Source organism: Schistocerca serialis, chromosome 8 (assembly GCF_023864345.2).
Source record: "Schistocerca serialis cubense isolate TAMUIC-IGC-003099 chromosome 8, iqSchSeri2.2, whole genome shotgun sequence".
Lineage (NCBI taxonomy): Eukaryota > Metazoa > Arthropoda > Insecta > Orthoptera > Acrididae > Schistocerca > Schistocerca serialis.
In genome coordinates, this window is record NC_064645.1 from 98,975,213 (window position 1) to 99,263,570 (window position 288,358).

At 42.7% G+C, this 288,358-nt stretch overlaps 2 protein-coding genes across 2 annotated transcripts in view; both read right to left on the reverse strand.

Moving 5' to 3' along the window:
- Window positions 1-25,347: 25,347 nt before the first annotated feature.
- Window positions 25,348-174,284, reverse strand: LOC126416850 (translation initiation factor IF-2-like). The gene is made up of 4 exons (XM_050084733.1): window positions 174,263-174,284; window positions 174,039-174,177; window positions 104,572-104,938; window positions 25,348-28,286 (listed from the first exon to the last, which is right to left on the reverse strand). The coding sequence occupies exons 1-4, from the start codon at window positions 174,282-174,284 to the stop codon at window positions 27,933-27,935; spliced, it is 882 nt and encodes a 293-aa protein (XP_049940690.1). The 3' UTR covers window positions 25,348-27,932.
- A 30,979-nt stretch (window positions 174,285-205,263) lies between these two features.
- The window catches only part of LOC126416851 (uncharacterized), a 1,707,974-nt gene continuing 1,624,879 nt past the window's right edge, over window positions 205,264-288,358 (reverse strand). The window contains exons 8-11 of the mRNA XM_050084734.1: window positions 245,250-245,346; window positions 244,912-245,159; window positions 228,393-228,559; window positions 205,264-205,360 (exon numbers count right to left, since the gene is read on the reverse strand). Coding sequence (XP_049940691.1) covers window positions 205,264-205,360; window positions 228,393-228,559; window positions 244,912-245,159; window positions 245,250-245,346 — 609 coding nt within the window. The remainder of the gene's footprint in view (window positions 205,361-228,392; window positions 228,560-244,911; window positions 245,160-245,249; window positions 245,347-288,358) is intronic.

Genomic DNA, 288,358 nt, shown 5'->3' on the forward strand with positions numbered 1-288,358 from the left:
TACATCAATCACATGACCACATCTTATTAGATCAGTGAGGGAAAAAATAAACTGACAGATGTGAAGCTGGAAGATTTTCGTGGAAAACTTGTCACAGTGATGTAGAACAATATTTAAGAAACTTCGTCCTGTGTTCATAAAGAGAAGATTGGAGTCATCAGGAAATTCAGTTTTAGAGACTACCAGAAGCTGACAAACAATTTTCTGCACTAGGACTGCACTTTTTGGGACCTCTTAATAGAACACAAGTGGTCAATAAATAAATCTTTACGATGTTAGACCGTGTTTCACAGTCTTTCTTATGATAGCCATCCTAGATCAGAAGGCGAGTACAGCAGCGCAACAACTGGTTACTGAAATTTGGCATGCCAGAAGCCATTATTGTGGACCAGGGAACTAACTTTGTACCCAAACTAATGAAACAGTTACGTTGCTTACTGAAAATTAAGTTGTTACGTATGAGCCTGTTCCATCCTCCGACGAATGGAGAGACAGGACAGGTTCACTGTACTTCATCCAAAATTCTAAACCATTTTGTAAATTCGCAGCATTCAGACTGGGACGTATATTTACGTTTTGTCGTCAGTGCATATAATTCAAAAGTTCATACCGAAACTGGCCTCTTGCCATACGAGATGATATATGGGCGAAAAATGTTGTCACCATTTGGTGTAGTTCAACATAATCTTGGTCCAGAAGGGGGGACCAGTGGAAAATTTCGAAGAAAGTGAGAGAAATTTTGTAAAGGTGAAGCGTGCCATGACAAAAGCTTTAGAGAAAGAAAAGCGCATTGGGCAACGGATGAGTAAACTGCCAAAATACAGAATAGGACAGTGGGTCTGTAAACTTAAAAGGGCAAAACGAAAATACTATTTACGAAATATCATAGACCTTACCAAATTATTGGAATCACTTCACAAGTCAACGTAAAATTACAGTAGTCAAGTGGAGCTTCTACAGCCCATGTAAGTAGAGGCAGACCGTTTAAGGTGAGAGCGATTCATTGTTACAAATTTATTCAACTATTGCGAAGAAAGAACAATTAACGAGGAAAATGGAATATCAGAGAAACCTATCTTATACACTTAGATGTAAAAAACAGCGTAAACTTCATCTAATATGTGCGTATGGTACTTATTAAGAACTTAGGTTAATCTCATGTTTCATATCATATCATGTCCTGTGTATACTTTTATAAAGAAAGGAGGGAATTGATAGTACGTCCTTTTCTCTCACGAATTAAATCTCTGTATGAGAAACTTAGAACTCAGTGTAACAGTTAACAGAAATAGTACCACTAACGCTAATACATAAGAAACAAGGTTGTTAAATGCAGGTGGGAAATTCCTAAAAGCTGTATTCGGAACTAAGATAATGAAATTTTAACAGCGCATTCGGAAATGTACAAGAGTCAGTGGAAGATACCATAGCAACAGTAGATTGGCACACAACACACATAGAAAACATGGTGTAGGAATACTGAATGTTATTAAAGAACAATGTAACTTAACAACAGGATTAGAAAAATGTGCGCTGAACACCAGGAATATTTTAAATAGTGATCGAGAGAAAACATGAACCCTGTTAAGACAATTAGATGAGAAAGTGGTGACAGCTACACTGTTATGAGCCTCAACAAAAAATGGCTCTGAGCACTATGGGGCTTAACATCTGAGGTCATCAGTCACCTAGACTTAGAACTATAACCTAACTAACCTAAGGACATCACACACATCCATGCCCCAGGCAGGATTCGAGCCTGGGACCGTAGCAGCAGTGCGGTTCCGGACTGAAGCGCCTAGAACCGCTAGGCCACAGCGGACGGCTGAGCCTCAGCAGATAGACTAGATGATGCATGGTTCGAAGTCGAAACTTTGTATGGAGCAGCCCACCATGCTGCTGATGGGCAAATTTTGAAGGCATTACAGAAACCACAAAGAGACTTTCCAGAGGCATTACAACATTTTGTGCCTACAACTAGTAAGAATATAGATTTATTTTATTGCATGTCTGATGTAAGAGTGGATACCGACAAGCTAGATTGCTTATTAAGTTACAGTTTCCAATAGCAGGAATAAACGCGCAACGCCAGTGTTACATGGTACATCCATATTCTGTTAAATGGAATGTAGTTGGGTTATGAAAACAGATACAAACTCATGAAGTATTAGTAGTTTTCAGATGGCGAGATGTTTATATCATTATGTCTGTGGCAGATTAAAGATGTCACAGATTTCACTTTGCTATAATCCCTAGACAGCTTATTAATTTCATTTACGCCAATAATCAAGCATGAGTTATAATATCATGAGAAACTTAGGCAAAATACAGTTAATTTAAGTGTATCAACAACAAGCATAATCTTGTCCTAGAGTTCATTAGTGCAACTTACTTTTGTACAAAGCATAAGATATCTCATTAAACTGAGTCAACTACCTTCTGATACCTGCAGAATGGATAAAGTAATAAGTAAGGTATGTGGAAAGTGTGAATTGTGCAAACAACCAGGGCAAAATGACAAAGTAGATTAATTAAGCTAACTAATATTCAAAAGTTAGGTTGAGAAGCAACCCCGGAAAACTTTTTTAAAATACAAGGCGATAAGTGAAAGAAAGAGAAAATTCGAGACGAAGTTTTTGAAAGGGTAGGATGTGTTATGGCACAGAGTAATTAGGGGTTGCAATTAAAAAAATAATTCAAACTCATTCACACTGCCACAGGCAAACTCAAGTCATGACAGAGGTAGAGGCAGAAGTAGGAAGCAAGCCATATACTACAAATGACTCACATTGTTGATACAATACGATACCATCTGTCGAGTGAGGATACACATTCCCCAGAAAGGAGACTGGAAAGGAAAAACCAAAGGAAGCGAGACAAACATATTCATTACCTTGTAAAACGGGTTCCAAAAACCTCTCTTTCACAAGAGGGCATAGTGAAGAACCAACAAAACCGTTAACAGTCTTTTCGGAGAATAGATCAGATTAAGGAGGACTCATGGCGTAATTATGAACTGAGACTCATGTCATAGCCTCACACTACCCTCCTTTAAATACCCCAGCTCTCCATCTGTTGTCATGAGCTGACCATTGGGATCGATGGGTTTCGCAATAATATCACTCGATTCCATGATTACGATACTTCAGCCAAAATATGTCTTTGATTTCCAGCACAGTTCATGAATAAGCTGAAGATTTACTCAAGTTGATGGCCTCCACCTGACAACCCTCACGCTTAGCGCTACATACCATCTAGTGATGGAGGAACTGACTCTCTGACAACACCACATCACAGAATGCTACCAGCACATAACGTCAGTTCAGAAGCCAGAAACAGGGCCACTTTGGATTCATACTCCTGTTCAACACTCAGGCACCTCCAGGTGTAGGGGTAATGAGAAAATCAACCAACCGCACGATTACCGGCAATAGATTTTAGATTGTTCAAGGACCGTCACAGAATTCGCAGTGGGACTCCAGCAGCCAGCGTGAGAATCACTTTCTACTGCGCAAAGGCCATACCTGCTTGCCAGCAGAGTACCGCGGCGCTTAGGTCACCGACATCCTCGCCTGAACGCCCAGTTCTGAGCTGACCTGATGGATGTCAACTAGAATCCAGCACACAGCTGAATCAGTAGCAGCTGATGCTGGTGCGAAAGAACAATTGGACTCTAATAATGTTTTACTAGCATCGTTGTCGATTATTAAAAATTATCTTGACTTCACGCAGAGGTGTCTCTGCTTGGCACTCTGTAATATAAGTACTGTTTCAAAATTCATTTCAATGTTCTATCTTCATTTCATTGTGTAGCTAAAAGCATAATTTTTTTTAATAACTATGAAAGGTATATACAAAGGGTAAAATTTATATTTATTTTTATATTTTATTTTTATATTTATATTGAACCAGAGATGGACAAATGTAGTATCGATTTTACAGTAGCGTCGCTGCTCAACAACGATCGCATGTTCAAGGAGTTATCAGCAATGTGTCAGAGAAATTTTAGATAGAGAGATATCTGGAGGGCTCTCAGCTGTAAAGACGTATTGTATATGACGTGTGCTGGATACACACTTACTTCCTACCAGCATTAATGACTATTTATTTGCAAGATACCATACTGGAAATAATTAAGTTAAGAAAGTTGTTTTGTTACCAGTTCAATGCGCGTGTTCATAAGTGACGACCGAAACAATATATAACACACACACCCAATGATTTTTTTAAACCAAACATCAGCCTCCAATGATTTTGTAAAGCTAATTGTTAATGTACGATCAGTTTATGGTGTGTTAATATTGTGAGCATTATTAATTTTCAGATTCGGAATACATGTTTTAAAGTTAGCGCCATATTGTTACATACCACAAGTCAATTCCAGTTCCCAGTCCATGTCGTTTATGATTAACTACTTCGCTCAACAAGTTATTGTCTCAATCATATTCGATTTAATTAAAATGTATGCTAAGCAACAGCCTTGCACAATAGCTGTAAGATAGCTATATAGTTTAGAGTATTAACAGAGAGCAGTGCGAAGAGCGTTACCTTTGTGCCGATATTTTATTATTTCAGGGATATCATTCATTAAGCACAGGGACCATTGTTTTCAGATTGATCAAGTTTTGTTTTATTACCAGGGCCGATTTAAAACCAGTCGTGTTGCATCAGATTCATGCAGTTTTGGTTTGATTTAAAGTTATTGACAGTTTACATTCTCGCAGTCGGAAAGTTCACTACAGGGCAAAGCGCGTAAGCGATGAGATCGCCATTCTCATTCTAACATGTGTTGCAGGCTACTGTCAGTTACGTTATTACAAACGTACAAGTTTCACTTGGCGACTACTGTGCAGATCGAAATGAAATAATACAGTCAGGCCTGCGCTCTGCTCTTTGTTACTTAGTCAGTGTAGTTACCAATTTTGCGCTGCGCATTTACTAATCTATGTGAATTATTTCTAACAGGTCAACAGCAAATTGTTCTTTATTTCTTGTTTATTTGTTTGTTCGTCGATTGCATCTATGCATAATGCCACGTAAAACTATTAATACTAGCACGCTTTGCCCAATTCTAACAATACTGCATTGACGACAGCGCATGAAAGTGCATCTTCAATGCCAAACAGTCACACTACATTGAATTTTGCTTTACCCTTACTGCACATTCGATAAACGCGAAAGCCGCTGTTACACATACTTTCCATATACAAAATATGCACTCTGATCATTTACGTTTAGAATCCAATCAAAATGACGATACCCAAACCTCAGCATACATGTCAAATGCTGACACTGTTGAACGGTTTACTCAAAATACTTTAAACGCTGATGGTCATTTATCAAATAATGCCATTAAGATGATGTTTCTACAAATAACGGTTAGCGATAAGAAGTCACAGCAGAAACAGCAAGAACGTTTCACTTAAAATATTGACGCTATGAACCAACAGACACAAAAAGTAGTGACGATGTTAATAAAGTCTCACATAAACAGGAGAAACTGACAAAAATTAACGAATGTTTGGAACAACAAGGAACGCGACTTAATCAACGCCTTAATGAGCACATAGAGGCATGTAATCAATTTCAAGAGCAAGTTACACTTGCAATCCAAGCGCAAAATAAGATCATTAACCGACAAAACAAAGAGACTGAACAGACGCACGAAACTCTCGTTCACGAGTAACATGAAATCAGCAAAAATGTAATAGCTCGCGTAGAAACATACATAGACAATGGCTACAGTAAAGTTTTCGGTGGTCTTAAAAACCGTGCAAGACACGAACACATAGCTTCAAAGCGATTTTGCAGAGCATAAAACAATAGTAGAAACTCGTTTGAGTCAACAACACAAAAAACACCAAAAACATACAAACTGTCACCAGTAGATTTGAAGAATTACAACTTGATACAGATTCTTCCGTAGTCAAATCTGACATACGCAATTTTAATAAGTGTACAAAGAAACAGTAGAATCAGAGCGACGAAAATGACACCAACAATACTGCTCAAATGTCATCACTTAAAGAAAAAACTTGATGAATTTTCGAAACGGGTTGAAATTTTAGAAAGTTATACCGATATTTTATCTGAAGACACATTGCCTTCTCCTTTCAATCAGTCTGAACAATTTCAATCTATGAACCGTGCTATTACTGACCTTAAAACACATAGCAGGGCACTGAATCGTAAAGTTAACAGTTTGCACCATGAAATTGCCACGTTAAAAGATCAATCACCACACAATCAAGTACATAGTAACCCACAACATAATCAGGAAGATCAATTTGACACGACAGCAACCGGAACACAATCTTGGCAGATTACGACATGTGAGAGAATTACACGCACAACAACGTCCGCAATACACATTTTTTAACATTAATGAACCGACAAAAAGTTTCCAACACGATGGTTTCGATTACAAGCATGTCTTGTCAGTACGTAAGTTCAAAGTATTCCAGAATAACAATACAGATCTCCGTCCCTTACACTGGGTACGACAGTTTTCATTCTGATTACCACTGAGCCGTGGGAAAAAACAAAAGAAAAAAAAAGAAAAAGAAAAAATAGCTGTTTTGAAGAGCGCGCCGCAGCGCGTTGTGTGAAGCAGTCGCCCTCCGTTTCTGGCGGTTGCGCCGATGTGGTAATCGCAGCTTTGGAGTCTCCCTCTGGTGTGAAAGCGGAAAGGTTGCTTGTTCACATGCATTTAAGGGGCGCGGTAGGGGGGGAGTCGGGCAGCCGAGGTGAGTCTAGTCAGTTGGTCAGCCGGCTCAGTGTGGGGCAGTCAGTGTCTGTCTGTCGTCGGAGTGCGAGTATGTCTGTCGTTTGGATCAAACCTTAGGCCAGAAAATGAGAGTCTTGTCACTCCGCCAGTAACAGAACTCAGCTAGTGGTCGCCTGGTCGGTGTTGATTTCCTGCACCTGAGTCTGCGCGTTAGGCCGCCTGTCTGCTCGAGTTGCTCGGGCAATGGTCATTGGCAGTTGGATTGGTCGGTTGGTTGGTTGCTCACTGAGACACGAAATGACTTGTCTGCCTTGAGCGTCGGCGCATGTGAGATTCCCACGTGAGTCCAGTGGGCAGCGCCGTATAGAAAGGGTTAGTGGCTTCGCGGTTCACAAGAGAGCAGCAGGAGCGAAACCATGACATCGGGCTGGCCGGTGCAAGCTGCGACGCCGTGAGACGGGAGATCGGCGCGCCTTGCTGCGTCCGTTGAAGCGGTTGGCAGCGGACGGTTCGGGAGAGCGTTTTGGGGGTACTGCGCCAGGTCTTCGCCAGAAATCGCAGTTTATTAGAAGTTAAGTGATTGGAGGTATGTTGTTTCATTTACTTGTTAAATTCTACTTGTCTTCTTGGTGAGGTCACAAGTCGCTTTGTTTTGGGGTCGTCCCACCCGCGGGAACGTTATTGTGAATTGGGTGCTCCGTTTTTCCCTTGTGGAATTGGGGAGGTTTGGAGCAAAAAAAAAAAAAAAAACAAAAAAAACAGTGCACCTTTGGTGGCAAATAATTTGAGGGTTGTACCATTTCCATTCCTCTCACGGGGTGCATAGTTTACATGTTGTATGAGTTGTTAAAATTTTTGTATAAAGTAATCTGGTGTGTTGCAGATTTGCACCAGTGTACTCTTTCAGAGGTTGTTGTGAGCGGTGATGACTACGGCCGTGTTGAGAGGGAGCAGGCGAGCTTCTCGGCCCGAAGGCTCCTACTGTTAATATTGTTCTTGCCTCTAAACAAAACTGTAACTTGATATTTCGAGGGTGCTTTTCTTATTATAATTTTAAGTCTGTTTTAAAAAGGATTTTGGGAATAAAATTCACATTTGTTCAATTGTGACTTGATATGTCGAGTGCACTTTTCTGCTTATAATTTTAAATCTGCTTTGAAAAAGCTTTTAGGAATAAATTCACATTTGTTAAAGGTAATTTTCAATCAGTTACTTCCTGGCAACTACTTCCACGCTCACCTAGTGTGATTAAATGTGCCAATGTTCTTGATGAATCGGCAGTAAATAAAGTAAATTCTTGAAGAAAGATTTTAAAAGTAAATTCACGGTTCAACCACATAAATGGCCTATTACACATAAAATACAATTCACTTGCAGTGTTTCGGAGGGCGAGCCCGCCACCAGGATGCGCCCCATTGCAAGACAACGCTGCTCATTACAAGAATTTCAAAATGCCTTTTTGTCAGCTTATTGGTCGAAAACTACACAACGAGGAATTAAAGATCAGTTAACCAGTTTACCATCCTTTGAAAACCATTATGCAATTTTTTTGAACACATGATTCAACAAAATCAGCACCTTGCCGAGCGATGTAGTCAAGCATTAATACAGCTATGCATTTCTAAATTACTTCGTTTATTACGAGTCTCCCTGTTAACGGGACAACATTTCGTGATCTTTTACATCTTTTGAAAGTACAACGTTCTGACTATTTCTTTGTCAATAAAAATTTCTTCCAAAACATCAACAGTAATAACACCTATGGATATCAAAACTCATCAAGAAATTTTATTGACAGACGTAATAAGAGTTTTAGGAATGGCAACAACTTTCATAATAGTTTTCATACACGTCGAAATTTTAATAATCAATATTCGCAAAACCAACAACAGAACCAACAGTGAGGTAGCGACAACAGCAATTTTGTTCAAAAAACCAGCAAGTTGGAAATTCCGGACAACAGTATTCTCCACAAGGTCGACCCAACTTCAATGGTTCGGCGCAAACTTTCGTGAACACGCAACAGCATAGAAATAATACTACACCGCAAAGCAATAAATTCGTATATAAAAACCAGACAAGGCATTTCAACCAAAATGTTCCATATCAGACTAATTACAGCAACAAACGGAGAGGTCATAACCAGGATTTTCTACATAATTATAGCAATAACAATTTTTTACAGAATCACGTTCAATTTCAGCAACAATCTCCACTCATCCTTAATGAGCCTGGCATATGTTTACACCCATCTAGAAGGTATCATGACCACAACAGCAGACTTGTGCAAATTATTAATAAGCCACAACAAGCTTCGACAAGTAATCAAATTCTGAGTAGTACATGACCAGAGGACAACTCCGTTGCTTTAGCTTGCACACGGCTGTCAGTAATTAGAAACTCACGAAACAGTATCTGAAAATGTAATGTCTTTCGACGACGTTAGAGAAACGCTTTTACAAGAAAAGAATCGGAGTAAGAAGACAGCTTCCCACTCCATCACTGAAATACAAATAGGTTCACATAAATTTATTGCTTCACGATCATTCCTATCCGACTCTCCCACTGAGGAAAACAAAAGTTCGTGGCGCAGTTTCTAGCACAGGCGTCGACGTAAAATTACAAACACATTTACCTTTTGAAACGGAAGTTGTTGTCCCGTTCCACATTTTTTCCAATAAATTCCGCTACAGGAGGACTATAGCCATAGTGTTTTGACTCTGCGGAAGTGAATTCCGTGTATAACAAACAGAAGAGAATGGACCAAGTGGTGTTCATTTATTTATTTATTCATTTTATTTCATGTGTGCCACGTTTCCTTGTATTCTTTCCCGTATGCGACCATGGACTGTATGAATGAGATAGTATGTGACGTAGCAGAAAGCTCTGGCCAGAGGTCGTAACATTACATTGTAAGTAGGCTGTTTATGTTTTCTTATTGGCAACGTTACGTAGCGCTCTGTATGAAAATCACTGGCTGTGCTGTGTGCAGTCTGTGGCTAGTTTGCATTGTTGTCTGCCATTGTAGTGTTGGGCAGCTGGATGTTAACAGCGCGTAGCGTTGCGCAGTTGGAGGTGAGTCGCCAGCGGTGGTGGATGTGGGGAGAGAAATAGCGGAGTTTTGAAATTTGTAAGATTGGATGTCATGAACTGCTACGTATATTATGATTTTTCAACACTATTAAGGTAAATACATTGTTTGTTCTCTATTAAAATCTTTCTTTTGCTAACTATGCCTATCAGTAGTTAGTGCCTTCCGTAGTTTGAATCTTTTATTTAGCTGGCAGTAGTGGCGCTCGCTGAATTGCAGTAGTTCGAGTAACGAAGATTTTTGTGAGGTAAGTGATTTTTGAAAGGTATAGGTTAATGTTAACAGGGCCATTTTTTGTAGGGATTTTTGAAAGTCAGATTGCGTTGCGCTAAAAATATTGTGTGTCAGTTTAAGCACAGTCATGTATAATTGTTGAAAGGGGACGTTTCAACATGTGTAGAGTCTTTTTGTGGTAGGATTGTACCAACCCCCTAAACGTGAACAAGTTTAGCAAAGATGGTGGGCAAGCCAGGTCAGAGAGATCGCGCAGGCCCGAGTGTTGGCTCTGTTAGTTTGGCGAACCATCCCCTCCACCACCTTTTGAACGAAGAACGGTTAGGCGAGGTGTCCGGTCGAGCACTTGTTCCTGGGACGCGGCGCTTGACAGACATGGACACGCAGCTATCGTTTTGGTAATGTTAACAAAGGTATTAGATTGTCTTAAATCTGCTCGGTAATGAAGTCCAGATGTTGAAATAAGGTCCGAGATTACCAATAAACCCCATAAGGGAATTAATTTTCATAATTTATTCGAATTTCAGTAGAACTTTGCGTTTGTGCCTTGGTCAGACCACGGACCACTGGCCTTAAGCTCACGGTCATATTATTGCCCTGTGCTTAACCCAAATTCACTCATTCAATGTATTCTAATCTGCTCTTTCATTTATAGTAATATTTTGGGGGATTTTTATTTATTTTCCATATGTTTTCTTTGTGAACTTGCTTTCGCACCACGTGGTCGGTTGGAGCAAAAGCCACGTTGATAAATTGTAGTTTCGGTCTGAAAATGTATTGCACACGATGAATAATCATACAATAGTGGGCGAGTGCAAAATAGTGAAAGAAAAATCTTGTGTGTTCGTATTTTTCTGGATTTCTGGTGGCTATCGAAACTTGGCCACGTGGGTTGAATAGTATTGAAGTGATGATGTTTCTTGTGCTCCCCCATAAATATTTGATTTGCTGGCTATGTTGTGCGTTAAGAAAACTGCATGGTGTAAACTCGTGCCACTAGGAAAAGTATCACATTTTAATAACCAGTGATTTGACAAGGGCTTGCGAAATACTCTTCGACCCTGACATATCTTTGTTGGTAGTGTCTTTGCTGAACTTGTTCTGAGTCACCTACAGCAACTGAATGTAATAAGCATGGGTTTAGGTATAATGGTGCGTTTGTATAAAATTACATTGAAGCCAGGTCTGCGCTCTCCTGTCCCATTCCATAATTACGTGGCGAAACTGATCCATGTTAACTAGAGAGACCAGTTTTGATTATGTATATTGCAAGAGAAACACGACTAGTTGTTGAAAGACCATTGGTATTGAATAAATAACAATTAATCTCTACCCTCGACTGATTATTTGCTCGCTACATAATAAAGAATAGGTGACAGTCAGTACCTAATTTGAATCCTAGGTCATGGAAGCAAATAAAAGGTATATACTGCCTATTAAGCCCTGTATAGGTGCCTTCTGTAGTGGTTCAAAAAATCTTGCATTATCTGTTGAGTTCAAATTTTTACCGGTTGGGTAAAACCTTCCACTAGAAATTATTAATGCCCGGCAATAGCTCGCGGGGGCCAGTAATTTCGTGGACCACACGAATTTAAGAAACCATTTCCGACAGACGGTAGCTTGCAGGAGCTGTAGGACATGACAAAGCGACGGTAATCTTCCTCCTTAGGTAGAGTTTTACCACCACCAGTACTGGAAGGTTACGTTGCACTTTCTCTATACATTGTCCCACATTTTATTCTGATTTTTGGATTGATCCCTTACTCACCACCGACGTAGTGTTAGGTATGAGCTTTCTGATCGAACATAAAGCTATTTCGGATTTCAAAAACTCGTACCTCATATTAAATGAAAAAGACCATCAGGTTGCTTTGGAATTTCACCAAATTTTATCACCTGGTGAACAAAACGTCAATAAAATTGAACATATTTCTGTTACCAATAATACGCATTTGCATGCGTCCTTTTATACGGACATTTACTTTCATCGCACTAATGTACCAGACGATATGGAATACGACGTTGAACAAACTATTACCAACAAGGTCAGCGAAAGCCAAGCATCGACTGATGACGAAAGGCGACAATTACACGACATTTTACCACAGTACTCACAAATATTTGATAACATTTCAGGTACTATGATAGGTTTTTATATGAATATCTGGTCAAACCTCACGATTCTTTCAAATCTAAAAATTTTTCCATACCATTTATTTATACAGAACAGGTCAAACAGGAACTTCAAGATATGCTTGGCCAAGGAATTATAGAACGAGCTGTTAGTCGGTACGTAAGTCCACTACACGTTGTTATTAAAAAGGATGCATCATTACACCTTGTTCTCGATTCACGTCAGATCAACGACATTATAGTAACGGAAACTGATCGACCACAGACTTTAGACGAACTTTTACAGTAATTTCATAGTACATTCGTTTATTCAACACCAGATCCAAAATCGATTGGCACACTGAACTTCACCCCAACTGTAGAAATACACGAAAATTCTCTGTTTCGGCAATCGTACCAGCTTTGTAAACTACCGTTTGGTTTGACAGTATCGTCTCCTGCATTCACACGAGGTATGAACAAAGTAATACCGGCTGAACTGAAAGGCAGAATAACCACGTATGTTGATGACTTTTTAATTGCGGAACCCACTTGGTCTGACTATAACAATACTCTTCAAGCTTTACTTCAGACATTTCTCCAGCGAGGCCTCACAGTTAATCGGAGTAAATCCCACTTTGGTAAAGCTTCTATTAAATTTCTAGGCCATGTCATTTCTGCTGACGGCATAGCGCCCGATCGGGAAAAACTTCAAGCAATTCTAGATATTACCATCCCTACTTCAAAAAAGCAGTTTCGTATATTCCTAGGACTGATCAAATTTTTTCGTCGCTTCACTCACTATTCTGCATTGGATACCCAGAGATTATGTCAGTTAACGGGCAAAAATGCTACCTGGACATGGGATGAACAAGCTCTTTCCGAATTCTAGAACCTTAAACGTGCATTCTTAAATGCACCGATATTATCACACCCTGATCCCACTAAGAATTTTTGGATCGCTACTGACAGTTCCAAAACAGCCCTCGGAGTGTACATTTTCCAAGATACAGAAGAAGACTGCATCATTGTTATTAAAAGCATTGCATTTGCGGGCATCATTCTGTCTACTGCAGAACGCAATTATTCGATTACAAAGTTGGAAACTCTATCTGTCGTTTCGGCATTTATTAAATTTAGACACTTTTTTATGGAAGACATACCATTGTTTATACTGACCACCATCCTATTCAATTTCTGCTTCCCGCAAAATTTTCTCGCGACCACCTTGGACGATGGAGTTATATTTACAAGAATTTGATTTTATTGTGATCCATATTCCTGGTTCTCAAAACGTGGTAGCTGATGCTTCATCTCGTCCTCTTACTGCCAGACAAGGAGACAATGCTACACATTTTTGCCAAACTAATTACAGTATTTTGTTCATCCAGAAAGTGGCGTTTGAAAAATTTATTTCTTCACCTCTTACAGGCATTTCCAAAGAACAGGACAAGGAAAGTATCTGGAAAAATATCAAGCAGCTTTGGCCTGACGAGACCACTTCAACAATGAGTCTTCACTACTTAGTACGTAACAGTATTCTCTTTAGACGTACACATCCATATCTAAAGATATGGTCAACAAATTAATTTGGTGCACGCACTTAAGTTACGCAAATTATGGTTTACGAGATTGTTTCCTCATTCTCAGAGAGAATTGTTACTTTGCAAATATGAAAAAAACGTGTACGACAACATACAAACTTTGTCAGCAAGCGAATTCTTATCTCGCTCCATTACATCCCGTTATACTAATTAAATTACGTCAATTAGCCGCCTTCGATGCCTATGGACCAAATCGCAGAAGCAAGACAGGCTTTTCTTACATCATTGTAGCAGCCGAACTAACTTCTGAATTTGTAACGTAACGTTCCCTGGCAGCACACACACTGTTAATAAACTGAAATGACGTTTAATTGTACTATGTACGCCGCTATCAAGCAATTCTTACGTACTGTAATTGTTTAACAAAAAATATTATTTAATTTTGTATAAAGGACATTGGTTATTATTGTAATATTTTCTGTAATAATATTCTCGATGTATTTATGATTGTAATATTTCTATACTCATAATTTAATTACGAAATATGTTAATATCTGCGATGAAAAAATGTAAAATATAGCCACAGAGAAAAATAATGTTGTAAGGTTACAAAGAGATATTAATAATCAGCAATAGTATAAATAGCACTACATAATGTGAATTGTTTGTCGTCTTCCTCGAGAGCTGAGAGAGAGAGGAACCTGTGACGTAGCATTATATGCATGAGTAGACTTCTTTTGTCTGTATCTGTCTTTAGCCGCCATAGAGGAGAAATTATAAAGGTGTGTAATTTTAATTATTGTTGTGGTCTAAATACATTATAATTTATCAAAATTGTGTATTACTAATGTAAATTAGCTTGCCCATGTCATCTATAATATTTCTTTAAAGAATTTTCAGCACTTTTAGCGATTATCGTTGGTGTTGCTGGGCTGTGCTGCGACCGAACGATTTGCAGCGGCGGCACATTTAAAAAAATTGTTTCGCTATAAAATTAACCAAACCCGTAGATCGGGAGCAGGTAAAATTAGCAGTGAATTACGAAATATTTTTCTTTTACAGCGATCCTGAGGCTGACTGAATTTATTACTGGTTTTACATTTGTGCATTCATAGGCTGATAATTAACGTTGAAGTTGTTTATCTGTTGGTTTTTTCAATTTCTAAAGCAAATAACTTAAACGTATAGTGAAGTGTGTTTTGTCAATGATAATTAAACGTTCAGGTCGGCTTGGCAATATTTAACCATTTTATGCTAACAGAGACAGTCTTGTGTTCCATAGCTAACTCCGGGAAAGAATTCAGTAAATATTTAAAAAACCCACTGCATTTAGAAAATGTGTGCCAAGGTTCAAATGGTTCAAATGGCTCTGAGCACTATGGGACTTAACATCTATGGTCATCAGTCGCCTAGAACTTAGAACTACTTAAACCTAACTAACCTAAGGACAGCACACAACACCCAGCCATCACGAGGCAAAGAAAATCCCTGACCCCGCCGGGAATCGAACCCGGGAACCCGGGCGTGGGAAGCGAGAACGCTACCGCACGACCACGAATTGCGGGCTGTGTGCCAAGGCCGAAATACGTAAAAAAATTTGATTTAAATAATTTTCAAAGTCATAAATGTTATTAATCAGTTGGTTTGAATTTATCAGCATGAGAGGGTTGCTAAAGTTCACGTAATTTTAAATGTGCTTAATTCTGTCTAAATGAATTTTATTACCACACGTAAAAAAAAGGGTTCTACAACAAAGTTCGTACTGAAAAAGTAAATAACAAAAATATTTAAAACCATTTCTTCCCCATTTTCATCCATTCATTTTATATATATATATATATATATATATATATATATATACTCCTGGAAATTGAAATAAGAACACCGTGAATTCATTGTCCCAGGAAGGGGAAACTTTATTGACACATTCCTGGGGTCAGATACATCACATGATCACACTGACAGAGCACGTTGGGTGGCACGGGATACATGCGGACGTGCATTGTCCTGTTGGAACAGCAAGTTCCCTTGCCGGTCTAGGAATGGTAGAACGATGGGTTCGATGACGGTTTGGATGTATCGTGCACTATTCAGTGTCCCCTCGACGATCACCAGTGGTGTACGGCCAGTGTAGGAGATCGCTCCCCACATCATGATGCCGGGTGTTGGCCCTGTGTGCCTCGGTCGTATGCAGTCCTGATTGTGGCCCTCACCTGCACGGCGCCAAACACGCATACGACCATCATTGGCACCAAGGCAGAAGCGACTCTCATCGCTGAAGACGACACGTCTCCATTCGTCCCTCCATTCACGCCTGTCGCGACACCACTGGAGGCGGGCTGCACGATGTTGGGGCGTGAGCGGAAGACGGCCTAACGGTGTGCGGGACCGTAGCCCAGCTTCATGGAGACGGTTGCGAATGGTCCTCGCCGATACCCCAGGAGCAACAGTGTCCCTAATTTGCTGGGAAGTGGCGGTGCGGTCCCCTACGGCACTGCGTAGGATCCTACGGTCTTGGCGTGCATCCGTGCGTCGCTGCGGTCCGGTCCCAGGTCGACGGGCACGTGCACTTTCCACCGACCACTGGCGACAACATCGATGTACTGTGGAGACCTCACGCCCCACGTGTTGAGCAATTCGGCGGTACGCCCACCCGGCCTCCCGCATGCCCACTATACGCCCTCGCTCAAAGTCCGTCAACTGCACATACGGTTCACGTCCACGCTGTCGCGGCATGCTAGCAGTGTTAAAGACTGCGATGGAGCTCCGTATGCCACGGCAAACTGGCTGACACTGACGGCGGCGGTGCACAAACGCTGCGCAGCTAGCGCCGTTCGACGGCCAACACCGCGGTTCCTGGTGTGTCCGCTGTGCCGTGCGTGTGATCATTGCTTGTACAGCCCTCTCGCAGTGTCCGGAGCAAGTATGGTGGGTCTGACACACCGGTGTCAATGTGTTCTTTTTTCCATTTCCAGGAGTGTATATATTATAGTAACATCCGCGGCATTACGTAAAGCTACAGCCAAAACTGTTTCAGCAGCTTTTACAAAAAAATTCTTATCGATTGGTGGTCATGTATAAGAAGTTATTTCTGATAACGGGCCACAATTCAGATCAGTTATATGGACACCTACTCTGAAGTCTAGGAAGATTACAGCTTTGTACATATCCAGTTACCGAGCTCCATCATACCCATCTGAACGCATTATGAAAGAAACTGGTAAGCTTTGTCCTCTATACTGCCATATGAAACACACTGATTGGAATAAACATATCTACACATTTCAAGAAATTATTAACTTCATTCAAAATGATTCTACATTGTTGTCTCTGTACGCAGTATTAAAGAATGTTGAACCGCCGAACAAAGTTAAGGAATTAGTAGCATTTCCCTCTTCACGACGACTGCGTCACATGAAGTCTGCGACATTGCAATCAACAATGTTAAGCGTGCAGCTGAACGAAGAAAGAAACAACAGTAAAAGGTAAGTCATCTCTGCGAATTTAAAATCGGTCAGAAAGTATTAGTACGTACTCATCATCTCCACAACAAAGCCAAAAATAGGTACTACAAGCTCGAGTTGCTGTGGAGTAGTCCGTACAGAATAGGACATATTCCGCATCCAAATGTTGTTCATACAGAAACTTTTCGCACGAAAAAGTCACGAGGGAACCATCATATCAGTAATGTAAAACGTTTACTGAATGAAACCTTTTTTCCCTGATTGAGATGGTATTTGATACTACTCACTCACAGCGTGACATAATAATTTCTTTTGCATTTTTCTCTAGTTTTAACACTTTTATTTCCACAATGCACTATGTATTTATTATTTGGCTTGTAACTGAGTACCATTTTATGAACTACTACGTTTTTACAGATAGCATCTTTTAGATAGAAACACGATTTCACATGCTTACTCTATGTCGTCATTACTATTTACTCATCTCGCTCATTCACTGTTTCAGAACAAGATGTTACCATATAAAATAAAATAAAGACAAGTAAACAAATGTACATTTTGAGGTATCGAGGATATACAACACGTTAATGGAAAATGAACCAAACAAGTGTAAGAAAGGTTATCCTTCATCGTATACGAACTAATTTTTTTCTTTCAGGAATAAACTTAAAGGTAACATCCGTATACTACAAACTCATTTATATGCTTTCACTAATCAATTCTTTATAGAAATATCAAGAATGACATGTACAAACGATTTTTCTATGTATGCTAGATATAAGTTTCAATTTGATTATGGTAATATTTTATGAAGTGATAATAATGAAAACACAATGATGTTCTGTTAATGATAATAATGATTATATGTCAATGATAAGGCAAAGAAAAGTGACGACACAGAGGTCTCGCTGTTAAAATTAGAAATGTTTTATAATAATTTGAAGTTAATGAAAGCACAATAATGGGTTAACGGAGATACAGATACTATTTTTAGACTTGTAAAGAACGAGTTGCTCATACTGTTGTATTTTTCTTAGATAGGCTACATTTTCAAAGTTTCATCGTGCGCATGAGCACTGTCATACCTGACTATTTGTATTCATGATTCCTAACCACAGATGTTAGATGGATAAATAAAATGCTTCAGAAGTTAGCCATGACACTTTTGTGTTATTCAAAGGGCCAGATGTTCACGAAGATTTGTATTTCTTTATTAATTATCTCTTTTGCGCTACGAATCTGGACTTTTATCAGCCTGTACTTATGTAATGTTAAGAATATCTTGTGTTATTATGGTCAATTGCCATAACAACCCTGCCAAATTCTTCAGAAGGAGGTACCAGGGTTGTGAATACACAAATTAAAAATTTTGTAAGAAAGTTTGATATTGAACTAGAGATGGTCAAATGTAGTATTGTTGTTGTAGTAGCGTCACTGCTCAACAGCGACCGTTGTTCAAGGTGTTATGGGTAATGTGTCAGAGTAACTTTAGACTGAGAGATGCATGGAGGGATCTCAAGTTTAAAGACGTGTTGTATGGCTCTGAGCACTATGGGACTTAACATCTTTGGTCATCAGTCCAATAGAACTTAGAACTACTTAAACCTAACTAACCTAAGGACATCACACACATCCATGCCCGAGGCAGGATTCGAACCAGCGACTGTAGCAGTCCCGCGGTTCGAGACTGCAGCGCCTAGAACCGCACGGCCACCGCGGACGCCCCACGTGTTGTATCTGATGTGTGCTGAATAGATACTTACTCACTGCAGGCTGTAAAGATTTTTATTTGTAACATGCCATACTGGAAATAATTAAGTTAAGAAAGTTGTTTTGTTACCTATGAAATGTGCGTATTCATAAGTAGTGAGTGAGACAATGTACAGCATTCACATCCAATGATTTTGTAAAGGTAATTGTTAATGTATAGTCAGTTTATTGTGTGTTAATATTGTGAGCATTATTAATTTTCAAAGATTCATAATACAAGTTTTAAAGTTAGCGCCATATTGTTACTTACCACAAGTCAATACCAGTTTTTAACTAACTATTTTGCTTAAGACGTTATTGTCTCAGTCATATTAGATTTAAATAAAATGTATTCTAAGCAACAGCCTTGTACAATAGCTGTAAGATAGCTATATAGTTTAGAGTAGAACAGAGAGCAGTGCGAAGAGCGTTACCCTTGCGCAGATAAAGGTAAGAAATTTTATTATTTCATAGATATCATTCATTAAGCATCGGGACCATTGTTTTCAAATTGATCAAGTTTTGTTTTATTACCAGGACAAATTTAAACCAGTAGTGTTGTATCAGATTAATTTTCTTGTGTTATGAAAATTCATGCAGATTTGGTTTGTTTTGAAGTTATTGATAGCTCACATTCCCGCTTTCAGAAAAATTCAGTACAGGGGAAAGCGTGTGAACGACGAGATAAAATGCCATTCCAATTCTAACAGATGTGTTGCAGGCTACTGTCAGTTTCGTTACTACAACGGTACAAATAGACTAAGCGATGCCCATGGTTAGCTAAGTATGGACAATCTGTTTATGTTAAATGCGACCACTGGTGCTTTGAGACGTAGGAGTGCAAGTACTTAACTTAAAGTGGATCGTGGGAATACAATGTAATATTTTACTTTCAGACCAGTGCAGTTCAATTGAAAGGAAATTTTGAGGCGCTGTAAATTTTCATCATTTATTTTGGGAGTTGTTTAATGCATTGGCCAGAAGAGATGCTCATCCTGCCACCCAGATACTGTAGCCACCTGATAATGGGGCCAGCAGCAACCTTAGCAGAGGCCCCCAACTGCTATAGTGTGTTCGACAGGTATCACACTGCTGGTGAACGCATACAAACATTATCAAGCCTGAACGAAAGTGAACGTTTGCAAACATAAAAGCAAAGATGACACCTGGATGTGTCAACAGGACATGGGAGGTCAAATCTCAGCGTATAACACGCAGTCTGGCTAGCAAGAGAGTGTCTTCTATGAATAACGTACTTGCAAGTTATGTGTAGCTGTCTGCTATGAGCATCATGGGAGCGCTTAAAAACCCAAACAGATATTTTACAGCTGTAGCTGATGTTTGCAAGTACAGTGCCAAAAATTGTTGATGGACACGCCCACATATCAGAGGACGCAAACACTCACCTTTAGGAATAATTTTCTTGGAGTACAAGAAAACTATCAAGGATAGAGAAAACTAATTTGATTAGCCAGAAGAAGAAGATGAGCTGGCCAGTCTGGTGTGCAGCCAAGCTCAGAGAGAAAACTCACTGGAGAACTCTAAGAGATCACCCTGCAGTGAGGGAGACTTTGCGAAGAACACACTTCCTGGCGAGAGACTTCACTTGGAGACGTCAGAGCAGAGACGTCGAGTGCAGCCCTGATAAGACATGGCTTCTGAGCACAGCTGCCACTTAAATGTCTGACGTACTGTTCTGGCCACAGCCGAAGACGCGCACCCAAATCAAAGCAAAATTTTCCTCACTGCATAACTGGCAAGCAGTGCTACATTGTACTGAGTGGAAGTATTCGTCACACATATGAATACTGTGATTCTAGTTAGATGTACTTTGACGACCAGTCTGTAACTATAATATAAACAGGACTAAAACTATTTCTAGTTGTTTTTGCACAGCTAGCGTGCCAAATATCGTGATGTGAATGTGTTTAATTTTTTGTTGGAAAGAGATTTTAAGTAACACTTAACCCCTCTGAAGCACTATTAAAACTTATACACAGGTGACCCATGATTAAAGATTCATAAACTATAAGTGTGGGATACTGATGAACTTTGCCGGCATGTGACGTCAGAGCTATTACCATCTCCAGCACCACTGTGGCCACGACCACCGTCCATCCTCGATGGAGCAGCTGACTTGTCAGGGCTGCCATTCCTCGGACGAGTTACAGTTGCTCGTGCAGTATCAGTGCGGTATTTTATATATTGCCGGTACGTTATGTTGTTGTGACCAGGCGAAACTACTTTCGTCCGGTGGGGTGGCACATCAAGACTAGAAGACATGAAGTATTACTGCACTTTATTATACCGGGTGATCAAAAAGTCAGTATAAATTTGAAAACTTCATAAACCACGGAATAATGTAGATAGAGACGTAAAAATTGACACACATGCTTGGAATGACATGGGGTTTTATTAGAACCAAATAAACACCCCATATTGCTAGACGCGTGAAAGATTTCTTGCGCGCGTCGTTTGGTGATGATCGTGTGCTCAGCCGCCACTTTCGTCATGCTTGGCCTCCCAGGCCCCCAGACCTCAGTCCGTGCGATTATTGGCTTTGGGGTTACCTGAAGTCGCAAGAGTATCGTGATCGACCGACATCTCTAGGGATGCTGTAAGACAACAACCGACGCGAATGCCTCACCATAACTCCGGACATGCTTTACATTTCTGTTCACAACATTGTTCCTCGACTACAGCTATTGTTGAGGAATGATGGTGGACATTATGAGCATTTCCTGTAAAGAACATCATCTTTGCTTTGTCTTACTTTGTTATGCTAATTATTGCTATTCTGATCAGATGAAGCGCCATCTGTCGGGCATTTTTTGAACGTTTGTATTTGTTTAGTTCTAATAAAACCCCATGTCATTCCAAGCATGTGTGTCAATTTGTACCTCTCTATGTACGTTATTCCGTGATTTATTCAGTTTTCAAATTTATACTTTCTGATCACCCGGTGTAAATAAATAAAAGATTTACTTAAGTTTGACAAACTTCTTTGCACAGGATTGCTTGATAAGTTACAGTTGTTACTACATATCAAAGAGTCACCTGACGCGCAGATTAACGAACAGTTTTCTTGCAGTACAAAGTTCCACACTTACATGAAGAACTCCGTCAGAAACTTTAACTATGACGTTAGTCCTGTACTATGTTGTTGACTTCTTCAGATGAGGTCATGAACTGTGCGAGCTTTGTCATGTTCGATGCTATATCCACCTTGAAGTCACTGCAGACCGGATAGGGGGGGGGGGGGGGGCGGGCGTGATCTTCGGGTGCGCGTCCCATACGTCGCTGAGCGTTGCAGCGAGTTCTTGCCAATGGTATCGATCTGCTTTAGCAACTTCGGTGTGGCAAAGCAATCTGTGTGCGGTGCGACACATGCCTTTGTCATTGTCTTATCATATCGATTACACCTTCCGCAAAGACTTTCTCTGCATCAATTTTTTACTATATATATTAAAAAATAACACACACACACACACACACTATAAAGAATACCTTACCAATACTTGAAAATGTAAATAAAAATTAACGATTGCCCTTGAGGAACATAAAACTGATTCTCAACATGATCTTACACTGAAGAGCCAAAGAAACTGGTGTGCCTGCCTAATATCGTGTTGGGCTCCCGCGAGCACGCAGAAGTGCCGTGACAGGACGTGGCGTGGACTCGAATAATGTCTGAAGTAGCGCTGGAGGAAGCTGACACCACGAATCCTGCAGGGCAGTCCATAAATCCGCAAGAGTACGAGGGGGTGGGGATGTCTTCTGAACAGCACCTTGCAAGGCATCCCAGATATGCTCAATAATGTTCATGTCTGCTGAGTTTGGTCGCCAGCGGAAGTGTTTAAACTTAGAAGAGCGTTCCTGGAACCACGCTATAGCAATTCAGGACGTGTGGAGTGTCGCATTATCCTGCTGGAATTGCCCAAGTCTGTCGGATAGCGCAATGGATACGAACGTATGTAAGTGATCATACAGATGCTTTCGTAGGCGTGACCTGTCAGAGTCTTATCTAGATGTATCAGGAGCCCCATACGATTCCAACTGCACATGCCCCACACAATTACAGAGCCTCCAGCAGCTTCAACAGTCCTCTGCAGACATGCAAGGTTCATGGATTCATGAGGTTATCTCCATACCCGTACACGTCCATCTGCTCGATACAATTTGAAGAGAGACTCGTCTGAACAGCCATCAAGTTTCCACTCATCAACAGCCCAATGACGGTGCTGACGGGCCCAGGCGAAGCGTAAAGCTTTGTGTCGTGCCGCCATCAACGATACACGAGGGGGCCTTCGGCTCCGAAAGCCCAAATCGATGATGTTTCGTTAGATGGTTCGCACAATGTCACTTGTTGATGGCTCGGCACTGAAATTTGCAGCAATCTGTGAAAGAGTTGCACTTATGTCACGTTGAACGATTCTCTTCAGTCGTCGCTGGTCCCGTTCTTGCAGGCTCTTTTTTCGGTGATAGCGATGTCGTAGATCTGATGTTTTATCCGACTAATGATATTCACGGTAGACTCCTAAAATGGTCGTACGGTAAAATCCCCAATTCATCGATATCTCGGAGATGCTGTGTCCCATAGCTCGTGCGCCGACTATAACACGACTTGAATCGTGATAACCTGCCATTGTATCAGCGGTAACCGATCTAACAACTGCGCCAGACACTTTTTGCCTCACATAGGCGTTGCCAACCGCAGGGCCGTATTCTGTACGTTTACGTATCTCTGTATTTGAATACGCATGCCTATACTAGTTTCATTGGCGCTTCATTCAAGCAGGGGAGGTACAACGCCTTTTACTTTGCAGCGTTTCTTTACCTTGGCGCGCCATGTTTGGGGGTCAGTCGTGAGTCAGTTGTGGCCAATGGAGTCAAGTCACAAGCAAGCGTCCGTAAAGAGCAGCACTCATACGCAATGAATTGCTCTCAATATTCCAAATGTATCTTATTAACTGGCAAGCCGTCTCCCCTATATCATTGCCTCAGGTTTACGATATTTGAGGTTATAAGTAGTTAATGTTGCTCTCTTCACAAGTACACCAAACTTGAAGGTTATGATGAAGCAATATGGCGAGCTGGAGCTATTTTTCTGCTAATAGTCGTGAAGAGAGTGCAATCTGGTGGCTGATTACTGATTACAAGAAAGTGCATCACTCAAAGAACATTTTTATTCTTGTGGAACTGCAACATGAGGATCAGCTGCAGTTGTTGTTTCTAATTATTTAGTTTTGTATAAAAGTTAGCACAGCGTCAGCCTGAATTTCCTTTAACCTTTTTCATTTCCTGTAGTCTTGTGTTCCTTGGTAAATAATTTTCGGTGATGCGTAGTTTAGTAGTAAAGTAAATGATGTGCACCATAATTACTAAGTGAATACATTATTGCATTAATTGGCTGTTCTTCCAGTTCTTGATAGAATGTTTTATTCACTAGCTGAAAACCGATGTGTAAAATAATAAATAATGAAGAATATTACCCCAGTATCGTGTGTTTTTCCTACCATAGTGAAAGCATTCTGTCTAAAGCAAAATACGGCTTGTTCCCTTTCTTCAGATACAATGCTGTTACTAATGTATTAATGCAGTAAAGCAGCTGAAATGGTGAGAAAGAATGAGGTAGCTCCTAGATTTGCTTACTTACAAAGAATAGTAGTGAAGTTAATGCGCTGGGTTTAACTGACTTCTAATGTCTTCGAACAGTAACTTAAAACATTTAAAGATTTACATTTAGTTGTACTTTTTTTAAGAATAGGTGCAGTAATTATGATTGAAACAGCGTTGAAATTGAACTTACGTGAATAAGCTCCATTTCCACTACAGTAAACATCAAAAGTCTAATGCCAAGTTCAGCCAATGACTATTTAGTCGAGATCAAAATATATTTCATTTTCTTCATTATATTATGTTTCACAGAAGGATTTTTGTGATGTAAGGTTCTCTTTGTAGCAGTTCCGGAAGTGAATATTGGCCTTACTGTTTAGTTGCTAACATGAAGTTGTCTAAGAAATAGCTCAGGCGAGAAGGAAAGTATTAATGAACCTTGTTTTGACAACAGCCTCAATGACAGGCATTAGACGCTTCGGAAAATCAGTGTAGGCCTTCCAGTTGTTTGACAGGTGTTGGAACATGATTTATCATTTATAGAATTAAAATCATTGATTTAACTCTTAAATCAGTAATAGTTTCATCAAAAGTAATCATCAATCATGTCGAAGGGTCTGCTTGCTACAATTTTCATGCGCATAGCTTACGCTTCTGTAGCGACTTAAGGTTATAGCGAGGTCGCGAAAGTTACGAGACGGGACTTGATACTCAGAAGATCTCAGTCAAAAACAAATAAGATAAAATTAAATAAACGGGGTCGTTACAACTTGTCGGTAAAGGTTTTATGCAAGTAATAAAAACACAACATTTAACAGGAAACAGTTGTATTATTCCAATCTTCAAACATTTCATTATCATTATAATCGTTAATTAAAACTCAGAACAGTCGTATATCTGTGTTTCTGTTTTTACTAACATCCTAAATATCGACATTGGAATAACATTTCTCTTTTGAAGTATAACAACATACGATGCGTCAATTATAAAAACACGTGATAACAACATGTGAATTATTTTCCACAGCAGCAAAAGTGGCGTTGCTTTGACCTGCGAGTTGATACAAAGTAAAAATTAAAAAATGCTTCCAACTGGAAGACAACGATCTCTCCACAGTCTGTTGTTGCCCCTGGAGCTGAACTCGCGTCGGATTTCACTGTATCCCGTTGGTGCCTGCCGCGTGAAGGCCACGTGGAGCTGCAGCACTAGTGAATGACGTGAGGTCACTACATCCGTCGTAAGTCGCCACAGCTGTGAATATTTTCGTATAGACATGTATCGAAATTCTCCATGCACCTCAGTTCATCTGTGTAACTCCGAGGCGTAGACACACCTCTTGTGTACGTAGAATTCGTCGACTAGCGAGTGAAATAAGACGCAGTAAATACTACAGAGGACAAGATCTGTTTGCATTTATGCTTAGCGCAGAAATGTGGTAGGTACCATGTACGAGTCTATGCATTGTTATTTGCCAAAAATATCTAAATTTTGCGTTTGATTCGTTTTTCTAGCACATTTTTTATAAGTATCTAGAAGTAAGGCAGTTTGTTTCCCAATAGAGTTTATTGATAATCGGTATGATGTATTGCTTTTATTGGCTGTGATTGCTAACAAACTCTTTCCATGTTCCGCTGCAGTGGCTCGAAATCAGAACAAGATGCAATGTTTGTACAAAAGCGTGAAAACAGAGTCGAAAGACTTGAAGGGGAAGCAGTAGTTCAGAATCGAGTACGGCGGGATTGTAGTCTCTCTCCGATTTTATCAAGCTGTACATTGAGCAAGAAGGAGTTTGGGAAGGGAACTGACGGTCAGGGAGAAGAAATAAAAACTATTAGGTCTGCCGATAATATTGCAGAGATGCAAGATAACTTGGAGGATTAGTTCAAAGGAATGTATACTGTCTTGAAAAGATGAATATCATCAAAAGTAAATCAAGTGTAATGGAATGCAGTCAAGCTACATGAGACGTCTGAGAGGACATAACGTGCAGTTTGGCAATATCAAGGAAACTGCTTCTGAAAAAGAGAAATTTGTTATGGATCAAGAAGTCTCTTCTGAAGTTATTTCAATGAGAGTCAGACGTGGCCGTTAAGCATCTCGGACAAAAAGAGAACAGAAGTTTTGTAATGTAGTGCTACAGGAAGGATTCAAAATTAGATAACTAGATTGAATAACTAATGGGAAGGTATGCAGTCGAAATGGGGAAAAATAATTTGTGGTACAACTCGACTGAAAGAAGGTGTCGGTCTTAGGACGCACCTTGAAACATTGAGGAATTTTTGTAGTGGAAGTAAGTGTGGTACGGTAGACAATTATGGAGGGAGACCAAGACTTGAGTACAGTGAGTTGTTTCAGATGGAGTTTATTATCAGTAGTTATGCAGAAATGAAGAGGCCTGCAAAGGATAGAGACACTGAACACCACAACAACAACACCGCGTAAGTATTGACGAATTGGAGGTTGTGTACAATATGATTAGGACAGTGTTCTTGAATAGAAACTGATATAACCGGACAGGGGAAATACAGAAGGTGGTAGAAGGAGCGAACCACGCATAGAAGCGAACGTGTGCCAAGTATGTTAAAGCTTTTTATAGAACACAGATGGAATGAGTTAATCACTGGTAACCACTCCACGACAAATGAAAATTTGTCATACCGAAGAAGTGATAGAAGGTCGACCTGAATGCCTGTACACGTTTACAAGGCAGAATCTCGCAAATTGTCGGGTACGCAGATACTTGAGCCTGGGAGCACGAAACGTGAAGCCACTGCCTCGAAAGCTTAACTTCACGGGTCTATGTCCTCAGTGGTTCTGAATAAAATCTACTTCTGTCACGTGTGCAGAACTATGACCTATGACGGAATTCAGGTGGATGGTCTTGACATCTTCTCGTTTACATAAGCTAAGATCAATAATTATTTACAGTTCATAAAGACCCATCTTCACAGTGAAAGATGTCAGACCACACTTTGGTTCCTTTCCCGAGGTTCGAGAGACGATTTGCGTGCTGCTTCTCTCCACACACCAGTAATGTGTAGTGCATTATTCAATGCGGATTGACGTTTTGTACAATGGTTACTAAAGGCTTCGCATTTGCGAGATAATGCTGAGAAAAGATAATATCATACATATCCTAAATTTCAGTAGGTAGATTTCAATTATTGCTAAATTCGTTCCACAGAATTGGAATAAGGGAAGTAGAACGGGAAATATCCTGAATATTTTCTGGGAGTTGCAGAGGTGAGTGTTCCATTTACATCATATTTGCGAAAATTTCTGGAACGAGTATTCTTCCGGGCAGCAAGTGAAAGTAACGGTGCAAAATGTTTGAATGGTAATGTCACTTTCAGTGAACACCCGTCTGATTTCTGGCAGTTATCAAAAGTGTGTAATTACAAGCAGAATAATCTCAACATGTAATCGAACAAGCCAGGACGAGTCCAGTCCACAGTTGCACGAAAACAAAAGCACTTGGTGGAGTAGCTGGTGGCACATCTGTGCGGGCGACGTGTCCTCCGATCGTGTGGCGGAGGCGAGCGTACGTCCGAGGGTAGATTGTCAGCCGCTGCGGCTCGGGGGTGGACGCGGAGGTCGGCGAGGACCGCCCCCAGCGGGTGATGGCGTGTCAGGTGGTGGCGGCTGCCGCGGCCGCGTCGATGTCTGCGTCGTCGCACTGCACCGCCTTGGAGGTGGCCCGCTGCTGCGGCGGCGTCTTCACCAGCCGCAGCCTCTGCCGGGGGTGCCGTCTGCAACAGGACAGCGCGACACGTTACGTCACGTGACGTCACAAGGTGCGTCTGCGCTCCAGATGACCGCCTCTCGGTCCTCGGGCCGCGTTACACAGGTTATAGTCAGTTAGGTAGTTAGTTATTTGTTCCATTTAACACATTTACTGCAGACGTTGCGATGCGAAATGTGTCAAAAAAATAGCTCTGAGCACTATAGGACTTAACATCTGAGGTCATCAGTCCCCTAGAACTTGGTACTACCTAAACCTAACTAACCTAAGGACATCACACACATCCATACCCGAGGCAGGATTCGAACTTGCGACTGTAGCAGTCGCACGGTTCCGGACTGCAGCGCCTAGAACTGCTCGACCACCGCGGCCTGCCCCGGAATGTGTCAATAGAATATTATACACAGGGTGATTCAGTTGTTCTTATCTGTGAGTGCATCGCCTTCAAACACCACGCGTGAAATTTTCGTATTGTCTCGCTCGTCTCTTCAGTGGAGCACTGGGAAATAACTACATTTTTACGGATGACAATGCGCAACTGCGTGAAACACCCAGGGGGAGGTGCTATTGAACTGGTACCTGGAGAATCGACGGGCCTGCCGTTCACCCAACTTGGGATGAGCTGGGGAGACGGTCTGCAGCGCGCCCAGATGCCCTAACGACCATGAAGCAGTGGCCAGCTGCACTCGTGGACGAATGGAACGACTTACCGCAAGAATTCCTTGCGAATCTTGCGGCCAGTATGGGACCATACTGCAGAGCATGCTTTACCGCCTCTGGTAATAACATACTTTATTAAGAACCACATCTCGCCTTTTGTTTTGTCCAGTAGACCATCAGGAAGGACGACGACTTCAGATTATTTGTTGTCTTTGAATTTCAGTTCGTCTCATTTCTTTCAGTTATCTTCTGTACTTTAATGTTGCAACTGTTTCTGCGTGTGGTGCAGGTTATGTTACTTAACAGGGACGCATCATGCAAAAGTTACTTTCATCCGTAAGTTTTGCACACCAGTGAAGAATGATGTTGATAAATATTCAGTGGTCAACATGAAACTGAAAATCCGTTTATGTTGTGTGTTCCTCTTCAGGTGTGCTCGGTTGACGATGTCTGAGAAGAGCATAGCACTGAAGAGGAGTATGTGCACGGAACGTCAAAACAAAGACAACCAACACTACTGATATCTTTCTGTGCTTGGCACAAGCGAAATGATTCGCGTCTTAAGAAGTAATTCTTTCCGAGCGTTTATTCTGAGTGTAACATATCATTTTATAGCCGCTCTAACCGGGTACACTGCTGCAGACGCCTCAGCCATTTACGGCTGCAGCGGGGAAGCAAGTTTTTGTTCACACTGAATATGATGGTCTGACATTAGGTAATCCCCGCATATGGCTGGTGGTCGAGGCCTACTAGGCGGATTTTCAGGGCATGTATTTTCCCTGGACACACTTTATAAAGTAGCAACATACAAAGGAGCTGTAAGTGAGAGCACGAAACGGGCAATAAAACTGCCTGCATTTTAGTCATGATTCTTACTGGCTGTATGGACTAAATGTTAAATAATTTCGTGTAGTCGTTTGGACGTCGCGAAATCCACGAGTCGACCAGCAGCCCATATGGGGTGTAGAAACCATGTGCTCTCCAGAAATGAGGGTGTGTGTGTTAGGTTTCAGAAGTCGGTAGATGGCGACCCTGAGTGAACAAGTTACTTGGAACAGTGCAGAAGGTTTCGGAAGTCGGGAGATGGTGACCCTGAATGATCATGTTGTATAGAACAGTGTGGTAGAATTCTTAAGTCCGGAGGTGGTGTCCCTGACCAGTTACTGAGCACAGTGCAGAAGATTACAGAGGCCGGGAGATACTGACCCCGAGCGATCCAATTAACTACAACAGCGCGGAAGATTTCAGAGGTCGGAGATGGTGACCCTGAATGATTAAGTTACTTCGAGCAGTGTGGAAGATTTCAGAAGTTGGGAGATGGTGACCCTGAGTGATCAAGTTACCTATAACATCATTGTAGCTTTTGGAAGTCTGGAGAATGATCAAGTTACCGAGAGCAGTGCAGAATATTCCAAAGATTTCGAGATGATGTCCCTGATAATTGTGGCAGATTTCAGAAGTCAGGAATTGGTGGCACTGACTGATCAAGTTATTTACAACAGTGTGGAAAATTTCAGAGGTCGAAAGATGGTGACCCTGAGTGATAATATAGAACAATGCAGTTGATTGCAGAAGTGAGAAGATGGCGACTATGAGTGATCAAGTTACCTAGAACAGTGTGGAAGATTTCAGAGATCGGCAGATGGTGGACCTGAGTGTTCAAGTTACAGAGAGCAGTGCAGAAGATTTCAGAATTCAGGAGATGGTCACCATGAGTGATCAAGTTACATAGAACAGTGCGGTAGATTTCAGAAGGTAGGTGTTGGTGACCCTAAGTTATAAAAGTACTTCGAGGAGTGCGGAAGATTTCAGAGGTCGGGAGATGGTGACCTGCATGATCAACTTACTTAGAGCAATGCGGAAGGCGAAGAGAATGTGTATTGCGTTCCCAGGGGTATCTTCTTAGGCATTTTCGTCATTTTATGGGCGAGTATTGCGGCTTAGCGACTGCAGACCTGTTCAGTAAAATGGAAGATCTCAGAGGAAGTCGTGGAGATATTACCTTGCCGGAAGTGGTGTATGCTACGTGTGACGATCTTGGCTATGTTTACTTTATGTCAATAAATTACATTTGTTCACTTGAAAATTATGACCGACGTTTTTGTTCGGGCCTTTCCTAACTGACTCTGATTTGTATTCCTAATTTGTTGTTGTGGTGATTATCGGCATGATGAGCTAGTAGCCAGTTAGAGGCAGTGTATGAATCTGTTAGCGGTGAACGCACTACATTGCAACTGTCGTATCTCGGAATCTTTGCTAAAGATTTTACACTCTGGAGATTTTACTCTGGAGTTGTCAGGCAGGCTGTGCACGGGGGCCAGAAATAAAAAATTCCCGGTTAAAGATGCAATTTTTCCCGGGTGAAAATACACTGCCGGCCGGAGTGGCCCAGCGGTTCTAGGCGCTTCAGTCTGGAACCGCCCGACCACTACGGTCGCCGGTTCGAATCCTGCCTAGGGCATGGATGTGTGTGATGTCCTTAGGTTAGTTAGGTTTAAGTAGTTCTAAGTTCTAGGGGACTGATGACCTCCGATGTTAAGTCCCATAGTGCTCAGAGTCATTTGAACCATTTTTTGAAAATACACTATCCTGGGCGAAAGTTTTTTTCCGTGATGGTTGGTTAGTTGATTCGGGGGAGAGGACCTAGAGCGAGGTCATCGGTCCCATCGGATTAGGCAAGGATGAGGAAGGATGTCGGCCGCGTCTAGGAAGCATCCTGGCGTTTGCCTGAAGCAATTTAGGAAAATCACAGGAAACTTAAATCAGGATGGGCAGGTTTGAACCGTCGTCCTCCCGAATGCAAGTGCAGTGTGCGAACCACTCCACCACCTCGTTCGATTTTTTCGTGTTAAGCGACAATATGTTTCCTCTGAACTCTAAAACTTATCAGTCGTTTTAAAGGTAAAGATTTTATACCCCGTAGCATAACTTCCCGGCACTTTAGGAAATGAAACCCAGCAAGAACCAGGCGTTTCGGTAAGATTTTTGACGCGTAGAGAAATGTACTGTGCATAATTTCGTATTACAAAAGCATAAATACGAATTCCATTAAATATATTAAAAATGTTTCAAATGGCTCTAATCACTATGGAACTTAACATCTGAGGTCATGAGTCCCCTAGACTTAGAACTACTTAAACCTAACTAACCTAAGGACGTCACACACATCCATGCCCGAGGCAGGATTAGAACCTGCGACCGTAGCAGCAGCACGGTAGCAGACTGAAGCGCCTAGAACCGCTCGGCCACAACGGCCGGCAAAATATATCACGGTAGCTTCCGAAACACTGACGTCGAAATTGTGCTTCGCGATGTGTTTCTGTCAGGCGGGCATAGCTCATGTCAAGTGATCTTACCAGCCAATGGCTGCGTATATTCAGAGAATTCGACACGTGATGTAGTGAGCCAGCAACAAAATCACTGTTCAATAGCGGGAACATACAAATAGGAAAAGTTAATGGTTTAAATTAATACGCATACAGTAGCGCTAAAAGAAAAGCTAAGCTTTATCGTATTATATTGGTAGTCCAGAATTTTTTGATGTTCTTTCCGGGGGTGTGGTTAGGTATGATTCTAAGAGCACAGCTTAAATTACACTAGCCATTATAAATTTCACTGCTGTGCACCGAACATTTCGTGGGTTACCTGGCTGAATACAAGTTCTGTCGAGCACCTCGACCCTTTCAAAGAAAAACTAACTGTTTGTGAAATTGTTCAAGAACTCTTCTCGCACATTTTTTTTGAAAGATATAGTTTTTGCTTTCGTTATTGCGGAACGTGTTATCTATAAAGGAACTAAAAAAATATGAAAAACTAACTTGAAGCTCGTTCTTCTTTTTAGCGTGTGTTAGGCTTTGATAAGATGTATCTGACACAAATTTTCCAGTGATTTTAAATAATGTCATAAACGGCTCTTTTTCTGTGCCCGAAATATTTCTAACTGAATGATCCTTAAAACGTTTTAAGTTTTGAATGAGAATCAAACGGTCTGCGACTTAAGAAATTTATCGCTCATTCCCCACGTTTTGTATAAAAGGAAATTTACTTTGGAGGTAACGGTTCTCAAACCACCTTCAGCAATCTTTTCGGGCCACCTTCCAGAAATGTAAACAGTTGTGACCTCACGCTCGTTGAAAGCAGTTTGTTGTTACGAAATGTTGCATAGTCTTCGTCGTGAATCATCTGGCTCATTTTTCTGTTCACAAATGCTTGCACTGTGTTTTGTTGTTGAAAACGGCGCTTTTTCTTTGCAACCAAAGTCTTATTTAGGCATTATTGTATCGTTTATGTTTTATTGCTGCATTGTTATTCTGCATTAGTGGACTAAAGTAAAATTATTTGTTAGGCTATTAGTTCTTATCAGTCAAAATTACAAAAATGTAATCAAAAACTAAAACATTGAAATACTCCGGGAGCTCTAAAAAAAATCTCGCGTTTTCCCCGGATTTCCCGGTTATCTCAGCGTGTATTTCAGAAGATTAACATTGCCTCGATGGTCAAAGCGAGGATGACAGCCCTAATTTTGTCCTATTCGACAGTGTAATTGAGCGGATAATTAATTCAGATCCACCTGCAAGCGTTTCCACATAAATTTCTGGACCGGTGCCTCTCGTAATTTGTCTCACGCGCGACACATCGCCAACAATGCGTGCATTCGCGCCACGGCTGCGAGGTCACATTTCGTGCGACACCACTGAAGCTTTGAGGGGGGGGGGGGGGGGGGGAGACGACGAAAGGAACGTTTCAGTAGGACCTCTTCTTTTAGTGTTCCATATCTCAAAAATCAGTGTAAACCGATCCCATATAGGATCACTCTGTTATTAGTCTGTCTGTCCGACTCTTTCAAAGGAACACACAGAAGCAAGTTCAAATTTATGTTAGTTACTAAGGTCTATTGCTTCTTGGCGATGTACAAAATTTAAACTTGTACGGCAATCCAGTCAAAAGATACGACCATTTATATTACATATTTTAATACTCGCAAACACACTCATCATCCCATAAAGTGCAGTTTCCGTTGACGTAGAATCATGAAATTTGGTAAGAAGCAAAGTTTTGCAGTACAAGTAAAGGAAAAACTCAAAAATTGTGGAGTTGCAATTACGTCACACGAATAAATATTCTTTTGTGATTTGTTATCCGGCCTTCTGTCTGTCCGTCTGTTATGACCCCTTTTTCTGAGGAACGAGTCGACGTATAAAGTTGAATTTATGTCACGTACTAAGCTCTGTTGTCCCTTGTTGGTGTGAAAAAGCTAAGCTTCAGTCGAAAGATATGGCCATGTATGTGACATATTTTGACGCTCACAAACTCACTCATCGAACTCTATTGGATACTTCCCGCTGACGTATCATTATAAAACTTGGCAAGACGCAGTGTTTTAGAATAGAAGTATAGGAAAAAATCCGAAAATTGTTAGTTTGTAAGTATATAAGACGGACAAAAATATTTGTTTCGTCATATTATACGACCGTCTGTCCGTCTTTTTTCAGGAACGGGTATACGTATCGAGTTGAAATTTGTGCCACATACTAAATTCTACATTCCACGCTAATGCATTTAAAAGATGTGGCCATTTACGTCAAATATCTTGATGACGTGCCTGTATTGATATCATTAACAGGCAAACATTGTCCAAATTCTCGCTTCCCGGAATGGATGAGGTATCTATATACATAAATAAATTTGCACGGAACCCTCGGTGCGCGGGACCCACTTTGGCTTACCCGGATTTTTTACAGTTTTGTCTAATTCTGGCTGAAGTGAGCATGTGGGTCACTCTTTTCGAATATACTTTATAGCGTAAGTTTAAAATCCAGAGATGAATTACCGAGCGCCGTGAAACACTGTTGGGACACTGGACTGTCATTCTGGGAGAATGTGGTTCAAATCCCCTCCAGCCAACCGGATTCAGATTTTGCGTGATTTTCCCAAAACGCTTGACGCAAATGCTGGGATACTTCCTTTGTAGGAGCGCGGCAGATTTGCTTCCCCATTCCCCCTTAGTCCTAGCTTCTTCTCCGTCTCTAATGACGTCGTCGTCGACAGTATTTTAAGCGGTCAATCTTCCTTTCTTCCTCCGAAGAGATGAATTCGTCGACTGTCTCATTGGAAATTAATTTTGTGTTAGTTATAATTGTCTTTCCAAGTATTTTACTATCACTCTTTTTCTTTATCTTTAATAACATTGTCTGATAATAGAAACCGGCAGCGTTACCATTTGCTTGAAGTGGGGCTGAAATGTATACAACAAATTATAAATAGGCTTCCGCGGGACGCCGCACGGTGTGGCAGAGCGGTTCTGGGCGCTTCAGTCTGGAACCGCGCAACCGCTACGGTCGCAGGTTCGAATCCTGCCTCGGGCATGGAAGTGTGTGATGTCCTTAGGTTAGTTAGCTTTAAATACTTCTACGTTCTAGTGGAGTGATGAGCTCAGATGTTAAGTCCCATAGTGCTCAGAGCCATTTGAACCATTTTGATTAGATGTGTGTTATTTACATGCTAGTTGAAGCCAGTCATTGTGCCCCTATATCACTAATAACACTCGCTGATTTTATTACCATCGAAAAAGGTACAGCCCTCCAAAGACGTTATTTTTAAGCCAAGACGTCTGCGCAACAAGATTGGCATATTGTTGGAGGACAGTAAATCTTCCGGGTTTCCTGCACACGCATTTCTGCTGCTTTACAGTGGGACTGTTGTTAAATTATAGATATATCGGTTCATCGATATTTTTCCAAAAGGTACCGATATTTGTGTGCGACACATTCTTCACCGATATATCAATTATCGATATCGAAATAGCAATGTCGATGCCGATATTTTTATTTTATGTTATATTTTTTTCGAAGTTTTTTAGAAATATTTGATGCTGCTCTTTTGAAATTGTAGTGGAATATAATTTTACATTCACTGGGTCAGGGAATCTCCCTTCTTTCTGAGCTTTCATCACGTCCGGTCTTTCTCCTTGACTGTGTGAAGGAAGTATAGGTGCCATAAAGAAGAAGTCCGACTGCTCTGGGCGCTGGCTGTGTGAATGGAATTACAAGGTATGCGATGTGAAGAAATAGCACAACAGTTGCGTTAAAAAATAATGTTTAAAGCAACTAGTGGGCGGAGACGTGTGAAGGGAAACGCCGACGTAACCGACTCTCGGCGCTGCCAACGGGAACTGCACAACGTTTAACTTCACTACCCAATTTGATCACTACAACTGCGAGGTGGCTGGCGTTTCCACAAATGGAAAAGTAGGGATGGCGAAATGAGCTACAAATCTGATATGTGACGAAACCGAACGGTGGAACCAACGGAAACCTTTTATTGTGCCACTTACCCGCAGTTACCATTGTTAGCAAAGTAGTTGTCGCCAAACGTGAACGTGCATCATTTTTCTTGTTCTGAGGGGTACGAGCAGGCTGCTAGCTTGTCGGTGTACAGAATATCTAATAATACATCAATATCTAAATATACAGCTCTAAAGCTGTCAGTATTTTTACAATGTTCAGTCGATATTCTTTTGGCCGATACATCGATATTTTTTTCGTCGAGATGTCGACGTAACTGTAACGTTTCCAGGTGTATTGAGGCCAGATAGCGATATATTCTTAAATATCGATATATCGGATTCCCGATGTGTTTAAAAATACTGACACTCCTATTGTACAATCTGAAAGTGAAATGGTGTGGCAAACGGCAACCTTTAGCTGAAGCACTCGGGACAGTACGATTCTTGTGGGCGAAACGTGTCCATTGCATACAAATCGCTGAAATTCAGGCAGTATATGGATCACATGCAATACCACGTCCAGACGCAGCGAAAAGGTGGCGGAAATTTGACCAAGACCGCACAGGTGTCTCTGGGTTCAGATCCTGCACCAAGTGATCTACATCTTTCTGGCAAGCTGGAAGGGCATCTGGGTGGAAAGAGATTTTCCAACGATGAGAATATTAGTTCTCGAACAGCCCCGTGACGGAGGAGTAAATTTCCGTCGTCGATGAATTGGGCGACTGCCACAACGATCTGACCTCTGTTTACAGAGACTTCGTGAGTACACTACTGGCCATTAAAATTGCTACACCACGAAGATGACGTGCTACAGACGCGAAATTTAAACCGACAGGAAGAAGATGTTGTTATATGCAGATTAGCTTTTCAGTGCATTCTACAAGGTTGGCGCCGGTGGCGACACCTGCAACGTGCTGACATGAGGAAAGTTTCCATCCGATTTCTCATACACAAACAGCAGTTGACCGGCGTTGCCTGGTGAAACGTTGTTGTGATGCCTCGTGTAAGGAGGAGAAATGCGCACCATCATTTTTCCGACTTTGATAAAGGTCGGATTGTAGCCTATCGCGATTGCTGTTTATCGTATCGCGACATTGCTGCTCGCGTTGGTCGAGATCCAATGACTGTTAGCAGAATATGGAATCGGTGGGTTCAGGAGCGTAATACGGAACGCTGTGCTGGATGGCATCGGCCTCGTATCACTAGCAGTCGAGATGACAGGCATCTTATCCGCATGGCTGTAACGGATCGTGCAGACACATCTCGATCCGTGAGTCAACAGGTCGGGACGTTTGCAAGACAACAACCATCTGCACGAACAGTACGACGACGTTTGCACCAGCATGGACTATCAGCTCGGAGACCATGGCTGCGGTTACACTTGGCGCTGCTTCACATAAAGGAGAGCCTGCGATTATGTTCTCAACGAAGAACCTGGGTGCACGAATGGCAAAACTTCATTTTTTCGGATGAATCCAGTTTCTGTTTACAGCATCGTGATGGTCGCATCCACGTATGGCGACATCGCGGTGAACGCACATTGGAAGCGCGTATTCGTCATCGCCATACTGGCGTATCACCCGGAGTGGTGGAATGGGGTGTCATTGGTTACACGTCTCGGTAACCTCTTGTTCACATTGACGGCACTTTGAACTGTGGACGTTACATTTCACATGTGTTACGACTCGTGGCTCTACCGTTCATTCGATCCCTGTGAAACCCTACATTTCAGCAAGATAATGCACGACCGCATGTTGCACGTCCTGTACGGTCCTTTCTGGATACAGAAAATGTTCGACTACTGCCCTGGCCAGCACATTCTCCAGATCTCTCACCAATTGAAACGTCTGGTCAATGGTGGCCGAGCAATTGGCTCGTCACAACACTACTCTTGATGAACTGTGGTATCGTGTTGAAGCTGCATGGGCAGCTGTACCTGTACACGCCATCCAAGCTCTGTTTGACTCAATGCCCAGGCGTATCAATGCCGTTATCACGGCCAGAGGTGGTTGTTCTGGGTACTGATTTCTCAGGATTTACGCACCCAAATTGCGTTAAAATGTAATCACATGTCAGTTCTAGTATAATATATTTGTCCAGTGAATACCCGTTTATCTTCTGCACTTCTTCTTGGCGTAGCAATTTTAATGGCCAGTAGTGTATATTGGAAACTGGTGTGATGCATCTGTGTCAGTTTATCTTGCAATAAAGCACTCAATAAAAGTTTCTTAGCCTTTTTGAATTCCCCCCCCCCCCCCCTACATACCGCAATATGGCTTTGAATGTTATGCAATATGTCAGTAATACCAATTAAAGTCAAAACCAGAAATTGACATCATTTCAAGAACTTATGGGGCCTGGGGACCCACGTTAGAAGAAGTCAAATAGTTTAGTCTGTACTGTTCGCAGTAATTCTTACAAAAGCATTTAATGTTTACGCTGCGTACCAAAATAATACGAGAAACGTTTGTTATATTAATTCGATTGTCTAGTTCTACAATGCGATGACCCTAATTGGCAACGATTATTCTACCATGCAGATATTTTGTGGTAGCGTCCAGATTGAGCTGCTTTTAAAATTTCATTTTTAATTTTCCTCCTTGTTTGTTGAGCCATTCTTCCTGTTTGAAAAGTGCGCTGTACATCTCAACATACACGCAGGGCGAACAGAAAAAATATTTTAAATATCTAACAAAATGCAAACAGAAACGCGGGGCAGGCAAATATATACTTTTTCCGAGTTGGAACTTGTGTACAGTCAAAACAAGCACATCCGGTTGTGCGACAGGCCTCAGAGCGCTATTGTGCTCCCACTCCGCGCGGAACGAGATGCAGACATTTTAAGGTCGAGGAATAGCTTTGGCATTTTGACCCATTAGGCTTTTAAAGACGTTTCTGACAAACAGGCGTCTGGCCAAATTGCGTATATACACAATAACGTATCAGATATGTGACTGAATGCATAGTTTCCTATCAAGAACACGACAGTAACAACTTCCTGGCAGATTAAAACTGTGTGCCCGACCGAGAATCGAACTCGGGACCTTTGCCTTACCAACTGAGCTACCGAAGCACGACTCACGCCCGGTACGCACAGCTTTACTTCTGCCAGTACCTCGTCTCCTACCTTCCAAACTTTACAGAAGCTCTCCTGCAGGGAGTAAGGAAGGGGTTACCACATGCTCATTTGCCGGCCGGGGTGGCCGAGCGGTTTTAGGCGCTACAGGAGAGCTTCTGTAAAGTTTGGAAGGTAGGAGACGAGGTACTGGCAGAAGCAAAGCTGTGAGTACCGGCCGTGAGTCGTGCTTCGGTAGCTCAGTTGGTAGAGCACTTCCCCGCGTAAGGCAAAGGTCCCGAGTTCGAGTCTCGGTCGGGCACACAGTTTTAATCTGCCAGGGAGTTTCATATCAGCGCACACTCCGCTGCAGAGTGAAAATCTCATTCTGGACTATAGTAACAGTTAACTGACCGAGACTCATCTAGGCAAAAAAACTGAAGTGAAATCTAGCGTTCACCGACTAAATCTGACAACCTATTTGCTATTTTAGAAGTACGTAGTAATCCATAAATGATTCAGGAGACAGTCCAAGATGCCTTCTTAGATTGGTTGCAGATAACGCCGTCGTTTAGTGTCTAACGAATTAGAAAATGACATTAACAAAATACATGAGAGAGAAAGTTGCAATGGAGCGTGAAGAATGAGAAGTGTGTAATCCGCCATAAGAGTACCACGAGAATTTCTCTTATGTGATAAACTGAACAAACAAATGAGCATGGTTAAAACGGCTCTGAGGACTTTGGGACTTAACTTCTGAGTTCATCAGTCCCCTACAACTCAGAACTACTTAAACCTAACTAACCTAAGGACATCACACACATCCATGCCCGAGGCAGGATTCGAACTTGCGACCGTTCCGGGCGCGTGGTTCCAGACTGTAGCGCCTAGAACCGCTCGGCCACCCCGGACGGCAAATGAGCATGTGGTAACCCCTTCCCTACTCCCATAATCCAAATTAATTTCGCTGTTCCCTTGAGGCAAGGAAAGTGACTGTAAGTTAAATACTTTGATGAAGATTAAACATGTCGTTAGAGACAATTACGGAAGCAATCTCTAAAAAGATGACTCTGCTCCAGCACACATATGGACATAAATGGTATACAGTATTGTAATGCGCAGACGGGAAACTTGTCCTCTGCGAATGGTTAGTATTAGCATTTCCAAGCATCTCCATATCCGACTGGTCGTGGCAGAATTACAGTATAGTTATACTGACCACTGATACGCAGAATGTGTCATAGCGAGGCGTTATGATTAAACTTTCCCTATTTAACACGTTATAACACGAAACTAATTGCTGTAAGAATACCAAATGTCCAGATTACATGGTGCTTGATTTCCAAGAGTCACAGCGCTACCATCCAGTTCCAGATATGGCCACCAGGTGTCGTGAACAGTCATCATGATTCATAGTCTCACACACCTTACCCAGTCACAGTGCATTTGTTGACGTCTAAACATGAGCTTGGACAAAAGGAGAAGTGCATTATTGGTGAAGCTCTATTATCAAAACAACAGTAACGCTGCAGCTGCACTTCGAGAATATCGCCTGCTGAAAGGATCACGGAAGGGTCCTCTTTTTCCACAAGCTGTGCGTAGCATGATGAAGAAGTTCGAATCAGCTTGTGAACTGGGCGTCGCTCCGGGAAGAGCCCAACGACCGGTTGCACCGCAGGTGGTTGTTGTAATAGCTGTTGCTATGGCAGGCAACGCTGCGTTCAATTCCGAATCGTCAGGCAGTGCGCGTGCTGTGTCACGACAGTTGAACATCCCGTGGTCCACTGTACGGAAGGTGCTTCGAACCATTCTCAAATGATATGCGTACAAGATCCATCTCGCACAGCCGTTTGCACCACAGGAAGCACAACGACGTGTTGACTTCGCTCTCCACTTTCTCGCAAGGACTGAAGTTGACGAGGGCTAGCCCCGAACCATCTTATCGACAGGCGAAGCTCAGTTTTCTCTGACGGGCGAGGTGAACACACAGAGCTGCCGAGTGTGAGGATCTTCACCTCCAGTCACTGTGCATGAAGCTCCTCTGTATGGTGAACGTGTAACCGTATGGTGTGGCTTCACGGCTACGTTCATCATTGGCCCATTCCTTTTTGAACAAATTAGAGCTCAAGGACCAAAGACGTACAGTGTGACTGGAGGGCGTTACTCCGATATGCTTCGCCCTACAGGAGAGAACAAAAATGGTTCAAATGGCTCTAAGCACTATGGGGCTTAACATCTGAGGTCATCAGTCCCCTAGACTTAGAATTACTGAAACGTAACTAAGGACATCACACACATCCATACCCGAGGCAGGATTCGAACCTGCGACCGTAGCAGCAGGGCGGTTACCGACAGAAGCGTCTAGAACCGCTCGGCCACAGAGTGAAGAGAACAGTTTTCATGCAAGATGGCGCCCCATCGCAAATCGCTCGTGAAGTTCACCTGCTTCTCTGAAACACATTTGGAAACAATCGAATTATCCGCCAATCGTTTCCAAATGCTTGACCTCCACGATCATCTGATCTCATGCCTTGTGATTTCTGGTTGTGGTGCTACCTGAAGGACAGGGTTTACCAAGGGAACATTCACACATGTGCCGATCGGATGCGCAGCATATCAAGAGAGGTAGCCAGCACACCCAGGAACATGCTTCATTCTGCTGTGCAGAATGCAGTCCTGCGATTTTAGACTCTTCTGGACACTGTTGGGCCCCGTACTGAGTCCCTTTTGTAGAAGTAGTTGTACTGGTATGTAATGGTATGATGTACCGTTGCAGCAGATTAAAAGTGTTTCAATTGAATCAATTCTAGCAGAGCTTGAAAATACCGCTTCAGTTGTAAATTAGTTTATTTTCACACGACCGGTTTCGGACTGTTATAAGCCCATCCTCAGGTGTCGTAGCTGTGCTGTGGTCCCCGAGCGCCGCGTGTACCATGCGCGGTGTTCTGCCTATGAGCGCAGAACAGGGAGTGGCAACTGAAGCGGGTTTTCAACCTCTGCTATAATGCTCAGTTACGGATGTTCTCCCAAATGGATTGTTTGAATTGATTCTGCATTATTTCTCTTCCCCATGTACTTGATATTAATTCTTCCAAGTTGGGTCCTCATATGGTAATTAGTTTCCGTGTTATAACTCGTAAAATGGGGAAACCACCTGATACACCGGTACGTATACCGGCTTGGCTTCGGTCACTTTTTAGTTATGAGTAAACAGTGCTGTGTGGCAAGCAGCAAGCGATGGACTGACGTCTACACAACTCGTTACTGGAGACGTTGGGAGGGAATGCTGGTCTTGGCGTAAAACGAATGTGAGCCACGTCATGGCACGCTGGCGACCAAATCCAAGTGGAAAACTGATAAAGGGAAAGAGGAAGGGAAGGGGCGCTCTTGGTGAAATGGGAAGAAATGGGGGACAGAGATGACGAAATAAAGCAATCGTGATGGTACTAACCAAAACACTGATCCTATGTGAGGAATGGAAGGGGAAAGAAGTTCACACGGACACGGAAAGTGGAATTTATAGGGAACTCTGCGGTATGTAAGTCGTCGACTGGAGGAGCCTTTAATCTTAGGCCGAACTGCAAAGGAGTGAATGATACAGACACAGCCTTCAGACGCAGAATGAAGCCAGCGACCAACGGCAGTCGTAATGTTTGTTTATTTGACGGCTGATCGGCGGACAAAGGACTCTTCAGATGGCAGTCGTGGCAACAGTATTCCTCATGCATGCCACGCTACCTAATGCCTTCCCCTACTTCGACGTATTTCGAACGATCCAGAGAGCACTAGGCATTCTTACTCATTTGTGTAATTAACTGTTTATGATGTGATACACAATAAAAGTAATATATTTTACAGATGAGTTGGAATTTTCTTATTAAATGCCTCCGAGTCCCTAATGTAACGCTAAACGCAGGTCTGGCGCCCACGACTTCATACGAGAGGCCGCCGAGAGGTTGCAGTAATATAGGCAATCTCATGGTCAGTGTTAATCCCTTTAGATAAATCCCTTTTCGGAAAAAGTTTAAAACATTCACCCTGTACAATCACGGCTTGCCTATAGAACGGTTTCCAGAGACAACAAAAGTGTGATTTTCAGTACTTCACACAATAACTGATCGAATTTAAAAATTTAAAAAGTTGTCACGATCTACTCGTTCAGCGATATAGTCCCACCTTAACGATTTAACACAATATGTCAAGCATTAACGTTAGATAATGTGCATGTTTCTTGAGTTAGCGTAACTGAAGACACTCGTTTGCCCACACTTTCATCCAAAACGACAAAAGTTTATCAGTACATTTCGCTGTTTATGCAGCGAAACTTCAGTTGAGGCATGATGTAATTTATCACTTCTTCACTACTGCATCTATTAGCAACACATTTTGCAGACAATACGTAAATATATCAATGAATTTACCTGTAAAACTGTGTCATTGTACGACACATAGCTCAGTCTCCACTTATCCAGTGTCTGAAAATGAGAGCACTTAACGACTTCCAGCAAATACAATTTCAGACATTTCTTATATACTATCCGCCATAATGTACGACAAAACAGATAAACAGTTTTCACTATATTTTGAATAAATGATTAAATAATGTAAAAAATCTATGTTGGAACCTAGTTCTCATATTACTCTTACTATATTAGCGAACTATCTGCGATTACCGAATTAAAACAACAAACGTGAGTCTCATTATAACTGACATTATACTTCATACTGAAATGTGAGGTGCTATTGATGCATTAAGCTAAGCGTTTACATACCTTACTGTCTGTAACAGAATTGTTTTTGATACGTCCGATTAGTTCATCCTCCCGATTATCGATAGTGGTGGTTGTGGCTTTCCCATTAGTCTATGGATGAATGATTTGAAACTAATAAAATCCAACATAATTATGGTATAAAATTAATGATATACGTCCTATTCATTCCGACCATTTTCTGTCTTAAACCATCGCCCAAATAAAAATAAAAATGGTCCCACTTGTCATATATGATCCAACACAAGATTACTATCTCTATTGCAAACACAAATAATGTGCACAGCATAATATGAACACCTCACAATAATTGTGACTGCACTAAGGTCTGTTATCTTGTGTTGTATCATGCATGACAACTGGGAGATTCCCCCACCCTCCCCCGTGGGCTAAGAAAGTATTTGAATATAATAATGATGGTTTTTCTTCAACAACAAAGGTTTTATACGCTTAACATCAAATATTTGAGCCATTAACTAATTTGTAAAATAGTCAGATGTCTGAAGCTGTTTTACACTTGAAAGTTCGATTCTGTAAAGAACTGGGGTTTGCCACTGGAAGGTAATGGTTACAGAATACTAAACCAAATGAAGTCAGGAATTTAAAATAGCTGGTAGCGCCATTAATCACGCTTCTGGAATCTCATCACCTTATTGGGCACACAAAATGGATCCAGTGCATCTGAATCAGCTTCCTCTGCACATGCCATCTCATTAGCGACCGTGCCTGGGCTTGTACTCTACCCAGGCCTCACAGATGGGGCAGGGTGCCACATGGACAGACTCCACCTTGAATACTCTGTCACTGGTCCCTGCCTGCTACACGGTGTCGTGGGGTTTCCTACTGTGGGGTTTGCTACCGTGGGGTTTCCTACGAGCAGTGGCCTGGACTGGCAAAACAAATTGAGGCTCCCCTTGCTGCCCCCTCCCACCCTCCTCACCACGCGGGAGTTCTCTGAGAGTTTCAAACTCAAACGGAAGTAAGTCCCACATTGCTTATCATCTTCATTTTGCGTCGTGACCATCCTTGATAAGATACAGCCTCCCTTCTGTTGTTGTTATCACTTCCATCGTGCACACTGCATAGAACAGAAGTCGTATAGGAAAACGCACAGAACGAAAGCTATCGACGACGACACTGTCTGAGAAACGGTGACAACACCTACACTGAGGGTGAGCGACTGGGGTAGACTAGCAATGGGGTAGGTTCAGTTCGCAAACACCTCGTTAGGGAACCGGTTGCTCGGGACGGCATCGCTACCTGCTGTACCCTTGTAGGAAACCCCACGATAGGAAACCCCACGTAGCCTGCTACACACCCTGCCTGCAGCCCCCTGGATCTGTGCCCCTGCCCCCTATGCCATCCCCCTACCCAAACACAGTGCACCCTGCCCACAGCCTCCTGAAACAGTGCCCTCTGCCCCCAGCCCTCTATCCACTGCCTCCCACCCCGAGCCCCCAGCCCCCTGCCCCTGCCCCTCACCCCTCCCCCACTCCCCGCACATGACCCCTGCTGCCTACTCCTTGTTCCCTACCCCCTGCCCCGTGACGCCTGCTCCCTGCCCCACTCCCCCTGCGGGGGTTGGAACACTTGCACAGTGTGATATTTGCACAGAGTGACACTTTCACGGAACCTGTGGCTTTTGCAGGGCTAACCGGCTTTTGACAGTTACAGGTGCACTAAGAAGTCTAGCAGTTCATCCCAGCTGCTTGTGCCAGCTGGCTCGCGCTCATACCACAGCAGTGAGCAACCATATATCGCTTCAGGGTGGCTCATTAACGGGTTTTGTGTCAAATTTATTTTTAAAACATAAGACATAAAAAGACAGAATGTCAACGAATATTGCAGTGTATTGTGTATTAAAGCAGGGACTTAGAAACAACAGAGAGGTTTCGTCCCACCTTAGCCCTGAGTGTTTCACAACAGGCCACAGCAGTCCACCCACCCCACCGCCGCCCTGCACTGAACCCAGCGTTACTGTGCGGTTCGGCCCCAGTGCACAGTGCACTCCCCCCCCCCCCCCCCCCCCCTGCCCGGGAACGTCTCACACCAGACGAGTGTAACCCCAAATGTTTCCATGGCAGAGTAATTATGGTGTACACATATATGGAGACAGCGTTGGTGCAGCAATCACAGATGTAGAGTGAGGCGGAAGAAGGGAAACCAGCCCGCATTTGCCAAGGTGGATGGAAAACCGCCTTACAAACCATCCACAGGCTGGCCGGCACACCGCACCTCGAAATTAATCCGCCTGGCGGATTCTTGCCGTTGACCGGCACGCCTTTCCGCTCGGGAAGCAGCGCGTTAGACCGCGTGGCTAGCCGGACGGACTTAATATTGCGGTACTTATTTTGCTTTTCACTAAAGTACCAATATCTGGTACCACTTATCGAGTAATGCTAATGCGAAGACAACCTCTTAAGTTGAAGACTGCCAGTTAGCTTCTGTCGGTGGATTTCATTATCTTTATTGCGTAACATAGCAGCACATACATGTAAGCCTAAACATCAACATAACTGTAGCTGCAGACTTGTAAAATGGTGAAAATTTACATCTAAGAAATAGAAGTCCATGAGACTAATTTTGTACTGAAACGAATCAGGCAAACGTCGTACTGCAGGCGTAGAAGTTCTAGCTGTAGCGGAGTTTCCGCACAGTCAACATAGCTATAAAATCAGTGAAACTGGGGAACACTTTGCAAGCTGAAAAGTGGTATGGCAATTTAATCTAATTGCAGATTCATTCGTTGAGCTTTCCTCCTGAAAATTATTGAGACGTTTATTGTTCCAAGATGATGAATACTTTCTATAGTTAAATCGCTTAAAAGCTGTTTTTTTCGCATCGGCTTCTCGCTGTTCGCCCTCCGAGTGTCCATAATAGTTTGCATGGAGTTTATTGTAGTGTCGCTGTGTACTGATTTTTCTCGTTGTGTTCAAAGTTTTGAATCACATTAACATAACAATAAGTGTATAAAGCCTATACACTAGGCATCCTGCAGTGATACGTCGATGTTGATGTGTCTGACTGCTTTGAAAAAATGGCTCTGAGCACTATGGGACTTAACAGCTCAGGTCATCAGTCCCCTAGAACTTAGAACTACTTAAACTTAACTAACCTAAGGACATCATACACATCCATGCTCGAGGCAGGATTCGAACCTGCGACCGTATGACTGCTTTGAAGATCCTAAGCCGAGCATCATGTTACTTTTCATCCCTTTGAAAACAGCTACGGTCCGTTTTAAGGGAAGACTGCTCCCAAAAACTTAATAATGGCTATTTCACATCTTTGGAGTGATTTAGCCGTATTCGAATTACAAGTACATCTAAGAAATGTTTGAAACACAGACTGTGTAAGGAGCTGTGGCACAGCGAAAGATGCCAAAGATAATTTCTGATTTCTATCACCGTCAAACAGAATCATCTTTACTCCAAACTTGGCATAAACTCAAACTGGCGAAAATAAGTTGCAAGATTTCCAGGAAACTGAAGCGAAACAAGTGGCAACCAGTCGTTGGCAGTCAATTACTTTTCCTTTGACTGAGAATAAAAATTTAGCGAATACACTGAGGTCCTGTTCAGTACAATAAACAAGTTCCAAGGAAATAGACATTGGCCTACAATCAGATATCCCTCCCACTGCACCTCCTCAAGAAGACTGTGAGTAGATTATTACTCCGAAAATTCAAGGAAAATGCTACTCTTAACTTGAAATTACAAGAACAAGCCTCACATAAGCAGGAAGAGAAAACGTCATGGTGACGATGAATTTTAATGGGCATGTTTTTGTACTAACATTCATTTTTTGATCTAATGTTGAAATCCATTTTACCTTAAGTTTGTTTTTCTAAACTCAGTGCCATCTTTCTTATGATATATATTAACAAAGATGAAAGCAGTATTTTCAGCAAGTGGTCTTGAGATGTTTGCATACTTCTACACATTAATATTATCGAAAAAGTGTGCCAATAATTAAAGAAAATTTGAAATAAACACTGAAATCAAGTTATTAATATTCCTCATAAAATGAATGCACAGAGCTATCGAAATACGTCGTCTGAATGCACCTACAAAATCCTGCATGTGGAAATTACATTGTGAGTACCAAAATTATATTTTCAAGAATAAGATTAAAATCGTATAAAAAATTCGGTATCGAAAACCGGAGAAGTTATGGACTTGAAATTTGAGAATTGGTACATCTTTACGTAACAGACATGATTTTAAAGTTTGGTTGCTATTGGCAAAGAAAAACAAAAATTAATTTTTGCATGGAGTCCCCCCTCAAGCACTGCGCCATACACTGATGACCCGAAACATTATGACCATCTGCTTAATAGTTTCTTTATCCGTCTTTGGAACGAAATACATAATCGATTTTACATTTCAGGGATCCAATAGTTTGTTGGTAGGTTTGTGGAGGTATGTGGCGTTAGATGTCTTAGGCTCAGGTCATGTAATACGTGCCGGCCGCTGTAGCCGAGCGGTTCTAGGCTCTTCAGTCCGGAACCGTGCTGCTGCTACGGTCGCAGGTTCAAATCCTGCCTCGGACATGGCTGTTTGTGATGTCCTTAGGTTAGTTAGGTTTAAATAGTTCTAAGTCTAAGGGACTGATGACCTCCGATGTTAAGCCCCATAGTGCTCAGAGCCATTTGAACTATTTTGCGCTGCCATCACAGTTTCATAGGACCTACTGTACCAGAAAATGATCGAATGAGACTGTAGGGTTGGATATCAATTTTGCCATGGTCACTTTCACGTATTTTTTATTTAACGAAGATTCAAAAACAAAAGTTTGAAATTTGTCCATGTTGACTGGAGCTTGACCTTCACTTGTTGGTCGATATGCGGTAGTCCTCTTCACTCGATTGTGGCAGGGGAGTGGGGGGGGGGGGGGGGGAAGAGGAGGAGGAGGGGAGGTTTCAACAGCAGGATCTCCAAAGTGGTGGGAAACCTCAAACTATCAGCCTGAATCACTACACAGCCTTGGTGAAAGCTCAGTAAACAGTGCGTATGGACTAAATGAAATGATTATATTTGCAGAACATTAGCGCAGACGGTTGTAGCGTACCACGTAGAGAGGTATGCTGAAACACTCATATTAACTTAAGAAAAAACCAGTATAAAAGGCCTCCAGTTGCTGTTACACAATTAAAAAATTAAAAACAATACTCAGCAGCTAGCAATTATGATATTTTTACACAGATGGATAACCAGCCCATCGCATCCCTCCCAGAGAGTACAGTATCTTGAGTGGATTTTAAGTCCCATAGTGCTTGGAGCTATTTGAACCATGTATTTCTCGTAAACAACGGGTAGCTGAGTTGGGTACGCTGTGATGGCGCACAATAACGACCCAGATGGGTTCCATAGGATTTACATCAGGAGAATTCGGTCGCCGATGCATCAACTTGAGTTGACTATAATGCTCCTCAAATTGCTGTAGCACTACTCTGGCTTGGAGACAAGGAGAATTATACCGCTGAAAGATCACGTCGCCTTCGGGAAAGACGTCAAGCATGGAGGGATGCTGGTGGTTCGCAGATCAGCGTGTCTTCGATTACTACCACAGATCCTACGCAAGCGCTGGAGAATGTCTCGCATAGCATAATATTCGATTACTACCACAGATCCTACGCAAGCGCTGGAGAATGTCTCGCATAGCATAATATTGCTCCCACCGATATGCTCTTGTGAAGTGCTGGAAGTTTGGAGCCGCCGTTTACTTCGATGACGGCGTTCGTGGAGACGACCATAGACCTAGCGAGAAGACACGTTTCCAGCGATCGACAGTCGAATCTCGATGTTCCCATGCCAACTACAATCGTAACAGACGATGTCGTTTAGACAACAAGTAAACACGTAGGGGTGGTCTGCTGCGGAGCTTCATGTTCACTAATGTACGATGAACAGTGTGCTCCGAAACACCTGTGCGTGCACCAGCATTGTCCTCTTTTGGCAGAGATGCCACAGATCACCATTTATCATACCTTACAGAGCAGACGAGCCTCCGAACCCCACGTTCTGTGGAAAATCGTGGACGTCCAACCATTCAGCACCTAGTGGTAGAAGCCGACCCGTACAGATTTATATCCCAATTCACAGAGTTACCATCATCCTGTTCAGAAGATCGCCGTTTTGAACACGTTGGTATATAGAGCAAAAACTGTTTCTGACGAGGACCACTTGAAGTCGGAAATTAAGCATCTAACGTAGGTGTTCCGAAAGAATGGCTGTGGTGCCATTAAAATAGGAAGAGTCCTTGGTAGACGGGGTGTAAAGACCGATTTTTCGTCCTCCTAAGAAAATTAAGATGATGCGCCTGTTAAGGACAGTCTCGGCCTCAGGGTCCCTGGAATTTATAACATCCCCTGTGAGTGTGCAGAACACCAGCGGCATATAAGAAATAGAGAACTAGAGAAATCGGCAATTTTGGAGCACAGTCTCACTGACAGACAAGAGATATTGCTTGATGAAACACACATTTTGTCTCATTTCTCCACACACCGGTTTTCTGTTATTAAGGAGTCAGTTGAAATAAGAATGAACGAGAAAAACTTTAACCGAGATAGCGGATACTATCTGAGCGGTGCATGGAAACGAGCACTCGATGCAGAGATGCAGCAGAGGCACTCCTTGTAGAGCTAACGTTGCCACGGAAACGGTGGCGCCACCAGCGGAGATATAGACACCGTCTGCGACAGCAGCACGTAATCGCCGACCAATGACAAGCTGTCCACAGACTATGTAAGGCCACCACAGGAACAGTGAAGAAAGTTAGTTGCTCCTGACGATGACGAGGGGGGTTATTGTCGAAAAAAAATGGTTCAAATGGCTCTGAGCACTATGGGACTCAACTGCTGAGGTCATTAGTCCCCTAGAACTTAGAACTAGTTAAACCTAACTAACCTAAGGACATCACAAACATCCATGCCCGAGGCAGGATTCGAACCTGCGACCGTAGCGGTCTTGCGGTTCCAGACTGCAGCGCCTTTAACCGCACGGCCACTTCGGCCGGCTATTGTCGAAAGCTCGAGATTTTATCCCGATCTGATGTGGCAGGAAAACCGAGAGTGTTTTACATAGAATGCACTCTTATGTGACAGTGTATTTCCTCGTTTGCCTTATACGATGTAAAGTGGCTGCAACACTCAACTTGTCCCCACAGGCATTGATTTAGATGCTAATTGCAACCAATAATCTTTGTTCCAGGAAACAAACCTATAGCTGCTTGGACGATGGAAGTTTCGAAGTCCGTTATCAGGGGTGAAGGGTTCCATTCAGGCACGTTAGTTTTAATAGCTTTCAAAAAAAAGTTCATATGTTTCTCGCTTTTTATTTGGCGGCATATAACGTAAACAGCTTAAATGGTGTTTGTATCCTTCCAAGAACTATTAAGGTCGGCGTGGCGTGTAAAAAACTTTCTCAGCTGCTTGCTCGAACTCTTGAACGATCCATTCACAAAGAATGATTCGCAGTTTGATAAACACGCTTTTCATTTTTCGCTGGCAGGTATCAGTATTCTGCCACTCGGTCCCCTGTCATCACTTACTTGTAAAAAATTGCTACTATCATTCATTAGTTAATTATTTTCTTGGGCCGGCCGTGGTGGCCGAGCGGTTCTAGGCGCTACAGTCTGGAACCGCGCGACCGCTACGGTCGCAGGTTCGAATCCTGCCTCGGGTATGGATGTGTGTGATGTCCTTAGTTTAGTTAGGTTTAAGTAGTTCTAAGTCGTGGGGGACTGATGACCTCAGAAGTCAAGTCCCATAGTGCTCAGAGCCATTTGAACCATTTTTTTTATTTTCTTGGAAAAATATTCTGCAGAGTAGGTGGGATCTTCTTTAGTTCCCACATATTTTCGCTTAATGCCATGTAAAGATTGTTTCGCACTTCTGTGTGATGGTAATGATGTTTTAAGTCGTAGCCTCGATTGAAGGGCTGTCCTTCTTCTGCAATGCAAACTTCTTCAACGTACTGTAGCGTCTGTTTCTATTGCCCACTGCTTTGCGCTGACAAATCGTTTATCACGCTTCATTTGCTGCTTCACTGGAATGCAAGAATGGGTACCCTGCCCGAAAACTGGGTTATTTTAAGTGGATACCCTTTCCTTGAATTCATTCTTTTTAAAGTTTACACTGCACCAGTAAATCACTTCTTCTTTGTTTGCATAGTCCACTATATACAGGTGCCTGTTAATCAGTGAAGGCTTCCATTTCCATTTAGTGGTCTCGGTCAACTCCATTATCTCAGCACTAAAACACAGAACACCACTTACCAGTCAGACGTCCACTGCAGTACTGAACTCTGCGAGAAAGCTACATACACTACGAACTGGTGCGGGGCAGGGAACTTAGTGCAGGAAATGGGCTTTGGCCTTGTGCTTAATACGTCGCAGGTAACGACGGACAGGCTGGTGTATCCTACTTCTGGAATACCCAGTCTACTACCTACAGCGTCCTGGGCTCCGTGCGAATGCCATATGTCATCACATCCCTCTCCGCACAAATGTCACTCCTTGCAAGTGTCAGAAACTACCCACGTTCTCCACTTCACGCACCCTGACCCCCCACACCCACACCCTGCCCCTGGTCCCCTGCCCCTGCCACTTTGCCCATTTGTCATCCCTTTCAGATCACTGGAGATGCAATGCGTGTGGGGAGATAGGCATCTGTGATTTATTTCTTTCTCAATACATGCGTAAAATCAATACAAAAGAGGGTATATGAATTCCTTGTTTCAACGCAGAAAGAGTTAGGCTAAGAAGGGAATCTTTCCTCCACACTAACAGCAGCTGAAGCTCAGCTGTTAAGAACAAGATCTTTCTGATCATTTACAGTGATTAGAAGTAGTTGTGTGCATACCATGAAAGATGACTGTAATACCAGTGGTTCATATCTCATTAGTAGCATTAAAATTTCTTTTGTTTCAATTCCATATTTATTTATTTACGTAAATGGAAATAACATATACTAAATGGAAATAACGTGTACTGAATGATACATTTTTAAAGGTGGAAGTTCATGAAATTGACCGAAAATGCCAGTTTTCAATTTATTTTTATTGACAGAACTCATGGACATTAAGTTCCCAAAATTTAAATGATGAAATCGCATCCGAAGTGCTTGAAAAATAATTAAAATTGTGAGGTAACCTTCTTGTCATGGCCACTTTTTGAAGCAAAACTTCAACATTAGCTTGGTAAGCAGGGATTCCCCGGATTACTTTCAAGAAAACTTGCACGGGATATATACCCTTTGTTTTTATAGATCACATGTGACTCAGTTCCGCACCCTAGAAACAAAATCCAAAATCCAATTGAGTCATTAATCTTCTGGCCGTTTGATGTACCTGCCGCAAATTATTTTCCTGTGCGAAACTTTTCATCTCAGATTTGCAATTGCATTTGCTGGGTGTATTGCGATCTCTGTCTTCTTCTACAGTTTTTACCATCTACAGCTCCCTTTAGTATCACGGAAGTTATTTCCTGATATCTTAACTGACGTCATACCATTCTGTCCCTTCTGCTTATCAGTGTTTTCCACATATTCCTTTCCTCTCCAATTCTGCACATTCCTTATCTTATCAGGCCACCTAATTTTCACCATTCGTCTGCTTCGATTCTAATTCACTCACCTATGCCCGAAAAGCATATTTTCGTCTGCTGCAGTTGTCAGACTTGCAATTTATGATGCAGCACTTGTAGGTAGAAGGAGAGGTAAAGTATTAGAGAGAAAAAACTTTAAGACAGGAAATCTCACTCATGACTTCTTGAGGAAAATAGATAAACAGCACCTCTCTGCGGATAAAATGTCAGTTGTAGACTTGGTAAAGGAAATGAGGCAGAAGACAAGAAGCCCTGAAGGGAAAGAGGACCCTGAGTACAAATTTTGGACTTTCTGAAGAGGTGACATGAGAGAAAACGTTAGGCTGAACTGAAAATTATGGCTTTTGAAGTTTATATAGCTTTTTGTCAGAGTCTGTGAGGGCTAAAATTACGAATTTTTGTACAATTTCTTTCTATAAAGCCAACAAATGATGTCTCAAGAGTAATTTTTGAAATTCTGAACGTAAGATGAGATTGTCAAAACGTGCTGGGAATTTTGATTGAATTTTATATTACACCATCAAGATTATGATTTTAAAAAAGTTGAAGTCCTCCTATTTGGTACATTCGAGAAACCTCATGAGACAAACTTCCTGCATGCAAAGAGATTAAACAAAGAGAATTTTATAGAAATGTCATGAATAGTTTCTGAGAAAAAGGTACATATGATATTTTTAAAAAAAAAAACACTTTTATTCCATAAAAAAGTTGAATATATATATAATCCACCCCCCATGCTGTTACCTCCCTCCTGCGTTTTCGCGTTCTGCGTCAGTGGGAAGAAGAGTGGCTGGCAGTCGGTGAAAATAAGCTGCGTCTAGTCAAGGCCACCACGCGGCCATGGCGTACGTCCTACCAGTCATGCAGGCGGGATGAGGTTCTCCTCACTCGCCTCCGCATCCGCATCGGACACAGTCCCTTAACGCACGGTTTTTTACTCCGGCGGGAGGATCCCCCAATCTGCAGTGCTTGTGGCGTCCAGATTACTGTCCGCCACATTTTACTTGACTGTCTTTTATTCTCTGACCAGAGGGCGGTGGTTTCTTTGCCACCGGATTTGCCCTCTATTTTGAAAGACGACGCAACGTCTGTGGTTAAGGTTTTACGGTTTTGTGTCCTGTCCAATTTGTTGCCTCGGATTTTAGGGAGAGGGTTTTAACGTGCTGCTGTATGACTGGCTCACCCAGATTTTAGGTAAGAGGTCCGCCAGTCACGAATACCTCCTTGTTTCCATTCGGTTTCTGTCCTCCCATCCTTGTGTTTCCTTTCCTTTTTTAGTGCACTCCTTCTCCTCTTGTTTTGCCTCTGTATGTGAGGATTTGGAACTGCGTCAGGTCTGTGTCTTTTAGCTGTTCCCCTTGTTCGCTGTTCGTTATGTCTCTTCACTGCATGTGTTCCTGTTTTTATGCGTTTGGGCGCTGATGACCCCGCTGTTTAGCGCCCGTCAACCTCAAACGCACAACACACACACACACACACACACACACATAATCCAAGGAACTTAACAGTAAATGCGTTAATATCATGTAAAGCATGGTACAAAATTTCATTGCAGTATGTTCAAAACAATGGATGTAGTGTATCTTTTAGACAGTGTGTGTGATTTTCATGAACATCCATCCTTGATAAAAGTTACATCTGTTTTTATTCTTGAGTAGGGAAGAATGTGTCATATTGGAACACGTTTCAGATTTTCGCCTCTATTGAGTCCATTTTGAAATGATATCATTCACTTTACGTCTGCTGCAATTGTTTTCTGAAATTACGAAAATCACAAAAGTCGCGTTTTTCCATATGCGAGAAACTATTTCAATGCAAAATTGGTCATGTGCCTAGAAACAAATATTCTATAAATTTAAAAGCTTTGCAGTCGAAAAAATGTTGTCAATACTCTATTGGATAACCTATTTGTTAGCCTGTTAATCTACTATATACCAACAGTCAGTAAGAAAAATCAAATTAAGGAGACGTATTACAACTTAAAATCATTCTGAAATAGGAGCTTTTGGAAACTAACACAAATTTCCATTTTACGGATAGGGAAAATTGTTGAAACATAAAATAAAGGCACTTTATTTGCAAATATCATATATTCTATGATAAAAAGATCTCTAGTTTCAAGGCATAAGCTGGCGCCTAACTGGTGAAGTATGACTTCACTGTTACGTAACTTATATAACTTGTTTTAGAATCACATACAATTTTATTAACCATAAAGCTCTGCAACTGACGAAGTAACAATATCCTCAAAACAGCTTTAATGTATTATACAGCATATAAATATACAGAACTCTTAATAATTAGGCATGCTGCGAAAACACAATCTTATGTCTGACAACAACAAAAACATTTTTAAAAATCGGAAACTGCTTTTGGTGGTGTCTAGTACATGGCCTACATGTGTTCCTAAAATCGGTCACTAAACTAGAACAACGACTAGGAAACATTGTGTGTTCGTAGGTACATTATCCCCATGGTACAACACTCTCCCCTACCAACAACATGAAAAAGAGAGTATTGATATGAAATGAAAATTTGGCAGAAAAGTACGAGACAGCAAATAGAAAATGAAATACTTTTTTTGCATTCCGTACCTCAGTTAGTAAAAACGGAAACCTTATGGGATCACTCTGTTGTCCATGTATCTCTGTCTGTCCGTCTGTCCTATTGTTGGAAACCTTTTTTCTCAGGAACAGGCAGACACATTGTGCTGGCGTAAGCTGGCGCCAGCACACCATGCAGCATAGAGGTTGCGAGACGATCGAACAGAGGCCAAAGCAGACTCGCACGAAACGGGCCGCCCACGGCCTCTCGGCCGCCAGTATTTAGATCACCGCTGCAGACCAGAGGGCCAGTTAGTTCGAGTCTGTCACAGCCTGTCACACCAAATACGTTCCAGTGTCATCAGTCGCGGCACTGTAGGAATCGCAGTACCAGTTAGCTCCGCCGCTAACTCAGCGACAGGCACCACATAGCAACCATAATTGTGAACGTAGGGGACTCGTAGTTCACTAGCAGTGAGGCTAATGTGGACTACACAGAAGAATTTGTAACGCAAAGAATATCTATAGATAAGTAAATTGTCTATTCGTGTGAATAAAGAATCCAGTTAATACTCGTATATGCGTGCAGTTTGTGTTATAGAAAGAGGATGCTGGCCACCAATCAACATCCTCTCCTTGTTTCCCATTATACACCTCTACAGAGACAACGAGACGACATAAAACATATGAAGTTGAAATTTATGCCACATAAGAAGGTCTACTGTCGCTTGGCGGTGTAAAAAATGTGAGCTTCGAAGTCAATGCAGTGAAAACATATGCCCATACTTGAAAACTTATTCATCCAAACCTACCGGGTACATCAGGTTGACCTAGAATGATGAAATTTTGCAACAAGCAACGTGCCTCACTACAATTAAAGGAAAAAAATTGGGGATTGTTAATTGGAAATTATATCCCACGATATAATAATTTTATGTCCTTTCTTATCCTACTGTATTTACGTCCGTGAGTTAACACCCCTTTTTCGCAGGAGCGGGTAAATGTATCGTGTTGAAATTTGTGTCACATACTAAGGTCAATGGTCCCTTGGCGGTGTCAAAATGCAAGCTTCTAAGTCAATGGAGTGAAAATATACGGTAATTTATGTCACATTCTTTCATACTTGAAAATACACTCATAAAAAACGTGTAGAGTATTTCACCTTGACTTGCAATCATGAAATTTGGCAATAAGCAAGGTGTAAAAGCAAAAGTACATAAAATGCGAAATGTGTTAATTTGTAATGATATCCTTCATTTGTGTCACCATATTTTCCGTAGCTGCTTTACAATTCTTTGGAGTATTGTCGTTCTATCGTTGCAACTGTAAAAAATGCGTGTTTTTTTCACCAGACGGGTTTTGCTCTGTTGAGGTAAAGCATCGTCAGCAGTCTGTAATTAAGTTATTTACATTTTGATATGCTTTAAGATCGAAAAACAGTTCGATAACCACATATTGGTTCTTAGTTACGGTTATTTACACTCTATTTCTCGCCTACATCAGAGAACGCCGTGTGCTAGCATATCGTTGATGTTTTTCGTCTTTAGGCACTGACAGTTGCTCTGCTTATGTTTTTCGATCTTGAGGCAAATCACAATGTAAATAATTTAATTACAGACCACTTATGATGCTTTACCTCAATAAAGTAAACGCGTCTGGTCAAAAAAACCGCATTTTTGTGGTTGCAACGACAGTACAAAAGTACCCTCAAGAATTGTAATATCGCCATTAAAAATATTTCTTTGTCGTTTGTTGTCAGACTGTCGGTTCATTCGTCCACCTGTTAACTTTTTCTCAGGAACGGGGATACGATTGAAATTGAAATTTATGTCAAATAACGACGCCTACGGACCGTTGGTGGTGTAAACAAGGTAAGTTTTAGAAACTTACAGTCACAACATATGGCCATTTGCGTTACATATTTTGGTACTCGCAGCCTCACTGATTAAAACCTGAAAGGTATTCGCGTTGACATAAAATCATGAATTTGGCCAGGAAGCAATGTTTGTTATTACAAGTAAATTAAATGAGACTCGAAATTTTTTAATTTGTTATTACGTCACAGAGAAAATATTTCTTTTGTCATTTGTTATCCGGTTTCAAACTTAAAACATCTAGAAAGTCTTCGAATTGCCGGCCACGTTTTTTGCCGGTAGCAATATCAATAACAGGCAAAATACATAATTAAGTTGTAAGGTGGACATGTCATTTTGAATTTTATAAGTTATCGATGCTCACTTCAGAGAGAGAGAGAGAGACAGAGAGAGAGAGAGCAAGTTATGTTACTGTGAAACAATCTATGGTCTTGTTGTGGCACAGTCTTTGCCTCTACGCAGTCTGGTACGTTCTTAGTAGAAGTATGGTAGGTGGTGGACGTATTCTCTAGTGCTTCGTTGACTTGTGATTGTATCTCTTGGATGAGGAAAAATTTACTGTGAAGGACAGCAGGGATGAATACGAAGTACATATTGGAAAGCGAAAGGAAAATAAATTTCGAATAATGTTATTTTCCTTTGACGAGAAGAAGCTTGAGGTGAGACTGCAGCACTGCGCATCAAATTTGTAGAAATCATTACTGGCTGTTAGCTACCTTCTTTCACTTGCTCAGAACTGAGAGAAACACCACGTCTCTTTTCTGAGTCATGCATTAACGTATTAACGGATTAAGCTGTTTGGCTTTATAGAAATTCTCTGTTAACACTGTTAAGCATAATATTCTTCAGAACAATGTTATGTGTGAAGTTCACGCGAAGATTTTACTTTCGTCTTTTTGAATACAGGCTTATACAGGTTTCATTCTAAAATCGTTGGCCTAGAATAACATTTGATAGGAATAGGTACTCTCCCCACCCTACTGCTTATCATTACGACTTACCGCATTTGGTGTGCAACAGCTGGAAATTTTATTTAGAAATACAAATCTACCGCAGCCGCTGCCTGCTTAATGTTTGCGTTGTGCTTTCGAGAAATTTGCAATAATGTTGTCAAGACGCGAGGTAAACGGAAATTATGATTAGGGTCAGATACTTGTTATACTTCAATTCAGCATTGAATATAAAAATCAGATCAGTTGCAGTTCAGTTCAAAATAGGTTTAGCTTAGTCAAGCATACGTTTTTATGCTGGATAACAGTTTGTGGGTACATAGTTTTGGTAATACGTACAGTTTTATAGAGTGTGAGGTAAGGTTGCGCTAAATTTCGGGCTGAAAGATATAGTTGGGGGATTACAAAGTTTCGACAGTACTTCACAAGCTGCGACATGGTCATTATAGACGGCAGTCTGATGGCAAAAAATTTGTGACCATAGTCGTGAAGTAAGGGAATTTTATTTCTACGGAACCATCAGAGCGTACACCTGACCAACTTTTTGATCTATTCAGTCTGAACAGTATTATTTATGTATCTGTTTTCACGTTTAACAGTAACGCATGTCTGTAACGTGGCGTGAATTACGGCACGTTGGGTTTCCCGGCCGCTAGAGGGCGCGTCCAGCGAGCAGCAGTACTGTTAGTGGTTCCCTCAGAGGTTCTGTGGAGCGTAGCGGCCGATCGCCAACGAAACCACGTGTGGGCAGAGAGGAGCCTGAGAGGAGCTGTGGCGGCATGCAGACACGGCCAGCGATAAGGCGCTACAGCATCGAACATCAAGCTTCGACCCGAGCCAAGAAATGGTGCGGCACGAGATTCTCAGCCGTGTTTTATAATGCAATGCATCTAGCAACTAATAACAGAATATAGAGACGTCGGTTAACGTCACAGCTTCTTTTGTTGTTGTTGTTGTTGTTGTGGTCTTCAGTCCAGAGACTGGTTTGATGCAGCTCTCCATGCTACCCTATCGTGTGCAGGCTTCTTCATCTCCCAGGACTTACTGCAACCTACATCCTTGTGAATTTGCTTAGTGTATTCATCTCTCGGTCTACCTCCACGATTTTTACCCTCCACGCTGCCCTCCAATCACAAATTGGTGATCCCTTGATGGATCAGAATATGTCCTACCCAGCGATCCCTTCTTTTAGTCAAGTTGTGCCACAAAGTTCTCTTCTTCCCAATTCTATTCAATTCCTCCACATTAGTTACGCGATCTACCCATCTAATCTTCAGCGTTCTTCTGTATCAACACATTTCGAAAGCTTCTATTCTCTTCTTGTTTAAACTATTTATCGTCCACGTTTCACTTCCATACATGGCTACAATCCATAAAATACTTTGAGAAACGACTTCCTGACACTTAAATCAATACTCGATGTTAACAAATTTCTCTTCTTCAGAAACACTTTCCTTGCCATTCTCAGTCTGCATTTTACATCCTCTCTACTTCGACCATCATCAGTTATTTTCCTCCCCAAATAGCAAAATTCCTTTACTACTTTAATCGTCTCATTTCCTAATCTAATTCCCTCAGCATCACCCGACTTAATTAGGCTACATTCCATTATCCTCGGTTTGCTTTTGTTGATGTTCGACTTATACCCTCCTTTCAAGACACTATTCATTCCATTCAACTGCTCTTCCAAGTCCTTTGCTGTCTCTGACAGAATTACGATGTCATCGGCGAACCTCAAAGTTTTTATTTCGTCTCCATGGATTTTAATACCTACTCCGAATTTTTCTTTTGTTTCCTTCACTGCTTGCTCAATATACAGATTGAATAACATGTGGGAGAGACTACAACCCTGTCTCACTCCCTTCCCAACCACTGCATCCGTAGAACGCCAGTTTTCTTTCTCCTGATAACGACATCCTCTTGAGTAGTCCCCGCCCGGAGATCCGAATGGGGGACTATTTTACCTCCGGAATATTTTACCCAAGAGGCCGCCATCAATATTTAACCATACAGTAAAGCTGCATGCCCTCGGGAAAAAATTACGGCTTTAGTTTCCCCTTGCTTTCAGCCGTTCGCAGTACCAGCGCAGCAAGGCCATTTTGGTTAGTGTTACAAGGCCAGATCAGTCAATCATCCAGACTGTTGCCCTTGCAATTACTGAGAAGGCTGCTGCCCCTCTTCAGGAACCACACGTTTGTCTGGCCTCTCAACAGAAACTCCTCCGTTGTGGTTGCACCTACGGTACGGCTATGTGTATCGCTGAGGCACGGAAGCCTCTCCACCAACGGCAAGGTCCATGGTTCGACTCAGGTCGAATTTTTCTTTTGTCTCCTTTACTGCTTGCTCAATATACAGATTGAACAACACCAGGGAGAGGCTACAACCCTGTCTCACCCCCTTCCCAACCACTGCATCCCTTTCATGTCCCTCGACTCTTATAACTGCCATCGCGTTTCTGTACAAATTGTAAATAGCCTTTCGCTCCCTGTATTTCACCCCTGCCACCTTCGGAATTTGAAAGAGAGTATTCCAGTCAACATTGTCAAAAGCTTTCTCTAAGTCTACAAATGCTAGAAACGTAGGTTTGCCTTTTCTTAATCTAGCTTCTAAAATAAGTCGTAGGGTCAGTATTGCCTCACGTGTTCCCATATTTCTACGGAATCCAAACTGATCTTCCCCCAGGTCGGCTTCTACCAATTTTCCATTCGTCTGTAAAGAATTCGCTTTAGTATTTTGCAGCCGTGACTTATTAAACTGATAGTTCGGTAATTTTCACATTTGTCAACACCTGCTTTCTTTGGGATTGGAATTATTATATTCTTCTTGATGTCTGAGGGTATTTCGCCTGTTTCATACATCTTGCTCACCAGATGGCAGAGTTCTGTCAGGACTGGCTTTCCCAAGGCTGTCAATAGTTCTACTGGAATCTTGTCTACTCCCGGGGCCTTGTTTCGACTCAGGTCTTTAAGTGCTCTGTCAAACTCTTCACGCAGTATTATATCTCCTATTTCATCTTCATCTACATCCTCTTCCATTTCCATAAAATTGTCCTCAAGTACATCGCCCTTGTATAGACCCTCTATATACTCCTTCCACCTTTCTGCTTTCCCTTCTTTGCTTAGAACTGGGTTTCCATCTGAGCTTTTGATATTCATACAAGTGGTTCTCTTTTCTCTGGAGATCTCTTTAATTTTCCTGTAGGCTGTGTCTATCTTACCCCTAGTGAGATAAGCCTCTACATCCTTACATTTGTCCTCCAGCCATGCCTGCTTAACCATTTTGCACTTCCTGTCGATCTCATTTTTGAGACTTTTTTATTCCTTTTTGCCTGCTTCATTTACTGCATTTTTATATTTTCTCCTTTCATCAATCAAATTCAGTATTTCTTCTGTCACCTAAGGATTTGTACTAGCCCTCGTCTTTTTACCTACTTGATCCTCTGCTGCCTTCACTACTTCATCCCTCAAAGCTAACCATTCTTCTTCTACTGTATTTCTTTCCCCCATTCCTGTCAATTGTTCCCTTATGCTCTCCCTGAAACTCTCTACAACCTCTGGTTTAGTCAGTTTATCCAGGTCCCATCTCCTTAAATTCCCACCTTTTTGCAGTTTCTTCAGTTTTAATCTACAGGTCATAACCAATAGATTGTGGTCAGAATCCACATCTGCCCCTGGAAATGTCTTACAATTTAAAATCTGGCTCCTAAATCTCTGTCTTACCATTATACAGGGTGTTACAAAGAGGCACGGCCGAACTTTCAGGAAACATTCCTCACACACAAATAAAGAAAAGATGTTATGTTGACATGTGTCCGGAAACGCTTAATTTCCATGTTAGAGTTCATTTTAGTTTCGTCCACCTACGCTCAATGGAGCACGTTATCATGATTTCATACGGGATATTCTACCTGCGCTGCTAGAACATGTGCCTTTACAAGTACGACACAAGATGTGGTTCATGCACGATGGAGCTCCTGCACATTTCAGTCGAAGTGTTCGTACGCTTCTCAACAACAGATTCGGTGACAGATGGATTGGTAGAGGCGGATCAATTCCATGGCCTCCACGCTCTCCTGACCTCAACCCTCTTGACTTTCATTTATGGGGGCATTTGAAAGCTCTTGTCTACGCAACCCCGGTACCAAATGTAGAGACTCTTCGTGCTCGTATTGTGGACGGCTGTGATACAATACGCCATTCTCCAGGGCTGCATCAGCGCATCAGCGATTCCATGCGACGGAGGTTGGATGCATGTATCCTCTCTAACGGAGGACATTTTGAACATTTCCTGTAACACAGTGTTTGAAGTCACGCTGGTACGTTCTGTTGCTGTGTGTTTCCATTCCATGATTAATGGGATCTAACATAGAAAGTAAACGTTTCCGGACACATGTCCACATAACATATTATCTTTCTTTGTGTGTGAGGAATGTTTTCTGAAAGTTTGGCCGTACCTTTTTGTAACACCCTGTATAATCTATCTGAAACCTGTCAGTATCTCCAGGCTTCTTCCATGTACACAACCTACTTTCATGATTCTTGAACCAAGTGTTATCTATGAATAAGTTGTGCTCTGTACAAAATTCTACCAGGCGGCTTCCTCTTTCATTTCTTACCCCCAATCCATATTCACCTACTACGTTTCCTTCTTTACCTTTTCCTACTGCCGAATTCCAGTCACCCATGACTATTAAATTTTCGTCTCCCTTCACAATCTGAATAATTTCTTTTATTTCAACATACATTTCTTCAAGTTCTTCGTAATCTGCAGAGCTAGCTGGCATATAAACTTGTACTACTGTAGTAGGCGTGGGCTTCGTATCTATCTTGGCCACAATAATGCGTTCACTATGCTGTTTGTAGTAGCTTACCCCCATTCCTATTTTCCTATTCATTATTAAACCTACGCCTGCATTACCCCTATTTGATTTTGTGTTTATAACCCTGTACTCACCTGACCAGAAATCTTGTTCCTCCTTCCACCGAACTTCACTAATTCCCACTATATCTAACTTTAACCTATCCATTTCCATTTTTAAATTTTCTAACCTACCTGCCCGGTTAAGGGATCTGACATTCCACGCTCCGATCCGTAGAACGCCAGTTTTCTTTCTCCTGATAACGACATCCTCTTGAGTAGTCCCCGCCCGGAGATCCGAATGGGGGACTATTTTACCTCCGGAATATTTTACCCAAGAGGACGCCATCAACATTTAACCATACAGTAAAGCTGCATGCCCTCGGGAAAAAATTACGGCTTTAGTTTCCCCTTGCTTTCAGCCGTTCGCAGTACCAGCGCAGCAAGGCCATTTTGGTTAGTGTTACAAGGCCAGATCAGTCAATCATCCAGACTGTTGCCCTTGCAATTACTGAGAAGGCTGCTGCCCCTCTTCAGGAACCACACGATTGTCTGGCCTCTCAACAGAAACTCCTCCGTTGTGGTTGCACCTACGGTACGGCTATGTGTATCGCTGAGGCACGCAAGCCTCCCCACCAACGGCAAGGTCCATGGTTCGACTCAGGTCGAATTTTTCTTTTGTTTCCTTTACTACTTGCTCAATATACAGATTGAACAACACCAGGGAGAGGCTACAACCCTGTCTCACCCCCTTCCCAACCACTGCATCCCTTTCATGTCCCTCGACTCTTATAACTGCCATCGGGTTTCTGTACAAATTGGAAATACCCTTTCGCTCCCTGTATTTTACCCCTGCCACCTTCGGAATTTGAAAGAGAGTATTCCAGTCAACATTGTCAAAAGCTTTCTCTAAGTCTACAAATGCTAGAAACGTAGGTTTGTCTTTTCTTAATCTAGCTTCTAAAATAAGTCGTAGGGTCAGTATTGCCTCACGTGTTCCCATATTTCTATGGAATCCAAACTGATCTTCCCCCAGGTCGGCTTCTTCCAATTTTCCATTCGTCTGTAAAGAATTCGCTTTAGTATTTTGCAGCCGTGACTTATTAAACTGATAGTTCGGTAATTTTCACATCTGTCAACACCTGCTATCTTTGGGATTGGAATTATTATATTCTTCTTGATGTCTGAGGGTATTTCGCCTGTTTCATACATCTTGCTCACCAGATGGTAGAGCTCTGTCAGGACTGGCTCTCCCAAGGCTGTCAGTAGTTCTAATGGAATGTTGTCTACTCCGGGGGCCTTGTTTCGACTTAGGTCTTTCAGTGCTGTATCAAACTCTTCACGCAGTATGATATCTCCCATTTCATCTTAACATGTGTAATATTAGGCGTAAAAAAACATCCACAGCGTCGCGGTTAAGTGGTAATGGTGTTCGAAACTGCCTCGAGCCATTTATTTTTACTTATGTTTATTTTTCACAACATTATGAACTGTCCGTTAGGTCATTAAAATGTTTGTTCTCTTTCTGCAGTCTTGGCAGTTGTCATACTATGCATTGGTTATATATGATTCATGCGGCAAGAATTCGTTATCTTTGCAAATAATCGTGATGAATAGTGAGTGCAGGCAAGATACTACGTATACGTCTCACAGAAATGAAAACAACAATTAAGCAGGTGTGAACTGTTTCAACAAAGGAATTCAAGAGTCATAACTTCCAAAACGGTATGCAACTTCATAAACGTTAACATCATATGTTTTGACAGAGAACAAGGACACCACGTGATTGTAAAACTGATGCACTCACTTGTTGCAGCTTATGTGACTATTGTAATTTCGTCATTTCCTTGGGAGCGATCACGTTCAGATTCATACTAACACCTAAATTGGACAAGAGATCCCTGTCATATGATACCCGTACTTGCACAAACGCAGTGTATGGCACAAAAGATGTTTTTTCCGGTGAAGGATTCGGTTGACTTGTCGACTTATCATCAAAAGTTTGCGGTTCCCATTTGAAACCACTTCCTTTCGGCTACCAGTGCAGCAATTGTGCACAATCAACTGTCTCTATAGGTCTCTCCCTTAAACATCGCTGTCTCAAACGGACATTTCACAACGACACAAAGTTGAGTACAGAGAACAGCGGAAAAGCTAAAGCTCCATGGAGGTCTGATGACGGCTCACCCGCTTGGCAGTGAAACACCGTGACCACGACACCATAGCTATTTCAGACTGCTCGATGTTCAAAAAATGTTCAAATGTGTGTGAAATCTTATGGGACTTAACTGCTACGGTCGTCAGTCCCTAAGCTTACACACTACTTAACCTAAATTATCCTAAGGACAAACACAGACACCCATGCCCGAGGGAGGACTCGAACCTCCTCCGGGACCAGCCGCACAGTCCATGACAGCCGCCCCCAGACCGCTCGGCTAATCCCGCGCGGCTCAGACTGCTCGATATTCTTGTTTTTGAACCGTTCACTGTTTCTTTTTTGCCTTTTTTTCTTATTTCAGTCCACCTTCTTGCTCATGCTTGATCTGTGTTCAGTTCCTGATGCTGGCTGGCCCCTCTTACCACTACATCTGAGGGGTTGGAGGGAGGGGGTGGGATGGGGAGTTTCTGTTGTCAGTAACAGACATCAACACTGACCCAGACAGTAACACTGTAAGATCCACTTCATTTTATGTTGACCGCGAGCTAAGTAAAGCTGGCCGGTTACCATAGGGCCAGAGGGGTAACTGGCGAGGGCTCTGCGGGGTAACAGGGTGTGAGGCGGGGCATACTTCATTTTTTTCTTCCAGCACGGTCAACTCAATGGCCATGCGCAACATGTACCTACCAGTTTGTATGTTGCAAATTTCAAACGGAAGTAACACGGATTTTTGAAATCGCATTACAGCGACGATCATCTTCGAATATGGCACATATTGGAAGCAAAGAGTATGAAACCAAATTAAGGAATTCTGTTGAAATACGGCGATACGAATAGGAGAGAAACGACTTTGAAAGCGTTTAGTAAACACTTATATTTGTGTGTCATATTGCATAATGCACTGAAATAGAAGTGAAATTATGGTTATTAGTTAATTAAATATCCACTCACACAGACAGCACAACAATACTTCGTCAAGCAACTACAGTGTCACAACTCTTGGGTCGGTGAGGATGTAATAAACCTGAAACAACAGTCTGCACGAAGTGTTTTGAATGATGCAGACTTCTAACGTTCATTACTTGGGGGTCGGTCGCCAGCGTACGGCGTCCTTACAATAGGTAGTCTATTGGGGGGTCATAACATACTAACATGTTTAGGTTGACAACTAATATTGGTTTGATGCATAACTTCTTAGACTATTAGTTTAGCGTTTTGGCATTCGAGTTCCTATGGGTTTATTTATCGACTGTCGTTTTTCATTTGAAGTTCACTTTTGCTATTTGCTTGTCAGTACTATATTTAATAACCTATTTGTTAGACTGCCGTTCTACTACATACCACCAACCAGTAAGTAAAATAAGATTAAGAAAAAGTATTATTTACACGTATACTCTATAAATCACACATAAGTGCGTGGCAGAGGGTTTATCGAGCCACCTTCACAATAATTTTCTATTGTTCCAATCTCGAGCAGCGCACGTGAAAAACGTCTGAGCTCTGATATCCCTTATTTTGTTATGATGATCGTCGGCCGTTGTGGCCGAGCGGTTCTAGGCGCTTCAGTCTGGAACCGCGCGACCGCTACGGCCTCAGGTTCGAATCCTGACTCGGGCATGGATGTGTGTGATGTCCTTAGGTTAATTAGGTTTAAGGAGTTCTAAGTTCTAGGGGACTGATGACCTCAGATGTTAAGTCCCATAGTGCTCAGAGCCACTTTTTTATTATGATGATCGTTTCTCCCTATGTAGGTCGGCGTCAACAAGGTATTTTCGAGTTCGGAGGAGGAAGTTGGTGATTTAAATTTCGTGAGAAGATTCCGCCGCAACGGAAAACGCCTTTCTTTGAATGATGTCCAACCCAGATTCTGTATGCTGTCAATGACACACTCTTCCCTATTTCGTGATAATACAAATCGTGCTGCTCTTCTTTGAACTTTCTCGATGTACTCCGTTAATCCTCTTTGGTAAGGATCTCACACCACTCATGACATACTAATATGTCTAGGTTACCAACGAATATTGGTTTGGTGCATAATTTCGTAGAGTTTTTGTTTTGCATGTTGGCATTCCGGTTGCTATGGGTTTATTTATCGATTGCTATATTTTATTTGTAGTTCACTGTTGCTCTTTGAATTTACATATTGTCATTTTGTCATTTGGAGATAGTGAGTGGACCTGTGGAGCCGGCCGCGGTGGCCGTGCGGTTCTAGGCACTGCAGTCTGGAACCGCGGGGCTGCTACGGTCGCAGGTTCGAATCCTGCCTCGGGCATGGATGTGTGTGATGTCCTTAGGTTAGTTAGGTTTAAGTAGTTCTATGTTCTAGGGGACTGATGACCTAAGATGTTAAGTCTCACAGTGCTCAGAGCCATTTGAACCATTTTGATTTTTGGACCTGTGTGCACTAGAAAATGTAGAAAATGGAGTGCCAAATGCAGAAAAACATTTCCGACAGATTCTTCTGTTTGAGTTCAATAGAGGGATAACAGCAGCGGAGGCAGCCCGAAAGCTTTGCACCCTGTATGGAAATGGAAATGAAAATGATCGTATGGCATTGTTGGCCGGAAGGCCCCATTCGGGGAGTTCAGCCGCCGTATTGCAAGTCGTTTTTAGTTGACGCCACTTCGCTGACTTGCGAGTCAATGATGAAAGTGAGCATGAAGGACATACACTCCTGGAAATGGAAAAAAGAACACATTGACACCGGTGTGACAGACCCACCATACTTGCTCCGGTCACTGCGAGAGGGCTGTACAAGCAATGATCACACGCACGGCACAGCGGACACACCAGGAACCGCGGTGATGGCCGTCGAATGGCGCTAGCTGCGCAGCATTTGTGCACCGCCGCCGTCAGTGTCAGCCAGTTTGCCGTGGCATACGGAGCTCCATCGCAGTCTTTAACACTGGTAGCATGCCGCGACAGCGTGGACGTGAACCGTATGTGCAGTTGACGGACTTTGAGCGAGGGCGTATAGTGGGCATGCGGGAGGCCGGGTGGACGTACCGCCGAATTGCTCAACACGTGGGGCGTGAGGTCTCCACAGTACATCGATGTTGTCGCCAGTGGTCGGCGGAAGGTGCACGTGCCCGTCGACCTGGGACCGGACCGCAGCGACGCACGGATGCACGCCAAGACCGTAGGATCCTACGCAGTGCCGTAGGGGACCGCACCGCCACTTCCCAGCAAATTAGGGACACTGTTGCTCCTGGGGTATAGGCGACGACCATTCGCAACCGTCTCCATGAAGCTGGGCTACGGTCCCGCACACCGTTAGGCCGTTTTCCGCTCACGCCCCAACATCGTGCAGCCCGCCTCTAGTGGTGTCGCGACAGGCGTGAATGGAGGGACGAATGGAGACGTGTCGTCTTCAGCGATGAGAGTCGCTTCTGCCTTGGTGCCAATGATGGTCGTATGCGTGTTTGGCGCCGTGCAGGTGAGCGCCACAATCAGGACTGCATACGACCGAGGCACACAGGGCCAACACCCGGCATCATGGTGTGGGGAGCGATCTCCTACACTGGCCATACACTACTGGTGATCGTCGAGGGGACACTGAATAGTGCACGGTACATCCAAACCGTCATAGAACCCATCGTTCTACCATTCCTAGACCGGCAAGGGAACTTGCTGTTCCAACAGGATAATGCACGTCCGCATGTATCCCGTGCCACCCAACGTGCTCTAGAAGGTGTAAGTCAACTACCCTGGCCAGCAAGATCTGCGGATCTGTCCCCCATTGAGCATGTTTGGGACTGGATGAAGCGTCGTCTCACGCGGTCTGCACGTCCAGCACGAACGCTGGTCCAACTGAGGCGCCAGGTGGAAATGGCATGGCAAGCCGTTCCACAGGACTACATCCAGCATCTCTACGATCGTCTCCATGGGAGAATAGCAGCCTGCATTGCTGCGAAAGGTGGATATACACTGTACTAGTGCCGACATTGTGCATGCTCTGTTGCCTGTGTCTATGTGCCTGTGGTTCTGTCAGTGTGATCATGTGATGTATCTGACCCCAGGAATGTGTCAATAAAGTTTCCCCTTCCTGGGACAATGAATTCGCGGTGTTCTTATTTCAATTTCCAGGAGTGTATAACACCCATTCCCCTGCCGGGAATCGAACCCAAACCCCTTACGTGGTAGGCGGTAACGCTACCGCTACGCTACGGAGGCGGACTGTATGGGAATAATGCCACTGGACAGAGAACAGCAAGAAAATGATTTTCCCGTTTTAATGAGGATGGTTTTGACATTAGTGACTTTCCACGTTCAGGATACCTTGGATATCTGATGAAGATCGTTTACATCCATTAATCCACAGTTATCCACGTATTTGTACTCGAGAACTGACAGATGTGATAAACTTATCATACCACCATCGTGCGACATTTACATGCAGCTGAGAAGGTTTAATATAATCAGATGTGTGGGTACTGCCTGCTCTAACCCAAAATCACAAAAGCAGCGGGTGGCCATGTGCACTTCTCTCTTTGGTCGTCATCGACTGGCCCGGGAAGAACATCGACCGTTCCAATCCTGCAACTCTATTGGGTCCGAAAAATGGCTTCTTTATGCATACAGAAGGAAAAGAAAGGAATGGCGGAGCCCAAACAAAGCAACAACTCCGCATGCAAAGACCTTCGCTCATCCACAAACGATAATGTTATCTATGGGATGGAACAGCGGCGGTTTGGTGTACTGTAAACTGTTTCCGCGAGATGTAACCATCACTGCTAACATTTACTGTCAACAAGTGAGACGCCTTGCAGACGCTTTCCAAGAACAACGCCCAGGGAGACTGCGTGTTGTGATGCTACTCCACGATATTGCCCGCCCGCATTCCGCTGGACTGACAGACACATCGGTACACGGATTGGGTTGGAAAATCTGTGGTTAGATTAGATTAGATTAGTACTTGTTCCACATATCATGAATACGACACTTCGTAATGATGTGGAACGTGTCAGGTTAATAAAAGGTGTCTATACAAGATATTACATTACACAAAATATTACATGACACTCAATATTTTTCTTTTTTTTTTTGGTGGGGGGGGGGGAGGGGGGTTGGGAAATGACCCACTTAGCATATCCAAAAATTCATCTAATGAGTAGAAGGAGTTGCCTTTAAGAAATTCTTTTAATTTCCTTTTAAATGATGTATGGCTATCTCTCAGACTTTCGATGCTATTAGGTAAGTGACCAGAGACAATTGTGGCAGCATAATTTACCCCCTTCTGAGACAAAGTTAGATTTAACCTTGAGTAGTGAAGATCATCCTTTCTCCTAGAGTTGTAGCCATGTCCACTGCTATTAATTTTTGAATTCGTTCGGATTGTTAATAACAAATTTCATCAGTGAATATATATATTGTGAGGCTACAGTGAAGATCTCTAGCTCTTTAAATAAGTGTCTGCAGGATGATCTTGGATGAGCTCCACAGTTATTCTGACTACCTGACTACACGCTTTTGTGCAATGAACACTCTTTTACTCAATGATGAGTCACCCCAGAATATGATGCCATACGAAAGCAGAGAATGAATGGTAATGTCTTATGGGACCAAACTGCTGAGATCATCGGTCCCTAAGCTTACGCACTACTTAATTTAACTTAAACTAACTTACATTCCACACCCACCTTGATCACCTGATATTTCGCCCTCAAATTTTCACCTTCCCGCTCTGTGTCGAACAACCTTCAAGGAACTTCATTTCAGATGGAATGGTGTCCGAACAAAGTTCGACGAGTTATCCGCCTCAAAACAACGTGATTTCTAGAGTCGCGGAATCTAAAAGTTACCCCAGCGTGGTCAGACTGTTGTAGAAAATGAAGGAGAACAAATTATTGACGACTAAAGTCTCTGTTACGTGTACCTAGAGGGAAAAACGGTACGAATTTATTTTCCGACCCAGTAATAAGACCGGTCCGTCTACGGGCCGAACTGCCGCCCCACAGTGTCAGTATTGGATTCTGAACAATGCTTCTGACGGCCACTGCATTACAGCTAGGACTCTCTGACAAGGCAGTCAGCGAGACGAGGCGGAGCGGGAAGCTGGCGCGGCAAAGCAGCAGAAGCATCCTGGTGCCGGTTTCGGTCTGGTCCTGAGACGGCTCGCTATCACTCTGGGCAGTGAATGAGTGAATGGAAGGTGCTTAGCATCTTGGGTCCAGGAATGCTGAGCTAACAAGATAAAACTGGATAATGGGAGTGGTGTGCGCTCCACCACGACGGTTTGTCGGAAGTCAGTTGTACGAGTTCTGATCAGTGCAAACCCTCGCCTGTGCAGACCTCATGTCTGACTGGGTTCTGTTCAGATTGTGCAAGTTGTTATACTGCCGTAACGGAGAGGTCGCCATATTTCCTGTTTGTCTCTTACTCAAATGGTTCAAATGGCTCTAAGCACTATGCGACTTAACATCTGAGGTCATCTGTCTCCTAGACTTAGAACTACTTAAACCTAACTAACCTAAGGACATCACACACATCCATGTCCGAGGCAAGATTCGAACCTGCGACCCCAGGAGCAGCGCGGTTCCTGACTGAAGCGCCTATAACCGCTCGGCCACAGCGGCCGGCTTGTCTCTTACTGCTGGCGTTGTTGGAGTTGTTGGTCTGGTTTATTTTCGGCTTGAGATCACCAGTGGTTAGCCTTAATCAATGTGTTTGTAATATCTACGTACCGTGTGTCTTGTTAATTGATTGCACTAGTATCAGTTGGGGACTATATGCCTCGGCTCTTGTTGCGATCTATTTTTGGACACTGTGTCCTGAGGTAGTGTTTACTTCCTTGATTTCCTTCTTGTCATTTCTTCACAACACCTATTTGTGATATCCTTGTGTAACGTTTCGTGCTATCCTCGCTGTTATTACGTTAAAGCCATTCCGAGGGGCAGAGAAATTTTACTGTATTGTATTATAATAGATTTTGAGTTAATGCGTACTTGTGTATCGACTTCATGTTCTCTGACTGGTTGAGTATATCTTGAAAAATATTTTTAAAGCTTGCGAAGTAATTACGACCACAAAATCCCCAGAAACTGTCAACTGCGCCAAAGTAACAAATTTAAATTAATTTCATGCAATAAGTACTTGAAAAAAAATTTTTTTCTTTAGCAACTCTGTCTCAGTATTCGATGCTGAACATTTCCATGTGATAATAAATATAGAATTTTAATAAAGCAAAAGCAACTTAAAATCTCGTGAGATTCGAACTAGTCGCTTTACAGCTACCTGACCACTGCGCTCGACAGACACCTACTGGCGGTTATGTTACGTAGTTGGAAATATTTTATATTTGACGCAATTGGAAATCTGATCTTCGCAGACATTTTCCAAGTTCTTTTTTTTTGGGGGGGGGGAGGGGGGTGTAGAGGCTGACGGATTTTAAAGCAGTATTTTGGAATATAAGTAGCATCCAATGCTTGTCCATCAAAATGGACGTATGTGCGAAGTTCCCTTTTAAACGAGTGAAGAGATTTCTACAGAGCTTAGCTAAACATACTGGAGGGTGTCAATATATTAAGACTCTATCTAACAACGTAAGGGAGAAGAGTTAAGTTAGCCTGCCCGGTAGCTCAGCGTGTTCGGTCAGAGGGTTTAGCTACCCTCTGTAATAAAAAAAATCTGAGTGAACGGATCAACGAACAACCTGAACGAGTGTCATCGGACGTTCGCCACGAACAAAGTCACCAAACAATATAGAACAAAATTAGATTTAAAAAAAAGTGCGCACCAGCATACGGGGATTTTCTCCCTTCACACATTTCACTGAAAAGCACAACAAATTTCACAATTCTTATTTCACTTACAATCAGAGAATACAAATTTCAGTGGGATTTCCAGAGTTGTAGGGTAAGGATTTGAATCAATATTCCATGAAATTCGATAAATAGTTAGACAGCGGTTGAGAAGTGCCGTTTTGACTTTTTTTAGCCGCTATTGGTTGACCATCGAACCTCCGCCAATATGAGATTTTCTCGCTTGTATTAACACATTGCGGACGGAGCCCGAGTAGGATTCGAGCAGCGGCAGTTAGTCAGGCGGACGAAGCCCGAGTTGTGCTCGTGCTGTGCGAAACACTGTCTCTCCTGCCCTCTGATGGCAGTCATGTAGACTGCACAAAGAAGGGTCTCTGCACTTGTATTTTTCGAGTTCTACACCATCTGTACTCTACAAAAATGTTTAATATCTGTCTACGCTGCATTGAGTCCCATGTTGCTTTTGTCTACTCCCTTCAGCTTTGTTGGCCCATACTCGCTTCCTTTATACGTTTGGAATTGTCAGTTTTGATGACGCCGATGTTTTCAAAGTTATGGAAGACGTAATCGGCGATTGCAGTTCAGAAGGGGAAGTCGATGATTCTGATATTGATCCAGATTACTGTGTGGCTGAATGTCCACATAAATTATAAATACGTAAAAGAAAATAATATAGTGATGCGTGTGAAATATTGCATCGCTTACGTGAAAATGAGTAAAACAACTTTTGTAGTTTAACATGTCATAAAAAAGGCACCCAACACGTATCTACAAATCGTGTTCCTGTGTCAATACAGGCCAGAAGAGAAAACGCGCCGAATCCTCCACATTCATACACTATCAGAAAACTGGATTCCAACATCCTCATTGTTTCTTCTCTGACCACTAAACATGGTATGCTGCCGCGCCTTTACAAACACATCCCAACGTTCCCACACCTACATCCTAACCCAACGCAACTTCAACCAACTTCCTTTCCTACACAATGAAATCCGCGCCGATTTTTATGTATCCTACCAGCTATAGCTCTCCCCAACTATTTCCGCTCCACAACAGGGCTCCTCCCTCCCTCCTTCCTCAACATTTCGCCCAATCCCTTCTTGTCATGATACCATGGTACTACCCACCGACCACACTCATCCCTCCTTTCTTTTCTCGCAATATCCACTCTACTACCTACTCTCCTTCAACGGATACCACCTGGCGGATGATGAACTTACACCCACAGCCATCCCCTACAGAACACCCAGGGTTCAATCCTCTCACAACTAGTGCAGGTCATATAGATTTTTAATGAATGTAAGATGCTTATTTCAAATGAACAGCGTCGTCATTTTTACGTATTAGATGTCTACTTTGTCTTTTCATCTTTACCTGTCATTCTTTTTTTATTTCCTTTTTTCAAATTTTAAACAAAGAATACAACACTATCTATTTATGATCATTTCTTCATTGTATTTTAAAAAACCTTTTTTATGTTTTGCATCCTAAATATCTCTTGTAATGTCTTGATTCATATTTTTTAAAAGCTCTAGGCTGTAGAATGGGATATTGTACTGCTGGCAACACCCCCACCCCCCTCGATGTTTCAGAACACACCAAACTCAGACATATTTTCTGTGTGAACGAAGTGCACAATTTTTTTCTTTGGGAAAAAAAAACCCTGACACAATAAACCAGCCATTTGTCCGTTAATTTTAATACTTCATAATAAAATTTTTAAGCTTGGATAAATGGAATTTCATCATTTGAAATGGGACAGCATACACATTTATTGCGTTTACAGTTACACAGCAATGGTATTCGAAAAATGTGTTGAAAGCAACAGTCCAAGAGCCCCGTCAAGCGTGAGTGAGGCCAACTGCGAATGTGTTACATTTTTACCGTCTGTTAATAACGCCTGTCCCGCATTCCAGAACCTATAGTGAACAAGCACCCACATCTCTGCTAGTGAATCACTCTGTTGAAGCAGCCCTGTGTAAGACAACTCATTGCTGCGGTACATGAATCCTCTCTTTACAAAAGTTGTGATTTACGTAATGTGGGCACTATTCACTAATGGATACAGTAGTCTTCCATCGTTTTCCATATGACTGATTTGTCGAAACTGGATACCACTTAACGAGTTTCTCCCCTTCCGAAGAACTTTAAGTACAACCTCAGAGAATCTTGAAAACTTTCATTCTAGTGTGACGTGTTGTTCCTATATTTTTATGGACTTCAGACCTTTGATTAGGACTGACTGTGTCACATAACAGTTCTTTCTGCATCCACCAAATATCAGTCTACAAATAACTGAAGATTCAGTTGCTCTAAGCACTTTACCCGTTCTCTTCAGGTGAGGAAGACGACTAAATACAACACTTGTTGGTTTCGCGTTAATGGCTTCTTCCGTCGCTACTTGGTAGAACAACTTCATATTTATCATAGAGGAACACAATCTGTGTACGTTCAATGGTAATAAGAAGACGGATTTCACCATACAAGTTCATCATCAGGCAACAGCACACCTACATCGTCAAAATGGGCGGAATATTGATCAACAACGCCGAAAAAGATATTACATGTGGAGTGTCCAATGCAAAAAAAAGAGAGTAAACGTTATCTTTGACAGTGCTCCTAAAGAGTAAATAAGTATGAAAAAGTATTATTTTCCTGCCGAGAAGAAATATTCATACAAAAGTTTTGAAATGTGTTGACTACCATAATAATAAACGTAACGAAAAGTGGATTAGTGGGACGCAGCAGTCAGTGACAAAGAATGGGCCTTCAGTAAACTCCAAGCGAAGGGAAGTACTAAACTGAGTTTGAAAATTTGCTATTAAGAGCTGTGAGCTACATACCGTTGATCTCCAGGGCTCGCAGAAAATTAGGAGATAACAGTAATAAAATGAAAATTATTTTAAAGATCGAAGAAGGAATAATAAATAATTATTGAACTGGCCCATAGAAGACCAGAATACAGATAATAATAATAATACCATCTGATAATATTAAGAAGGATATCACCATGTTTTGCTATTCCTGAGAAATATTTGCTAGCCGAAATTAAGCGAAAAGGGAGAAAGATCAGGCGAAATATGCTGAGTGCAATTTGTAGAAACGAGTTTTACCTACAAATCGAAACACTAAATACCTTTTAAAGTGGATGAAATTCCGGGCAAAATGTGTAAACCTAGAATTATGTTTTACGGTCACAGATTTGGGATGATCTATGCAATGAGTAAGCACTAAATGAAAGCAAGGAGATATTTGGAGATGGGATTAAACTCTGGGAGGGGAGAGAAAAACGTTGACGTTTACCGATGATACTGTAATTCTATCAGAAACGGTAAAGGACTTGGTTGCAACATGAACTACAACAAAAATGAAACAAGGACACGGGAATGTAGCCGAGTTAAACTAGCTAATGCTGACTGTTTTAAATCAAGAAATCAGACAGTAAAAGTTCTATATGTGTTTTGCTATTTGGGCTGATGAAGGCCGAAGTAGATACGAATGCCGAAGTAGAGATGAATGCCGAAGCAAACATAAAATGCAAACTTGTTACAGCACGTAAAGCAATACTGATAAAGAGGTATTTGTCACAATTTAACTCAAGTTTAAGTGTCAGAAAATCTTACCTGAAGTACTGAATGTTAGCGATTAGATGGGTAGATCGAGTATTTAAGGTATAGATGCCGAATCGAACTCGGAACAAAAAATCATGGGTTAACTTGCCTGAAATAAGGAATCGATTGATAGGACACATACTGAGGCATGAAGGAATCGTCCGTTTGGGGAGGCAGAGTGAAAATTTTAGAGGGAGCAAATCTGTACAGGTACTGTAAAGGGCTTGGTCACAGTATTCTGGTTCAAATGGTTGCAGTAGTTTGTCAGAGACAAAGAAGCTGGCACACGAGAACTACATCAAAGCAGTCTTGGAACAAAGTCCACAACAATAATACGAGAACTGAATGACTCGAGGTTGACAAACTGCCGCTTCAGTAACTTAGCCTCGAAACTGTACTGTCTAGTTACATTAAGAGGAGTTAGAACGACAATGTTAAATTTAGTAACTTGGCTTCCCTATATTTCAGGAACCACTGTAGCCACTGACATGAAACATTTACAAGACATTAAACTGTGTGATCTGATTTTACTGAACTACAATAATTGCATTTGAGCCTCTACTTTTAGAAGTACAATTTTTTAATCACACGATTACAATTTTGTGTACTTTTTGTACATTATCCTAAATAATTTTAATTATACATAACATTATGTTATTCTTTTAGTTCAGTAGACTCAGGATATATATATATGTTATTACTCCCTGAAGATTTGAATACTCTAATCGAAGTGACTTCGGAGATTTAGGGAAAAATGCAACAGAAAATGTAAATTTTCAGGAACGGCTTCTAAAGTTTCAAAAAGACTGTAACTCAATATATGCTTTATTTTTTATTTTTAGTCACTCAGAAGCATCCTGTACTACACTGTACATCATCATCTTGATCGTTTTTCAAGTTTTTTCTTCTTTTCGTCTTTCTGGACTCCTTAACGGCCAACTGTGCTGCATACTCTGCTTTATCTGCTTTGTCCATCCGTTCAAGTTCTCTGAGGAAGTTAACTCCAGCATTAATTCCCATATGCTGTAGCACGTTCACCCTACCAAAGCTGCCATCATTAAAAGCAACAACAGCATCACTGACCACCCACTTTAGTGTCTTTATTGCAACAAAAACATGTTTTTGGTAAGCGAGTCCATATAACATTTTTGAACGACTTATTGGGATTTTGAGTCTGACCAAGCAGACACTTCTTCAGTAATTCAAGATTTGCTAGGTTTCTGTAAATAGGTTTTATGATAGTCATGACTGCTGCTGGGATGGAATGTTTATGGCGGTATGAACTGTTTGAGTGCTGGGTGTTGCGGTAATTGCAGGTCCAGGAGGGCAAAGGTGGTGTACACGTTTTTCTTCAGTTGACAGTCTCTGGAAGAAGGTAGCCCATACTGCCTGCTTCAGTTTCAACAAATCCTCAGTATTATTTCTAATGACCATCCCGTAATAAAGCTGATCAATCATTTTGTCTGTCAGCCTGCTCTTATGGTTTTACCATCAGAAAATTTTTTGTCTCTCAAACTTTGTTTCAACTTCGTCAACGTGGTGCCCATCCCCTTCTTGACATGTCCAACACTGTTAACCTTTATAACATAGCTATCCACAGCCTTCTACATAAAAATTATCGATTTTATTAGATATTGAAGGAATGCAAGTAAAAATTTTAACATTTGCAACCGGTGTAGATCATATTTCCCCAAGGTAGTGTTATAGACCCTTTTCTGTTCCGTATCTATACAATCGACTTGGGAGACAATCTGAGCAGCTGTGTTAGGTTGTTTGCAGATGACGCTGTCGTTTATCGACTAATAAAGTCATCAAAAGACTGAATCAAATTGCAAAAAGATATCTGAATAGTGCGACCTTAAATAACGAAAAGTGTGAGGTTATCCACATGAGTGCTAAAATTTATTCGTTAAACTTCGGTTACATGATAAATCAGTCAAATCTCAAGGCCGTAAATTCGACGGAATACCTAGGAATTACAACGACGAACAACTTAAACTGGAACACATAGAAAATGTTAATCAAAGACTGCGTTTTATTGGCAGGACACTTAGATAATGTAACAGACCTACTAAGGAGACTGCCTACACTACGCTTGTCCGTCGTCTTTTAGAATACTGTTGCGCGGTGTGGGATCCTTACCAGATAGGACTGACAGAGTACATCGAAAAAGTTCAAATAAAGGCAGCACGTTTTATATTAGCGCGAAATATGGTAGAGAGTGTCACAGAAATGATACAGGATTTAGGATGGACATCATTAAAAGAAAGGCGGTTTTCGTTGCGACGAAATCTTCTCACGAAATTCCAATCACCAACTTTTTCCTCCGAATGCGAAAATATTTTGTTGACACCGACCTACATAGGGAGAAACGATCACCATGATCAAATAAGGGAAATGAAAGCTCGTACGGAAAGATATATATGTTTGTTTTTTCCGAGCGCTATACGAGATTGTAATAATAGAGGATTGTGAAGGTGGTTCGATGAACCCTCCACCAGGCACTTCAATGTGATTTGTACAGTATCCATGTAGATGTAGATAATACTTCCCATGTGAGTTTATAAGTAATATATATATCATTTTATTCGGAAAATTGCAAATTTTATAATGAGATAAAAATCCGAAAATGTGAAAAAAAAATTTCCGTTCCTACTCCCCTTAATGTCGCCACCTGTCAAAAACCTGAACATCCACGTTTTGCAGCACGGACTGCTGCCAGACGCGCAGGTAGAGTGTCAATGGCGTTCTTGGTGGTACTCACAGAGATGTGGAGCCATGCCGACTCACAGTTCCATTGCCAGCTGCGCTAGGATTTTCGGTTGAGGATCCGCCGCAGGTAGCTGAGTGGTCAGCGTGACAGAATGTCAATCCTCAGGGCCCGGGTTCGATTCCCGGCTGGGTTGGAGATTTTCTCCGGTCAGGGACTGGGTTCAAATGGCTCTGAGCACTATGGGACTTAACATCTATGGTCATCAGTCCCCTAGAACTTAGAACTACTTAAACCTAACTAACCTAAGGACAGCACACAACACCCAGCCATCACGAGGCAGAGGAAATCCCTGACCCCGCCGGGAATCGAACCCGGGAACCCGGGCGTGGGAAGCGAGAACGCTACCGCACGACCACGAGAGGCGGGCTCAGGGACTGGGTGTTGTATTCTCCTAATCATCATTATTTCATCCCCATCGGCGCGCAAGTCGCCGAAGTGGCGTCACATTGAAAGACTTGCACCCGGCGAACGGTCTACCCGACGGGAGGCCCTAGTCACACGACATTTACATTTTTCGGTTGAGGATCGAGGGCGCTAAAAGCCCAATTGAGGTTGGTTGGTTGTTTCGGGGAAGGAGACCAGACAGCGAGGTCATCGGTCTCATCGGATTAGGGAAGGACGGGGAAGGAAGTCGGCCGTGCCCATTGAAAGGAACCATCCCGGCATTTGCCCAATTGAGGTGGTCCCACGGATTCTCGATCGGGTTCAAATATGGGGAGTTTGTTGGCCGGCGGAGTGCGGTAAGCTCATCCTGGTGCTTTTCGAACTACACACGTACACCGTGAGCTGCTTGAAGCGTTGCACTGCCTTGCCGAGGATAAACGAACTGCATGTAGGGGTGGACATGGTCCCAAAGGATAGATGCATACTTGTGTTGTTGCATTATGCATCACCCAGGGAACGCCACATTTCCCAGACCATCACGCTCCCTCCCTTCCGACTATTGTTGCAGGGTATTTGCCATCTGTCCGATGGAGCATAAAACATAATTCATCTGAAAAGGCTACCTGTCGCCTCTCTGTGGACGTCCAGTTTTGGTACTGACGCGTAAATCCCAGCCTTAGTCGCCGGCAAAGAGCAATCAGCATGGGTGCATGGACTGATGGCAATCTGCAGAGACCTACAGGCTGTAATGTTTGCTGAACGGTTGTTGAGGAGACACTGTCGGTAGCCCCTTGGTTCATCTGGGAGGTAAAAAAAAAAAATGGTTCAAATGGCTCTGAGCACTATGGGACTCAACTGCTGTGGTCATAAGTCCCCTAGAACTTAGAACTACTTAAACCTAACTAACCTAAGAACAGCACACAACACCCAGCCATCACGAGGCAGAGAAAATCCCTGACCCCGCCGGGAATCGAACCCGGGAACCCGGGCGTGGGAAGCGAGAACGCTACCGCACGACGACGAGATGCGGGCATCTGGGAGGTCAATCGCTGAACAGTTGCACGTCTGTTCTCTCGTACACATCGGTCGCTCATCATTGTCACCTATGGCCCATGGTGCACCGGAGTTGCCTCGGCGCCGGTTTTGGGTAGTGCCGTTTTTCCATGTAGAGTATACGTTAAACACGGCGGCACGCAAACAGTTTACATATGTAGTCGCTTCTAAAATGCTTCCACCCCTGGCCCGAAAGCGAATGACCATACTGTTTTGTATGTCGGATAAACTGCCCCGCCTCCGCTTTACGACAAGAACTGGACCGTTTACTGTATCCTCTCCCCCCCCCCCTCCCCCCTTACCACCCACCCGACATGTGTAAGTAGCCTGTTTTTTATGTTTGCATTAATAACTCTGACAGCGCTGAGCGCACTCTGTAAGACACTCTGTTGCTGGTCAGACTCAGCAGTTGGAGGTGAATCGCCAGCAGTGAAGGAAGTTGGAGGTGAACAGCCAGCAGTGATTGAAGTTGGGGGTGAGTAGCCAACAGTGATGGAGGTTAGAGGTGAGTAATTAGTAGTGTTGGAGGTTTGCAGTATTAGCGCGAGCGGACGATCTTTACGTGTCCGACTTGGAGACTGCCGGACGGAGTGGCCGAGCGGTTCTAGGCGCTACAGTCTGGAACCTGCGCGACCTCTACGGTCGCAGGTTCGAATCCTACCTCGGTCATGGATTTGTGTGGTGTCCTTAGGTTAGTTAGGTTTAAGTAGTTCTAAGGGACTGATGACATCAGAAGTTACGTCCCATAGTGCTGAGAGCCATTTGAACCATTTGAACTTGGAGACTGACCAGCAACAGAGTCTCTTACAGACAGACACACACACACACACACATATATATATATGTATATATATATATATATATATATATATATATATAGGGTGAGTCACCTAACGTTACCGCTGGATATATTTCGTAAACCACATCAAATACTGACGAACCGATTCCACAGACCGAACGTGAGGAGAGGGGCTAGTGTAATTGGTTAATAGAAACCATAAAAAAATGCACGGAAGTATGTTTTTTAACACAAACCTACGTTTTTTAAAATGGAATCCCGTTAGTTTTGTTAGCCCATCTGAACATATGAACAAATACGTAATCAGTGCCGTTTGTTGCATTGTAAAATGTTAATTACATCCGGAGATATTGTTTTTTTAAATAGAACCCCGTTAGTTTTGTTAACCCATCTGAACATATAAACAAATACGTAATCAGTGCCGTTTGTTGCATTGTAAAATGTTAATTACATCCGGAGATATTGCAACCCAAAGTTGACGCTTGAGTACCACTCCTCCGCTGTTCAATCGTGTGTATCGGAGAGTACCGAATTACGTAGGTATCCAAAGGGAACGGTGATGGACCTTAGGTGCAGAAGAGACTGGAACAGCACATTACGTCCACATGCTAACAACTTTTTATTGGTCTTTCTCACTGACGTACATGTACATTACCATGAGGGGTGAGGTACACGTACACACGTGGTTTCCGTTTTCAATTACGGAGTGGAATAGAGGGTGTCCCGACATGTCAGGCTAATAGATGTTCAACGTGGTATTTGTTTATATGTTCAGATGTGCTAACAAAACTAACGTGGTTCCATTTAAAAAAACGTAGGTTTGTGTTAAAAAACATACTTCCGTGCATTTTTGTATGGTTTGTATTAAACAATTACACTAGCCCCTCTCCTCACGTTCGGTCTGTGGAATCGGTTCGTCAGTATTTGATGTGGTTTACGAAATATATCCAGCGGTAACATTAGGTGATTCACCCTGTATATATATATATATATATCTTGGGAGTCACATTATTAACGTAAAAATACATTGTTTGCTTTGCAACAAAATCTTTCCTTTGCTGACCATATTCCTATCTGTAGTTAGAGCCTTCAGTAGTTAGAGTCTTTTATTTAGCTGGCAGTATTGGTGCTTGCGGCATTGCTGTAGTTCGGGTAATGAAGATTTTTGTGAGGTAAATGACTTATGAAATGTATGGGTTATTGTTAGGGTTTCTACTTATTCAGGGCCATTCTTTTGAGTTAATTTTAAAGCAGTCAGATCGCGTTACTGTTGAATATTGTGGGAAATTAATGTATAGGAAAAGTTTGAGTTCTGTTAGTCAGGGCAAATTCAGTAGGTCAGTGTTGAAATGATAAAGAATAGTAAAGAGACAGTCTGTTAATTTCACTCAGCAGTTTAAGTAAATATTTTTTTTATAAAGAAGTTTCACCTTCTCAGTTATTTCAATTTAAGTAAAAATTTTATTGAGAAGTTTCAAATGCTTTACATTCTATCCACTGCTAATGCTACCATCTGCCGTCTGTGAGGTGAGTGGTTGTCGCGCGCTGATATCGAATATAGGTGCTGGTCACTTTAATGCCACTGGACCTTGTAGAAACAACAGTGTACTGTAAGAAATTCCATAGAAGCGTTGTCCGTATGTTTGGGTCATTCCAGGATTAAGAAAGGTAGAACTGATGTCATATGATGTGCTTATTGCTCTGCCAGACACAGTAAACTGATGAAAACATATTGTTCAAAGGAAGAAACAACAAATGAGGACATTGTGACAATGGTTGTAAGGTTATCGTCGATTATTAGGCGGTCGATTAACGAAACAAATGAGAGGAATACTATAACATCATCGCTGTTTCCCAATTTGGACTCTGCTTGTGCCATGTAGGCGAATATTAGGAGGATCTTGGGAAGGTTTACCTTTAGTATAGAAACAAACAGTCAGTCAGGAAGGCCACACACACACAGGAGCCGTGCAAACAATGCTGATCTGTTGCATCGCCGTAGTCCTGACACGGGAGAAGCTAACGTGTGCAATTATGGCGCTGATCTTGTGTAACAGCACCTGGCGTCAGCTGATTTGTCCACACCGTATTAATGCAGTTGCAGCAGTGTGTGTCCAGCTAATTAACATTTTCATAGCAGTTATGAAGCTCATAACAGCGAAAAAACTTTAATTAACGCGGTGATCTCCGCCGATCTGTAAACCAATTACCGTAAGCCGGTTTTGTGGTCAATATTGAAGAAGTCCATATGGCTCTACGTGCATTTGAAGCTAAGAGTTAGTGTTTAATACGCATGTACGTACGCACGCACACACACACACACACACACACACACACACACACATACATGCAGAGCTGTTCATAATCAAACGACCATGTTCATGATTCCCTTAATGTAAAATGCAGTACAGTGTCTCATAATATACACAGCAATATCGATATTTCACAAATGGACTTTACAATTCGTAGCATATCCATACGAATTATCAATACTTTTGTTTCAGTCCCTATTCCTTGTACAAATTCACAACAGCAAGTGACAATAAGCAGATGAACCATCGATTTATTTTCGACATGTGTGAATTCATTCTTGAACAACTGTGTGGTTTTCTTTTCTGTAGAGGCGCGTGTGTTGATCATTCTTGTCAACATTAAAAGAATAAATTTTTGTGCCATAATTGGACTTTAAACACAACATACAGAAAATGAAGGATAGGGCTTAAACAGGACTAAGCGCAAATAACCTAAATGGCGGGAAAACGAAAAATTTGTGAATGTAAAAACAGGTTTTACTATACTTATGCAGTTAGCTTCTATGTGTTTATAGAATTAACCATGTATTAGAAACTAATGGCAGAAAATGACGAGGAAAGAAGATCCTTAAAAATTCCTCAATTACAACTGTGAGAAAGATGTTTTGCCCCCGACATTTAGAAATGTAAATATACTTTTGTTGTGATAATGGCACTGTAACCGATTGCAAACAGCCCGATTACATTAATTTAAGGGCTGTACACGAAATTGCGGTTCAATACATAGAACCGCTGTTCTGGCTGCACACGCCATATTAGGCGAATAACAACAATGTAAAACAAAGGAAACTAATCACTATTAATTTTTTTTTATATTTTTTCGTATAACCTGTTATGCGGCGCCATAACACACACATTCACCGTCATAAAAAATTCCAAGCAGTTTAATTGCAGCTCTAACGATAACTTTTGTCATTTTTTTAGTCCCATCAATTAATTAAATTAATTAATAAAGGAAATAAATTTCTTGTATAAGTCATTTTGAATTTTTGGCGAATAAAACCGTGTAGATCGCTTAATATATGTCTTTATTTGTTACATCATTTCATACCCCAATTATTACATTGATCCTTGTTTCACAAGTTCCTCGTTTTTATCTGATGACGACAGCAGCCGAAACTACGTAATAAAGTCACATCAAGTGACCCACATGTTCACAAGGAATTCATTAAATCATAAGTTGTGTAACAAAAATTTTTACAGTTAAATAATAAACGTTAATTGCTGTATTGTAGACTTTTAATTGAAAAACTGCTCTAAAGTAATATTTGGGCGCTCTTAATTATTACGAAACCTGCCGAGGTACGGCCGTCACCAGTGATTCAGCTGATGGGTCCATAGATTTTGAATGTAGTTCCAAGCAGCCAAACTTAAAAGGAGATACGGCTAATGCAAGCAAATCGAAACTGTGGACTGATCCTCAACCACAACTACGTCTCTTCAGGTTCAAGTTCTCATTAATATTTACAGCCAAAATCTTCCAGCATTCTACCCTGTTTACTCGCATCTATTCATGTACTGAATTAACTGTCGGTATGACTATTTGTTGTACAGAACAGAATATGGTGTGTTTTCTCAAAATTTATGTAGCAGTTATTTTCAGAGAACCACATAAAAATTCTTTGGAAAATGTTATTGAAACTTCTTACAAGTGTTATTGAAACTTCCGGGCAATACTGTTTAATGCGATTTGTTGTAAAACTACTATCAGCTGCAAAAAAGAACCACATAAAAATTCTTTGGAAAATGTTATTGAAACTTCTTACAAGTGTTATTGAAACTTTCGTCAATACTATTTAATGCGATTTGTTATAAAACTACTATCAGCTGCAAAAGGTGCCAATTCGTCTTGATGAATGTTAAGTGGTGGGTTATTACCACATATAATGAACAAGAACCCTGTGGAACTCCCTTCGTGATTTCTACCTAGCCATAAAAATTTTTCTCCTTCAAAAATCTTTTGAATTACTTAGCACCACCTAGTCACAAAAGTTCTTCCCGTTCAAAAATCTTTTGAATTACTTAGCACAATTTATTTGCATTCTGTTTGTTTAATACGATTCATAGTAAAGCCATCATTTCCATGTGACAAGTTTTTCTAAGAAAGTAAAATTATATACACAATCAAACGCCTTGGAATGAACACAAAAAATACCAAGTGGCGAAATTTAACTCTTGTAATATTTGGCGAGTGAATCCCAACTGTTATGTGCTATATTGTTTCAACTTGAATGAGAGACTAATCCTAGGCACATTACTTTCTTCGAATATTTTGGAATGGGACGTTTGTAAGGAAATAGGACGAGAATTATTTAAGTCTTTCTTGTAATCTTCCTTATGAAGTACTTTCAGAATGGTACATTTTAACCGTCCTGGAAAAATTCCATGTGCAAATAATGCATTCCGTGTATCACATCACTTCCACTTCACACACAGAGACCGACTTTTATGAATTCTAGGCCGGCCAGAGTGGCCGAGCGGTTCTAAGCTCTACAGTCTGGAACCGCGCGACCGCTACGGTCGCAAGTTCGAATCCTGCCTCGGGCATGGATGTGCGTGATGTCCTTAGGTTAGTTAGGTTTAAGTAGTTTGAGTTCTTGGGGACTAATGACCTCAGAAGTTAAGTCCCATAGTGCTCAGAGCCATTTGAACCATTTTTTATGAATTCTAACTGAAATTTCATCAATGCCACAAGAGCTTCTGATATCGCAGTCTTTTGTAATTTTATTAATTTCACTGAAGGATGTTTTTGCTACTTTCAGTTTCTTCTACTGAAATACTTAAATTACGGGTCTTACATATTTAGTGTAGGAGATACATAGAAAACTGAAGGTCATTTTATGTCTTGTGAATATTTGGCCATGGGGATAAAGCAGAGTGTTTATATGAGTGTGTCCTGGTCTAATCTGACACCTCTGTTTCCTCTGTCCAAAAATTCATCTGAGTACATTCTGCATACAACAAATGAAGGCTACACCCTTAGCTTCTTCATTAAGAAGGTTCACGTTTGTTAGGAATACTGGCGTTTTAGCCACAGCTTCGCCCAGATAGGCGTATGTCGCATATATTGCACACGTCTCCTTCCACCCCTCTGGCCATCGCCTCCTCTATTTCTTTCTGTCCATCTCCTTCTCCTCAATTGCTCTGTCCATCTCCTCCTGTCTGTATGTCCATTTTCTACTCCCCTCTATTTCTCCATCTCCTCTCCTCCTCTCTTTCTGCCCTTCTTCTCCCCCTCTGTATGACCTCCTCCTGCCTCTCTATCACTCCCCTATCCGTTTCCTCCACCACATATTTATATTCATCTAATCATCCCTCCTTTCTTTACCTGCCTATGCCCCCTCACACTGTTCATCTTCTCTTTCCCCTTTCCTCTATCCACCTTCTCCTCCCCTGTCCCTTTGCCTATCTCCAACTCTGACTATCCATTCCTTCCTCCCCACCTTTTCCATCCATCTCCACCTGGCCATCTCCTCCTCCCTCTCTGTCTGTCCCTCTCCACCTCCCCTCTCTGTCCACCACCATCTCCTCCTCTGTCAATCTTCTGCTTCCCCATCTCTCTATCTCGTCCTCCCTCTCTCTCCATCATCGCCTCTTTCCGATTTTCTCTGACCATATCCTCCTTCACACCCTCTTTCTCTATCACCTCCAACTCTCTCTCCCTCTCTCCCCACCCGCTACTTGCATCTCTCTCTGTATGTCCATCTCCTTTTACTCACTGTGTTTGTCTGTTCTTACCCCCACAGTTATTCTTTCTGTACAATAAGTATTATGTGTACCATGTTTGGATGGTTATACAGTGGTGCTGACCTTTCCATAGCATGTAATTACATACTTATCTAACAGATGGTGGCAAGACTGGCCATACATTGTGGCTCCTGGCTTTTTTATACTTCCTCAGTAAATAAATGTGTTAAAAGGCTTTGTTGTAGCATCTGTAGAGATTGAAAGAATAATCGACACCGATCGGAACTCTGAAATGTGTACTGAGTAATGAGCCTACTCAGGGTGAAGCGTGTGACAGGGGTTGTGAGCAGGAAGTGGGTGGGGGGAGGGGGGAGGATGAGAAGTTGAAGCTTGAGAGGGAGAGGTTTTGTCGCAGTTCTGCTGAAATCGTCCCTCTTTTCATAAACTCAGTTTCATTGCTACAACTACACTACTGGCCATTAAAATTGCTACACGAAGAAGAAATGCAGACGATAAACGGCTGTTCATTGGACAAATATATTATACTAGAACTGACATGTGATTACATTTTCAGGCAGTTTCGGTGCTTAGATCCTGAGAAAGCAGTACCCAGAATAACCACCTCTGGCCGTAATAACGGCCTTCATACGCCTAGGCATTGACTCAGACAGAGCTTGGATGGCGTGAACAGGTACAGCTGCCCATGCAGCTTCAACACGATACCACAGTTCGTCAAGAGTAGTGGCTGGCGTATTGTGGCGAGCCAGTTGCTCGGCCACCACTGACCATACGTTTTCAATTGGTGAGAGATCTGGGGAATGTGCTGGCCATGGTAGCAGTCGAACATTTTCTGTATCCAGAAAGGCCCGTACAGGACCTGCAACATGCGGTCGTGCATTATCTTGCTGAAATGTAGGGTTTCGCAGGGTTCGAATGAAGGGTATAGCCACGGGACGTAAAACATCTGAAATGTAACGTCCACTGTTCAAAGTGCCGTCAATGTGAACTAGAGGTTACCGAAACGTGTAACCAATGGCAACCCATACCATCACGCCGGGTGATACGCCAGTATGGCGATGACGAATACACGCTTCCAATGTGTGTTCACCGCAATGTCGCCAAACACGGATGCGACCATCATGATGCTGTAAACAGAACCTGGATTTATCCGAAAAAATGACGTTTTGCCATTCGTGCACCCAGGTTCGTCGTTGAGTACACCATCGCGGCGCTCCTGTCTGTGATACAGCATCAAGGGTAACCGCAGACGTGGTCTCCGAGCTGATAGTCCCTGCTGCTGCAATCGTCGTCAAACTGTTCGTGCAGATGGCTGTTGTCTTGGAAACGTCCCCATCTGTTGGCTCAGCGATCGAAACGTGGCTGCACGATCCGTTACAGCCATGCGGATAAGATGCCTGTCATCTCGGCTGCTAGTGATACGAGGCCGTTGGGATCCAGCACGGCGTTCCGTATTACCCTACTGAACATACCGATTCCATATTCTGCTAACAGTCATTGGATCTCGACCAACGCGAGCAGCAATGTCGCGATACGATAAACGGAAATCGCGATAGGCTACAATCCGACCTTTATCAAGGTCGTAAACGTGATGGTATGCATTTCTCCTCCTTACACGAGGCATCACAACAGCGTTTCACCAGACAACGCTGGTCAACTGCTGTTTGTGTATGAGAAATCAGTTGGAAACCTTCCGCATGTCAGCACGTTGTAGGTGTCGCCACCGGCGCCAAACTTGTGTGAATGAGCTGAAAAGCTAATCATTTGCATATCACAGCATCTTCTTCCTGTCAGTTAAATTTCGCGTCTGTAGCACGTCATCTTCGTGGTGAAGCAATTTTAATGGCCAGTAGTGTATATTTCAAGTAGTCTGTGTCAGATGAAAACTCCTTTGTAAACCATAACATAAAATTCTATGTCACAAAATTTGGGTCTAATGTAACGTAACAGACCCTTTCATCCAGTATTATAAATTACCTGCAGTTATCTGTCCGTTTATATACTGATCTTTTTACTCGCCTTTACTTTACCAGCTTCCATTGTATGGTTAAAGGATCATGTCTGGTGTCTCTTTCAGCAGCTATCCCCAGCTTCAGTAATATGTATTGGAAGTCAGAATCACCCCTAACTCACAGCGATATAACATGCTTTGTGGGGGAGAGCATCTATGAATAACCCTGAAAGGCCAGTACGTCTTGTCTTAGTTTTGACAGTACTTTAGGAAAGCTTTTTGAAGCGATTGATATATTTCAGTCGAAGGAAGAGGTCAACATACCTCGATCCTCATAACTAGTTTTGCTTAAAAGACAATGTTTTCATTATTATTCATTAAAATGTCGATAATGATGCGCTGATAAATCTCAAAATATTTTGGCTGTACAAAATGAAATTTCGGTTTTATAATCCTCTCATCAAACAGAATCGTTTGATTTACATCAGAATTATATTCTGCTGACTTTCCTATTTGCATTTTTAGGGATTTAAGATTTTGCATGTTTTTAGGCGTTCCACCTCCCCTTGCAACTAGGTCCTGTCAATGTACAGTAAATTAAATTTGCGAGCAACTAGAATCGATGATTTGTGAGGGGCTCAGAATTTTATTCAGATGCACTGAATTATCCGCATAATTGGCCATCAGCAAAATTTAGTTATTTGGTTCATAAGACACCTGGTAAGTCTGAGGTAGGGCTTGTTTGCCACCATGGGACTGACGTAAAAAGTGACCAGAATATATATTTTTTTTAAAAAAAAAAGGAGGAAGACACCGATTTCACTAGAGATGGAGCACAAGCTCGGATGTTGTCAAGGATGGGGAAGGAAACTGGCCGTGCCCTTTCAAAGGAACCACCCTGGCATTTGCTTGGAGAGGCTTACGGAAATCACAGAAAACTTACATCTGGATAGCCGGACACTGGTTTGAACCGTCGTCCTCCCAAATGCGAGTCCAGTGTGCTAACCGCTGCGCCATCTGGCTCGGTACCAGAATAAAAGAAGAAGCTTCAGCTATGTGTGGGCTGCTCTCAGAGAGTCTTTTGTTAGACCAGTGAGCCTGAATTTTCAATTCTATTCAATTGTAAGTTGGCAAGACTGATTAAACCAGATGTAAGATGTCTTCATTATTTTATTTTTAAAACCAAGATCACTTCAGTCAAAATATGGGTCCGTTGGCTTGTAACAACCAACAATTAAAAGATAGTTGAAAAAACAAATAATTTTGTTAAAGATTCGAAATTTTTTTTAGTCATTATACATGGTGGAGATATCCGCAACTAACATTCTTGTAAGCTTCGATATGAAATTTTTATTTGCTAATATCCCAGTATCAAATACAGCGGATAACACAAGACAGAAAGTCGCTACAGATGTTTGTGACCTAGATGAATTATGTCTTCGATCGAGCTATTTTAAATACAGAGGGGCATCTTATGATTCGTCTGATGATGTGCCTATGGGCTTATCATTGTCGCCGGTGGGAGATGACACTTTATGGAATAGTTTTAGCAATAGGCGCTACGTACTGCTCCTTCAAACACTTCGTGTAGGCGCCGTTATGTGGGAGGCACATTTTTAAAGGGCCACACACCAAAGAGGAGCTTCACTGGTTCCACAACTTCCTGAGTGAGTTTCACCCGAAAACCAGCTTTACGTTGACAGGTGACAGTGAGGTAGTTTTCCCGTTCCTAGATATGCTGGAATATACAGGGTGACAATTATTGAACTATACGAAAAAAATGTAAATTAGTTACAAACTACGGCGTGCACACACCTTATTCAACACGTAAATAGACAACAGATATTCAGATTTAGGTTATGATATATTCGATATGCCTGCCATCATTGGCGATGACGTGGCGGAGACGAATGGCGAAATTCTGCATGACCCGCTGTTGTGTCGGAATATCGATGCTGTCGGTGACCCCCTGAATAGCTTTTTTTTCAGCTCAGCTATGGTTTTTGAGTTATTGCTTTACAGCTTGTCCACAAAAAGGAGTCGCATATGTGCATATCCGGATGATATGGCGGCCAATCGAAACCGATGCCAATGGCTTTTGGGTACCGTGGGGCCAGAATGCAGTCCCCGAAGTGCTCTTCCAGGACATCAAACACTCTCCTGCTTCGATGGAGTCGAGCTCCGTCTCGCACGACCTACGTGTTGTCGAAATCACGGTCACGTTGAATAATGGGAATGAAATCATCTTCCAAAAGCTTCACGTAACGTTCGGTAGCCACCGTGCTATCAAGGAATATCGCACCGATTATTCCGTGACTGAACATTACACACCACACAGTCACCAATGTAGGATGGAAAGAGTTCTCGGTTGCGAAATGAGGATTCTCAGTCCCCCAATTACGCCAATTTTGCTTATTGACGAACCCATCCAAATGAAAGTCAGCTCCGTCGCTAAGCCAAACTATGCATGCGCATATTGATTCCCATCATGCTATGCGGCCAACTATGCAGCTTGAACGTCCTAACGCAGACCTTTCAGAAGCTATGACGATTTTACTTCATATAGTTCAATTACTGTCACCCTGTAGATTTGACAACACACTAGGACACAGGGTGTATAAAAGCCTACTGACACAAATACGTATTTACATACCACATCACACCAGGCCTCAGCACTGAAGCAATCAGTAGGCCTGTATAAATTCGCTTTCCAGCCTGCCTGCCCCTATCTATGCCGCAACCATATAAGCAGCTCATCCTGTCGCAACGGAGACACAAGAGTACGAGTGTACCTGAAGCACAGTGGTTAAGGCACGTCAACTCGGGTTTCTGCACGCCCGGCAAGCCTCATGGGACCCGTGGAACCTGATGCACGTGACAACAGGTAGCGCCATCAATCCAGTGTGACTAGCCGGTAATATGTTTGCGTATGATGAGGCCATTTAGCAGTATACAGGATTTCTAAATTTAGGATCATCATTGTGCGAAATAGGAGAGAAATTATGGATCACTGGGTATTAAAAACAACATTCTGGTGGAATGCAACGTAATGCGAATACATTTTAGTATGGAAGGAAAGGTTCTTCTTTCAGACATGTACTTTTTAAATTAAAATGATGTGAAAAATGAACTTCATGTTTGATAAACGGGCCGGCCGGAGTGGCCGAGCGCTTCTAGGCGCTATAGTCTGGAACCGCGCGACCGCTACGGTCGCAGGTTCGAATCCTGCCTCGCGCATGGACGTGTGTGATGTCCTTAGTTAGGTTTAAGTAGTTCTAAGTTCTAGGGGACTGATGACCTCAGAAGTTGTCCCATAGTGCTCAGAGCCATTTGAACCATTTGATAAACGGCATTTGGAGGATTAAAAATGAAATATTTTGCTCACTTAGAATGAATTCAGCGCATCCTGAAAAAAAAAATTGACATTCATGTAACTGGGGTCATCTTTGGCTGAAACACATTACGGTTAAAGAAACCAGACTTGCAAAACCTTACTTTAGTCGGCGTTGCAGTATAATAGACATCTTCAGGTTCCTAGCTGCAAAGGATCTCGACTTTCAGAGATGGTTCTAATTAGCACAGAAAACATGTATTAGACGTACCTGTTGATGGGTCTGAGAATAGCCAGTACTAGTTGAAAGAAAGTGGAGTTGAAGAGAAAAGCGTCTATATCGATATAAATAAATAAATAGCCGCGAATACGCCGAGAAGGAAAAGGACATATGCAATCCATAGAGAATAGCCTAAAATGAGCCAAAATTATACATTTCATTGGGCATCGTCTTGTGATACTCGTGTATTTTCTTCATCTTCCGAGCCCGACTCGTAACACTGCAATGAAAGCGTACAGAATAAATTGCTTCGTAGCGTAGCACAGCGGGAAGACGGAAAGGCAAGCAAGACTCCCTTAGCCTGCTTGGGTTGGGCATAGCTTGGCTTGGATGGGAGTGAAGCAGCCTGCCCGTTGTGCCAATAACGTGAGGCAGCTCGTTACCTGGCCAACAGGAAAGCATGATCAGGTTAAAATCGGAATGTGTACACCTCTGACAAGCATGTGCTCAACACTTTACGCACCTTTACGCACCTTCCGTATCAGCGATAACGACAGCTTCCAACCTGAGTTGAATTTCTTAAAGAAGTCAGTGAAGGCCAACGGCTATGATGGTTTGTCCATAAACAAAACATTTGTAAGGAATACCAATTAAGCTAATAGGTATGATGAGGAACACTTTCTCGCTCTCTCAAACTGCCGTTTGTTTTGGGGTCACTGACCGCAGAAGCAGAATTCTACAGAAATATGGTATACACACTTTATCCCTCAGTCAAAACAAAATAAAAGACTTTTTCCTACGCAAAACGGATACAGCTGGTTACCTCCACACTGTGGGCGTCTTCGAAATGACGTGTGTACGAGGCAGAGAGTATACAGGGGAAACGGAAAGGATTCTGAAAGAACGTACTAAGAAACATGGACACCACAGACGGCTAAAGCAAAGTGTGAAATCTGAGGTAGCGGAGCATCACGATAACTATGACTTTGACACTGATTTTAGTAAAGCATATTCGACAGCTAAGCGAACTGACATTTGTGGAAGAAAACTTCGAGAAGAGAATGAAATTTCTAAGAACGAATGAAGGACGGCTATAGTCTTGCAGCTTCCGCCACCAAGGAAACAAATACGTGGCAACGGAGCATGATCAATACAGACAACGTCCAGGAAGTCACCTCACTGGGAACAATATTTTTGATAAATATTCCCCTTCTCTGGCACTGCCCGTTCCACTTCTATACAAAACCAGTCGCCTGCGAACAGCAGCAGGAAGAATTTTAACCAGTAATTCTTCTCTAGTACAAATGCAGCAAAGTTTCTATGGAACGACAATCGCCTACCAACGGCAGCCGCAAGAATTTTAGCCAATAACCCCAGTTCTTCAGCGTTAGCGCTCGAAACTTCACCTCATACCACTATACACTGAAGATGGCCCACGGATATTAGCCACAGGAATTTTACTCAAAAATCCCACTTCTCCAGTACAACAGTTTGAAAATCCCCCAGTAAAAGAAAACGCGATATGCTCCTTGACAGCATTCAGTCAACCGTGGACACCACAAGATCATGAAGAAAAAAAAATAAAATAAATAATTAAAAATCCCAGCAGAGGATTCGATACACCGATCATAGAGAAGTAACTAGCTGAATATTCGGCGTTGCCATGGAATTTATTTTAATTCTGTTAGGCCATTTCCTACCTGCCTCTCTATCTCCTCCGCCTCATTATCTGTTTATGTACTTCTCCCACCACCTACTCTCTGCCCCCCCCCCCCACTCCTGCTCTTTCTCTCTCTCTCTCTCTCTCTCTCTTTCTCTCTCTCTGTCTCTGCCCATCTGCTACCCTCCCTCTCGTTCTGCTCTCTGCCCATTTCTTCTTCCCCTCTCTCTGTCCAGCTCCTCTACTTTACTTTTTACGTTCATCTCCCTGTCCGTCTCCCTCTCTTCCCATTTCTCTGTCCCTCTCTCTGTGCATCTCCTCATCCTCTCACATCCCCTGAACAATGTGCAGTACAATGCTATAATTTTGTAGGCACATTCAGCAGTATATGTGGATACTGTCTGCTAAATAGAGTCAGTGCCAAAGAAGCAATTAATGTAGACGCCATGCGATAGTTTTACTGCGTGAACAGAGAAAATGTAGCCTTTCAACATTTTTTGGGGGTTTTCAGAGAGAAAAATTTTCGTAAAGATTTGAAATTACGTGAAAAGTTTGCTGCAAGCTGCACAGATAGGAGCTATGGACTTTATTACCCAATGTGTACATTATGCAACAAATTACGTGGAAGTGACGATTAAACGTACTGAATATTGCATAAGCACATATGGGTAATGGTCGTTTGACAACAGTTCCAGCAAAGGTGACGTCATTTTGACGACACATGCTATATCGACAATCCCATGATCGGCTATCGGCTTTCGTTAGCGATCGATACAGGCCATTCACAAGACGTGATGCGCGTGTACCGGAGAATTACAGAAAAACGCGCCATTCTTGGAATGATTTATTATAATTATTGCTACAATAAAATATCACATAATAACTTACTGACGGTTAATGCCTTCACATGAGAGTTCTCTCTCGGGAGTGAGTTATTATCGTCATTAATTTACAAATTAAGCATGAAACACAATTGTTTTATAATTTGCAGTAAGCCGCGTTTCAACGTAACGGAGCATTGAGAATTTATCACAAACACGTCACCATTATCATTAAATGTCACTTAACAGCACATCAACGATATAAGCCTTCAAGAGAGAGTGTGACAACCAAGACAGGAGAGACACATGACATGGATAAATGCTATCGTAGATTCACATCCCACCACATGCAAATATTTTTTTTTTTTCATGTTAGCATTGTTAACACATTCTGGGACTTTTTTATGAATGTAACACAAGCGTGTTCTGCCATGTTATTTACGTTCCGTCTGATTTGAGAACGAAGGATGAAATAAATATTTAACGATTTCGGAGTGTGTGGTTAGGCAGCAACCTAAGAGGAAAGTTTACACTGCTGCGTCTGGAACAAGCAACAATAAAATTCGCATTTTTCCTTTACGCAAATATTTCACTGTTTGTTTGCGAATGTGTGGTATTTTCTGAGTGTGTGGTTAGGCGAGAACCTAAGAGGACTGCTCAAGTTACTGCAAATCAAAGGAGCAACAATAACGTTTATATTCTTCCTAGTCACAAATATTTCGCTGTTTGTTTACGAATACGTAGCGATTTCGAGTATGTGGTTAGATTGGGACCTAAGAGTACGGTTTTAAATGCTGCGAAAAAAACGAGCTGCAATAAAATTCATGTTCTACCTTTATACAAATATTTGGCTCTTTTATTTCCGTATATGTGCCACCTTTAGAGTGTGTTGTTAGGCGGGAACCTAAGACGACAGCTTAAACTGCTGCGAGTGAATCGGGGAGATATAACATTCGTATCTTTCGTTGTCACAAAGTCGATAGCCTGTTGTGCGGTTGTCGATATTGCGCCCGACGCCAAAACGACATGACGTTTGCGGAAATTGTTGTGAAACGAGCATTACCCAACGCATATGAACAAGGGTAAGCATTTTTACAAATACGATAAAGCTCAAAAGTCAAAGGGTAAGTAGCTTTTTCAAAGAGAAAATATTTTTCCATAATTCGCTTAGTCCTCTGCAGATCAAGAATTATCCTGTATTGCACGCTTTATAAAATATTCTGTATTCTTCGTCAAGATTAAAGCTACTTCGTTACCAAATTTCATCGAAATCGGTTCAGCAGGTTAGCAGTAATGAAAACGTCATGCTTGGAGCGGCAGCTTTCCACTCATCTCAGTGTTCTTGATGTCATATATACTGAACTGTATGCTGTACGTAGACAAAGCCTTGTAAGTGCATTCAGTGATATGTGTGAACACAGTCCGCAATATGTGTTGCGAACACAGTTAGTATTAAAGAAGTAAGAGATTAAACCATTGTGCCTGATGCGAAAGTAAACAGCATAAATGTAGTAAGCGATAAACTTTTTCCCTTTCATCATTATGTGGGTGGCATGGGTGGGGGGGGGGTATCAGTGGGAAAGTTTCGTACAGGTTTGAAATTATGTGTAAAGTTTGTGGCAAGCCACCAAGTGCTCTTGTTGTCAAATACAGGTTGAACAGAATCTGCGTATTCGCGTGTCGTGGCCTTCACTATCTTTTCATGCCCACCCCCACCCCTTCGACAGGTTCTTATCCCCACAGAGATTCTTTCCAGACAGAAAGTGATGTGTGTACCAAGTGAATTTCTCGACCTCCGCTGTCGGGTGGAGAAATGTAGGGTCCCCCTGAATAGGTCAGGCGTGCACTACACGCCGAAAGCGGCTACAAGGGTAGCGGAGTACGTGTGGAGTGGACATGGGAGTTTTTTAGGTTAGAGAATTCCCTCCCTAGGCCCGACAAGACGCCTCCTGAGACGCGGCAAGGTAGGAGTAGGCAAAATGCAACAGGGAATAACAGTATTAATGTGCTAACAGTAAACTGAAGGAGCGTCTATAGAAAGGTCCCAGAACTGCTCTCATTAATAAACGGTCACAACGCCCATATACTACTAGGGACAGAAAGTTGGCTGAGACCAGACGTAAACAGTAATGAAATCCTAAACTCAGATTGGAAATCGCAAAAAATGGTTCAAATTGCTCTGAACACTAAGGGACTTAACATCTTAGGTCATCAGTCCCCTAGAACTTAGAACTACTTAAACCTAACTAACCTAAGGACATCACACACATCCATGCCCGAGGCAGGATTCGAACCTGCGACCGTAGCAGTCCCGCGGTTCTGGACTGAAGCGCCTAGAACCGCACGGCCACCACGGCCGGCTGTATACCGCAGAGATAGACTGGACAGTGAAGGGGGAGGCGTGTTTATAGCGATAAGAAGTGCAATAGTATCGAAGGAAATTGGGTGAAGGTCACGGTTAAAGCAGACTCAGACATGGTAATTGGATGTCTCTATAGGCCCCCGGGCTCAGCAGCTGTTGTGGCTGAGCACCTGAAGGATAATTTGGAAAATATTTCGAGTAGATTTCCCCACCATGTTATAGTTCTGGGTGGAGATTTTAATTTGCCGGGTATTGACTGGGGGACTCAAACGTTCATAACGGGTGGCGGGGACAAAGAATCCAGTGAAATTTTTTAAAGTGCTTTATCTGAAAACTACCTTGAGCAGTTAAACAGAGAACCGACTCGTGGCGATAACATATTAGACCTCCTGGTGACAAACAGACCCGAACTATTCGAAGCAGTTAACGCAGAACAGGGAATCAGCGATCATAAAGCGGTTACGGCATCGATGATTTCAGCCGTAAATAGAACTATCAAAAAGGTAGGAAGATTTTTCTGTTTAGCAAAAGTGACAAAAAGCAGATTACAGAGTACCTGACGGCTCAACACAAAAGTTTTGTCTCAAGTACAGATAGTGTTGAGGATCAGTGGACAAAGTTCAAAACCATCGTACAATATGCGTTAGATGAGTATGTGCCAAGCAAGATCGTAAGAGATGGAAAAGAGCCACCGTGGTACAACAAACGAGTTAGAAAACTGCTGCGGAAGCAAAGGGAACTTCACAGCAAACATAAACATAGCCACGGCCTTGCAGACAAACAAATATTACGCGAAGCGAAATGTAGTGTGAGGAGGGCTATGCGAGAGGCGTTCAATGAAATCGAAAGTAAAGTTCTGTATACTGACTTGGCAGAAAATCCTAAGAAATTTTGGTCTTGTGTCAAAGCGGTAGGGGGATCAAAACAAAATGTCCAGACACTCTTTAACCTAAATGGTACTGAAACAGAGGATGACAGACTAAAGGCCGAAATACTAAATGTCTTTTTTCCAAAGCTGTTTCACACAGGAGGACTGCACTGTAGTTCCTTCTCTAGATTGTCGCACAGATGACAAAATGGTAGATATCGAAACAGACGACAGTGGGATAGAGAAACAATTAAAATCGTTCAAAAGAGGAAAGGCCGCTGGACCTGATGGGATACCAGTTCGATTTTACACACAGTACGCGAAAGAACTTGCCCCCCTTCTTGCAGCGGTGTACCGTAGGTCTCTAGAAGAGCGTAGCGTTCCAAAGGATTGTAAAAGGGCACAGGTCATCCCAGTTTTCAAGAAGGGACGGCGAACAGATGTGCAGAACTATAGACCTATATCTCAAACGTCTATCAGTTGTAGAACTTTGGAGCAAGTATTAAGTTCGAGTATAATGACTTTTCTGGTGACTAGAAATCTACTCTGTAGGAATCAGCATGGGTTTCGAAAAAGACGGTCGTGTGAAACCCAGCTCACGCTATTCGTCCACGAGACTCAGAGGGCCATAGACACGGGTTCACAGGTCGATGCCGTGTTTCTTGACTTCCGCAAGGCGTTCGATACAGTTCCCCACAGTCGTTTAATGAACAAAGTAAGAGCATATGGACTATCAGACCAATTGTGTGATTGGATTGAGGAGTTCCTAGATGACAGAACGCAGCATGTCATTCTCAATGGAGAGAAGTTTTCCGAAGTAAGAGCGATTTCAGGTGTGCCGCAGGGGGGTGTCATAGGACCGTTGCTATTCACAATATACATAAATGACCTGGTGGATGACATCGGAAGTTCACTGAGGCTTTTTGCAGATGATGCTGTGGTGTATCGAGAGGTTGTAGCAATGGAAAATTGCACTGAAATGCAGGAGGATCTGCAGCGAATTGACGCATGGTGCAGGGAATGGCAATTGAATCTCAATGTAGACAAGTGTAATGTGCTGCGAATACATAGAAAGATAGATCCCCTATCATTTAGCTACAAAATAGCAGGTCAGCAACTGGACGCAGTTAATTCCATAAATTATCTGGGAGTACGCATTAGGAGTGATTTAAAATGGAATGATCATATAAAGTTGATCGTCGGTAAATCAGATGCCAGACTGAGATTCATCGGAAGAATCCTAAGGAAATGCAATCCGAAAACAAAGGAAGTAGGTTACAGTACGCTTGTTCGCCCACTGCTTGAATACTGCTCAGCAGTGTGGGATCCGTACCAGATAGGGTTGATAGAAGAGATAGAGAAGATCCAATGGAGAGCAGCGCGCTTCGTTACAGGATCATTTAGTAATCGCGAAAGCGTTACGGAGATGATAGATAAACTCCAGTGGAAGACTCTGCAGGAGAGACGCTCAGTAGCTTGGCACGGGCTTTTGTTAAAGTTTCGAGAACATACCTTCATCGAAGAGTCAAGCAGTATATTGCTCTCTCCTTCGTATATCTCACGAAGAGACGATGAGGATAAAATCATAGAGATTAGAGCCCACACAGAAGCATACCAACAATCCTTCTTTCCACGAACAATACGACACTGGAATAGAAGGGAGAACCGATAGAGGTACTCAGGGTACCCTCCGCCACACACCGTCAGGTGGCTTTCGGAGTATGGATGTAGATGTAGATGTAGAAGTTTGCTTGATATCGGGCCAGTGGTTTCGGAGCAGACGCTGAACATACATACATACATTTTTATAATACTTCCGGATATCTCTCTTTTACGTCATCCGATTTTGATGAAATATAGCCTGTACAATGCCTCTAGTTATGCTGAAGTTATCAGTGGAAACCCCATAACTATGTGCCTAATAGTTTGGGAGATTAGCGTTTTCAGAAAAGCAGACGGATGGACACACAGACAAGAAAGTTTTACTGCAAGTTTCAATGATGATGTTTTTTTTTTCATCATCCGATTTTGATGGCCCAAACTGTAGAATGGAAATCAGTAATGGGTTAAGTGTCAATAAACTGATTCTGAGTTACTCAATTGTTTTTCTTTCAACAAAAATATTTTGATGTAAAGACCTCAACAATATTCTTTATGTATTGTCTAAAGTAACTGTCACACAATTATTGTATTTTTTTAAGTTTCCTATCTTTCGTCAATGAAAATAAATGCAGAACAGGTATCGGCAAAAATGGGGTAAGTATCTATTGTTTTTAATAATAAACATTTTATAGACAGACTGTCCTTTGATCAAATTATTTTTAATCCTCCTTTTAATTTTACAGTGCACAAAGCAATTTTAATTGATTAACTGTTTGAGAAATGTTCTTTTAGCTACTTTCAGATACAGCATCTGTTGCAAATCCTTTTTCTTTTCAGCTGACAAATTGTTTTTACATTGTTGTGACGGTAAAACAAAGTTATTTATTATGGTGGTAACCCCTTTTATGAAAACCTTGACATTCATCTCGTCTTGACGACGCCGGGCGTAATTTTTTTCCCTTTAATCTAACTACATTTGGAAATATTTATTGTCCCTTTGTTCATATGTGTATCGGCGCTCTTTTTTTTTTTTAATAAAACAGTGCTCAGGCTGGAGCATAAGGAACCACAAATGGATTCTTAGGTGCCGCATGCTCCAGAAGTTTTACAAAGTCCTAGATACCTGAGCCACTGACGTTCTTCCAGCCTCTCCGTTTTTCAGTCTGGGCAAAATCTCTATCGCACGCTGCAAACAACTACAAAACTTTGTGGCACTTTAGCCTCAACAGTGGGCCGGCACATACCGCTCATGTTATCTTTCGGGCGTCGTATGCAGTACTAGAAATGATCGCTGCGCATTGCCCGCTTTTCAGGTTGTTGACAATAGCACTTAGGTTGGTTTTTCAGGTCTAACCAAAAAAAAATTATTTTGTCAGTTAGCCCGTTATTGTATTTCCACTCTACAACTATGAGGGGCGTTTGAAAAGTCCGTGCAAAAATAAAAACTACTTCCGTGTTTGGGGTAAACCTTTTTTATTTTTCGACATAGTCTCCTTTTAGACTTATACACTTCGTCCAACGCTGTTCTGATTTGTTGATCCGTTCCGAATAATATGAATTGTTCAAGTCTGCAAAATAGCTATTAGTTGCTGCAATCATCTACATCTACATCTACATGATTACTCTGCAATTCACATTTAAGTGCTTGGCAGAGGGTTCATCGAACCACAATCATACTATCTCTCTACCATTCCACTCCCGAACAGCGCGTGGGTAAAACGAACAAACAACCTTTCTGTTCGAGCTCTGATTTCTCTTATTTTATTTTGATGATCATTCCTACCTATGTAGGTTGGGCTCAAAAAAATATTTTCGCATTCGGAAGAGAAAGTTAGTGATTGAAACTTCGTAAATAGATCTCGGAGCGACAAAAAACGTCTTTGCTTTAATGACTTCCATCCCAACTCGCGTATCATATCTGCCACAATCTCTCCCCTATTACGTGATAATACAAAACAAGCTGCCCTTTTTTGCACCTTTTCGATGTCCTCCGTCAATCACCTCCTCTTTTGAATAAAATCTTTGTCCCGCCAGCCATTTCTTCAAATTGGGGAACAAACAGTAGTCCGACGGAACCAAGTCTGGTTAATAGGGGGATGTGAAACGAGTTGGAATCCTATTTCCATGAATTTTGCGACCACAGCTGCTGAGGTGTGTGCTGGTGCATTGAGGTGATGGAAAAGGACTTTTTTGTGGTCCAATCACCGTCGTTTGTCTTGCAGCTCGGTTTTCAAACGGTCCAATAACGATGAATAATATTCAGCTGTAATAGTTTTACCCTTTTCCAGATACTCGATGAGGATAACCCCTTGCGAATCTGAAAAGTCAGTCGCCATAGCCTTTCCGGCCGAAGGACTGGTCTTCGCCTTTTTTGGAGCAGATTCTATCTTGGTAACCCATTGTTTAGATTGTTGTTTGGTCTGAGGAGTGTAGTAATATATCCATCTTTCATCCACAGTGACGAAACGACGCTTAAAGTCCTGCGGATTCTTCCTGAACAGCTGCAAACCATCCTTGCAACACTTCGCACGATTCGGTTTTTAGTCAAGCGTGAGCAATCAGGGAACCCATCTTGCGGATAGCTTTCTCATGTCCAAATATTTATGCAAAATATTATGTACCCGTTCATTCGAGATGCTAGCAGCACTAGCAATCTCATGCACCTTAACTCTTCTGTCATCAATCAGCGTATCATAGATTTTATCAATGATTTCTGGAGTCGTAACCCCCACAGGGCGTCCAGAACGTTCAGCATCACTTGTGCCCGTATGGCCACTCCGAAAATTTTGAAACCACTTATAAACTGTTCTAATTGAAGGTGCAGAGTCACCATAATGTTTATGAAGCTTCTCTTTAGTCTCCTGAGGCGTTTTGCCTTTCACAAAGTAATGTTTAATCACCACACGAAATTCTTCTTCGTCCATTTTTTGACAATCACTCGACTTCCTTCATTCACTCGAATGCCAATCACAAAGAAATAGACCAATATGGCTGAAACTTGGTGTGCGTTCTTTCCAAAGATGCTACTAACTAAACATGACCTCGATACCCGCCCCTCGTATGCTCAAGCTACCTGCAACTCCGTTAAAATTCATATATTAGTAGGGATTAACGAGTTCATAGACAGACAGACACTATGGTTTTACAGGTTTTCTATTAGTGTAGATATGAGGCGGCCTAACGACCCAGAAGAGATTACATTCAGTTACAAAGGAAGTCTGCAGAGTTACATAAGAGTACGTCTAGTGGATTTGAGAATCTGCTGATGGGATTTCCGATATGCTAAACTAAACAATGACACATGCGGCTGATCTCAAGGGTACCTGCGGTACGGCTCCCATCCCCCGGCTTGTCACCGCTGTCAGTGAGTGACGATGACGTCGGGGGCGGACTTGGTGGACTGCACGCTGTAGGGGCGCGACACGTCCCAGCCCGGGGGCGGCGGCGGGGGCGGCGCCGCGGCCCGGCCGCGACCGTTCTCCACCTCGATGACGGCCTCCGCGCGGAACCTCTGCTCGGCCGTGGGGGCGGGCGGCACGGCGGGCGGCGGCGGCGGCTGCGGGTAGTGGTGGCGGTGGTGGCGCTGGTGGTCGTGCTGGTGCGCTTGGTGGTGGTGCGGCTGGTGCTGGTGGTGCAGCGGCAGCGTCGCGAAGTCCGGCGGCGGCGGGTGCCCCGGCGACGCTGTCGAACCTGCGGGGCGGAAACATAAACCAATCAGCGTGTCGCATTACGCGCGGCTTCCAAGGTGGTGCCCAGTACCTTGCTGTTCCACGGACTGTACCTTGCTGTTAATTCGCACAAAAGACGTACGATGAGTACACTGGTTCCTGATGCCATTATAATCGAGAACATGAAGAACTCAGGGCGCTTCTGGATTGTGGCAAGTGTTACGGGTGATTGTATCGTGGACGCCACACAGACAAGGAGTACGTCCACCTTCAAGCAAACCACATTACCTCCCATGCTGCAAGTGACGTAAATGTCTCTGTGGTTCTGCCGAGTGAGATGTTCACCAGCTACGTGGTGAAAACACACAAGAAACCGGCTTCTGCTTTCCTGACTCACAAGGGGACCGCAGCTACTCGTCATCACGAATTTCGTCCAAATTTATGTAATACGGCAGGGCCTGGCCAGAAATGGTAGTTACAACGGAAGTGGATACTCGAGATGGCCTAGCTTTTAGGAAAAATACACTACTGGCCATTAAAATTGCTACACCAAGAAGAAACGCAGATGACAAACGCGTATTCATTGGTCAAATACATTATACTAAAACTCACATGTGATTACATTTTCACGCAGTTTGGGTGCATAGATCCTGAAAAATCAGCACCCAGAACAACCACCTCTGGCCGTAATAACGGCCTTGATTCGCCTGGTCATTGAGTCAAACAGAGCTTGGATGGCGTGTACAGGTACAGCTGCCCATGCAGCTTCAACACAATACCACAGTTCATCAAGGGAAGTGGCTGGCGCATTGTGACTAGCCAGTTGCTCAGCCACAATTGACCACATGTTTTGAATTGGTGAGAGATCTGGAGAATGTGCTGGCCAGGGCAGCAATCGAACATTTTCTGTATCCAGAAAGGCCCGTACAGGACCTCCAACATGCGGTCTTGCATTATCCTGCTGAGAGGTAGGGCCACGAGTCGTAACACATCTGAAATGTCACGTCCACTATTCAACGTGCCGTCAGTGCGAACAAGAGGTGACCGAGACGTGTAACCAATGGCACCCCATACCATCACGCCGGGTGCTACGCCAGTATGGCGCTGACGAATACACGCTTCCAACGTGCGTTCACGGCTGTGTCGCCAAACACGGATGCGACCATCATGATGCTGTAAACAGAACCTGGATTCATCCGAAAAAATGACGTTTTGCAATTCGTGCAGCCATATTCGTCGTTGAGTACACCTTCGCAGGCGCTCCTGTGTGTGATGCAGCGTCAAGGGTAACTGCAGCTACGGTCTTCGAGCTGAAAGTCCGTGCTGCTGCAAACGTCGTCGAACTGTTGGAGCAGATGGTTGTTGTCTTGCAAAGGTCCCCATCTGTTGACTCAGGGATCGAGACGTGGCTGCACGATCCATTACAGCCATGCGGATAAGATGCCTGTCATCTCGACTGCTAGTGATACGAGTCCGTTGGGATCCAGCACGGCGTTCCGTATTACCCTACTGAACCTACCGATTCCATATTCTGCCAACAGTCATTGGATCTCGACCAACGCGAGCAGCAATGTCGCGATACGATAAACCGCAATCCCGACAGGCTACAATCTGACCTTTATCAAAGTCGGAAACGTGATGGTACGCATTTCTCCTCCTTACACGAGGCATCACAACAACGTTTCACCAGGCAACGCCGGTTAGCTGCTGTTTGTGTATAAGAAATCGGTTGGACACTTTCCTCATGTCAGCACGTTGTAGGTGTCGCCACCGGCCCCAACCTTGTGTGAATGCTCTGAAAAGCTAATCATTTGCATATCACAGCATCTTCTTCCTGTCGGTTAGATTTCGCGTCTTTAGCACGTCATCTTCGTGATGTAGCAATTTTAATGGCCAGTAGTGTAACATTTCTGGTGAGGGTCGTGCGAGGCACGAGCCATTTCTGTCAGCCTAGTTTCCAGGCAGCGGTAGGCGCAGCGCAAACAGTGCAGAGCGCTGATATGAAGTTCGTGGGATCGATTTCCCATATAGTAACATTGTTTTTATTATTATCATTATCAGTTTCCACATCATCGGGGGAGCATAAACTGCAATTAAATCTTTGGAAGTTTGAGACGTGGCAAAAAGAATGAGTAACATCTGACAAGGGCCTTCAGGTTTTCTCCTTGTTCCCCAACATCCGGGAACGGTTGAGGTTCAGGCACGTTGACCCAAGTCGCGGTATGGTACACTACCTGGCGGGCCACAGCCCTTCCCCTACACACCTGGAGCACTTTGGCCTTAGCCGAAGTGTATGTGTGAATGTGGATCCCCGAGCACGTAACACAAAAATGTGATACACTCACACACGTAAGGTGGACGTTAAAAAACCGAAGACATAGGGCAAACGTTAAGAGACCAAGGTAACTGGAGGATGCTTAACCGAATCACTGATAAAATGTCAGGAGCGCTACACGTATGAGCAGCAACGACCATTTACAAGATCGCGACCCCAAACACCACCCTAAGCCACAACATGATGCATGGGACAACAGAGATTCAAACGTTTATATGGAAACAGATGAACGTATAGACACAGATGATGACATCAACACCGCTGTATCACCAGATACATATACGACATACTAGCATGTCACATGACTGCAGCAATATCACAAGTAATGGATTTAGAAATAAGTTAGTAATAGAAATAAAACAAAAAAATTCCCAGTTTGTACGTGTAAGACAAGTAATTATTTAGTTCTTTGGTTCAAATGGTTCAAATGGCTCTGAGCACTATGCGACTTGACTTCTGAGGTCATCAGTCGCCTAGAACTTAGAACTAATTAAACCTAACTAACCTAAGGACATCACACACATCCATGCCCGAGGCAGGATTCGAACCTGCGACCGTAGCAGTCGCTCGGCTCCAGACTGTAGCGCCTATAACCGCACGGCCACTCCGGCCGGCATTTAGTTCTTTCGTCCATGGTTTTCAAACATGTAAACGTGTAATTTGTGAAATGTATATGATGCAAACTGTACATCGGAACTTTATGAAATTGTGCACAAACGTAGGTATGCAGTATAATAAGACGTAAATACACAAACACAAGCGGACTACGTAGATAAGAAGCGCGCTTTGGGCAGACGAGGCTGGAGGTCACCTACCGAGGGTCATCTCCCGCATACGGAGCATTTAAGTGGAGGAAGCAATTGTAGTAACAGATAGTTTTGTCATACCTTATATACAGATCACGTACAGCTAATACCACAAGATACATACATACATACAGTAGTAGCTATAGGAGAGGTGAGTATGCCAATTCATGTAAGACAGGCTCGAAGTGTTTACCGAAGCCCTCCCACTTGAAATAGCCAGATAAGCGGGTCTCTTCTGCTATATAAATCTTCCCTTTCGTGTATATTTTTCTTCTGAAGAATTAGTAATCTTTTACGATTGTCCTTCAGGTATTTTGTGTTTTTTTTCTTTTTTTCTTTTTTGATTAACAATTTAATTACGTAAGAAACAAGATAAGTACTAAAATTCTGAAAATTGTCTAGTTTGTAGTAGCAAATGACTCATTATGGCCACCAAGGTGGTGGCTCACTCTGTAATGTTAATAAATAAATAACCTGCAACATCGCAGTGCGTCAGCAATCGTTGGTTAACATATTAAAACTCTAAAAACCCGCCTCGACTGCGAAAAAAGCACCTAGTGTTAAGTGTTAACTACTGGCTTTAGGTATAGTTTTTAAGATTTCCTCCTGTTGTCATAGGTAGCTTCATATATAAGTTTCTTTACTAGCATAAACAACCGTATGCGGTTATTTTTAGGTTTCATCTCCTATTTAGCTCGTCTCTTGTTCTATTCGTTTCATTTTTTGATACACGTTGATCCACGGTTGGCAATATATGGGCTATTTTGCCCCGACCCATGTATAAACTATCTCGTATTCGCATGCGCATGCGCATTCAAGTAACTTCCCTTGTCTTGCGCATGTGCATAGATAGTGGGTCAGGCTTGTAAGTGAGCGATCGTTTGTAGCTGCAGTTTATGACGGGTCATGGCCCATCGAACATAGGCCGTGTGAGGTGGAGCGTACACCATTAAGTAGTGGTTTTGACTTTGTACATATGTACTGTTTGTGTTTTCCTTTTCTTTTTCGTTTATAAATCTTTAGCTATGGTGTTCTTTTAATCATTGACAAAGGTCTTCTTAGGCACTTGTAGCTTTATTGTTATTCTGAAGAAGGTGTAGTTATCTACGCCGAAGCCTGGATTAACACTTAACAGTAGGTGATTTTTTCGCAATCGAGGCGGGTTTTTAGTTTTTTAATATATTAATAAATAAATCAGTTACACCGCAAACAGACCAAAATAATACTCAATATTTTCAAAGAAGGTATCTAAAAGCAATTTTTGGACTGATGTGATGAAATGTCTACGTGCAGGATAACAAATTTCATCTGGTATTTGACTCGTGGGGAGGGCAAACAAATCCACAATTATACAACGAGATTTTTCAGGATGGAAGAAGATTGTCATTGTACACTAAAGAGATTTCACCTAAACTCACTCCCCTAATGCAACCATGCGATGTCCATTTCAATCGTCATATTGTATTTCTACAGAAACCGTAAAACAATCATTTAAGTGTGATACTGCGGTGTTTATGCATGTAAGATGCCGGGTAAAATTGTTGCTTCCCCGGTTTTTACGGTGGCTATCACCACAGCTCGTGTAATAAAATCCCTACCTGGAAATTTAATTTGAATCCGAAATTTTTCTCTGCCTTTGCTTTTGAAGCCTTTTACGAAAATATTAATAAACCTAATATACTGAGCATTATTTCGGTTTATTTGGAGTGTAAGTAATGTAAATAACGAAGATTAAAGAGAACTTCCGTACAGAGACCCGACCCCGCGCCCCTCTCATTAGCGTTGTGTAGACTTCACACTACACCAACCCCCAATTGGGAACAACACTAACATAATTGGCCCATGATTTGACCGACCTGCGCAAAGATCCTATTTTCGTAATTATTAAAAATTCAAAGTCAAAAAATTTTAGGACCGTTTGTATGAGCTTTGGAAACTGTGTGGGTCTATGAGAATTTTATTACATTTTTAATCATATTTGCAAAGATGATAGTTTTAAAGAAGTTGATTTGTACTTAAAAATTACTTTTTGCTTTTTAGTCTCAAGTATATGAAATTTTTATATCGATTTGAAACATTTTGATGAAAATACAGCAAAGAACAAGCGGTGAATTACAGGTCTATTCCAGTTTCTTTTCACCTGAGTCAACCAACGTACTGCTTCCTCGTTCATTTTTTAATCGTCGCGCCCCCTCATGCCTCCAGCTTTCGTCAACAACAGTAAGTTATCCTTTTCTTGGGAAGGTAATGAAAGGAAAAGAATTTTGAACAGATTATCCAAAAACAGATTACGTTTCCAATTTTATCCGGACTTACCCCCTACAACCATTGTAGTCTCGTAGTAAGAAGGCAGGAAAAACATTTTAATTGTTAATTTTACGGTTTTAAAATTCACATATATGTGGGTAAAAATTTACAAAAATCCAAGTTTTACAGTTTCTAAGTACACTAATAAGCCGGTCGCGTAAGGGGGCGAGAGTATATTAAAAATCTCACGCTGCGCACATGTGCTGTCTTAGGTGTTCTTTTTTAGGGCAATAGGTGTACACTGCGACCATTGGCAGGCTACTCGAGGAAGAGTAGTCCTGAGAGCTACACAGGAAGGAGCACAGGAAGTAAACTACTGCTGAAGTAGAAAGTGCACTAAAACAATTAAAAAAAAACAACAAAGTCCCTGGGGAGGACATGATTACAAATGCAATGATGAAACTAAGTGGAAGCCATCAAGATACGAATCAACAGCTGCATCAAATCTGGAAGAATACCAGAAAACGGAAATATTCTGAAGTGGTACTGTTCTTCAAAAAGGATGATAAGGAAAACTTGGAGAACTACTATCTGGGTAGTTTATCACAACTTTACACATTCCGGATTAAAACTTTGACAAAGAGCCTCACTAGAGAATTGGATTTCCTGCCAGCCTGTTAAGCAAGTTGGATTTCAAACGGATTTTTTGACCATGGATTACATCCAGACTATTCACCTTCTTCTTGAGAATACATCTAAGTATAACGTCACGGTTCGTCTGACCTTTTTAGATCTTAGATAATCTTTCGACTGCTTTAGTGTATCCAAAGCTCCTAAAACACGTTTATGTACAGGCAACTATTGCAGTCGGAGTGGATGACAAACTTATCTCCGGTAAGATCCCAGTCGGCAGTGTTCACCATGGCGACAGCACCTCTCCGAAACTGTTAACCTTACGCTGGAAGATGTGTTCAAATCGCTAGACAAGAACAGCAGAGGAATAAAGATCTGTGGCTCATATCTGAAGCATCGTGCTTTCAGATGATGTTGTGGTCATAAGTGAAGATTCGGAAGAACTGAACAGTACAATCCAACAACTAAAACTTGCCTCTGCAAAGACTGGCTTGGAAATGAGCCTCAATAAAACAAAAATACTAAGCTCAGACAACCAATCACTGTCAGGCGGAAACCAGTCTTGGAAGCTGTTTATGAACACATCTGTCTTGACCAGAAAATTAAACTGGGGAAAAACAAACTGGGGAAAACCAATTAACAAGCAGAAATTTCTCGCAGAATAGGACTGAGTTAGGTAGCTTTCCAGAAACTAAGGTTTATGCTGAGCAACAAGATGTCCGAAACAACCTGAACCTTAAGGTCTATAATATGTGGATACTACGAGTTATTACTAGAAACTACGACTCTGGCAAGTGCTCTTAACTACAGCGTACTCAAAGAGCTATGGGGCGACAGATGTTAGGAATTATCTTCAGGGATAGATTCGATCAGAGGACATCAGAAGCCGAAAAAAAGTAGCAGATATTCCAGGTCGGACACGCAGCTCGTCAGGATTACAGCAGGTGGAGCCCTATAATTGTTCATTATAAACCATGGGACCACAAGACAGGCGATGGAAGATCCAGAAGGCATGCCTTGAGACCTGAAGCCGTGGCTGGAACACGATGGTGCCACGAGTCTCAAAATTTCCCGAAGCTATTAAGAACTGTGGCAAAAATTAACATGTTGTTGTTGTTGTTGTTGTCTTCAGTCCTGAGACTGGTTTGATGCAGCTCTCCATGCTACTCTATCCTGCGCAAGCTTCTTCATCTTCCAGTACCTTCTGCAGCCTACATCCTTCTGAATCTGCTTATTGTATTCATCTCTTGGTCTCCCTCTACGATTTTTACCCTCCACGCTGCCTCCAGCACTAAATTGGTGATCCCCTGATGCCTCAGAACATGTCCTACCAACCGATCCCTTCTTCTAGTCGAGTTGTACCACAAACTCCTCTTCTTCCGAATTCTATTCAATACCTCCTCATTTGTTATGTGATCTACCCATCTAATTTTCAGCATTCTTCTGTAGCACCACATTTCGGAAGCTTCTATTCTCTTCTTGTATAAACTATTTATCGTCCATGTTTCACTTCCATACATTGCTACAATCCATACAAATACTTTCAGAAACGACTTCCTGACACTTAAATCAATACTCGACGTTAACAAATTTCTTTTCTTCGGAAACGCTTCCTTGCCATTGCCAGTCTACATTTTATATCCTCTCCGACCATCATCAGTTATTTTGCTCCCCAAAAAGCAAAACTCCTTTACTACTTCAAGTGTCTCATTTCCTAATCTAATTCCCTCAGCATCAGCCGACTTAATTCGACTATATTCCATTATCCTCGTTTTGCTTTTGCTGATGTTCGACTTATAGCCTCCTTTCAAGACACCGTCCATTCCGTTCAACTGCTCTTCCAAGTCCTTTGCTGTCTCTGGCAGAATTACAATGTCATCGGCGAACCTCAAAGTTTTTTTTCTTCTCCATGGATTTTAATTCCTACTCCGAATGTATCTTTTGTTTCCTTTACTGCTTGCTCAATATACAGATTGAATACCATCGGGGAGAGGCTACAACCCTTTCTCACTCCCTTCCCAACCACTGCTTCCCTTTCATATCCCTCGACTCTTATAACTGCCATCTGCTTTCTGAACATAAAAAATTAAGATAAGTAACTATAAAACATGAAGTTTAAAGTGTAACAGCTCATTCATATTTTCGTAAATTAAATAATTTCTAGAATTTTATAAACCTGTAAGCATGGTTTGTACGCTGTGCAAAATTCATCGAAGAATCTTTCTTACTTATGAAGAAAATTGTACCTATAGCAACAAATGCAGCCAATAGTAAGCGAAAAAAATGATGAAATTTCAGATGTGAAAATATATTTTGTTATGTTTTTGAACTTCCACTGCTATGAGCGGGAATTCTGAATCCTCCCTGATCACGCTGACAAACTTTTGTGAATTTATTTTTTAATATTATAGACAGTGGAAATTAAAATGTCCTGTGGTGCCTCTCCTGCTCAAAATCCGTCTGTTTGACGTCCTACCCCCTTAATGTGTGATGGATGTAACAGTGTATTTATTTGTGAGCGCATATAATTGACTGTAATTATAAATTAAATATTGTAAATTGCTTGTTAATCACCAAGGGAACTGTGTTTAAATGTATCGGTAGCAGCAAAGAAATTGCCGTAGCTGTGCCCTTGTTTTACGTAGCGTATGGAGAGAGTTTCGCCCTGCGAACAGAGAGGAGACACGACAGCTGAGTCTTTAATGAGTGCGGAAGTGTTCGTTGCGCTCTCCGGCAGAGGCGGTGTGCAGTTATGACCGCGCCATAGTATGCGCACCTACTTTGTTGACCCCTCGAGTATTCAGAGCACGGTCAGAGTGGGCAGGCGGAGGAAGCAAACTATTGCTTGTACCACAATTATCCGTGGCTCTGGAGAGAACTCGTAGTTCGCACGGTCGTCTTCTACATTCTTCATCGTCCGCACAGCTATAACTTCGAAAGACTGTTAACCGACAAAGTGTAACTAGTACTATACAAGCATTACCCAGTGGCATTTCTTCAGAAACTTCAGCGACTAACTTTCTTGAGTAATAACCGGTAATAGTGAAAACTTGTAGATTTCCTGTGTTGTCATTGTCCTTAGACATTATTACTATGCAGCGTCCCTTTTCCTTTCCATGCGCCCGCATCTCGTGGTCGTGCGGTAGCGTTCTCGCTTCCCACGCCCGGGTTCCCGAGTTCGATTCCCGGCGGGATCAGGGATTTTCTCTGCCTCGTGATGGCTGGGTGTTGTGTGCTGTCCTTAGGTTAGTTAGGTTGAAGTAGTTCTAAGTTCTAGGGGACTGATGACCACAGATGTTAGGTCCCATAGTGCTCAGAGCCATTTGAACCATTTTTTAACCTTCCCATGCAGTCACCGAGTATCGTAAAAATACGAAAATTGATCAACTAATTACTGTCAGTTTTGTTCGTTTGCTAGTGACAAGTGTCACTATAAAGTTTGCTGCCTCAGTACCTGTTCATTCTCGTATTGCATAGCAGAGGTTTAACTAATTTGCAATTTTGAGTATTAACTTCACTCACTTAAAGTAACGTAAAATTTCAGTCGCAAAACTAACAATTAAATATATAGCCAAATGAAGAGTGCGCAGTTTCATCTATTCTGTATTTAGCTTAGCGAGTGATTTACGCTGGCTCTGCAGGGATTTTATTGTCCTTATCTTACAGTAAATCAGCTGCTTGAAGTAAATTCAATTCAGTCTTTCAATAATTAAAAGTAAATTGCTTGGTTTTTACAAATTTTGCATGAAGTTACGCTAAGGTTACTGAAAACCTTTTTTTATGTGACAAAATTTCAGTTACAATCAGTCATTTATTTAACCAGTAACTTCTTTTAACTTTGCTTTCAAAATTTAGTATTTCACATTAAGTAACTGCAAACTCAGCGCTTTCTGTTTCTTTCATTTTCTCGTCAACTGTCATGACGTGGAAAAGCGTGAGTAACTTTTGTTATCATGCCATTGATTATTTTTATTTGCTTCATTTTCTTTGCCATTACTTTTCTTAGAATTTTGGATATTTATTGCCATAGAGGGCTGGCGACCGTTTAATTATTCCTTTTTTCGCTAACTAGCACTTTTTGTATTAAGTATTACATAGTACCCTTTCCCGCCCTGTGTGGTTTGTGAGCGACAGGAGTATATTCCACCAATTACAAACTATCCATGTTTAGATCAGGTTTAGAACAGACTCTTCCTTCAGAAGTGTCTGTTGTACACTTTCTCCTACTAATCGGTATTGTTTTCCTTTGGTAACGATGTTGTTGTTGTGGTCTTCAGTCCTGAGACTGGTTTGATGCAGCTCTCCATGCTACTCTATCCTGTGCAAGCTTTTTCATCTCCCAGTACCTACTGCAACCTACATCCTTCTGAATCTGCTCTTGGTCTCTTGGTCTCCCTCTACGATTTTTACCCTCCACGCTGCCCTCCAATACTAAATTGGTGATCCCTTGATGCCTCAGAACATGTCCTACCAACCGATCCCTTCTTCTGGTCAAGTTGTGCCACAAACTTCTCTTCTCCCCAATCCTATTCAATACTTCCTCATTAGTTATGTGATCTACCCATCTAATCTTCAGCATTCTTCTGTAGCACCACATTTCGGAAGCTTCTATTCTCTTCTTGTATAAACTATTTATCGTCCATGTTTCACTTCCATACATGGCTACACTCCATACGAATACTTTCAGAAATGACTTCCTGACACTTAAATCAATACTGGATGTTAAAAAATTTCTTTTCTTCAGAAACGCTTTCCTTGCCATTGCCAGCCTACATTTTATATCCTCTCTACTTCGACCATCATCAGTTATTTTGCTCCCCAAATAGCAAAACTCCTTTACTACTTTAAGTGCCTCATTTCCATTGGTCCAGTAGGCCAATTATGAAGGGGAAGGTTATACGTGGTGACTCTAGTGACGGAACAGTATCAATTTGGTGTTGCTCTTGGCACGAATTTTGTATTGTGCAGATTCGTAGCGAATTAAGCCCTATCGCTACAAATAAAGTCGCTCACGCATGACAGTAGTAATGTGGTGAAAATAAGCCACAAGAGTTCTAAATCTGCATTAATCAATAAAAGACAACATGATGAACATAAAGGAAACTGATATTTTGAATGTACTTAACCGGGAACAATCGATAGAACAAAGGGGAACGCTGGCAGTGGAATCCCCTCTACCGCTGAAACTACAGGAACGGACAAAAAGAGGAATGCTGTCATGTGCAGATGCTATGCAGTAAATATCAAAACCGAATCTATTGATGGTGAATACGAGGAAACTATTAAGAAAGAACCAGAGTCAAGAGTGAAAACCAGCAATATCTGAAAATATAAACGATTTTTTGAGCATGTTGAACAGTAAAATTAATGGTCTGTCTGAGTCAATTAAAACTCAATCTGAATCAATTAATCCTCATTCAGATTCAATAAAACCTCAATCTGAATAAAAAATGGTTAAAATGGCTCTGAGCACTATGGGACTTAACATCTGTGGTCATCAGTCCCCTAGAACTTAGGACTACTTAAACCTAACGAACCTAAGGACATCACACACATCCATGCACGAGGCAGGATTCGAACCTGCGACCGTAGCGACCAGACGGTTCCAGACTGAAGCGCTTAGAAACGCACGGCCACATCGGCCGGCCAATCTGAATCAATTAATGCTAAAATTAATGGTCAGTCTGAATCAATAGAAGCTCAATGGGAATCAGTTAACGCTTAAATTAATGCTCAATCGGAATCAGTTAACAGTGAAACTGGTGCACGATTACGTATAATGGATGGTCAGAACAAAGCAATAAATATTGTTAACCAGCGGAGCTTAGTATATAATATTGGAGTTGTTAACACGAATAACCTTAAGCAGGACGTGAGAGAGGTAGTCAAAAATAGGAAGCATAAATAGTCGTTTTCAGACAGAAGTAGAGATCCAAGGAAACTGGAATAGATTGTTGTTCCCATTATTGAAAATAAGATAATTGAAAAGGTAGAATTAGCGCGAAAAGACGATAGGGAAAAGGTTACGACTTTGCAAACTTTTGTATCAGACGTAGATACTAGAATGAAGAAACAGTTGACTAAGTGTGATGAGGTCCAGACTGTATACCAGTTAGGTTCGTTTCAGAGTATGCTGATACATTAGCTCGATACTTGTCAGTCATATACAACAGTTCGCTCGACGAAAGATCCGTACCCAAAGACTGGAAAGTTGCGCAGGACACACCAATATTCAAGAAAAGTAGTAGGAGTAACCCACTTAATTACAGACCCATATCATTAACGTCGATTATTCTGGAACATATATTGTGTTCTAACATTATGAATTACCTCGAAGACAAGGGTCTGTTGTCACACAGTCAAGATGGGTTTAGAAAACATCGTTCTTATGAAACACACCTAGCTCTTTATTCGCATGAAGTGCTGAGTGCTGTTGACAAGGGATTTCAGATCGATTCCGTATTTCTGGATTTCCAGAAGGCTTTTGACACTGTACCACACAAGCGGCTTATAGTGAAATTGTGTACTTACGGAATATCGTCTCAGTTATGTGACTGGATTTGTGACTTCCTGTCAGAGAGGACACGGTTCGTAGTAATTGACAGAAAGTCATCGACTAAAACATAAGTGATTTCTGGCGTTCCCCAAGGTAGTGTTATAGGCCCTTTACTGATCTTTATCTATATAAACGATCTGGGAGACAATCTCAGCAGCGGTCTTAGGTCGTTTGCAGATGAGGCTGTCGTTTATCGACTAATAAAGTCATCAGAAGACCGAAAAAAATTGCAAAACGATTTAGGAAAGATATCTGAATGATGTGAAAATTGGCAGTTGACCCTAAATAACGAAAAGTGTGAGGTCATCCACATGAGTGCGAAAAGGAATCCGTTAAACTTCGGTTACACGATAAGTTAGTCAAATCTAAATGCTGTAATTCAACTAAATACCTAGGAATTATAATTACGAACAACTTAAATTGGAAGAAACACACAGAAAATGTTGTGGGGAAGGCTAACCAAAGACTGCGTTTTATTGGCAGCACACTTAGAAAATGTAACAGATCTACTAAGGAGACTGCCTACACTACGCTTGTCTGCCCTCTTTTAGAATACTGCTTCGCGGGGTGGGATCCTTACCAGGTAGGACTGATGGAGTACATCGAAAAAGTTCAAAGAAGTGCAGCACGTTTTGTATTATCGCGAAATATGGGAGAGAGTGTCACTGAAATGATACAGGATTTGGGCTGGATATCATTGAAAGGCGGTTTTCGTTGAGTCAGAATCTTCTCATGAAATTTCAGCCACCAACTTTCTCCTCTGAATGCGAAAATATTTTGTTGACACCGACCTACATTGGGAGAAACGATCACCACGATAAAATAAGGGAAATGAGAACTTGTACGTAAAGATATAGGTGTTCGTTCTTTCCACGCGCTATACTAGAAAGTTATAATAGAGAATTGTGAAGGTGGTTCTATGAACCCTCTGACAGGCACTTAAATGTAATTTGCAGAGTATCCATGTAGATGTAGATGTAGATGAGGAAACGAAGGAATCGGGAACGTTATCGAAGACCTTTTGCCAAGTAGTTACAAAGGTAACCGGACTACAAAAGAGATTAGATGAAAGCTGCCTTGTGTGTCATGCCACGCACACAGTATTGAAATCTTAGCGAAGGAGGAGAATTTCGATCCCCTCAATAGGCAGGGCGGACTGCACGGGGCTTAAACCTCGATGTTGTAGATTTGAGCTTTCATGAATTTAAGAATGCGTTCTCGAAAAATATTGGTCACAGCAGAAGCAGGAGAGTGTATGACGCTATTTTGGTAGTGTCAGAATCCTATGCGAAAATTGGATCTGCAAAATAGAATATTTACGTCATCGACGCACTATATAGGAGATTGTCTGGGAGTTGTGCAAGAAGCTTCCAGATGATTCCAAGAGGTAATTAGGCAGCAGTTAGAGAACACTTATTGCATTCTTAGAAAAGGTCGATGATGAGGGTAAATGGCAGAATAACGGCGAAAATTTTAAAAGACGTGGTAATAGCGAGCAATTATCAGAACGGCAAGAACCATAAGACCAATTACCTTGGCAATAGTGGCAATTGGCAATCACCACCAAGGTAATAATGACTCACACCACTATAACAATAACAGTCACAGTGGGAACAGTAACAGTAGAAATGACAAGAGGCTAGTATCAAGTGAGTACAGTACGTGGTTATCAGCAGAATGAAACTAGGCAGAGGCAAAATCAGCAGTTGCAGTAACTGGATAGAAACGGGTCTGTCGTACTTAATCAGGCAAACCATTAGCCTCGTCGGACGTCCCAGAAGCAAGCCCAAGCAATGTCGCTATGCCAGATCCGAATTGATAAATTGGCGATGGGTGAATGTGCAAGAAGACAGAGCAAGTGATGCACCCGCGGTAACAACAATCGAAGTAGAAAGGCAGTCGACAAAGCAATCATTGTCAGTCTAACCGATGAAAACAGAGTACCGGTCATCAAAGAAGAGGTGGTCTCAAAGTAACAACGGTACCGCAGGCTCCAATACAGTGTGATTCGCAGACGGCCTTAAAGAAGCCGATATCGGATAATATTTCCGATGTCGCGCAGGGTAACGTGGAACGCGAGGAGGTGTGGGTGGCTAGGTCAGTTCGGTCGGATATACAACGAAGAATTATAGAGGGTAGTATGGGAGGCGTGCGAAAGGGGAAAGCAGACAATATTTCACACCTCTCAACCCGCATGAAATTAGCGTTTATGAAGAAACAAAAAACTCTTTACCGAGGAGGCAGGCTTGTTCAAAGGTTGTAGTACTTGAAGTAGCCACTCCGAATGATCCTGGTCCTAAAGCTAATCGAGACGAAATTTCTGATGAGGGGCAAGACAAGTTTGCCGATGATGACCGGGTACGACTAACTGAAAGACACATAGATTACAACATCTACGAGGTTAAGGCTGACGCCATACAGTCACACAAGAGTCGTGCAGGTTGCACGAGGTCTGGAGAAGAATTAGAAGTAGAAACAGAACACATTTCTCCAGGCAATTTGGAACATGATAGCCATCTTTCCAAAGAAAATCTAACTGACTTGACAGACAGCGAATTGTTGGTAAAACAAGGTTCACTAATCGAAGAAATTGATAAATTGTGTTGGGGTTAAAACGGCTTCAACAACCGTACGACAGGCAGATAGAAATTAACCAGAAGTTTCAAATAGAAATTAAGTATGTCCAAGTACAGAAATTTAAAAAACCACCAGTTAAACCACTATCGCTATCAGACACAGAAGAATTTTTTGGGATGACCTTGACGTGGATGAGGACTTGTTACGGGAAAACGAATCTTAATATTTACTGAAATTGTACTACTTTCAAGAAGTGGAAGTACGAAAGAAGATAGAGAGTATTTGTAAAAATATGCGTGTTCATCAAAGCGAGGACGAATGTTTAAAAATATTGAAGACCAAGTATCATGAAAAGCATAAAGACGGAGAAAAGTTGAGAAAGTATTACAGGATGCACAAAAATGGCCTGTACATACGCAAAGATAGCGCCACTTGACGGGTGTGTTGGCTCATTAAATACAACAGCAGAATAGTAGACTATTATCACATAGCCTATGGTCACTGCGGGCCAACGAAATGTACAGTGAAAATGGCTGAAGTTGTTAATTTTAAGAGCCGGCCACGGTGGCCGAACGGTTCTAGGCGCTCAGTCCGGAACCGCACGACTGCTGCGGTCGCAGGTTCGAATCCTGCCTCGGGCATGGATGTGTGTGATGTCCTTAGGTTAGTTAGGTTTAAGTAGTTCTAAGTTCTAGGGGACTGATGACCATAGATGTTAAGTCCCATAGTGCTCAGAGTCATTTGAACCATTTTTTTGTTAATTTTAAGAATGTGTTAAAGATAATACAGGCTGGATACAGACTTGTGGTAAGTGCCAGAGGGTGAAAGTGACCAACTGCACAATTCGTGTCCTGTGTGGAACATAAGACCTGACGATGTACTAGAGTTAGTGTGCACAGACCTCTTACGGCCCCCTGCCAAAGACCTGAGGTGATTTCGCATACATATTAATAGTGATGGAAGCCTTTTCGAAGTTGATTAAGTTATATCCAACAAGAAAGGTAACAGCTAAAGCCGTTTATAACAGACTTGCAAAAGATTACTTAGTGCATATCGGCAAACTAAGGGGAAAAAGGAGCACAGTTTACTTCCAGATTTTGGAATGAAAGTATGGACAGCAATGGGGCTGAAGTGATACGCAACTCAGCCTACTGCCTGACGAGAAATCCAGCGGAACGATATGAGTGTGAGTTGTTGAACGTATTGTCACCACAGTCACAGGGCGTGGGGCAAATACATAAGCGATTTTGAAGAGATTATCAATGCTTTGACACAGGCATCTACAGGATTCACTCTAGAGGAAATCGTGACAGACCATAAGTATAAGAGTTTGGTGGAAGAGATACTTGATTTCCCTCCGCCAGTTAATATTGACATTGCTGTGAAGAAAGAAAAGCGAGGCGCGAATACGGCGGCATGACGCGAAAGGACAGCTTGCTAAATTTGCAATTGGTGACCCCTTTCTCGTTAAAGCGAACGACAAATCGAACGAGATTGATAATAAGATTTCAAAATTTAAATTCATTTATAATGGACAATTTAAGATTGTCACACTAACGCTTACTTTTCTGACAAGCTCTTGGGTGCATGTAACATTGTTGATTTGAAATTTTATCTGTCAAGAACTGATTAATATGACATAGGATTTACAGAAAAAACTTAATCATTACTGAAATTTTCAAAATTTATTTCTTGGACCAGTATAATGAGAAATGTAGCTGAGTAAACGTTCTGAAAAAAAAAAAAAAAAAAAAAAAAGAGAAAGTAAAGAAGAACCCAACCATGGCCAATGTGCATTAACGTCAATTTGGTAAATGTATCATTTGTAATTTTGAAAATAATGTGCTGTAAAAATTCTTTTATGTCATATATTATGTAAGAGTATACCGAGGCACTCAATGTATAAGTTTCAGATCCGTATATACGTACGTGTGAATATGGACAGAGTTGAGTTATCCTCTGTCACAGAAATATAAGGACTTTTATTCGGGAGCGAGTTTTCAGAGAATACGAGGCAAGTGAACGTTCTGGAATGCCACTGCATAAACAAATAGAGGTCACGCGTGCCGCTGTACTGAGCCGCCGGAGGCTCTTACAACGCTGCGGCAGCCTTTGTTAGTAAGTGTGGGGTGAGGAACGCCAAGTTTTTCTTTTCACCACAACCAGTCTAAGGATTTGATGTAAGCATTGAAGTTTTATCTAGATGCTTGCTCGTAGCTCGTAACACACGAGCAATTTCAAAGGTAATCTTTTTTTTATGTAATGTTGTTGAAGTATATTTGAAGTATATTATAGTACACTACGATGTTTTAAGTTACAATGTCACAGTGTTGTCATGCTAATCACATGCCCACACTTAATTATGACAACTGCTGAGAAGTTTAACGAGTAATTAACAAAATTTATGTAGCCAAAACCGAATGCCTTTATGCATCTGCATTTCCGTTTGTATTTCTTTGGATATTCCCTGAATCTGATACTCTTCACGAAAAACCTAATGGACTTTGGGGCACATGGAACACCAAAAATGCAGGTAAAATACCTTCTGCTCAGTCCAAAATTTTTTGCCACTTAATACCAGTTGATAACTTCAAATATGCTGCTAATTCTGAATGTGTAATCTTTGTTGCAGGAACTATATTTAATATGAAACGGATGCAATAGTGAATTTATATGTGAACATATATAACCCATTGTGATTATAATGTAAATATTTTAAATTGCTGGGTAATCGCCAATGGAACTGTGTTTAAATGTGTCGATAGCAGTAGCTGTGTGCATCTTCATATTTCCGCGGCGCAGTGACTGGTTCATAACATTTCGGGCGTGCCGCCGCAAAAATTTCACTTCTTCTTCTAATATTTCGGCTGTATATCGGTCAACCATCTTCAGAGTGAGCCGGAGTGACTGGCGCTCCAGCACTTGCTCCGTCCTTTTAAACCCGCGGACCGCTTACTGCGCATGCGGCCGCGGATACACAAGCCGCAACAGATGTTGATCGGCGGCAAAGATAACATATGCATGAAATTAGACCTATGGAGGCACGGTCGATCCACACTGATATCGATGTATCACTGCGAGCTGCATCGACGCGACATTTTTGTGGGTTTATCACAGAAAGTGCGGGCCTCCACGATTTGTCCCAGCTGAAGCCGCTATCTCTATTGGAAATGGAAATGTCGTGTGGCTAGGGCCTCCCGTCGGGTAGACCGTTCGCCTGGTGCAGGTCTTTCGATTTGACGCGACTTCGGCGGCCTGCGCGTCGATGGGGATGAAATGATGATGATTAGGACAACACAACACCCAGTCCCTGAGCGGAGAAAATCTCCGACCCAGCCGGGAATCGAACCCGGGCCCTTAGGATTGACAGTCTGTCACGCTGGCCACTCAGCTACCGGGGCGGACTGTCTCTATTGATTCAATGCGTCGCCAAGCGAATTTCAAATGCTCCTTTCACTCTGAGTCCCAGAAAGAAGAAATCGAGGCTAAAATTTCGAGCATAGAGTGCTGAGTGCCACTGCTCTGGCACCGCCGATTTATTAGGTTCTAAGAGCCGGGTGTACCTTCAGTGCTCTGTGCATCTCATATGGACTGTGCGTGTTGTCTGTCTGATGTATGAACAGCCACACTCACAGGGGATCTTGTAAACTCCAGGCTTCCGAAGCACCGAATCATCTTTTAACGGAACTTAGGAGTTCAAAATGGTCCAAATGGCTCTAAGCACTACGGGACTTCTGAGGTCATCAGTCCCCTAGACTTAGAACAAGTTAAACCTGACTAACCTAAGGACATCACACACATCCATGCCCGAGGCAGGATTCGAACCTGCGACCGTAGCAGCCGCTTGGTTGCGGACTGAAGCGCCTAGAACCGCTCAACCACAGCGGCCGGAAACCCAGGAGTGCTGCTGTCTTTAGTGGAGGCCGAAAAATCACATTCACTTTGTGGTTGCTGAGGGTCCGTCCTATTTTTGTCGACAGGCTTCCAAAGTATGGCCGAAAAGCCATGGATTAAAAACCTTCTGTGTCTTCTTCTGCATTCCTTATGCCCACTCATCGTCTGCGAACGATGGTGGCAGGTCCTCTGCGTCAAACCAATGATATGGAAACAGTTCGTGACGACATGCTGTAGTAGTTCGTGCACTATGGGCTGGGCAGCCATCGTGTTCGTATAAAAAGTTCCTCACAGTCTCTAGAGGAACGTCTTCTAACATCCGTGGAGGCTGCACTTGTGCGTGTTCAGTTTTCCGTCCATGAAAAACTGGCCTACGAGCTGATGGTTCACCATCCTACACAACACGTTTACACTCCATAGACGCTGACGTTCCACCTGACAAAGCCCACGAAAATTGTCAGCAGGCCAAAATCGCATGTTCCGGCCGTTTACCCGGCCACGACTGATAAATGTGGCTTTATCACCAGAGTATCACTGAGCTATCCTGTCCTAATGCCCATGTACGGAAGTTAACACGATTCTCATAATCGTTTTTCCGTGCTGCTCCTGATGGAGAGACACGTAATAGCGGTGGAACCCATGTCGATGGAGGGTGCATAGGACACCTGCGTAACTCACGACACTTTCTCGTGGGACTGCGCGGGAGCTAACGTGCGGATTAAGTGCAACAGCAGCAAGAATTTCCCCCTCTTCTGACGTCACGTGTTTCCTTCTGTTACGTTTTGTAGGTGCTACACTACCGCTTTCACGTAGCTGGTTGAAGAGGTTGGCGAATAACTCCCGAGAAGGTGGGCATCAATTGGGATATCTTGTTGCATACACCGTACAAGAACGAACAGCATTCTCCCTACAGTCTCCATTCACCATGTCCATGTCTGCTTTGTCTGCATTGGTAAATCCCATCGTCCTCTCACGACCTACTGCTTGGATTACCACACGCTAACTGACTAGCATGTCTCAGTGCTCCCAAGAAACACACAAGCACACTGTAAACAAACGTAAGAATATCGTACGTAGCAACTACGCAGGATGAATGGCACAAACTAGTGCCGGTGTGACAGCCTAGCGCAATACGGTACCTCGTAAACTACTCGCACTAGAATTCCGCAACGAACACCACTGACATTCTAATTTACCCTAATTTTAGTCACCGAGCGAGGTGGCGCAGTGGTTAGCACACTGGACTGGCGTTCGGGAGGACGAGGGTTCAAAACCGCGTCCGGCCATCCAGATTTAGGTTTTCCTTTATTTCCCTAAATCGCTCCAGGCAAATGCCGGGATGGTTCCTTGGAAAGGGCACGGCCGACTTCGTTCCCCGTCCTTCCCTAATCCGATGAGACCGATGACCTCGAAGTTTGGTCTGTTCTCCCAACCCTAATAGCCTAGTCAGTTAATCCAATTGGCATCGTTCTATTTAAAAACTGCGTGTTTGGAGAAAAATGAATCTTCTAAGTATTATTACAATTCGTTTATTGGTTAACAACACGAGCCCCTCAATACCATCCATTCTCTGAAAACCACACCTCAAAAACACTTTCAATTTCCATAATACTTGCGGTGCAAGTATTAGGTGATTCACCCTGTATGTTAAACAATGGAAAATCCAGAATGGAATGTAACAATACGAGAGAAGGAAAGTTGCTACCCACCATACAGCGGAGATGCTGAGTCGCGATAGGCGCAATAAAAAGATTCACACAATCATAGCTTTCGGCCATTAAGGTCTTTGTCAGCAGTAGACTCCGAGAGCTGAAACTACTGGACTGCAGACGTGCGTGCAAGTTGCGCTTGCGTGAGTGTGTGTGCGTGTGTGTGTGTATGTGTGTCTACTGCTGACAAAGGCCTTAATGGCCGAACGCTATGACTGTGTGAATCTTTTTATTGTGCCTATCGCGGCTTAGCAATGGTGAGTAGCAACTACCCTGTATATTAAAGTATATAGCCAATATTGGTCCACACTTTCACTAACATAACGCGTAAAAATTTGAAGTAAATCGGTCAAGTAATTTTTTCACACTTTGGTACCGATGGTTCCCCTTTATTTAGTACATGTATATGTAGCCTATGGTCCGTCTGAATGTTCATCGACGTATTGTGTAAAATTTTAAGTAAACATATCAAGAACGCTTTCAGAGTTTTTTGGTAACAATATTTACCCTTTATGTATCACATGTGGATTTATACAATACATATACTTAAAATAAGTAGCCTATGTGTATCTGAAAGTTCATTGGAGTATCGTGTAGAAATCTGAAATAAAGCGGTCAAAAACTGAAATTTTTGGTAAGAACGTTTCCTTTTCATGCATTACGTATTTACTACTTACGTGTTATAAGTATGTGTATAAAAACACGCGCGTATTCGGATGCAACATTGTGTCATAATTTCAAGTCAATCGGCCCAATGCTTGTCTAAGTTTATGAGCACAAACTTACGCTTGCTGAATTTTTATATATAAAGATTCATCTTTAAAAACCAATACCATAAACTGGCAATGAAAGATAAAAAACAAAGATGAATTAAAGTGACAGGATGACTGAAATGACGTCGAAGTTACATACGCAGACATTTGTGCAGGCAAACAACGGAAAACAACACTTCTTGCAGTCTGTGTGAGTAGGACGAGTATGAAGAGACGATCGTTTATATCTACAACAGACACAAAATAATATCTCTTCTCTCACAAAGAGCCAGAACTTCTCCTTTCGGCGGAGCAGCTAACAGTGCGAGGCAAGAGGTGAATAGGGAAACACCCTACCCTTCTGTGCGCCCGGCGGCGCTTGTGATGATCTTGGAGAATCGGAGCGCAAATAAGGCGTCCAGGAATGAGAGAAAAGCTCTCCGGCTTATAAGGGGGATTGTTGGAAAGTTGCCTGCGGGCGGCAGAGGCTAACTTTGTGGCGGATTAAATACTTGCTGCGAGCTGCCAAGCACCGCCCCTGGAGGGGGGAGCAGACAGATGTCTGACTTTATGCTTCCGAGGTGCGTAATTAAAGACGACGTAAGACGGCGCGGAGTCTCTTTAAAGGCGGGAACTGGCGCGCTACTGTGTGAGGAGGAGCAATCGGTAACAGCACCAATGTAGCGATTTGTGAGCGAACGATTCTTGTACGGGGACAAGTTTTATGGCCCATTGCCAGCCGAAATATAAAATGCCGCTACAGAGAAACTTTCGTTATGAGGCTCGTAGAGAGAGACACTGTCGTCTCCTAGAGCGAAAAAATAAGCGCTTTCCGAGTGTCGAACCAGTTTTGTAGCTGAATTCACAACTACCTTGACGACAGAAATAAACACGTGCTCTTACAGAAACAAAATCGACAGTTGTAAGAAGAATTTCAGAAGTAACCTAAGTAAATGTGATAGGACTGGTCTGTTTTCAGGACACGTAAATGATTTTTTATTTGTTTTTAATGGATGATAAAACCAAACAACGAGTGGCACAAATTTTATTGCATTGACCTGGTTTCGGCAGGAACTAAGGGTATCTTCAGAGAGTAGGTTACAGTTGTTGTTGTTGTTGTTGTTGTGGTCTTCAGTCCTGACACTGGTTTGATGCAGCTCTCCATGCTACTCTATCCTGTGCAAGCTTCTTCATCTCCCAGTACTTACTACAACCTACATCCTTCTGAAACTGCTTAGTGTATTCATATCTTGGTCTCCCTCTACGATTTTTACCCTCCACGCTGCCCTCCAATGCTAAATTTGTGATCCCTTGATGCCTCGGAACATGTCCTACCAACCGGTCCCTTCTTCTTGTCAAGTTGTGCCACAAACTCCTCTTGTCCCCAATTCTATTCAACACCTCCTCATTAGTTACGTGATCTACCCAGCTAATCTTCAGCAATCTTCTGTAGCACCACATTTCGAAAGCTTCTAATCCCCTCTTGTCCAAACTATTTATCGTCCATGTTTCACTTCCATACATGGCTACACTCCATACAAATACTTTCAGAACCGACTTCCTGACACTTAAATCTATACTCGATGTTAACCAATTTCTCTTCTTCAGAAACGCTTTCCTTGCATCTTCCAGTCTACATTTTATATCCTCCCTACTTCGACCATCATCAGTTATTTTGCTCCTCAAATAGCAAAACTCCTTTACTACTTTAAGTGTCTCGTTTCCTAATCTAATTCCCTCAGCATCACCTGACTTAATTCGACTACATTCCATTATCCTCGTTTTGCTTTTGTTGATGTTCATCTTATATCCTCCTTTCAAGACACTGACCATTCCGTTTAACTGCTCTTACAGGTTACCGTTAGTTATAAAAAATTTTAAATCAACACAGGAGAATAACAAACGTATGAAAAACAAGGGTAGATAATAACATCAAATGAGCTGTTGAATAAGTAATAATTTTCCTGTAAAGCCAACATTAAAACCACAAGGATAGTAAGCTAATGGGGCTGAAGGTTTGTTAATGGATTTTACCGCTACGTGGACAGCGCAGCGCGTACCACCTATGGGGCGCAAATAGCGTAGAGTGGCACAAATTAAGAAAACAGTGATATTGTAAATAAAAATAGGTACTGTGGGAGACCAAACTTAATAAGACAAGTAGAATGATAGTTAAAAAAGGAAATGTACAGGAAATGCTGTAAAGTGAAAGAGAAGCTGTACGCGCCGTCTGTCAAGAGCAGATAGGACTATAGTGCTTAAAATGAACAGAATTAATATAGTAGGAATAGCTGCTAAGGAACAAAAATAAAACAATTAAAAGAGGAAGCTAGTAACTTCATCGGCTCCCTCCGGTTTGTAGCCTGTAATTAGCAAAAGATCCCCAAAAGACGAAGTATGCACATTAGTACACTTTCATCCTAATATGCACTCCTTATATTTCATTATGATGGCTGTTCCGATCAGTCCTATGTAATAAACTGAACAAGTCTCATAGGTGATTTTATAAACTACTGAATAACGCAAAGGAGTAATCGAAGATTTAAAATAGCGAATTGGATTTTTGTGCAAACTGTTACTAGTGCAATAGGCCACTTTCCATTCTTATCTTTTTGGTAGAAGACGACCAGTTCTGTAAAAAATGATCCTCTAAGTACGGTACTGAGAAATTTTAATTTTGCTTTTGTCACTGCCATTATTAGCAATATCGCTTAAAGTAGTGGCTCTGTTGTCAGTTTTTGCTTTGAAAATGTTATAGAGTCAGGGAGACTCAAAAGCATTATTAACTGCTATAGTTTTTATTAAATTTATCTCAATTTTAAGTTTTTCTGATGATAAAGGTGTTGAAACAGCTGAATGGATAAAGCATATTTCATGAGATTGGTGATGTATTGAGCAGGAGGGTAAAGTTTGGTCTGTACAAGTTTCTTTTCTAAAAATGGCAAAAGAATATCTTTATTACGAAGCAAGGGTAGTGATGTACATCATGCGTCCTTTGAGCATCATTTGCTAATAACAGGCCGTAAACCGAAGGTAGCAGAAAAAAAGATAATGAAAGATTATGGGCTTCATATTCCTGAAGAACTGAAAATTTTTAAGCATATGTCCGTCACGTCGTGCCATTAGTAATGAACAGCTACAATTCCTTCCGAAATAAAAATTTCTTTAACGGCATTAAACCACTATTCGCAAATATTTGACTTACTGCCATTTCTGGCTGAAGATCTTTACATGCAGTTCTCAAAAATCATGTTCCTCCTTTTTTTCACTGATTTTATTGTATTTCGCAGCTGTTATTTGTACTGTATTAATTCTGTTCATTTTGAGCGGTGTCAAGCAAGACGATTCCATCTCCCCAAAACTGTTCTCTGCTGTATTGGAAATGGCTATGTCAAAGCTGAGATGGGAAGGTAAGGGAATTAGAATTAATGGAAGAAGGCTTACCAACTTGAGACTTGCTGATGATATTGCCTTACTGGCCAAAGACTTCGCAGAGCTCCAAAACTTAGTTACAGATCTTGCATCGGAATGTCAGCTGGTTGGCTTGAACATGAACCTTTCTAAAACAAAAGTAATATCCAACAAATGGGTCCATGCTGGAGATGTGAAAGTCAAGGACAGTCTACTAGAGGAGGTCAGTGAATATGTCTACCTTGGCCAGATTATAAATATGAAGGGAGACATAAGGCCAGAAATCTATCGACGCATCAAGCTTGGCTGGCAAGCATTTGGGAAGAATTCAATAGTATTCAGATCAAAAATGCCAGTAAATCTGAAGAAAGCAGTATTTGATCAATGCATTCTTCCTGTGATGACATATGGCTGCGAGACATGGACACTGAACTCATTTACAAAAGGGAAACTTAGGACAGCACAGAGAGCCATGGAGAGATCAATGCTGGGCTATACAAGAAAGGACAGGAAAAGGGCAGATGACATCCGGTCTGTGACGAAGGTTAATGACATCTTAGAGAGAGTAGGTTCCTTGAAATGGCAGTGGGCTGGCCACGTCGCAAGAAGAAAAGACAACAGATGGACGAAGCTAGTACTGGAGTGGACTCCGAGAGAGCACCGAAGGCCTAGAGGAAGACTACCAGACAGATGGGACAAAGACATCAAGAAGATCGCTGGTAACACCTGGCAGAGAACTGCCCAAGACCGTCCCACTTGGAGAAGACTTCTGAAAGCCTACTTGAATCCACGACTTGAAGAGGCCATATCATCTGATGTTTGAATTGGTTGATGATGATGATGAATGATCTCTGCACTGGACAGATGACTTGTACAACCACTAGTTCATATTGCATCATTTCCTGTGTATTTCATTTATTACCTACCTTTAGACCTCTGTTATTAAGCTTGATCTCTTGTTATCACGATTTTCACTTATAATACAACTATTTCCTTACTTTGGGCCACTGTACGGTGTTCACGCTCCATATAAGCTGCGCACTGCGCTCTTTACACCTAGTGGCGAATTCAGTGGAGAAACCTTTCAGTGTGATGTCAGCCTTTTCGGCTTGCTATAATCGTCGATTTAATGCTGGCTTTACAAGACTTTACTAATTTCACTTGAGCACTTTAGCTCATTTGCTTTAATAATCTCTGTATGCACTGTGAATCTATGTAAGTAATACTTTTTCTGTTTTTAATAGTTCTGTTGTTAGAGTCTACGGTGGTCGATGCGCAGTGACCAATCTTCGTCCAAAGCGCTGGTCAATTTCATTCTCTTGTTCGGAATGGGAGGCCAACACTGTCCACCAACTTTTGGCGATGAAGAATCGTGGCGCACGCCTTGTAGTCTTTCTCAAACGATTGTATAGAACCCATTCGGTAAAGAAATTTTTGCTTTATGTGTAGCGTTGTATGTCACATTCACGACGATGTACGCAACATGTCGTTAATGGTCACAATTATTTTGATATTTACGTGTAACTAAGACACTGGAGCGAAAAGTTTGCAATGAAAAACAGTGGTCTCAGTGATTTTGCGTTTAGTGCATATTACATAACACACTGGGGTCCAAAATTAAAGCAATGAACAGAAATTTCCCCGTCTTGTGTCTGATTCACGGTATAATGATACAAAATGTCAAGAGATGTCCGTACAATCGTGTTCTGCACGGAAGATGGCATTCCGGTTAACGGAAAACCACGTCAACGGTGACTTCAGGGAACCTATCAAACGGGGTAGAGTTTGCCGGGTAGTCCCACATCCAGAGTCGCTCTGTGTGCAGTCACAGACGGTGTAGTATGGCGCAAAGAAGATGCCTACCATAGTCTCTACGGTGCAAGGCCATAATGGAAGCAGGACAAACGCAAACTGATGTGGCCCGAAGGCTTAATGTGAATTATTCTGCTGTTCCTCGCATGTGGTGACACTGTATACAGACCGAAACAGTATCCCAAAGACCAGAGCAGGGCTGACCATGTGTGGTATCAAATAGAGACGACCGTTATTTCGCCGTAAGAGCTTCACGGTATCGTCATAGTACTGCACGGCAGCTGGTATCTGACATTGCAGTATCCAACGGACATGCTGTATCGGGACAGACGTTGTGCGGAAGGCTTCGGCAGAGTATCCTTTATTGTCGGCGACCTTCTGCATGTGTATCTCTTTGCGTCTTCACAGAGAGGAACGTCTAGAATGGAATCATCAAGGTTCCACCTGGACAGTCGAACAGTGGTCCAATGTTCTTTTCGCAGATGAGTGCCGAATTAGGCTGGAGAGTAATTCTCGACGCATTCGCATCTGGAGGGAACGGGGAACACGATTTCTGGAACCAAACAGGGTGCAAAGGCACCGATATGGAGGAGCATCCTTAGTTGTGTTTGCAGCGATCATGTTGACCACTCGAACACCTCTTCATGAAAATGTGCGATGAATCGGCATTGTTTCACTGGTCACGTATCGTGACTAGATCTTGGGGCCTTACGTGCGTTTGTTGCGAGGTGGTGTGGGCCCAGAATTCGTACTGACCAACTATAATACTCGTCCTCATTGAACACAGGTGGATGATGTTTTCTTGGAAGGTGCTGCATACACGGCGTCGCGTGCTCGCTCTCCCCCCTTGAATCCCATAGAGCATGTCTGGGATGCACTAGGGAGACAGTTTGGATCACGTCAGCGTCCACCAACCACTCTCCAAGACTTGCGAGTAGCTCTACAGGAGACAGGTGACATCACTCACAGCATGCCCTGTCGTTGTCATGCCTGTTTTGGTGCTAGAGGTGGTCACAACCCATGTTGAGCGCATTAACCACTTGCCGGAATGTATGTACAAGTTTAACCTTCGGCCGGGCGCGGCTGTTCAATTTGGTACACGTCGATATTTGCTGTAAATTATTTGTCAGCAATTGGCAGCACTGGCGCCTTCCCTTCTCCGAACGCTTTCCATTGTTGTGTGCTTCAGTATCAACGCCACTGCTCTGTTGTCGATATATTTGCTGATTGCACAGTCTGATACACCGCGTCAGTTCCCCTTACATTTGAACAGGTAATTTCTTTGGTTATCACCATAGCTCAGTAAGTAGCAGAAAGATAATTTAGAATGTAAAAATTCACTTATATTCTTTTGATAGCGTTTAGTCGTCTTTTACAGTTGCCTGAATATCAAGTATCAAATTGATTCACCGCGTCGGATTGCGTTTTTTATAGGAATTTTGTGATTTTAGGTGGGATATACTTCATAATGACAGGCTACAGTAAGATATATAACCTCCTGAACCAAAATCATGTTGCAGAAATCGAAAAGATGCTATTCGAAGAGGGTAATAACGTATTTCAAGAGGATTTGGAAGACGAAGTGGACTCAGATGGTGATGACGTAGTTGAAGTCCGGCTGGAAGATTCAGAAACAGAGAAAGACGATAGTGAACATGACGAGGAAGTAAATGAGGTAACGGCCGTTACTGTATTGGAAGAGACAAAGAGACAAAATGGAATGAAGTTCCACCATCGCAGAGAGTACGATTCAGGGCTCTCAATATTACTCGGAAGTTACCTGGACTACAGGTGTGGCAAGAGCAGCGAGAACGCCTTTGGAATGCTGCAATTGACTCACGGATGACGAAATTTTGTCTATTATAGTTTTGTGCACCAATCAGTACATTGAGAGCGTCAAAGCTTCTTCCCAGCAAAAGACAGACGTAAAATAAAGAGACATTGTTGAATTGAAAGCCTTCATCGGTCTCTTGTTTTTAGTTGGAGTAAACAAAAGTAACAGACAAAGCTTAGAGGATCTGTGCGGAACTGATGGGGCGGCACTGAGCAATTTCGCCTCGTAATGAACATAAAACGTTTCACATTCATTATGCGGTCTCTTAGATTTGACAATCATGCAGCTCGCGACGAAAGGAGACCATTAGACAAGATAACAGCGATTCGGGAAATATTTTCTATACTTATACAGAACTGCCAGAAATCCTAAACCCTCGGAGAAAATGTTACAGTAGATGACAAACTGGAAGGATTCCGAGGAAGGTGCAGTTTTCGCCTATATGTAGCTAGCAAACCAAACATATATGAGATTAAGGTATATGCTCTTGTAGATTCCCCAGTATTTTACCTGTATAATTTGGAAATATACGCTGGGTTGCAACCAGAATGATCATATCATGTAATCAATAAACCTTCCGATGTTGTTCTGCGACTATGTGAACCTATTTATCAGTCAGGTCGAAATGTGACCGGAGACAATTGGTTTACTAGCATTAGCTTGATAGAAGAGTTACTAAGGAAAAACCTTTCTTTTGTTGGAACTATGATGAAAAACAAGCGTGGGATTCCTCCGGAGTTTGCTACCAGTAAAGTGAGGGTTGCTAACAGTTCATCTTTTTGGCTTCAAGGAAGGATGTACTGTAGTTTCCTATGTTCCTAGAAAGGGGAAGTGAGTTATCCTGGAATCAAGTTTGCATGACGATAACTGAATAGATGCTGACACTGGAATAAACTAAAGCCATCGATTGTAACATTTTATAATAGCGCCTAAGGTGGAGTCGACAATGCGGGTAAGTTGACCTCTTCGTACAGTGTTGCAAAAAACGAGCGCCGTTGGTCCACGGTTATATTTTTTGCAGTGATCATTACGAGTGCAATCAATGCCAAGTAATCTATTGAGGCAACAATGAGAATTGTATCAGAAGAAAAGGAATCCTGAAACAACTATCTCATGCGTTAGTTCTACCACACTTAGTTCGAAGAAGTTTGGACACCACAGGAATTCACAGGGATCTTCAACTGAGGCTACAACATTGTAGGCCAGAGTGTGAAGATGAAACAGAAGACGAAAGCAGAAAAGGATGAAAAACAACTGCAAGCAAGAGGAAAATCTGTAGCACATCTACATCTCACTCTACATGGTTACTCTGCAATTCACATGCCGGGATGGTTCCTTTAAAAGGGCACGGCCGATTTCCTTCCCCATCCTTCCCTAACCCGAGCTTGCGCTCCGTCTCTAATGACCTCGTTGTCGACGGGACGTTAAACAACACTAACCTAACCTAACCTCTGCAATTCACGCTTAAGTGCCTGCCAGAGGGTTCATCGAACCGTTTTCATACTACTTCTTTACCATTCCACTCTCGAACGGCGCGTGGGAAAAAGGAACACATAAATGTTTCCGTTCGAGCTCCGGTTTCTCTTATTTTATTATGATGATCATTTCTCCCTACGTAGGTGGGTGTCAACAAAATATTTTCGCATTCAGAAGAGAAAGTTGGTGATTGAAATTTCGTAAACAGATCTCGCCGCAAAGAAAACCGCCTTTGTTTCAATGACTGCCACCCCAACACGCGTATCATATCAGTGACACTCTCACCCCTACTGCGCGATAACACGAAACGAGCTGCCCTTCTTTGCACTTTTTCGATGTACTCCGTCAATCCTACCTGGTAAGGATCCCACACCGCGCAGCAATATTCCAGCATAGGACGGAAAAGTGTAATGTAGGCTGTCTCTTTAATGGGTTTGTCGCGTCTTCTAAGTGTTCTCCCAACAAAGCACAATCTTTGTTTCACCTTCCCCACAATATTATCTACGTGGTATTTCCAATTTAAGTTGCTCGTAATTGTAATCCTAGGTATTTAGTCGAATTGACAGCCCTTAGATTTGTGCTATTTATCGTATACCCAAAATTTATCGGATTTCTTGTAGTACCCTTGTGGATGAACACGCAAAATTCTTTGTTTAGTGCCAATTGCCACTTTTCGCACCATACAGAAATTCTCTCTAGATCATTTTGTAATTGCAATTGATCGTCTGATGATTTTACTAGACGGTAAATTATAGCGCTATCTGCATACAATCTAAGGGGGCTGCTCAGATTATCACCTAGATGATTTACGTAAATCATGAACAGCAGTGGGCGTATGACACTACCTTGCGGAACGCCAGATATCACTTCTGTACTACCCGATGATTTACCGTCTATTACTACTATCTACTCTCTGAGAGGAAATCACGAATCCACTCACACAACTGAGACGATACTCCCTATTCACGAAATTTGATTAATAGTCGCTTGTGAGGAACGGTATCAATACGTTCACAGTAAAGAAAAGACTGACAAAATGTTGTTGCAAAATGAGTCAAAAGCCGATCTGTTTTATGCACATTGAAACTTTTTGTTCTAACTGTGGTAAAATACCTCATACGTTACCGCAGTCCAAAAGTGACGATGATACAATACAACTGAATACATAATGTTACCATTGTTGTTGTGCTATAATGTCATCTTTCCCTTTCTGTAAAGATATTTGTCATTGATAAAGAGTTTAATTAGTGAAATGTAATAAAGAAGCAAGTGAAAAAAGGCGATGTTATCATTTGTTACGACAATCCAACGCTGACGAAAAGAAGTCTGAATGAGTAATATTTCTATCTTTGTTGTGCTCGTATGTCTTCTTTGCCTTTCTTTAAAGATATTTTTAATTTATTGTGTGTTCTGGTAATGAAATATAATAAATATAGGTGAATAAGCGATATGATCAATTTGATACGCCGCGCCCGATCTCGCCGCGAGAAACGCCGCGCCCCATAAAAGGTTGAGTTGGGAGAAACGAAGAACATTTTTGTCTACCGTTATGCAAGTCGCAGTTGTCTACGTTCTGTGTTCTTTACATTGTTTCTACTCTATTACCACCTGTTTACACTGTTTTGTGGCAAAATAAACGAAACCTTGCAAAATTTCCGTTTGTTGCTTTAATTTTGGACACCAGTGTCTGTTACTGCGTATGAAATTTAGCTGACATATTGAATTTTTCTTTACACATGGGTGGAGGTCTCTATTTGTCACCGATCTCGAGAAAACTGGTCTGAAGTAACACACTCATTTGTGATCGCGCCGAACCAGCGATAAACCCAGTTTGAAATGTTAATATCATTCCCCGTATTTCGCAAACGGTTTTAGATATCGAAATGAGATTCTGGCAAATGATAGCACACAAAGAGGAGAGTATTTTTCCATATGGTTACTAAGCAAATCTTCATTATCTACCGTGTCATTTTATTAACTACAAACTTTTTCGATGAAAGAATGCAATTTTTAAGGGCCCTTAGTAGCTGGTGAAACAGGAAATTCTACGGGGTTTGGAACAACATAAGTGAAGACACATTTATTTGGCACCAAGGACGCACTTTTTCATAGGATAATGACCTTACTTTTCCTCAGATATTCACTTAATAAGCTTCATAAACCTCTGTTTCGGTATTCTCTCACAATTTCGTTTGCATAACATGATAGTGAGGCAAGACTGTGTAAACTACGTTGTATTTTGGCAAGAGAAGTAAATTTTAATGTGGCAACAAGAGAAATGTGTAGATTTTTCTCAAAATTCGCCACTTAAGATGATTCTCTGAAAGTTACGAGTGGCTAACAAGCCAGGTGAAAATAAATCGCTGCATTTTCGGTAGAATTCAAATTTAGTTACTAACCAAAGCAGAAGTGACAGACCTTTCGAATGGGCCGCATGCAAATGTGGGCGTGAAGGGGCCCCACTTAACATTTACAAAAAAAATGTGAGTCTATGCTTCAGTCTGGAATGGCACTTCCCCTATAGCGCCTGTCAGTAGACCCCACCATTACCGCTCTCCCCACGCGTGCCCTGCCGACTCTGCATCTACCGTCCACGGGTTTCTGAGCGGACTCTACTTAGCATTTTTGATACGATTGTTATTCTGCGATTTTGATCAAAAAATTTATGGGTAACTGTAACTTGTTCTGATGAAGGTAGTCTTAGTTATTGAAATCAGATCACTACCATAAAATTTATGTAACTACTTGGCTGGTTTCAAAAATGGTTCAAATGGCGCTGAGCACTATGGGACTTAACATCTGAGGTCATCAGTCCCCTAGATCTTAGAACTACTTAAACCTAACTCTAACCTAAGGACATCACACACATCCATGCCCGAGGCAGGATTCGAACCTGCGACCGCAGCGGTCACGCGGTTTCGGACTGTAGCGCCTAGGAAAGAAGTGGCTTGTTCGACGAATTCTTGAATATTCTTCATCAGCCTAGGGCCGTTTAACACGGTTGTTTTATTACAAGAGAAAAAGAACGTCGAACGGGCGTTTCGTCACGGGATCGCTTAAGTCTGCGAGAGAGCGTTACGGATTAGCAATAAGCTGCTGTTGGAGCGGTACACAGAGGATTTACAGCTGAAATTCAAGGAGAGTGCGTTCCAGGAACATTCAGACAGCGTAAAGCTTCTTCCCGCAAATAACCACAAAGACAAAATCCGGAAGCTTATCGACAATAAGTCTTCGCAGGCACCAGTCGCATGTAACAAGTGTAAATGTGTGTGTGCGCGCGTGTGTGTGTGTGGGGGGGGGGGGGGGGGGAGGGGGAGGTGGGACGGGTCGATAGTGGTGACAGAAGAGTAACCTCCACCACACAAGATCAGGGGGTTTTCAAAACACTTTTGCCACTTTGAAATTATTGACGATGTGTATGCTTCTAGTCTAATCCAGACGTTCAGTCACACGTGGCTCATAAAACCTGACCATCGAATTTTGCATATCGTTTTGCGTTGGGAGTAACAATTTTCAGGGATAAACATTCAACGATAAAACTACTTTGCAGGTATGATGAGAAATTGCTGAGTAAAATCCAATAAACTTAAGATTTATTGTTATTTCTCTGCGGTGAATTAAGTGAAGTTGAACGTAGAACTTTATGGTGTTCTAAAACGTAAAATAATTACTCGAAATAGCAAACAGTAGTACTACGATTCGGAAAATTTGAGTACAATGCGCTTGAACCAGCGTCTACGAAAATTAGATTTGTTATGATGTACATCGAGACATATTTACACTACTGGCCATTAAAATTGCTACACCAAGAAGAAATGCAGATGATAAACGGGTATTCATTGCACAGATATATTATACTAGAAGTGACATGTGATTACATTTTGCCGGCCGGTGTGGCCGTGCTGCTCTAGTCGCTTCAGTCTGGAACCACGTGACCGCTACGGTCGCAGGTTCGAATACTGCCTCGGGCATGGACGTGTGTGATGACCTTTCTTTAGTTAGGCTTTAGTAGCTCTAAGTTCTAGGGGACTGATGACCACATATGTTAAGTCCCATAGTGCTCAGAGCCATTTGAACCATTTTTTGATTACATTTTCACGCAATTTGAGTACAGAGATCCTGAGAAATCAGTACCCAGAAATCTGTACCTCTGGCCGTAATAACGGCCTTGATATGATGGGCATTGAGTCAAACAGAGCTAGGATGGCGTGCACAGGTACAGCTGCCCATGCAGCTTCAACACGATACCACAGTTCATCAAGAGTAGTGATTGGCGTATTGTGACGAGACAGTTGCTCGGCCACCATTGACCAGGTGTTTTCAATTGGTGAGAGATCTGGAGAATGTGCTGGCCAGGGCAGCAGTCGAACATTTTCTGTATCCAGAAAGGCCCATACAGGACCTGCAACATGCGGTCGTGCATTATCCAGCTGATAGGGTTTCGCAGGGATCGAATGAAGGGTAGAGCCACGGGTCGTAACACATCTGAAATGTAACGTCCACTATTCAAAGCGTCGTCAATGCAAACAAGAAGTGACCGAGACGTGTAACCAATGGCACTCCATACCATCACGCCGGGTGATACGCCAGTATTGCGATGACGAATACACGCTTCCAATGTGCGTTCACCGCGATGTCGCCAAACACGGATGCGACCGTCATGATGCTGTAAACAGAACCTGGATTCATCCGAAAAAATGATGTTTTGCCATTCGTAGACCCAGGTTCGTCGTTGAGTACACCATCGCAGGCGCTCCTGTCTGTGACGCAGCGTCAAGGGTAACAGCATCCATGGTCTCCGAGCTGATAGCCCATGCTGTTGCAAACGTAGTCGAACTGTTCGTGCAGGTGGTTGTTGTCTTGCAAATGTCCCCATGTGTTGACTCAGGGATCGAGACGTGGCTGCACGATCCGTTACAGCCATGCGGATAAGATGCCTGTCATCTCGACTGCTAGTGATACGAGGTCTTTGGGATCCAGTACGGCGTTCCGTATTACCCTCCTGAACCCACCGATTCCATATTCTGGTAACAGGCATTGGATATCGACCAACGGGAGCAGCGATGTCGCGATACGATAAACCGCAATCGCGAGAGGCTACAATACGACCTTTATCAAAGTCGGAAACGTGATGGTACGCATTTCTCCTCTTTAAAAGAGGCATCACAAGAACGTATCACCCGGCAAAGCCGGTCAACTGCTGTTTGTGTATGAGAAATCGGATGGAAGCTTTCCTCATGTCAGCGCGTTGTAGGTGTCGCCAACGGCGCCAACCTTGTGTGAATGCTCTGAAAACCTAATCATCCTGCATATCAGAGCATCTTCTTCCTGTCGGTTAAATTTCGCATCTGTAGCACGTCATCTTCGTGGTGTAGCAATTTTAATGGCCAGTAGGGTATAATAATTTCATTTACGAGATATTGCCAAACTATCTTTGCACATTAATACTGACCTGAAAATGAAAATGTTTGTGGGAACTACGCTACAGATGAGCTTCGCCTAATACACACGAAGGCTGTGGTTCTAAAAGCACTCGATTCAAATTTTGTGAAGCTGCAGATATGGTTCACAGCTGGTCAAGTGTGACCAATCTGGCTCGAGCCACTGAAGCGATCATGAGGTCAACAGAATGTCTGCTATTTCAATGCATTTTGTTATCCTACCATACCAAAGAGAAAAATAACTTAGCTGTTTCTGAAGACAAGCAAGTTGTTGTCTTTGATTCCGTGACAAGTAAAATAGTCGATAGACGTTACTCATTATTCAGGTGGCAGACATAATGTCAATATCTTCAATATATAGAAATATATTAGAAATAAAATATCTTGTGTTTTTTCTTCTACAGTATAGTTATGTCTGTCGGTCGGTTGGTGTCATTTATCTTGCGTCGTTTGACAGTCGTCACTTTACACATTTTTATTTACTATTGACAAAATATGGGATATTTTACTGTTCCATATTTTCTCCTAATCATTTAGACCAAATCTAAATTCCGTCCGACGAGGACTCGAAAGGCCCTATGGTATCGATCGACCACCGTGTCATCACCACCCGATACCGAGTGGCGTAATTGAATGCGGTAATTGAATGCGCTCTCCAGGCCGTTGTCAGCTCTAATGACCAGATTCACCACTTCTCAAACAAGTAGCTCCTCAATTGGCCTCATAAGGTCTCTGAGCGTACCCCGCTTGCTAATGCAGACCCTGACAGTCACCCATCCAAGTGGTAGCCAAACATACATAACAGCTGTTAACTTTGGTGATCTGAGAGGACTGGTGTCATCACTGCGGTAAGGTCGGTGGCTATAAGCAGACACATAACCTTTTTCTTATGTAGAATCTCCTCAGACTGGTCTGTATACGCTTCTCTGTCGTTTCTACTACTGTACCGGAACTTATTTTTTTCTGTTGCCTATGGTCGAGGCGGCATAGTAAGCCCCCTCCAGGATGCCTATTCTGTATCTTTCCGCCATTGAGCCGATCGTTTTGGTACTCAAGAGCACCCAACGGTCTAGTACTGGAATTCCTGCTTTATTCAGTACGCATTTCGGAAGCGATACCGTTCGGGTCTCGAGAACCGAAGCGCTGTTGTCGGTTCGCGTCGCGCAAGCCAATCAAAAGCAAGCGGCCGCAGATCCGCGCATGCGCACTGCATCGCGCATAGCGCCACGAACACAAAGCGGCTAGCAGACGACACAGGCGTGCTGTTCTTCGAAGTACCGAAAATAACGTTTACGTTGCCATAACACATGACACCGCATTCCATCGAGATGACGTGGCCGCCTTCATCGCTCTTGCCTCCTCCTTAACAGTATTAGGCGCAGTATATCCATTTCCATGATTCTCAGCTGAAATGCATAAAACTTTTTACAGTTTCCCTGACTACATGGTTCCATGCATGCATAATAACGATAGAGTATTTGACTGTATTCTGCAGATTGTCGTAAATGCCGCATTATGTCATCTTATTCTCATTCACACTGACTTCGTGTTTAGGATTTTACGTTTCGGAAAATGAGTTACGAATAGTGTGTAGTACCACATTGAACTAATACACTCCTGGAAATTGAAATAAGAACACCGTGAATTCATTGTCCCAGGAAGGGGAAACTTTATTGACATATTCCTGGGGTCAGATACATCACATGATCACCCTGACAGAACCACAGGCACATAGACACAGGCAACAGAGCATGCACAATGTCGGCACTAGTACAGTGTATATCCACCTTTCGCAGCAATGCAGGCTGCTATTCTCCCATGGAGACGATCGTAGAGATGCTGGATGTAGTCCTGTGGAACGGCTTGCCATGCCATTTCCACCTGGCGCCTCAGTTGGACCAGCGTTCGTGCTGGACGTGCAGACTGCATGAGACGACGCTTCATCCAGTCCCAATGGGGGACAGATCCGCAGATCTTGCTGGGCAGGGTAGTTGACTTACACCTTCTGGAGCACGTTGGGTGGCACGGGATACTTGCGGACGTGCATTGTCCTGTTGGAACAGCAAGTTCCCTTGCCGGTCTAGGAATGGTAGAACGATGGGTTCGATGACGGTTTGGATGTACCGTGCACTATTCAGTGTCCCCTCGACGATCACCAGTGGTGTACGGCCAGTGTAGGAGATCGCTCCCCACACCATGATGCCGGGTGTTGGCCCTGTGTGCCTCGGTCGTATGCAGTCCTGATTGTGGCGCTCACCTGCACGGCGCCAAACACGCATACGACCATCATTGGCACCAAGGCAGAAGCGACTCTCATCGCTGAAGACGACACGTCTCCATTCGTCCCTCCATTCACGCCTGTCGCGACACCACTGGAGGCGGGCTGCACGATGTTGAGGCGTGAGCGGAAGACGGCCTAACGGTGTGCGGGACCGTAGCCCAGCTTCATGGAGACGGTTGCGAATGGTCCTCGCCGATACCCCAGGAGCAACAGTGCCCCTAATTTGCTGGGAAGTGGCGGTGCGGTCCCCTACGGCACTGCGTAGGATCCTACGGTCTTGGCGTGCATCCGTGCGTCGCTGCGGTCCGGTCCCAGGTCGACGGGCACGTGCACCTTCCGCCGACCACTGGCGACAACATCGATGTACTGTGGAGACCTCACGCCCCACGTGTTGAGCAATTCGGCGGTACGTCCACCCGGCCTCCCGCATGCCCACTATACGCCCTCGCTCAAAGTCCGTCAACTGCACATACGGTTCACGTCCACGCTGTCGCGGCATGCTACCAGTGTTAAAGACTGCGATGGAGCTCCGTATGCCACGGCAAACTGGCTGACACTGACGGCGGCGGTGCACAAATGCTGCGCAGCTAGCGCCATTCGACGGCCAACACCGCGGTTCCTGGTGTGTCCGCTGTGCCGTGCGTGTGATCATTACTTGTACAGCCCTCTCGCAGTGTCCGGAGCAAGTATGGTGGGTCTGACACACCGGTGTCAATGTGTTCTTTTTTCCATTTCCAGGAGTGTACATCTATAAAAACACCCTAAAAATTGATTCTGAGAGTTTCAGAGAATAGGAAGATAAACAGAATGTGGTTATTGCTCGCTCTTAGAGATCCAAATGATTAAGTAGCTCATTTCCCTATATGATACGTCACTGATTTCCGTCTTAGAAATAAAATTGAAACAACGCGTTTTCGAGAGCTCCTGCAGTTCGTCGAAGTTTATAACATGCATCTCATGAATGAAAATGTTTCGTATATGGTGCTACCGTCTAAAAATATTACGGCGGAGATCTTTCATCTCTGTCTACTGATGTTGACGATTCGATCTCAGATAAATACTTGTGACAAGCATGATTATGAAGATGACTGCTGCTAGTTACATTCCCAGTAATTTAACTTGTGCTCTTACATTCCTGTCTAACTGCATACTCGGAAATCGCTACATATTCGGAAAAAATGATGAATTATTTCTGACAAGAAAAAAATATAAAGGTCACTGTCTGTTGTTTCACTCACAGCAGTTTCATCTCCAGCAATTTCATATTTCGTTTTTTGAACGCACAGAAATTACGAAATCATTACTTAGGAGGCGTGATCTTACATGTAAATAATATCGAATATTACAGAAAAATCTTAACTTTCACGAATAAGAATGTCTCAGAGCGTGTTACATATATGAAGAGGAAAAGAAATTTTTGCACCCATCCATGCGCGAACCCGGGTTCTTTTGTATCGCATTCCAGCACGCTAACCAATTCTTTTTTTTTCTGGGAGCCAGGTATCCTAGCCACTTTTTCTTTTATTCCACAAAACAGTAACAAAAATGGCTACAATGGAATGACATACATAAGGTGACAGATAACTGCAGTCATAAACTACAGCATTCTAAGTATGAGGAATCTTGGCCACGCCATTAGACAGAAACGTAGTGTTCAATTTTTGTACTATTGCGTAGAGGAACTTAGGCTGACTTCGTTGCCAAACGGTGTTGCGTAAGTCATAAATGCGTGGTAGTTTGGAAGGGTTCCAATATCAGCCTTAACATAATTGATTTCCGTTGTTACTTGAAAGTTGTAAACCTGTTTCGATAATTACTAACTAAACCATTTGTGGAAAAAATTACAAAAAATTACTAGTAACGTTAGTTCACTCTCACGTAATATATCTAAGAAGAGCCGATGTTTTGATACTTAATTATCTTTAAACTCTTATTTTTATAAAAGTAACACGTATTTTGAGAGAATATTGACCGAAAACGTTTATTTTTACGATTTAATCATTCACAGTAACAAAGTAACCTAACCATATTTCTAACAAAGGAAAATAGTCTATTATGAACTCACTTTCCAACCCGATGCACCCTCTGCTAAATATGTTTAAAATAACAAATTATAGGTGTACATAAACCACAGCTCACCGATCGACAGGGCCACACCGAAATCCAAAACCTCTCGGTACAATTGTCGTAAAATCGGTTGGAGGACCGTTTGGTAACAGGTCTCTGAAGCTTACTGAATAAGATATTTCGATAAAGAACCGAAAATGACGTCATTACCGAGACTAACCTACTGCACCGATCGGTATGAACGATACAGAATAGGGCCCCAGGTCCAGCGGGCTGGACGCTACAGACCCTCGCGCCCGCCTCAACCAACGCGGTTTTGTAAACGCCACGGTTTCGCCTGCGGTTATCTGCACTTCACAGCTGAAAAGTTGGCAACAGCGCTGCCGGCTGCCAGCGATTATATTAAGCCGGCTCGGTCATTGGAGTGGTCATCTTGCTACTGTTTCCTACTGCTGTAACTTAGTTATTCTGTTTCGTCAAAATACGCACTCATGGGGTAGATTCAGCGAAAGTTTTTCAAGCAATGAAATCATTGCATACAGTGGTGTGCGCATCAACGGTGTCTTACGTATGCCCAAACTACTGCGAAAAGTATAAGCACGTTATTTGGCAGTGCCTTTCTCGTGAACGGTGGTTTGTAATTAGCTTAACTGCGTTCTGTTTACTAGCAATTTCCAATGATTATTCCAATTTTTCGTGTCGTAACACTCTTTATCACAGCAGGCCTCTGACATTAACTTTCATTAACTTCCTAATTTGCTACATTCGATCCTGTGCAACGTTACAGAACTCTGTTAAGATTTTTCGCAAGCTGTCCTGGAAAGATAAATTCAGGAGAGAAGGTCCAGATATAATGTAACTCTCGAATAACAAGATCATCCGGTCAGCTTCTGAAAACTATTTGAAGGTTGGTAGCCTGACGTTCTAATACAAGTCATCAGTTGAGCACTTCAAAAAAATTACATGTATTGAGTCTAATGCCATGCAAGTTTTATTGTCTCCTAACAGGCTCCACAATTTTTGACGCACTCTTCCAGTAAAGTACTATTTACAATGAATGACATGTATTGTGTACTAATCCTTGAATATTCTATAAGACTTAACGGAAGCGACATATCGGGCTTCAAATGTGACTTAAATTGATTAACAGAACTGTTTATTTCTTTAAACAGTCATTGTGAACAGTGGTATGTGCGTAGATTTCTACCGTAAATTATTTAAGTGCAGAGATAAAAACTGTTGATTGACTTGATAGCCATATCTAAGAGATGCATGCTTTGAGACTATTGCTGCTCTCCTTTCTACAGAAGATAGATTATTTCGGGGTAGTGACTTTAACTGCGGCTTTTAAAAGACATGACCTGGCCAACTTTGACGACTATGCTGTCTTAATGTTCGTATAACATTTTGTTTGTCTTGAAGAGAAGTTTGTACGAGGATGAGTGGTTTGGACAGTTCAGGCGATCGCCTCAGATTAGTAATACCGAGGAAGAAACATTGTTCGTAAATTGTTCTAGCTACATGCTGTGTCTGCTCGACATAAAAATTGACCGTGAAACTAGATGGGCCATACTCTAGGAAAATAAAGTTTTTTTCTGCAGACATTCTGTTCAAAGTAATTGAAGAAAACTTGGTTTGCACAATATTTTGACACCGTAGCCACACTGACGAAAAAAAATCGCACCACCAAGAAGGAGTTATGCGACATTAACGAAAGTTGGTAGACGTGCTTGTACATCTGAAAGATGATATTCGAATTTCGCTGCAGTCGCATAAGAGTGGCGGTAGTAGTGCCACTATGACGATGCCAAGCAGGTTCGCTTCAAATATACGCTGTAACGGTCGTGACAGTTAGTTACTTTTGAAATTTCACGTGATCGTTGACGTTAGTCAAGGACGCCATTAAGGCGACAAAGCCGCCATTGTCAGCACCACACTGAGTTTGAACGAGGTTGTGTAACAGAGTTGCGGTACGCTAGATATTCCTTCTGCGATATTGCAGAAAAACTTGGCAGGAATGTAGCCACTGAACGTGATTGCTGGAAGCAGTGATCACGAGAATGTATGGTTGCAATAAGGCCGCTCTCCGGACGGCTACGTGGCACAGACCAAGATGGAAGACCATCGTGTTTGGCTTATGGCTCTGACGCATCATTCTGCGTCTGTAGCAGCAATTTGAGCAACCGTTGACACCGCAGTGACACAACGAACTGTTACAAATCGGTTACTTCTACTGTGGTGCCAGTGACGGCCGTATGCTGATAACAAGGAGGCGAGATGAGGTCCTGCATCAAACCTGACGGCGTCTAGGCAAGCTGGAACTACAGCTGGAGTTATGGTCTGGGGTGCGACTTCGTGTGGCAGCAGCAGCACTCTTGTGGCTGTCCCCGACTGCAAATCATTGTGTCAGTCTGGTGATTCGTCCTATTGTGTTGCCATTTATGAACAGCATTACAGGTGTTGTTGTCCAGCAGGATAGCACTCTCCCACATACCGCTATTGTAACCCAACATACTCTACAGATTATCGAAACGCTGCCGTCACAATAGGCATGGATCTCCAGTCCACAAACTGACATCCGGCAACCGTACAACACAATACATGCTCGTTTGGATGCTTGCACTCAACATTCTGGCAGTTAGACCGGTTATTAATGTACCAGAATTTCACGTCGACAACAGCTTATCTCGCGCTTACGCAACCTGCGAACTTGCGATGTTAAGCACTTAAATATGTTACTTAGACAAATGCGTTCCCGAAATTTCATTACTCTACATTAATTATTTTTTGGTGTTGCGTTTCCTTTCCCGTCAGTGTATTTTGCTGTGTAGTCACAGTTTAAATTTGAAACAGCTGTCGTAACGTTCCACAAAAGTTTCTATACCTTCGGCTTACTCAGTTGACACCAAACTGTTGAACCAATCAAACGTCCTCTTCCAGTTCCTTGTCATTTCCATAGCTCTGTCCGGCCAAAACATCCGTCAACTTGGGAAACGATTTATACTCGAGGCTAAGTCCGGACTGTAAGGCGGATGTTCAGAAATTCCACACAAAAACTGCCGAAACAAATCTTTCGTCTTACACAGCACAATGTTGCGTATGTTGCTGTGAGCAATCAAAATGTGCTGGACAACAATCTACGCTGTTTCTATCGAATGGCGCGGAGTAGCCGGTAAATGCTCAAATGGTTCAAATGGCTCTGAGCGCTATGGGATTTAACATCTGAGGTCATCAGTCCCCTGTAACTTGGAACTACTTAAACCTAACGAACCTAAGGACATCCATGCCCGAGGAAGGATTCGAACCTGCGACCGTAGCCGTCCCGCGGTTCCACACTGAAGAGCCTAGAACCGCTCGGCCTCACCCGCCGGCTACCCGGTAAAGGGTCTGACTGTAGGCCGCTGCGTCTATGGTCTGTCCTCCAGGCGTAAAAACGATGAGCAGGACGAAGTTTCGATCTCAGAGACACCTTTTTGGTGTTCATAGTTTGTTTGGTCCTTTTTTGTTGGGTATCGTGACTGATTCCATTCCGCTGACAGCAGCTTTTTTTTGGTGTTTTATGCAAAACCCATATCTCGTCTGTAGTAACAAGGTGGTCCAGGAACTCCTCACCATCCTTACCATACCGAGTGAAAAAAGTCAGTGCAGCTCCCATTCGTTGTTTTCTGTGTTGATTCGTCAAATGTCGAGGAACGCACCTGACACACACTTTTCAATAGTCCAGATCACACGAACAATTTGATAGTGAAGTTTTAGGAAGTACGACTTTAGTCCATCAGCAGTGAAACGCCTATCGTGTTAAATTTTGTCCTCAGTCCACGAATTGTGGTCGTCGGTCTTCGTCATGAATATTCGTTCTCCGTCATTTAACATGAAGCACCTTTTTCGAACCCAGTCACTTCATTTATCACTTTCCCATAAACTTTTGTAATCTGTCTGGAAATTTCGATAGGGTGGAGGTTACTTGCATTCTGAAGCCTTATTACACTACTAAACTCACACTTGGTGCGAATATAATACTGTCAAACATTTTTCAGTCGTACAAATAAACAGTAAACGATCGTTCCTGCTCGCGGGTAGTCATAACTGCTGCAACGATTAGGAAAGCCTGTAGCAACAAATCAAGGATTACGGGAGAACTGCTCGGCTTATCACAGAGAACGTTTGTTAACTTTAAAATGATCCTTGTAGATTTAAAATCTTGTTACCATAAGAACATAGTCTAAGTAGTAATGCAGTAGTATTAACACTGTTACATGTTGAAGAGAGTAGCAAACGCCGATCCGCTAGAGGGTAGCAAAGAAGTTGACTAAAGAATCAACAACTGAGTGAATATAAAACGTTGGACCAACAAAAGGGTACATAAGTGTCGGGTAATAGTCGCTGTCGGAGTAGGAACCACCTCTATCACAGTTCAGGATACATGACATCGTAAACAATGAGGTGCCTGAAAAGCTGCCACATCAAACACGATGTTGAAATTTATTACTTCTGTGCTACTAACTTTATTCACAAAAACTTTCTCACACAGTATCCACAGATGTCGCTAAATGCACGTAAAAAATTATATCAGTGTGTGACACAAAGATCAGGAGATATGACGTCATAAACATTGAGGTTCGTAAAAAACTGCAGCTCTGTGGACGACGTTTAAATTTATAGCTTCTTTGCTGTTACCTCTATTCACAACATATTTCACAGACAATATTCACAATTGCCGCTGAACGATCCTATACAAACACGTCATTGTATCACAAATAGTTCAAGAGATATGACATCATAAAAGCTAAGATGCGTGACAAAATGCCGCATCATGCAGGAAGTATTAATAGGTTTATTCTTTACTCATACGACCTCCTGCAGACGAGTCAACTCAGTGGAATCCCTGACACCTGCCATCACTTCTGACAGCTGTCAACTGCGGAGCCCAAAGGGCTGTAGGCGAGAACAAGAGCCGTCTGTAGAGCTATGAAGAGGTGCTGACATAGAGACGTTACAAAGCTGCGTTGCAGACATCAAAGCAGGTGTACGTATACATTTGTACATTATGCATGTTTATTTGTACGACTGTTTCATAATTTCAAATGTATTTTCACGAATACATGTAAACGGGTTTTCTTCGATATTACACTACAAATCATCATCATCATCTTGGACAGTTTTCAGCCACTGGCTGGGTCTGTCGGGAACACAAGCCTCTCCATCGTGTTCTGTCTTTCCACCATTCCCCTCTTCCACCTTCGTCCAGTTCTCTCCTCTTCTCGTCACACATTCCTTCACTCCCTTCACCCACCTATTTCTTGGTCTTCCTCTGTGCCACTTCCCCTCCAGTTGCAGATCAAACATCCTCTTTGGAATTCTTCCCTCATCCATTCTCTTCATGTGTCCATACCACTTCAGTCTTGATTTTTCTATCCTGTCCTGTACTAGTTCCTCCTTCAGTCTTTCCCTCACATACACATTTCGCAATCTGTCTCGTCTTGTTACACTCAACCTGCTCCTCTGGAACTTCATTTCACTAGCCTGTATTCTACTTTTGTCGCTTTTGTGCATTACTCATGTCTCACTTCCGTATGCCAATATGGGGACAAAGTAGGTTCGGTATATAATTCCCTTGGATTTCTGTGGCACCTCCTTGCTCCAAATAAGCCCCCTAATGCATTTGTAGAACTGCCCTGCTTTTCTGCACCTTTCATTTATTTCCATTGCGTTTCCCCCCTTGTTTTCAATCATGCTTCCCAGGTACTTGAAGTTCTCTACCACTTGTAGTTTTTCCCCTCCACAAGTTATATCCACATTTGGCCTATTCTTCTTCCTTGTTGTGACAATTATTTCACTTTTCTTTGCAGAGAAATGCATTCCATATTGTGTTGCCGTTGCCTCCCATACACCCAACTGCTCTTGCACCTCCTTCTCGCAATTTCCCCATAACATCAGGTCATCGGCAAAAAGCACTGCTTTCATTTTATGATCTCCAATTGCATCTGATACTTGCTGTAGGATTTCATCCATAACAATAATAAACAATAAAGGCGAAAGTGCACTTCCCTGTCGCACCCCATTTTCCAGCTTGAACCATGCAGTACGTTCCCTCCCCACTTTCACACAACTCTCACTTCCATCATACATTACACTACAAATACAGTTTCATTTTTTGTTTCCGTTTCTAAAAGTAAATTGGCAAAATGAATATCTGGGCAATGACAGGTTTGTCAGCTAGTATATATATATATATATATATATATATATATATACGGAAAAAAGCGGACAAGTACGTAGAGGACTCACGCACTGAGGGTTCTGTACAAACATAGTTATGTATATAGATAGGTCATCTACAGTTTTTGATGAAATATTTTGCGAATACCAAAGGGTGTGACATGAATGGCCGTATCTGTTGACTGAATTGACTTAGAAACTTAAATTTTTTACACTGCGAAGCGATCATAAATCATAGCATTTGAACAAAAAGTTCAATTTAATATCTCTATCCATTCCTGACAAAATGGGGTCTTAACAGACGGACTAATATAAAGACTGACAACAAATGGCATAACCCGCCTTTTTTGTGTAATGTAATTGCAAATTAACATCTTTCTGATTTTTTCCTTTACTTGTGCTGTTCAACCTATGTTCTCGCCGTATTCCATAATTGTACATCAACGGGAAGTACTCTGTTTGTTTTTATGAATGAGTTTGCAAGTAACAAAATATGTGGCATGGCCGTGTCTTTTGCTCGCACTGACTTAGAAGCTAAAATTTCTTACATCGCCAAAGAACCGTAGACGTCAGTATCTGACGTAAATTTCAGCTTCATAGTCTTACAGTCCGTGAGGAAAAGGTGTCTTCACAGTCGGACGGAGAGACAGTCAGACGAATTGACAACAAATTTCTTGGGTTTTGTTTTTACCGACTGACACGTGGCGTACAGAACCATAAAAGGGACAGAATGGAAACTTTGGAGCAGGGGGTGCTTCCTTCTTCGGGCTCGCTCCAACTCTGCGTCGCCTACCTTAGCCGCTGGCGGGTCGTGATGTAGACAGCTGCAATGAGGTCAAGGCGGAGGGGTGTCTATACGATTTCATACACCATGTGGTCAAAAGTGTCAGGACACCCCCAGAAACATACGTTTTTCATATTAGGTGTATTGTGCTGACATCTACTTCCAGGTACTCCATATCAGCGACCTCATTAGATATCATTAGAGAGCAGAATGGTACGCTCAGCGGAGCTCACGGATTTCGAACGTGGTCAGGTGACTGGGTGTCACTTGTGCCATACGTCCGTACGCGAGATTTCCCCACTCCAAAACATCCCTAGGTCCACTGTTTACGTCAAGGGAAACGTACAGCACAAAAGCGTACAGGCCGACCTCGTCTGTTGACTGACAGAGACAGCCGACAGTTGATGGGAGTCGTAATGTGTAACAGGCAGACGTCAATCCAGACCATCACACAGAAATTCCAAACTGCATCAGGGTCCTCTGCAAGTACTATGACAGTTAGGCGGGAGATGAGAAATTTGGATTTCATGGTCGAGCGGTTGCTCATAAGCCACACATCACGCCGGTAAATGTCAAACGACGCCTCGCTGGTGTAAGGAGCGTAAACATTGGGTGATTGAACAGTGGAAAAACGTTGTGTGGAGTGACGAATCACAGTACACAATGTGGCGATCCAATGGCAGGATGGGGGTATGCCGAATGCTCGGTGAACGTCATCTGCCAGCGTGTGTAGTGCCAACAGTAAAATTCTGAGGCGGTTGTGTTACGGTGTCGTGTTTTTCATGGAGGGGGCTTCCACCCCTTGTTGTTTTGCGTGGCACTATCACAGCAGAGGCCTAAATTGATGTTTTAAGCACCTTCTTGCTTGCCACTGTTGAAGAGCAATTCGGGGTTGGCGATTGCATCTTTCAACACGATCGAACACCAAAATGCACGCACAGTGGCGGAGTGGTTAGATGACAATAACATCCTTGTAATGGACTGACCTGCAGAGAGTCTTGACCTGAATCCTATACAACACCTTTGGGATGTTTTGGAGCGCCGACTTCGTGCCCGGCCTCACCGACCGACATCGATACCTCTCCTCGGTGCAGCACTCAGTGAAGAATGGTCTGCCATTCCCCAAGAAATCTTCCAGCATCTGATTGAACATATGCCTGCGAGAGTGGAAGCCTGTCATCAAAGCAAATGGTGGGCCAACACTATACTGAATTCCAACATTACCAAGGGAGGGCGCCACGAACTTATAAGTCATTTTCAGCCAGGTGTCCGGAAACTTTTGATCACATAGTGTACATGGCAGTAGGCGTTCGAATAGCTATTGTGTCTATGTTCTAGTGCACTGTGTTTCAACTCATGACGTATAAATATTAAATAATTAAAGAAACACCTCAAAAGTATTAAAACCTCAGAAACGGTCACTCTATCACCCAAACACACTTGCGAACTGCCTTTTAAATGGCTTCCAGGTGCAACGATGATTTGATTTTAGGTTTTTCATATAACTATTGGCACAATTTAAAAATTTTGAATGCTTTAGTAATTTGCTCATTCAGAAGTACAATTTTACATCAAGACATGACGTTTTAATTTAGTATTTCATTACTGGTAATTTCACTCGCAACACATTTTGTAGATAATTTCCTCATATGCCACTGAATGTACCTGCAAAATACATCATTGTACGAGACAAATATCAGGAGATATGACGTCATGAGCTTTGAAACGTGCGAAAAACAAATTACTCAGACTTTGTGCAGTCAGTGTTGGATGATGAGAGCAGTTAACGACTTCCAACAACTTTTAAACGTATTTTAAAGTTGTTTTTATTTTTTTAATGGGAGTGAGATTCTTTGATGATCTTCCTCCGGGATATCGAGTAACCGTCCCTTGGTTGCAGTATTAATACTTCCAGAATCTGTATATGATAGTTTCTGTTTTCAGTAATGTTTGTACCGAAGGTAGTTTTATATTGGAAATGTGTCTGCTCTTCCAAAAGTGTTTCAAATCTGTGTGATCTATGTAATACTGATCACAATCACCACAATTAATTTTATATGCACCTGACTTCATGAAATTTCCACTTTAAGGTTCAGTTTTGTGACTAAGAGGTTCCTCAAGATATTTTTTGTTCTACAATATGTCCTAATGCTTGATCTCTTAGTGCTCATTATCTTTCATGGCAACGTACTTAGTTTATGTAATTCGATTAGCATTCTTGAACAGTTTATCTCCGTGTTCTTCGTTCTGATTTTTTCGATTTTTATTTTTCTTTGATTGTTAGTGACATCGGAGGTTTGTAGTCGTTCACTGCGGCGATTTAATTCAGTGCTTCAGTTTCATTATTTAAGTGGCTTCATGGTAATGGAAAGCTTGCTAGGCGGTACTTGATGGAGTTGGAAGAACCTCATTTATTGCTATGACAGTTACTGAGAGGGTTATTTATATGCAATACAGGTAAATCCCGAAAACACATATGTTTAACTTTCTGATTAGAACTAGGTCAACCTAGTTAATATAGTGAACATTCTCTCATTCAAGGGTGAAGTTGATATTCGGGGACATGGAACTCACAGTTTGTCATCCCGCATTTTGATGATGTACGCCTTTAATTATACTTCAATTAACAAATGTCAGTCTGCTCATTTCTGCTTGTTATTCCGCGTTTCACTGATGTATACCTTTAATTATGCTTCCATTATGAAATACATGCCTGCTCATTTCGAGTAGAACTATGTCTTTTATCTTCTCCGAAACGCTTCCCACGTATCATTCAGCTATGTCTTTAACATTCCCTTTTGGTGTATTTTGTTTTATTTTGTATGATATAAAATAATCATACAACTGGGCGCGCCTTTAAGTCGTCTAGCACATCGGCGTTTGCGTCTGTCCTAAGAAGTATCGTAACAGAATGTACAGCAGCTTCAGTGGAACAGTGCGTGCCTTACGAGTATACCACAAGTTACTCACCACAACGTCGTTTCAACGGTATGTCGTCCGCATATCGAGTCTAGTGGTAAGCGTCGCTGCAGCTAGTTTGAGGGGTCCTGGGTCCGATTCCCGGTCCGAAAGGAGACTTCCTTCGTTCGGGGCTGGGTGTTTACGGCCTGCTAATCAATTCCTCTTACCTTCATCGACGCACAAGTCACCGATGTGGGGTCAATAGAAGGACTTGAACTGTAGCTCTGAAGACGTTTTCGTGATAAATCTAACCTAGTAATCGTTGTGTATTCACTGCTAAATAATGGGAATACCGTTTTAGATGTTTCCAGTTCACTTAAAGTGAAGTTACTACATCTGCTCCATTCACCGTCACCGCCAACCATCCCGATATGAGGGCCTGAGGATGGTCAAAAACCGACTGAAACCGCTTACCATCAAAATAAATGTTCTTGCAGGCGAGACTGTTCGTATCGATTTTAAACTACTTTTTGCCAGATGGCTGTTCTCGGCTAGAAATGTTCTATAGAATTATTGAGGGCAAAGTAATTCCAATTTACTGCATTGGTAACCATTCCCAACAGTGTTGAAATATTTTGCGAATAAACTTTTGTGTTCTGCCTTACGGCAGTTCTTGTCATGGGGGAAGCCTCGTCTGAGAGGTCCAACGCAAGAGCGTCTAGGAAAGTGGTTCCAGTGGTGGTTTCCCGTTGCCTTCCACTGATGATGAGGAAATGATAATGAGGACAACACAACACCGAGTCCCTGTCTGGAGAAAATCTCCGACCCAGCCGGGAGTCGAACCCGGGCCCCTTGGCGTGACAGACCGCCGCGCTGACCACTCAGCTATCGGGGCGGACTTTTGCGAATAGTACACACAATTTTGTGTGTCGCAGCAAGCCTAGATGACAGTTCAACAGTTTTAAGACGAAAAGGAATAAAAGACATTAGCTGCCTGTGGGATCAGTGCAAATGCTCGAACGCTTATGGGAATCGCTGAGATGACGCGAGTAACGAGGCTAACTAGCAGTGGCTCTACATCAGTAGTGTGTGCTTTGAGTTGAGATGGGAGGCGTACTATGGTAGTTGGTGTGTTTGTCGTGACCACTGGGTCTGGATGCCATAGTGGTGAGCACATCTGCCTAGAAAGCAGGAGGCCTGGGTTCGAATCCCAGTCTGGCTCAAATTTTCAACTTGCACCATCGACATAAATCAGTGGCCACTGGCACCTAATGTCTTTAATTCCTCTGTGTCTCGATTCATAGTGGTTGCAGGATCAAAATGGTGTCTGTTCTTTCGGACATTTCTTAAGGGACAGACACTACATGTATCAATAGTTTTACTTCTGGGGATGGTCGAGAGGTAGTTGCAACATGCATGAAGTATAGTAGTTCACTTTATTGAAACTCTTTAATGTACAATACTTAACCTGGATGCAGTCCACCTTCAAATGAATGACGATACTGAAAGACAGTCAACTATCTCATTAAATTAACTATAGGCCTAATCTTGTCCGCTCTCGGTAGCTGAATGGTCAGCGTGACGGATTGCAATCCTCTGGGCTAGGGTTCGATTCCCGGCTGGGTCGGGGAATTTTCTCCGCCCAGGGACTGAGTGTTGTGCTGTCCTCATCATAATCCTATCATCTTCATCGACTCCAGGTCGCCGAAGTGGCGTTAAATTGAAAGACCGGCACCCGGCGAACTCTCTGCCCGACTAGGAGCCCTAGCCATACGATTAAGTAAATCAATAAACCGTAAATCTTTGGCACACAATTCTGACTAATAATACTAGCTCGCAGCCTGGATCCGAAGTACGATGATGCTGCTATCATAGTCGGCTGTCACTGAGTGGCACGAGCGGTGCTGCGCTCTGACGTAAGTAGACTTCCAGCGGCGGCGGCTTGTGGAGCCTTCGCCGATGCCTCTCATCCGTGGCTGCGTCTGGCAGCGACTGTCTTCAGCTTGTGGTTCCGTCGTGGCGTACCAACCTTAACACTGAACCTCGCTCTTCAGACGAGCTATTTCCAGAGTGACGTTTTCTTTAACAAACTTGGGTGATTCGTCAGCGCGCCAGTTTGACAAACCAGTGGAAAGAGAACAGCTAATTTGTCAAACAAACCTTATCATTCGCAAGGGCCGTCAGTTCGCAGCACTTTTTTTTTTAATACTCTGTATTCACCCCATTGACAGCACACGTGCGAGTCGTCGTTTTAGCTTCTACCGCCAGCATTCTTTGCAACATCGTACTCGCTTCCACGCACCGATTTAAACTTGCCTTCGGCTCTGCGCAGCACTTACAAGGGAACCTCCTCATCGCACCCCCCTCAGATTTAGTTATAAGTTGGCACAGTGGATAGGCCTTGATAAACTGAACACAGATCGATTGAGAAAACAGGAAGAAGTTGTGTGGAACTGGGAAAAAATAAGCAAAATATACAAACTGAGTAGTCCATGGGACACATAGACAACATCATGGACGATGTAAGGTCAGGAGCGCCGTGGTCCCGTGGTAGCGTGAGCACCTGCAGAACGAGAGGTCCTTGGTTCAAGTCTTCTCTCGAGTAAAAATTTTACTTTCTTTATTTTTGCATAGTTATTATCTGTCCGTTCGTTCATTGACGTCTCTGTTCACTGTAATAAGTTTAGTGTCTGTGTTTTGCGACCGCATCGCAAAACCGTGCGATTAGCAGACGAAAGGACGGGCCTCTCCAATGGGAACCGAAAACATTTGATCGCAAGGTCATAGGTCAACCGATTCCTCCACAGGAAAACACATCTGCTATATTCTATACGACACTGGTGACGGCATGTGCGTCACATGACATGAATATGTTGTCGACCCACCTAACTTGTACACTTGGCGAATGGGTAAAAAGATTCTTCTACCTTGCCCGATTTAGGTTTTCTTGTGGATGTGATAATCACTCCCGAAAAAGTGATGAAAACATAAGAGTTTGTCACATAAACTGAAAATAAAAAATTAAACTTTTCACTCGATGGAAGATTTGAACCCAGAACCTTTCGTTCCACAGCTGCTCACGTTACCACGAGACCACGGCGCTCCTGCGTTTCCATCACACTTAAAGTTGCTTATCTTCCCATGAACTACTCAGTTTGTATATTTTGCTAATTTTTTCATAGTCCCACACAACTTCTTCCTGTTTTCTCAATTGATGTGTGTTCAGTTTTTCAAGGCCTATCCACTGTGCCAACTTATAACTAAATCTGAGGGGGGGTGCGATGGGGAGGTTCCCTTGTTAGTAGCAGGGTGGCGGGTTTCGCCAGATGGCACAATTCCACGGACTCCTGTAGAACGCTAACAAGAACGTGTAAACACGCACTTAGCGGACTCGGTGTGTGCAGCCAGGGAGAGGGACGGCAGTCGTTGCCTCCTGCCGATTACTCCAGCATCTGCGCATGCGCTGTCTGCGGCGGGTCGGGCGTCCTTTCTGATTCCCTTCCTCTGTATCTAGGAGGGTCGTGCCGAAATGAATGCCTCTCATTTTTTGAAGTGACTCTGGATGTCCGTGCCAGAAGTCGTTGGTGTAGTGCTAAAGCTTAACCCTTCCTCCTTCCTCTGTCAGGTGGTTCCGTTGTTCCGCGGTAGTTGGCGCCAGCAGAGGAGTGTTCCAAAATGGAGTTTGATATGAAAGCGCGTATAAAACAAAGATGTGTGACTGAATTCCTCACTGCTGAATAAATTGCGCCAATTGAAATCCATCGACGCTTGCTAAATGTGTATGGAGACGATAAACAGACGTGAGCAATGTGAGGCGATGGGTACAGCATTTTCAAAGTGGTTAGAAGGGTGTGCATGACAAGCCACGGCTCGGTCGACCGTGCACAGCCGTCATCCCTCGCAATGAACAGTGTCTTGATCAACCCACCGTGCTGAGCGGCGGATAACGACCAGAAAACTGTGTGAAAAGCTGAAGGTCGGCTGTGATGCCTTGGAAAAAATATTGGAACATCTTGGTTATGGCAAAGTCTGTGCGAAATGGGTCCCACGGATGCTTACAGAAGAACAAATAACTCATAGAATGGAAATGTATCCGACCCTGCTGGACCAACATGAAACTGAAGGTGACAGTTTTCTGAAAAGCATCGTCACCGGAGATGAGACATGGTGTCACCAATGATACGCCCGCTAATCCCGCTGGGCAGAAGAGGCGATTAGGATTGTGGAAAGGGCCAAATAAGGTTGGGGGCAGTTTCACCTTAAAATTGTAATTTATTGTAATTTAATAACACATTTACAACCAACGCGGCACATAGCCGAACTTTTACAATCACGAGTTTGAAACTCAAATCTCTCACGCCTTAAGACCTACAAACAAGAAATCGAAAAAATCAACAAGGTAAATTTTAAGTGACTGAAAACTGGTAGTTACAATTACAAATAAAATAATTAAAATATATAGGTATGACAGCTAGGCTGAAAGCCTCAGGGCAAAAGTGGATAGACAAACATAAACAAGATGCAATACAAACGGCTGAAGGCCCACAATAAAATTTCAAGATTTTAAAATAAATAACCACAACCTTTCAAAGGCAGAAGGCTGCAATGATTAAGCCTGAAAGCCAATTTTAAGAATAATGTTCCAGGCCGCAATGTTTCAGCTTGAAAGGTCATTTTAAGAATAAGGTTCCAAGGCTGACGGCCCACAATTAATTTTTCAAAATTTTTAAGAAAATATAACCATAGGCCTTAAGTTTTAAGTAGCTGAAACCGGACTAAAAGAAAAGACAGTACAACGGCAATAACCTTTCAGCAAATATCCACTTGCCGGAATTCGAACTTACTTACATAAAACGCAGTAAAACCAAGGCTTTTTCTTTCATCATCGGCTATGATAGATTATAAACAGACAATTAAACACCGGTGAGAAATCCAGTAAGGACAACAGCACTCAGAAGCCTCCAGGTGGTCGGTCTGACCTCGTTCACTTAGGTGAGACAGGTAGTGAGCCCAACTACACTTGATCCGTCGGACAGCCACGGATCGACCGACAAACGTCTTGCTTGCCACCAATCGGTAGACGAGAATGCAAGCACAGAATGTTACGGGCGTGATTATCCACAATCAAATATGTATATGTAATACGTTGTCAAAACTACATACCGTGTTGGACAGCGACAATAGGTGAGGAAAGGACACTGCCTCAAATTACGATAGTGGCCAGAACAGGTAACCGGAACACTAACGACCACAAGGCAGAAAATTCAGTTGGTGCACTTGAATTGTATCACCAATGTAATTAATTCCACCACATGGCGGCTAAATTTCAGCAATACAAACACTCACTGTTGCTCACAGGAAAACCTCCCCAACAGCGAACCACCGAAACGAACAACATCATTGGACGTGGCTTGGGTACTTGAAACCACTACTCAACTTTGACGTCCAACATCGTTGGGTGAACCACGAAGCTCGTAGCGATCGGACAGCTCCACACACACTCCGACACTGCACAGGGATCGCCAGCGGACTCAGTCGACTGCACCGCAGGTGCTGATCCGCAGCAACAGATCGACTCTTCTCACAATGCTGACAACATCTAAAATAGTCGTCAGTTGAAATAACGTCAACTACATACACAACCTGACCTGAACGATACCCAACAGTAACTAAGTACGCACGAAGACAAATTGGGAGTCGATGAACACACACACACACACACACACACAGCCGACTCATGATCAATCGGCGAGCCAAAACGCGTCGTCCGGTAGGACGACCAACCGACGATCCACCAAGACCGTGGCCCGGCTCAAGTGATGCGTGGCGGCAATGGTCGGGCGAGCCATGTCGACGCAGACCTCACTACAGCTCCAACCCGACTGCACTAGTTCCACATTACAACTCCCCGACTCGCAGGTCTGGACTGCGCTCCAGACGCGTTCCAACTGACTGGCAGACCCGAACTCGCCACCCGAACTGGCTTACGACAGTCAACGACCGGGAAGTAATAGCAGTCGAGCAAAGATACTACCAGAGGGGATATATCGATATGTGCTGCTAGCGCCGGTCTCGGTCAGGCAAAGCAGCAACTCAGTGACAGTAGTAATTTAAAGTAACGTAATGAGGTGGAAGTACGTCAAAAACAAGGTACGTGATGGCGGGAACACGAGATACGCACGGCTCAACGACTACGAGCTGGAATCCAAAAGAAAGTCCACGGAATGGCGACATGCGAATTTTCCGTCGAAGAAGAAATTCACGACACAGCCGCCTGCAGGCAAAGTGATGTGCACAGTCTTCTGGGATAGCTAGGGTGTGGTTGTTTTGAATGTCCTGGAGCCTGGAGAAACTGTCAGTTCAGCACACTACAAGACGGCACTGACGTAGCTGAAAGCCCGAATTGCCAGGGTAAGGCCAGACAAGCAGACCAACTTTCAGCCGGCCGGAGTGGCCGAGCGGTTCTAGGCGCTACAGTCTGGAACCGCGCAACCGCTACGGTCGCAGGTTCGAATCCTGCCACGGGCATGGATGTGTGTGATGTCCTTAGGTTAGTTAGGTTTAAGTAGTTCTAAGTTCTAGGGGACTGATGACCTCAGCAGTTGAGTCCCATAGTGCTCAGAGCCATTTGAACCGTTTTTTTTTTAACCAACTTTCACCTGCAACTCGATAACGCCATGCTCCACTCCAGTCCTACGGCCATGCAACTCATCGCAAAATTCAGCTGGACTGCCTTACCACATCCACCCTACAGTCCCGATTTAGTGCCTTCAGGTTTCCATCTCTTTGGGCCTCTGAAAGGTGAACTACGTGGCGAATATTTTCAAGACTTGGCTGCTGTTGTCAAAGCTGCATGAAGTGGTGAGCCTCAGATGGTTCAGATTTTTACTAGCGCGGCATGAAGCTCTGGTTCATCGTTGGCAAAAGTGCGTAACGAATGGTGGTGAGTATGTGGAAAAATGACAGTCTATAGCTGAAATACTGCTCTATTTAGCTGCGCTGTTGTGTTCTATGTATCTCCTGTAGTTTCCATGAATAAAAAATAGCAGTCATTACTTTCGGAAGGACCCTCGTACATTCGTACTCCTCAAGGAATCTTAGCCGGCCGGAGTGGCCGCGCGGTTCTAGGCGCTACACTCTGGAACCGCGCGACCGCGACGGTCGCAGGTTCGAATCCTGCCTCGAGCATGGATTTGTGTGATGTCCTTAGGTTAGTTAGGCTTAAGTAGTTCTAAGTTCTAGGGGACTGATGACCTCAGAAGTTCTATAGTGCTTAGAGCCATTTGAACGCATGAATCTTACGGCGTGTGATGGGGGATATCGTTCTCAACTTCTCTGTTCCATTCGTGATTGGTGCGTGGCAAGGACAAAGTTCTGTACACTTCCGTATGAACTCTAATATCTCCGATTTTATGGTCGGCGCTTTCCGCGAAATGTATATGAGAGGAAGTAAAATGTCGCCCGACTGTACTACGAATGGCCGGCCGAAGTGGCCAAGCGGTTCTAGGCGCTACAGTCTGGAACCGCGCGACCGCTATGGTCGCAGGTTCGAATCCTGCCTCGGCCATGGATGTGTGTGAAGTCCTTAGGTTAGTTAGGTTTAAGTTGTTCTAAGTTCTAGGGGACTGATGACCTCAGAAGTTAAGTACCATAGTGCTTAGAGCCATTTGATTTTTTGTACTACGAATGTACGCTCCCAGAATTTCAACGTAAACGATCCCTTTGAAACACAATGCATCTCTTGTAGCAACTGCCACTGGGGTTTGTTGAGCATGTCACTGACACTCTCGCGACGTTTCAGGGATCCCGTGACGAGAAGTGGCACACTCCGTTCAATATTTGGTAAACCCTCGACTAATCCTGATTGGTAAGGCTCACACCATGATGAACAATACTCAACAACCAGTCGAATGCTGCTAGATCCGAACTTTGAGAATTGTGCCTTGATCCGACCTTTGGGAATTGTGCCTTAAAAAGTCAGTGAGATAATGTCGGGGCATGAAATAAAGACCTAAATTATCACCCTTCTGAGAAAAATAGAAGTGAACCATAAAGAATGACATGTAATGTACGAGTATTTATAAGTACCAAGAGGGAAGAATAAGACTGGAAAACCAAGAACAAAGGGCTCATATTAAAAAGGCTGTGCGACAGATGTAGCTTTCCGCACCTACCGTTCAATTATGCATCGAAGAAGCAAAGATGGAAATAAATAAAGGTTCAAGAGTGGGTTTGAAATTCAGAGTGGAAGGATATCAGTTACAAGATTTCGTTGATGACATTGCTATTTTCAGTGAAAGTGAAGAAGAATTACAGGATCTATTGAATGAAATGAAGTCTAATGAGGACGAAATATGGATTGCGAGTAAAATGAAGAAGATTGTATTGAGAAGTAGCTGAAGTGAGAGTAGCGAGAAGCTTAACATCATAATCTGTGATTACGAGTTAGATGAAGTTAAGGAATTCCGCTACCTCAGAAGCAAAATAGCACAAGATGTACGAAGCAAGAACAACATAAGACCCGATGCGCACAATTGTGTGGTGCGGTTATTTGCGTTGCACCATCATATTATTCCGCTATGCAGTTGAGTCCCAAGTCACACGAGTGTGCAGGAATCGCTGTTTCATATACAACTCGATTTATATCGATATCTCGTTACAGACGCGAGATATTGTGTCTTAATCTTTGGTAATTTTCAAGATGGCGGGTCGGAAGCATGTCTGTCCAGGTAAATGTTTATTGTTGTTTATTTATTGCGTTGTGACATTTGGAAAACTGTGTTTGAGATTCCGAAAGGTGTACAGAAGTAAATAAAAATATGTCCGCCACAATTATTTGAAAACTTTCATGCTACGACTGTAACATCCACACGCACAATTGTGCGTGTTGGGACTATTTTACCGGCATATGGTCGTTTTCGGCCGATGTTTGTGGTTACGATTCGGAACAGATTACGGAATAGATAAGTCATTTTACTATTGTATTTACGCATTATTTTCAAAGTTCGTTTGTTTGTTTCGTTTTAGTACTTCCTGACGAGGAATTTCTAGCCATATTAGATGACTCTGAAGTGGAAGTCTTCAGTAGTGATGACGAATTGTTAGATACAACTTGGACTCTTCCAACAATCAAACCTAGACTTGGAGGAAACTCTGAATCTTCCGATGAGGAGGAAAATTGTATCAATGCTTCTGCAACAATACTACCAGTTGCTCCAGATGTTCAGGACAATTTTCCCAGTCAACACAGTAGAAAGAATTCTAAAAAAAACAGTGGAAACACATCGTCGTTTGTCCACTTGGAGAAAAAAAACCATTCACCTCCAAAATTTTTGCGCACTCAGAGAGTGACGTAGGACAGGAAATTAAAACTCCAATGAGCTTTTTCAGTGAGTACTACCCAGAAGATTTTTTTCAGTTAGCATCTGACTGCACTAACAGTTACTACTTTTCGAAGAAAGGGAAGTTGCTTCATACAAATCCTCAAGAGATAAAAAGGCTGTATGGCATGCATGTACTTATGGGATGCATTAGATATCCTCGTACACGTATGTACTGGCAGAAGTCATTGCGTATGCCAACTATTGCAGATTGTATGCCTATAGACAGGTCCTTCACTCTCAGAACAGCACTGCATGTTGTGGACACTAGCAACATTCCACATGAATCAGAAACTAATAGATTGTGGAAAGTACAACCTGCAATTAATGTTGTACGCAGTGCTTGTTTGAGACTTCCACGCCCCTCTGAAAATGATTATTCCACTGATGAGCAAATGGTACCATTTACTGGACGCTGCACGTTGTCTCAGTATGTTCCAAACAAACCGCGCCCTTTGGGAATTAAAAACTTTGTTTTGGCAGCAACGAAAGGTTTAGTACACGTTACTTATAATCCGTCTTGATTGCAAAATTTTGTTATTCATATGACCGGTTTCGGTTCATCCATAACCATCTTCAGATCTGATATTTCAGTTACAGGAGTAACCCATCCAAATCCAGCCACTTTCACATGCTGCCTTGTGTGACGCAGCATGTGAAAGTTGCAGGATTTGGACGGGTTACTCTTGTAACTGAAATATCAGATCTGAAGATGGTTATGGATGAACCGAAACCGGTCATACGAATAACAAAATTTTGCAATCAAGACGGATTTTAAGTAAGATGTACAATCACAGATTGCTGCTATCCCATCAGACATTATGTTTGTTTTTGGAAAGGTTTAGTACTTTATTTTGAATTTTATCAAGGTAAATCAACTCCTCTGCCAGATGTTGGCCTTGGTCTTGGGCCATCTGCAATACTTCGCCTTGCTCAAACATTACCTCAAGGTGCAAGACTATATTTTGACAGATATTTTACAGCTTTGCCATTATTGCAACATTTACTTGACCTAGGGCTGGAAGGAACAGGAACCATAATGAAAAACAGAGTGGAACCAGTTCACCTGACAGAAGAAAAAAGACTGAAGAGAGGAGATATGGAAGTATTCTGCAGGGGCGATGATAAAATAGTCATTGTCCAGTGGAAAGATTCAAAAGCTGTGACCCTTGCCTCTACTTGTACAGGATGTGAACCTGTAAGCAATGTCGACAGATGGAGTACACCAGAAAAGAAGTACATCTTAGTGCCATGTCCTGCAGTCGTAGTGAAGTACAACCTGTGTACGGGAGGAGTGGACCTCTGCGATCAAGTGATGGAGACCTACAGGACTTTCTTGAAGACAAAAAAGTGGACTTTAATAGTTTTGATTCATTTACTTGATTTGGCTTGCGTCAATTCCTGGTTACAATATAAAGTTGAATGCGAAGCCAATAAAGTGCAAAAGAAAAACACTTTAGATCTTCTTGGATTCTGACAAGAGATTGGGGAAGCGCTAATTTCTTCTTCTTCAGGACAGGTACATGAAAGTGAATCTGATGAAGAGCTACCAAATAAAATGTACAAACCAGCACACACACCATGTGATGAGAAGCGGCTAGACGGATATCATCACTGGCCAAATGTTGATGAATTGCCTTCAGCTCGTTGCTGCAGGCAAAGAAATTGCAAAAAGAGGACGAGAACAAGATGTCTGACGTGTAATATTTATTTGTGTTTGTCAAAAGACAGTAATTGCTTTCGTGAATATCACTGCAAAAATGGCATAAATATGTAAGATAATCCCGACCCACACAATCGTGTGGGTTCAAAATTTGTATCAAAATTAAAAAATAAGACTTTCTAAGCAATTGGTCCACGATTCTACGTTTTTTAGTTACAAAAATGCATTTATTTCAAAATTTTCATATCAAGTTTGGGTGGGGGCCTGAAAGGGCTAGTACAGGCAAAGGGGGCGTTCCTGGCCAAAAGTCTATTAGAATCATACATAGGCCTTAATTTGAGGAAGTAATTTCTGGGAATGTAGCCTGGAACACAGCATTATACTGTAGTAAATCATGGACAGTGAGAAAACTGGACAGAAGAGAATAGAAGAGGTTGAGATGTGGTGGTACAGAAGAGTGCTAAAAATTAGGTGGTCGGATAAGGTAAGGAATGAGAGCTTCTTCACAGAACTGCCGAGGGAAGAAATGTACAGTGACAAAAGGGAGGGTCAGGATGATGGAACACTGAACATCAGAGAATAATGTCCATGGTACTAGAGGGAGCTGTAGAACTCTATAGGAAGACAGAGACTGGAATGTATCCAGAAAATAATTGAGGATGTTGACTGTAAGGGCTACTCAGAGATGAAAAAGTTGGCACAGAAGAAGAATTAATGAAGGGATGCACCAAACCAGTCAAAATGCTGATGAGTAACTTAAGAAGAAAAAAAAAAAACCGAAACGCTTCCAAACAACTCAACAGTGTACTAACTGGCGCGGCAAGAGGATTCTCTGCCAATGAATGGGAGAAGGGAACGTATTTTTTTGTTTGGTGAATGCTTTTAGCACTCGAATCAACGAAGATATTGAAGCAGGTAGGTTTTTTTAATGGAATCGAATACTTTTTATAACTGCATTCGATTGCTCTTGAGAAGACACTTATAATGATGTTGACGTTGAAACCTGTCATAAAAAATTGGAGGAAGGTCCTTGAATTTGAGAGCACGGTGACCAGAATCAGCATTAGCGGTGCAAACACCGCCAAGTAGAGCTCTCGTGTCAGTAAATCAATACATTTGCCTTTTTACTCGTCTGCATTCCAGGCCACTCATTTCTGCTTCAGCATTCGTTGAGTGCAGACATGTACACCAATGAGGAGAAGTTAGAGATACTACTTTTATATGATGAATGTAAAAGAAATGTCGTAAAAACAGTGCAGCGGTGCAGGGCTATCTATCCGGATCGCCAGTGTCCGACGCGCCAGGCAATTCCACGAATTATTAAGACACTAGTGCGAACAGGCTGCCTGAACGTCAAGAAGATGAAAAGAAAAAGTTAAGGATTATAACGAGGGAAGAAAAGCATACTCCAGTGTATTTTATTTTTGTATGTATTTATAAATGAAATGTAGCCTCGACAATTCACCGTATCCGAAGAATATAATTTATTTTGTCAATCTACTTTAACAGTGATTCATAGAACTGTATAGTTATTTTTGGACACTTATCGAAAACATTGTAAACAATTCTGATCGAATAGTATAAATATTTACTTAGTCTTGTTTGCTGCAATAGAGCCTGGTTGAAGGATGCATCCTGTATTTGTGCAGAGGCATTGTGATGTTTTGTCCCGATTTGAGGTGCTGCACAGTAAATTGGATTGCTGGCGAGCGTCTTACGCCATTCATATTCGTAAAATGTATACTCACACGAAGTATTATATATCAGAGCTCTTTGTTCATCTCATTTACGAGCACTTAAGTCAATGTGAGAGCTTATTAACAGATAACACATGTATTATCCTCTAGTATGTTATAAATAAATATTCCCATCCTATCCTACTGCCCATTACAATCATAGCTCTATTTAGTAAGCTGTATGATGTCGACAGATGAAAAGACTTTACGATATAAAGCTTATAAGTTGTATCCTTGGTGTGCACTATCTTTGCTACGTGCACAGGCGGTATCTTCAGTATATGTATTTTAGCTCCACATGTTGTCAGTGCACCTGAACTTTTATTTGTGATAGATTATCAGAACGATGGTAACATTGAAAATGCAGCACATATTTAACAATATTTTACGATGTAATAAGTGTCGTACACATCGGATCTTGTGGGACTCTCCCAGTCGAAAGGCTGCTTTTTAACCCCACATTCCGACAGAGTGAAAGTTGTATACATTTCTCACAAATTTTTATAATTACGCTACTATCTTAATGAAATGTTTGTTTAATTATGTATATACACCCTGTGCTTCATTTTTGTGTTTTTTTTTTTTTTAGGTAACTTCTGCAGTGTTACTTTAAAATGGCCCTAAGGCCGAAATTGCAATCGTAATAATGAGTATTTCACACAGTCTACGGCGACTATGATGTCTTTTAAGAAATAAAGAAGATTGCAACTGACGGAGAACACGAAGAAGCTGTCGCTACGACACTGATGAATCAGCACAGTGGCAGGAGACATAGTGCAAGAAATGTATCAGCCAGACGAGAGTCATTCGCATCCTGCATCGACAGAATTTCCGTCCCTGTCATCTGACAGTTAATCAGGAACTGGATAGTGATTTCGAACGTCGTACAGAATTTTGTCGGCCCTTCAGCAACTGAGACCCCACGTTTTCGCAGAATGTGCTCTTTACCACTGAAGCAACGTTTACTAACCACGCTAATGTAAATTTGCGTAACATGCACTACTATGAAGCCGAAGATCCGCACTGACTTTGTCAGGTGCAACATCAACGTCCGTGAATCGCAAACGTATGGTGCGGCATCATAGGAAATTACATTGTGGGACCTAAATTCATCTCAGGCGTTCTAGATGGACATTCGTACGCACACTTTCTGACGAACAATCTGCCGGTTCTTCTAGAACTGGTACCACTGGATATTCGATAGCGTTCTCGTTTTTGGCTGCAAGATGATAGTTGTCCAGCTCACTCGCCCCATGTTGCAACGCAAGTACTTTCCAGCACGTTGCATAGGCCGAAATTCAAATGGCCTGTGAAGTCCCCCGATTTGACTCCTCTTGGTTTTTTTCTTTGGGGAGCCCCAGACTGTAATGATGCCCCAACAACGCCAGACGATATGTGGCGTCGACTCGCCAGTGCATTCTCTACCACATCATCCACTGTAATTACATCTGTTCATCGTTCTCTCGAAAGGCGATTGCGAATGTGCATTTCAGTCCATGTTCAGTTGTTTCAACACAAGCGTAAATAAAGGACAAACTTATTCGATTGTAAAAGAAAATTTGCATTATGTGATTTGGGTGGTAACCAAATTAGTAAATTGTGTTTATTTAATATACGTGTGTACGAAACTGCATTGCAATGTCAAGTAAGTCTACGGCGTGTATTGCACGTAGCCGGTAGTACTGTCATTGCGCGCTTACGTTCAGCGTGGAACAACGTTTCCTTAATAAGAATATTTATTTTTCGGAGTACAGGTGGCCAACAAAGTATTTTCAATAAAATGCTCAGTGCAACGAAATGTATCCATTGTGATATAATATAGAACAGTGTAGGAAGAGACTGATGTGCGACAGCATGTATTTTACCTCTAAGAAGCGCAGAGCAACGTATGGGAAAATACAGGTCAAATTTTCCTTCTAACATTGAGACATTTAATACAGTAATTACTTTTTGCAGCGTATATGAGGCCTTCTTATTTTTGAAGAAACAACAGCTGATTTCTCTGTCGGAGGTCACGTAAACCTGGAAGGATCACTTATGTAAAATAGTTTTCCTAAGCGCGTTGTGATACGCTAGATTTTAGCCTCTGTCGTATTCCCATATATAACATTTGCAAGCGGACCTGCATCTAGATTGTAATTTGGTTCAAATGGCTCTGAGCACTATGGGACTTAACATCTGAGGTCATCAGTACCCTAGAACTTAGAACTACTAAAACCTAACTAACATAAGGACATCACACACATCCATGCCCGAGGCAGGATACGAACCTGCGGCCGTAGCAATCTCGCGTTTCGGGAGTGAAGCGCCTAGAACCGCTCGGCCACCGCGGCCGGCTAAATTGGTTCAAAGGGAAATAAAGTTTTATTTATGTAGCGCATCTCTAGAATCTTTTTACGACACGTTTCAACGTATATGATCGCTACATCACTGTAACTGTCTTCTCAAGAGTTACAGAATGCAGCTATAACAAGTATACGGTTCCATTAAAAAAAAGTACTTGCTTCAATATCTCCGTTGATAACAGCGCTAAAAATATTAACCTAACAAAAAGATACGTGCCCCTCGACGATCTAACATTCGGTTAAAATCGCATTTCGATATGCGTAACCGATGGTCAAACAAAAGGGTGTTACGTCTTACATGACTCAGCCGGTATATATACATAGTATGTTTCAGAATTTTTATGGTACACACTACCAGAGGCTGTTGTAGACGGGATCTAGTTGATAAGTATATCGTGTCTGCAAATTTCACCAAAATGACGCTACAGAGTGTAGCGTTATAGGCGCCGGCGCCTGTAGATTATGAATGTACAGGGTGATTTCATGACGATGGACAAGATTAAATGTATCAATTTGAGGTAAGGGTCCCAGTACCGGAAACGAACGACATGAAATTTATAAATGAAAACCGTTGTGGTACTTCTGACAGTGGAATACATGTACAGGTACTGTTGCTAAGATTGTTGGGTAAGCAACTTCCAGACGTGGTCGTATGGACCAACTCAAGGAAAAAATTTCAAGTAAACAAACGGCCTAAAATTCATAGCTGACGAGCTATGGGCACTTCTTTGTCTTTGCTACTGTGGAACACATCACCTCTATTGAAAAAGTGCCCATAGGTCTTAAGTATGCATTTTAGAGACAATGTTTACTAGACATTTATTCTTGTTTTGGTCCACAGTACAACCTCTAAATGTTGCCTACGCTATAATCTTAGCAACAACAGTACCACAACACGTGTTCCACTGTCACAGGTATGAGAACGGTTTTCAAACTTTCGATTAGTTCGTATTCGGTACAGGAGCCCTCACCTCAAATTGATGCATTTACCCCTGTTCACCGACCTAGACAGTTTGTAACGTCATTACGGCATCACCCTTCATATACATATATTTCCAGGCACCTGTTTCTATAGCTTTGCCACTCTATAGAGTCGTTGGTTGACGTTTCCAGACATGGACTATGTACACCTTCGTTTACCATGTCTGGAAACGTACCGTTTCCACGCTACAACGATTTGAAAACATGTTGGTAACGCGACCACTTTAGGCGTGATGTAGTTCATCAATTGTTTTACAGTTCCACTCATTACCAGCCACAGAAACTACTCGTGTAGTCGTTGACGGGTTCTGCTCAACATGATGCAGAACAGTTCATCCAATTTGGGTGTGCGGCGTCTCCTCGCGAAGCCGTTGCGTAACTGTTGCGAAAAGGATATGCGATGGTGTCGGCGATTCTGGTAATGGAGACGAGCAGCTCGTCCGTTACCGTGAGCGTCTCCATTCAGAAGGTCCACGTCGAAGTATTGTGCAACGTCTACTCAACCATGTTGCTGTATCACAGACACGTGAATGGGGCTCTAACGGGGTCAGAGAGATTGGATAGACGACAAATGACATCAGTAGATTCGACGTAAACACCTTCCACCATGACTACCCTGCTGCACACCTACCTAGCAAAGCCCTCCCGGCTAGCCGCGCGGTCTACCGCACTGCTTCCCGAACGGGAAGGCGTACCAGTCCCCAGCAAGAATCGGCCCGGCGGATTCGTGTCGAGGTCCAGTGTGCCGGCCAGCCTGTGGATGGTTTTTAAGGCGGTTTTCCATCTGCCTCCGCGAATGCGGGCTGGTTCCCCTTATTCCGCCTCAGTTACACTGTGTCGGCGATTGCTGCGCAAACACCGTTTCCACCTACGCGTACACCATGATTATTCTACCACGCAGACAGTTGGGGCTATACTCGTCTGGTATGAGACGTTCCCGGGGGGCTCCATTGGGGGCCGAACCGCACAATAACCCTGGGTTCAGTGTGGGGCGGCGGTGGGGTGGGTGGAACGCTGTAGCGTGTTGTGGGGTTGTGAACCACTGAGGGCTACGACGGGACGAAGCCGCTCCCTCGTTTGTACGTCCCCGGTTTAATACATACATACATACATACCTGGCGAACGTGTTTTCGAATGGCTGTAGCATGGAAACGGTACGTTTCCGGACATGGGTGCCTATTCAAAAGATTATGTAGTCGCCCCTCTTTACAAGACCTAGATTTTTCTACCGGGAATTTCCGGGCACCTTATATACGGTATATATATCTGCACTAGTAAATGTCTACTCTCCTTCCAATTCACACAAAAGTTTTAGGTTTTGTCGCAAAAAGAGGCTGTTTGGACCTGAGGAGGAGACTTGTCACTGTATCACTTTATGTTATATGAATCACTGTTTCGGTCACACCCCACTTACTAAAACTAACAACCATTATCAGGAGCAGTAATTATCAGATGTAAGAATGAGAAAACAAACTGACAAATGTCAGTAGGTTTAAAAAATTAACTTCTTCTGCCAATAAAGGAAATTACCTAAAACACGTAGGCGCATAATCAATACACAGAAGAATACGATGAGGGAGTGCATATTTGTAGATATAATAAAAGCTTACAATGATTGCCACCACAGACGCCAAATATACTTCAAACTCGCGCGCCTCAACCAGAGAAACACGCTACGAAACAAATGAATACTACACAGCCACAATGAGACGTAATGGCGGCGAAAACTCTGCCTATGTTTCGAAAAATCGGGGACAGTGCAGTGTCAAGCAACCACAGGTCACGAAATCAGCCTACTCAGTTCCCCATCAACATATGAGAAAGCACCACAATATCAAAACCGTAAGTTACACACAAAAAACGTGATATATACTCATTTCCGCTTGTAAATGCATAATAAACAGAAAAACAAAAATTACGTTTTGGTGTTTGCAGATGAGAAGTTGTAGATTGTGTAGCAGAATAGTTACCAAAATAAATGTCCAATAGCATCATGTAAGGTATGTAAACTAATGCCTGCATTCACTCTTTTTGCCAATTAAGCTATAAACAGAACTTTGACATAATGTTATAGGGAACAGACAGGGCATCAGGTCGTTAATACATATATCAACTGTGAACTATGAACAAATGATGTATAATATTTTACAACAATTATTCATTCACAATTGTAAATATTATCTGCCAAAAGTTTCGCTAAATTTTAATATGTAACAACTATTTTACAGACAGAAAATAAAAAATAACCCACTGAAGATAGCACAAAAAGTACTGAAAGATGTCTGTGTGAAACAAAACGGTAAAGAGGTTTCTTGCATAAGGCTGGAATTCCTCGTCCAGTTTCGTAGCAAGCACGGACGTAACAAGATGATCCGGTAAAACTTCTGAATTGCATATCTTAAGAGCTATGAAAATTTTCCTATCTTCGCTACTGTGAAACACATCTCTTCCACTGAACAAGTGGTCATAGCTCTTAGCATGTGCATCTTAGAGCCCATGTTTTCTAAAGAATTTTTGCTTCGAATAACCATTCCTGTTATATCCCCAAATATTGAGGCTCCCTTCTCGGACACCCTGTATAATGCATAACAGAAGCATGAAAACAATTTATAACGAGAATAAAGGCTGTGCCCGTACAGCTGATTGACAAAGGCTTTACATAGAAGGTAGTTCATGCAACTGCCACACAAGTTTACTTATTTATTTTTCACTCTCGACATTTCGTTGACAGGGAGCCAGAAACTTTTTAAAAATTTCATGAAACGTTGACTAACGAATCTATTAACACTTCCAGTAGATATATTTGGCGGTTAGTTTCGAATCAGCTGATTCATTTTCAAGCCTGACCTTCGTGAAGCTGTACTGAAAGTGCCCGATCTTAATAATAAATATCAAAACAGCAATACATACTTTATAAAACGTTCGCATGACTTTCACATCCACTAACTTAGACTCTGGCAATCATTCGGCGAACATTTTACAAAGGATGTATTGCCATTTAGATGTTTATTAGTAAGATCAGGCACTTTCTGTGCAGCCTTAGTAGTAAGCCAGACTTGAAAATTAACCTGTTGCTTCGAAACTAGTCGCCACACCTATGTATTGCGACAGTCTACAGATTCTTTAGTAAACGCTATACGAAACACAAGTTTAAAACTCATCACATACAATGCGAGACATAAAGCGAAAGTAAAGATGATTTAAAATAAACCTGAAAGCATAAGTGATGTAAGCTGACAGAGGTTAGAGAGGGAGTTGCTTGAGGTGGGTGCCTGCCCTTACCTTGGTGCCTGTGTCGGTGCGGGTGGTGTCCAAACGTGGAGAAGGTGGAGGCGGCGGGGGAGGGCCCCGGGGGCAGCGGGGGCGGAGCGCGGCCCGCGTCGTTGCTGCTGCTGCCGCTCTGGCTGTGCGGGTGCATGCCCTGCCAACACAACACAACACACACTGCGTCACGGTACATCAAGGGCTCAGAGAGGTGTACATTGCTTTCACAACTACCACAATACCTATTAGGTTTTTTTTCATCATTATTGGAATGTTCGTACATTTATATCGATTTATGGAATCCAGTCAAGAGTGATATATCTTTATAGCGCAACCGTTTTGATCTTTGTGTGTTTTCTCACCCACTGTAAAAAGATGGATGTGTGTAGTTGTACCATGTTTTGTACTTAACTTTTGTTCTAAATAAATATTATCAACATGGTAGCAGTTCGCGGTTGTAAACCACAAACGAAATGTGTCCCTCAAAGTAATAGTGATCGGTTGTAAATTAAATGGAAGACTGTTATACGAAGAAGTGTGATTTGTGAAACTGAACATGGCTGATATTAAGAAACCAGTATTTGATGGAGAAGACTACGGGAACTGGAAAAGAAGGATGGAAATGTACCTGAAAATGAAGAAATGCTACACAGTGGCTTCAAGAGCGAAACCAAGCGCGGACAAAGCGGATACGTGGGATGAAGAAAATCTGCTTGCAATGAACTACATATACGGAGCAATTTCGAACAAGCAATTACAATTCGTGAGTGATAAGGAAACTGCATTTGAAATAATGAAAAAGTTTGATGATTTATACTGCAAAGAATCAACAGTACTGCAAATTGTGTGGAGAAACAAGTTGGACAAACTGAGGTTAAAAGACTATAGTGATACGGCAACATTCTTCAGTGTCTTTGAGAAAACAATAAATGAATTAAAATTAGCCGGTGCAAAAGTGACAGAAAAGGAGAAGGTAAGTTGTATATTGAGAACATTGCCGGAAACCTTGAGCTATATTGCGGACCTGATCGATGTTTTGAGAGAAGGAGATCAGACAGTGGAATATGTTAAAAGTAAACTTCGGATGATTGATCTAAAAGAAAAGGATGAAAGCGAATGCGTAAAATCCAATGCATTTCATGTTGAAAAGAAAACTAGTATGAGCTACCAAGAGCAATTGTGTTACGGATGTGACAAACCAGGTCATATAAGGATGGACTGTCGCCATTCAGGAACAATCAGAGATTCAAGGACACGTGGCGGACATCACCGAGGAGGCGGTCGCAGCCGTTGGCAACATGGACAGAGTGATCACTCCAGCGGGAACAACTGGTCATTTGGTCAGAGTAAACGTCATGTTACAAGGGGAAGTCGTCATCGTGGACGCCGAGGATGTCAACAGAACGGAGCATGAGCAGCTTTATAACAGAGGTACAACCTACAGTGATGTGTAACAACCTTCAGTCAGGTAACAATGTACAGATTGATTGGATATTGGATAGTGGTTGTACAGATCATGTTGTCAATAATGAGAGTTATTTTTCTGAGTACGTAACCTTAAGAGAGCCTGTAAATGTTAAAATTGCAGACGGAAAAGTCTTGCAGGCTACAAAAATAGGAAATATAATTAGTTATTTTCCAGTTTATGATGATATGGTTGCAATCGAAATGAAAAATGTGTTTTATGTCAGAGGCATGGACAGAAATTTGATTAGCTATGCTAAAGTAACAGAAAAACATGAAGTTGTATCTGTGGGCAATACTTCAAAGATTTTCGATAAATATAGTAACTTACTTGTGATTGCTTTGAAAGACGATAGGCTGTATTAAGTGACAAGTAAAATCTATAAGGAGGAGATAAATGTAAACACTGTCAGCAGTGGGGATAGTATTTCAGCTAAAGAAAAATGGCATCGTACACTTGGACATGTAAATTTTAACGATTTGAATACATTGTGTAAACAGCAGTTAGCTTATGGATAGCCAACAAATTTAGAATCAGAATTTATGAAATGTAAAGTCTGTATTGAAAATAAAATGTACAATTTACCTTTCAAAAACAAAAGAAGCTAAGCAAAAGAAACATTGGAGATTATTCATACTGATTTAAATGGGCCTCACTCAACTTATGGTTTGCATGGGGAAAGATATTTTCTCACTTTCATTGATGATTATAATAAAGCAGCTAGAGTCTATAGTATTAAATCTAAAAGTCAAGTTTATGATTTTTTGTGGAATATGTAAATGAAATTGAAAATTTAACTAGTAAAACTATTAAGAAATTGAGATGTGACAATGGGAAACAATATTTAAATTCAGATGTGTATCAGTTTAAAAGACAGAAAGGAATCATATTTAATGCATGCCGTCCCTAAATACATGAATTAAATGGTACAACTGAAAAATATAACAGGTCAATTATGGATATGTCACGATGTCTGATATCTGAAGTGAGAGTAGATAGGCGATTTTGGCCAGAAGTGGTATGTGCAGCTGCATACCTTAAGAACAGAACTTTAGTTAATACTATTGAAAAGAAAACTCCTTATGAGATATTATTTGAGAAGGAACCTGGTGTTAAACATTTAAAGTTACATGGAAGTAGAGTTTTTGTACGTGTACCAGAACAGTTGAGGAAGTCAAACTGGGACCGTAAAGCAGACTTGGGAATTCTAATAGGGCACAGTGAAGTTGGGTACAGAGTATTGGTTAATAACAAAGTTATCATTGCCAGACATGTTGATATGGTGGAAGAGAGTGTCAGGTGTATTGATATTAAGGCATCCAATTCAAGGACTGAACATTTTAGTGTTTCTGAGTGCAAAAGCATAAACAATGAATCAGTAAATGAGCATATGGAAGGAAGAGGTGTCGAGCGTTGTCCAAGTAAGCAAAAACAAAACCAGGAACAAGAGTTGAGAAGGTCAGCTAGGGAACATAGAATGCCTGATAGATTAAATGATTACGTCTTGAGTAGCTTCGTTTATGTAAATTTTTGTTGTGCTGATGGTCCAGAAAATTTTGAGGAGGCAATGAATAGTAATGAGTCAAAAATGTGGAAGGAAGCAACGGATAAAGAAATTGAAAGTTTAAATAAAAATAAAACTTGGAAACTAGTAACTAAACCAATAAATGTAAATGTTCTTGATGTAAAGTGGCTTTTTACAAGGAAATCAGATAACACTTGTAAAGCAAGATTAGTTGTAAGGGGCTTCCAACAAAAGGAATTTGTGGATGTTATTTATTCACCAGTTGCTATGATGCAAACATTGAAAATGTTGTTGTCATTTTGTTGTCAAAAGGGCTTAATTGTAGAACAAATGGATGTACAAACTGCATTTCTTACTGGAAAAATTTTGTCAGAAATTTATGTTAAGCAACCCCCTGGATACGTGGCTGGAAGAGACAAGGTTTGTAAGTTATTTAAGGCACTTTATGGCTTGAGGGAAAACCCTAGAGCATGATATGATTGTCTGGATGAATTTTTAAAAGCTCAAGGGTTTTGGAGAAGTAACTATGAGTATTGTGTGTGTGTACTGAGGACTACAATTTGTGTTGTCTATATAATTGTGGTTGTTGATGATCTGCTAACTTGTAAAAGTAAAGAGAAAATACAAGAAATCAAATGTCTGTTATCGAAGCGATTTGAGATGAAAGACTTAGGTGAAGTAAAGAATTATCTTGGGATAGATATTAATTATAATTATGCAGAAAATGTAATGACTCTGAGTCAGGATAGCTATATTGAATCTCTAGCTAAGAAATATCAGATTGAACATACAAAATTGCGCAGTACACCAATGGAAGAAAATTTAAAACTAGATGTAGCACACGATGGAAGTCTTGATAGCAAGTAGAGGAACCTGATAGGTTCTCTCCTGTACATTAGTTCTGGAACACAGCCAGATATAAGTTAAAGTGTGAATTATTTGAGTAGATTTCAAAGCTGTTACAATGATACTCACTTTAAGTATGCTGTGAGAGTACAGAAATGTTTGTATCAAAGAAAAGATTTGAAGCTAACATATAGAAAGACAGAAGATATGGATTTGTTAAATTGTTTTGTAGATGCAGATTGGGCAGGTGATTCTGTGGATCGTAAGTCCACATCAGGCTATGTAATTAGATTATTTGGAAATGTAATATTTTGGAAATCCAGGAAACAAAGAAATTCTACAAAATCTTTTACTTTCTCTGAGTATGTAGCATTGTCAGAAGCTGTCATTGAGATTAAGTTATTTCTAGATATTCTGAATATTTTTGATGTAAAGTCTGACAAGCCCATTAAAGTTTATGAAGACAACTCAGGGGCAGTCAATATTGCTAGATATGGTAATCTCACGAAAAATTCAAATTATATTGAAGTGCATTACCATTTTGTGAATGAATGTTTTATAAAAACGGAATTATAGACATTTGTAAAGTAGATTCAGAAAGCAATGTAGCAGACATTTTTACCAAATCTCTGAGCAAGCATAAGTTTGTAAAATTTCGAGACATGTTAAATGTAATCAGATTATGGTATAAATATAAGGAGGCGTGTTGGAATGTTCGTACATTTATATCTATGTATGGAATCCAATGAAGAGTGATATATCTTTATAGCACAACCGTTTTGTTCCTTGCGTGTTTTCTCGCTCACTGTAAAAAGATGGATGTGTGTAGTTGTACCATGATTTGTACTTAACCTTTGTTATAAATAAATATTATCAACAATCATCACTCCTCTGACCAAAGGAAACAGCTACATAAGAAAACTACCTGTGTAAACAAGCATTGTGAGCGTAGCAAGCGCTGTTTCTGCACTCGTTGCGGGACAACGCTGCTTGAGTACATTCTTCAGTCAGCACCCACAGAGGGTCCATTTCAAACTAACAGAGCAACAGTGCCTACTTGCCATCAACGACTTTGTCCAAGTTTGTGGTACATGCGTGGTTTGGTCAGAAATGAAAGTGACAGAACTGGCAGATGCAGAGAAGGGAAATCCAGGGTCAAGGGGTCGAGGCCCTATGCGGAAAATTTGTTTATACAGGGTGATTTTTTCACCCTGTACAAACTCTAGGAACTGATCGATGACAGGATACGGAACAAAAAAGGTCTAATGAACTTATGTTCGGAAATGCACAGTTTCCATGATGGAAGCCATTTATTCAGTTACGCATTGGCACAGAGCTAACAGTCTAATACGCGCTGTACCATACAGCCACAGTTACAATACGAGTTGAAAACGGTTTCCATGTGCCTCAACGCATGCGTGTAGAGGCCTCAGCACGTTGTCTCACACGTTCACGTCGACCAGGCTTCATCCAAACAGTGTCAAAGGCAGCATGAGCACGCTGCTGCAGTGCCTCCACATCTGCTTCAAATGGCTCTGAGCACTATGGGACTCAACTGCTGTGGTCATAAGTCCCCTAGAACTTAGAACTACTTAAACCTAACTAACCTAAGGACATCACACACATCCATGCCCGAGGCAGGATTCGAACCTGCGACCGTAGCGGTCGTGCGGTTCCAGACTGTAGCGCCTTTAACCGCTCGGCCACTCCGGACGGCCTCCACATCTGGAATGGGCTCTGCATACACGATACCTTTGAGATGGCCCCATAACCAGAAATCGCACGTTTTGAGATCCGGTGAACAAGCAAGCTATGCAGCTGAATCCTCTCATCCGATCCGTCGATCAAGGAAGACACGATTGACATGCGTCCAGACGTAACGGTGAAGTGGGCTGTAGCACCATCTGGTAGCAGCCATATAACTTTCGAATCATCTGTGGCACTTCTTCCAGCAGGGGAGGCAAAATCAGTCACAAGAAACGCCGATAGTTCCGGCCTGTTAGTCGACGTGGAAGGAAGACTTGTCCCGAAATACGGTCGCCCGTTATCCCGCCATACACATTCCGGCTGCACCGATCCCGATGATTCGCTGTCGCCATACCGTGGGGGTTCTACATACTATCCCACAGATGACTGTCATGAAAGTTGAAGATACCACTCCATATGGATGTGACCTAATCTACACTCCTGGAAATTGAAATAAGAACACCGTGAATTCATTGTCCCAGGAAGGGGAAACTTTATTGACACATTCCTGGGGTCAGATACATCACATGATCAAACTGACAGAACCACAGGCACATAGACACAGGCAACAGAGCATGCACAATGTCGGCACTAGTACAGTGTATATCCACCTTTCGCAGCAATGCAGGCTGCTATTCTCCCATGGAGACGATCGTAGAGATGCTGGATGTAGTCCTGTGGAACGGCTTGCCATGCCATTTCCACCTGGCGCCTCAGTTGGACCAGCGTTCGTGCTGGACGTGCAGACCGCGTGAGACGACGCTTCATCCAGTCCCAAACATGCTCAATGGGGGACAGATCCGGAGATCTTGTTGGCCAGGGTAGTTGACTTACACCTTCTAGAGCACGTTGGGTGGCACGGGATACATGCGGACGTGCATTGTCCTGTTGGAACAGCAAGTTCCCTTGCCGGTCTAGGAATGGTAGAACGATGGGTTCGATGACGGTTTGGATGTACCGTGCACTATTCAGTGTCCCCTCGACGATCACCAGTGGTGTACGGCCAGTATAGGAGATCGCTCCCCACACCATGATGCCGGGTGTTGGCCCTGTGTGCCTCGGTCGTATGCAGTCCTGATTGTGGCGCTCACCTGCACGGCGCCAAACACGCATACGACCATCATTGGCACCAAGGCAGAAGCGACTCTCATCGCTGAAGACGACACGTCTCCATTCGTCCCTCCATTCACGCCTGTCGCGACACCACTGGAGGCGGGCTGCACGATGTTGGGGCGTGAGCGGAAGACGGCCTAACGGTGTGCAGGACCGTAGGCCAGCTTCATGGAGACGGTTGCGAATGGTCCTCGCCGATACCCCAGGAGCAACAGTGTCCCTAATTTGCTCGGAAGTGGCGGTGCGGTCCTCTACGGCACTGCGTAGGATCCTACGGTCTTGGCGTGAATCCGTGCGTCGCTGCGGTCCGGTCCCAGGTCGACGGGCACGTGCACCTTCCGCCGACCACTGGTGACAACATCGATGTACTGTGGAGATCTCACGCCCCACGTGTTGAGAAATTCGGCGGTACGTCCACCCGGCCTCCCGCATGCCCACTATACGCCCTCGCTCAAAATCCGTCAACTGCACATACGGTTCACGTCCACGCTGTCGCGGCATGCTACCAGTGTTAAAGACTGCGATGGAGCTCCGTATGCCACGGCAAACTGGCTGACACTGACGGCGGCGGTGCACAAATGCTGCGCAGCTAGCGCCATTCGACGGCCAACACCGCGGTTCCTGGTGTGTCCGCTGTGCCGTGCGTGTGATCATTGCTTGTACAGCCCTCTCGCAGTGTCCGGAGCAAGTATGGTGGGTCTGACACACCGGTGTCAATGTGTTCTTTTTTCCATTTCCAGGAGTGTATGAATAGGATAGATGACAAATCCCGGAATGGTGACTGCCTGGAGAAGAAACCAGTGAAAAGTGCTCCCGATGTGGGAAGTCTGTCACTAGTAAGCCCTGCACATACAGTAAGTGATGAGAGTAGTAACACTCGTTCGTCTGCCTTACCCTGTACTCGCAGGCCAACTGCCTAGTGCACACATAGCGGTCGTCTTCTACACTGTTAATCACAATTTTCTCCAAGTATGGTGTCCGAACATTTCGGGTATGTCCTTCATGATATCATGCTTCCTAAAACGACCCTGTCTCACACAAACAGCGAAACACTGTTGCAGACATTGAATGCTAAGGGTGTTGTGGGGGGGGGGGTAAGTCCGCCGCCCGTTGCCACTTGCGTTACCGTAAGTGATCACCATGTCGGCAAGCTCTCAATTCGAATGCGGAACCATTGTGTACAACGCTATATGATATCCACTACAAGGATAGTCAGCAATAGAAGTGAATCGGATACAACAATGCCAATTAGTATCGCAGGAGAGGGCACTAGGACATTATGTGATTAAAAGTATCCGGACATCTGGCTGAAAATGGCTTACGAGTTCGTGGCGCACTCCATCGGTAATGCTGTAATTCATTATGGTGATTACAGCTTCCACTCTCGCAGGCATACGTTCAATCAGGTGCTGGAAGGTTTCTCGGGGAATGGCAGCCCGTTCTTCGCGGAGTGCTGTACTGAGAACAGATATCGATGTCGGTCGGTGACACCTGGCACGAAGTCGACATTCCAAAATATCCCAAAGGTGTTCTGTAGGATTCAGATCAGGACTCTGTGCAGGCCAGTAAACTACAGGTATGTTATTGTCGTGTAACAGTTCCGCCACAGACCGTGCATTATGAACAGGTGCTCGATCGTGTTGAAAGATGCAGTTGCCATCCCCGAGCTGCTCTTCAACAGTGTGGAGCAAGAAGGTGTTTAAAACATCAATATAGGCCTGTGATGTGATAGTGCCACGCAAATCAACAAGGGGTGCAAGCCCCCTCCATGAAAAACAGGTTAATGTTGGCACTACACATGCTGGCAGATGAAGTTCACCGGGCATTCGTCATACCCATTCCCTGCCAGCGGATCGCCACATTGTGTACCGTGATTCGTCACTCCACACAACGTTTTTCCACTGTTCAATCGTCCAATGTTTACGCTCCCTACACCAAGGGAGACGTCGTTTGGCATTTACCGGCGTGATGTGTGGCTTATGAGCAGCCGCTCGATCATGAAATCCAAATTTTCTCACCACCAGCCTAACAGTCATAGTACTTGCAGTGGATCCTGATGCAGTTTGGAATTCCTGTCTGATGGTCTGGATAGATGTCTGCCTATTACACATTACGACCCCCTTCAACTGTCGGTGAGCCGTGGCGGCTCATATCGATAGTGCCACTCTGGTAGTTTATCTTTCCTGCCACGGTCAGGGCGGTAAGCAGCGCCCTCTGTGGCCTACGCGAGGAGTAGCGAGGCGAGGTCCTGTGGGGGTGTGCTCCAGGACGTGGTGGAAGACGGTTGTCGGGTTGACGCTGCGAGTGTGGGACCGGACCTATCGCTTGGAGATATACAAGAAGGCGCCGTAGCAAGCAGCGGGAAGCGGGCGTCCTGTAATTTGTGTGAAGGAGTAACGATTTTGCATTGGATATCCCAGTGGTTCCCGAGAGTTGCGGTGGCTGCTTTCGGAGAAGAGAATTGGTAAGAGCTTGTGTCTACGCTCTTTTCTGTACGATGTTGCTGCCTGCCGTTATAAACGGGTGAAAATCAGGCGCTTGTATTGACTATATGGGAACTGGTGATGTAAAATTACATTTGTGATGGAGTCTCACTTGTACTGCGACAATTTAGAGGCGAAAACAGTGGTGGTTTCATTAGGTCTGGTTCTTTGCTGTGCAACTAAGGGAGTCAGTTTTTTGGGGTAAATGAGGGAGCACCATTATGTTGGTCTAAGTGATACGTTCTCCACGTTTTGTCTATGGCTTTGCGAATCGAAATCGTGGGGGAGTACACGTGTGAGCAATTTGCTGTTGTATTGATGGTTATGTTGTAAGGACTGTTCTCTGGTGTGTTAAATCACGCGCTGATTTATAGCCATTCTAAGCAGAAGGTACCATTGCTACTTGCTTAAGTGCTACTGTCCTTATGATTCGCGTTGTTGGTCTTTTGATTGTGGGTGTGCTCACGTTTAAAAAAAAAATTACGGCTACTATTCATAAGGGTTGTCTAGTAAGCAAATTGCTTAAGCTTTTATCATATGCTGGTCTGTTTGCCTATCACATTGGCTTTCTATGCAGTAACTGAAGGAATGTGTATGGTGGTTCAAGATTGTAGGCTCACTAGTATTTGAACTGGTGTTGAGGTTAAGGGCGAGATCAGCATCCCGAAAACCCGCACGCTGCGCGTGGTTAAATATTCCGCTATTGGGGAACCGGCTCTCTGTTCTTGGATTTTGTAAGGATACAGGATGAGCGCATCGCTGTAGTTTTTCGCGTGCTAAATTGCGGGGTGTCGGTGCCGTCCTAGGGCTAGACTTGTGATGTATGTTATGTTGAAAGGGAATTTACTGTACCAAACTTAAGAGAGCTTTCAGTTTGTTTTAGGTCTGTACATGGAATGATGTTGATATTTTGTCGATTGCGGCAATAACTTCCTGTGTGGGGATATCCTCTGAGGGACTTGTACTGTAGTGTTGCAGTTCAGTCCATCTGAAACGTGCCGCTTAAAACTTGGGACTGCAGCTCTCTGATGTTATATATTACTGTTTAATCTTAAATGTCTTGGATGTAATATGGTTGTTGAGGATTATGTAATTAATTTTGATCGCTGCTTCCTTAAAGGAAGTATTTCGTTTTAAAATATGTGCTCGGTCAAAGCCTATTTAAATATGATATTAACTCATCATTCAAATTTTCTAGTCTAGCTTTCTTAACAGGCTTTCAGTTAAATGATTGCTATTTGCCTGTTTAAATGTTTGAGTGACTTAAAGGAAAAGAATATTATTTTGTAATTTGTACTGATTGTTACTTTTGGGTAATACCTGACTTATGTGTTCAATAAATAAGTGTCTAGTCAATGGTGATGCACTGTTCTACCCCATCACTCCACAGCCTATTGAGCTGCTTTGTGTCGAAATTGTGTTCAGAACACCCCTCTGACCTGACACCTCAGTCGGCTGTATCTGTCAGTCAACAGACGAGGTCGGCCTGTACTCTTTTGTCCTCTACGTTTCCCTTCACGTTTCCACTTCACTATCACATCGGAAACAGTGAGCCTACGGATGTCTAATGACTACTGAAGTCGCTGATATGGAGTCCGTGGCAGTACGTGGCAACACGATGCACATAATATGCTAAACGTATGTTTGTGAGGATATCCGGATATTTTTCATCACATAGTGTATGAGGAACAGCACCACACTCTAGGAGGAAACCATGCATACTGCAACTGTGGGTGCACGGTACAGCGTGTATTAGACCGCAGTCTCTGTAACGAAGTATGATTGAATCTCTAGCATAGAAACCAAGAATTTCTGGACATAAGTTTATTAGACCTTTTTGTTCCGTACCCTATCATTGATCAGCCCCTAGAATTTGCACACAGTGGAAAAAAATCACCCTTTATTTTCAGTTTTTTCGTTACTTACATTGGAAATAAACTAAAGTAATACTCATTGCATTGTCTGTATTACTATTTTAACAAAATGCCCGAAAAGAAATAGGAAAATAAAAATTTGGAATTGCAAATAAATGTCCAGGAAGGGATTCCAAGGCTTACACGAGAACTTTCTATGTGAATTTAGATACGTTTATCATTTTACAGTTGATGGTTTACACGTGCTGGGGTGGTATTTATTGTAAAAGTAGTATAAGCACTAATTTTGTAGATATCTTTCAATCGTTAAAAAACTAGATTTTTACAGTTACATGATTGTTTTAAAGTTTTTGTAAAGACAGAAACTTGGTTTACGTTCGTTTCACAGTAAATTACGCGTAGCGCATCTTTTCGCCGAATATTTGAGAGGGCAGCTGATGATATAAAGTGTAATCTATTTTGATGCATTCTTCTTGGTGTGTTACTTCTTCTCCTGTATCGATGAGGTCAAATTCATTCCCCGGCGATAAAACAGTGTTGCATTAGCTGCCGAGGATCACTGGAAGGACAAAATGAAACTAACGGAACACGAACTTTAATTACAATTCCTTGCTAGAAAGTGATTTCCAGAGCCGTCGTCAACGCTGTGGGTATAATCCTTTCTTGGTAATTTATCTGCAATCCCAAATTTTCCTTTGCCTTTCCTTCCCACCTCTTTATCAGAATAATAAATACAAGACAATGAGCACTATTTCGGTTCATTTGTTGTGCAAGTAACGTAAAAACAGAAAATAAAAGAAACTTCTGCACCTAGGAACTGGATCCGACGACCCTGGGATCATCGTTCTGTACTCCTGCCGCTCTGCCATCGGCTACCTGACACTACGCTACCATAGACGGTTCGGGCCTCGCCAGACCAGCACCAAACCGCTGTTTCTTTTACAAAATCTTGGCCATCTGGAGCTACCACGTCTGTCGCTTTCATTTCTGATCAGTCACTGCGCCTAGCATAAACTTGCACGAAATCGATGATGATGACTAGGCGCGGTCCCTTTGTTAGACAGTCGGTCTGCGCCGTATCACTTCATGCCAGTAAGGTGTGAGATGATGAAACCGCATTCCCAATTGTGTGGCTTTGAACCGAGCACAAACTACCCTACTCTCTGTTAAGCAACCAGTTCATCTCCTATTTCAGGTGTTACTACAACTGATCTCCACAGTCGCAGTGTGGTAGCTGCGGTGTGTCGATAAATTAAGGTCGGGTCACATATCAAATAAGAGTCAACTACAATCTCAATCAAATGTGCGTATTTTTAAAAATACCCACAAATACCTTAGGTAATAAAGATTAAATGATTAAAAGAGGTGGAAGGCATTGAAATTGACGACAACGATATTTGAACAAGGTGTAATAAAACCAACGAACTGCAGGAACGCATTCCTAACTGGAAATGGAGGGAAAATGATTCTATGAACAAGCATCCGGAAATGGACGGTGTGCGTACGACGACAACAAATCGTCTCGGGACACAGTATAGAGCTGCATTGCATCCGCATCACAACAGATGTTCAAGGTGGCTTCTTTGGGATTGCAGGTTGTCATGCAGTATACACGTAATCGTATTTTGGCTTGCACGTTGTTGGTGGGCCACTTGCCTGAATCTTGTACTAGGGTTCGTTCCAATATCTTGTAGAATCCGGTCCTTCGTATCTGGTGTACGCACAGTTTTCCATTTCCCTGCACGTTCGTCTGTCTGAAAGGACCCATTAACAGGCAAACGAGAAAAAAATGCTTGAAATCTTCTATGATGTGGTTGGTGTAGGTGTGCTGCACTTCGACCGTTTCCATTTGTTTAGCGGTACACCAACACCACCTCGGCCTGCTCCCAACATGAATACCTGACCTTTCTGCTGCTTAGAGTACGCTGCGTGAATCACAGAGCCCGCAGTACACAAGGAATACGCGACACGTGGTCAGAGAAACTGTCATTCGTCAGCGCCATCTACCTTCACAACGATGCATTTCCGGACACATGTTCATAGGACCTTTTTTCCTCCATTTCCAATCAGGAATGCGTCAATGCGGCTTATCGGTTTTATTAATGTTCTCCCTGTGTATATAATCACAGGACACTTTTACAAAGCCGGCCGGAGTGGACGAGCGGTTCTACGCGCTACAGTCTGGAACCGCGCGACCGCTACGGTCGCAGGTTCGAATCCTGCCTCGGGCATGGACGTGTGTGATGTCCTTAGGTCAGTTAGGTTTAAGTAGTTCTATGTTCTAGGGGACTGATGACCTCAGCAGTTAAGTCTCATTGTGCTCAGAGCCATTTGAATCAATTTTTTGAACTTTTACAAAAAACGTAACTGGGGATGAGTGAGAGAGATATTGCCTAAGCATATCACGTAGCAGTGTAATGTGGCAGAGTATATTAGTGCAGGTCCGCAGCTCGTGGTCTTGTGGTAGCGTTCTCGCTTCCCGCACACGGGGTCCCGGGTTCGATTCCCGGCGTGGTGAGTGATTTTCCCTGCCTCGAGACGACTGGGTGTTGGTGTGTTGTCTTTGTCATCATTGTCGGAGGAAGGCAATGGCATATCACCTCCGCTAGGATCTATCCCAGTCGGCGGTGCGGAGGAGATGAGTGTTTAACGTCCCGTCGACAACGAGGTCATTAGAGACGGAGCGCAAGCTCGGGTGAGGGAAGGATGGGGAAGGAAATCGGCCGTGCCCTTTCAAAAGAACCCTCCCGGCATTTGCCTGAAGCGATTTAGGGAAATCACGGAAAACCTAAATCATGATGGCCGGAGACGGGATTGAACCGTCGTCCTCCCGAATGCGAGTCCATCGGCGGTGCGGGTCTTCCGCATCGTCCCCTACGCTCCTCGGAGTATGGGACATCATCATCATCATCATCATATTAGTGGAGGCAGGAGGGCGTTGGTGGTCCGGATGCCACGGTAATTACACTTTGCCACCATAATTCCAAATGATCTGATTGCCACAACTAACGAGCGACAGGATCATTAAGTAATGGAAGTTCGTGAGTTTTCATGGCCAGCGTTATTTTGAATAAAATAGTTTTGGGTATATATTATAAAAGACTAAAACAGTTTCATTGCCAATATTTCGACAGACTTTGCAGCGGTCCTGTTCAGATCAGCCAACTGCTGGTGCATTGGTTAATGTCTCACCTTATACACCATTTCGGTTATGCGGTGGCTACCGACGCCATATATCTGGAATATTGTACAATTTCAAGAGATGATACTGTGGAAGGGGATTGCTGTACGGTAGGCTAATACCACTGCTGCTATGGTAGGTTGTTGGTAAGCAGTAGCGAATCGGCAGATTAACGCCTGCGCCAGTAACTTATTGGCAGACAAGTTTCACAGGTGTTTGGTGGGCAATAGTGCGTCGGCAGCTTGTACACAGGGGTAGCGTTTTACTACAGCAATGCGCTGCACGGCAATTCACTCGTGGCCGCTGTTTATGCAGTTAAACTTGGGTGAAGTCGTGCTGCTCGTTGGCGAACAAAGGCGATCCGCTAGTCTGGAATCGCTGGCTGCCAGGACCTAAGTAACTTGTAGGCATCCTCCCTGTTTATGTTGTACGAGTGTTTAATTATTTCGACAGCCTCTCTTATTTTCCGCAGTTGCATCCATGTCTGCCGAGCAAGCAAGTGGAGTTCTTATAAATTGGTAGAACGGCCACATTCCGTGTGGTATTCTCCACAGCTGACTTGTTCATTTGTCCCACACGTACAAAAAGTTAATGCTCCAACACGCGAGTGCTAAATAGTCTCCCAGTTTCGCCAACAAAGACTTCGCCGCATTCATACCGTAGTTCGTAGATACTTGAAGTTTGAGTGGATCCACGGGATCCTTACTGGGCCTCAACAGATCTCGGATCTCGAAGCCACTCTGGAATATGAATTTCATTCCTCCACCACGCACAACTTTGTCTACACGGTCGCTGACAATCCTCGCAGTATACAGAAGAGCAACAGGAATAATTTTTTCTGTACATTTGTCTGTTTTGCTTCAGTCTTGCGTGTGTCTGCTCCTATATCTATTCACATTGTATGTTGTCTGGAGCCCACTCAGTTCATATTGTGTGGTTAGCATCGAGTGCTGTGCGTACTGTAAGACCTTCAGTACACACACCATCAGATTATTTGACTTGTCGCTCTAACGAAGTAGGTGAGTGTCAGCAATATGTCTCGTGGTCTTATCGTGACGTGTTTATCTTCTGCCGTTAGGTTAGCAGATTGAACAAAACTTGAATAATTTTCACACACATTTATTAAAATAATAACAAGCATAAAAATTACTTACCTTGGTTCTGGATGCTATTTGCAATTGAAAATCTGAGGTTCCTTTGGTATTGGTACGTTAATCTTATTCTCACATATATCTCTGATACTTGACAAAAGTGTCTATTGATTTATCTTCATGGCTATGTACAGGAATATGGTAGTCTTATTAGGCGCAGACTGAAACTTGACTATAGACTGCTGCAGACAAATTCAGACTGACTAATTGGAGGTCTGTACAGTCGTTATAATACCTCGCGCATTCATGTATCACTGCACGAGTGTGATCTGCGAGGAGAAAAAGGTCTACGTTAGCAGCAATCTCATTGGCTGTGGTTACATATTAATACGCGGATCGGGGGAAGCAGAATTTGGTCCGTCTCTAAGGCAGCGCCATATCGTAGTGTGCAGACGGACGAGCGCTGCGCCTGCGCTGTTGTGCTTAGCGGGGCGCGCTCTAGTGGGAAAGTTGTGTGCGCGCTGACTACGCGGAACTATGAACACAACACATCGCTAATCCGGTTAACTCGCAATGTGAGCGTACGTAGCCGGGTGGTGGTCCAAACAGGTTTCCAGTCGACTTTATGTCCTAGTTTGACACTAGATGCTCTGTACACCTCAAATCGCTCAATTATTTTCTATTTCTACCCTTCACTGTATTTTGTGAGGTGAGTTGTTCAGGTCTGATGGAATCTGTGTAGTTCGGCTTCCCCATACGGTCATACGACGAACGTGTCATCCACCTTCCTACATCTACATCTACATCTACGTGGATACTCTGCAAATCACATTTAAATTCCTTGCAGAGGGTTCATCGAACCACCTTGACAATTCTCCATTCCAATCTCGTATAGCGCGCAGGAAGAATGAACACCTATATCTTTCTGTACGAGATCTGATTTCCCTTATTTTATCGTGGTGATCGTTCCTCCCTATGTAGGTCGGTGTCAACCAAATATTTTCGCATTCTGAGGAGAAAGTTGGCGATTGGAATTTCGTGAGAAGATTCCATCGCAACGAAAACGCCTTTCCTTTAACGATTTCCAGCCCAAATCTTATATCATTTCTGTGACACTCTCTCCCACATTTCGGGACAATACGAAACGTGCTGCCTTTTTCTGAACTTTTTTGATGTACTCTGTCAGTCCAGTCTGGTAAGGATCCCATACCGCGCAGCAGTATTCTAAAAGAGGACGGACGAGCGTAGCGTAGGCAGTCTCCTTAGTGGGTCTGTTACGTTTACTAAGTGTCCTGCCAATAAAACGCAGTCTTTGGTTAGCCTTCCCCACAATATTTTCTATGTGTTCCTTCCAATTTAAGTTGTTCGTAATGGTAATACCTAGGTATTTAGTTGAATTTATGGCTTTCAGATTTGACTGATTTATCACATTCACATTTGTGGGAAATCTTATGGGACTTAACTGCCAAGGTCATCAATCCCTAAGCGTACACACTACTTAACCTAAATTATCCTAAGGACAAACACACACACCCATGCCTGAGTGAGGACTCGAACCTCCGCCGGGACCAGCCACACAGTCCATTACTGCAGCGCCTGAGACCGCTCGGCTAATCCCGCGCGGCACTGATTTATCGTGTAACCGAAGTTTAACGAGTTCCTCTTAGCACTCATGTGGATGACCTCACACTTTTCGTTATTTAGGGTCAACTGCCACTTTCTGCACCATTCCGATATTTCTTCTAAAACCTTTTGCAGTTTCCAGAATGAGATTTTCACTCTGCAGCGGAGTGTGCGCTGATATGAAACTTCCTGGCAGATTGTTTCGCAGGAGAGCTTCTGTAAAGTTTGGAAGGTAGGAGACGAGGTACTGGCAGAAGTAAAGCTGTGAGTACCGGGTGTGAGTCGTGCTTCGGTAGCTCAGTTGGTAGAGCACATGCCCGCGAAAGGCAAAGGTCCCGAGTTCGAGTGTCGGTCGGGCACACAGTTTTAATCTGCCAGGAAGTTTCTTTTGCAGTTTGTTTTGATCTTCCGATGACTTTATTAGTCGATAAACGACAGTGTCATCTGCAAACAACCGAAGACGGCTGCTCAGATTGTACCCCAAATCGTTTATATAGATAAGGAACAGCAAAGGGCCTCTAACACTACCTTGGGGAACGCCAGAAATCACTTCCGTTTTATTCGATGACTTTCCGTCATTTACTACGAACTGGGACCTCCCTGACCGGAAATCACAAATCCAGTCACATAACTGAGACGACATTCCATAAACACGCAATTTCACTACTAGCCGCTTGTGTGGTACGTTGTCAGGATGTGGAAATGCAGAGAACATTTAGCGGCAAACTAGGTCATAACGCCTACAGGAAACCGACATACACCAACCGGTTCGTGCATGCGTATTTGCGGCACCATCCAGCACAAAAGAACGCTGTTCTGTTAACGCTGATAGCCTGAGTTCACCGGATTAGTGGCGTTCAACACATACAATTTGAACTCAACGAGCTTCAGACAACTCTACATTCGCCAGCATCCAGCAGTTAACCGGCCGGAGGAGAACTGCTGCAAAGTCGGTCGAAACATCGCAAATTTAGATGTTTTAGTGTTTTAGAATGATGCGACCTAATACCCAAAATTATTTCTTTCAAAAAAGATCGTTACCTGTTTCTCCGACTAAACGATATCTTTCATCGTCGTCCTGGAGCTTACAGCATTCAATCAAACTGTCTCAATGTGGCGCCTAAATGGTAGCGTCACGTCATGTACAGACTGGCTGTGCCACCAGAGAAAGCGCGTATTGACGATGGAAGCACTCGGGTCGCAGTGAGGCAGTGCCGTCCCTGTAACGGCTTTTTGAAATCTCAAGTTTCGAAGAAAACGGCCGATTGCCCGGAAGGCTCAGCTTTTCATATCTAACATGACTGTGGTCGTTCGAAGAATTCCGAGTGGGCTGCCCTGTTACGTTAAGTAACCAGACGCTGACTTCTTCCAAAGGACAGAACTGCTTCTCCGAATCCTCTCTGCTGTATTCATATACAAAGGACCGCTAAGCGAAGTAGGCTCTTTCACAGTGGAGATCGCCATGTTGGACGTAAATTAATTATTTCGGAATTAAGTGGAAGTACAAGCAGCTTGGACGTAAACTAATAACTTCGGAATTTAAGTGGAAATACAAGCAGCAAAAATTATCATGGGTACCTCTGTACTGGGACATAATCTATGTTAATAAACCGTAAAACAGTCATCTGATCCCTGTGGCGGCTTCCTACGTTAACAGCCGGCCGGTGTGACCGTGCGGTTCTAGGCGCTTCAGTCTGGAACCGCGTGACCGCTACGGTCGCAGGTTCGAATTCTGCCTCGAGCATGGATGTGTGTGATGTCCTTAGGTTAGTTAGGTTTCATTAGTTCTAAGTTCTAGGCGACTGACGACCTCAGAAGCTAAGTCGCATAGTGCTCAGAGCCATTATGAACCTACGTAACATATATTTTCTCTATCAGAGTGCCCTCCATGGGATTGCCGGTGATGGGGATAGCAGCAGTTGTTATGCAAGATACACGTAATCGTACCTCGGCTTACACCTTGTTGGCGGGTCACTCGCCTGGAGCTTGTACTATGATTCGTCTCAATATCCTGTAGAAACCGGTCCTCCAGATCTGTCGTATTCACAGTCCGCCATTTCCCAGCACATTCGTCTGTCTGAAAGGACACATGATCACACAAGCCCCCAAAAAGAGCTTAAAATGTTGTGTGACGTGCTTGGTGTCCGTGAGCGTACTTTTGTTTGGTATAGCCACGCTGCCTCTCGACCTTTCCATCTGCTTAGCTGTACGCAAACACCATCTCGACTTATTTCCGACATGAATACCGGACCATTCTGGTGCTTACAGTACACTGCCTGCATCATAAAGCCTTCATTTCACAAGGAACACACGGCACATGGTCAGAGGGTCTCTCATTCGTCAGCGTCATTTCTGGACACATGTTCAAAGGATCTATTCTCCTCCATTTCCATTCAGGAATCTGTCCCTGTTGGTCCGGGCCTCGTGAGGGAATAAAAATGGCTCTGAGCACTATGGGACTTAACTTCGAAGGTCATCAGTCCCCTAGAACTTAGAACTACTTAAACCTAACTAACCTAAGGACATCACACACATCTAAGCCCGAGGCAGGATTCGAACCTGCGACCGTAACGGTCGCGCGGTTCCAGACTGTAGCGCCTAGAACCGCTCGGCCACCCTGGCCGGCGTGAGGGAATACAATACATGCTATGAGCAAGTAGGTAAGTAACTGATAGGAAAGTGGATGGTGCTAGAGTGTGACAAGTTAAGAATTTTAGTCGGACAGGAAGCCTGTCCTGATGACCGAGGCGGTTCCCCTCTGTAATTAAAAAAAAATAAAAAAAACTGAGTGCAGTATTGAACGATGAACTCTAAGGGGTGTCATGTGACGTCTGCCCAGACTAAAATGACGAGAATAGTACCGAAGAAAATGGGAAAAAATTCGGTTAAGGCAACCGCTCGTGTTAAGAGGGAGATCCGGGATCCAGTCCCGGTCTGGCACAAATTTTCAGCTTTCACCGTCGAATTATTTTGAGGTCCGATTGCGGCTGTCGTCGGTCTATCCTTCGAAACGAAGCTTTCATTTTCAGTTTTCATACAAATACTGACCGACATTAAAAATTTAAAATACTGTCATAATCCGCTCATTAAGAAGTGTAACGTTATTTTACATGTACACCGTAATAAGTAAAGCATAAAGTTAGAAAGGGTGACAGCTTGAGAAGGAGAGCAGTAAGCGACCCCCAACAACCCTTACACATCATGGCAAACAGTTTATAAACTATTTCCTGCTTACAGCTCCACAAGCTTGAATCGTAATATTTGCGCGAAATTCGATTATTAAATTGCAATGTAATGACTTCCCTTCTATGCTGGCTGGGATGGCCGAGCGGTTCTAGGCGCTACAGTCTGGAACCGCGCGACCGCTACGATCGCAGGTTCGAATCCTGCCTCGGGCATGGATGTGTGTGATGCCCTTAGGTTAGTTAGGTTTAAGTAGTTCTAAGTTCTAGGGGACTGATGACCTCAGAAGTTAAGTCCCATAGTGCTCAGAGCCATTTGAACCATATGAACTTCCCTTCTATAACTTAATTCTGCTGTGATCATGCCTAAAATAAACAGTTTCACATTATGCACTATTTGACAATAAAATCCTACATGAAGATGGTTATCGCCTTTTCGGTTTACCAGTTTTGGTTTTGACTTTTTGTTAGTGTACGTGTTGTCCTGTTGTGGTCTTCAGCCGGAGGTCTCCATACTACTCTAAGCTGTTCAAGCCTCTTCATCTCCAAATGACTACTGCAACCTACATCCTTCTGAATCCAGGTACTCTATTCATCTTTTGCTCCCCCTCTGCAGTTTTTATCCCCCACATTTCCCTCCAATACTAACCTGACGAATCCTTGATACCTCAGACTGTCGCCTACCAATCTTACCCTCACATGGTCAAGTTACGCCACAAATTTGTTTTCCCTCAGGTTCTGTTCAATAGCTCCTCTTTAGTTACGCGATCTACCCATCTTATGTTCAACATTCTTCTATAGAACCACATTTCAAAAGCTTCCACTCTTCTCTTATCTGAACTGCTTATCTTCCACTTTTACTTCCATACAAGATTATATACAAGATTACCTCCAGACATTGCCTTCAGAAAGACTTCGAAAAATTTAAATTTGTCCAAGGTAAGAGGAAGGGCAGTATCGGTCGTAAAAGTTTGTTTATTGCAGACCGATTTCAGCTACACTATAGCTATCTTCAAGTGAAGGTCACGATGATACATCATAATGAAATTTATATTCGATGTTACAAAGTTCTGTTCTTGCCAGTCTACATTTTCCATTCCCTCTACTTGGCCAGTCAGAAGTTGTTTACTGCCCAAATAACAACAGTCATTTGCTACTTTTAGTGTCTCGTTTCCTAATCTGATTCCTCAGCATCGCCTGATTTAAGTAGATTAAATTCCATTACCTTTGTTTTGTTTATGTTAATGTTTATCTTGTATCCTCCATTCAATACACTGTAATTTCTTTATTACTTTGTCCATATTTGTATGACGCCCATTCCGCAGATATTCTTCAATTAATCAAAAGTTGCTCCTGTTGCTTAATTAGAACTTTATTAAGTCCACTCCACGTTTCGGCCTTCACATTAAGCCATTATCAAACGTATCTGAAAGTTATGCATAATACAAAGGCCGAGTCCGGTCGTGTGGACTTAACAAAGTTCTTCGTTAACTGTCATTTCCGCTCGACTGCTGTTCCAAGTCCTTTGCTGTCTTTGACAGAATTAGAAGTCATCTGCGAAACGCGAAGTTTTTATTACTTCCCTCTGAACTTTAATTCCTTCTCCAAATTCCTCTTGCTCTGACTGAATAACATCGGGGGTAGTGGACAACCCTGTCTCATTCCCTTCTCAACCACTGTTTTTCTTTCATGTCCTTCCGCTCTTAAAACTTCCGTCTGATTTCTGTATAAGTTCTAAATAATCTTCTGCTCCTTCTGTTTTACCTCTGCTGCCTCCAGAAATTAAAGGAGTGTATTTCAATCAACACTGTCAAAAGCCTTCTCCAAAGTATCTAGGTTAATATCATCTTTTGAGACTGTAATAAAAGTCTTATTGAGACCAAACGCTTTTCGATTTATTTTAAAGCATCTCCTCTAGTCCCCGCAACAATATGACTTTTCCTACAACTTTGTTTGTTAGGATAATAATAGTTCTTATCATTTTACTTACTGTATCTTGAACAGTATTAAATTAATGTCGTTATTCAAGGTTTCTTTATTGTTTCTGACGCCGTTCTTCATATTCTCCAACACATTTATGGTAGATTTTAACACTGACCACTTTCACTATCACCATATACACTCATCTTTTTGTGGCGTGGCCGCGCGGGGCAGCCGTTCAGTCTCAGTCGTCTTGTCACGGGCCGCGCGGCTCCCCCCGTCGGAGGTTCGAGTCCTCCCTCGGGCATGGATGTGTGTGTGTGTGTGTGTGTGTGTGTGTGTGTGTGTGTGTGTCGTCCTTAGCGTAAGTTAGTTTAAATAAGTTAGATAAAGGAGTGTGTAGGTCTATGGACCGATGGCCTCAGCAGTTTCGTCCCATAAGACCTTACCACAAATTTCCAAATTTTTTTGTGGCGTGATGATCTATTACCGTCTCGCCATTTCGTGTAGTTTGTTTTGATACTGCGCGATGCTTACGTCTCTTGTTTTATTTCCGTGATCGTGGGGCATCCGTTACTGCTGTTTGTGTGTGTGTGTGTGTGTGTGTGTGTGTGTGTGTGTGTGCGCATATATACATATAGGCGGCGTTAACCAATGTAACTGCGACTCCGGACAAAAAAGACATGTAGCTTTCTCCAAATAAAAAAACACTATAAACGTAGGTTTGCCTTTCCTTAACCTTTCGCCTAAGATTAGGCGTATGGTCAGGATGCTTTGGCGTGTTCCAATATTTCTCCGTAACGCAAACTGATCTTCTTCCTCTAGTTTTTATAATTGTTCTGTAAATAATTCGTGTCCGTGTTTTTCAACCATGACATGTTAAACTGACATTTTGGCAATGTTCACATCTTTTCGCACCTGGTTTCTTTCGAACTGGAATTATGATAGTATTCTTGAAGTTCGAGTGCATTTCCCCTGTTTCGTGTATCTTGCGCACCACGTGGAATAGTTATGTCGAGGCTCGCTCTCCCAAAGATATCAATAGTTCTGAGGGAATGTTGTCTACTCCAGCAGTCTTGTTTCTTGCTCCAAATTCTTGTCGCTGTATCAGATTTCCTGGCTCATCTTCATCTGTTTACTCTTCCCTTTCTATAGTATTGCCTTCAAGTTCATATCCCTCTATATACTCCTTCCACCTTTCAAATAGCCCTTGTTTGCTTAATGCTGGTTTTCCTTCTGAGCTCTAGATATTCATACACCTACTGCTCTTTTCTCCACGAATCTCTTTAATTTTCCTGTAGGCGGGATCAATCTTTCCCATAATGGAATATTAATCCCTACATTTGTCATCTACCCATTCTTGTTTAACAATTTTGGCCATCCTGTCAAACTCATGTTCTAGCAGTTTGTATTCGCATTCACCTGACTCATCTACTGAGTTTTCATATTTTTCCTTTCGTCAAAATCAATACATCCTGTCATATCCAATGTTTACTACTAGTATTTGTCTTTTACCTACTTCTCCAATGCTATTATTATTATTTCATCTTTCAGAGATAGTCATTCGTCTTCTACTGTATTCACTGCCGTTGTTTTTGAGTATATTTGCCTAACGCTCCGTTTGAAATTTTCAACAACTTCTGATTCTTTCAGCCTATCTATGTTCCATTTTCTCAATTTCCTGCCTTTTCGCAAATTCTTCGCTAGTTTACCGGTGAATAATTTAAAACTAACAAAACTAACGTAATTAATACTTAGTGTACTCTTACACGAAGTTTTTACGTACTTACCGTCAAATATTTAACAACTCTGAAGAGTAATTAGACCTTCGAGATGTGTTACACATGAGTTCAGTTCTTTAAAAAGTCGGGTATTGGGAAGTTACTGATTGCTGTCTACATGGTGCCTTTCGTCCTCCCCCGCAACACACATAAACCCATGAGTCAAATCAGTCAGAATTTATTATTTTTTTCATCTAGAGATACCACTCTATTCTCAAAGGTCTAATAATATCTAATCCACCTAATTATGTCGAGGTGAGATCACTTTGCCACTCCTAGAGAATGTGTCACAAAGGATTGTTGCAGGTGAAGTTGCCTGCCAAAGCTACGTCATTCGAACAGTCAGCAGCTATTGGTAGACACCAAACGATGAAGAGTTGCCACTTTGTGGTTGCCTGGGGTCATCAACACCATCTCATGTCCGCCATCTAGAAACCATGGGTCTTACGTATGGCATCTGGGAGGGTATACGTCGACCTAGATGGGACGCAGTCGTTTCCATACGATCAGTTCGGCCTCTAGGCGACCATTATGAACAACATTACAAACACCCAAGGCAGATCGCGATGGATCACGTGAAATGAGGCCTATATCTTTAGCGTCAGGTTCACTTCACCGAAGATTGCAGCATTGATCTGACAACTGATGATCGTCAGAGAAGTGTTTTGAGGCAACCAGCTGCCATTGCACGTTTCAGACATGAAGTTCCACAAATTCAACAAAGGAGTCAGTTATGTTTTGGGGTAGGATAATTTACGGATTTTGGACGCCTGTCTCTATCAAGAGACATCTGACGGCTGTGCAGTACCGGAACAAGGCACTCCAATAAGTAGTCCACACCTGCAGTCAATATTACGGTGAATACTTCGTCTTATGTGCAGAGATGTGCTCCATCGAAATGCGTACCTTTCTTTTGTTTGTTTTCTTCATTTCATACTACTGTTATTTATTTGGTTCTTAAGACTTTTTCGTCCATTCCTTGCTTTATTTGAACCTTTGTACACATACTTTCGCAGATATGCAGGTGGTGTAAAAACTTGCACTGGTGCCCAAATTTAAAGCAACAAACCGCTGTTTCCCCGTCCTGTGCTTAATACACGATATAATTAAGCTAACTGTGACAGGTGTCCGTACGATCGTGTTCTGCACGGAAGACAGTATTCTGTTCATCGGACAACCACGCTGAGGATGACGTCACGACACCTCTCAAACGAGGTAGTGTTTTCCGAGCAGTCCCTCATGCACAACTGCTGTGTACACAGCCACAGCCACAGTTAACGCAGAACAGGGAATCAGCGATCATAAAGCGGTTACAGCATCGGAGATTTCATCCGTAAATAGAAATAATAGAAAAGTTAGGAAGATTTTTCTCTTTAGCAAAAGTGACAAAAAGCAGATTTCAGAGTACGTGACGGCTCAACACAAAAGTCTTACCTCAAGCACAGATAGTGTTGAGGATGAGTGGACAACGTTCAAAACCATCGTACAATATGTGTTAGATGAGTATGTGCCAAGTAAGATCGTAAGAGATGGAAAAGAGCCACCGTGGTACAACATCCGTTAGATAACTCCTACGGAAGCAAAGGGAACTTCACAGCAAACATAAACATAGCCAAAGCCTTGCAGACAAACAAAAATTACGCGAAGCGAAAAGTAGTGTGAGGAGGGCTATGCGAGAGGCGTTCAATGAATTCGAAAGTAAAGTTCTATGTACTGACTTGGCAGAAAATCCACAAAATCGTAAGAAATTTTGGTCTTATGTCAAAGCGGTAGGTGCATCAAAACCAAATTTCCAGACACTGTGACCAAAATTGTACTGAAACAGACGATGACAGACCAAAGGCTGAAATACTAAATATCTTTTCCAAATCTGTTTCACAGAGGAAGACTGCACTGTAGTTCCTTCTCTAGATTGTCGCACAGATGACTAAATGGTAGATATCGAAATAGATGACAGAGGAATAGAAAAACAATTAAAATCGCTCAAAAGAGGAAAGGCCGCTGGATCTGATTGGATACCAGTTCGATTTTACACAGAGTACGCGAAGGAACTTGCCCCCCTTCTTGCAGCGGTGTACCGTAGGTCTCTAGAAGAGCGTAGCGTTCCAAAAGATTGGAAAAGGGCACAGGTCATCCCCGTTTTCAAGAAGGGACGTCGAACATGTGAAGAACTATAGACCTATATCTCTAACGTCTATCAGTTGTAGAATTTTGGAACACGAATTATGTTCGAGTATAATGACTTTTCTGGAGACTAGAATTCTACACGGTAGGAATCAGCATGGGTTTCGAAAATGACGGTCGTGTGGATCCCAGCTCGTGCTATTCGTCCACGAGACTCAGAGGGCCATAGACACGGGTTCCCAGGTAGATGCCGTGTTTCTTGACTTCCGCAAGGCGTTCGATACAGTTCCCCACTGTCGTTTAATGAACAAAGTAAGAGCGTATGGACTATCAGACCAATTGCGTGTGATGTCCTTAGGTTAGTTAGGTTTAAGTAGTTCTAAGTTCTAGGGGACTGATGACCATAGATGTTAAGTCCCATAGTGCTCAGAGCCATTTGAACCATTTGAACCAATTGCGTGATTGGATTGAAGAGTTCCTAGATAACAGAACGCAGCATTTCGTTCTCAATGGAGAGAAGTCTTCCGAAGTAAGAGTGATTCCAGGTGTGCCGCAGGGGAGTGTCGTAGGACCGTTGCTATTCACACTACACGCAAACGACCTTGTGGATAACATCGTAAGTTCACTGAGGCTGTTTGCGGATGATGCTATAGTATATCCAGAGGTTGTAACAATGGAAAATTGTTCTGAAATGCAGGAGGATCTGCAACGAATTGACGCGTGGTGCAGGGAATGGCAATTGAATCTCAATTTAGACAAGTGTAGTGTGCTGCGAATACATAGAAAGAAAGACCCTTTATCATATAGCAGGTCAGCAGTTGGAAGCAGTTAATTCCATAAATTATCTGGGAATAGGCTTTAGGAGTGATTTAAAATGGAATGATCATATAATGTTGATCGTCGATAAAGCAGATGTCAGATTGAGATTCATTGGAATAATCCTAAGGAAATGCAGTCTGAAAAGAAAGAAAGTAGGTTGCAGTACACTTGAATACTGCTCGCCGGTGTGGGATCCGTACCAGATAGGATTGATAGAAGAGAGAGAGACGATCCAACGGAGAGCAGCGCGTTTCGTTACAGGATCATTTAATAATCGCGAAAGCGTTACGGAGATGGTAGATAAATTCCAGTGGAAGACACTGCAGGAGAGACGCTCAGTAGCTCGGTATGGGCTTTTGTTGAAGTTTCGAGAACATACCATCACCGAGGAGTCAAGCAGTATATTGCTCCCTCCTACGTATATCTCGCGAAGAGACCATGAGGATAAAATCAGAGAGATTAGAGCCCACACAGTGGCATACCGACAATCTTTCTTTCCACGAACAATACGAGACTGGAATAGAAGGGAGACCCGATAGAGGTACTCAAAGTACCCTCCGCCACACACCGTTATATGGCTTGCGGAGTATGGGTGTAGATGTAGATGGGGTTCCCACACATTTTCATTTACCCTGGCTTCTATCTCGGGCGTACGGTCAACATTGGATAGATAGAGGAGGGCCTGTGCGACGGACTCCATGATCTCCGGATTTAAATCCCACAGATTTCTTTGTATGGAGTCATGTCAAGAGCCTGGTCTACGCTAACGAGGTCAACTCTCTTGAGAGATTACGCTTGGGGATCGAAGCAGCCTTCCAACATTTACAGAATTCCCCAGGACTGCGTGAGAGGATTCGCAGCTCATTTCAGAGACGAGTTCATTGTTACGTTCAAATGCATCGACATCATTTCGAACGCCTAATTTAACACTTAAAGATGCCATGTGTTCCTAGACACTAACGAACTGCAACAGGAACTGTGCTGTACCTCGACAACTGTTGATTTCTTGCCCCATGCTTGTTGGAGATTTTTATCTACTTCTGTCCAGTGCTTTCCATGTGTGGCCATCACTTCTGAAACACCCTGTATAGGGTAGGTAGAGCAGCGATTGCCGGACATTTGCCACACTTGCCCCTTCGCCAGGTAAGGGACGCCCTTCCTCGTACTACTTCTGTCCGCTTTCAAACCGCCGTCTCCACATCTTACTCGATACAACCAGTACGTAAGGGACCTTCTTCTTCGATATCTTGGCGAAATACAGAGCATCTTTTCCGAAATCGAAATATTTATAACTTTTGGGAAACGGAAGCAATTCCGACGATTATGTCAGTATGCAATTAGTTCTGCCAAGTATAAATATAGATCCCTCTGTATGTACGGTATCTTCCTTTCACGTTTACTGATTGCGATTGGAACAGTCCATCACCATGGGAGCAACAAGAAAGGAACGATGTAAAGACAATACGAATGTGCTCTAATAATTTCTTTTTTATCACTGCATATGTGCCTACTTTAATTACTACAACTGCATGCCGAAAAGACAATAAGGAAAGAAGAAATGGGTATGTGAATGTTTGAAAAGAAGGACGACATACTCCATATTAATTTACTCCGTAAAACCCGATATCCCTTGCGGCGAAACATTAGTTAATAAAGTGTAGCGGGACAATGTTCAAAACATGACTGAAAGTACGTTCATAAACAGATAAGAACATCTATGATTGACATGTCATCTAAAGTCGACGTAAAATTTTAAAATGTTAGAAATAAGGAAATGAAGTAATATAGGATGCTATGCTTGTAACGTACGTTGTTGTTCTATATTGCTTAGCTCTGGTATTTACAGGTTCACAGAGCAAGCATCCTAGGTTTTGGATGGAAAAGCCGTAATTGTAATGATCTCCACTACAACCGGAACAAGAAGCACAACTTAAGGAAAAATAATGTAATGTGTGTTCCAGCTCACAAGCGACATTGAAACAGATAGTTCCTGTGACTTAGTATATCAGAGGTTATATTCGAAAACCGGAATAAATTAATAACAGGCTCCTTTTACCGACCCCCGGTCTCAGATGAAACAGTAGCTGAACTTTTCAAAGGAAACTGGAGTCTCATCGCAAATAGGTACCCTACTCATACAATTATACTTGAAGTGACTTCGCCGGCCGCGGTGGGCCCGCGGTTCTAGGCGTGCAGTCCGGAACCGTGCGACTTCTACGGTCGCAGGTTCGAATCCTGCCTCGGGCATGGATGTGTGTGACGTCCTTAGGTTAGTTGGGTTTAAGTAGTTCTAAGTTCTAGGGGACTGATGACCACAGCTGTTAAGTCCCATAGTGCTCAGAGCCATTTGAACCATTTTTTGAAGTGACTTCAATCTGCCTTGCATATCTTGACAAAAATATATTTTCAGACCCTATTGTAGATAGAAAACAGCTTCGGTAATTGATCTAAATGCTTTTTTTAAATGTTTTGAATAATTAGTTAACGAGGTCATCAAATTGTAAATGGTTACGAAAACACACTTGACCTCTTAGCCACAAATAATCCTGAGCATCACGACGGACACCGGGATTAGTAAACACACAGTCGTAGCGAGGGTCAATTTCGTAACAAAGCAGTTCACCAAAACTAAACGCGAAATATATCTATTTATAAAAGCAACTAAAAATTCGATTGACGTCGTTCTAAGAGACAATCTCCAATCCTTCCAAATTATGTAAGTGAAGACCATTTGTGGCTTAAGTTCAAAGAAATAGTATCAACAGCACTCGAGATATTCATACCAAATAAATTAATCAGAGACGGAACTGATTCCCACGGTACACAAAACACGACAGAAAGCTGCTGCAGGAGCACCGAAAAAAGCACGTATGATTTAGATGGGCGCAAAATCTCCAAGACTGGCGAAATTTTACTGAGGCTCGAAATTTGGTGCGGATTTCAATGCGAGATGCATTTAATAGTTTCCAAAACGAAAGTTGAAACGGTACAGTAGTTTCCACTCTATAAGCAGCAGGTTTCGCTACTCGCTCGCACCGGGAAATAGAAACAGAGGCGGCTCCGCAGCCAATTTTATTGCACGACGCGGCCGGCCGCGGGTGCAACAGAACCCATGTGGACGGGTGGAAAGAAATGTGTCAGGCTTCATAATACGTATTTATATGTGTCGTGTATTATACATTTCTTGTACGTGGATGTGAATCTGCACATGAACTTTCCTAATCCCCCTCACACCATTCCGTAAAGCGTGGCCCAATCTTTGTTGGGAAGTAGTTCTGTAGTATAGTAGTGCCAACCTTACGCCTGGGTAGGGGATCAGAGAGACAGCACAGGCAGGTAAAAGTCAAAGACTTTCCAGTGTCACAAGATGTGGGGTGGAGAGGTTGGTCACGGCCAAGTGGTTCCACCACCCTCTCCACCGGGGCCTAGGAAGACCTCCGGGTGCCCGCCATATTCTGGGGTGTTACAGAAGACGGGTAAGTGAGCAGACATGCCCTCAGTGCGTCTGTCTCGATGTCCACACATGGAAGAGAGGTATCTGAATATTTGTACTAATTCTATGTCCATCTTCGGATTGTGTAAGGTAATGAATGTGCTCGTTTAATTCCGGAAATTTGACCCCCTGTGTTAAAGTATCTGGTCCCCAGTTTGCCCGTTATCCTCCTCACATAGTATGTCCTATGTAAAATATTGGGAGACTTTGGTGGTATACATTTGGCCAACGCAATTCCGTCTTACCCGTAGAAATGTGCGTGCAGATTAGTATATAATATACCCGAGCTATAAGTTGTAAAAGTGTAATATCTGTAAAGTGAAACAATTGCTGCTATCGCTGTAAAGTCGAGTGATAATGTTTAAGATAAATAGGAAATCAACTGTCATCAATCTTTAACACACCTTAAAAATCACAAAGAAGTCAAGTTAAAGGAATTTATTTAAGATAAAAGCTATAGAATGCAGGGGCCCACACATCAGCGTGTGAGCCCTCCAGTCGTACAGAAAGTGCACGCTCTCTAGGTAGCGCTCTCAAGCTCCTCTCCCTAGTTATCCGTTTCGCAATTTTGATTCAGGGCTTGACGACATCAACTTTCATTTGGCGTCCCTAGGCAAAGAGGTAAGACGGTAAACTTTCAAAGTCTCTCTAGAAATGTGGCGGAAAATCCATAGAGATTCTGGTCCTATGTTAAGTAAACCAACGGAAAGGCTCAGTAAGCACCTTTATTGCGGGTCGGGCGGTGGGTGTGGAGGAGGAGGAGGAGGAGGAGGAGGGGGAGACAAGGGATCCAACCCTTCGGAGCAGGTAAAATCATGGCAAATGTCCGCCGTGGCAAATATCCGCACACCAGAACAGCAGCGGCCGCCGTTGTTGCTGGCGCTGCGAGACGTGGCGGTCGGCAGGCGGTGCACAAGGGAACGCGACCAGCCCGTCGCATACCGGCTTTTCCGCAGGGCACGTTATTGGCCGCTGGGCTAGATGGGGCCCTCAGCTACAAAGACGCGCGCCGTCTCGCTCCGGCGCATTCCAGCGGCCGGAGCGTTCAGCCGCTCGTGCATGGGCCGCACAAAGCTGCCACCGTGTTTCTCAACTGAATTTCCTATAATCTCGTACGGTATGGCTGCTCCGAAAATCTCAGCCAGGATCCGCCGTCAGCGTGTCTTACGTGCAGGTATGAAGCACATGCCTGCCTAGTCTTCACAGAGTTTGCGTCTACCGTTTACCGGTGCCACATCACAAAGGGTTTACGTCAAAATTTTGTAATTAATTCGATTAAAGAAAATGAGTCTCCTGAGGCTGATAATAAATTCAGAATCTTTGGTACTGTACTTAATCTGTACGGAAATTTTGAATTTTTTTTTCCATGGATCTGAGGATGGCCGGGAGATGATAGCACTGGCCAGCAAATTTTTCGATCTCTCAATTGGATGTGCTTTTTTTTTCCGACTCTTAAGGGCAGACGTAGGGCAAAATAGTGCAAAAATTGGTTTTTTTTGTATTATATAATTTATTAGGTTGATGTTTTAAGAATGACATCTCAAAGTTTCGTAATCAAAATCTGCCTAGTACTATTTTAAAAAAATTTTTCTTCCACCGTCTGCGCTTGCCACGTCTCTATCTGTGCTGTGCTCCCCTCCTTCTTGACACTACATATATTTTTGTGTTATTTTTCAGTCACACAATCGAGACGAACAGCAGACGTGTTTAGAAGGCTGTGACAAAGATTATACATGCCTGTTCCTTTGGTTATTAACATGATTTGTTTTTCAATAGTGCGTGTTACAGTTTGTTGTTTGGAAATTTATTACCTTTTTTTTCCTTAAAATGGTTCGTAACAGTGGCCGTGTATTCAAAAGAGTGAGAAAGTGTCGAATTTCACGTGTAAGGAGCACAGAATGTTTAAATAAGAATATTGTAAATGTTCGTTGTATGTCAAATGGTTTACATGGCTCTGAGCACTATGCGACTGAACTTCTGAGGTCATCAGTCACCTAGAACTTAGAACTAATTAAACCGAACTAACATAAGGACATCACACACATCCATGCCCGAGGCAGGATTCGAACCTGCGACCGTAGCGGTCGCTCGGTTCCAGACTGTAGCGCCTAGAACCGCACGGCCACTCCGGCCGGCCGTTGTATGTCTGAAGAACAGTTTTCGATGAAATCGCCAAGTTCGTCTAAGACGAAAATCAGTGAAGGAATTAATGATACAGTGTACAGTGCTAAATACGAATTTTGTAGTGGATTTAGGTTAATTGATATAGAAATTCTTGCGCATATGATTAATGTTTTATGTGCATGTGGTAATTGTGGGTCCAAGGGTCTCAGACTGTGTGGTGACAATGCCAGAATTGACATTGTAAGTAATGTACATATTTTCTGTGACGTCTGCAAATATGATGCTCAATTCAAGACTTCTGCTCTCCATGGGAAAACGTATGAAGCTAATACAAGATTGTGTTATGCCTTGAGATGCTTGGGTGTAGGAAGAGAAGGCACGAATTTGTTTTGTGGCTTGATGAATATGCCTCCACCAGTGGCTAGATTCACTGAGTACAACAAAACACTCCTCACAGCTTTTGAGGTTGAGTGCAAGGAAAACATGCAAGCGGCTGTTGAGGAAGCTGTAGACGTTAACACTGAAGGGAGAGAAGGTAATTGTGATGTGAAGACAGATCTGTGTGTCTCCTGTGATGGAACGTGGATGAAAAGTGGCCATACATCACTTCATGGTGTGTCATCTGTCATCAGTGCGGTCACAGGAAAAATCTTGGACTTCCAAGTAATGAGCAAATATTACTCTTATTGTGACACTAAAAAGAATTATGGCAGCAATGAAGAAGGAAGGTGTCAGGAGACACACAAGAAAGTCTGCTGTAAGAATTATCAGGGGCCAAGTGGTGGGATGGAGGCAGCAGGGATGAAACTAATATTCCAAAGGTCAGTAGAACAATATGGAGTTAGGTATGTGAAGTACCTAGATGATGGAGATTCTAGTGCTTTTAAGACTGTTTTAGAGAGCAATCCTTGTGGTTCACAAGTTAAAATTGAAAAACTTGAATGTGTGGGACATGTTCAAAAGCGAATGGGTGGGATACTTCTCAGACTGAAGAAAGAAATGAAGGCCAAAAAATTAGAAGATGCAAAGCCACTGGGAGGTGTTAACAGATTGACAGACAAAGAAATTCACATATTACAAATATATCATGGGAAAGCCATCAGGGACAATATACACAGTGTGAAAACAATGCAGCAAGCAGTGTGGGCAATATTCTTCCACAAACTTTTCACAGATCAGACTCCACAACACTACCTCTGTGACATTTCGTGGTGCAAATATCTTCAGGCAGAAGCCAGTGGTAAGCCATACACCCATAAGCATGGTTTGCTGTTTTAAATGTTATAAAGCCAACTTTCAGATATCTAGCTAATCCTGAACTGCTGAAAAAATGTGTACATGGGAAAACACAAAATTCAAATGAGAGCTACAATTACCTTATATGGATGCGTTGTCCCAAAACAGTGTTCGTGTCCTCAAATGTTGTGAAGATAGCTGCGTGTGATGACTGTCTAGTGTTCAACAGTGGAAATGTAGGGAGGATTAAGTGCCTGCAGAGATTAGGCTTCCATCCAGGTGCATTCACACTGAAGATACTCCAAAGCATCGATGAAGTGCGACTTGACAAAGCCCAGGCAGCAGAGGAAAATATCCAAAAGATGAGTAGGCAAAGGAAACAGGGAGAGAGAATACCCCGGCAAGACAAGGAAGAGAATGAAGATTATGGATATGGACAGCATTAGTGCGTAGAAGTATGGCAATATTCTTAAAAATTGAAAAAAAAAAACTTTAAATGAGATTTCCCATAAAGCGATTTTTTTTAGATTTAATGTACCTTTTCTCAGGAACTACAAGAGCTAACATCCTGAAATTTGGCAGAGTTGTCAAGAAGTACTTACTGAATAATCCTGTGCACCAATTTTCCGTTATTTTTCTCTGAGAAAAGTTATCCTTTAAAATTTGAGAAAAATAGAGCAGTCCCGGGTAACACAAAACTGAAAAATTAATTTGAAAGTTACTATGAGCTGAAACAAAAATCTGTTATATACGTTTTAATAGCCTTTAATGAAGTATACTACAAAGTTTCAGCTTTACTGTTTGAATAGTTTATGAGAAAAGGTGCGTTATATGTACATTGGTAATTAAAAATTCAAATCCTTATAAAATGAAATTCCATGAACATGATCAAACAAAAACTGCAGAGACTGTAATTCATTATGTACTACACAATAGTGTCAAGTTTTAAATTTATAACTGTAATGTTGTAGGAGATATCGAAGTTTAAATACCAGTATGCAGTTTGGTCTACGTATGCCCTTAATGTTTTTGATCTGCTGATTTAAAAATTGAAGTCAGTTTGGCTGTCTACGTTCTGGTTTTCAAGCAATTATATCTTTTCCAGTCTTGCCACGGGCATGGATGCGTGTATTGTCCTTAGCGTAAGTTAGCTTAAGTTAAATTAAATAGTGTGTAAGCCTAGGGACCGATGACCTCTGTGGTATCGATAGCTACGATGCCACGTCGTAGGTGCAAGTTCATAGGTTGGCACTACGACACCGACACCGACGACAGCGCCTTCTAGCAGGCGCTGTCCAGATATACGACCTCCGCTCCAGATTCAGCCCATTTGATGCCGAGGAGAAGACCTAGCAACATTGTTTCTATTTCATAGTGGGCGAACCACTACTTGTAACTGTGTAACTTGATACATGCGGCTGCTCAGTGCAAAGTTAGGTATTCACATTATTATGTATTCAGTTAATCTGGTGATACAGTAGATCCATTTCTAAGAGCAGTACCGAGAGATTTTCACCTTTTCCTGCTCCTACTCACTTCCTACATTCCAGTTTACAGAATCAGACCCACGCGCCGCCTTCCAGGTGGGATACCAAAACCTCAGCAGTTTGGTCCCTTAGGAACTTCCCACAAATCTCAAAATTTTTCCTGCCGCTTGCAATTAGATTGATTACTTACGTTTTAATGTTATCTGTAGGTTATGATATTGCATCTCTGTTCTTTCAAATCTGATGTCACTTCACCATGGCTACGAAGAGAAGTCAATCATCCCGACGGTTTCTGTTATATGTGTGGGCACTATGCCCTTATTCGTCGAAGATCCAATATAACATCGTTGGGAACCAAGACAAAGCATGGCCATCACACACTGTTTATCACAACTGTGAGGAAATGCTGCGTGTCTGGATGAAAAGGAGGCGTAAGGATTTATCTTTCGGATTCCCCACGTCCTGGTGCGAATCAGTACACAACACAAGTGACTGCTGTTTTTGTGTCTTTAATACAAAAGGAATTGGTACGAGAAACATAAAACATCATATCCTAATATCCCGAATTTAGCATGAAGGTGAACATAAATAAAAAGCGGTGCATGGGCGTTTTTCGTGGCGGTAATGGAAAACTTCCTTGGCAATAATAAAGCTGCTAATTCTGAAAGCCTCATAGCTGATATTTTATCAGCGTTTCATGTACTGAGGTGTAATATCAGTGTTAAACGCTATTTCCCATACAGTCAACTTGATAACTTCCCTTGCAGCTTAAGAGATGTCAGTGACCAGTAGAGCGAACGATTCCATCAGGAGCTCAAGACCATCGAAGAGACCTATCAAGGGAGTTGCGAAAAAGATACGAAGGCGAGCTATTGCTGGGACAGTAAACGAGATCTCCCTGAAGTAGCCCACAAACGGAAGAGCTAGAAACAACAATTTCTGTCTCAACAGAAAGCAGTAGTTAGTTATGTCACTTTTATCAAACCGTAATCTTCTACATGAAGATATGCATTTCGTTTCATACCACAGAGTAGATTTAGACTGCGTTTCTATTTAATTCATATTTCATGTAATTTAATTTGTATTAAATGCTAAGTCAGCAAAGTTCACGAGACTTAAATGAAATAGTTATTCATCTACATTTCGATTTAATAATAAAAAGATAAAATATTGACATTTTGCTACTGCAAAAAAGTGGATCTTTTAGCAAATAAACCGACATCATATCTGAAATCAGCACCGTTAAATTAAGTAAGTACAACTGCTGACAGCAATGCAGTAGAAGTATTGTTGACCAGTGTAAAAATGATGTTGAATTAGACTGGGCGATTTACGTGCAAACCAAATCTTACAAGAGAGCTTACAGCATCTGAATGTCAGTGCTTGCACATAATTTCTCTAAATGAGTACGCCACAGTTCTGAAAAAAAGGTAAAAATATTCGCAAATGAAGATTATAAGATTTATGAGTGAAGTGAAGTATTCATCGGTAGCTCGGTGCGTGGCACATCAGTTTTGTAATCGTGAAGTTGCTCGTTCCAACCTACCTTGTAATAATTTATTGTTACTTTTATTTAAATTACCTATCTGCTTCCAACTGTAGATTTTAATTAAGAAATACTGACTACCAATTTTTAATAAACAATTTTTACACGGTGCGCTATTGCAGGCAGTTAAAAAAGGCACGCACGTATGGAATAGGTTTAAGATATGTGGGTGGCTCGAAGATTTTGTGTGTTATAGAATGCAGTACGTTGTCCTCGGGTGCGAGTGCTCATCAGAGACAAGGGTATCGTCGGGTGTGCCCCAGAGATGTGTAATACGAAGAGTGGGCAACAATCTGCTGTTGTTTGCTGGTGATGTGTACTGTAAGGTGTCGAAACTGAGCGACTGCAGGAGGATACAACATGAATTAGGCAAAATTTCTAGTTCATGTGACGAATGGCAGCTAGCTCTAAATGTGGAAAATTGTAAGTTAATGTAGATGAGTAGGAAAAGCAAACCCGTAATATTCGGATACAGCATTATTAGTGTCCTGCTTGATAAGTCACGTCGATTAAATATCTGAGCGTAACGTAGCAAAGCGGTATCAGATGGAACGAGGATGTGAGGATCGTGGTTGGGAAGACAAATGGTAGACTTCGGTCTACTGGGAGAATTCTAGGAAAGAGTGGTTCACGTGTAAAAGAGACTTCGTATAGGACGCTACTGCGAAGTGTTCTTGAATTCGGGTTTTTGGGATCCGTACCGGGCCGGATTAAAGGAAGACGTCGAGGAACTTCAGAGGCACACTGCTAAATTTATTGCCGGTAGGTTCGAAAAACACACAAGTGTTACGGAGATGCTTAGGGAACTTAGATGGGAATCCCTGGAGGGAAGGTGGCGTTCTGTTTTAGAATCATTATTGAGAAAATTTGGAAAGCCGGCAGTAGAAACTGACTGCAGAACGAATCTATTGCCTCCGACATACATTGCACGTAAGGATCGCGAAGGTAACATCTGAGAAATTGTGGCTCAATCCCAAAGAAAGCAGGTGTTGACAGATGTGAAAATTACCGAACTATCAGTTTAATAAGTCACGGCTGAAAAATACTACCACGAATTCTTTAGAGACAAATGGAAAAATTGGTAGAAGCCGACCTCGTGGAAGATCAGTTTGGATTCCGTAGAAATATTGGAACACGTGGGACAATACTGACCCTACGACTTACCTTAGAAGAAAGATTAAGGGAAGGCAAACCTACGTTTCTAGCATTTGTAGACTTAGAGAAGGCTTTTGACAATGTTGACAGGAATACTCTCTTTCAAATTCTGAAGGTGGCAGGAGTAAAATACAGGGAGCGAAAGGCTATTTACCATTTTTACAGAACCCAGATGGCAGTTATAAGAGTCGAGGGACATGAAAGGGAAGCAGTGGTTGAGAAGGGAGTGAGACAGGGTTGTAGCCTCTCCCCGATGTTATGTAATCTGTATACTGGGCAAGCAGTAAAGGAAACAAAAGAAAAATTCGGAGTAGGTATTAAAATCCATGGAAAAGAAATGAAAACTTTGAGTTTCGCCGAGGACATTGCAATTCTGTCAGAGACAGCAAAGGACTTGGAAGAGCAGTTGAACGGAATGGACAGTGTCTTGAAAGGAGGATATAAGATGACCATCAACAAAAGCTAAACGAGTATAATGGAATGTAGTCGAATTAAATCGGGTGATGCTGAGGGAATTAGATTAGGGAATTAGATTAGGGAATTAGACACTTAAAGTAGTAAATGAGTTTTGCTATTTGGGGAGCAAAATAGCTGATGATGGTCGAAGTGGAGAGGATACAAAATGTAGACTGGCAATGGGAAGGAAAGCGTTTCTGAAGAAGAGAAATTTGTTAACATCGAGTATAGATTTAAATGTCAGAAAGTCGTTTCTGAAAGTATTTGTGTGGAGTGTAGCCACGAGGTGGAGCAGTGGCTAGCACACTGGAGTCGTATTCGGGAGGACGACGGTTCAATCAAGCGTCCGACCATCCTGATTTACGTTTCCAGTGATTTCTCTAAATCGCTTCAGGCAAATGCCGGGATGGTTCCTTTGAAAGGGCACCACCGACTTCCTTCCCCGCTCTTCCTTAATTCGATGAGACCGATGACCTCGCTGTTTGGTCTCTTCCACTAAGTCAACCCACCCCCAACTTGTTACTCTGTGACTACGAGATATTGCATCTAATACAACGATTGTGTTGTAATTAGATAGAAAATTTTTAGCTTTGTACTACTGTAAGGACAGAAGTAATTTATTTTATCGTTTAACAGAGCTGAAGATGGTAAAAATCGGCGGAAACCCGTCATTTTTAAATAAAAAGAGCGATCGACAAACAGTAGATACGCGTATCTGTGTGACTAAACAATTCTCCCGGAACTCGGAACCAATTATCAATAAAATGTTGCCTATCCAACAATTAGAGGGGGCAACGAAAGTTTCATTTTCAGTAATTCACCTAATTATTGACCTAATTTTAAAATTTAACATACTTTCATAAACTACTCATTAAGAAGGGTCTAACGTACTGCTTTCCGGGCGAGAAGGGGTGCCGGTCCCCGGCACGAATCCGGCCTACGGATTAGTGTCGAGGTCCGATGTGCCGGTCAGTCCGTGGATGGTTTTTAAAGCGGTTTTCCATCTGCCTCGGCGAATGCGGGCTGGTTCCCCTTCTTCCATCTCAGTTACACTAAGTCGGCGATCGTGTGCAAACACTGTCTCCACGTACGCGTACACCTTAATTGCTCTACTACGCAAACATTTGGGGTTACACTCGTCTGGTGTGAGACGTTCCCGGGGGGAGGGGGTGGGGGGGGGGGGGTCCACTGGGGGCCGAATCGCACCATAACCCTGGGTTCGGTGTGGGGCGGCGGTGGGGTGAGTGGACTGCTGTAGCCTGTTGATGGGTTCTGAACCACTGACGGCTACGGCGGGGACGGAGCCTCTCCGTCGTTTCTATGTCCCCAGTTCAATACAATACTCATTAAGAGGAATCTCCTTATGTTAAAAGTTTAACGCTATAACAGAAGTTCTCCAGTTGGAAACTGTCTTTCTTGGTGCAGCGTAACTAATAGCGCGGAAATAGCCGGAACTTATTCATCCAGTATTTGAGAATGAAAGCAATTAGTGACAACCGTACTTCTACGGATCTCGCTCCGTCTGCCACCACCAGCAGATATAATTGCGGAGTAAGCTTGAACATGATCTATGGAAAGGGCCGAAACCGGTTACCAACAAATAAAAAAATCTGAAAACGCGATCGAGACTGCTTTTATTGATTTTTAACGATGCTCCAATCAAGAATGTTTTCTAAAATTTTAAGTTCCAACAAACGTTAATCATAACATTTACCGTTTACGAGCTTTTTCTCGCTGACGCCTTCCACGAAATGATGAAAGGAAAAAAGACTTTTATCGTTTACTTCATTTTCGTTGTTCATGCAGTAAAACTTCAGCATCAGACATGCCTCATAGATAGAGGAAACTAAAAATAAACAGGAAAAAATAATCATAATCAAATTCAATCGGAAAAGTAATAATTAACATAAATAAAGAGAGGACAATATTTTAATTTATTACTTCTTTACCGCTGACGCTATTTGTAACGCTGTTTGCAGACAGTATCCACGCATATGTCTGAATTCACCTGCAAAATTATATCATTGTACGACACATAATTCTGGAGATATGATGTCATAAACACTGAGATGCTTGAAAAACTAGCTTTTCCTTAACATGGAACGAAAATTACCCAGACTATGTTAATCCAGTGCTTCATATGACAACACTTAGCGACTCGCGATAAACTTTAAGCAAAATTTCAAACCTCTTCCAAACTTTTTTCGCTTACATGCTTAACGTCAAATATTTAACAGAGTAACTCATTTGCAAAATAATAACACTTTTGAAGCTGTTTTGTACATGGGAGATCGATTATTTAAAGAGTCGGGAATTCATTGGTTTTGTAAAAACGATCGCGGATGACTTCATTTGACACGCATGTCCAGTTTTGATATTTTATTTTTATTTTATTTTTCGTATTGTGGTATGAACTTTTAAAATATGATGAATAATCGCATTTTCATGCAAACAGTACTTAAAAATGAAAGGACGTAAAGTCAGTAGTTCGAATCTCGCTAGTACCATATTTAATTTACTTTCTTTTTGTTAGAAAAGTAAATTAAATGTCCTACTAGACGAGATGCGAACTACTGATTCTACGATTACGAACCTGTTACGCTAAAATTTCACCTACCGGCGAAAACGTTAAGAAGGCAAGAGCGTTTTGTTCTTGACAGTGCTCGGAAATCTCGTTTTCAAAGGTGAGTTCACGGTTTTCCTCGGTCTAAGGCGCTGCAGTCATGGACAATGCGGCTGGTCCCGGCGGAGGTTCGCCGGCCGCGGTGGTCTAGCGATTCTGGCGCTGCAGTCCGGAACCGCGTGACCGCTACGATCGCAGGTTCGAATCCTGCCTCGGGCATGGGTGTGTGTGATGTCCTTAGGTTAGTTAGGTTCTAAGTTCTAGGGGACTTATGACCTAAGATGTTGAGTCCCATAGTGCTCAGAGCCATTTGAACCAACCCGGCGGAGGTTCGAGTCCTCCCTTGGGCATGGGTGTGTGTGTCTGTCCTTCGGATATTTTAGGTTAAGTAGCGTGTAAGCTTAGGGACTGATGACCTTAGCAGTGAAGTCCCATTTCACACACATTTGAACATTTTTTTGAACGGTTTGTCTTGACAACTGAGAAATTTTACGTTCGGAAATTGACGTCCACACGCCGACCCCTGACCGTATCTTACAAATCGGTAGAAGATCGAAGACACTAAGTCAATAACGTTCCATCGATCGTATGAACTTGAAACATTGCTAAACGCACAGATAGACTGCAAGGTGTACTTGTCCGTACTTGGCAATATCACGTGCCAGCGGGTTTCTTCTAGAACTAGGGACACAGGGTGGGTATAAAAAGGAGTGTAACTTTGGCCTGTTGACTGTTTTCTTCGGGAGCGGAGGTTTATAAATAGCACTTCGAGCGACCGCTGACCCTCACTTTTTGGACCATTGTCAACACGCACTCCCGCGACAGGTACAGTCAGCATGTGGGCCACATGGACCAAGACTGCAGGCGCCATGTTTTAGCAGTTTACATGGGTGTTTGAATCCTCTGAAGCTTTAGACGAACAAAAGCTGTGAGAACTCTGTTGCTTAGTAGTTACAACAACTCTGTTAATAAATGTAGCTAGAAAGTACGACTGCATCCATGCGGCCACACAGGTGACGTTACTCTAAATGTTGTGCTGCTGTCGAAAAATCATTTGGCAGAATATATAGGGTGTCCATAATTAAAGTTCCAGATTCAAAACGCTGCACAAGGAGAATCGCTGCTCACAATGACGTCGAATTTGAACAGCACATTATTGACGCATGGGTAAACACCATGAAAAAAAACGAAAGTTTCACCATTACATGGCATTGTAAGGTCAAAATATGCACACAAACAGGCGACCAGCATACGGCTGTTCCTGAGTTTGTTTCCGTAAATAATCGCGCGCTCTTTTGCAAGAACGATGGCTGTGCATCATTAGCCCTGCAAATGTTCCGGACACTCAAGGGTGTGAAGAAAGGCAGAGGGTCTGATGTCTGCTAAGAGTGTGAAGGAAATGATTACAAAATTCGAAAAGACAGGTTCTTGTCACCTGCGTTGTGGCAGAGGGAGTTGATGCGATGTCTGTCAAGATGTAGCCACAGTATTGTTGTAGGGGCCGAGCGGTGGTGTGTAAACGTGCAGGGGAATGGACCCAACGTTGGACATACCTGCGAGCACAGTGCATAAAATCCTACGAAACATCCTGCATTGTTGTCCTTACAAGATCACCCATCTTCAACTGTTGCTTCCTGCTGACCTGTCAGCAAAACAAACGATCGCTCTGCTTGCGCCGAAGTGGACAATGAACGGCCATGAACATTCTGTGGACAAACGAAGCCCATTTCCATCTCCAAGAATATGTCAATATGCAGAACCGCAGAACATGGGCAATGGAAAATCGGCGTGCACATCAACCGGTACAATTTCATTTTTCAAAGGTGAATGTGTGGTTCTGGTTGACGGCAGCGTTTATCGTAGGAGATAAGTCCTGCGGGTTCTGCTACCTGTACCGTCACTGCTAAACGCTATGAGAGTCTTTTGCGCACCAACGTTATTCTTCAGTCTGGAACCGCGCGACCGCTACGGTCGCAGGTTCGAATCCTGCCTCGGGCATGGATGTGTGTGATGTCCTTAGGTTAGTTAGGCTTAAGTAGTTCTAAGTTCTACGGGACTGATGACCACAGATGTTAAGTCCCATAGTGCTCAGAGCCAGCCAGCCAACGTTATTCCAACTCATCTACAGCGTGGATGTGTAGGTATAGCAAGATGGCGCTCCTCTGCACATTGCACAGCCAGTGAAGCGGCTGCTCTGGAGGCTTTTCGGAAATGCTAGGGTTTTCAGCCGTCATTTCCCTGCAGCCAGGCCGTTCATATCACCTGATCTTAATCCGTGAGACTTCTGGCTGTGGGGTTATCCGGGAGACGTTGTTTTCAGTGCTCCAGTTATGAACAATAGCCGAACTGAAAGCACGTATTGCGCAACGCATTCTGAACGTGATCCCCGAGACACTCCTACCTGTTGTGTAACATTTTTCTTCGTGATTTCAAACTTCGGCATAAAACGGTGGACATCGTATTGAAACTGTCTTGCGCCAGTCTCACGAAAGTTAAAAACTGATGTCATTTTGCTTTTTAAATGGTTTTTGGCCCTAGTACAAATAAAAACCAATGTAATTTTTCTTTTTATGTGGTCTTGGCCTCAGAGCAATTAAAAATCAGTTTTCCGGTGTTGTACGACCTTCCCGTGGTGGATGGGCGTACCTCACTAACATTGCCACAGCAGTTGACTGTCCAACTTGCGTTGTCATGCACATTGAATAGGTACGGATAGTGTACTGGGCAACTCAAAACATAGCCGTCGTATCGGGATTCATCTGCCACTTGCAACCGATCCAATATACGGCAGACGCTCTCGGTGTCGTCTATTGGTAAAATTTTTGTTAATTTTTTTGTTTCATCATCTTCCCCCTGAGCCAATAACGTGCTGTCTACGTTTCACGTAATTCTATGCAGTGATTCACTTTCTACAGCATTTTGATACTGGTACATTAGTTACGGACACACTTTATATCTGTCTCTTACATTTCCTCAATGTCTCGTGTATCTTCGTTGTTATTACGTGCAATTTCCTCTTGTGTATATCCGAGCACTAACTGTCGGTCAAATAATTAACGTGGAAAATTGAACAGTTGTCTCGTACCACTGCTACCACGTTAACTGAGTACGTGATCCGGTTGTGTCTGTAATTAAGGGCCTAATTCAATACATCTGTTATTTGAACCTGTCTACGACTCTTATTCATATTGCTCTGTAATCTACGCAGCTGTACTCAGTTTCTATTAGTAGTTTGATTTTTTTTCTCCGTGTGCAGTACCACAGTTTGGTAGTTACTTGATTGTAGTCATATGAGAGGTAGCTTGACCCTAATTACTGTGTTTATACGACAGCCCAAGCTATTTACGCGTACAAGAATGATAGGAGCGTAATGCCTGGGTCACAGTGAACACAGTAAACAGTAAGGCCAGTGCCCATTTCAGTAAGAACGGAGAAAATTGGTTGGAAACCAATTACAGCTTCCTTTCGGTCCTTCCTTGAGGATTGCAACTCAGGATTCTCTTGGGAAGTCTTACTAATTACCTATAGTTCCTGTTTCTGAATTCACCCATTTCTTCAGCACCATTCAGGGCAATTACGTATATTTTCATTTATAATTTCTTGTGCAGTCCATCTCTCTTTCCAAGAACTGCATTTCAGCTGCCCCTATTTTGTTCTCATCTTTATTTAGCCAAGTTTCACTTTTGCACAAGAGTAATGGTATTGCCACAAACTACTTAACGCAGTTTACGTGAAGTTGTTATTCCTTTCGGTTATTCACCACACAACAGAAATCATTGTCTAGTAATAAGTTTATGCTCATACGGGAAGTTTATTGTGTAGATTTCTACTGATCATTTTACGGTTAGATATTTGAAAGCCACTCCGGTTAACGTTGTCTCCTTACCATGGTAATTTACACGTCACCGACTTAATCAACGTTAACACTCTGCTGGCATTGTCATTAAGCTTCTCATCATCAATAAATGTAAGTGAACGGAACGTTAAGAGAGAGACTATTTTCACCCCATGCTTTACAAAAACATTACTCGCGATCTACAACACGTAGGAGCTTGTGGTTGTATGTCAGTATCAGCATAACATTAGGTAAAACAATACTGAAAACTATATTTCTTTATTTATGATCATTTAGTTACTTAAAAATTTGTCTAAGACAATTCTGAATGCTAGTTTAGCTTTCGGTACCTTTACCTGGAGCATCCTTCGTTTTATTAACACTGAAACTGTTGTTGCCTTCTGCCAATATCCATAGATATGTGTTGTCAGTCATGTAGTTTGGAGCATAAATGAAGAACTAAAAATAATTAATTTACCTAATATAATTTATTTAAACTAAAATGCAATTTCCTGGTTGTTTACTCAATTGGCTCAAATGGGTCTAAGCACTATGGGACTTGACATCTGAGGTCATCAGTCCCCTAGAAATTAGAACTACTTAAACCTAACTAACCTAAGGACATCACACACATCCATGCCCGAGGCAGGATTCGAATCTGCGACCGTAGCGGTCGCGCGGCTCCAGACTGAAGCGCCTAGAACCGCTCGTCCACACCGGCCGGCCTTACTCAATTAAATTCCAAACTACCAGATGTGGAGCATAACCTACACTGTCTGATCAAAGTATCTATACACGCTTCAACTGTAGTGGGAAAACTTTCAGTGAGGTGTCTGAATGTCTTTGGACGAATAGTGTCTCATTCTTCCTTTAGAGGTGAAAAACTAGAATGTAGTAACGTTGGACGCTTGGGCCTGGAACGAAGTCGACGTCCTAAGCAGTCGCAAAACAGGTTCCACTGGGTTCAGGTTGGGAGTCTGTGTGGAGCAGTCCATTTCAAGGTTTTTACTGTCCACAAGCCATTGCTTCACAGATACCGCTTCATCACAGCGTGCACTGTCTCGAAACTGCTCTTCTATTGAACACAGTATGTAATGCTGTAGAATTTGTTGATATCCTTCCGCATTTGGCGTTTCCTTAAGCACAATAAGTGGACTACACTCCAACCACGAAAAGCGCCCGCCACACCGTAACACCATCGTCTCTGTACTTCAATGTTGGTATTACACACGATGCCAGATAATGTTCTCCAGGAGTTAGACAAACCAGAATCTTTCCATTGGATTACCGCGGGATTCATCACTCCAAGTCACCCGTTGGCAGTTGGCGACTATCCTGTGCTGTCGCTCTATACACCATCTCAAGCGTCTCCTTGGACTGACTAGAGAAATATATGTGCCAGTTGGAATAGTGGCAGCACTTTTCACAACCACTCTCTGCAGTGCTCGACATTCGCTGCCCGTCAGTGAGTACACGAGGTCTGCTAGGTCATGGTTTAGCTGTGATGGCTCCTTGGCTATACCACTTCACAATGACACCCTCAACAGTCGATATGTACAGCTTTAGAGGGACTTAAATGTCCCTGTTGGATTTGTTACTCAGATGGCATCCAAAGTCCAGTCCACATACGAAATCACTGAGGTCCCTTAACCGACCCGTTCTGCTTTTATTGGTTGTCTACTGACAACACGGTATTCCCCCCACTTCCTTTAATACGGCTGGGTTTGGGTATCGTGGCATGTAGCGGTAAGTTCCGCTTTACATAGGAATTTCCAGATACTTTCGATGTTGTTGTTGTTGTGGTCTTCAGTCCTGAGACTGGTTTGATGCAGCTCTCCATGCTACTCTATCCTGTGCAAGCTTCTTCATCTCCCAGTACCTACTGCAACCTACATCCTTCTGAATCTGCTTAGTGTATTCATCTCTTGGTCTCCCTCTACGATTTTTACCCTCCACGCTGCCCTCCAATACTAAATTGGTGATGCCTTGATGCCTCAGAACATGTCCTACCAACCGATCCCTTTTTCTGGTCAAGTTGTGCCACAAACTTCTCTTCTCCCCAATCCTATTCAATACTTCCTCATTAGTTATGTGATCTACCCATCTAATCTTCAGCATTCTTCTGTAGCAGCACATTTCGAAAGCTTCTATTCTCTTCTTGTCCAAACTATTTATCGTCCATGTTTCACTTCCATACATGGCTACACTCCATACGAATACTTTCAGAAATGACTTCCTGACACTTAAATCAATACTGGATGTTAACAAATTTCTCTTCTTCAGAAACGCTTTCCTTGCCATTGCCAGCCTACATTTTATATCCTCTCTACTTCGACCATCATCAGTTATTTTGCTCCCCAAATAGCAAAACTCCTTTACTACTTTAAGTGCCTCATTTCCTAATCTAATTCCCTCAGCATCACCCAACTTAATTAGACTACATTCCATTATCCTTGTTTTGCTTTTGTTGATGTTCATCTTATATCCTCCTTTCAAGACACTGTCCATTCCATTCAACTGCTCTTCCAAGTCCTTTGCTGTCTCTGACAGAATTACAATGTCATCGGCGAACCTCAAAGTTTTTATTTCTTCTCCATGAATTTTAATACCTACTCCGAATTTTTCTTTTGTTTCCTTTACTGCTTGCTCAATATACAGATTGAACAACATCGGGGAGAGGCTACAACCCTGTCTTACTCCCTTCCCAACCACTGCTTCCCTTTCATGTCCCTCGACTCTTATAACTGCCATTTGGTTTCTGTACAAATTGTAAATAGCCTTTCGCTCCCTGTATTTTACCCCTGCCACCTTTAGAATTTGAAAGAGAGTATTCCAGTCAACATTGTCAAAAGCTTTCTCTAAGTCTACAAATGCTAGAAACGTAGGTTTGCCTTTCCTTAATCTTTCTTCTAAGATAAGTCGTAAGGTCAGTATTGCCTCACGTGTTCCAGTGTTTCTACGGAATCCAAACTGATCTTCCCCGAGGTTGGCTTCTACTAGTTTTTCCATTCGTCTGTAAAGAATTCGTGTTAGTATTTTGCAGCTGTGACTTATTAAGCTGATAGTTCGGTAATTTTCACATCTGTCAACACCTGCTTTCTTTGGGATTGGAATTATTATATTCTTCTTGAAGTCTGTGGGTATTTCGCCTGTTTCATACATCTTGCTCACCAGATGGTAGAGTTTTGTCAGGACTGGCTCTCCCACGGCCGTCAGTAGTTCCAATGGAATATTGTCTACTCCGGGGGCTTTGTTTCGACTCAGGTCTTTCAGTGCTCTGTCAAACTCTTCACGCAGTATCATATCTCCCATTTCATCTTCATCTACATCCTCTTCCATTTCCATAATATTGTCCTCAAGTACATCGCCCTTGTATAGACCCTCTATATACTCCTTCCACCTTTCTGCTTTCCCTTCTTTGCTTAGAACTGGGTTTCCATCTGAGCTCTTGATATTCATACAACTCGTTCTCTTGTCTCCAAAGGTCTCTTTAATTTTCCTGTAGGCGGTATCTATCTTACCCCTAGTGAGATAGGCCTCTACATCCTTACATTTGTCCTCTAGCCATCCCTGCTTAGCCATTTTGCACTTCCTGTCGATCTCATTTTTGAGACGTTTGTATTCCTTTTTGCCTGTTTCACTTACTGCATTTTTATATTTTCTCCTTTCATCAATTAAATTCAATATTTCTTCTGTTACCCAAGGATTTCTACTAGCCCTCGTCTTTTTACCTACTTGATCCTCTGCTGCCTTCACTACTTCATCCCTCAAAGCTACCCATTCTTCTTCTACTGTATTTATTTCCCCCATTCCTGTCAATTGCTCCCTTATGCTCTCCCTGAATCTCTGTACAACCTCTGGTTCTTTTAGTTTATCCAGGTCCCATCTCCTTAAATTCCCACCTTTTTGCAGTTTCTTCAGTTTTAATCTACAGGTCATAACCAATAGATTGTGGTCAGAGTCCACATCTGCCTCTGGAAATGTCTTACAATTTAAAACCTGGTTCCTTCGATGTGATACTGTATTTATGTGAGTGTTCAAACACACCTGCAAGAGTTTCAGTGATATTACACGCTTGATGTTTCAGACAACTGTACCGAACTCGGGACGTGCATTCAAAATTCATCCCGTGAACGAATTATTGTAATGACAATTAAAAATTAACTTAAATGTAATTTATAACGCTACTGTACTTAATTTTAGCAATGTTGACGTATAGGGGGTGGACAAAAATATGGAAACACGAAAAGACAATACATCACCATGCCTAATCTTCTTCTTCTTTATCTTCTCCTCGTCCCACGTCACGTAGGGTTGGCGTTGCTCTTCTGGATCCTTCTCCTCCGTAGTTCTCTATCCATTGCCTCTTCCTTCTCCCATCCTTTCTCCCTTAGGTCCCCGGATATCTTATCCTTCCACCTCATCTTCGGTCTTCCTCTCCTTCTCGCTCCTTCAATCTTTATATCTTCAACTCTGTTTCCGATATACTCTTCCCCTTTTCTCTCTAAGTGTCCGTACTACCTTACTCTCTTGTATCTTTTTCCCCATGGGTCCCACTTTCACAGCTCCTCTAACAAATTCATTTCTAATCCTGTCCTTCCTTGTTCATCACCATGCCTAACACGGTGTAGCAAACTCCTTGGTATTCGAAGAAAGTTTCCGGTCATCCCGAAATGGGTAAATACAGGCCGTCTATTGCTTTCGAGGGAATCTTGTACCATTATTCCTCCAAAATACCGACGAGTTTATGGAACGGTGGTGTTGATGGATAGCTATGACGAACTTATTTGTCCAAAGTAGAGCCCAGACGATCAATAATAGTGATCTGGTGACTGTGGAGATGCGACTGTGTGAACAGGGACCCTTTCGTCTTTAAACATAGGACCAAAATCTGGGATCAAACATTGTAACACGGGATGGACGCGATCAGCCAGACTGCTCGCATAATCCTTGGTAGTAATGCGTCCTTGTATTGTGGCCCTAGGGAACCATGGCGTGGAATTCCATGGTTCCAAAAGCATCACCGAACCCCCATCGTGTGTCACTCTTAGTGACTAAACTCGGCCACAATCTGGAAACAGTGTGCAACAAAACTCATCCGATCAAACGACATTCATCGATTGCTCCGTAGTGCAGGTTTTACGACTTTGGCACCACGTTTCCATGCTACGATCATTTGCATCACTGCTCACTGGTTTTGGAATTACAGCTCATCTTGCAGTTCTGCATCTACATATATACTCCGCTAGCCACCAAGCGGTGTGTGGCGGAGGGCACAATTCGCGCCAAAGTCATATTCCCCCCCCCCTATGTTTCACTCACGGATCGCGCGAGCGAAAAACGACTGTCTGAACGCCTCAGTACGAGCTCTAATTTTCCTTATCTTTGAATGGAGATCATTGCGCGATTAGAAAGTTGGTGGTAATAATAATTGCTCTACATCCTCGGTGAAGATCGGATTTCGGAATTTAGCGAGCAGCCCCTTCCGTTTAGCGCGTCGTCTATCTGCAAGTGTCTCCCACTTCAAACTTTGTATGACATTTGTAACGCTCTCGCGATGGCTAAATGTACCAGACACGAATCTTGCCGCTCTTCTTTGGGCCTTCTCAATCTCTTGAATCAGACCCAACTGGTAAGGGTCCCATACAGACGAACAATACTCCAAGACTGGTAAGCAATTTCCGTTGTTGAAGGACTGCATCGCTTCAGGATTCTACCAATAAACCGCAGTCTAGAGTTTGCCTTACCCGTTACGCAGCCCCCTTTGCATTACTTTGGTGCTGACAGAGTTCGCGAATGCGACACTCAGTTCTGCTGCGACTTTTCCAGCCGTCATTCTCTTGTTTCTCGTCACAATGTTCTTCAGTGATCGTCACTCACGATCACTCAACACATAACTTCATCTGCGTTGTGACTTAGCAGATTATACGATACTGCAGTGGCCGTGTTGTTAAGAAGAACGATCCAGTGTTCCTTCGGACGTGCATACACGTATCGTTCTTCTTAACAACACGGCCACTGCGGTACAGCGTTTAACCGCCGATACCGGGCAGCGACGATTAATTAAAACGTTGTCCCCTGTACACGAGCTAAATTATGTGTGTACGGGCACAGCAGAGACGCAGGAACGACGACATATGGAAGTTTGCGTGTGGCCATTGGTCGTGCACGAATAGCCTAATTTAGCCGGCACAGTAGCTCAGCGTGTTCGGTCAGAGGGTATGCTGCCCTCTGTAATAACAAAACTGATTAAATGGAACAACGATGAAGCTCAACAGTTGTCATGGGACGTCCGGCCCGAAAAAATGCAACTAACAATAACGACCAAAATGAGACCTGCTGAGCCGGCCGTGGTGGCCAAGCGGTTAAAGGCGCTACAGCTGGAACCGCGCGACCGCTACGGTCGCAGGTTCGAATCCTGCCTCGGGCATGGATGTGTGTGACGTCCTTAGGTTAGTTAGGTTTAAGTAGTTCTAAGTTCTAGGGGACTGATGACCTTAGAAGTTAAGTCCCATAGTGCTCAGAGCCATTTTTTTTAGACCTGCTGAAAAAAACTGATTAAGGAGGCTGTTCGTGTAAACCGGGAAATTCGGGTTCAACGCCCAGTCGGGCACAAATTTTCATTGTCGTCATTCGTTTGTACAGCTCATGGCTTTTCGTATTCGCAGCTACTAATATATTTTACGTTCTAGCAGAGTGTATTTTTCCGCTTTTCCTGTATGCGGCATGAATGTTCGTTGCAGGGCCTCTGGAAACACCAAACAGTTCTTCTACCTTGGTTACGGAAGCACCCAGCATATGAGTACCAACAATTTGCCCACGTTCCGATTCACTCTGCTCCTACACAATGTTCTCACAACTATACAGAACGATTTTATGACCACGATGGTCACTTCCATCCTATTGGGAACAATACAACAGCGGTACTTACAGGCTTTTCTAGTATCTGCATTTACATCAAAGCACGCGTTTTTCGCAGTAATGCCATATTTTTGCCCAACCTCCGTAAAACCGCAACGGTCTAGGCGTTTAGGTCAAGACTAATGTATTCTAAAGCAAATGGTGAAAATGTTATCTTTTCACTTTCACATCCCCTTAAGGGCGAACCACAGAGTGACGGACGAAAGTATTGCTCAAATTCAGGATTTTTTTCTTCTTACTGGAATGTAGTAGACAAATGGGGTTTGCTGCAATGAATAAAGCATAGACTGAAGCTTTTATTGGTATTTCTTATTTAAAAATATTAATATCTTCATTGTGTAGTTGGGACTTTTCCATGGCTGTAACTCCGGTTGTGGTTATTTTCAACATGAAATTAACATATCGCTCTGATCCTTACAGATGTAATTTTAATTCATCGTAAGGACATGCAAAAAAGATTTTTTTCGGCGAAATTAAAGATATTTGTAAACATGGCCATTTTTAGATCTCTCATTTTTGGCCGAAAAATTACTATATGTTGTCGTTGTTGTTGTGGTCTTCAGTCCAGAGACTGGTGTGATGCAGCTCTCCATGCGACTCTCTCCCGTGCAAGCTTGTTCATCTCCAAGCAACCTACATACTTCTGAATCTGCTTAGTGTATTCATCTCTTGGTCTCCCTCTACGATTTTTACCTTCCACACTGCCCTCCAATACTAAATCGGTGATCCCTTGATGACTCAAAATATGTCCTGCCAGCCGATCCCTTCTTCTAGTCAAGTTGTGCCACAAACTCCTCTTCTCCCCAATTCTGTTCAATACCTCCTCATTAGTTAATCTTCAGCATTCTTCTGTAGCACCACATTTCAAAAGATTCTATTCTATTCTTGTCCGAACTATTTATCGTCCATGTTTCACTTCCATACATGGCTACACTCCATACAAACACTTTCAGAAACGACTTCCTGACGCTTAAATCTACACTCGATGTTAACAAATTTCTCTTCTTCAGAAACGCTTTTCTTGCCATTGCCATTGCCATTGCCAGTCTCTACTTCGACCATCATCAGTTATTTTGCTCCCCAAATAGCAAAACTCCTTTACTACTTGAAGCGTGTCATTTCCTAATCTAATTCCCGCAGCACCACCCGATTTAATTCGACTACATTCCATTATCCTCGTTTTGCTTTTGTTGATGTCCATATTATATCCTCCTTTCAAGACACTGTCCATTCCGTTCAACTGCTCTTCCAGGTCCTCCGCTGTCTCTGACAGGATCACAATGTCATCGGCAAACCTCAAAGATTTTATTTTTTTGCCACGGATTTTGATTTCCTATTCCGAATTTTTCTTTTGTTTCCTTGACTGCTTGCTCAATATACAGATTGTATAACACCGGGGAGAGGCTACAACCCTGTCTCAACCACTCCCTTCTCAACCACTAGTTCCCTTTGATGTCCCTCGATTTTTCTAAATGCCATCTGGTTTCTGTACAAATTATAAATAGCCTTTTCGCTCCCTGTATTTGAACCCTACCACCTTCAGAATGTGGAAGAGAGTATTCCGGCCAACGTTGTCAAAAGCTTTTTCTAAGTCTACAAATACTAGAAACATAGGTTTGCCTTTCCTTAATCTGTCTTCTAAGATAAGTCGTAGGGTCAGTATTGCCTCATGTGTTCCAACATTTCGACGGAATCAAAATTGATCTTCCCCGATGTTGGCTTCTGACGGCTACGATGAACTGAAGACAATTCAGTTTGCTTTAAGGGAGACCAAAGTCATTAAAATCGGATGAAAGTTATACCGTGGGCGACGACAGCCATGCCGAAAAACATGGTTTTGGAAAAAACGCGTTTAAATTTTGAGAAGTAGTTATAATATATATATATATATATATATATATATATATATATATAAAAGGCAAAAGCTTGAAACTTACCGGATATCATCGGTGCCTGGTCCATAGTAACTATCGTCCCGGCTAGCGGATGGCCGTTTTCTACTACTTTGACCTGATACGCCCTTTTCGTCACTGAACGCTTCGCCACTGGCGCCTCTGTGTTCACTGAATCGGCACATTTCGCCGCCAATTTTGATTTGAAGGCCTTTAATGTAGTATGCATTACGCAGTAGTAATGAAGTATGGCCTACATTGAATATACATACGGCCAAATTTGAAGCAGTGTCGAAAATTTCGCTTCGACTGGGTGTTATTTTCGGAGCATAACTCCAAATGCGATTAATGAAACTTTCCTTCACATTTCGGGCGAAACCATCCAAACAACAATCCAGCAGATCAAGTTTACTCAAATCGCTATAAATAGGGAGCGTGAGCATGGAATCGGTTCTCTAACGCCGAGGTGTGCCATGAACGCCTGGCTTCAAACGCTCACAGACTCGTTACTTTTTGGAGTTTGTACATAATATTTTGGCGAACAAATCTTCAATGCGTATACATTCGAATTCCATAATGAAATAAATTCGAGTTTTTTTCGACCGTCACCCTGTCGCTCCCACTTAACGGAGCAATTATTAAGCGATCACGGATACTTGCGAAGGTGTTTCCTGCAGTAAGTTCAGGAGCATGCGCATCAGTTAAAAAGGCCTGGAGCGGAACTGTACACAATTACGTTCAGCTTCGTCGCGTACATTGAGCCTGGCGGTACTCACCGGTGGTGCGGCGGCAGCGGCGCGGGAGGCGAGCAGCGCGGCGGACGGCGGCGGCGGGGGCGGCGGGGGCGGCGTCGACGTCTGGTCAGAGCTGGGCGAGGTGGTGCTCGTGGCCGTGGTCACGCTCGCCGTCAGGAAGAGGCTCTCGCGCGTCTGGCACTCGTTGTCGCGGGTCTCGGGCTGCGGCGCCAGGAAGTCGCACAGGTCCACCTCGTCCTGCTCCTGCGCACACGCCGACACACTCTGTGGAGTCGGTCCAAACCAGCCTATATAATCTGTCTGCTCTTCTTAATCTATGGTGTGGGCAAAATACAGGCTCTGAGTGGTATACGTCCTGATATTTTGCTAATTGAGAGAGGAAGAGGTAGAAACATGAAATATGCGTAGTAATATGGAATGCTACAACTTTTCTCCTCGTGAAAGGTGCTGCTTGAAAACTACGTTCACCACTGCTTTGAGAAGTAATCGTATCACATTTGGGAGCCACTGCGAGTGAGCGAATTCACTAGGAGGCATATTTGTTGCAGGTTGCTGGCTTTCTGTTTTATTGTTGTCATAACACATAAATCATTAATATATTTTGTAAACAGACGTTTAGCTAACACATTACGATGTATAATAGCTTGTTTGTTGCCTATTTAAATTTAACTCTCGATTTTATTAGCATTTCTGAATTTCAGGATGGCTGTGTCGCTAATCTGGGATACTAAATGGTTCAAATGGCTCTGAGCACTATGGGACTTAACATCTATGGTCATCAGTCCTCTAGAGCTTAGAACTACTTAAACCTAACTAACCTAAGGACATCACACAACACCCAGCCATCACGAGGCAGAGAAAATCCCTGACCCCGCCGGGAATCGAACCCGGGAACCCGGGCGTGGGAAGCGAGAACGCTACCGCACGACCACGAGATGCGGGCAATCTGGGATACTACTATTCCATATTTGTACCTCAGTATTCCATATTTGTACCATACTTTTCACAGTCTGTTTTGCCTATAGAAATTGCTTCAGAAATGATTTCACGAGCTCTAAAGCAATACGATGAGTCTACTGTGCAAAATTTTCTTTTTGAGTCATCAGTCTCGTGACTGGCTTGATGAGACCCGCCACGAATTCCTCCCCTGCGCCAACATCTTCATCTCAGAGTAGCACTTGAAGCCTATGCCCTCAATTATTTACTGGATGTATTCCAATCTCTGTCTTCCTCTGCAGTTTTTGTCCCCTACAGCTCCCTCTAGTCCATGGAAGTCATTCCCTGATGCCTTAACAGATGTCCTATCATTCCCTCCCTTATCCTTGTCAGTGTTTTCCACATATTACTTTTCTCTCTGATTCTCCGCAAAATTTCCTCATTCCTTACCTTATAAGTCCACTTAATTTTCAACACTCGTCTCTAGCTCCACATCTCAAACGCTTTGATTCTCTTCTGGTCCGGTTTGCACAGTTCATGTTTCACTAACATACAATGCTATGCTCCAAACACTCAGAAATTTCTTCCTTCGATTAAGCCCTATGTTTGATACTAGTAGATTCTTTTGGCAACGAATGCCCTTTTTGTCAGTGCTACTCTGCTTCTGATGTCCTTCTTGCTAGGTCCGTCATTCGTTATTTTGCTGCCTAGGTAGCAGAATTTCTTAACTTCATCTACTTCGTGATCATCAACCCTGATGCTAAGTTTCTCGTTGTTCTCATTTCTCATTATTTTCGTCTTTCTTCGATTTACTCTCAATATGTACTCTGTATCCTGCCATTCAGTAGCTCATGTAATTCTTGTTTACTTTCAATCAGGGTAGGAATGTCCTCTGCGAATCGTGTCATTGATATCCGTTCACCTTGAAATTTAATTTTACTCGTGAACCTTTCTTTTATTTCAGTCATTGCTTCTTCGATGTACAGACTGAACAGTATGGGCGAATGACTACATCCCTATCTTACACCCTTTTTAATCCGAGCACTTTGTTCTTGCTCGTCCACTCTACGCTTTTGTACATATTTTATACTACCCGTCTCTCCTTATAGCTTACCCCTATTTTCCCCAGGATCGAACATCCTGCATCATTTTACATTGTCGAACGCCTTTTCCTTGTCCACATATCCTATGAACGTGTCTTCCTATGCAAATAGTTGCTGTGTAAATAGCAATTACAAATGTTAGAGACAAGAAAATGGTCCACTCCAGAAACCTGGATGTTACAAATGTCGCACTCGAAACTGTGTCAAAGCCTTGAGTGTGCCTCCTCATGCCTCCAACAACATCGAACACCTGGATAGAACTTTCATGACTCCTTAGAAAGCCTATTATTCTGACCTGGTACGCATATGGATGAGGGAAATAGAAGTCCAGTAACGAACATGGACATCGCCGAACTGAATGCGAAGGTCTACATCAACTGCTAGACAGGGGATATGGCAGTCAAAGTGTTAAGGGTGACAGGAAATACCCGTTAAACCCCCATGTTTTCGCCGATGCAGATTTCATTGCCAGCAATGAAGGAATAATTAAGGATTTGCCTAATGATCCAGTCAGTGTAACATCTGCTGGAGCTGTGGCTGATGTTGAAGTCGAATGAGGAACACCTCCTGCCACGTCTGAAATTACACCTTGACAAATCTCGCCCATTGCACAAAGAAGAGACCAGGAATGAAGGGAAGAAAAGCAGCTCCTTTAGCAGGCCTAATCTTGTCTCCATACAAGACATCTGTTGAAGTATCGAAGACAGCTACAAGTAAACCGGAGACAAAGAAGCAGGAGGCACTAAAGCCTAGGAACCAAGGATCATCTGATTCTGAGGATGTTTCTAGTGTGAGAGAAAATTCGTCGAACATTAGTAGCCTTCTGGACAAAAGTGTAACCGCTAATGAAGATGGCAAATTCGCTTTTGCTCAGGTAAATTTTCACAGAACGAGGCAAGGGAGAATGAATAACGTGTCTAATGTGCAAAATCTGGGTGCTCACTGAATGTGCACGTTACGGTAAAGGACGATATGTGTGTGATTTCTGCAAGTGAAATTACATAGAGTAAGGAATTTAATAACTGAAAAGGGTATATTTTGTGTATTTTTCTGTTTTATTATGATTTCTAGTCTTTTTATAATGAATTATTAGATTTTACTTTATTTGTTTTAATCTTAAGAAATTTGAAATGAGTTAAGTATTTCATATTTGTACTCTATAACCTGAAGTGCCAAAAATCCAAACTTTGTGTTACGTACGATTTATGAATTCGAAAATATAAGAAACATTAAAATATTTCCCAGAGTATGTTCTACAGACATTTAATTTACTTAATGTGAAAAACGGAGAAATTTATGAACGAAAAACAGAATGGTATTCCATATTTGTACCACTTCCTCTACTTTAATACACACGCACTTCGCTGTATCAGTTTTTTTTTTTTCCTGCAAACACATCACATAATTTTCTACCTGTTGTTTACTTCACAGTCGTAACTGTATCGTAAAGAGGACTACGCCTTTCAGTATAGACTATCAGTTCTGTGCCCACGCATCCAGACGTCAGTACCTGCCCTGCTGCCAAGGGGAAAATGAACATTAATGGCTTGCTTGTGCCAAGCGCACTTGGAGTTAGTATCCACTAACTCGTAAGTAGTTCTTTGTCTGCAGATGAAGCCTTGCAGATGCAGTGTTCTTCAGTACACTGTCCTCAGTCATCAGGAGAAATAACTGGCCCAGAACTTTTTACATTTACCTTACATCACTCGCTCCCAGGACTAAATATGTCAAGTTGGGTCACCATTTTGAGTTCCATGAAATATGTACTAGGCTAGTTTTATTTTGCTCTCCCTGCATATAATCGATTTAGGAGACAAAGTGAGAAAATCTCTTAGATTGTGCCAGTCGCTTTGGCCGAGTGGCTCTGGGCGCTTCAGTTTGGAACAGCGCGACCGCTACGGTCGCAGGTTCGAATCCTGCCTCGGACCTGGATGTGTGTGACGTCCTTAGGTTGGTTAGGTTTAAGTAGTTCTAAGTTCTAGAGGACTGATGACCTCATATCTTTTAAGTCCCATAGTGCTCATAGCCATCTTAGAGTGTTCTCAAATGATCCCTCTAGAAAAGCCGTCAGAAGATCAAAACCGGTTGCAAAATCATATCAACAAGATATCTGCATGGTGCATAAATTGGCAGCATCCTTAAACAATAGTACGTTTGAGGTCCTCCACTGGTTGGTTCAAATGGCTCTGAGCACTATGAGACTTAACATCTGAGGTCATCAGTCCCTTAGAACTTAGAACTACTTAAACCTAACTAAGGACATCACACACATCCATGCCCGAGGCAGGATTCGAACCTGCGACCGTAGCAGTCGCGCCGTTCCGGACTGAGCGCCTAGAAACGCTAGACCACCGCGGCCGGCTTTTGCCATTCCACTCATAAACAAGGCAAGGGAAAAACTACAGTTTATATCCCTCCATACTGACCCTAGTCTCTCTTACCCTAGCTTCATGGTCCTTATGCAAAATGTACAGTGCCGGCATTAGAATCGTTTCTGCTGTCAGCCTTCAAATGGCCATTCTCTAAAGTTCGTCAATAGCGTTTCGCGAAAAGTACGTGGTCTTTCCTGCAGGGATTTGTGTTCACAAAGCGTCTCCATAACACCTGCGTGTTGTTCTAACCTGCTAGTAACAAATTTAGCAATCTGCCTTGAGTTGCCTGGATGTCTTCCTGTAATCCTACCCATTGGGGATCCCAAATACGCGAGCAGTACTCAAGAACGTGTCGCATTAATGTTCTACAGGCGCTTTCCTTTACAGATGGGATACACTTTCCTAAAATTCTCCCAACAAAATGAAGTCGACTGTTCGCCTCCCGTGCTACCGTCATTGCGTACTCGTTCCATTTTATGTCACTTTGCAACGTTACTCCCTGATACACAATCGATGTGAGTGGAACAGCACACTACTAATACTGTATTCGAACACTGCGGATTGTCTTTCTTACCATCTGCGTTAGCTTATATTTTTCTACATCTAGAGAAAGCTGCCATTCATAAATTTTATGTAATCTTGCAGCCTTATACAGTCACTGAGTGATGATATCTTCCGTTACATCACAGCGTCATTACTAAATAGCCGCAGAGTTTAGTTGCAGAAAAAAATCACACAAATTTAAAGGTTGTCGATTCAAACAAAAACTTACAGTTTACAATTACGAAAAATTTAAATTGGAAATTTTAAGAAATTGCTATGGGGAAAGTGAACAAAAAATTACGTTTTATTGGGACATCTGGAAGAAGCAGCATATTGACTAAAGATGCCGCCTGCGCTCCGCTTGTCCGTCCTCTTCTGGAATATTGTTGCTCCACAAGGGATACTTAAGAGATGTGATTTACGGAGGACCTCCAAAACGTTCAAGTAATGGGAGATCCGTTTGCAGTTACCAAATAGGAGGGACAGCGTCACGAGGATGATATCAGAGATGGAATGACAGTCAATTAAACGACGGCGATTTTCATTGCGGCGAGATTTCAATAACGACTTTCTCCTCCGAATGCCAAAATATGTTGTTGATTTCCACCTACCTAGAAATAATGACGATTGTAGTAAAGTAAGAGAAATCAGAACTGACGCTAAAAATTTAAGTGTTCATTTTTCCATGTGCTATTCGAGGGTGGAAATGTTGAGAAAATATATGAAAGTGGTTCTAAGAATCCTCTGGCAAACACTTCACTGTGAATTGCAGAGTAGTCATATAGCTATAGATGTAGATGTGTCTGTTGAACGGCTCTGATGCTGACCTCAAACTTCGCTGATCCATCGTCTCACCAGGGCGGTAGAGCTTTTTGTTTAGTGAAACTCTTCACAATCTGAAAGGAACTTAGTATGTAATAAGGCTTCTGTAAAGACACCAAAACATCGACAAAATACAATATATATCTCTCAGATCCGCCGCAAGACCTTGTCCTTTATATCCCACAATATTTCCTGGAGGCAAGAGCTCGATACCCTCTGGTTTTTGTTACAGATGGCAAGTATCAACTGCCTGTGCGGACACCGCCAGTTGCTGCTTGCAAGCAGTAACAAACAGCTACACCAGACCATGTTGGCCATTTACCTCTATGACATATTGTGGGATACACGAAACGTGATCTGAGAGGAATAAGGCAGAAAAACTGAAAAGGGAAATGCAAAAGCTTAATCTAGCTATAGTAGGGGTCAGTGAAGAGTAATAGAAGGATACAAGGATTTATGATCAGATGAGTGTAGGGTAATATCAACAGCAGCAGAAAATGGGGTAGCGGAAGTAGGATTCATTATGAATAGAAAGGGAGGGAGAACAGTGTGTTGCAGTGAACAGTTCGGTGATAAGGTTGTTCTTACCAGAAGCGACAGCAGATCAACACCGACAACGATAGTTAGATACACGTCGACGTCTCAAGCTGAAGATGAAGAGGTAGAGAAAATATATGAGGATATTGAGAGGGTAATACAGTACACAAAGGGAGATGAAAATCTAGTATTCATGGGGGTTCAAAATGGCTCTGAGCACTATGGGACTTAATTTCTGAGGTCATCAGTCCCCTAGAACTTAGAACTACTGAAACATAACTAACCTAAGGACATCACACACATCTATGCCCGAGGCAAGACTCGAACCTGCGACCGTAGTGGTCACGCGGTTCCAGACTGTAGCGCCTAGAACCGCTCGGCCACCCCGGCCGGCGGTGAACATTCATGGGGGACTAGAATGCAATTGTAGGGGAAGGAGTATAAGAAAAGGTTACGGGAGAATAAAGGCTTGGGACAAGGAATGAGAGGGGGAAAGACTAATAGAGTTTTGTAATAAATTTCAGCTAGTAATAGCGAAAACACTCTACAAGAATCACAAGAGGAGGAGCTATACTTGAGAAAACCGGGTGATACGGGAAATTTCAGTTAGATTACATCATGGTCAGACAGAGATGACGAAATCAGATATTGGTTTGTAAAGCAGATATAGAATCAAATCACAATGTGGTAGTGACGAAGAGTAAGCTGATGTTCAAGAGATTAGTCAGGAAGAATCAATGCGTGAAGAAGTGGAATATGGAAGTACTAAGGGATGACGAGACACGCTTGGAGTTCTCTAACGCTATAAATACAGCAATAAGGAATAGCTTGTCCGCAGCTCGTGGTCGTGTGGTAGCGTTCTCGCTTCCCACGCCCGGGTTCCCGGGTTCGATTCCCGGCGGGGTCAGGGATTTTCTCTGCCTCGTGATGACTGGGTGTTGTGTGCTGTCCTTAGGTTAGTTAGGTTCAAGTAGTTCTAAGTTCTCGGGGACTGATGACCATAGATGTTAAGTCCCATAGTGCTCAGAGCCAATAAGGAATAACTCAGTAGGCAGTACAGTTAAAGAGGAATGGACATCTCTAAAAGGGGCAAGAAAAATTACTTCAGTTGATAAATGGATGAAGAAAGTATAAAAATCTTTAGCGAAATTTAGGATTTTTGAAATAGAAGAACTTATGAAAAAAATAAATAGGAAGTGAAGCGAAGCTAAGGCGAATAGCCTACATGAAAAATGTACAGAAATCGAAAAAAAATGTTATTGTCGGAAGGACTGCCTCAGCGTACAGAAATGTAGTAACAGTCTTGGGTGAAATTGAAAGCAAGGGCGATAGCATTGAGGATGCAGTGGGTATATCGCTCTACGAGAGGGAGAATTTGCCTGCTGTCATGACGGAATAAGAAACGTCATCCACATCATCCCGAAGATAACAAGAGCTGACACGAGCGAGAATTATCTCGCAGTCAGCTTCACGCCTCATGTATGCACCAGAGAAGCAATTCTGACAGCGGTTGATATTGGAAGCAATTTTGAAAAAACTTAAGACACGTCCACAGGATTTTTCGACCCGGAAAAAGCGTTCGACAATATAAAATGGTATAATATTTTCGAAGTTCTGAGGAAAATAGGGATAAGCTGTGATATACCATACGTACAAGAACGAAGACGGAACAACAGGTCTGGAAGAACAAGAACGAAGTGCTCGGATTAAAAATGGTGTATGACAAGGATGTAGTCTTTCCACCTACTGTTCAATCTGCACATCAAAGAAGCAATGACAGAACTCAAAGAAAGTTTCAAGAGTGGTATTAAAGTCCAAGGAGAAGGTCTCAATAATACGATTCGCTAATCTCTTTGCTATGCTCAGTGAAACTGAAGAGGAATTACTGAATCTGTTGAGTGCAACGAACAGTCTGATGAGTACTGAATATGGATTGGGAGTAAATCGAAGGAAGACGAAAGTAATGAGTAGTAGCAGAAACAAGAACAGCTATAAACTTAACATCTTGATTAGTGACCACGAAGTAAATGAAATTATGGAATTATGACACAAAGGCAACAAAGTAACCCATGACATCGAAGCAGACAAGTACTTGCAAAAAGGGAATTCCTCTCCAACAGACGTATACTAGTATCAATTTGAGGAAGAAATTTCTGAGAATGTACATTAGTGGAACAGCATCGTATGGTAGTGAAACTTAGCCTGTGGAAAAACTGGAAAAGAAGATAATGGAAGATTTGAGATGTGCTACAGAAGAATGTTGAAAATTAGGTGTAGTGATAAGGTAAGTACTGAGGACGTTCTCCGAAGAATCGACCAGGAAACACTAGCAAAAAGGAGGTGCAGGAAGATAGTACATCTGGTAAGACACCAAGGAATAGTTTCTACGTCCTTGATGGTGCTCATGGGAGTAAAAAACGAGAAGAAATATAGAGATTGGATTACATACATCAAATAACTGAGGACATAGGTTGCAAATGCTGTTCTGAGACGATAAGATCGGCATAAGAGGGGATTTCCTGGCGGGTCGCATCAAACCAATCATAAGACTGATGACTCAAATAAATATGTTATTTAATTAATAAAATATATTAAGTAACTGAAAAAAAAACAAATAAATAAAGGGAACATCCTTTAGATCCTTTCTCACTGTAGGACTCCCATCTCTACATTTACTACACTTTTTCTCTACCTTTGAACTCTTTCCCAGACATGATTTCACGTCATACAGTGCCTCCTAAGCTGTTTAAAGTTTTCTGCTGCCTTATCGGGAAATGCTGATGAAAGTGGCTTCCATAACGCGATTCACACAGTGCTATTAGTCTATGCATTGCACGTTCTTGATGCCATTTTGCAACGTTCGTTGAACTACTACAGAACCAATCTCGCAGTTCCTCTCCAAAATTCAGGAGCAGCGTGAAAGTGAATTTTTTAAGCAGCATTTATATCCTCACAAGGAAATTTAAGGTGGGGATAGATTGCGAGACCTACGGGATCATTACCGCTTCGCAAATACTTGTGAGTGAAAGCGATGACCCAGGAGACTCACGGTGTTGTTCGCGGTATGAGCCGTAGCATTTTCCCGCAGAAACCAAGAGTACTGAAGTTGGTCATCATGTATATTGCTTGTATTTTATGGATCATTTGTAGATAGCGCTCACTATTCGCTGTACCATGAAAGAATATGTTGAAGTTTCACCGGCATGAAGGTGTACAGCAAACTTCCACTTTCTGTATGTGAAGAGGCTGATTTGGATTTTTTTTCTTACAAGGGAACCTTCCCATCGCACCCCCCTCAGATTTAGTTATAAGTTGGCACAGTGGATACGCCTTGAAAAACTGAACACAAATCAATCGAGAAAACAGGAAGAAGTCGTGTGGAACCATGAAAAAAATAAGCAAAATATACAAACTGAGCAGTCCATTCCAACATAGGCTACATCAAGGAAACTGCGAGTTCAGGTGTGCCGTGGTCGCGTGGCTAGCGTCAGCAGCTGCGGAACGAGAGGTCCTAGGTTCAAGTCTTCCCTCGAGTGAAAATTTTCCTTTCTTTATTTTCGCAAAGTTGTGGTCTGTCCGTTCATTCATTGACGTCTCTGTCCACTGTAACGGGTTTAGTGTCTGTGTTTTGCGACCGCACCGCAAAACCGTGCGATTAGTAGACGAAATGACGTGTTCCTCTCCAATGGGAACCGAAAACATTTGTTCGCAAGGTCATAGATCAACCGATTCCTCCACGGGAAAACACGTCTGACATATTCTATACGACACTGGTGACGGCATGTGCGTCACATGACAGGAACATGTAGACGACCCACCTAACTTGTACACTTGGCCAATGGGTAAAAAGATTCTTCTACCTTGCCCGATTTAGGTTTTCTTGTGGATATCATAATAACTCCCAAAAAAGTGATGAAAACATAAGAGTTTGTCACATAAACTGCAACAAATGAATGCAACAGTTTCACAGTCGCACAGTTTTCCCTGTGCTCTGTCAAAACATATGTTTTTAACGTTTTCAAATTTTTCCGTGTGTAGACCGTCAAATCCTGCATATGTCCAAGCAAATCTGAACATGTCCTGGAATTTTGGAGAGCGAAATTGATTATGTGTGAGTACCTGAACTTTGATAATTGACACACGATCACGTAAACAATACTGCTCTGTGTACCTGTGCAGCTTCGCAAAATCATAGAATCTTTCCACAAAGTATTTCATTTGCCGAAAACCTCTCATCGGACAGACAGATAATAATTGTCTGAAAATAAAAAATTAAACTTTTCGCTCGAAGGAAGACTTGAACCAAGGACCTCTCACTCCGCACCTGCTCACGCTAACCACGGGACCACGGCGCTACTGAGCGCACAGTTTTCCTGACGTCGCTTATTGTAAGCATAGACTGTTCAGTTTGTATATTTTGCTTATTTTTTGCATAGTTCCACACAACTTCTTCCTGTTTTCTCAATTGATCTGTGTTCAGTTTTTCAAGGCCTATCCACTGTGCCAACTTATAATTAAATCTGAGGGGGGTGCGATGGGGAGGTTCCCTTGTTAGCCAAACAGGGTGAATTTTGTGCATTCAGCTACGCATAAAGTTAGACTCAAGCCGCATTATACTGTATCAAAACCAGTTATGAAAATATTCATCTGTTGTTGCAGAAAACTCGTCGTTTCCCATTGTCTTCAGGTAAGACGACATGAACAGCACTACTGCTGGGCCATACTAACGGAGGGACCTGTCTAAAAGCATCCGCAGTCTTATTTATGCTTTAAACGGGTATCGGACATAATGAATTCACTACACGATATTTCGTTGACCCATCCGGTCACCATCTACAGCTGCGGTCGCTGACTACACAGTAACACCGGAACTGAAAGAAACGTCGGCCCCTTTATACCCCGAGTCCAGGCCACTGCGCCTGCGCGAGAAGTGGAAGAGCAGCCCCCTGCGAAGCGAAGAATTGCAGCGCCGCCGGCAGTAGAAACCGGCCAAAGTGATGAATCGCAAAAGGAGCCACCGCTTCTGATGTTCATTCAGTTCCGGCGTGATTGTGTACTCAGCGATCGCACCTGAAGATGGCGGCCAGGTGGATGGCCGGAATCACATCCACAGTCTTCTTGGTACTCAAAGAATGTGCACCTTGCACGTTGATCATCTGTCATGGTCTCATGATTTTCAATCGTCTTCTTCTTCTCTCTGCAACATTACTGGTCCTATTTGTCGTACAGCTGCCTGAAGGTGGATAAATTTGATGTATGGGAACCAGATATATTTTTTTTTTTTTTTACGGAAGTTCTGTGTCTCGGTCTAATTAACACTTTTAAAACACTTTGTGACGAAGAAATTTCTATGTTTTACTCTGTAATACATTCTCCCGCCCCCCCACAGTTAAACAAGGACGGTTCCCGCAACGATAGGAAACATTTTTCCACAAAACTACGCCATTTTCTGAGCGAGTTTTTCATTACACCTACCTCAGGCTGGCCGAAACATGGCCACTCACTGTCCACATCGCAGAAAGTATCCTTCGCTGGTGCCTCTTTTTACTTAACGCAACACACTGCAAAAAATTATCACCATCACAGTTTCAGCAGCACAATTGTCACGCAGATAAAATATATGTTATAGAGATTCTTTTTGTAATTTGAGTCTTTTTACATTTTCAGGCAAATGTTCATGCATAGAATTGGCCTTCTTCCTGTTCTCCACACTGCCTTTTATGGTACTCGATGTCTTGTATGGCCCTCCTACATCCCTCTTTGTGGACATTTATAAATGACAGCCTCACCGGGAGCCATTCACTGTGTGTAAGGCCAAAGCGTTTTTTCCAATGTCTGCTATTTCTTTCTTTTTTCTTTTTTTCGTTTGGTTTATATGGAGGATGGCTATCATTAAACTTTCGCTACTTGAGCAATTGTAGATGGGAAACTATTTACCGTATGGGTACCCAAATTCATAGGAATGATGTTCAGCTTGTGCGCTGCAGGTTTCGCGTTGTTAGTGTCGTGACTTGCCGCTGGGCAGCGTTACTGGTACGGCGACGTAGGGCGGAAACACAAGCGTCTGTGTGCACTACAGCTGCAGGCAGTAAACATGGGTCTGGATGAGGTGAGCAGCGCTTTACTCATAAGGCTGTCCTGTCAGAACAATAGCAATAATGCTGATGCTCTTCGTGAGTATCGAAGCACTAAAGACATACGGAGATGTCCTCTTTCCGCACCGAGGTTGAAGAACTTCATTCGGAAGTTAGAACTGACTGACTGTCTGGGAATTGCTACTGGGTGAGACCAGCGACCAATTGCGCCACAAGCTGCAGTTACTGTTGCCATGGTTGAGAATGCTGGGCGCAATGTGCGTTCTTCCAGCAGTGCACGACAGCTGAACATTCCTTGGTCCACCGTTCGAAAAGTACTGCAAACAGTTGTGAAGTGGAATCTCCAGCGCGATTCGAGGCTCTCGTGAAGGCAAATAGTCTCTTATTGAGCAACGGTTATAAATTGGAACTTACAAATGGTAGGCAATTTTAACAAATGTTACCCACTCGTGTTGACATTAAAATGTGTTTCTTTAAAAGGGTTATTCGTTATTTCCCTTTCGCATGTCCGTACAAATATATTCACAACTTTTATTTTCTTACGATTAGTCGCTTTTCATAGGGGCCCTCATAAACAATGCCGGCCGGGGTGGCCGAGCGGTTCTAGGCGCTACAGTCTGGAACCGAGCGACCGCTACGGTCGCAGGTTCGAATCCTGCCTCGGGCATGGATGTTTGTGATGTCTTTAGGTTAGTTAGGTTTAAGTAGTTCTAAGTTCTAGGGTACTGATGACCTCAGACGTTAAGTCCCATAGTGCCCAGAGCGATTTGAACTATTTCATAAATAGTGAAACTTTAATTATAATCACCCTGTATTCCTGATCTTACCTTGTACTCCCATTTCTTTAAGCTAGTCGCTCGTATGTCGTTCCACTCTTCTTGGAAACTTCATTTCCTCTGTCTGTGTTCTAAAGTCTTCTCTTCCGTAAGTGAGGTTTGGTACTGCTACAGTTTTATAAAAAAAATTGGTTGGGTTTCTTTCCTGGCTCTGTTCTAAAAGTTTTACAATCGGTCCTCATATGGATGTGAATGTATTTAAGTTTTGGCCGACGTCACGGTTTGTACATATGTGATGTAGAATCTTAGAAATTTAAGATGTTTAATTTTCTCCGAGATTTTGTTGCTCAAGACTACTTTTAATCTTACTGGTCGTATGCCCTGATAATCCATCACTTTCGTTTTATCTACAGTCAGTTTCTTGTTGTATTCTGAGGTTATCTGCGGCAGCTTGTAGACTCCCGTTTGGAGGTCATATTCATTCTCTGCAATTAGTGTTAGGACATCTGGATATCACTTAGTTTACTGTCACAATCAAAGAGTACTGCTTTTCTATTCAGAGTTTTACGTTTATTTATCACTTCATCTATCTATGCACGCACTATGGGGCAATAGTGCATTTTTGTCTTCCTCCTTTGTATTCACTGGCATTGTTATTGTGTTTCCGTGTCTATAACAATTTCGGTGCTTCTGTGGACTTTTTATTTATGAGATCAGATACTTAACGTCGCTCAACCATTTGGGGATCTCAGGGGAAAACGGGATACCAGGGCACAAAGTAACTGTGCTGCTTTCTGGACTGGAAAAATACTGCAACCTATTGTAGTGACGTGTAGCTACGTCTCAGAATGGAAGGGAAGGAGCGACAGCCATTTTGACTTGGTGCGGAGTGCGACTTTTAAGTCAACACTTGTCCTTCACATTTCTGGTTATGTTTTATAACTTTTAGTGACTTTAAACGCACGATAAGACCTTTTTTTAATTGCACGCACTTAAATGGCGTGTAATCTTAAAATTCATACCATTCACTATGCGCTAGGTACATAATAGGTTTAAATCCGTCTGTTATGACGCTCAATAAAAGTTGTTAACCAGAAATGTGCTGTCCGGGCGGAAGGGGATGAGGCAGAATGGATTAGTGTCTCGTCATTTTTTGGTGGAAGCAGATTTCAAACTATATAAAATTTTTCTTGCATTTCTAAACCGTGTACACTTGTATTAGAAATACTGAAAGACAACAACTGGATATGAAATCAATGGAAATGGCAGTTTCAGCCGCTTTTGTTGTTTTATCTGTTGTTGTTGTGTTGTGGTTTCCAGTCTGAAGACTGGTTGATGTGGCTCTCCATAACCATACAGCAGAGCTCCATGCCCTCGGGAGAAGGACGGAAGATTGGGTTTAACGTCCCGTCGACGCCGAGGTCATTAAGAACGGAGCACACGGAAGGAAACCGGTCGCGCTCTTTCCAAGGAACAATCCCAGCGTGGCCTGGGGTGATTTAGGGAAATCACGGGAAACCTAAAGCTGTACAGTCGGTCGCGGGTTTGAACCCTTGCCCTCGCGAATGCGCCATCCTGCTCGGTGCCCTCGGAAAAAAATACGGCTGTAGTTTATCCTGTGGCATGGAAGTTATAAAATAACATAAGGCATCTAAGTGCTATACCCAAATCAAAGATCTGACAAAAAAAACTTGTCTAGGTGGGTATGAGTGCTCAATTACTAGGCATTTAATCCTGTCTATTCGTAAGACAGAAATATACCAGGCACGCGAGCGTCAATAAAGTAACAATAGTTTTCAAAAAGACATTAACATACCGTTATTTTTTAACTGTTCACGATTTTTTTGAAGATTTCATGTTCCTTAGTCTATACTGTTTACTTGAGAATGCCTTATATTAAGATAATATTTCTAGCAACTTCATCGTTAATACGGAACACGAAATTGGCAAGTGTTTGATTAAAAAGAACGTAAAAAATATATAACATGAAGTTTTAAGCGATTTTTCAGGTCAGGTATGTTAGGTTATACTACAAAGTGGTTTTTATGCCTTTAAGGATGGTTTTATTCTGCTCCCTTATTTTACAAAAAATGTTAAGCGTTAATATCCTTTTTCCGCCCCTGGATCTCCCACGTTATATCTCATTTCTCTATCAGACTCGCTTTTCACTGCTTTTCTAGAATTAGTACTGGTTAAAACTCGCCATATCAGACTGGGAACCTCGCACTGGAAAAGGAGGGCAAACAACATAGCGAAAAAGAAAGCGGAAAACAAGACGGTCTGCTTTTTATAATGAACGATATTTTTGTCATATGGAGATGACTAATTGCTGTAAATGTTAAAATGATTTTGTTCCCAGTCAGGTTCACAATTTTGTTTGCTAATAAAGTGGTTCGAAAGTCACATTCACGTGCTGCACACGACGACTACAGGGTGAACGCACTGTCCACCTGTATAGCTCAGTATACTTGTATGGCTATGGTGTCTGTTCTCTCGGACATGTTCGAAAGAACAGACACCAAATCCATGAAAGTATATAGTTCTGTCAACACCGGCCGTGACCTTCTTCTGTACGGATGCACACATATTCAAAAATGGTTCAAATGGCTCTGAGCACTATGGGACTTAACTGCTGAGGTCATCAGTCCCCTAGAACTTAGAACTACTTAAACCTAACTAACCTAAGGACATCACACACATCCATGCCCGAGGCAGGATTCGAATCCGCGACCGCAGCAGTCGCGCGGTTCCGGACTGAAGTGCCTAGAACCGCTCGGCCACAGCACCCGGCACACATATTCGCCGAACTCTTGCGGGACTTGGTAAGAATGTCTTCCACGAGTAATGAGTGTGTTGGGGTGGGAAATTACGAATGTAGTGTGTGGACATACAAGGTGAGAATGTGAGTCTCGCGGGAGGCGAGTGGGGGTTGTCGCTGCAATCGCGCTAACCTCTGTGCCCTCGATGGCTCCGCCGGCAAGATAGTTCAGCGTGTTCGGTCAGAGAGCCAGTTAGCCTCTGTGATAAAAAAAAAAAAAAAAACTGAGTGGAACGATCAACCACCGAACTTGAACAGGATTTCTTGCGACGTCCGCGACGACCAAAGACAACGATGAGTACCGAACAAAATGAAAAAAAAAAAAGTCTCAGATGGATAGAGCGTCTGCCATGTAAGCTGGAGATCCGGGGTTCGAGTCCCGGTCGGGGCAAACATTTTGACCTGTCTTCGTTGATATATATCAACGCCCGTTAGCAGCTGAAGGTATTAATACAATTCTAATTTCCTGTCTAGATCAGGGACCTCAGGATGGCCTTTTGAGAGAGGTGATAAAGTCTGTCTGGATACGCAACTGTGAGATTGTGACTGGAAGCAAGGTTAAAAAAAGAAACGAAGGCGTGCCGCTAACTTACCATCCCGTCGTCGTCTTCTTCATCGTCGTCGTCGTCGAAGAGGCGGGGCGAAGAGCTGGAGCCGTCGCGGTGGCGGCCGTCGCGCAGGAAGACGGCGTCGCCGTTGAGGGGCGGCGGGGGCGGCAGCTGGGTGTCCGGGGGCGTGTCCCGCAGCAGCATGGGCAGCAGCCCGCCCGCCGCCGGCACGTAGCAGTCGTCGGGAGCGGAGCGCGCGCGCGGCGACTTGCTGCCCGCCGCCGCCGCCGCAGCAGCAGCGGCCGCCGCCGCGCCGCCCCCGCCGTCAGGGACCGCGACGCCGCCCCCGCCGCCCCCACCGCCGCTGCCGCTGGCGCGCCGGCTGCCCGCTCCCATGGACCGCAGCGCCGCCACCGAGCCGCCGGGCGTCGACTTGCCGGCCGCGTCGAGGCGCGCCTCCCGTGACGCGCGCACGTGTTCCTGTAGGCCAGAGCAGAGCTGTGACGTCACGCTCTGAAGGCTGCGCCGCTAGGCGAGTGAGAACTGCACTGGTGTCCAAAATCAAAGCAACAAACCGCCATTTCCCCGTCCTGTCTCTCTTTCACGATATAATCATACACACTGTCAACAGATGTCGCTACGATCGTGTTCCGCTCGAAAGATGGCATTCCAATGAACGGACAACCGTCCCAGCAATGAAGCCAGGCCACCTATAAAGCGCGGTAGTGTTCGCAGGGTAGTCCCCGTCCACAGTCGCTGTGTACACAGTCACAGAAGGTGCAATACAGCACAGAGAACACGCTACAGACTGTCTGCTGTGGAAGTCATAGGAAGAATGGAAGCAGCCAGTAGCAAAGTGATTTGGACCGATGGTTTAATGTGGTGTCCTAGAGACCAGGACAGGGCCAACCACGTGTGACATCAGAAAGAGTGGACTATTATTTCGCTGTAAGGGCACGATTGCACCGCCTTAGCACTGCGCTAGAACTGGCATCTGACGTCCCGGCATCCACTGGACGTCTTATATCAAGGCAAACGGTGTACAGAAGGCTTCGACGGAGTGGCCTTTAAAGTTGGAGACCTGCTGTCTGTTTACCTCTGCGTCTCTTCCTATCCTTTATTGAAGCTGTCAGTAGCTCAAAATGGAGTACATTATTCAGCAACAAAAATCTTTAATGATTTGCCCAACAACATAAAGTGTCTGGCAGGTAGCAGACCAAGTTTTAAATCTAGATTAAAATAATTTCTTTTGGGTAACTCCTTCTACTCCATGGACGAGTTTCTGTTTCAGAAATGGTAAAAAAAAATGTGTACCTCTAAATGTTGTTACATGTGTAGAACTAAAAATCTCAGTAATATTAATATTAGCACTATTCATGTGTGAATATATATCTTGTAATCTGTCTTGTTCCACATCATATCGATAAAATAATCAGGAAAATGATCTATGGAACATGACATAACTAAAACTAAAATAAAAGAAGGGAACGCTTAGAGAGGAGTCATCAATATGCCACCTGGACGGTCGGATGGTGGGCTGATGTTCTGCTCACAGATGAGTCCCGATTTGGTCTGGAGAGTGATTCCACACATTGTGGAAAGAGACAAATATCGAGCAGGCTCAAATGGCTCTGAGCACTATGGGACTTAACATCTAACTAACCTAAGGACATCACACACATCCATGCCCGAGGCAGGATTCGATCCTGCGACCGTAGTGGTCACGCGGTTCCAGACTGAAGCGCCTAGAACCGCTCGGCCACACCGGCCCGCCAATATGAGAAGGGTCCCTAATGGTGTGAGCAGGGATTATGTCGACCACTCGAGCACCTCTTCGTGAAATTGTATGGGTGAATCAGCAAGATTTAACTGCTGTCAGGTAGCCTACGGAGATCTTAGGATCTCATGTGCTCTTGTTAGGAGGTGCTGTGGACCTAGACTTCGTATTGAAGGACGATAATGCTCTACCTCAGAGCAGGAGCGGTTGGTGTTTTTTTAAAAAAAAACAAAAAAAACGGAATACACTGCATTCGTGGCGTTGCCTGCTCGCTCTTCCGATTTAAATGCCCTAGAGTATGTCTGGGATGGACTAAGGAGGCAGGCTGCATCACGTAAAAATACACCAGCCACTCTCCAAGACTTGCGAGCAGCGCTGCAGGAAGAATGGCAGTTACTGCCTCAATATGAGATTGATGACCTCATTCACATCATTCTGGGCAGCCCTCGTACTACGAGGGCAGTTCAATAAGTAATGCAACACATTTTTTTTCTGAAACAGGGGTTGTTTTATTCAGCATTGAAATACACCAGGTTATTCCCCAATCTTTTAGCTACACAACACTATTTTTCAACGTAATCTCCATTCAATGCTACGGCCTTACGCTACCTTGAAATGAGGGCCTGTATGCCTGCACGGTACCATTCCACTGGTCGATGTCGGAGCCAACGTAGTACTGCATCAATAACTTCTTCATCATCCGCGTAGTGCCTCCCACGGATTGCGTCCTTCATTGGGCCAAACATATGGAAATCCGACGGTGCGAGATCGGGGCTGTAGGGTGTATGAGGAAGAACAGTCCACTGAAGTTTTGTGAGCTCCTCTCGGGTGCGAAGACTTGTGTGAGGTCTTGCGTTGTCATGAAGAAGGAGAAGTTCGTTCAGATTTTTGTGCCTACGAACACACTGAAGTCGTATCTTCAATTTCTGAAGAGTAGCACAATACACTTCAGAGTTGATCGTTTGACCATGGGGAAGGACATCGAACAGAATAACCCCTTCAGCGTCCCAGAAGACTGTAACCATGACTTTACCGGCTGAGGGTATGGCTTTAAACTTTTTCTTGGTAGGGGAGTGGGTGTGGCGCCACTCCATTGATTGCCGTTTTGTTTCAGGTTCGAAGTGATGAACCCATGTTTCATCGCCTGTAACAATCTTTGACAAGAAATTGTCACCCTCAGCCACATGACGAGCAAGCAATTCCGCACAGATGGTTCTCCTTTGCTCTTTATGGTGTTCGGTTAGACAACGAGGGACCCAGCGGGAACAAACCTTTGAATATCCCAACTGGTGAACAATTGTGACAGCACTACCAACAGAGATGTCAAGTTGAGCACTGAGTTGTTTAATGGTGATCCGTCGATCATCTCGAACGAGTGTGTTCGCACGCTCCGCCATTGCAGGAGTCACAGCTGTGCACGGCCGGCCCGCACGCGGGAGATCAGACAGTCTTGCTTGACCTTGCGGCGATGATGACACACGCTTTGCCCAACGACTCACCGTGCTTTTGTCCATTGCCAGATCACCGTAGACATTCTGCAAGCGCCTATGAATATCTGAGATGCCCTGGTTTTCCGCCAAAAGAAACTCGATCACTGCCCTTTGTTTGCAACGCACATCCGTTACAGAAGACATTTTAACAGCTCCGTACAGCGCTGCCACCTGTCGGAAGTCAATGAAACTATACGAGACGAAGCGGGAATGTTTGAAAATATTCCACAAGAAATTTCCGGTTTTTTCAACCAAAATTAGCCGAGAAAAAAATGTGTTGCATTACTTATTGAACTGCCCTCGTACATAGGCAGCAAAATAACCCATGAAGGACTGAGCAAGGAGAACATCAAGAGCAGACTAGCACTGGCGAAAAGGATATTCTTGTCCAAGACAAGTCTACTAATATCAAACATAGGCCATAATTTCACGAAGAAATTGCTGAGAATGTATGTTTGAAGCACAGTATTGTATGGTAGTGGCACGTGGACTGTGGGATAACCGCAACAGAAGAGAATCGAAATATTTGAGGTGTAGTGCTGCCGACGAATGTTGGAAATTAGGTGGACTGATAAAGTAAGGAATGAGGAGGCTCTGCTCAGAATCGGTGAGGATGGCAATATGTGGCAAACACTGACAAGGAGAAGACACAGAATGATAGGACATGTGTTAAGACATCAGGGAATGACTTACATCGTACTAGAGGCCAAAAACTGTGGATGAAGTCATAGATTGGAATACATCCAGCAAATAATTGAGGACGTAGGTTGCAAGTGCTACTCTGAAATGAAGAGTCTAGCACAGTAGAGGCATTTCTGGTAGGAGGCATCAAACTAGTCAGAAGACTGTTGAAAAAAAAAAAGTGGCAGCCAGTCAAGAAATATTTTAGAGAATTGGATTAAAAAATTGTATTTCAGAGGCCCCATTCAAGTGTTTACAGGTTTTCTCCCATGCAACTTCGGTTATGCCTAAGTGAGCAAAAATGCCCGCCTTGTAGAACCAAGACAGTACTGTCCAATTAAAGCTGCTGACAAGGGACGTCACATCCCTCTGCTGATGTTTGCTAGCAGATTCACGCCAGCGTTTTAACCAACAGCGTTAGTGGGAGGCAGGTCACGTGCATGGACGCTGGAGGGTTCTGCAGAGCTCTCTTGTGATCTAGAACTCGAGTATAACAGATGAATTTCTTGCGAAGCAAAGCTTCTGGCCCTGCAGCCCGTGACCGGCCACCAACAGACTGAGCTACACCTGATAACTTCCTACCCCAGGCGCGCCCCGTATACCCGGTACGCTGAAATACAGTGTCTTTATTCGACCTAATTTCCTACTCCATCACTTAACGACAGCCTTGGACGCCGACCTACTAAGTCCTGACCACTTGATCACCTGTACATTTTTACCGGAAGCAGGTTCAAAAAATGGTTCAAATGGCTCTGAGCACTATGGGACTTAACTTCTGTGGTCATCAGTCCCCTAGAACTTAGAACTACTTAAACCTAACTAACCTAAGGACATCACACACATCCATGCCCGAAGCAGGATTCGAACCTGCGACCGTAGCGGTCACGCGGTTCCAGACTGAAGCGCCTTTAACCGGAAGCAGGATGTAACAATTCCCGACTCCACGCCCCTGTAAAATATTGCCGGTCTGTTGATGTGTACCTCTTTAGACAATACAAGCTCTACATGAGGAGGTTCGTAGATTTTGAAAACCACAATTAAAATTTCACGATCGGTATCATCATAACTCACTGCGTGCTATAGATTTAACTTTCTATACCTAAGTACAAGCCTATGTGACAACATGCTTGGCAAAAGGCGGGTTATGATACTGAAATACCAATATGGTGTTTGATGATACATTGTTTGAAAGAAGAACTGATGTTGTGTGTGAAAAGTGGCTTAAGTCAGATATGCAGGTTGTTCTGCTCCACTTACTTGAAATCCCACACCTGCAGTCTGGAGACTGAACCTGCGCATCACTATTGTGTCAGTAGCAAGAGTTTTTTGTTCAGATAGCGTCATTATTTTAAACAGAGGGAAATATTTTAGAAAAATGGTTTAAAAACTATATTTAAAACGTCCCATTTAAACCTTTACAAGGTTTCTACGGCTGTGCCAACGTGACCAAAAGTGTCTGCTATTTAGAACCAAGACAGTACTTGAAATATGTGCGATTTCGTTCCTATGACTCCTAAATTATGTTACTCCTCGTCACCAAAGTTACTCACTTTGACCTTGAATACCTGATCATTCGAGTGTCTCTCGTGGGATAACGCTCAGTTTGTATATGAATGGCTCAATCAATATTTTATTTTTTTAATGAGCGTTTTATAATCTAAGCACGTTTCCGTGCAGTTCTGAGCGTTAGAGGTTATGCCCTTCCCCTGTTACTAGTAAATTCCTCAATGATGATCCATCTGATAATAATGAAATTGCCATAAATAATATTATTTTTACTATTAAAGCAAAGTGTTTTTTTTGTTTTATTTTTTGACGTGTACCAGGTGGACCATGGATGTGGTGAAGGTGAAGAAATAGAAAATTAAAGTCAAGTAGTATGAAATGAGAGAGGGTGGAAAACCTGTTTGGCTCTTACCAACATGGCAGCTATTTTACAAGCCGCCATCTTGTATGAAAATCCCAATTTTCTGGTGGAAAGCGGGTGATGGGACGTAAGAAACAGATATAAAATGACATGAGAAGAACTATTGTGCCTCTCATTTGAGTACAGCTTTCCTAATTTTGGACTTAATGACTAATGTTAGTTTTTTAAGGGGACATGAAAGCTGAGAGCTTTAATGCAAGCTCAGCTCATTGTCCTGAAACCAGGAGAAAGTCGCCTCATCTCGCAGCGGCCAGCTTTTTCAGTTCAGGCCACATGTCCTATGGTTACTGATTATGTGTCTTTAATGCAGTAATTTCCATTGCCATCTGTAACCTTATGCCGTTGATCATTTCTTTTTCTTCCAACGTTTAGGGGCAGAAAAACGTTCAAATGTGTGTGAATTCCTAAGGGACCAAACTGCTGAGGTCATCGGTCACTAGACTTACACACTACTTAAACTTACTTATGCTAAGAACAACACACGCACAAACACACCCACCCACACACACACACACACACACACACACACACACACACACACACACACACATGCCCGAGGGAGGACTTGAACCTCTGGTGGGAGGGGCTGCACAATCAGTGGCATGACACCTCTAACAGGCGGCCACTCCGCGTGGCTTTTAGGGGCAGCTTCCCACAACAAGGTTAAAAGAGTGCCCTGAACCTCCGCTCTTTTTGACGTGGACGGTGGTAGAACGAGGGTGATGTCTTGTGCCGGAAGTCATCCACTGCCATTGCTGATTATTTTGTAGGGGCGACATCTGCCACCGAATGTATCAGGATGACCAAATGTAGTGGGAAGACACCAGATGTAGTGGGTGGAGCCAGGAGGTACCATATTAAAACTCGTCGGAGCTTTTCTAATGATTTACTTTTTTTTAGCTACAGTGCCATCGTTCCTCTAGGTCCGTGTCACAGTGCCCTGCAATGCTGAGGAAGCACCCCAGCGGCCCATGTAATGCAATGCAGTATCAAGCTAGCCCTGTGCGCCAGCTCCTGAGTTCAGATTGTGTCAGGATGGCTGCGGTAGCCATCTGAATAGTGGCCCGCCCTTTCTGACTGCGGACCCCGCGTCAGCCTCAGAGGGTTGAACCACTGACCCGCTGTGGACTGGGATGCTGGCGCCCCATCTGTTGCTGTGTGTAGCCTGGCAGTGTGACATGCCCTGCCAAGCTTGAATGAATCAGAAAACAGCACCTGTTTATACTCGGCTGTGTGTCTCTTTTTTGCTAACGCACTGCTCCGAGTCATGTACTCACCCCACCTAGGTTGCGCCAGTGGGCCCCTTCTTCCTGTAGATTGTGCCATGCAAACCGCTGCATTTACGCTTTTCAGCGGTTCGATGGCCCTGTGGCCTCCATTCCACTTCACAACCGCTAGTCAGTGTAACTTACTGCAATCCGGCCAGCAACTGGCTGTAAGTTGTGCTGAGAATATTGCACAAAACTAACTTTCCTATCTTAAACTATTTTTTTCTTTTCCTTTATTGAATTTCGATTCCCTGTGAAGGGGGCGAGCTGGCAGCAGCTTAGTACGCTGCTCTGCAGCCTACAGACTTTTTAAAACGTAAGAAGAAGATAAGAAACAATAAAACCAGGCGATAAAATGGTGACTTGAATTGTAAAACGGCGGGAAATTGTGGAAAGTTAAGGGTTGGCAATGCTAATAAAATACACAGGAAGCAGACAGGTAACATAGTAGACAAACAATTCAAAAACATGGCGACAGTCTGGTTTCTGTTCGAAAGAGATATAAAAATCACACCGAGCGACAGTATGATGTCCGTTCGCACTTCGGAAAAGACACACAACACTGAACACTCAGTGTAAACACTGCACTAAAATGTCGGCACAAAGATGATGCAGCATAGCCAAGGGCAGATTGGGGGGGGGGGGGCTGGGCAGATGAGGGGGAAAACAAGGAGGGAGGAGAGGAAAAATGAAAGGGGGGGGAACCAAAGGGAGAGGACTCATAAGGGGGGGGAGGGGCAGGGCAGACGTGAGAGGGAATGGGGAAAGGCAGAGGAGGGAAATGCAAAAGGACTTGGGGGAGAGAAGGGGGGCAGAGAGAGGGGAGGGGAGGAAAAAAGAGGATGGAAGGGGGGAGAGGGAGCCCAAGAAATGGACGGAGGAAAGGAAGGGGGGGGGGGAAAGCATCAGAGTTGATAGGAGGGGTAAATGGAGGGAGAGAGGGCATCATCTGGGGGGTTGGAGAGTTGATGGAAGCCACCTTGGGACAGGAGATGAAGGGTATAGAGATGGAGGGTAGGGGGGACACAACAGTGAAGACGTGGCAGGGGGCATGGATGGGAGAGGAGAGGAGTAACCAGGGGGTGAGGGGGATCAAGGTGGCGGGAGGTGTAGAGTATGTAGATATGTTTGAGGAATAGGAGCAGATGGGGGAAAGAAATGAGGTCACAGAGGATCCGTGTGGGGCACGGGAGGCGTATATGCAAGGCGAGGTGGAGTGCATGATGCTCAAGGATCTGGAGGGACTTGTAGAATTTGGGGGGGGGGGGGGGCAGATCTCCAGGCAGGACTGGCCTAACAGAGGATGGGACAGATTAAGGATTTGTAGGTGTGGAGGATGGTGGAGGGGAGCATCTCTCATGTCCGGCCTGAGAGGAGTTTGAGGAGTTGGAGGCGGTTGTGGGGTTTGGATTGGATGGAGCGGAGATGAGGGATCCAGGTGAGGTGACGGTCAATGGTGAGGCCAAGGTAGGTGAGGGTGGGGATGAGGCGGACAGGACAGGTGCAGACAGTAAAGGAGAAATCTAGGAGCCGGGAGGAGCGAGTGGTACAACCTACGATGATTGCCTAGAAGGATTGATTTTCAGGAGCCACTGGTGACACCTTGCAGCAAAAAGGTCAAGGTGATTCTGGAGAAGGCGTTGGGACTGTTGGAGGGTAGGAGCGAGGGCAAGGAATGCGGTGTCATCAGCATATTGCATGAGGTGTACTGGAGGGGGGGGGGGGGCATATCTGCCGTGTACAGGAGGTAGAGGAGAGGTGAGACGACAGAGCCCTGGGGCACACCTGCAGAGGGGTAGGTGTGGGAATTGGCATTATGGATGGGTAAACTGTGGTGCCGCTTCAATTGTTATTCAAATTTTAAGCAGTAACTGCATTCGAGCCCAGTGTACAGAATGTTTTGATTAGTAGTCAAAGACGCTACTCCTAGAGCGTGGGTGCACCGACATGAAAGTAACGAATTTATGAGCCATATCGACGCAACCTTTGCCACCTGTCGAGATAATAACTTGACACTGTATCAAACCACTCAAAAATATCAAAAACATTTCCAGATTTTCTTTCAGCTTTCGAGTTGAGATAATACACACAGTGTGAGTGGTAGGTGAGCGAGAGTGAGAGAGACAGAGAGAGAGAGAGAGAGAAAAGGAAGAGCAGAACGAAAGGTACAGTCTACAGAGAGACAGGACTGCCCACTGCGCACTGTGGAGCGGGGAAGACTACAGAGTTGCAATGTGGGTGGTTAAGAAGAGTGTCGCAGTGCAGGCGGAGTACTTAATTTAATTTTTAATTGCTCCAGCTCGAAAACGACCTAGCCCTCCGTCGCAGCAGCCGCAATTACTCGGCTAAGAGCCGAGGCGCTGGCTGTTCAGTGGTTCGGCGCGGACCGGAGTGGAGTGGCGAGCCGGGCGCGACCCCGCTGTTATCCACACAGCTGCACAAAGCGCTGCCGGTTGTTTGCCGCGCTGCCGGAAAAAGCCGCCGCGGGCCGCGGATAATCACCGCCAGGCAGCGCGGCCCCAGGCGTGCGCGTCGCAGCCCCCGCTTATCAATCACCGCACACCGCACCCTGCCGCTGCTGTGGTGGGAATTGCCCGCGCCTGCGCTAGCCGTAGCTACTCCATCTCCATTAGCGGCCGGTCGGAGCGCCTCTGCAGCCGCATCCCTTCTTTCTTCGCAGGCGCGCGGAGGACATTTTTTGCTGCTCCGCGGGACGCCTTCCCGCAACAATTACCCACCCCTAATGGCTTCCTCGACAATGGTTTCTTCTAGGCGCCGCCGCGGGGAAAGCGTTACACAAACATTATCTGCAAAATAAGATTCTCAGGAAAGAAAGAAAACAAGGTGAGTAGGAAACATTTGCTGGAATAAACACAGGAGGATCTGAGAGTCTTTCCATCATATCGCGTCCTTTTACAGGTTTTTTATTTGCTGCAGAATTACGTAATGACTCTCGTGTCCTGTTAGCCGATTTAGTTATTTCCCGCCGCCACATCTCTTTATGTAAGCCGACAACAACCACAAATTAATTGGCAATGAAAAGTGGTTGATTTTGGAAAATCTACAGCAAAGCAAAGGACATAACCGATTAACCTCAGACGGCCGTTGTGGCCGAGCGGTTCTAGCCTTTTGTCACAATATCAATTCCATTCACGATGACCGGTTTCAGTCAGTAATGACCATCTTCAGATCTGTTCCACACCATGTCCTAATGTGATAAGCCCGTAATAGCATCGTCAAAACTTATCAATTTACTCAGCACAGCATCGACACATGGATCTAAAATAAGTTGTCACGATGCTGTGCTGAGTACATTTATATGTTTGACTATGCCGTTGCGGCCTTACCACATTGGGACATGGTGTAGAACAGATCTGAAGATGGTCATTACTGACTGAAACCGGTCATCGTGCCGGCCGAAGTGGCCGAGCGGTTCTAGGCGCTACAGTCTGGAACCACGAGACCGCTATGGTCGCAGGTTCGAATCCTGCCTCGGGCATGGATGTGTGTGATGTCCTTAGGTTAGTTAGGTTTATGTAGTTCTAAGTTGTAGCGGACTGATGACCTCAGAATTTAAGTCCCATAGTGCTCAGAGCCATTTGAACCATTTTGAACCGGTCATCGTCAAAGGAATTGATATTGTGACCAAAGACTGGAATTAAAAACATTTAACAGTATTGGCTCACTGTTCATATTCGGTGCTACGCCGCAGTTGGTGAAACAGCTCAATAGCTCACATTGCTGCACGGAGTACTCAAGCGACGAGACTCAAATGTCGGCAAAAAATTCAATTATAAGGTCTACTGATCACCTACACATGAAGTACGCCATTCACCATTACGTCCAACGCTAGGGTGACGTTCCAGTACCAGAGCCTCGGCAACAGTGGCGATCTTAGAAGGGGTAAATCAGCTTAGATATGAAGTCTGTGTCGGGGAGGGCGCTGGACTTGAGTAGTCCATGCAGTAACGGTAGCCATCGTGCTGTGGTGGTATAAAGGTTAGCATTCTTGTCTTGTAAGCAAAGTGCCCCATGTTCATATCCCGGCTGTGGCACAAATTTTAATGCAGTTTTTCAGCTTCCTTACGGTTAAAGTTGTCGAGTCCGTGGCCTCGATCTCTACTGAAAACTGGCAGCGAATATTTACCTTTTCTGCTTCCCGTGGTTAGTGTTTTACTTCTGTGTTTGTGAATATCATCTAAACGTGTGTTTTGACCATGTTTTTTGCCTTCCTTCGTTAACTCATCATCATCATCATCATCATCATCATCATCATCATTTAAGACTGATTATGCCTTTCAGCGTTCAGTCTGGAGCATAGCCCCCCTTATACAGTTCCTCCATGATCCCCTATTCAGTGCTAACGTTGGTGCCTCTTCTGATGTTAAACCTATTACTTCAAAATCATTCTTAACCGAATCCAGGTACCTTCTCCTCGGTCTGCCCCGACTCCTCCTACCCTCTACTGCTGAATCCATGAGTCTCTTGAGTAACCTTGCTTCTCCCATGCGTGTAACATGACCTCACCATCTAAGCCTGTTCGCCCTGACTGCTACATCTATAGAGTTCATTCCCAGTTTTTCTTTGATTTCCTCATTGTGGACACCCTCCTGCCATTGTTCCCATCTACTAGTACCTGCAATCATCCTAGCTACTTTCATATCCGTAACCTCAACCTTGTTGATAAGGTAACCTGAATCCACCCAGCTTTCGCTCCCATACAACAAAGTTGGTCGAAAGATTGAACGGTGCACAGATAACTTAGTCTTGGTACTGACTTCCTTCTTGCAGAAGAGAGTAGATCGTAGCTGAGCGCTCACTGCATTAGCTTTGCTACACCTCGCTTCCAGTTCTTACACTATGTTGCCATCCTGTGAGAATATGCATCCTAAGTACTTGAAACCGTCCACCTGTTCTAACTTTGTTCCTCCTATTTGGCACTCAATCCGTTTATATTTCTTTCCCACTGACATTACTTTCGTTTTGGAGATGCTAATCTTCATACCATAGTCCTTACATTTCTGATCTAGCTCTGAAATATTACTTTGCAAACTTTCAATCGAATCTGCCATCACAACTAAGTCATCCGCATATGCAAGACTGCTTATTTTGTGTTCACATATCTTAATCTCACCCAGCCAGTCTATTGTTTTCAACATATGATCCATAAATAATATGAACAAGAGTGGAGACAGGTTGCAGCCTTGTCTTACCCCTGAAACTACTCTGAACCATGAACTCAATTTACCGTCAACTCTAACTGCTGCCTGACTACCCAGTAAAGACCTTTAATCGCTTGCAAAAGTTTGCCTCCTATTCCATAATCTTGTAGAACAGACAATAACTTCCTCCTAGGAACCCGGTCATATGCCTTTTCTAGATCTATAAAGCATAGATACAATTCCCTGTTCCACTCATAACACTTCTCCATTATTTGCCGTAAGCTAAAGATCTGGTCCTGACAACCTCTAAGAGGCCTAAACCCACACTGATTTTCATCCAATTGGTCCTCAACTAATACTCGCACTTTCCTTTCAACAATACCTGAGAAGATTTTACCCACAACACTGATTAAAGAGATACCTCTGTAGTTGTTACAATCTTTTCTGTTTCCATGTTTAAAGATTGGTGTGATTACTGCTTTTGTCCAGTCTGATGGAACCTGTCCCGACTCCCAGGCCATTTCAATTATCCTGTGTAGCCATTTAAGACCAGACATTCCACTGTATTTGATGAGTTCCGACTTAATTTCATCCACCCCAGCCGCTTTATTGCACTGCAAACTATTGACCATTTTTTCCACTTCCTCAAATGTGATCCTATTTCCATCATCATTCCTATCCCATTCTACCTCGAAATCTGAAACATTACTGATCGCATTTTCACCTACATTGAGCAACTCTTCAAAATATTCCCTCCATCTGCCCAAGGCATCCACAGGATTCACCAGCAGTTTTCCTGACCTGTCCAAAATGCTTGTCATTTCCTTCTTACCTCCCTTTCGAAGACTGCTAATTACACTCCAGAATGGTTTTCCAGCAGCTTGACCCATAGTCTCCAACCTGTTTCCAAAGTCTTCCCACGATTTCTTCTTGGATGCTGCAATTATCTGTTTGGCTTTGTTTCTTTCTTCAACATAACTTTCTCTGTCTAACTGGGTTCTGGTATGTAGCCATTTTTGATACGCCTTCTTTTTCCTTTTACAGGCTGCCTTGACTGTATCATTCCACCAAGCTGTTTGCTTCATCCTACTTTTACACACTACTGTTCCAAGACATTCTTTAGCCACTTCTAGTACTGTGTCCCTGTACCGTGTCCATTCCTTTTACAATGACTGTAATTGACTACATTCAACTAACTGGTACCTTTCTGAGATCGCTGTTATGTACTTGTGCCTGATTTCCTTATCCTGGAGTTTCTCCACTCTTATCCTCTTACATATGGACCTGACCTCCTGCACTTTCGGCCTCACAATCCCAATTTCACTGCAGATTAAATAATGATCAGTGTCATCAAAGAATCCCCTGAATACACGTGTGTCCCTCACAGCCTTCCTGAATTCCTGATCTGTTATTATATAGTCAATGACAGATCTGGTTCCCCTGCCTTCCCAAGTATACCGGTGAATGTTCTTATGTTTAAAAAAGGAGTTTGTGATTACTAAGCCCATACTGGCACAGAAATCCAAGAGTTGTTTCCCGTTCCTGTTGGCCTCCATATCCTCTCCAAATTTACCCATAACCTTTTCATACCCTTCTGTTCGATTTCCAATCCTGGCGTTAAAATCACCCATGAGCAGAACACTGTCCTTGTCCTTTACTCTAACAACTACATCACTGAGTGCCTCATAAAAACTATCCATCTTATCTTGATCTGTCCCTTCACAACGCGAATATACTGACACAATCCTAATTTTCTTGCTAGACACTGTCAAATCTATCCACATCAGTCGTTCGTTTACATACCTTATTGGAACTACGCTGGGTTCCATTTCTTTCCTGATGTAAAGCCCTACACCCCATTGTGCTATTCCTGCTTTGACTCCTGACAGGTAGACCTTGTATTCTCCCACTACCTCTTCTTTCTCACCCCTTACCCGAATGTCACTAACAACTAAAACGTCCAGCCTCATCTTACTTGCAGCCTCTGCCAGTTCTACCTTCTTCCCAGAGTAGCCCCCATTGATATTAATAGCTCCCCATTTCATTACCATTTGTTTGCCAAGTCGTATCTTAGGAGTCCCTGATTTGTCAGTTAGAGGTGGGACTCCGTCACCTCCAAAGGTCCGAGGCATTTTGCTCTGACTGTTGCCAGCATCATATTTAAAGTACCAGGGAAGCAGGTTGCTAGCCTTACTTGCCCCATTGGGTTTTACGCCTAACGGCTGAGGGACTAACCGGTGGATTTGGTAGTCTTTGCCGTGTGAGCACAAAGGTGACCACGACTCAGAATATGTCCGAGATGCCCAGCCTTATTCCAAAGTAACTGGTATCCCGACTGTCGGGACCACTTACTTGGCCACTCATACGTTGCCCGTGGTTCATGAACTAGGACATGACTACAGGAACCCACACCATGAACCACCGTTAACTAAACCTTTAAATTCTTTCTGCGTGATGTTGTAATGTCGTTCAATAGCAAATTTGTCCATCCGTCGACTACGCGACAGTATGCCATACAGTAGATACTGAGAATTCTTATCCTGCTCTTTCGTCATTTCCATTCATTTTTAAAGGCTTCAGACGACAGACCGCTATATTCCCTCTTTTTGTGCGAACAGCAACTGGACATGTCAACTTCTCTCACAAACAAACAGCGAAAAGTAGACAATACTGACGCTACGATTCAGCTGGACTGAAAAAAGTCTATTAAATGTCTTCGCTGTTGCGAATATGGACAATCATCAGCTGTAGAATGGAATGAAGACACTGAAAATTTGTGTCGGACCGGGTCTCTAACCCGAATTTCCCACTTATTGCGAGCTGTCATCTCACGATTTGGCAATTTTGCCCTCCTCACGGCCAGATCCAGACGTCCATATGTCGACAACCTGTACTCGCACATCCATTACATGTATTCCGGTACAGGCGAGACATTTTACTTTAACATGATATTGCAGCGTCTGTGTTACTCTGAATTACGATGCAAAGTTCCTTTGAACACGCATGCATGTTCAAAGGAACTTTGCATCGTATTCGAGATAACACAGGTACTGGAATGTCATATGAAGAAAGTCCTGCCGACGGAAGAATGCCGTACCGCAATGCCAAATGAAAAGTTACGCTGTACGGAGCGCTGCCCAGAAGTACAGAGCACAGCCGAGACAGGCAGACCCTCGGCCCACACGTGGCATGCACGTCGTGCTCACGCCGTGGCCGACCGTGTACCAGAGGAGCCGTATGGGAAGATAGAGATTGCAATGCAGCCAGCATATAACCGATGACAACTTTGAGGTTGGCACAACTGAGGAATTCGTGGCGGCTCGCACCGAGCCATTAAAAAGAATGATAAAAATGATTCAATAAATAAATAAAATATAAGAAATAGAACTGTGGTATTCGAAGAATGCTGTCCTGTGGCGGTCACTGTATATCTCTCATATCATTAGGGATCACGTGAAGACAATAAGAGAACGCAGTAAATAATCTTTACGGGTTTGGCGCCGGATCACGTTGTGCAAATTCCGGCGGCAAACCCCTGAAGGTTATTTACAACAGATCCGCCGATAAAGCTTGAAGAGTCACAATAAGAGAATATCTACAAATGCACTTGCTGTAGCTGGATTCACAGTCGTTAAAAACTTTTTGAAGGACATCGTCTTTACGCCAGTGACTGTTATAACTTTGTATTGCGCACTATTGCAATTTCGGCCTTAGGCCATTATCAAGTGCTGATATTACGGCTTTAAGCCATGTCAACATATTGGGAGCTGACACATTTGTATGTCGTTGTCAACCCTGTTAAATACATTCGTGTCGTTGTTACACTGTGCGAGCACACGTATTCAACGACACGAATGTATTTAACAGGGTTGACAACGACATACAAATGTGTCAGCTTCCATTACGTTGATATGGCTTAAAGCCGTAATATCAGCACTTCATAACGGCCTAAGGCCGAAATTGTAAAAGTGTGTAGTAAAAACTTTTAACAGTCACTGGCGTAAAGATGATGTCCTTCAAAAACGAATGATTATCTGACATCGTCAGTGGAAGTAGGAGGCGCTCTTCTAAATTAGAGACTCTAGCATGATTTTAGAACAGTTTTCGCCTAGATCGCATGTTTCGTTGCATCCAATTCCACCTGCTTCAATACCCATCTTCAGATATGCAAATGTTTACAACGAAATACAGGTCACTACATCTTATCCGACCAAAAATGTTGTATTACAATTGAAGTAGAGTCTTTAACCTATGCAGTAATATCAGTGCTGTTAAGTAACTAATCACATGTTTGTGTACAACACGTAAAGAAGTAATAAATTACGTGACTGTGTGCCGGACCCAGATCGAGGTCGGGACCTTTGCCCTTCGTGGGCAAGTGGTCTACCGAGTGAGCTACCCAAGAACGGCTCACGACCTGTCCTCACAGCTCCAATTCCGCCACTACGTCGTCTCCTATCTTCCAAACCCCACAGAAGCTCTCCTGCGGAGAGACATGGCTTAGCCACAACCTGGGAGGTGTTTGCGAACGAAATTTTCGCTCTGCAAGGGAGTGTGCGCTTATACGAAACATCCTGGCAGATTAAAACTTCGAATACGTGACCTGCACGCACAAATCGTCCGTACGCCGACTGGAATCTGTGGGCCATGGTGACCGTTAGGGGAATAATGTGTGAAAAATAATTAAGTTTGGACGGCAGGTAAGTGTTGACATAACGCGTTCGGAGAATCACATCCATGTTGCGGAATCTGCTATAACGTAGCAGCGCACGTGTCCTTTGTAGTAGCCGGCGATGTGTGGCTGTCGCAGTTCGGCGAACTGTACTGGAGAACTGCACCTCCAAATAGGTCAGCGAGGGAACCTTTTGCAAGGGGATCGCTGTCGGGTTTGGAAGGTGTAGTGTTAGCAGTTAGCCAACACTACGAACACTACCTGAGTGAGGAAGCCGATATGCACGCGTTAACCCACGCAGGCTAGAGATAGGTCTGAAACAGGATACGTAATGAATGCTATAAAGAAAAGCACGTAGCTGCTGGAATACTTTAATCCATCATTGTTGTACATAGCTCTTGACGATACAAGTGAGACTCTGTAGATACATGCAATGTCACTATTGGCGCCTTGCTAGGTCGTAGCCATTGACTTAGCTGAAGGCTATTCTAACTATCTGCTCTGCAAATGAGCGAGGCTTCGTCAGTGCGCATCGCTAGCGAAGTCGTCCGTACAACTGGGGCGAGTGCTAGTCAGTCTCTCGAGACCTGCCGTGTGGTGGCGCTCGGTCTGCGATCACTGACAGTGGCGACACGCGGGTCCGACATGTACTAATAGACCGCGGCCGATTTAAAGCTACCACCTAGCAAGTGTGGTGGCTGGCGGTGACACCACAGAAGGTCCCTCCTGACATCCATGTAAGTCGTCTTACGCATGTTGAGGACGCTGCCTGATACTGCGTCGTAGCGACACCACCATTGACGTGTCGCTTGGATTTCGTCGCCCGACCGCACTAGAGCAGCACGTCGTCTGCGAAGGCACCATATCGAAAGGACACGTCTCGAATGCAGGTGCCTTCCAGTCGTCGATGAAGGCCGTGCAGTGCAGGTTAGAGGGCCACGAATAAGACTCCTGACAGGACATCCCTGTCGCGACGACCGTCCACGAGTGATGTGTTAAGTCGGGTGGCCGTTGACCATAATACGGCAGAACGCCCCTTGGATTAAGTGGAAGATCACGCTTGTTGACGCCTGTGAGAGGCCCAGGCCTCGAGCATGGCGCGAAGGAAACCATGGTCGATACGATCAATGGCGTGATCAAAATCGACGGCTACCAAGGCGCCTCGGAGGCGGCAGGCCGCCGCCAGCGGCGTGACGTCGCGGTAGGCTCCAGGTGCCCTGTGGATGTTATTATCGCCGCCCAAATATGTCTGGTCAGGATGGGTCATTTGTCTGATTGTGGCCTGCAGACGTGAACGAAGGATATCGGCGAAAAGTTAATACTCAAAAAATGGTTCAAATGGCTCTGAGCACTACGGGACTTAACTGCTGAGGTCATCAGTCCCCTAGAACTTAGAACTAATTAAACCTAACTAACCTAAGGACATCACACGCATCCATGCCCGAGGCAGGATTAGAACCTGAGACCATAGCGGCCGCGCGGTTCCAGACTGTACCGACAAGAACCGTTCGGTCACTCCGGCCGGCAGTTAATAATCTACGTTCAGAAGTATAAGAGGACGATAGTCGCGACAGTAGTGAGAACCGCCAGGTTTTGGTACCGCTGAAAGGGCACAGTGCCGCGCGGGATTAGCCGAGCCGCCTCAGGCGCTGCAGTCACGGACTGTACGGCTGGTCCCGGCGTAGGTTCGAGTCCTCCCTCGGGCATGGGTGTGTGTGTTTGTCCTTAGGATACTTTAGGTTAAGTAGTGTGTAAGCTTAGGGACTGATGACCTTAGCAGTTACGTCCCATAAGATTTCACACACATTTGAACATTTAAAGGGTATAGTACTGCTCGACGTAGAAAATATGTACAACAGCATACTTCTTTGTTCTTGTCAGAATAGCATTTTTGTATAATAACACTATTTAATTTAATACACAGAAACCAGATACCAATGTAGGAAAGAACGACAATTTATATATTTAATTATTCAGATGTGCACTTTCTTAAAATAGATCCCCATATCCAGTTTTGTGATGTTTGTGAATTCGATGAATGGCTGGTCGTCTGCTGATCACAGATAGTGAAGGTAGATTCTATAATCATCTTTGAGACAGTCCTCTGTTCACCTTTGGCCAAACCAAAGGAGGAAGTACAGAAGAGTACTAGAGGGCCTGGAATGTGGCTGACCAATACGGTGGCAAGGTCCTCCCCCACTTCTGCGGAAGCGCTGGATGACTGGATGAACGGCCATGTTTCAGCACTCTGTCGCTGGTTCCTGAGGTGTGAAGACGTGTTTTATGTGTGCTCCAGAGGAACAAATTTAAACGAAAATGGTATGCATGTGGAATATTTAATAGTAGATAAAAATAATTATTTCTCTTTTCAGAAACTTTTGGTGGGAGGCTCATGTGAATTGTTCGGAAAAAGATAGGCAGGAAAAATTCACGGGGAACATAGGATTCTTCGGAAGTGAAACCGCGTGTTGTAATTATAAGATGAAATACTTGCGTATGGCAATATTAAGATGAAAAACTTGGGTGTGTCAATCTAAGTTGAAAATATTTAAAACTGCATGGGGAGAACTTGAATTAGAGACGAGCACTTCCATGAGATCAGTACAGTGTGAGTCCCAACCCGACTCTGAGACAATAAAAATACGGAAATGCTTGTCGAAGCTTTCAGTTGAGGATCCATGTGTAAGATAATTAAGATACCAAAAATTGCCATTATGAGATAAATTCGTGTGGCGCTAGCTTGATATTCTGATACTCTGAGAGAGAATTAAAGTGAGTCAGCCATCTACCCGGCAACACCATGTGGGTTGCATTTTATTTTGTACAGGGAGAGGTACGTAAATCCTCCAGAGTTCGTGGTATGGAAATTTATTACGTATTTCAATGACGTGTGAATCTGGGATGACTATTGATTGATGTGGGAAAGCAGAACAAATAGATAACCAAACATTTTGTTTTTGAGATGTGTTTCATACTGCCAATGTGATTTATTTTGTATATTTAATCCGTGTGATTTGCATGAGACAGTAGCAAATCAATTTCAAATACGGTGGGTCAATCATGATTTTCCTTAATACAGCCTGATAGTCAGTAAATGCGTTATGTTGCTAATGAATGAGCTTATGAGAGTGTGGGAAAGGATGAAGTAGCGAAAGATTCCTTACCAATCCAGAAAGTGCTCAGTAGCAATAAACAGAAATATTACGGGACCATAGAATAGTAAAATGCGTATGTAATGTCATGTCTATCACAGGATGTGAAGGCAATCAGTAGAGAAACACAGGAGACGAGAGAACGTCTGTCGCAATATGTGAAGAGAGTTCGTACAGAAGTGCAGACGATACGGAGAGAAACATCTGAAGTTAAGGACGAAGTCAGAGACGTGCGAATAAAACTAGAACGTGAAATAGCGGAAGCAAAGCGGACGGCAAAAGATGCAAAGATAATTGCGAAAGGCGCAAAAAGAATAGCTAAGGAGACGAAAGAAGGAACAGAAAGAACGACAAAAGTAAAAATACGGAATCGGAAAACGGATCGTTTTCGGCAGAATTCTCTGAATTTAAGAAAAAGATCGAGAATAAATTGAAAGTACTATCAGCTGACGTTATGACGAAAGCAAGATCGGGCAATGTAGACACTGCAACCGTTCAAAAAGTGCAGATGACGTCGACAGTAGAAACAAACGCAGGGGTCAGGCGTGCAGAAAGAATTTCTGAGGACCGAGTCGTACATCCGATGCAAATCGACACGCGATCGCACAATGTAGAAAGAGAAGGAGGAAGTAACGGACTAAGTTATCATGAAAATCAAACGATTAGTTCATCTCAGGACACGAACAGGATTATCAACTCGCAGTGCAGTAACGGATCGTCCGGGACAAACAATTGTAGCCCGCTGCGGCGTACTGCGACGTACTGCAACGGTGTTAACGGATTCAAGAAACGTACAAGAAATGAGAGGAAATGTAGAGTTCGAAAATACGCGCAGAGAAACAACGAACAACAGTAATTATCTGGTGACTAGGCAAAATAGATACGACGAAGGGTCATTTGACTACAAGCACTATCTTTCTGTAAGAAAATTTCAACACTTCAAAGACGACAGCAATGTCTTGCATCCAAAAACTTTCATTGGTCAAATCGACTTAACTTTACCACCGCAATGGCCACTTATCTACAAGTTAGATTTTGTATGTTCGCACATCGAAGGTGCCTCTGCAGAAAGTATGCGGAGCATTGCAAGAGATTGTTCATCATATAAAGAATGTAGAGATGCTTTCATGAACCGATATTGGTCGCGTGAAACGCAGGACAGAATAAAGCAAGAAATCTTAATGACAAGGGACTTCGAAAATTCTGGCTTCAGAAGCGTTGCGAAGTTTTTCGATAATATGTTAAAAAGGAACCAGTATCTCGATGACCCGTGTAGTCCGGGGGAGATCATCAGAGTTTGTTACATGAAGTTGCCGTTGTCTTACCAACAGACATTGGCAGGACGATGTGGGAATGACGTGGAGACTTTTAGAAGCATTGTACGGGAATTGGAATTTGCATTTAGTGAGCAGCAAGTTCGGGAGAAAAGAACAGGAAAGGAGGCACAGAAAGAGAGAAGAAATGAAAACGAAAATAATAATCAAAGACAAAATTGGCCAGCCAGTGCAGGATATAGGCAAAACAACTTTGGAGGAAACAGAAACGGAAATAGTCAAAATAAGGACTGGAGGAATAATAATAGATGGAGAAATCAAGAGTCACAGAACCGTGGGTGGCAGCAACAAAATAATTTCGCATCACGAAACTTCCACAGAGAGCATAGGCCGCGAGTCGAGCAGAATTGGAGATCACAGGCGCAACAGAATCCACAGATGGTTGAAGTTAGCCCACCAAATCCGGGGCGCGGAAAAGGTGATCAGAACGGGTAGCAAGATTGACTAGTACGACGAACGGGTGCAAAAAGGAGCGTACCCGTTGACAAACAACGAACACAGGATGTGAACATAATAGGATACGAAGACGACATACGGGAATCATTATTAGAGGAGAGACAGAATAGTACGAAGAATGACATTTACCCTATTGTAACGGTAAAAGTAGGCGACATATCTTGCATTGCAATTATAGATAGTGGAAGCCAACTTTCTGCTATTTCAGACAGTGTGTTTGACCGATGCAGAGCGTCAGTCAACCCGCCGATGTTTAAAATCCAAAAGATTAAAGTACGTGGTGCGCTACTTGGTAAAAGCAGCGGCATTACGCAACAAACTAGACTGGAGTTAGAATGCCAAGGGCATAAACTTACAGCAAATCTCTATATCATTCCGAAGCTTTCCACCGAAATCATCTTAGGGATGGATTTCTTGGCCGAAGAAAAAGCAATATTGGATCTTGGACGTGGAGAATTGACGTTAGGGAAAACTGATAGAGCAATGATAAGGTTCAATGAGCAAGCCATTAAGGTGCAAGTACCTGCAAGTTGCGTAAAACTGCACTTTGTGAGAGAGCACGAAGATGATATAGAACAGGATCATGAACATTACAGTAAAAATATTAGTCTGGAAGATAAGAAAACACAGATAGCTGAGATTCATGAAGAAATTAAGCAAAAGTTAACGCAAATTGAGAACATAAAGACAGGACATCGAGAGGGGCTTGAAGATGTGTTAAAAGATCATGCAGCAGTTTTCCTACCAAAGCCGTTTTTGGGATAGGTTTGGATGACAAGACACTGGGACAAATGTACATATAGAGTAATTAAGTGTAAGTAAAATAAGACGTTATGTGTAGATTACCGTAAAATAATATGGTACAGAATAATATTATACGTTTTGCTGAGGGGAATTCTTAATAAACATTTTGAATTGAGTCATAATTTCACATAACATTTACTGGAATTGTAGCGTAACATGTTAACCATTTAAATTTCAGGTACTGTGTCATGTTTCCCAAGATTGTTTGCCATGTGGTGAATCGAGGTAGTGGGGTGAGTGTTAATTGTGGCCTGTGTGCATTGCGTCTCACCGTAGTTGTGGGTTTGATTTGCGTCTGTAGAGACGATTTTAGGTGGCCTGTCTTACCGCTGTGTAATGACGCACCAGTTCTAGGATGTTCGTTTGATTTATGTTACCGTCCTTAGAGACGAAGGCGGCCAGTTTCAAGCAGGAGCGGAGAAACGCACCATTTTCGAGGGTATTTTGAGTGTGTTGTTGCGTCCACAGAGACGTGCGTGATCTGTCTAGTACGGAATGTCTGGACGCACCAAATTCGAGGCTTTAATGTAGCGATGTGGGTTGTAGCGGCCGGTGGTTTATTTGTATTTGTCTGGTATGTTCTACGTGTGCTCGTGTGAACGCCGACAAGGTTGAAAGAGTAGGTTATCAAGATAATCACAAAACAAACATTCTCAAGGAGGATGCACAAGGCCGGAGAACTTGATTACAAATATGTAACAACTGTAAACATGAATACTAAAAAAATTTAATGCAATTTTTCAGGAATCAGCGTTATTAAAATTTAATACTGTACAGAAAAGCATAAATACGTACAAAAAAAGACTAAGGAAGATTGGGCATGAAGAAAATAAGCAAAGGAAAGGTATCAGGAAGAAAAGCAGAGATGCCGGTAATTGATAACTATAACTAATATGGGAGAGAATCTGTTTTTTTTTTTTTTTTCACAGGAAATGTGGGGTGTCCAACGTTGACAGCAAGGACGGAACGAAAGATAACTTCCCTTCCTTTTTCCTTAGTCCTAGTTGGCCAACAATTCCCCAACACATCCTAGAAACATTATATTATGTCTGCATGATGAAGTATTGAAGTAGAAACTCCAAGTCATTTATATAGTATCTCCAGTAGAAAGTGAAACGTAGTAGTAAGAATTGGTGGCGGTAAATATTCTAATGAAATGTTTTCTTTCCCTACAGCAAAACGAAAAAAGGAGAATGATGTTATTTTGTTTAAGTGAGTTAAATTGATAAAATTGGCAGATAGTAACATTATTGACAAGAGTAAATGTACGTAAAATATGTAATTATGTCTAGAGTAGAGAGAGTAAACTTTGTAAAGGATCCTATAAAATGTAATGATTTATTTTGTATAAAACTAAAAAGGATGGAAATTATTGTAAACAAATGGACGTGGATGTTTGGTCTCAGAGGACTAGCACGCAGAAGAGGGACAGTGTTTGGCGTAAGTGGAGTACCGGCTGCAGTGGGACGACAGCGAGAAGAAATCACTGTCGCTTTCCGTGGCCGAGGTACAAAAAGTAGGTAGCCAGCTGGCGGGCTGAGGGCACATGGAAGGCACCTCTCCCACCGGAGTGCTCCAGCTGACCGTCAAAGGGCCGGCGGGGCGAGAATTAGGATCCGTGCGGCGGCGTGCCGTCACAACAAGCGGCGGGCGACACAACAGCTGTCCGTCGTAGTGGGGAGTCCTAAGCTTGAATGGCACAGCGGAGAAGAGGATGGCTCAAGGCCAACTGCCCATTCTCTCGCTGCTGACAACGAGGTGGTAGTAGACGAACACTGACTGAGAGGCAACAGTAAACACAGCTCGTGTGGATGCATCCAAAGCCTTCTACACTATGATATTGCAACTGTATACATAAGCATATTAACATCTCCTGATCCTAACTGTCACAAAATTTCCCTATCCAAAAACAATAGCTGATGAAACGTAACATGAAGAAAGGAGACTAGATACACATTTTAGACTGGAAGAACACAAAGAATGAAATAGGAAACAGTGTCACAAGTCCTTAGTCGCCGAAGAAGATTATAGGTTCCTAAAGCCCTGTCAGTACACAGCACAACATCTGTGCACTACTAACTAAATCGTCATCTCACACCTCTTGTACCAGCCATAGTTCTGGCAGTCCTGCAGCTAATTGAAGAGGCCTATTGTACGTCGGCGTAGATTCCTGAATGATTACCATTGTTACTGAACTGCCATAGAGCCTTGGGTCCGGGGGTCCATCAGCACCTTTCAACAGCGCCAGAAATGCATTAATCTACTAGAGTAAAGTGTTGTGATAGTGCCAGTGAAAACAACATGGTTACGTCGGTGAATATCAACGTCTTTCTGTAACTAAATTTAACTGATGTGTTTTCTAAAACGTTTTCAGGATCAGCAATGGACATTATAAAAACGACAATAATTTATCCATGAAATAACATATTTATGTCTTACTGTATTTTGTATTTTATCTTTTGCTTTCATATTATTATAGATGTATTTTTCTATTATGTTTTGTGTCTTAACATTTCATTATGCAGTATCCATGTATGTTTTATATGTTTATTTTTGTGTGATTCAATGATAGGTTTTAATGTTGTGTATGTTTCATGATAGTAGAGCGGCCACGAAGTATTAAATTGATATTTATCTTGTATTTCACATGTCTACACATGATACAGATACTGGGCCTGTTCAGAACATATTAAAAAGTATTGTATGTTTGAAGTTCAGCACAAACATCAGAACAGAAAAACGCCCAGAAACAATAACACGTTTTCTTAAAGTTAACTCAAATGAGAATGTAATTACTTGTTTAAAATAATTAAATGTAGGTGGCCACTCGAAAAAAAAAATTACTTACGTAATGAAGGATAAATGAAGAGTGAGAGGACCTTCAGTCTAATGCTAAGATCTGCCGTTTCATATGGAGTTAAATTTCTTAAACATTGTTTGCTTGCATTTTCTTGAACATTTTGTAAGGACATGAGACAGTGTTTGATATAAGTTGTAACTCGATATTGTGAAAGAAAGAGAGGTGACATTAAATGTAAATGTTCTCATGCCAAATATTTAAATCTAAGGCAGTACTCATGATTGAATGGAGGAATGAATGAGATTAGGAATGAGATGGGCTCTTAATTGTTCTTTGCTCGGGAAAATGAGAATTTTACACTGCTCATGATGACACTATGAGAATCATCCTGCTTGTATAAAATTTACAGGAAGGAAGGGGTTATGAAAGTTGGCTTTCATTTGTGACATTCATTTCGACGCAAGTAAATAAATCCATATAAATTAGTCTTATTAGTCTTATTAGGTTGATTAGAAAGAGAGATACGTGATGATTAGACACATGTCTGAAATATTACGGGCTTTGGTAATGATAATATTTAGCTGCATGCTGTAGGTGTAAGCAAAGTGGATTTGCCAGTGGAGGCGGGGAGGCGAAGGCCGGTGAGCGCCGGAAGAGCATTGTGCAGGGGCCGGGGGTCCCAGGGGATGCGGCCACTGACCTGCAAGCATCAAAATGAACGCCGCCAAGTGCCAGGTGAGAGAGAGAGAGAGAGAAGGGAAATGTCGAGCAGACAGGGAGCGTCCAACATACGAGCTGCAGTCGTCGCCCCAGCAGTATCGACGGAGCCAGCACGCTGGTAGACGGTACTGTAAAACTTGCAGCAGCGGCTGTAAAGTTCAGAAATAATTGTTGGATCGTGTTCTTGCCATCCACTGAGCATCCGTGCAGTTTTGCTTACGATTCGTTATGGGTTATTTGTTTTTTTGCGTGTTGTTTGGTTTGTTTCTTGGTGGTGGTGGTGTCCGAAGTGCGTATTATTTCAGACACAAAAGAGATTATAAGAACGCAGTCAGATCGCATTTACCATTTGCTTATCCAGGGGCATAATTAAATCTAACTTCACATCAACTTAACATTAAGAGCTGGGAGCCAATCTTACCAGTGTAGTATATCTAAGAACAATGTACAATTTGTTTAATTTGTTTTCATTCATGATTTGTTCAGTATGATCTAATTTGTATCGTGAAGTAATTTACAATAAATACAAGTTATTTACAATATCGCTTTTGATTCAGCAGTAGTGGTAGTTAGCCGTCACTGTCACGATAATATATTTTATTCATGTTTAATAGCGGCCACTACCCCAATGTAAAAGCCCTACAAGTGTAATGCAAAAAATTATGCAACATTAGTGTGAGAGAATTTATTATAATAAAAGAGGAGTTACACGAAACAAATGATGGTATTGAATATTGAGTTGTGGGTAGCGATTTTGTTGAGACATTTCACCATAAGCTCCATGCTTTCTATACGCCCAATTTGATTTAAATACATGTCATAGAGAGGACATGTGGTCTTGCCAGGGTGGAGTGAGTCCATCAAGAATGTGCACAAGCCTTTAAACAGATGTGTTATCCATTCCGTTGCGTTAAGAAGTAGAGACGAGAGTAAATTATAGCTTAACTGTTAGGTACTATGGCTCTAATTTCGAGCGTAGTTGCACTTGGTATGATAAATCATGAAAATATTTCTGATGAACGAATAATAAAAGCACTCGCTTGGCATACCACTCATCTAGTAGGCCTGACTACTAGATCCCACAGATGAGGATAACCTCCCATTTTTCGAACCTGCCAAGATTATTGTGATATCGAATTGTGAGAACGAATTGAAATCCCATTTACGATTAAGAGACCGGATTTAGGTTTTTTTTTTTGCGTCATTTAAGACGATAGTGGGATGAAATTTTGTGTACCACTGATAGCAATATCTTTTGTAATCGCTAATGTGACGCCGTCAACGAAAAAGCCAGTAACGTGGAAGTACGTACAGTTGCGGTAGAGAGTGATCTTGCCGAACGTAGGGTTGTGTTGCCGGATGAGCAAATTAAAGAGGTAGTAGAGGACTTATTTGCAGGTAAGCAAGGGGTTTTAGACAGCGCGGTGGCGCAAGTCACTCTCCAAGAAGTGGCGCTAATTGAACACAAAGATGAAGTTGTGGGGGTAGTGGCCAAAATGACTAATATTAGTACAGCATTAGAAAGGATCAGTGTAAGATGTGAAACAAGGTCTGACAGTATGCAGAGAGGTTGATGCAGACCAGGAAGAGGTACAATCATTATTACGGTTTAAAGAGGTGCAATTAGATATAAATGGGAGGCACAAAGAAGACCTAAGACAGTTGCAACTAATATGCAGTAGCGAAGATAACACACTACCAGGTAGATTACAGAGGGAGAGAGAAGTAACTTTAGAAGAGAGAAATAGGAAGGAAGAGAAAGACGAACTTAGAGGGTTAAAAGAACGGCTGTGTCAGATAAAACGGATGCCAAACCCAACTGGGTATAGCCCAAGGTCGTAAGAAATAGATGCAGTAGAGGAATATAGGAGGCACTTTGTATCGATACAGACGTACACTTGCTATCCTGATCCCAATAACTACCAGCATCCATGCCTATGGATTTCCCAATTCCAAGATTCCTTACCTTCATCGTGGCGACCGCCCCTAAAATGAAGTTTGTGTGTAATCATTCGAGGGACGAGGCAAAAGCAAAAATGCAAGAAACTATTAAAGACTGTCATAGCCATAAGAAATTTTGTGACAAGTTTTTGAATGAGTTCTGGCCGAAATGTAAACAGGATCAAGTTAAACAAAGTATACTGATGATGCCTAATTGTAATGAGGGTGCAATAAAAGATCCGGTAGAGTACTATCAGGAAATGCTGAGACGAAACAGGTATTTGGATGAGCCATACGAACCAGGGGAACTCATTAGAATTTTCATTACGAAAATGCCAGTGAAATTACGTAGACACATAGTAATAACAGGCAGTGGTTTAGATGATTCTCCATAATTTCAGCACTTATTACAGGAACTCGGTAATGAGAGAAATATCGTGAATCCAGATACAGTTAGTAGGCCAGACAGAGTTGAGAATAGGAACGGCAGAAACTACCAGAATGCCTGTAGAGGTCAGAATCAGCGCAATGACGGTAATGGAAGATGGCGAGGAAATAGAGGACAGGAGTCATGGGGATATCGACCGTGTAACCGAGGAAGTAGAAGATGGGGTAGAGACGGAGGAAGAAGGGGGAATGGATTTACTGGACAAAGAACAGAGAGGCAGTCATTGGACTCACGGAAGGACAGTCAGCATCGTAATGACAAAGGAACGAGCAGATGGCTACTAAATAAAAGGGACTGTACCATGGCTAGTAGTGATGTAAATACTATGTATATAGATTATGGTAAGCTAAGGGAAAGTTTCTTAGAGGAATTAGAAGATGTGGTGAGAGAAATCCACCCAATAATTAGTATAGAAACGCTAATGAGGATGCAAACTTAGCATTATGTCTCGCGGTGAAGTCCGATAGACACAAACAGGTTAGGGGCTTGAGTCAAGGGAAGAATGAAATTCAGAAATGTTTGGATGAAGAGATTAAGAAAAAATCTGGCACATAAGAGGAACCATGGTTTACGATGATTTACGAAAAATTTTTCACATGAATAAGAGTGTGCTTAAACAGGATGCAGGTACGATAAGGAATTTTGTATGTAGATTTAAGGTCAAGCCTCATAATCAGTTTAGAGCCCAAGTATACCCGGTACCTGTCATATACAAACAAAGAGTAGATGTTGAAATCGAAGATTGCTACAGCAAGGCATTATAGAACCAGCATCCAGTCCGTGCAACAGCGCCTTAGACTGTGTTGAGAAAAAGGATGGTTCTATCAGATTAGTTTTGGATGCAAGCAAAATCAATAAAATAATAGAGACAGAGACAGATCGACCACTGACGCTTGACGAAGTGTTACAAAGGTTCCATGGGATAAGAGTTCTTAGCGCAGTAGATCTGAGGATGAGTTTTTGGCAGGTGGAATTAGATAGGGGGTGTAGGAAATACACGGTGTTCCTGTGTTACGGGAAATCATATCAGTTTTGGAAACTACCATTTGGATTAAATGAGTCAACCACAGCATTTATTAGAGCATTAAACACGGTCATTTCTAATGAAATAGAGGTAAATAGACGCTGTATTTAGATGATGTCCTTATAGCAGAGAAGGATTGGCAAGATAACAATAGAACATTGAGTATATTGCTCAATGCATTTCAGAGACTTGGAGTAACCGTGAATTTAGGAAGGTCCGAATTTGGACGGAAAGAAATCGAGTTTCTAGGTCACATTGTGACGCCAGAGGCAATAAGGCTAAACCCAGATAAACTCGAAGCAATCAGAGATTTTCCTGTAACGAGAACAAAGGGTCAGTTATATTGTTATTTAGGGTTAATCAATTTTTACAGAAGATTCATTAAGATTCAGGGTGCAGTGACACCCAGAGTATGTCAACTAACTGTGAAGAAAACTGTATGGAAATGGGATCCTATAGCGCAGGAAGAATATGAGGCGTTAAAGAAGGCACTGCTATCGGCACCTCTTCTCGGGCATCCAGACCTATGAAAAGAGTTTTGTATGGCCACGGACAGTTCCCGTAGTGGACTTGGTGTGACATTGTTCCAAGAGGAAGAGCAAGGAGGAGACGTAATACAACGACCAATTGCTTTTGCGAGCCCAATGCTTAGCAAAGCTGAGAAAAACTACACGGTATCCGAGCTTGAAGCTTTGGCAATAGTTCGGGGTTTTAGTAAGTTCCGCTACTATTTGTATTGGAGGCATACTAAAATCTATACTGACCACAAGTCACTACAGTTTCTGATGTAGGCCAGACTCAACCATAGAAGACTCACCAGGTGGGCACTCTATTTACAGGAGTTTCAGTTCACAGTTATGTATGTTCCAGGACCACAAATATTGTGGCAGATGCGTTGTCAAGAAACACGGTAGGCCATGGTCAATGCTTTGACGAGGAGCTAAATAAGAACACGTATGATATACTGTATATGCTGGGCGTGCCGTTCGAGAAATACGTAGAATCGGCACTCAGGAATATGGCGAAAGAACAAGATAAAGACGTGACATGGAGAATGGTGAAGGACAAAGTTCGAGCGGATACCACTATAGCACATTTCTATACAATCCAGAACGGGATACTTTTCTACAGAAGGAATCCGAGTACACAAGACTGGATGTTATGTATGTTGTTGTTGTTGTTGTTGTTCTCTTCAGTCCAGAGACTGGTTTGATGCAGCTCTTCATGCTACTCCATCCTGTGCAAACTTCTTCATCTCCCAGTACCTACTGCAGCCTACATCCTTCTGAATCTCCTTAGTGTATTCATCTCTTGGCCTCCCTCTACGATTTTTACCCTCCACGCTGCCCTCCAGTACCAAATTGGTGATCCCTTGATGCCTCAGAACATGTCCTACGAGCCGATCCCTTCTTCTAGTCAAGTTGTGCAACAAATTCCTCTTCTCCCCAATTCTGTTCAATACGTCCTCATTAGGTATGTGATATACCCATCTAATCTTCAGCATTCTTCTGTAGCACCACATTTCGAAAGCTTCTATTCTCTTCTTGTCTAAACTACTTATCGCCCATGTTTCACTTCCATACATGGCTACACTCCATACAAATCCTTTCAGAAAAGACTTCCTGACACTTAAATCAATAATCGATGTTAACAAATTTCTCTTCTTCAGAAACGCTTTCCTTGCCATTGCGAGTCTACATTTTACATCCTCTCTACTTCGACCATCATGAGTTATTTTGCTCCCCAAATAGCAAAACTCCTTTACTACTTTAAGTGTCTCATTTCCTCATCTAATTCCCGCAGCATCACCCGACTTAATTTGACTATATTCCATTATACTCGTTTTACTTTTGTTGATAATCATCTTATACCCTCCTTTCAAGACACTGTCCATTCCGTTCAACTGCTCTTCCAAGTCCTTTGCTTTCTCTGACAGAATTACAATGTCATCGGCAAGCCTCAAAGTTTTTATTTCTTCTCCATGGATTTTAATACCTACTCCGAACTTTTCTTTTGTTTCCTTTACTGCTTGCTTAATATACAGATTGAACAGCACCGGGGATAGGCTACAACCCTGTCTCCCTCCCTACCCAACCACTACTTCCCTTTCATGTCCCTCGACACTTATAACTGCCATCTGGTTTCTGTACAAATTGTAAATAGCCTTTCGCTCCCTGTATTTTACCCCTGCCACCTTCAGAATTTGAAAGAGAGTATTCTAGTCAACATTGTCAAAAGCTTTCTCTAAGTCTACAAATGCTAGAAAAGTAGGTTTGCCTTTCTTTAATCTATTTTCTAAGATAAGTCTTAGGGTCAGTATTGCCTCAAGTGTTCCAACATTTCTACGGAATCCAAACTGATCTTCCCCGAGGTCGGCTTCTACCAGTTTTTCCATTCGTCTGTAAAGAATTCGCGTTGGTATTTTGCAGCTGTGACTTATTAAACTGATAGTTCGGTAATTTTCACATCTGTCAACACCTGCTTTCTTTGGGATTACTATATTATTCTTGAAGTCAGAGGGAATTTCGCCTGTCTCATACATCTTCCTCACCAGATGGTAGAGTTTTGTTTGGCCTGGCTCTCCCAAGGCTGTCAGTAGTTCTAATGGAATGTTGTCTACTCCCGGTGCCTTGTTTCGACTTAGGTCTTTCAGTGCTCTGTCAAACTCTTCACGCAGTAACATATCTCTCATTTCATCTTCATCTACCTCCTCTTCCATTTCCATACTATAGTCCTCATGAACATCACCCCTGTATAGATCCCCTATATACTGCTTCCACCTTTCTGCTTTCCCTTCTTTGCTTAGAACTGGGTTTCCATCTGAGCTCTTGATATTCATATAAGTGGTTCTCTTTTCTCCAAAGGTCTCTTTAATTTTCCTGTAGGCAGTATCTCTCTTACCCCTCGTGAGATAAGCCTCTACATCCTTACATTTGTCCTCTAGCCATCCCTGCTTAGCCATTTTGCACTTCCTGTCGATCTCATTTTTGAGACGTTTGTATTCCTTTTAGCCTGCTTCACTTACTGCATTTTTGTATTTTCTCCTTTCATCAGTTAAATTCAGTATCTCTTCTGTTACCCAAGGATTTCTACTAGCCCTCGTCTTTTTACCTACGTGATCGTCTGCTGCCTTCACTATTTCATTCCTCAAAGCTACCCATTATTCTTCTACTGTATTTCTTTCCCCCATTCCTGTCAATTATTCCCTTATGCTCTCCTTGAAACTCTGTACAACCTCTGGTTTAGTCAGTTTATCCAGGTCCCATCTCCATAAATTCCCACCTTTTTGCAGTTTCTTCACTTTTAATCTACAGCTCATAACCAATACATTGTGGTCCGAGTCCACATCTGCACCTGGAAATGTCTTACAATTTAAAATCTGGTTTCTAAATCTCTGTCTTACCATTATATAATGTATCTGAAACCTTTTAGTATCTCCAGGGTTCTTCCATGTATACAACCTTCTTTCATGATTCTTGAACCAAGTGTTATGTATACCAAATAAAATTGTCAACAAGCTGATTTGGTATACACGTTTAAGTTTTGGTCGTTATGGGGCAAGGAAATGATGTAGGAAGTTAAGTGAATCCGTTTACTTCATTAGTGTGGAAAGGAGGATAAAGAACGTGCTCAGCAATTGCAAATTGTGTCAGATGGCAAAATCATTAACTATCTCGTGCGAAGCACCGCTTTTTCCAATATTTTGGCTCTCTTCCCAAGTCAGTACAGTGATATAGGTATGTTTTGGTGGCAGTGGAATTGGTTTCAAAGTAGGCAACTTTCACCCCTTTGAAACGTGCAACGGGAAGGACAGTAGCAGCAGCAATAGTTAACAACCTTTTGCGGTAAGTAGGATTAGTAGAATAGTTCACAGCGGACAATGGTCCACAATATATATCAGACAATGGCTAACCACACTGAAGAGAAAGATAAAACCAGTATTCATATCCACATACCATGCCGCAAGTAACCCGAGTGAACGGATTGTAAAGGAACTGGGAATGTTTTGTAGGATCTATTGTCATAGGCAACATAGAAGCTGGAGTGTTTTTCTTAAGGATTTTCAGAGCATCTTCAATGGGCTACCACATGGAACAACCGGTTTATCACCAATTACAGTGTTAAGGAACGAAGCACCACCAGATCGAATCAGGCAGCTGGTAGATTTCCCGCCAACAGGGAAACAGAGGCACACCGAAATTGTTAAGATTGCAATAGAGCATATCAAAAAGACGGCTAAGAACAGGCAGGAGAAGCAGAAAGGGATGATTCGTAAGATCAAATTGGCAGTAGGAGACAAGATCCCAATAAAATATCATCGATTATCAAAGAAGCACAGGTTCCTAACCAACAAATTCTTTACTGTGCATAGTGAACCGTTCAGAGTAAGGCGAATAGTTCATGAAAATGCTGTACTGGCAGAAACAATCAGAAGAAAACGTTGGGGTAGGCTTCATCACATTTCCAGCATCAAACTGTGGAAAAATTAAGTATAAATGGAAAGTAGGCAATTTATGGTAGATAGTCAGTGTATTTTTTTTCTGTTGTGCGTCACATTGTGTAGCATCGAATCGAACATAAGAATTTGCAGGCGGGACGTCAGGAAGTATGATGGAATAGACTGGTCAAATGAGTCAGGAACAGGAGTCGAAAGAGTGGTGTACATACGAATTTTTGTCATATAAATAATGGTTAAAGACAAACGACGTTATGAACAGTAGTAATGTATTGCGATTACATAGAAAGAAGGATCCTTTATTGTATGATTATATGATAGGGGAACAAACACTAGTAGCAGGTACTTCTGCAAAATGTCTGGGAGTATGCGTACGAAACGATTTGAAGTGGAATCATCATATAAAATTAATTGTTGGTAAGGCGGGTGTCAGGTTGAGATTCATTGGGAGAGTCCTTAGAAAATGTAGTCCGTTAACAAAGGAGGTGGTTTACAAAACACTCGTTCGACCTATACTTGAGTATTGATCATCAGTGTGGGATCCGTACCAGGTCGAGTTGACAGAGGAGATAGAGACGATCCAAAGAAGAGCGGTGCGTTTCATCACAGGGTTATTTGGTAAACGTGATAGCGTTACGGAGATGTTTAGCGAACTAAAGTGGCAGACTCCGCAAGAAAGGCGCTCTGCATCGCGTTGTAGCTTGCTGTCCAGGTTTCTAGAGGGTGCGTTTCTGGATGAGGTATCGGATATATTGCTTCCCCCTACTTATACCTCCGGAGGAGATCACGAATGGAAAAATCGAGAGATTCGAGGCTTTCCGGCAGTCGTTCTTCCCGCGAACCATACGCCACTGGAACGGGAGAGGGAGTAATGACAGTGGCACGTAAAGTGCCCTCCGCCACACACCGTTGGGTGGCTTGCGGAGTATAAATGTAGATGTAGATGTAGATGTAGTGGTTAACGATGGTGAATAAAGAGAGAGACGACGTGATGAATAGTAGTGGATAAGGATGGTGAATAAAGAGAGAATCGACGTGATGAAAGAGTGGTGAAGGAAGGTGAACAGAGTAGAGTAATGTAGAGAAGTCTTATATGTATGTTACAGAGAGACCTGTGTATACTGTAATTGAGACTGATGCGAATGGCGAAGGAGGACCAAGAAATGACGGAGTGATGGATGGACGGAAGGCCGAGACACGAAAGAAGAGATGAGGATAGCTGCACAACGTGAAGAACATAATGGGAGTATTAAATCATAAATATTGTGGAATACTGACGTAAGATAGAGACAATATCTACTACATCTAGTTTTACCATAACGTTTTCAATCTAGCAAAATAGTATTTTTTTATGTTGAAGCCTTGTGCCAGTAGAACTATCAAGACAATGCAAAGAATGTGTGCCGTTACTTTGCAGAATAAATACCTGCTATATTTTCTGTTGTTGTTCTTAAATTAAAGGTAAATAGTGCGTGCCATTACTTTGCAGGATGATTAATTGTGTGTTTTTGTTCTTTGATAAAATTTCGCTGATCTGAGCTGTTATTTATCAGAATGAATAATTGGTAAAGTGGATGCACATGTAAGACGACCCGGAATTATACCAAAGTGGAAGGATGTAATTGGAGACTGAAATGCCGTCTGCAAGACAGCTCCATGGATTATATAGTTGAGTATGATGAAGTGAAGGTATGGTATGGTGACGTGAGTGTAACTGTGTTAAGTTTAGTATACTTCTAGGCCTATTCTTTTGCTGTGTTAGTGGGTTGAATGAGAAAGACGATGTGGTGTTAGCTGAATGTGAGCTGTAGACTAGTGTGATCATGAGCCAAACACTTCCAAGACACGCACTCCTGTAAAGAAAATGCTATCAATCTACACTAGAATGTTATTATACGTTATGCATAATAGTGCTTTGGAAACGTGATTCTGTTTTTGAAAGGATTTGATTAATCGTACTTTTCAGACGTTATATTTTTTTTGAGAGAGTATTTGATTATTGTCACATTGTAAGGCACAACTGTGCTTTAGAAATGTTTTTGAGATGAACCTTGATGATAGTTTAGTACATGATGTTATGTGTCTGGTACAAACGTGTTATAGAACTATTTTTTAGAGTAAAATGTATAATATGTAAAGAAGTACCACTTCGTTCTGTCACAGGCACTAAAGTGCACTGTATATTATGGATTTAGTACCATTCGTTTCAAAATACTTATAAAATCCTGTCACAATAACAGTTTACTACTTGATATTATGTGTTAGGTGCTTATGAGTTATAGAAATATTTTTTTTTTTTTTTTTTTTTTTTTTTTTTTTTTTTGGAACACTTTCTTGTTTTATAACAAGGTACGACATGAAATGTCATTAGCAAAAGAATGGACTGTATATAGTGAAGGAGTAAAACTATTGCTGTTATGAAGGATTAGAGAGGAAAGCAGTCCTCTTAAGTATTGTGCCTTCATATTGCACATGCACAGAATTTTGTGTTTAAATAATTAAGGGCTAAGGTAAAAAAGAGATAGAAGTTGTGTGGTTCTTTCTTAAGTACAGAAAATTAGTTTAAAATTGTGTCATTTCATTTTAGAGATATAAAGTTTTGCAAAATTCGTTAGGTAATTATCTATTGGTTTCTGCATGTAATCAATGTTTGTGTAATGTATGAGTTTTTTGTCTGTAATTTTGCGAGATGCACGGACGAGTCGAATTGGTTGGGTGTCGCAGTGCTGAAGGATGCGCTCGGAGTGGGCCGGTTGCCGCGGAAGCTATGGCCGGTATTACACTATCAAATTTCTTTGTGAAATATCTTTTCAAAGATATTTGATGGTGTAATAGGGAACTTTGTCAAATGTCGTCCAATATTTGATCAAATCTAGGGCCTTGCTGTAGATTTGATCAAAGAAGTCGCTTGTCTTCTGTTCACTGCAATGTGACTTGTCGTCACGTGGAGCGCTAGCATCGTTGCAGCGTTCTGTCGTCTGTAGTGTGTTTATAAACATTGCCGGTAAATACAGTTGGTGTGTGCCGACGACTACAAAATTAATAGAGATGTATGAAGCTGATGATGCGCTTTACGGTGTGAGTCACCCTGAATACAAAAATAGATTAATAAGATCGGAGACCTGACCTAACCTAACCTAACCTAACCTAACCCTCTCCTGTAGCAAGTAATCGGAGTGTTACAGTGAGCCTGTCTTCTGCAGATGTAGCAGTTTTTAAGTGAATATTGTGATTGTGATATGAGGATACACTTCACTGAGCGCATACAGAAATGTATGCTCATCCATTCTTAAGTAATTGATGTACGACATTACGTCCTCCACTATAAGCTCACGTATCAAGTTTTGTTAAATGCTTTTAACATGTCGTCGTAAAACCCACGGCTTCGCCCAGGTATGTTTCGTTTTTTTCCCCCGATAGTGTTCCACATGTGCTCACAGTGCAATTCTGGTACATGCAACTGCTGCGGTTAATAACAAGTTGTTGTCAGTCATCTTGAACTTTCACGAAAAATATGTTGACAGTGGAATACCCCTTCCAGAACTGATCTTTGTCAAATATATTTAACGGAATATTTGATCACATCTTTGATCAAATTTTTTGACAAAGGCCAAGGTCACGTCCGCAAGGCAGAGGCGACCAGCAACCATGTCACCCCACTCCACTAATGGTCTGGGAAGGTCGCACGCGCTCGCCACACCAGGTCATCGGCCCCGGGGAACACGCACCTGTCACTGGTCCATTCATGAGCTGCGCCACCCTCACAGCTGGGGAGATAATCCCTTGAAAGCAGGAGGAGGCGGCCGTACTACTCAATGGCTTGCGCAGCGGCGGTAGGAGAGCTGAATGAACGACCCAAGGCACTGTCTGGCGGCGCTCACTAAGACCAACTATAAACTAATACTTAGATGAGCAGTGAGACAACACGACTGATCATATGTCTCATCAAGTCAGAGAACTGAAAGACTTGTGATTCCACACTGTGAGTGGAAGAAAACATTTTGTCTATTAGCAGACAGGACATTTGTTTTGTTTTCACTCGACCACTGAACTATGGGATTCATATTCTCTTGAAAGCGACTTGTTAATTGTACCTTGTCAACGGCAGGAGCGACACTGCGTATAGCTATAGAGGACAATTGTCGTTTGGTTATCAATTATTATTTGATGAAAGAACATTACAAACGTAAGGAACTAGAGTTGATGCTTCACATTGACTCTCGGTTTATGTAGACAATCGTGTCAGTTGTCGACAGGCAGATTGAAAGTGAAGTAACAATTACACAATCAACTGGAAGGACAGTACCGTGGATTGTAGGAGTTGTTGTGCTGAATCTTGGAGAAAGGAAACATTTGTGGGTAGCCAGGCTTTTGTGGAATGTGATATAAAAATGACATTGACATCTGCATTTGTTGTAGGAGACATATCTCTAATTGGTGCGTGATTAAGTGCCGATTTGATGGAACTAAAGACTTTTAATTACACCAGGAACTGAAAGGACAGAAGCGTGGGTAGTAGCAGTTTTAGCACCACTTCTGGACAACCAGATTCTTGGGGAATGTAATCTACTGATGACTTTGACATTTGCTATTAATGTGAGAAACAATTCACTGGTTAGTGCGTGATTAAATGCCGATTTGAGTGCCCTAAAGACTTTCGTTCAGGTAACCATGGGAGATCTTTGACACCAAAACAGTGTTTCTTGGAAACCCTTCAGCAACTTTTTAACCCTTAGAATATCACAGAGTGAAATAATTCTGTGTGAGTCGCAAGATAGGGAGTGATGTATTTGTACTTCTATAGTGGGAATTTTTATTTTTTGTTTCCTCGTGTAGAGACAAGTTTATTTGTACTTCATTAAAAAATATGTTTACAGTAGTTAGTATGTTTTTCTGGTATGGGTTGCCAAGTTCACAAATCTTGTTTATTAGAATGTCTGGTACGAATTTTGCTCTAATTGTTGGCCAGTGTGGTAATCCAAACGTAACATCTCTTGTTAGACTGATTAGTAGGATTGTCATCCTTATAACTGATAACAGAACAATGACTAGTAGGATAGAATACGAGACTTACTAGTGAATTCAAGCACTTATGGCTGACTATTAGATACATTTATTAAACAAAGTTGATGGACTCACTAGCTCAGCAGTAGGTATTTTTATATATTCCTTTTTTGAGTGGTATATCTTCAACTTGTAAACAAGGAGAAGGTTGAGCTCACAGTCAAGTAGTGGTTGTAGTTGCCTAAAGAATGATAGCTACTGGAAAACCTAGAAAACTTAATTTGGGTGTGATATGGTTAGGTTTTGTACGTGGATTTATAATTGTATGACGTATGATATGATGTCTTAGCTGGTCTATATTATGTAACAAGGATGTAACTTGTAATATATTTCATTATTTTTTCATTTCAATTTTTGTATTTGGACATTGCTTTTAGCGTAATTGTGTGGAGGTTAGTACTCTACATGTAAATAGTGTACTTGGTGTTTTTTCTTTCGTTGTTTCTGTTTTTTATTTGGACATTGCTGTAAGGGTAACCGTGTAAAGTTTAGTACCCAGTATTTCATGTATGTCAGCTTACTTGCTTTATATTTAGACTGTAAGCTATTTATGGGATTAGTAACCGGCCGAGGTGGCTGAGCGGTTCTAGGCGCTACAGTCTGGAACCGCGAGACCGCTACGGTCGCAGGTTCGAATCCTGCCTCGGGCAAGGATGTGTGTGATGTCCTTAGGTTAGTTAGGTTTAAGTAGTTCTAAGTTCTAGGGGAATGATGACCTAAGAAGTTAAGTCCCATAGTGCTCAGAGCCATTTGAACCATTTGGGATTAGTAAAGTTTGAATTACTCCTCAAACTATTGGAGATCCCAGTAACTTATCAAAGTTTATCTCGTTGCTCTTTAATTTGTGTAGTGTAATGTTTTATTAGTCATTGGAATTGGTGCAAGTTTGTATGTGTACATGACAGCAGATTGTGGAAAGTAAAATAATTCAATAGCTGTGTCATAATTTGGCAGAACTAATGAGTTATGGAATTTAATAATCTGTTTGGGATCACCAGGGGCTAGGGTCTCCCCCTGGCTATGATCACATACTAGGTTTAACCAAATACAGATTTGAGAAAAAAAAGGTCAGAACTACCCTCGCATTGCAAGGATTCTACCGTGCCATTTTTTTTCTAGATGGGTAGCTTGTGGTGAAAGAGTACGGTACTGCCCGACATAGAAAATATGTACAACAACACACTTCGTTGTTCTTGTCAGAACAGCATTTTATTTAATACACCGAAACCAGATAAAAATGTAGGATAGAAGGACAATTTATATATTAAATTATTCAGATTTGCACTTTCTTAAAATAGATCCCTATATCTAGTTTGGTGATGTTTGTGAATTGGATGAATGGCTGGTCGTCTGCTGATCACAGATAGTGAAGGTAGATTCTATAATCATCTTTGAGACAGTCCTCTGGTCACCTTTGGCCAAACCAAAGAGAGGAAGTATAGAAGAGTACTAGAGGGCGTGGAATGTGGCTGACCAATACGGTGGCAAGGTCCTCCCCCACTTCTGCGGAAGCGCGGGATGACCTGATGAACGGCCATGTTTCAGCACTCCGTCGCTGGTTCCTGAGGTGTGAAGACGTGTTTTATGTGTGCTCCAGAGAAACAAATTTAAATGAAAATGGTGTGCATGTGGAATATTTAAGAGTAGATAAAAATAATAATTTCTCTTTTCAGAAACTTTTGGTGGTTGGTTCATGTGAATTGTTTGAAAAAAGATAAGCAGGTAAAATTCATGGGGAACATAGGTTTCTTCGGAAGTGACCAAGGGTCACAAAGAAACCACGTGGTGTGATTATAAGATGAAATACTTGGGTGTGGTAATATTAATATGAAATACTTGCGTGTGTAAATCTAAGCTGGAAATATTTAAGAACTGCGTGTGCAGGACTCGAATTACAGACAAGCACTTCCACATGGTGAGTACAGTGTGAGTCTCAACCTGAATACGAGACAATAAAAAAATAGAAGTGCTTGTCCAAGCTTTCAGTTGAGGATCCGTGTGTGAGTTAATTAAGATACCAAAAATTTCCATTATGTGATACGTTAGTGTGACGCAAGCTTGATATTCTGATAAGCTGAGAGAGAATTAAGGTGGGCCAGCCATCTACCCAGCAACACCATGTGGGCTACATTGCTCAGGGAGATCTACATAAATCCTCCACAGTTTGTGGTACGGAAATTTATTACTTGGGTCAGTGATGTGTGAATCCAGGATGACTATTGATTGATGTGGGAAAGCAGAACAAGTAGATAACCAAACACTTTGTTTTTGGGATGTATTTTATACTGCCAAAGTGATTTATTTTGTATATGTAATCTGTCTGACTTGTATGAGACAGTAGTGAATTAGTTTCAAATACGGTGGGTCAAGCATGATTTTCCTTAGTACAGCCCGACAGTCAGTAAATTCGTTATGTTGCTACAGAATGAGCTTAAGACAGTATGGGAAAGGATGAACTAGAGGAAGATTCTTTACCAATGCAGAATGTGCACAGTAGCAATAAACAGAAACATTATGAGACTATAGAATAGTAAAATGCTCATGTAATGTCATGCCCATTGGGTGGGGTACCCTTGTTTAACTATTGTGTTTACGTGTAATGCAAGAAACTATGCAACATTAGCGTGAAAGAATTTATTATAATAAAATGGCTCTGAGCACTATGGGACTGAACTTCTGAGGTCATCAGTCCCCTAGAACTTACAACTACTTAAACCTAACTAACCTAAGGACATCACACACATCCATGCCTGAGGCATTTGAACCTGCGACTGCAGCAGTTGCGCGGTTCCAGACTGTAGCGCCTAAAACCGCGGGGCCACCCCGGCCGGTTATTACAATAAAAGAGGAGATATACGAAATAAATGATGGTCTTGATTATTGAGTTGTGGGTAGCCATTTTGTTGAGGGTTTATACCATAAGCTCCGTTTTTTGATAGTATACCCAAGCTTTGATTTAAATATATGTCACAGAAAGGACATGTGGTCCTGCCAGGGTGGAGTGAATCCATCAGAAATATGCACAAGCTTTTAGTCAGATGTGTTATCCATTCCGTTGCGTTAAGAAGTAGAGACGAGAATAAATTATAGCTTAACTGTTAGGCACTAGGGAACTAATTTCAAACGTAGTTGCAGTGGGTATGATAATTCATGAAAATATTTTGATGTACGAATAATAAAAGCACTCGTTTGGCACGCCACTCATCTAGTAGGCCTGACTACTAGATGCCACAGATGAGGATAACCTGCCACCAGTATCATGATGCCTTCGAGTAAATCCGTGTGGGTGGTAAAATCGTCGCGGAAGGGTTTTTCCCTGAAGCATCTGAATCCATTTAGCACCCATCAGGGGATAGAAGGTGCGGTAGAACTCGTTTGGTAAGCCGTCTGCGCCAGGTGACTTGTTCAGGGCACCGCGTGCCATGCCCTTGTTAAGTCTTCAGCAATTATGGGAGGCAGCAGGGCGTCGTCCTGGGCCAGTACCCTGGGCCAGGCAGGTCGCACAAGATGTCGTCGTACTCGCGAACAGTCTGTGGGTCCTCGGCATGAAACGTCATGTAATGCTGGACGAATGCTGCAGCTGTGGCACACTGTGAATCGACACGACCACCCACTGCTGTCTCTACTGATATTCTGAAGTGGCACTTGTGGTGGTGTCTCTCTCTGATGACGTGATATACGGATGCCATTTTGGTGATGATGATGATGATGATGATGATGATGATGTGTGGTTTGTGGGGCACTCAACTAAGTGGTTATCAGTGCCTGTACAAATGCCAAACTTTTGCTCAGTCCAATCTCGCCACTTTCAGGAATGATGATCAAATGATGAGGACAATATGAGAGAGTGCAGGGCACTCTCGCTTCTGATTCGGTGTAGGAAATACGATCTATGGCGATTTGACTTCATACATTGTGATGAAATGGTGTGCAGCAGTTTGTGGTCTTGTTTGCGTGCTCCAGGGAAAGAAATACGGTAAGCTTTACCTGCGTTCAAAGGAAGAGGGTGTCGACTTAAACGTCTGCAGTAAAAGCACAGTGTTGGTGGGGCGACAAAGGGCGTTTTTTTCTGGGGAACAATGAAGAAACATTTCCAGATGGCTGCGTGCAACGGTCGCATTATGCAAAACACATTAACTTTGGCGCCAGACGTCCAGGTATATGGCCTAGCACTGAAAAGTCGCCGACAGCGCATTGTAGGCCTTGTTAGCGGGCAAGCTGCCAAAAGAAATGTAAACGTTCTGCAAATTTCCGTGGGACAGGGAAAGTGGAGCCCAGACATCCAGACTCTGTTTCAAAACATGTTTTGTCATTGC

Excerpts from the sequence above, each read along its gene's own strand:
- LOC126416850 (XM_050084733.1), bottom strand. The coding sequence starts at position 174,284 with ATGATGAAAAAAAACCTAATAG. Across the intron at positions 104,939-174,038 it reads GCACCGACACAGGCACCAAG|GTTCGACAGCGTCGCCGGGG; the intron begins GTAAGGGCAGGC and ends TCCGCCCCGCAG. Across the intron at positions 28,287-104,571 it reads GGATGGGAGCCGTACCGCAG|ACGGCACCCCCGGCAGAGGC; the intron begins GTACCCTTGAGA and ends GTCCTGTTGCAG.